The sequence below is a fragment of the Dromiciops gliroides genome, chromosome 3 (genome assembly GCF_019393635.1).
Source record: "Dromiciops gliroides isolate mDroGli1 chromosome 3, mDroGli1.pri, whole genome shotgun sequence".
Classification (NCBI taxonomy): domain Eukaryota; kingdom Metazoa; phylum Chordata; class Mammalia; order Microbiotheria; family Microbiotheriidae; genus Dromiciops; species Dromiciops gliroides.
In genome coordinates this window covers 568,592,533-568,824,143 of record NC_057863.1, presented here as the reverse complement: position 1 = coordinate 568,824,143, position 231,611 = coordinate 568,592,533, and the positions used below count along the sequence as shown (strand labels likewise).

At 36.7% G+C, this 231,611-nt stretch overlaps 2 protein-coding genes across 3 annotated transcripts; one reads left to right on the top strand and one right to left on the bottom strand.

The window, feature by feature from the left end:
• Positions 1-9,323: 9,323 nt before the first annotated feature.
• On the bottom strand, positions 9,324-191,151 carry RB1 (RB transcriptional corepressor 1). The gene is made up of 27 exons (XM_043990557.1): positions 190,810-191,151; positions 185,163-185,289; positions 159,299-159,414; positions 156,966-157,085; positions 154,636-154,674; positions 150,316-150,383; positions 146,768-146,878; positions 142,509-142,657; positions 141,776-141,853; positions 135,688-135,797; positions 133,989-134,066; positions 132,976-133,063; positions 130,836-130,952; positions 129,686-129,742; positions 127,350-127,381; positions 127,196-127,272; positions 122,782-122,978; positions 52,418-52,539; positions 40,974-41,119; positions 38,543-38,688; positions 37,029-37,133; positions 30,296-30,409; positions 30,042-30,205; positions 26,976-27,006; positions 15,914-16,056; positions 14,869-14,918; positions 9,324-11,439 (listed from the first exon to the last, which is right to left on the bottom strand). The coding sequence occupies exons 1-27, from the start codon at positions 190,929-190,931 to the stop codon at positions 11,366-11,368; spliced, it is 2,781 nt and encodes a 926-aa protein (XP_043846492.1). The 5' UTR covers positions 190,932-191,151; the 3' UTR covers positions 9,324-11,365.
• LPAR6 (lysophosphatidic acid receptor 6) lies at positions 89,295-92,380 on the top strand. Of its 2 annotated transcripts, none has more exons than XM_043990571.1 (2): positions 89,295-89,476; positions 89,602-92,380. In XM_043990571.1, the coding sequence occupies exon 2, from the start codon at positions 89,965-89,967 to the stop codon at positions 91,000-91,002; it is 1,038 nt and encodes a 345-aa protein (XP_043846506.1). In that variant the 5' UTR covers positions 89,295-89,476; positions 89,602-89,964; the 3' UTR covers positions 91,003-92,380. The 2 variants fall into 2 exon arrangements, with proteins under 2 accessions (XP_043846506.1, XP_043846505.1); XM_043990570.1 differs by having other exon boundaries at positions 89,295-89,514.
• Positions 191,152-231,611: the final 40,460 nt, after the last annotated feature.

The following is a 231,611-nucleotide window of genomic DNA, read 5'->3' as shown; positions in this document are numbered from 1 at the left end:
TTTTAATAGACATATCCTGTTGATCATGAGAACCAGTTGACCTTAAAAGTCCTTTCCAGTTTAACACCAGCTAATTTTAAGAAACCATGTAAATTTGAACAACTATGGAAAAGGAAAGCTTCAGATTAATGAATGGGGTTCCTGGAAAAATCAGTGGATCTTTCTGCTCTCTTTTTCCTTGGATTTTTTTCCTCTGTGTTTTTTCTCAAAAAGGTGAATGTTTCTTAAAGGACCAGTGCTTCAAGAGGCCAGGAAGGGGGTAAAAAGCAGGCTTTAGGCAGTAGAGATTTCCTGGTTTTGCATAATAATCCTTTTCATCTGTTCTGCTTTATATATGGAAATATTCCTTCATTTGGGGGGAAAAGTTGATTAAACTGACATTTAAAACATTAAAAAGCAAAAGCAGATCAAATAAGGAGGGTGAGCCAGGAGGCCATTTTGCTTCCTTGCAACCTCCATCTAATTTTCTTTTTCCTCCCTCCCTCTCCCTCCTTCCTTCTTTCCTTCCTTCCTTCCTCCCTCCCTCCCTTTCACAACTGCTTCATGGTTAAATTAATTTTGTCAGTGGGGCAAAATATTGTGGAAGAAAAGAAAGGAAACAAACATTAAGCACCTACTACATGTCAGGCATTTCTGCTTTACAAATATCTCATTCAGTCCTCACAAAAACCCTGGGGAGTAGGTGCTATTATTATTCCTAGTTTACAGTTAAAAAAACTGAGGCAGATGGGTCAAGTGACTTACCTGGGGTCACACAGCCAGTTTGAGGTCACATTTGAACTCAGGTTTTCCTGATCCCAGGTCTAGTACTCTATTCACTGTACCACCTAGCTACGTATAATGGAACCCTAGATGATAGTAAAGTTAAAAATCATATTTTAATTCTCAGTGGCAAAAGCATTATTTAAGATCTATAGGAAACTCTTTTATGAAGCAGAGAAAATACCTATTGACCCTGTGGGTTGGTACAATATCTTTTTGAGCAACTAGATACCAAAAATTGTTCCCTGACTCCTATTAACTGCACTGGAAAGGTTGGGTTGCCAAGATAAGGAAAATAAAAGCTAATTATCCTTCTGTATTAGGCAACTAAAGAAATAAATAAATGAGATTTGAATCTTTAAGCAATGAGCCTTGATCACAGAAGACCTCATAGCTAGGGATTTCTTGAATAGGGTTAAATGCTAATGGATACAGGCACCAAAAGTCTACTGGTGGAAAGCATGCTCTCTGACCCACACCTTGCTCTGGACAATGCCTTGAGTTATGTAAAAATGAAGGCTATAAAATCATAAATGACAATTAGAGCATGTGGTAAAAAAAAAAAATTCCTCAAGCTTACAGTATTACTCTCCCCATCCCCCATACTACTTTCTAGGGGAGGGGAGTCAGAGAAGAGCAGGGCTTTTAACCTTAAGGAGCTTGGGGAGTAGCAAGAAAAATGCAAACACAAGCAAGCAGATGAAATCCCGACAATATTGCCTCAGGGAGGGCATAGTCCTGATTAGGGGAGACAGCATATGAGCTAAGGAATTCCATCTACTGGGAGAGGTCACAGATTTTGTTTTGCAAAATCAGTTGAATTGGGGCAGCTAGGTGGCGCAGTAGATAGAGCACCGGCCCGGGAGTCAGGAGTACCTGAGTTTAAATCCGGCCTCAGACACTTAACACTTACTAGCTGTGTGACCTGGGCAAGTCACTTAACCCCAATTGCCTCACTAAAAAAAAAAAAAAGTTGAATTAATTTGAGGCCCCCATGGGGATTTTCTTAGTGATTTTTTTAGAAAGGTAAAAATAGGTAGTTCTGCATATCTGGACCCATAAAGATGCATATTCATATTCTCTGTGTCTCTCTCCCCCCTTCACCCCTCTCCCCCCTCCTCTCCCATATTAGGTACTGAGTGTGATGATATTTTCTCGTATGAGCAACTTTGGCCATGGCTTTTAAAACAGTACAGATAATTACAGTTGATGATCAGCCTGTGAGGGTGATAGTAAAATTGTATTGGGACATCTGGGACCAGGGTGGTAAGGGTCTTTCTCACAAAATTGAGGGTATTCCTGAAAGCTTCTCCCTCATATGTCTGTCAGTAAACACTAAGTACCTACTATGTGTCCGGTAGTAACAAGTGGGATGAAAAACATGCCCTACTTAGTAGAGGAGAAGGAGGGTGGGGGTACTTTTATACAGTCATTCTTGACCTTGTTAGCTTGGTAGGCTAGGTGGTCAAAGTGCTATGCTTGTGGTGTGGGGTCATTGGGTTCTCCCTAATATCTTCTCCATTCAGTCACCTGAGAAGTTCAATCTATTTTCACTCTTTTTTATCAGGATTATTTGAATTCTCCTTCATGTTCCTACAGTTTGGTGGGTAGAGACCTGAAATGGCTCCATATAACTGAGGACACTTATATTTACCACTATACTAATAATGTAATAGTGACTGGGCCAGATGGGGCCACTGTGCCAGAGGACCTAGAGTAGGGGGTGGTTCATATGAAAGGGGAAGGATGTGAAATTATCTCTAAGAAAATTTGGGGTCCAATTGGCTCAGTTAAATTTTGTATGAATCCATTGGATGGGGAGAACCCAAGAAGATAACAGATGTAGTCCATAAAAAGGTATTGATACTTGCTCTCTCACAAACTAAAAATGAAGCCCAGAGATGTATTGGGCTTTTTAGCTATCAGAGAACCCATATTCCTGATCTGGATGTTTTGATGGCCCCTATTTACAGAGTTACTTGTTAAGTTCATTTATTTTTGAGTGGGGGATAGAACAGGTTTATTAACCTTTGAAGAACTGAGGTGGGAGGTCCAGTAGTGTCTTCTCATTGGGCCCTTATAATTCTATGGAGTGGGGCAGCTAGGTGGCACAGTGGATAGAGCACTGGCCCTAGAGTCAGGAGTACCTGAGTTCAAATCCGGCCTCAGACACTCAACACTTACTAGCTGTGTGACCCTGGGCAAGTCACTTAACCCCAATTGCCTCACTTAAAAAAATAATTCTATGGAATACTGTGTTCCTGGAAGTTTCTGTTCAAAAAGATCAGGCTTACAGCCTTTGGCATGCAACAAAGAGTGGTGGGACCAAATGACCATTAGGCTTTGGTTGCTATAAGCTTCCTAAAATGGTTTCTTGTTATACTGTGTTTTAGAAATAGTGATTTGCATGTTGCTGGGTTCTTGTTGCTGCTGGATAGATGATGTAGGCTCACACTATTATTACCCTTTACTCATTTTCTGGATGAGTAGGGTAATACAAAATGGGCTCAATGGAAATGTTACATCCAAGATAATGATCACCTGGGCCCCTGGGGTGTGAGTGCGCTTTATGAACAGGTTGTAACCTTGCTGGAGGGTGAGACCTCCAGTGCCAGCCCAAATGTTTTACCTCTTCTTTTAGCCCAATGTGCTACTTCCTGTGAGGATCTAGCTGTTGAGGAGGGTTCTTTTGCTTGTTTCACTGGAAGTTATGAGAAAGGTCAATATAATTGGACCCCAGCAGCTGGTAACGAGGGACACCTTAATGGATGGGGTGGCAAGGCCTCCCAGTTGTTCAGGTTGCATGACTTGAGGAAAGGGCAGACAAGGTTGTTTATGCTGATTCCTGGGCAATGGCTATAGGTTTGGCTGAGTGGTCCGGGGCCTGGAGGAAACAGAATTCAATAATTAAAGGAAAAGACTAATAGAATTTTTCTGCTGGCTCCCAGCTCCATACACCTTGCTCTTTACTCCCTGTAGGCCCATGGCATATCAATGTTTCTCAGACCCCTGGTCCTTCTTCCAGACCAGTCCCTGCAGTTATTACCTGAGGAAGCAACTCCTGTGGAGAAGAGGTCAGCCACCCCAACCTACTGACACCCCCAGGGCAGGCAAGGCAGCCTAACTGCAGCAGCAAGACACCCTGAGGGAGAAATAGGAGGGAACATGTGCCAAGCAATTCAAATCATCACATTTAACTTGCCCATCACCACTCCTTGAATACCAACGGAGATAACCCAAGAGCCTTATCTTAAAAACTTTGGAAATAGCAATTCCTCCTTCCTCTCTCCATCCCCACAACGCAGACTGCTTCTAGCTTGGGCAGCCATTATTAAGGTGAACAAGATGGGGAAGAGGCCCACCTTCCTTGCCAGTCGCCAGCAGCAGCAGTGTTCCTTCCCCAGTCTCCCCACACACTGCCTGTCTGCTTCCACCTCAGGCCCTGCAACCATCATGGAAAACAACCCCTATGGAGTTGGGGCCTGACAACTGCTTCTCCAAGTATAGGAGCCCAGCTTCCTTGGCAGCCATGAATACCAATGGCCTGGAGAAGAGAGGTCTTAACACCAAAGTGCTTGGGACCCTCAAAATGCTCACCACCACAAATGGATATGGTTTTGTCAGTGGAGGAGGCATTACCATCTGCTTTACTGTAGCACTGGAAGGTCTGTGGGACTTTTACCTGGGAGCTGCAGCTGAAGCCTTCCCTGTGTATTGTCTTCCCCACCAGAAGGAGGGCAGGGACCGTCTGACTTTTCTGTATGGATCCTCAGCTCTTAGCACAGTGCTGTGCAGAGGAAGTACTTTAGACTTTTCCCTTTTCTCCTTCACTCCTTTTAGGGTCTATAAGAGGCATCCTACACCTTTCGTGTGTATGTCATGGACCCTCTTGGCAGTCAGCCAGAGACTTCCCTCCCTCTCAGAATAAGGTTTGTTGTCTACATTCATAATTTAAGTAAAAGCTACATTTCCATGAGAGGTTAATGAGAATTAAGATAGAATTCTTTTCATAACTAATTTCACAGAGCCCCTGCAATCTATCCAAGGATCCCTTGGAGAAGGGGTGGTCTGTAGACCCCCAATTAAGAAATCGGCTCAAGCGTCCTCCTTAGAAGGACCATAGAATCACAGCTTCAGAAGAAACCTTAGAGGTCATTGTAACGATTGGAATAACGCCACCTGCTGGAGACTTACTGTAGAAGAGTTCTGCCCATGAAGCGAAGGTCTTTGAGGGCAAGACCAGGAGTCTTTTCTTTGGCGGCAGGAAGTGAGGCGGACTAGTGGGAGGAGGAAGGAAGAGACTAGCGCTGACTCTGGGGCTCTGCCCTTTGGACTCTGGTGGAGAGCGGAGCTAGAAATGTGCTCTCCCTTTAATAGATAGGAATCTAGGCCTTTCTCTCTCTTTACCAAATTCTTATTCTCCTTAATAAATGCTTAAAAGTCTAACTCTTGCTAAAGCTTATAATTTATTGGCAACCACTCATTAGATATTTTAGACAGACTAGCTAGAATTTTAGCCCTTAACATCATCAAACCTAATCCCATCATTTTACATAGGAGGAAATTGAGGCCTAGGGACATGAAGTCACTCACCCAAAGTCATACTGGTACTAAGTGGCAGTGCCAGAATTTGAACCCAGGGCCCCTGACTCCAAATCTGTTGGTAAGTATGATGTGAGTTCATGTAGTTCTGAATCTAACACTGTTGACTGATAAATTTGATTATACCTACCCTTGTTTTACCCTCACTGCAGATGATTCCTGTTCAAAGTATGGGATGTCAGTTAGGTCTGCTACAGAAAAAACAAAACCAAAAACAACCCCCAAACTGAAACTACTATCAAGGCCCTTACAGAACACATCCTTTCCTGGGGTTCCCCTTGTACAATCACCTCTAATCAGGGCACCCATTTTACTGTGAAGAACGGTTGGAATTGGGTATGTAGCCTTGTGTTGGGTTTTCCATATTTCATATCATCCTTGGGAAGCTGGTGTCATGGACCACTGGAACACTTTGAAAACAACAGCTTCTGTTACCATGCCCCAGAGTTTCTGGGCTGGTGTTTTCTATTTCCCAGGATCCTACAGCACTCTACTCCTAACAGTGTTTTGGATCCAGCGATTAGGAGGGTTCTCTTGATCCAACTAGATTACTGATAGATGTTGTCCCAGTTGCTCCTTACCAGCCCTTCTTCTTCACTGTCTCCTCTGTGCAGGGTTACTTGGCTGGGACTCAAGGTTCCCACCCTCTCAGAGAGGGTATGCACAGCCAGGGAAAACAGTTCAAGGTCCCAAGTTTCTATCCTCCTACAATAGTTCAGATAGCTCCTTTCCAGCAAGGGTTTGGGGGACCAAAAGGTGGAATTATGATGAGGGGCTTTACTTTTTAATTATGTCAAGGAGATGAAATTGTCTTTTTACAACAATAATGAGAGTTTATTTTGATAAAGAAGTCCCTTAAGTTTACCTGAATTAAAGGATGGGGGGGGGGGAGGGAAGCATTGTATTAAGCAAGACAGTCCCAATTACCTGGTCATATAGTCTTGAGCTCTTGGATAAAATAGAAAGGAAGTCTTCAACACCACCCCCTCCCCCTCCCCCTCCCCCTCCCCCAAGTAAGGCAGTCTCTCAGAAGATGCTTCTAAAAGGGCCCAAATCTGAATTCTTTTGATGGGAGGGGGAGGGTTCGGCTGATGCACTGAAGAATAGTGAGTGGTGGCAGCACAAAGCAAATCTGGCTATCAGCTTAGGTCCTGAGACAGGCTGCATTCAAGGTTTGTGACGTCTTACCCATTTCAATTCAGATGTTCCATACCTGGGAGCAGCTAGGTGGCACAGTGGATAAAGCAGCGGCCCTGGATTCAGGAGAACCCGAGTTCAAATCTAGCCTCAGACAACTTGACACTTCCTAGCTGTGTGACCCTGGGCAAGTCACTTAACCCTCATTGTCCCACAAAAAACAAAAACAAAACAAACAGATGTTCCATACCTGTGACAGGGACCAGTGACAATAGGCCTGTCCTTTTATTCAGAAGACCTGATGCTTTGTTCCTGGCCACTGGCTTTTTTTTTTTTTTAAAGCACAGAAGGCATTTTTGAACTGCCCTTGACTTTGCTCCTCAACTGTCTTAAGAAGACTTTTGTGTATTGTTCTATGTTCTTAAATTTGTATTAAACTCCTCTTGCTTATTCTAGGGTCGATTAAGGATTAGTTTAGTTGTGAAAAGTCCTCCTAAAAATTTCTAGGAACTTTAACACCAAGGAGTAGGATTGATTCTTATTTTATGCAGGCTGGGCTAGCCTTTTAAGAGGGCAGGGAGACCATTTTGCTTTCTTGTAGCATAAAAGGCCAGCCCAGAGGGACTTAGGACTAAAACCTTCACCTTACCACCCTCTACTTTCCTTTATCATTCTGTTAAAAATTAATGCTTCAGGGGCAGCTAGGTGGCGCAATGGATAGCGCATAGGCCCTGGAGTCAGGAGTACCTGAGTTCAAATCTGGCCTCAGACACTTAACACTTACTAGCTGTGTGACCCTGGGCAAGTCACTTAACCCTAATTGCCTCACTAAAACAAAAACAAAAAAAATTAATGCTTCAGTGTAAAACTGAAAAATAGTATTATAACGTTGATTGTTCTTGATCACAATTAAAAGCTGTTCCATCAAAAAATATGTCAATGATAATGATAATAGCTAGCATTGGGGGGAGCTAGGTAGTGCAGTGGATAAAGCACCAGCCATGGATTCAGGAGGACCTGAGTTCAAATCTGGCCTCAAACACTTGGCACTTACTAGCTGTGTGACCCTGGGCAAGTCACTTAACCTTCATTGCCCTGCAAAACAAATAATAATAATAATAATAACTAGCATTTATATAATAACATTTACAAAGTGCTTTACAAAAATGATCTCATTTTATCTTCACAACTCTGAGAAGTAGGTGCTATTATTATCACCCCCATTTTACAGTTGAAAGAACTAAAACAGAGGCTGTGATTTGCCCAGGATCATACAACTGCTAAGTGTCTGGGGCAGGTTTTGAACTCAGGTTTTCTTGACTCCAGGTCCAGGAGTCAAGTATGCTATGTAGCTGCCTCTGTCACACATATATCAGACTTTAAGCTTATAAAAGTTTCTCTTCTTTATCCTTTTGTGTCTTAATTTCAGAGACAAACTATTTTTTTTTAAATAAAAGACAATGCCACTTACATTATACAATCACACATCTCTGCCTGCATAGTTCTGTGGGAATTTATTGTGATTTGGGGACCCTGCCTTTGGGCTGAGATTAAAAAGCCTTAGGCCCTCAGGGGTTTTTTCTATGTAAGAGGGGCTGGGGCCCATCTCCCTCAGCTTCAGCCAAGCTGAAAAGCCCGGTGGGTCTTAAGAAATGCTGACCAGGGGGATGGAGATCCCAGACTTGCCCTGCCGGTCCCAGGCGCGCAGCCCCTCGAGACCTGGTTGTGGTGCGGCATGGCACACTCAACCTCCCCCCCCCCGCCCCCGCCCTGGCCGCGGTGTTAAGGCAGCCAGAAGGTTAGCTTGGCATGTGCGGCGATGCAGGGAGCTCAAGGTCTGAGGGGAGAGAAGAAAGATATATACTGGGGAGTTAGACAGTAAAGGAGGACAGAAAGAAGGAGGACTCTGGCGGGGACGCTGGAGGACTAGGAGGACACAAGGTCGGTGAGAGAAGTGCTTGGGGGTTCATCACAACAGTACAGAAAGGGGGTTTGCTAAGGAGACTGAGGCTACAGGAGTGAGAGAGAAGTTAAAGAGTGAAGCAAGGGGCTTGGAGTTGGAAGAAAGGAGCTGAGTAGTGAAAGCGAAGCAGGGGAGCTGAAGTGAAGGAGAAAAAGAGTGAAAGTTAGAGAGGACTGGAGGTGAACAGGTCCAAACAGCACGGCCCTTATTATATTAAAAGCAGTCAGGTCTCTTTGCATTTCTTATGTCTTACATTTATTTTTATGAATAAACCCTGCTTTGATTATTTAATTAAGAGGCTTCTTAATCGTTTGCTTACAGTGTGGAGAAAATTTTAAAAGGCCCTAACAGATTGGCTTAGGAAATTAATAGCAGTCAGATAGCCAGCCAGTCAAACATCCACAGATTAGGCCCTGCAGTCAGATAGGGCCCAGCTAGTCAGTTAAAATATTCTTACATTTGAAAGGCGACCACAAAGGGACTTACAGCCCAATTATAATTTTTCTAAACTTATAATTTTTCATATAAATACAGTTATAATATTTTTCAGATTAGTTATAGTTAATTTTTTTTTTACAGTTCAAGATAACAACCAACTTAGAAATGGCTCAAGATGAAAATTCTTCAATTCAAAATTTATATTAAGGTCTATAAAAATCAGGTGCCTTCACGTTCTCAAATGATGGCAAAAGCTGGGTTAATGGTTTCGGGAAAGAGTTTGGAAATTCAAAATTCTAATTCTGAGAATTAGAAGTTCTCAATTATCTCATATAACAAAAAATACTTCTACCATTTTATCTGAATACTATATATATACACATACACACATTTATGGAAAACAAAAGAGAACACTATAAAGTCTCAATAGCTATTTTATTTTTAAAGGAGCTAATAATTATAGAAAATAGCAACATACACTTTTAAATGTACACACTTTAACCTATATGAACAAAAAAGTTTCAAGCCATCAATAAGATATATTTGCTAGCCCATTTAGGAACTTTACAATGTACACCTTTTAAGTTCCTAAATTCTTAGCATTACTCCTAATGTAAATATAGCAAAAGTATATGTAAGTCTTTGACTTACAAGGTAAAATGGTCTTCATGAAATCCATGTAAAAATGAAGGAATCATGTATATACTAATGCTTTTGTAAGTACATCAGGAATATGGTCAAAAATAACACAAAAGTTTAAAATTTAACTGACCATGAAATAAAATTTCATTTCCTAACAAATAGCTCCAAATCGGGGTAAGTGAATTAAAAAAAGAAAAGGCTCAAGGCATGTATACTGACTAAAAGTGATTCCTGTCAAAAGCTAGATGAAGCTAATCTTAAATATTGCCTATTTTTCATTCTCCTCTTTCTAAATAAGTTACCCACACAACATATTTTAAATACACCTTTGGGTGCTCCAAAAAGCACTTTTCCCACAAACTGGAGATGCTTTGAATTGGAGCAGCTACATAAAGTTCACCTCCATACACGAATGTTTAATCCTCAAGAAGGCTATCCCCAAAGAACATTTATTTAGCTGTAATTTTAGGATGAAAGTGTGTTTTGTAAAATGCAAGGGAGTGTTAGGCTATGCTGTTTTACAAAAAGAATAGCTGTTTTAAAAGATGAAAATCTAGAGCACAGATGAAGTTTAATAGTCATTCTAGAGAATACTTAAGCCTTCCTTATTTAAAACTCAATAAAGGGGCAGCAAGGTGGCGCAGTGGATAGAGCACTGGCCCTGGATTCAGGAGGACCTGAATTCAAATCTGGCCTCAGACACTTAACACTTACTAGCTGTGTGACCCATGGCAAATCACTTAACCCCAACTGCCCCGCAAAAAAACAAAACAAAACAAAACAAAACTCAATGGAACAACAATTATCATATGATCCTTTGTTTAGTGAGATCTCTCAGAAACATAAAGGTAGAGCTTCCTGTGGCTATCAGTGACATCAGAATCTGTAGTGCTCTTTATTTCTGTCTTGATTCTTTAGGATCCAGAGTAAGATTAGAAGTGCACATGAACTTCATTTTATTAGTGGCACAGTACAACACATGGCCCTTTTCAAGTACTCAGACTGGTACTTTATAGATTCAGTAATTTCATTGGTAAAAAACCAATAGTGTTGTCATATGCCCAGATTTCAAACATAAGTACGAAGGAGGAGAGAAGCAAGAAAAGATGTTTCCTGGCGCTGAGGTATGGAACCTCTATCAGTAGTACAGTAGCATCAGGGGTGTATACTTTGCTTTCTGCTTGAATTTATGTTACAAGATTTGCAAAATAAACAAAGAGTGTATCAGATTTCAAGAGTAAAATATAATTGAATGTACAGAAAAAACAGTATTTTTTTTCAAATAATTTCTCTAATTTCCAATACCTATTTTGGCTGAAGAGTTTGGGATAAGAAAAATGGATGGGCAAGCTACCAATTAGCACTTGGAAGGTGGAAAAATCTTCCCAAGTGTGCTCACATTAAATAAAAAATACATAAATTAATAAAAATGACATATCATACACATGCTACATCATAAAGCATAGTATTCATAAGGATGATGGGTGTGTCTGCATTGTCTTTATGCCCAATCTGCAAAGCATTTTCTTTATAATTTAGAAATTGAAAACAATCTGCCACAACTTTAAAGTGGAAATATTTGCATAAGACACTACATCATGGACAAAAGCACTATATGTACTATGACAATACTGTGAGTAACTCAGGGGTCTCACACAAAATGCATGCCCCTAAAAGATCCACTCCCTTCCTCAAGCAGAAAGCTCCATTTATACTACATAGGGTAGTAAACAGACACTAGACAAAGCGTGCTATTGGGTAGAGGAGAGCAATGCAGCCAGGAGGCGGCATGCAGTGCCAAGCAAGGTCCTGAGCAGATGTTCATTTCTCCTCCTTGCTTGAGGTATCCATGCTGTCGTTCATTTTCTGCTTTTGCATTCTTGTACGAGTAGAGGCTAAAGAAAAACACAACAAAAATCATGAAGAATGAGGAAACTGAGGCACAGAAAAGGTGAGTCTGCTCGATAGGGAATACAGATCAATATAGTATGGATACATATTGGACCCAACCCAACAAACTGCAAAAGCCAAAAGATTTTTTTATACAAATTCCTGGTTTCAAAACCTCTGGCCCATACAAGTTAAATGACCTGTCCAAGGTCATGCAGCTTATGAGTTCGAGGTGGGTTTTTTAATCCAGCCTTACTTAGATAGTGAGCTCTAACCACTACACCACAGCTGTTGCTAAGGAAATAAATACAGGAATAAATAGACTTTAAAAAAAAATCACCACGTGTTTATCATGCAGTGAGGCAGCATTAGAACTGAGAATGTTTGACTGTCTCAAACTTTCACACTCTATTTATAAAGTTTGAAGTGTAATAAAGTAACAGGGAATTCTAAAAATCAGACCAAATTTGTGTGTGTGTGTGTGTGTGTGTGTGTGTGTGTGTGTGAGAGAGAGAGAGAGAGAGAGAGAGAGAGAGAGAGAGAGAGAGAGAGAGAGAGAGATACTCTCCTCTGCTAGAGAGCCATATACCAACTGACCAACTGACCCCCTAAGCCTCAGGTCCTAAACCACAACTCCAGACTTGGCTTCCTAGGAATCACTAGGCTTGGCCTGAAATCAGCCCTGAGCAGTGTGGACTCCTGGAGCTGGTCCTGACTATCTCTGCCCTCCTATTATCTAAGTCAATCTTACAAAGTTCTGACTAGCTGCTCTTTAGGGATGAAACTACTTTCCAAGGATAGTAAAGATAACTGTCACTTCACAAAGGGTTATTTAAATCCAGTAATTGAGATGCTAGAAGAAAAAAAGCTGAAAATATCAACAGTTAGTTAAAAATTCTTATTAAGTGCTTGGTAATTAGTTTGTTTTGGCTTCTCTGGAATAGTAAGTAACAGGGATTAGCCACAGTTTAGTGGCGGTCTTTTTCTCCCTGGGGCCTCTGAAATTCATAGGGTTTGAGAAGTCTGAAGAGTTTCTGAGCTTCTGGGGTTAATAAGTCTGATTCTTGGGTAGAATTATTCAGCTGCTTAGTTAGGCTCAGAGGACAAAGCCTTTGGACACTGTCCTAAAGAGAGAAGCTTGTTACTCATCTCTAAATGGGTCACCAGGAAATGAATTCACTATAGCAACTTAGTTCTACTTGCAGAACACATACAGACTTTCACAGAGTATTTTTTGTTTTTAATTGTGGGTAGCCTCCAAAATTCATCACATGCTGGTAAACTGTATATTTACTATATGGCCTCATAGCCATCTTTATTGTTTTTTTAAAAAAACGGGGCACTATTTGAGGGCAGCTAGGGGGTACAGTGAATAAAGTGCCAGGCCTGATGTCAGGAATATTCATCCTTCTGAGTTCAAATCTGGCCTCAGACACTTACTAGCTGTGTGACCTAGTAATTCACTTAACCTGGTTTGCCTCAGTTTCATCATCTGTAAAAAGAGAGTTGGAGAAGGAAATGGCAAATCATTTCAGTATTTTTGCCAAGAAAACCTCAAAGGGGGCACAAAGAGTTGGACAGGACTGAAAAACAACTGATCAACAAGATTTGAGAATTAAAATTCTTCAAGTGTGAGTCAATGCAACATACCAAAAGAAATAAAAGTGGACCATTTGCAAAATTTTATTCCATAAAATAATGGAAAGAAGAGTTTTGAAACTGATACATTCCAATTAAATGTCTAAAAAACTCCATGTTTTTGTAGTTAAAATTTAGGTAGTAAAGAAGTTTAAAACTAATTTATATGATAAATCAATTTTAAAACTTAAAAGATTATTTTAATATCTGTTCTTTCAAGGGCTTCACACACTGCATTTCATATGACAATAGATGACTGTTGAATGAATGTTGGAACTGAGGAATAAATCTTTAAATTCTAAATATTTTTCCATCCATATACCAACTATTACTATCTAAAAATGTTTGAATGCAGCAAAAAAGGTAAATATCTTATACAAGCTAATGATGGCTACATGTTAGTTTTATGCAACTACAATACACATATAAAAACATCAAACATCTTGCAACACTTTTAGAAAGGTTTTTCAACATAGTTACTATCTTAATATATTTCCTAACCAGAGCCAAGTGGAGTCAATATGTAGCTAACAAATACTGTGCTTTGTTAATATTCCTTTACACATATACACACACCCCACTACCATCACAACTTTTAGAAAAAACAAGAGGGAACAGTTTCAGAAAAATTAAGGATGACTTCAGGGAAATAATACAGTGTAAAGTGAGCAAAAGCAGGAGAAGAATTTCTACAAAAACAGTAAAATAGTATTATTAAAGACAAACTGCTCTGAAAGATTTAGGAACTCTGGTCAAATGCAACGACCAACAAAGTTTGAGAGGACTCAAGATGAAACATGCTACCCACATCCTGACAGAAAGGTGATAGATTCAGAGTGCAACCTGTGACTTTTTTTTTTTTTTTTTGCAGATAGCCTCATTGCATATAGCAATGAGGTAATCAGTTTTGCTTGACAGTACATACTTGTAACAAGAGTTTTGCTTTTCTCCACTCAAATGGGAGTGGAGAGGAGGTGAGAGAGAGAGGAGAGGATTTTCACTGATTGAAAAAAAATTTAAGTAAAAAAAAAAAAAAGGAAAGCACAATAGAATAATGATCACTTTTCTCCTACAAGCAGTGTGTATACCATTGCTTTTCACAAGTTATAACTGCAAAGTTGTGTAAAAATTAAATTTTTATAAATTGGATAGGATTTTAAGTATAATTTCATAGTAAACATTTTCATAAAGAGAGGTTTCCTTTTACAACTTGGGTTGCCTGGAATTTTCTTTGCCACTCATGTCCATATCAAATATCCCTTTATCACAGCAGATTGCAGACTCCTTGAGGACAAGTGAAGTGTCATTTTTTACAAATCTCTATTCCCTGAATTTAGCACAGTTGGTGCTTAACTGTTGTTGTTTGTCCTTTGTTTCTGAAGAGGACCGTGACATCGGGGTGATGTCATGACTTACACTGAACTGGATTTAAGGGAGGGAGAACTGTGCAAGGTTACCAACCTCACTCTCTCCTCCAGGGCCATCTGGGTTCAGTGGCAAGATATATATCAGGACAACTGGAGATGGCCCCAGATGTCTAAGGCAATTGGTGTTAAGTGTCTTGCCCATGGTCACACAGCTGGTAAGTGTCTGAGGTGACATTTGAACTCAGGGCCTTCCAACTTCAGAGCCAGTGCTCTAGCTTAATAGGTGTCTGCTGAAGCACCCTTTATTTTTTCTTTTTATACATGTGAATTTCCACAAGCCAGATTTTCTAATCTCTACTTGCATCTCAATTTCTAAAATTACTATACAGTTTTATCTCTTTAGAATTTACAGAGATTATATATACTTACTCATTTCTGCAAGTTTCTGTTGAAATTTTGATTCCCCCGGGAGATGTTTGCTGAAGGAAGAAGAAAAAACAAAATATTTTTCCTGAGTAATATAGTATTATTGCATGCATGCACATTTGAAGTAGATCACATTTATATAGTGTCTTCTAATTATAGAAAATATTTTAAAAACATCAATTCCTTTGATCCTTACAATAACCCTATAATGTTGGGAATATTTGTATTGCTATTTTATAACTGAGGAAATTGAGGATACAGAAATAGGATGATACGCCCAAGATCACAGAGAAAGCCATGGGCAGACAAGGATTCAAATCTCTAGACTTCTTATTCTTACCTCAGTGCTATCACACTCCATTACCTGTAGTTTTAACCATTTATTTGATGCTATTATTTTAGTATAATGACTAATTTTACAATCTTATGAAAGTGAGTCAAATATAAATGTTCCCCAAATTATGATGCTATGTAATTCTTTTAGTAATTTTCATTAAAAGCACTAATTCAGCTTTCTCAAGATTAAAGGGCTTTATTGTTTAATGATAATGAACTGTTGTAAAATTGCAGTAGCATTATAAAAACTTATTAAATATCCTGTTTCTCCAATAAACTGTGGTGAAAGGTGATGACACATTTTATAATATTTCAGCTTTTCAAAGCTCTTTTATCTATAATCCCATTTATCCCTACAAAATCCTATGAAATAAGAGTAGGGTTATTTTCTCATTAGACAGATGAGGAAACTGAGGCACAGAAAAGGTAAGCACCTTTATTGTTTTTGTTTTGTGGGGCAATGGGGGTTAAGTGACTTGCCCAGGGTCACACAGCTAGTAAGTGTTAAGTGTCTGAGGACGGATTTGAACTCAGGTACTCCTGACTCCAGTGCTGGTGCTTTATCCACTGTGCCACCTAGCCGCCCCCAGGTAAGCACCTTTAAACTAAAACTCGTCAATAGCAGAGCCTAGAATGCAGGCTCCCCTGATTCTGAGCCCGTGTTGCAGACATTTAGAATGCAACAGTGTAATTCTAATAGAAAAGCACATACCTTCCATCTGCTTCATCCGGTCCTTCAATATCAAAGCGTAGTTTTTTAAGTGGTTTAGGAGGGTTGCTTCCTTCAGCACTTCTCTTGAGCAAACGGTCACTGCTACACACCATCTGGTTTATTTTCTGAAACTTCTCAGAAGTCTAGAAATTACGAAATTACTAAAAGGTTTATTTATTTAAAAACAAAGGAATCATTACTCATTTTTAGCACTTCGCAAGGCAGCAAAATTATACCTGTAGCAAAGCATGGAACAAGTTCAACTGTTCAGCTTACAAAAATAATCAGAAAGTATCTAAATATTTTAATTTAATATCATTTTGCCAATAGATCAGTGTGAAGAGCCTGTCAAAGTTAGGGCATATATTACATGCAGCTCATCACCCTTACTTTTATTTCTCATTTTTACACCATCATTCCCCATGAAGCTCCTGCTTTGCTTTTAGCTCCACAAGTTTTAAACACTTCCCAGAGATTCTCTGGCTCCATATTTTCTTGGAATCTTTCCTTATTGTTGTCCTGAAAAACAAGGTGTGCACCTAAATTGATGGTCTGTGGGTAATGGACTTAAGCTTTAGAAGTTGGCACCATCTGTTTAGTCTTTATAGGTCATAAAGTAGATTTTATTGTCATTAATATCATAGCTACCTGATCAATCACTCAATCATGTTTATTAAGGCCCAGCTATGTGCCAGGTATTATGCTAAGGAGGTGGAGATAGAAAAATATAAACTGCTAGATCTAATGGCCTCAATTCTTTTGACCTCTCTTTGACATCTGATACTAGTGACTAATTAATCTTATAGAGATAGAATTAATTGACTGGTTCTGAGAGCTGAGGAAGTATAAATAGTCAAAGCTGATTCAGCCTAGGAACTTGGGTGACTGGAAGGACACTGATGGTCTCAATAAAAATATAAAAGTTTGGAGAAAGGAGATTTGGGGGTGGCAGAGGATGGGGGAAATAACCTGTTCTGTTTTGGACAGATATAAAAGAAAGAAAGAAAAAAAGATTGGGTAAAGACATGGGATTTTTCTACTCAGCATTTACTGTCTGTATCAATACCTTTTAAACACCTATTATGTGTAACAATGGCTGGACCAGGGGTAAATATAAATAAATGGTCGCAGTCCTCAAAGAACATTTTTTACTTCCCATTAAGAGTCAATACTGGGGGCAGCTAGATGGCACAGTGGATAGAGCACCGGCCCTGGAGTCAGGAGTACCTGAGTTCAAATCCGGCCTCAGACACTTAACACACACTTACTAGCTGTGTGACCCTGGGCAAGTCACTTAACCCCAATTGCCTCACTAAAAAAAATTTTAAAAAAACCAACAACAACAAAAAAAGAGTCAATACTACTTGATGAATAAAACTCTGTCAAAGACTTTAGCAATTCCACATAGTTAATGCCTGTTATACTGACTATAGTTTCATTGCCACAGTGATAACAGAATAGGAGGTTTATGTAAGGTAAAGACACCATCAGATCATTAATAATTGAACAATCTGCCTAAGGCAGAGGTTTTTCCTTGAATTTGGCTGTTAAAAAAGTATTGTAAGGGCAGCTAGGTGGCGCAGTGGATAGAGCACCGGCCCTGGAGTCAGGAGTACCTGAGTTCAAATCCAGCCTCAGACACTTAACACTTACTAGCTGTGTGACCCTGGGCAAGTCATTTAACCCCAACTGCCTCACTTAAAAAAAAAATTATTGTAGACTTACTAGATGGATGGACCACTGTTTTATGCTCCTGAAATGTATAAATCCTTTTTAACTTTATTTATTTTTAAACTTCATTTAAAAAAAATGGATTTCCAAATTCTTTCCCTCCTTCCCTTCTCTCACTCACTGAGAAAGAAAGCAATATGATAACAATTATATATGTGAAGACAGGCAAAAACATTTTCCCATACTAGCTGTGTTATCCAAAATAATAATTAAAAAAAACAATAATAAAAAGCAAGAAACATAAAGGAAGTGAAAAAAGTATGTTTCAATCGACCATCAGTTCTCTCTCTCTGGAAGTAGATGACATTTTCCATCATGAGTCTTTCAGAATTGTCTTAGATCAACGTCTTGATCAGAGTAGCTAAGTCTTTCACAGATGATCACTGTTGCAGTACTGATATTACTACTTACAGTGTTCTCTAGGTTCTGTTCACTTCACTTTGCATCAGTTAATTTAATTCTTTCCAGGTTATTCTGAAATCATCCTGCTTGTTGTTTCTTAGAGCACAATAGTATTCCATCACAATCATATGATACAACTTGTTCAGCTATTCCCCAATTAATGAGTATCCCCTCAATTCCAATTCTTTGACACTACAGAAAGAGTTGATATAAATATTTTTGTACAAATAAGCCCCTTTCTCTTTTCTTTGATTTCTTTGGGATACAGACCTAGTTAGTGGCACTGCTGTGTGAACGGGTATGCATAGTTTTGTAGCCCTTAGGACATAGTTCTAAATTGCTCTCCAGAATGACTGGACCAGTTCGCAACTCTACCAACAGTGCATTAGTGTCTGCTTTTCCAAATCCCCTCCTGCATTTGTCATTTTCATTTTTTTTTGTTATATCAGGCAATCTGATAATTATGAGGCATTACCTCAGAGCTGATTTCATTTACATTTCTCTAATTAGTGGTGATATAGAGCATTTTTTGTGACTACTGATAGCTTTGATTTTTTCTTCCTGTTCATATTATGACCATTGATCAATTGGGGAATGGCTATTATTTTTATAAATTTGGCTCCATTCCCTACATACTTGAAAAATGAGGTCTTTATCAGAGAAACTTGCTATTATCACCACCATTCCCAGTTCCCTCTTTCCTTCTCTTCTACATCTCTTACTTTCTTTCTTTTTTTTTTTTTTGGTGAGGCAATTGGGGTTAAGTGACTTGCCCAGGGTCACATAGCTAGTGTCAAGTGTCTGAGGTCAGATTTGAACTCGGGTCCTCCTGAATCCAAGGCCGGTGCTCCATCCACTGCGCCTCCTAGCTGCCCCTTTATTTTTAAAGTCCTTTTTGAGCACTCCTGTGGCCTGAGACCAATTCATATTTTTCTTGGAAGCTTTGGGTGTAGGAGATTTGACTTTGTTATCTTCTCCTGAGGGTGTATTCCTTGTCACCATAGAAACTGTCTATGGTCAGCATTTTTTTTCTGTTTGCTCATTTTCCCAGCCTGTCTCTTGATCTTTAACTCTTTGTTAAAGTGGGACACTGCTTCCAGGGTGGAGGGTGCACTCTCCCAAGCTTCAGGGGGTTTGTGTAGCTGTTTCAGACATACTTCTAGGGATTTATAAGTTTTCAGTTCTTGCAAGCTGGCATGATTTAAGGAGACGTATGTTTATTACCCTCCTGGCCTGTGCTCTGGTCTGCAAGCAACAGCGGGCCTACTTTTCTGCTCTGGAACTATGAACAATGTGGCCAAAAGCTCCAGGATGCTTTTGCTCCTCCCCTGCCTGGGACCAGTACCCAAAACTGTGACCTGGATCTGATTATGGGCAAAACAACAGGGTTCTACCTCAGTGCTGGCAAAGAGATCCCTGTAATCTCCTTCTGGCCAATTGTTTGACTCCCTTACCCTGTATGGTCTGAGTTCCAGAAGCAGCTGCTACTGCTGCTGATTCAGAGGCTCCCAAGGCCTGCTCCTGGTTTGCTATGACTGGGGTGGGGGCTCAGTCTGTGCTGGTGTGGCCTGCTCTGGACTGTGCTACACTCTCACTCTGGAACAACAGACCTTTCCTGCAGACTTTCTAAGTTATCTTTGGCTAGAAAATTATTTCACCCTCTTTTTGTGGATTCTGCTGCTCCAGGAATTGTCTTATGGCATTATTTGAAGGTATTTGGAGGGGTCTTGGGGAGAGTTCAGGCAAGTCACTGCCTTTCCTCTGCCATCTTGGCTCTGCCCCCTGCTTTCCTTCTAATTTTGGCTGCAGTGATTTTGTTTATAAAACACTATATTACTATGGTCATTTACTACTGCGTATCTAATCTATTCCACTGATCCAGCACTCTATTATTCAGTCAGTACCAGATTAACACTTCTAGTTTGAAAGCTGGTACTGCTAGGTTATCTTCCTTCACCCCTGCCCCCCCAACTCCCTACTGATTCCCTTGATATTCTTGACCTTTTGTTCTTCCAGATGACTTTCATTATTATTTTTTCTACCTCTATAAAGTAATTCTTTGTTATTCTGATTGGTATGGTACTGAATAAGTAAATTAATTCAGGTAGAATTGTCATTTTTATTATGTTGGCTCGGACTACTTATGAGCAGTGAGTATGCCTCTAATTGTTTAGATCTGTCTTACTTGTGTGAAAAGTGTTTTGTAATTGTGTCCCAAATAGTCCATAGGTTTGTCTTGGCAGGTAGACAACTAAGTATTTTATATTGTCTGCATTTATTTTAAGTGAAATTTCTATGTCTCTGAAGACTCATCATCCTGACTTTAGATCTGGCCTCAGGTGCATGCTTGCTGTGTGATTCTGGGCAAGTCATTTAACCCTGCTTGCTGTAGTTCCTCATTTATAAAATGAGCTGGAAAAGGAAATAGCAAACCATTCCAGTATCTTTGCCAAGAAAACTTTCAAATGGGGTCACAAAGAGTCTGAGAAGACCAAAACTGAACAATTAAAGATAGCCCAGCTATCTCCCTATCACTACAGTGATAGTAGTTATAAACTATTGTTTCTTTTATCTCTTTTCCCTGATTTGCTCCAACTATTTCAAATATTCAGATATCTATTAGAACTAAATGTAGGGGCAGCTAGGTGGCGCAGTGGATAAAGCACTGGACTTCGATTCAGGAGGACCTGAGTTCAAATCCAGACTCAGACACTTGACACTTAACTAGCTGTGTGACCCTGGGCAAGTCACTTAACCCTCATTGCCCTGCCCCCCCCCTCCCAAAAGAACTAAATGTAGACTATCTGATAAATTCTTCAAAAAGCAGCGAAAGCTACAATGGGAAATTTTATTTTGAACTTGATTCTGATCAATAATGGAGAGCTGCTTGGTGAAGAGAAAACCCAAGGAACCTTGTTAGGAGATGACTAGGATTCTTCAAGCTTTTTTAGCAAATGAGAACATATATGCCAGGAATAGTCTGACTAGTGTACTATGCCTTAGAAGTGCTGATTGCAAAGAGAGAAGATACAGTATGCCATAGCTTGAGACTGAAAAGGAAATCAACTTAAGAAGAATAGAGACCTCTCAAGAATGAAATTCTGGGGACAATCCTCTCTGAATCCTTAGTAGAGACTCTTTCCTTCCCGCATACTAAATTCTAGTCATTGACCTCATCCCACTCCCTCCTCCTGACAGTCACTCATGACAAGTCTCCATCTGCTTAAAACTTTCTCTTCCTTCAAGGAAGAACTCAAATATTGACTCCTTCACAAAGCCTTCCCCTCCTCAAATTTTCATAGTTCTCTGTCTCCATTTTTCCTTTACACTCATATTCTATCTTATAACATATGTATTAACTTGGCTTCTTTTCTCTATTAAATTACAAACGCTCTGAGGTCAGGGACTATTTTTGTTGTCTATCAACAGAACATGACCCAATACATTTTACATAGTAGCGTCTTAATAAACATTTGTTGAATGAGAAAGAAAAAGGGAAGATAGTATTGGAGACTGATATAATTAAACCAGGAGCTTGATGATGAATTTAAATTTTAAAAGGATGGATACAAGATGTACAAATGAAGGGGAAACTGAGGAACCAAAGAGAGTTAATGAATCCCTGTCACTCTGGAAGATGTTCTGTAGTGGACTGTGGCAGAGATTTAGCCTTGGCTCTGTTCTGTTCAACATTTTCGTTAAGATATAAGCTACTTAACAATGTAGGTTTTAATGAATATATAATAGTAATTTAAGAGTGGCAAGATCCTCTAATAGTTGAATCAGGAAGACAAAATCCAACATGAGCTGAGGTTTTGATAAATGCTAAGGGTGACAAGAAAGGCCCTTGAAGCTATGCTGGGGTCTTTTTTTTTTTTGTGGGGCAATGGGGGTTAAGTGACTTGCCCAGGGTCACACAGCCAGTAAGTGTCAAGTGTCCGAGGCCGGATTTGAACTCAGGAACTCCTGAATCCAGGGCCGGTGCTTTATCTACTGTGCCACCTAGCCGCCCCTATGCTGGGGTCTTTTAAAGTGTGGGAAGGAAAGAAAAGAATTCCTGCTTGGCATAGATAGAAAGATGAGAACATAACTAAGAGAAGGCAGAATTCCTTTTTTGCTTCTGCTTTCTCTACTATGAGAATGATATTCATGATGGGAAAAACAGAACAAAAAAGATTAACTGAGAACTTGAAAAACCACTATCTACTACAAAAACAACAAAGGAGATGGTCAAATGCACACACTTAGTAACCTTCAAGAAACTCAACAAACTTATATGAATTATATTCTAGGGTATTATAAGTAGATGTGATTGGGGCAGCTAGGTGGTGCAGTGGATAGAGCACTGGCCCTGGAGTCAGGAGTACCCGAGTTCAAATCTGGCCTCAGATACTTAACACTTACTAGCTGTGTGACTCTGGGCAAGTCACTTAACCCCAACTGCCTCACTAAAAAAAAAAAAAAAGTAGATGTGATTGTTGAACCACTTCAAAAGTTTTGAAAAATGGGGTAAAAGAAACGTGGTGTTACAATACTGTAAGTAGGTGAACACTATCCTAATTTTTAAAAGGCAAAGAACTGAATACCAATAAGAAGGTTGTTGCAAAATCCAGGTAAGAAGCGATAAGAGTCTGAAGTATTGCAGTGGCTTTGTCAATGAAAAGAAAGGGATATGAGACATGTGGATGGGGAATGGTCAAGTGTGATAAATGAATACAAAATAGGAATGATATTTATCAGGGAGGGATAACTAACATAATGGATAATACAACTGGGATCCCCAAAGATCTAAATAGGCTAAAATAATAAACTGAAGCTAAAAAGATAGACTTTAAACAAATACAATAATAATACATAATATAGCCTTATACTTGGTTTGGAAAAAAAATGTATATGTGTAGGATAGCATAAGTCTAACTATCTCACTTTCTTGCTCAAGAATCTTTAGTGGTTTCCTCTTGACTCTAGGATAAAATTAAATTAAATTTTTTAAAGTTTGGCATTTAAAGCTCTTCACAAACTTGCTCTAGCCTATCTTTCCAGACCCCTTTCACATTATTCTCCTTCATCTATTATACTTTCCAGCTGAGTTGAATTGCATGCTTTTCCCAGAACTCAGCACTTATTCTTTGTCCTCCATACCTCTGTACAGGCTTTCTCCTGGGAATATATTCCCTTACTTTCACCTCTTAGGATTCCTGGCTTTCTTCATAACTACAGACTATATATCTACCCCTAGACTCTCTCCGGAGCTCAAAACTCACATCACCAACGGCCTATGAAGCATTTCAAAGCAGATTTTGTGTATATAACCTCAAACGCAACATGTTCCAAACATAATTCATTATCTTATATTATTATAATTATTATTATATTATTATATTAACTTCCTTAACCTACCATCCTTCCAAATGTATAATTTCTATATGGAAATGGCACCACAATCCTTCCGGCCAGCCAATTTTTTAACTTCAGAGACATTCTTTCCTTCTCACAGTCCTTCATACCTAATATACAATCACAGTTGCCAAGCCATGTATCTTTATAACAGTAACTCACACATTTCCTCTTCTCTCAATTCACAAAACCACTACTCTAGCTCAGAACTTCACTATCTCCCACTCCTAATTGGTCTTCTTGCCTCATATCTCCTACCTCTAATACGTCCTTCATATAGCTTCCAAAGTGCTATTTCTTTTTCTTTTTGGGGGTGGGGGTGGGGCAATGAGGGTTAAGTGACTTGCCCAGGGTCACACAGCTAGTGTCAACAAATGTCTGAGGCCGCATTTGAAGTTAGGTCCTCCTGAATCCAGGGCCAGTGCTTTATTCACTGCGCCACCCAGCTGCTTCCAAAGTGCTATTTCTAAAACACAAACCTCACCATATCACTCCTCTGCCCAATAAACTTAGTGACCCTCTATTAACTTCAAGAATCAAAACCCAAACTCATGTCTGGAATCTAGTTGTTGCTATTGTTGTTGTTCCATTGTGTCCAGCTTTTTGTGACCTCATCTGTTTGTTTTGGGGTTTTTTTGCAGAGATAATGGAAGAGTTCGCCATCTCCTTCTCCAGTTCGTTTCACAGATGAAACTGAGGCAGACAAGGTTACATGATTTGTCCAGGGTCACCCAGTTAGTAAATGTCTGTCTGAGGCCAGATTTGAATTCAGGAAGATGAATTTCCCTGCCTCCAGGCCTGGCGCTCTATTCTTTGCACAACTTAGCTACCTTGGTATCTAAAGCCCTTCACAATGGTTTTGACCTACTTTTTCATATAAGGTATTTTATTTTTCCCGTTACATGTAAAGATAGTTCTCAACTTTTGTTTATACAAGCTTTCCAATTTCAGATTTCTCTCCCTCCCTCCCCTCCCTCCCCTCCCTCCCCCCTCCCCTAGACAGCAGGTAATCTGATATAGGTTATGTCTATATATCTCTATACATATACATACAGATATATATATATCTATACACACACATATATATATCCATAATAACACTAATCCTATTTCTGCATTAATCCTGTTATAAGAGAAAAAATCAGGGCAGTAATGCAAAACCTCAAAATAGAAAAAAAAAAACACCCAACAGCACCCAAAACAAAAGAAATAGTATGGTTCAATCAGCCTCTATACTCCACAGTTTTTTTCTTTTTTTGACCTACTTTTTCAAGCTTATTATACATGACTTCCTTTCCAGCTAAATTGCCCCTCCTTGTTGTTCCTCTCATGTCATTGCATCTCCTGCTCCCATGCCTTTGCACAGGCTATCTCCTCTCCCTGTTCCACATTTGCTTTTTACCTCTGCTTCTTAAAATCTCAGCTCAAACACAATCTCCTATGGAAGACCTCTCCTGGTTCCCCCAGCTGCTAAACTCCGTCAAAATTACTTTTTATTTATTTTGTATGTCTTTTGTACATAATTAAGCAAAATTCTCTGATAGAATGTAAACTCTGGGGTCAAGAACTGTTTTTGCCCTTGTATCCCCAGTACACATGCCTCTGCAATGGCACAGTGCGCCACCCATTGGTTGTAGCCATCACCATGGCACTGGCACCTCACCTCACCTCATTACCATTCGCCATTATAATGACTGGAAGCCCAGTGAGGGCAGTCATGTGACTGTCAGTCAGGGCTGCCAGCCAATTAGTTTGGGGTCTGCTGGGAAGAAGAAAGGAGGAGTTTCACCATTCTGGCGTGGAGCTGGAAAAAGGCACAAAGTGGCCATGTGTTCTGTTGAGCCCTGGTGGTGGTGTGATTTAGATTGTATTGTTTCCTTTCCCCCATTCTTTTTTTTTTCCCCTTTCCCTTAGTTCTACTGATCTTGCTTGTGTTTTTAAGTTCATTCTTGTTAATAAACCCTGTTCTGTTTTTGAGGGAGGCTGCTGGTCTCCTTCCTTGCCCTAATATTGTGGTGAGCTGCCTGGCTAACACTCCCCAATTGGAATTTGGCCCCTACAAAGGTGATGATCTCACTGTATTCTGGACTGGTCAAACCATGTCTGGAGTATTGTGTTTAGTTCTACAGATCATATTTCAAAAAGGACATTGACAAGTTTGAGACTAAGAAGAATTGGCTTGAAGAACTACTGACATATTACCTAGAGAAAAAACTTAGGGCACATGCAATAACTATTTTAAGCTATCGAAGGGATGTCATATAGAAGACTAACTGAACTTATTTTACTAGGATTCACAAAGTAGGACAAGGACCAGTGGGTGGCAGTTAGAGTGAAACAGAAGGACAACTTTTTACCAATTATAAATTATCCAAAAATGGAATTAAGTTACCATGAGGATCAAGGATTTCTCTCATAGGAGGTCTAGATGACCATTGTCTGGGATGGTTCATACTCTGGGTAAAGGCTGGGAGGAGTTTACCTTTAAGACCCCTTCTAATTTTTCAATCAATTAAATGTTCTAAAAGGGATAGGGAAAGCTGGAAAGTAACAAGTTCAGGAAACTAAGATTCAGGAATTGTTAAGAATTAGAATGTATTAGATGACACTGAAAAGACTTTCTAGTACCTTAAACAGCAATGGAGAGAAAAGTAAAGGTAGTTAAAAGCATGGTATCAATTGCAGAATGGCTGAATAAATAATGCTCTCTGAATATAATGGAATACCACTGTGCTATAAGAAATGATGAAAGGGATAGTTTCCCAGAAACCTAGGAAGACTTTTATAAATTGGTGCATAGTGAAGTGAGTAGAAACAGGAGAGTAATTTACACATTAACAACAACATTGTTAAGAGACAAAACACTCTGAAATAGTCAAGAACTCTGAACAAAATGATTCCAAAGGACCCATGATGAAAACATGCTACCCATCTCTTAACAGAACTATGATGGACTCATGGTGCAGATCAAGATATATGTTTTATGGATGTAGCCAATGCAAGAATTTGTTTTGCTTGACTATATTTGTCTAAAAAAAAAAGGAATGGGGGGCAGCTAGGTAGCACAGTGGATAGAGCACTGGCCCTGAATTCAGGAGTACCTGAGTTCAAATCTGGCCACAGACACTTGATACTTACTAGCTGTGTGACTCTGGGCAAGTCACTTAACCCCCATTGCCCGGCAAAAAAAAAAAAAAAAAAGGAATGGGGAGCTCTGTTTTTGTTTATTGGGGAGAAAATAGAAAAATTCTGTTAATTGGAAATAAATTAATTAAAAATAAAGGTGGCACTCTGTGGACTGGATATTTTCTTATATCAGTGAAATTTGAGACATCAAAGTCTGGTAACTTGGATGAAAATATAAGATTACTATAAATTATTTTTGGATTTGAAAAAATACAGCAAACTACTGAATTTTTTCTTTAGCTTAGGCTACAGGAAACTTTCGAATTCTATTTAATACACTTAATTGAGGAATTTGAATTTATCATTTTTGAAGAAAACTATAATTTTATGCAAACAAAATACTTACACCAAATGATTCACCAATTGAAACCAAGATTCTGTTAAGATAAAATGAAAAAGATTAATTAGCTTGAGAACATACAGAAAATGACACTTTAATATGAATACATTGTTCTAAAGATTATTTATTAAAATGAAGATTTCTCTATCTTCTACATCACTGAAAAGCTATTCTCGCTATGGATAAAAGCAATAGAGGTGCCTAATTTTCTCCCATATTATCATGATGCCATAGATTTTTAATGGTAGTTACTCTGAGCTACCAGTTTATAAGAACATTAATAATAATAATAGCTAACATATAGTGCTTTAAAATTTGCATAGCACTTCATGTATGTATGTATGTATATATGCAAGACATTTCATTTGATCCTCACAGCCTATTTATCTAATTTTATAGATGAGGAAACAGAGACTAAAAGACCTGCCCATGGTCACATGGCTTATAAGATTCTTTTTTTTTTTTTTGGTGAGGCAATTGGGGTTAAATGACTTGCCCAGGGTCACACAGCTATTAAGTGTTAAGTGTCTGAGGCCAGATTTGAACTCAGGTACTCCTGACTCCAGGGCCAGTGCTCTATCCACTGCACCACCTAGCTGCCCCTGGCTTATAAGATTCTAAAGCAAAATTTGCACTCAAGTATTTTCCTGACTCCAAGGTCAACACTCTAAACACTATACCAACTAGCTGACTCATTATGAAATCCTAAGCTATCACTATAAAGAAATATCTCATGATGGAAGAAAAGAATACTAAATTTTATATGAGGAAAGAGTCAAATGTACAAATAGAATTTCTTCTAACAAGCCACCTATCTTTCTATCATATAAAAAAATCAAGTTAAACCTAACTGTAGCTTTTTGTCCTAGGAGATATCCTTAGACCTCTCTAGCAGGTACTATAATAGAAACTGATATATGGTAAAAGGCATCTAGTGCTTTATGATATCTTTCTCAAACAATACTTGTTTATGATCAGAACAGCAAACTTAAGGCACTACTACATTCGCAAGAGATAAATTGTTAAAGAAGGCCTCTATTATGTTTCATATAGGTTTAGAATTCAGTGTATTTTATCATACTTTAATTCTTTGAAAATTGGTAATCCAGTAGAATATTGCATATAGTGTTGGGCAGGGTCAATGTTTTTTTGTTTAAATGAAAATTTTTTTAAAAAAATCTTTGTTATCAGGAAAGGCTCACTGAGGGGAAAGGGAGGCAATAACTCCCTCCCCTCCCCACCAAAAAAAAATCCTTTAAATAGACACCTGGTTTTAGGAAGGGAAACAAAATAGATACCATTATTAGTGTATAATGACTCGCTACCATCATTTAAAATTACTTACTTAGAACTAATTTACATAAGGCTCTAACAAGCTAATTAATGAGACAGTTCCTGCCCTTTAGGAAAGCAGTATGATGGAGTAAAAAGGGCACTGGGCTGGATATCAGAAGGTCCTGGGTTTTAGTTTTAGGTTTCATGTTAATTAGTTTGGTGACCCTGGACAAGACACTTCACTGTCCTCGTTGGTTGGACCAAGTGATCCTGAAGGCACTTTCTAGCTCTAATATTCAATGTTTTTGTGAACTTACAATATAAGGGAGGAAATATTAATGTTACCAGTAGAGCAGCTAGCCAAATGAAAACTAAATAAAGGATACATTGTACATCAAAATCTTAGTATAAATAGAAGAAAATAGTAATGCTACCACATTAACAACACACTAATTGTTAAACATAAACAATAAATCATTTTTTGATGAATATTTTTCATCACATTCTCTCCCTGCCTCTTGGAAATACACTTGTATGTATTAAATATGACCTTTCACAGATGAAATAATTAAAGGTTAAATGACTCACTTGTGGTTAAACAATGCATAAGATATTTAGAGAAGTTAGATACAGAAGAAACCTAGAGTCATTTAATGCAATCCTCTCATTCTAGATGGGGAAATTGAGGACCAGGGAAGTGAAATTACTTGTTCAAAGTCACAAAGCCAGTAGGAAGCAGAACATGATTCAAACCCAGGTCTTCTGACTCCTCATTTGGGGAAACCTTCCCCTATACCTGTTGGCAAGTACTTAAAGATCTGCTTATATTTCTACCTAATCGAAGATAATATATTTGCATGGCAAAAATTACTTTTTCTATGTGTAATAAGGTTACTGGCTAATGAGGGCACAGTCCTTAAAGTACACACAATACTTTGTGCTTGGTACTACAAAAGAGAAAACAAACAAGATATTAAGAGATTTCTTCCTCCCTGGTTGTTTTCTTATCCATTAAGTAAAATCTGATCAGCCAGTCACTTTTAGCATGGTAGTGTATCATAACTCTGCTGGGTTCATCTTCTTCCCACTCTGCACACAAGCACAACAAGTTTCAAACAGCCCATGATACCACGTAATAAGGCAAATGGAGCACATCAAAGCTAGGAAGCATTTGTGGCTGATGTGGTGATAGCATAATAATTCAATGTTGCATCGCACCTTTCATCTGAGCATCTAAAAGAGCTTCAAAAACACCAGCTCAATGATGCACAACCACCTTTTGAAGTAGAGACCTGCCCAAGGGATATAAGGAGACCATGGGAAAACTAGAAATAACAGTTTCAAGTCTCAATTTGCAGTCATCTGTACTAACAAGTTTGCACTCTCACCCTTAATGGGATATTGCTTTTCTACTATGAAAGAGTGGTCGAGGCCCACAAAAAGTGTTCATAAGACATTTGATAAAATACAGACTCACTAAAAAATGAAAGAAAAACAATCTACTTCATTCAGAAGATGGGTTCCAGTAAAAATAAAAGTGTTTTCAAGGCTTACAACCAAACAGAGCCTCAGCTCTGTGTCTAAAAGAAAGCAGGAAAGAATAAGGATCGTGGTATTTACAGATTTATCCTTTAACATATAATCATTTTTATTCATAAGCCTAAAGACTCCACTTAAGTGGATGGTAAAGTTTAGATGAGAAATTCTGGCTTTTTAAAAAGGACTTTTAATTATGGATCAAAATTATTTCAATTTATTGTTCTTTGCCACTAGTTCAAAGAGAAAACTAGCACTAACCTTGATCTTGGAGTCATTTTTGTGGGAGTTGGCAGGCCTTCTGAAAATTTGTACGGACTCTTCAAGGGTGATATATAAATATTGCCTCCAGGAACACGTAAAGGAGAACTAGAAAACTTATAAGGACTCCGAGGAATGTGAGGTATCGGTGATAAGGTTGGGGGCTATAACAGCAAAAATAAATAAGTGTGGTTTTTAAAAAACATTTTTAATTCAAATTTTTGACACCAACACACAATATATTCTCAACATACCCTGGTGGAAGCATATTGTAGAATATTTGTTTTCAGTTTCTGCATGAAGACCAAATTGTAGAAGACTATGATGGAATCATACTGCCCTTCTCTGATCAAAACACGTTTGAAAGTCTGTAGAGAAAAGAATTATACTAAATGAACATATCCATTCAGCTCAATATTTTCTTTTCCCTTAACTCATACTTTTATTTAAAGAGTTATGTTGTAATGTGCTCTTCAATAGATTAAAAAAACCAATCCAACAAATATTTAAGCAGGCCATACTATGTTCAAAGATTTCCTTGTGGAGATGCAAAGATAAAAATGACCCAATACCTATTACCAAGAAGCTTTAATCTCATGGATTTGGGAGTGGAGATGGAAATAATAAAACATATGCAAATAAATATGATACAAGGCAAAATGTGGTAAAGGCAAAGGAAAAGTTCAGACAAAGGTCCATAACATTTTGAGGTGAGATCATGATCAGCTGTGTACATTAGGAGAGATTTCATGAAGGAGTGAGTCCCTGTGAGTTAGCTGGGCCTTGAAGGAAGAGAAGGCTTTCAAAAGGCAGAGAGATAGGAAGGGAGCATGTTCCAGGCATGAGGGTTGGAGGCTAAGATAAAGAAATAGCATCTGGCTTGTCTAAAACAGAGGACCTGAAGGGCAATGATGCAAAATAAGGTGATGTGAAATAAGGAAAGGTAGACTGGAGACATAATCTGGGAGGTTTTAAAGGCACTTGTATTTTATCCTATAGGTAAAGGTTTTTTGAGCAGGGGAATGACATGGTTAGACCTGTACCCAAGAAGACTATGTTAGCAGATACATTAAGGACAGATCAGAGAGAAGAGAGGTTACAAAGGGACCAGTAAAGAGACTTTTAAAAATAGTTTGGTCAGAAGTACTAATGCCATAAAATGGATATGGGAAATATAAACGGAGGATTGAAGACCAACAGTATAAACAATATTGTGGAAGTAAATTCAGTGGATCACAGAATTGCATATGGAGGGCCAGAGGAGACTTCAGAGGCCACCTAGTTCAACCCACTTATCTTACAGATGAGGAAATTGAAGCCCAGGTAGGTTAAGTGATTTGTTCACAACGGTAGTAAATGGAAGCAGGATTTGACCTATCCATTGCTCTTTCATAGGAAGTGAAGATTAGAGAAGAGACAAGATGACTCCATAGTTTCAAACTTGGGTAACTGGGAGGCTGATGGTACCATAAAAAGAAATATAGAACTTAAGAGGGAGAAAAAGTTGAAATGATTTCAGTTTTGGATATGCTGAATCTGAGATGCCAAAAGAATATCCATTTGGAGATGTCTAAAAGTCAGGTGGAGATATGGGATGAGGACTTGGGGAAAAGGTTAGACATATAAATTTGAGCACTGTCTATACAAAAGTTAAAATGTCATGGCAGAGGATTGTGTAGAGGACCCTCAAATCCTAATGGAGATGGCTCAGGTCTAGAAGCTCAAGAGCCCTTGAAAAAAAGCAGTGTTCCCAAGAATAACAGCCTACTTCTAGCCTGGGCCCTATAGTTACCATCAAGGAGAGTTGCCATGTGGAGAATACACTTAACACTGTTGTCAATATTACCACCAACTATTTACTAACAGGCATTGATGGGCAAGTAAGCCTAAGAGTCCTGGGAATGGTAACACATCTCCAGACTCCTACCTCTGCTTTCAGTCCAGCCTCTCAGACATCATCCAGAAAGCAGAAAGAAGGGGCCAGACATCCCCATCAACTGTCAAAAGTTGATAAAGAAGCTAGGCAATTGGGACCATGAACCAAGAGCCGTGGTAATAAAAGAGCCCTATTCCCACCCCACCCCCACCCAACAAGCCCTGTTTACAGCCCAGCCCCTGTAGCCAGTCAACTCTTGGGGAGATGTGCCCTGGCAACTGTTTCTGCAGCTGCTATAGCCCCTGCCAACTCAGCAGTCATAGTAACCGAAAAACCAGAAAGAAAAAAATTCTTGTCACCAAAGTCCTTGGCACTGTGAAATGGTTCAACATCAGAAATGAATTTTGCATTATCAAGGGAAATAAAGAAGAAACTTTATTATCTTAACTGCTGCTCCTTAAGTATCTTGGTGCCATTCCACCTGACCTCAAGCTAAAACCTATGTCATCTCCCTTTAATAGAACCAGAGTTTCTTGAGAGCAAGGTTGCTTTTGAGTCTTGAAGGAAGTGAGAGAAAGTAAGAGGCACCAGTTAGGAGGGAGAGTATTCCAAACATGGGTAACAGCCAATGCAAAGGGACAGAGAAGAGCTGGAATGATATGGGAGGAACAACAAGAAGGCCAGTGGGGCTAGATCAAAGGGTATATCGAAAGAATTAAACTAAAAGGAGGCTGGAAAACTATCAAGAAACCAGCTTGTGAAGAGCTTTAAGTGCTAACTAGTTGATTTCATATTTGATCTTGAAAATAAGATCATGATAATTTATATCAAATACCAACATTTTAAAAGTATCTTTTTTGGCATAATTGATCAAGCAAACTCAAACAGGTCTTTTGGAATTCTGGCCCAAGAATATTTTTCCCCTTTTCAAAAGTTTTGAGACACTGGTATTATTTTTGTCCTTCATTTCATTACTAGAGATAATTTCTGGAGTTTGAGTTAAGTGAAGATCTTCAATGATCAGGATTTTTGACTTTTTGCTCTTCAGATTTTAGTAGCTCCCAAATTACATCACTGATTTCATCTAATCTATGCTTAGATTTGAAGTTGGGTTTTGGTTTTTTGTTGTTGTTTTTTAAACATTGCCCTGTACTGGTAGGCAATACAAAATTGTTGTGACTTGGAGCTGAGGGTACCAGTGACAAAAAGTAGTACAAAGCTCCCAATCAGAACTGGTGAAAACTGTTACCAATTTTGTTATGATGTAATATTGGCATATAATGAAAGTCTGTGTCTTTTGTCTATTCGTTTAACATTTATGGTTTGCCTACTTTAGTGGTAAATACTTTTCTGATTTCTTCCTATTTATCTTGTCTTTTTATGGGACAGAACACAAAGAAACATTACTCATTTCACTATCTTCTTTATCAAGCAGATCGCAATGGTTTCCTGTAGGCCCCGCTGGCAACTTGATATCATCATCGATCTATTTTGTAGGTTCTTAGGAATAGTTTCATTACACCAGACATGACAGAAACCAAATAAGTGGCATCTTCAAAGTTGAATTGGCAATCTTTTTGGTGTTCCTTCGAGACTTTCACAGATACCATAGTAGTTTCAGGACATGTACATCCTCACTGTGCATGAACCTAAGTAGCATATTGTAGCTGCTCCTTCCCAACCCAAAGTCTCTCCTCCCTACTACATTGAGAATGGGTTTGGTTTTGAGGGCATTGTTGCTGTGGTTACTATTATTATCAGAGGCAGCCAAGTAGTACAGTGGATAGCATACATGATTTGGAGTCAGAAAAAGCTGAGTTCAGGGGCAGCTAGGTGGCGCAGTGGATAGAGCACTGGCCTTGAATTCAGGAGTACCTGAGTTCAAATCTGGCCTCAGACACTTAACACTTACTAGCTGTGTGACCCTGGGCAAGTCACTTAACCCCAATTGCCTCACAAAAAAAAAAAAAGAAGCTGAGTTCAAATCCTGTCTCACATACTTGCTAGCTGTGTGGCCTTACTTGTCATTTACTGTTAACCTCAGTTTCCTCATGTGTAAAATGAAGATAATAGCATTTACCTCACAATGTTGTTATAAGATAATATATGTAAAATGCTTCGAGACCATTAAAGCACGATATTAAATGATAACTATAATTATTATTACTCATGTTGTTCTTTTCTTTTTAAATGGATTTCAAACAGAAATACAGTAGTATTGAGGCAAGTCAACATCCAACTATTCTTCAATATTTAATATTCTGTCAACTACTGCACAAATGAACAAAATACCTACTTTCATAACTGTATAAAAGTATTGGGATGTAAAAGCATCTTTTGTAGGGTCACTGAAAAGTATCTTTGTGACAACCTCCATAGCAGAAAGGATGGTGGGCACAATGTGTACATACCTCACACTGTTTTCATTTCTTCTACTACATAGATATTTCAAAAGTATTCCACTTCCATGGGGCTAAGAGATTATGGACATTTAGGAAGTTAAAATCTATTAAAAAGTCATTCTTCAATTTATTTTGATCCATATTATATCTGGGTTTGTTGTGGGTAACAATTTTGTCTTTGATAATACTCTAGTTGCCAGTGCAGTTTATTTGTTGGCTTCTCAAGGAGATTTTATGGTCTGTATTAGTAGTATGGGGACCTGTCATTTGTTAGTTTATTAAATATTTGGTATTTTAATATAAAATGTTACAACCTGTAGTCATGGGTCATATAGTTTCATCCATTTCCCTGTATAGTTCTGTTGTAATTGTTAGAAGCAGAGTAGCCGGGGGGGTGGGGGGGGGGTGGGGGGGGGTGGATAAAGCACTTGCATTGAAGTCAGGAAGAGCTCAGTTTAACTCCTTATTCTGTCATATACTAGCTGTGTGGACCTGATCAAATTGTTTAACTTTTCATGGTCTTACTTTCCTCACTGTAAATTTGCTGTATTAACTACTTCACAAGGTTCTTGTGAAAATAGCATATTTTTTCTTTATTTTTTTTTGCATGGGGCAATGAGGGTTAAGTGACTTGCCCAGGGTCACACAGCTAGTAAGTGTCAAGTATCTGAAGCCAGATTTGAACCCAGGTCCTCCTGAATCCAGGCCTGGTGCTTTATCCACTGCACTACCTAGCTGCCCAACAATAGCACATTTTTTAATATCCATGGCTTTTGAAGTAGTCTCCCTCCTCAACTGATCCTATATTTACTTACCTATATACATGGTATACAGAGGAATATAAGTTCCTTGATGGCATGGGCTATTTCAACTGCTTAACCAGAACTTAGTATAATATCTTCCACATAGCAATGAATAATAATAATAATAATAATAATGCTTGTTTAATTGAATTCAATTGAATGAAATAAAATTAACTCAGCTTCAGGGAGAACATAGTACCTGAGGGAGAAGATAGTCACCTGAATAGAAGGGATAGCCCGAACCATGGAAATAGATGAAACTGCCAAGAAAGAAAGTATATACTAGGAAGAGGATTAAGGATGGAGTGTTGTGGAATGGGAAAAGGAGAATACATCACCAAAGGAGACCAAGAAGGGACAGTCAAGATAGGGAGAGGGATAACCCTTGACATGAAAGATGAAGGGTCAAGAGATCAATCAATAAATGGGGAAAGGTAAAGGAAGACAGAGTCTAAGAAAAGGCTCACATATCTCAATTCTCCAATTCTCCTGGGGATAAACTCTGGCTGTAGTAGTAAAAGTGAAGTGTTATGGCACATAGATTGGGAAGCAAGGCAGAAGAAGAAGAGTCAATCAGCCAGGATGGTAGCAGAGGTGTGGCCTGGAGGAAGAAAAGTTTACAGACCAGAAAGTAGGACATGGAGAGGTCAGAGTTATGCAAAAATCATCATGTCTAGTTAATACTTAAACTTCACCCTCCTAAGTGTTAAGTAGACAAAGGTGCTTGATGAGGTGAATATTTTACTATACAGTATTAAAAAGGGTTTCCATTTTAGAAAGTTTTATTTTGAAAATTAAAACCTTTTTTAAAAATGGTGTGAATTCTATAAACCAATTCCATGAATTTGTTTCCATAGGATATTTCTGATATGTATGATTATATCAATCTGAATTAAGAAAAATCAAAGCAAAAAAAGTTTGTGTATTTCATTTAAAAAAACAAATACCAAAAATACTGAAATTATTTTCATCTTTTAAGTACTCTCTTCTAACAAACCTAGGAAAATTATGTAATTATATCAATACCAAGTTTATTTCATTAGCAGGTTGCCTTTAAAAAGGATGAGTGGGATTCTGATAATAAGATATGCTTCAAAAATAAGTTTTTGGTATTTACTGACAAGACTTCATTCATATAGATTTTTTTTTTGGTTGGGGCAATGAGGGTTAAGTGACTTGCCCAGGGTCACACAGCTGGTAAGTGTCAAATGTCTGAGGCTGGATTTGAACTCAGGTCCTCCTGAATCCAGGGCCGATGCTTTATCCACTGCGCCACCTAGCTGGCCCCCATTCATATAGATTTTTTAAAAAATTTCATCCAGGAAGAAAAATAATTGAACCATACTTCTTACTTTTTAAAAGTGAATTTTACTCTGTTAAGTAAAATTTAATACATGTCTCCTTAAGGTATCATAATCATTCTTTGCAACTTTTAAACTTTAATTTAGATTTTTAAATGTCGCATTTTTTCCAGACCCAGCTTTAGTTAAGTTTAATTACCATCTAATAATATAAAATTAAGGGGCATTTTGTAGATTTCTAAAACTGATCTAACTGGACATTTTGGATGACCAAATTTTAAGAAATATGGGAATGTTTGGCTAAAAATCAATTTATAAAAAAAAAAGAAAGGGGCAGCTAGGTGGCTCAGTGGATAAAGCACTAGCCCTGGATTCAGAAGGAACTGAATTAAAATCCAGCCTCAGCCACTTGACACTTACTAACTGTGTGACCCTGGGCAAGTCACTTAACCCTCATTGCCTCACCAAAAAAAAAAAAAAAAGAAAGAAAAGAAAAAGAAAAATCCATTTATAGTCAGACCCATATGATCTGGTTTCATCTAGTCAAATTATCTAACAAATTATTAAAATTATTTGGATTAAAGACACTGAAATAATTTACATACCTCCTGGATGGCATGGGTAAGGTCCTTGTATGCTGTAACAATGATTTTGAATTTAAGATCTATATTCTTCACTTTGCATATGCCATACATGGAACACATCATAATCTATTAATTAAAGTGAAATAAAAGCAATTAGAATTGTACTTTCCTGTCTAAACAGTACACATCATTCTTCCTACCTAGCTCAAAAAACTGGAAATCTATATCCTTACAATTGACTTCAATAAACAGAATACGAGTTCAAAACGTATCACTGACTTCATCTCAAAGCCAATATTCTGAAAAATTTTATTCCAGATTCTCTCACAATAAATACACAGGTACAGTAATCTCAGTTATTTAAGGACTAATTATCAGGTTTGTAAAATTCACATAGTCTTTGGTTCTCCTTAGCACATTTATTTTAGTCAATTTTCCTACTAGTTGAAAATTCTGGTTAAAAACCAACAACAAAAAGTCAGGTGGGGAAGTGTTTGAAACTACTGGGTTATTAAATAAAGCTTTGGGGTTGTTGTTTAAATTACCCATGATTTCTTAATTATGGGCTTCAGATCTATACTAATTATGAATCTTTCCCCCACCTAAGTGGCTATATTTTGTGCAATAAACTTGCTTATACCTCTCACTCTAGCCAAGAAAATGAATCTAAAGGTAATTCTAAACTGTTTTAAGTAATGACAACATAATTGAAATAAACAAACAACCTCCCAGCATGTTAACATTAATTGGACATTTTGGATGTTTAAAATGTAAAACATTTTTAGAATGTTTGGTTAAAAATCAATTTAGTCATACCTGTATGTTTTGGTTTCATTTATTTATGCTCTAATATATTTTCATTTATCTTTATCCCTTTTCATCCTTAATAGTAAAAGCCTACTTATTTTACTCTGTGGATAGTGATTTCTACAAGTCTTTATAATTGACTTTTCCCCTCATCTACAAATATTCTAAAAAATCAACAATTTTCATTTACCACAACAACTAATTTTATTTTATGGCAAAGTGCATTCTGAAAAGTTAATTATATTTTCAAAGATTGAATAAAGTGATTGAATCTCTTTGATTTAACTGTATACTTCATGTACATTCAATATTGAGGAAAGAATAATGGTTTTACATTGAGTGATAACTACATACACAAATAAAAATAAAGTAAAACTCCATTAGAAAACTAAATGCTACACCACAGTGAGTCATGTTATGCCCCCTGTGTAAAGAGTTAAGTGCACACTCTAGTGTAAGATAAACACCACCCTGCGATAGCAGCATTACAAAGGGGTTCTACTATCACTGACATTTTAAAATAAGAAATAACCATTTCAATAATTCTAAGTCCATTTTTGAACTATATAATTGATCTTGATTAAGGTAAAATAAAAGTAATAAGTACACAACTGAATACAGTTTGAGTTACTGCATTAACCTAATTTTTCCTTTGAATCTAAAATCTATGTTTAATACTTGACAAATTTTTACTAAAAGAAAAGAAAGTGAGTGAGTGACTCCTTTACCTGGTCCAAATGCCTGTCCCTCATGAGCTCATACTCATTTTGCAGTGTGTGTTGGAAAAGGGTCCAAATGATATGCTCCAGTTCTGGGTGATCTGACAGAAGTCGTGAACATAGAGTATTTAGCCGGAGATATGCCAACCGATACACTGGTGTTTGGAGGAAGGGAAAGAGAATTAGTCATTTTAAACTATTTATTAATTTTGACTTATTACTGATTTTTCCCTTACACTAAATTCATAAAACTATAATGCTGTCCAACAGGTTTTAATAATAGCACTTTCTAACGTTATCTTTCCTGTAAACAAACTTTCCTATCCTTAGTCTATCAACTTAGCACAAAGACAGACCTCAGTAAAACTTGCTGGATTGGGGGCAGCTAGGTGGTGCATTGGATAGAGCTCCAGCCCTGGATTCAGGAGGTCCTGAGTTCAAATCCAGCCTCAGACACTTGACACTTACTAGCTGTGTGACCCTGGGCAAGTCACTTGACTTTATTTATTGCTCCACAATAAATAAATAAAATTTTTAAAAAACCTTGCTGGATCAAGCATTAATTGGCTTAAATTCCAAAAACAAATAAATGCCATTTATCATGGGGATGGGTGGGACAGAGGAAGTGATGAGTGAGAGTACAAGGAGAGCTAAACGATATTGAGAAATCAAACAAATTAACCATAAGAATTAACAACTCCAAAAAGGCTAGTAATTGGTGTTATAGGAACATGGTAATTCTTAATAAACATGAACAGATTGAGTTTGCTTGCAAAAAAGAATATTAGCAGTCAAAAAATAAAGGGACTGTTTTATGTTTACTAACATTTATACACAGTCAGTAAACATTTCTTAAGTGCCTACTATGTGACAGACATTGTGATAAGTGCACAGGATACAAAGAAAGGAAAAAGAAAATAATTCTCAGTCTAATGGGAGAGACTACATGTCAGTGACAAAGTACAAATGAGATACAGACGGAATAAATGGAGATAATCAACAGAGGGAAGGAACTAGAATTAAAGGGGATCAAGATACTGTGATGGACTATATTCTTCTCACCAATGCAATGGTACAGAAGAGTTCCAGGGAACCCGTGATAGAAGAGGATCTCCAAATCCAAGAAAAAAAAAAAAGAACCACGGAGTATAGATGCTGAATGAACCATACTATTTCTTTTGTTTTTGATGCTATTGGTTTTTTTCTATTTTGAGGTTTTTCATCATTGCTCTGATTTTTTCTCTTATAACATGACTAATGCAGAAATAGGATTAATGTTATTATGTTTATATATATATATATATATATATATATACATAACCTATATCAGGTTACCTGCTGTCTAGGGGAGGGGGGAGGGAGGGGAGGGAGGGAGAAAAATCTGAAACTGTAAAGCTTGTATAAACAAAAGTTGAGAACTATATTTACATGTAATGGAAAAAAATATAATACTTTATTAATTTTTAAAAAAAGGGGGGATCAAGAAAGGCTTTCTGCAGAAGGGATCTTAGTTGGCACATGAAGAAAGCTCAGAAGTAGAGATGAAGGATAGCATTCCAGACATGGGGGACAGTCAGTGAAAATGCCTGGAATAGAGAGTAGTATCTTATGTCAGGATCAATAAGAAGGCTGGTGTCAAAAATGTGTCTAAAAAATCAAATATTGGGGGAGGGGAGTCATGGGATGGAGGGCTACTTCAATCCATGCTGAGAGTTACCTGAGGCACCCAGGTTAAGTGATTTGCCTGTCACAGAGCTACCCAATGTCATTGGCAGGACTTTACCCTGGGCCACCCTGGCCCTAAGTCCAGTATTATACTAAGCTGCCTCTTTCATTAACATGACTGTGATAATAAATTTACTTAGTAATATCTCTAACAGTGAAACATAAGTAGAAATGAAGGTTTTGGAGAAGGGAATTCTAATGAGGGTTAAGAGAAAAGAAGCACATTTTTAAAAAATGAATGACATATTTTTTTATTACTGTTGAAGATCAGGGCCTTAGGTTTTGATGACCAATCTTAAAGATACACATAGTATATTAGCTAAACCCAAAGTACTCTATATCAATGAAATTTTCTAATACTAAGAAAAACACACGATGTTTTGGGTTTTATTTAAAGATTAAATTTTAATTACATGTTTCTGAGGGACTGTTGTATCCCCAGCACTCAGAACACTGCCTGGCATATAGTAGGTCCTTTATATATATGTATGTATGTGTATATATATATATATGTATGTGTGTGTGTGTGTGTGTGTGTGTTTTGATTGGTTCATCTTAGTTTTTTTACTTAATTTTTTTTAAAAAAGCAGAACACCTATTTGGGGTTTCCATTTTTTCCCTGAAGAACTTAAAGCATTGTACATAAATAACCATAAGTCATTATACTGATATACAATAAATTTAAAATTGTGATGATAATGGGACATCTATACACCTTTTTTGTAAAAGAGTGAAAGGGAGGTAGATTTTGGTGGCTTCTGAGTTTGAGAGGCTGATGTTGTCTGTGGCTCTGCATTTGAAGTGGAATTTATTCGAGCTGTTGATCCTTTTTTCTTGGGGGATCTTACTGGAGAAAGATACCTAGATGTATGCAAAAGAGAAACTGTTAACTCAAATAATTAACAAAAACCTTTGAGTAGTACATATATGAGCATAGCCTCCATTTACTCTATCATGTGCTAGCAGTTTAATTGAACAGTCCATTTAAATATAAGCTCAAAAAATATAAAAATAAACAGAATGCTAATCCAATCATGTGTTCCAATGATACATTTTAAAAATCATGGTACATGGTAAATTTTGGATATCAATTTCTTATGGAGGGGGCAGCTAGATGGCGCAGTGAATAAAGCACCAGCCCTGGATTCAGGAGGACCTGAGTTCAAATCTGGTTTCAGACACTTAACACAAACTATTTGTGTGACCCTGGGCAAGTCACTTAACCCTCATTACCCTGCAAAAAAAAAAAAAAGAAAGAAAGAAAAAAAAAAAAAGAAAAATTTCTTATGGAAAAAAAACTATACATATTATATTAAACTTCTACTAATTATCACTGGGTGAGGACCCAGGAAGTAGTGTAAACTTAAAAGGAAAATCAATTATTGGTACCAAAAGAAGGTTCTGTCTAATTTCTCTCATAATAAAGATAAGTTAAAAGAAATGAGTGTATATAAGCACACAGCCAACTTAAATGTATAGTAGGAAGAATTCTATGGAGGCAAAATAAGGGATATCAGTAATTAACATAAAGTAACATTATAATATTAATATTCTAATTTATTATATTTATTAATAGACTATTTATAATAATATTAACATTCTCTAGATAATATTTCACAAATTAGACTCAGGCATATTTAGTAAATATGGCAGTTACATATCAGAATATCAGTATTCTCTCTCAATAAAAACTTGGGCTGGTCCAGTACTCTCTATTGCATTCTCTTTAAAGTGGGCAATGAAGAGTCATTCCTGATTCCTCAATCAGAGTATCGGCTGCATAAAAAGAACTCTAAAGTAAAAGCATGTGCTAAACTTTTATGTGGGCTTTTGTACCATATTTAATAGCTCAGAAAAGGAAGTAAATTAGTAAAAAGGAAAAAAAAGGAATCATTACCACAGTGATTTTATAGAGGCCCTCTCTTCTGTCCCCTCAGCCTTGTCCTGTTTATAATTACTAAGCTGCTCCAACTAACCTAGAGTTTCTTCTCTATTCATGAACTGACAAATACTTTCGGGGTTAACTGGAGTAGTACTTATGCTACAGTTACATACTATAATTGTACATACAGTTTAAATATCATAAACAAACCTTGATGTACATATACATAAATAAAACATAATGAAAGAAGAATTGCAAATGGAACCAGATCCTTTTAAGTCTAACAATGCTCAAGCTAACCTTTCCAAGAAACTTCAGTAACTCTCTACTATTTACTGTATCCAAGCAGAAATTCATTAAAAATTCTGGGACTGATATTTGAGGCAATTTTCCTTGCTCTGTATTATAGAAGATTTATGTGACTAATTTATTCTGCTATTAGTACATGGATACAGTAAAGGTATTAAGTAGATTCTGAGGTTTCTCAGAAATTACTTATCTCAACAAAATAGTTCTAAACCTACCAAAGTGATAGTTCCCTTTTCTCATATATGGGTAGCTTAACTGTTTAGGAAGAAATGCTAATGGAGCCCATCACAACTACCATAGAAGCTAATTACTTTTACTCTGTTAACTGGCTTTTCTTTTCAATTTCAATTTCCACCCATACTACTCCATTGAACCTTTATCTTGAAGACACAAAGAAAATAATAATTTGAAAACATCTATGAGCAAAGCCTCAAAGAAAAATTCAGACTGGACACAAGCCCAAAAAGAATTCCTAGAAGAGCTAAAGAAAGAGAATTTTTTAAAAGAGCCAAAAAAAAAAAAAAAGAGAGAGAGTGGTAAAGGAAGAAATGGAAAAACAAATGAGAGCTATGCAGCAAAGTTATGAAGAGAATTTACAGTTTGGTAAAACAAGTACACAAAAACTTAATGAAGAAAATAACTCCTTATCAATTAGAATTGGCCAAATGGAAGCTAATAACTCCATGAGACATCAAGAAATCATAAAACCAAGTCAAAAGATAAAAACAAAACAAACAAAAAACCAGACAAAAATGTGAGATATCTTATAGTAAAAACAATTGATGTGAAAAACAGATGAGGGAGAGATAATTTTAAAATTATTAGAAAAAAAGAGAAAAAAAAAAGAATTATTAGGGTACCTGAAAGCTATGAGGGGAAAAAAAAAACAGCTAGATATGTTATAATTCAAGAAATGATAAAGGAAAACTGCCCCCAAATATGGAAGACAAAGTCAAAATGGAAAGAATCTACTGCTTATCTTCTTAAAGAAACCCCAAAAGAAAAACTCCCAGGAATATTAAAGCCCAAATTCACAGCTCTCAGGTCAAGGAAAAAATAAAAGCTGCCAAACAGAAAGAAATCAAGAACTGGGGAGCCATGGTCAGGATCCCATATGATTTAGTAGCTACTATTATAAAGAAATGAGAGCTTGGAATGTGGTATTCCAGAAGGCAAAAACCCTAGTATTACAACCAATAATAATTTACCCAGTAAAACTGAGTATAATTATATGAGAGAAAAATGGATATTTAATGAAAAAGAGGATTTTCCAGCATCCCTGATGAAAAGACCAGAGCTGAATAGAAAATGTGTGAGTGAGAAATCATAAAGGACTAAAAAAGTTTAAACTATTTACATTCTTATATGAGGAGATGATACATATGACCCCTCAGAACTTTATAACAATCAGGGGTTTTAGGATGGAGTTTAATTAAACAGAGGGCCAAGGTGTGATTTTATTATGTTTAGATGGTCTCAAAAGACAATGGAAGGGTAAAGAAGAAGAATGGGGAAAACTGATCTCACATAAATGGAGGATGTTAGGAAGAATTTATATAATAGAGGAGGCAGCAGGAAGAAGTAAGCAAGGGGCAGCTAGGTGGCACAGTGGATAGAGCACCGGCACTGGAGTCAGGAGGACCTGAGTTCAAATCTGGCCTCAGACATTTAACACTTACTAGCTGTGTGACTCTGGGCAAGTCACTTAACTCCAATTGCCTCACTTAAAAAAAAAAAAAAGAAGTAACACTCTCATCTGAAGTAGTTCAAGGAGAAAAGAATACACATACACAGTTATGTACAGTACAGAAATTAATCTTACACAAAGGGAAAGCTGACGGAAGGGAAGGGGGTTAGGGAAAAGGAATGGGGTGGGTGGGATGATAAGAGAGAGGGCAGATTAAGGAAGGAGACAGTAAGAAGCAAATGATTCTTAAAAGAGGGGATAGGGTAAAAAAGGAAGGAAAATATAACAGAAGAGGATGGAGGGAAATACAGTTACCAAAAGCTGTTAACGTAAATGGGAAGAACTCACCCATAAAACAGAAGAGAGAAGAATTCTATGCTGTAAATTGTAAAACTAAATATTACTAAAATGTAAGTGTCAAGTGTCTGAGGCTGGATTTGAACTCAGGTCCTCGTGAATCCAGAGCTGGTGCTTTATTCACACAACCACCTAGCTGCCCCCGAGATGAATAGAATTAAAAAAAAAATTAGATGTAATAAACATCAGGAGAATAATGAATGGGAAGAGAAAGGATTACACCTATTTCTCAGCTGTGAAAAGCAACTTCACAATAACTGACCATGTACCAGGGCATAAAAACCTCACAAAGATCTTTGAGGAATAATTTAAAAATTAATTGGAAACTAAATAATTTAATCCTAAAGAATGGGTGAATCAAAGAACAAATAAGAGAAACAATAAATAATTTAATTAAAGATAATGAAAATAATAAGACAACATACCAACACTTGTGGGATGCAGCCAAAGCAGTACTTAGGGGAAAATGAATATCTCTAAATGCTTATATCAATAAGAGAGAAAGAGCAGATTGACAAATTGGTCATACAACTTAAAAAAAACCTGGAAAACCAACAAATTAAAAACTACCAGTTAAACACCAAAATAGAAATCCTGAAAATCAAAGAGATTTTGAAAAAGAAAGAAAAATAAAACTACTTAACTAATATATAAAACTAGAAACTTTTTTTTGGGGGGGGGATCTAATAAAACAGATAAGTTGCTGACAAATTTGATTTACAAAAATCCCAAAGAAAATCAAATTACCAGTATCAAAAATGAAAACAGTGAATTTACAATGAATGAAAAAGAAATCAAAGCAATTATTAGGAGATATTTTGCCTAACTATATGCCAATAAAAGTGATATTTTATTTGTTTGTTTTTGTTTTTGTAGTACAATGAGGGTTAAGTGACCCCTCCAGGGTCACACAGCTAGTAAGTGTCAAGTGTCTGAAGCCAGATTTGAACTCAGGTCCTCCTGAATCTAGGGCTGGTGCTTTATCCACTATGCCACCTAGCTGCCCCCAAAAGTGACATTTTAAATTAAATAGATCAACATTTACAAAAATATAAGTTGCCCTGATGAACAGAACAGGAAACAGAATACTTAAATAACCCTATCTTAGAAAAAGAATTTGAATAGCTATAAAAAACTCCCTAAGAAAAAAAACAAAACAAAACTCAGAACCAGATGAATTTATAAGTGAATCCTGCTAAACATTTAAAAAGCAAATATAATATTATGTAAACTGTCTGAAAAAATAGGCAAAGAAGGAGTCCTACCAAATTCCTTCTATGACACAAATATGGTCTTGATATCAAAAGCAGGGAGAGTCAAAACAGAGAAAGAAAATTATAGAGAAATTTCCCTAATGAGTACTGATTTAAGAAATATAAATAATAGGAAGGAGATTACAGCAATATATCCCAGAGATAATCCAGTATGACCAGGTTAGATTTATACCAAGAACATAGGACTATCTCAGTATTAAGAAAACTATAAGCATAATCAACCACACTAGTAACAAAAAATAAAAATCACATGATTATTTTAATAAATGCAGAAAAAGGTTTTGACAAAACATAACACCCATTCTTATTTTAAAAAAAACACTCAGAAAGCATAGGAGTAGAGCTTTTCTTAAAACAATAAGTAGTATCTAATACCAAGAGCCAGCATTTTCTATAATGAAGACAAAGTAGAAGCCTTCAAGCCTTCCCAAAAAGATTAAGGGTAAAGCAAGGATGTTCATTAAAATCATATAAGAATAGGCATTGAGAAAACAAAAAATTATCACTTTTTTCAGATAATATGAAGGTTTACTTTAGAATCCTGAGTCAACTAAAAAACTAACTGAAACAATTAACAACTTGAGCAAAGTTTCAGGATATAAAATAAACCCATGAAAAACATAATTTCTTTATATTATCAACAAAACCCAGCAGAGAAGATAAGAAGAATTTCATTTGAAATAACTACAGAATACATAAAATATTTGGGAGTCTCCCTTCCAAGACACATGCTGAGAAAATGGGAAAGCAGTCAGACAGAAACTAAGTAAAGACTAACAGCTCATACAACGATAAGTGCAAAATGCATACATGATTTAGACATAAAGGTGATATCTTAAGTATATATTAGAATATAGAAGGAATTACCTGCCACATATATGGAAAGGGGGAAAATCCCAGAAAAAATGAAAGATAGAAAAGTTCAGAGAAAGTAAAATGGAAAATTTTGATGATTTAAAATGTAAAAGTTTTTGCATTAACAAAACTAATGCAGGTAAAAATGAGAAAATATCAAGATTTAACTATTAAAATTTAACCATATCAATAGTGACATATTTGCTATAACTAGCAACACAAGAAAGTTGCAGTTAAATGAAAAGATGGTTTCATTATTTAAAGATAAAAACCATAATTTCTTGAGATGTTTGAAAGTTTCACTTTGTTGTCCTAATGATGAAAATAAGCATTAAGACCACTCTAAAAATACCTGTAGTTTATCCATTAACATATGCTGCAGAGTATGAAGTAGAGAAATTCTTTTAAAAATCTTACACACACACACACACACACACACGCGCGCGTGCGTGTGCGCGGTAGCTTCAAAGTGAAGGTGGGAATGGTGAGGATAGCAAAAAATACACTAGAAAGAAAAGTCAAAAGTAAGGAAATTAAATAAGAAAAGAGGTCAAAGGCTAGTGTATATATATATATATTAGAGCTTTTAAAAATTTTTAATTTTTATTATTTTTTTTAGTGAGGCAATTGGGGTTAAGTGACTTGCCCAGGGTCACACAGCTAGTAAGTGTTAAGTGTCTGAGGCCGGATTTGAACTCAGGTCCTCTTGACTCCAAAGCTGGTGCTCTATACACTGTACCACCTAGCTGCCCCCAAAGGCTAGTATATTAATCAAAATCCTCACACATTTATTTCATCAATACTATGCTCAAGCAAAGAGTTAAATGGCATAGGAAAATAAGAGCACTAACCTACATCACAAAAAATGAACAATTAGGAAATGGCCACTTATGATGAAATGCAGGTCCAATCATGTCATCAAATCATCAATGCCCCCTACTCCATAAACTCCACTGGCTTCCTACTGACTCCAGAAGCAAATACAAAAGGATCTTGTTTGGCATTCAAATCCCCCTTCTATCTTTCCAGTCTTCTTACACTTTCTTCCCCAACACATAGTCTTTGATCCAGTAACACTGGCCTTCTGGATATTATACAAATAAGACACTCCATCTCTCAGCTCCAGGCCATTTTCTCTGGCTGTCTCCCGTGCCTGGAATACTCTTCCCCCTCAATTCCAACTACTGAACAACTTGGCTTCCTTCAAGTCCCAACTACAGTTATCCCTTCCACATCATGGAAGTTAGGGGCATGGCATCCCTTAGATCCACATAAAAAAATTTTGGCCATCCCTTACTGTACAATTTGGGTTGATGTTATTCAATACAATACATATATTTAGCATTTCTGAGTTTCTAAACCTTTTCTTTGTCATCTGTTGGCCTTCATGTGTCATCTGAGGGTTCCACAAAATTCCCCCAAAATTCCCATTTAATTTCTTTTTTTCCCAATATTCTTCTTTTCTTTCTTTTTTTCGCAGGGCACTGAGGGTTAAGTGACTTGCCCAGGGTCACACAGCTAGTAAGTGTCATGTGTCTGAGGCCGAATTTGAACTCGGGTCCTCCTGAATCCAGGGACAGTGCTTTATCCACTGTACCACCTAGCTGCCTCCCCTTCCCCGTTTAATTTCTTATGCCAACCTGAGATGTATCAAATCATGATGGGGAAGTCATGATGTAGAAGGGATAACTAAAATGCCACCTTTTACAAGAAACTTTCTCCAACCCTCCCCCACTTTTTTCCCTAATTTTTTAAAACTTTGTGTTCCAACTTCTCTTCCTCCTTCCCTTCCCACCCCCCACCCACAAGAACTCAAGCAATTCAAAATAAGTTATACATGAGTAGTCATGGAAAACATTCCCACATTAGCGAGGTTGTGAGAGAAAACAGTTTAAAAAATAAAACTTCAGATTAAGGAACTGTCCCCCAAAATAAATAAATAAGGAAAATGTGTTTCCATCTGTTTTCAGGTACCATCAGTTCTTTCTCTGTATATGGATCACAATTTTCATAAGTCCTTCAGGGTCTTATTGGATCATTGCCTTGCTGAAAATAACCACATGCTTCCCAGCAGATCATCTTACAGTATTGCTATTATTTTGCATACAGTACATTTTACTCTGCTTCAGTTCATGTAGGTCTTTCCAGGTTTTTCTGATAGTATCCTGATTATCATAACCTGTATATAGTACCTTAAGCTTGACAGAGAATTTTCTTCATAATAGCCCAGCAAAGTAGGTACCATACATTTTGTCATTATAATCGATCATCATAAGTATTTCCCTCCATTCTATTCCCTTCCCATAATACTGACTCTATTTTCTATCTTCTTTTAACTTATTCCTCCTCAAAAGTGTTTTACTTCTGACTGTCCCCTCCCCTGCTCTGTACTCCCTTTTATCACCCTTTTCTCCTTATCCTCTTCCCCTCCTACTTTCCAGTAGGGTTAAATAGATTACTCCTCCCACTTGGGTGTGAACGTTATTCCCTCCTTGAGCCCACTCTGATGAGATTAAGGTCTTTGAGCTAATTCTGTGTTCTAAATTTTTCTTCCTCCTTCCTCAGCCCTCCCTATGAAATCAAGCAATTCAATATGTCATACTTGTGCAGTAAAGCAGAACATCTTCACCTTAATTGAAAGTATTTTGCTTTTTACTGCTCTCTCTCCCAATCTGCACTTCAATCCTTCCCATCTTCTCCCCCTACCTTATCTCCCTCCCCTCCCTCAGGGCAAAAATATATTACTATACTTACTTGAGTATGTATGCTAGTCCCTCTTTTAGCCAATTTTGATGATATTAAGGTTCACTCACTCCCCAACTCCTTCCCCCTCTTCTCCTCTCCTTCATAACCTTTTTTCTTGTTTCCTTCATGTGAACTACCTCTCCCCAGATCATCTCTCCCCTTCTCCCTCCCCCAGTCTATTCCTCCTACACCTTGACCCTATTTTAATGATGTCATCATGGGTTAGTTAGGTGGCACAGTGGACAAAGCACCAGCCCTGGACCCAGGAGGCCCCAAGCCCAAATCTGGCCCCAGACATAAGACACTCCACCCTGTCTACCCCCCAAAGAACAAAATAGAAATGCTTTACAGATATCATCCCCTCATATTCGGTTCAGACCTGTGTCTTCTGTGAATTCCTTACTGAGATAGTTCTTATGAGTCTGAAGTATTATCTTCCCATATAGGAATGTAAACAGTTTGATCTTTTAATATTCCTCATGAAGTCTTTTTTCCTGTTTACTTTTTTATGCTTCTCCAGGGTCTTGTATTTGAAGTCAAATTTTCCATTCACTTCAGGTTTTTTCATCACAAATGCCTTAAAGTCCTCTTTTTCATTGAAATCCCATTTTTTCCTCTGAAAGATTATACTAAGTTTTGCTGGGTACATGATTTTTGGCTGTAGTCCCAGTTCCTTTGCCCTCTGGAATATCATATTCCATGCCCTCCAGTCCTTTAATGTAGATGCTGCTAGACCTTGTTTTAGCCTTATTGGAGCTCCACAGTATTTGAATTCCTTTTTCTCTAGCTGCTTGCAATATTTTCTCCTTGACCTGGGAGCTCTGGAATTTGGCTATAATATTCCTGGAGGTTTTCCTTTTGGGATCTCTTTCAGGAGGTGATCGGTGGATTCTTTCAATTTCTATTTTGCCTTCTGCTTCTAGAATATCAGGGCAGTTTTCCCTGACAATGTCTTGGAGGATGGTTTCTAAGCTCTTATTTTGGTCATGATTTTCAGGTAGTCCAATGATTTTCAAATTATCTCTCCTGGATCTGTTTTCTAAGTCAGCTGTTTTTCCAAGGAGATATTTCATATTGCCCTAAATTTTTTTATTCAGTTGGATTTGCTTTACTGTGTCTTGGCTTTGCATAAAATCACTAGCTTCCATTTGTTCAATCCTAATTCTTAGGCAATTATTTTTTTGAGATAGCTTTTCTATTTCTTTTCCCATTTGGCTTTTCAAACTGTTGACTTTTTTCTCATGACTTTCCTACATTGCTCTCATTTCTCTTTCCATTCTTTCCTCCATCTCTCTAAATCTTCCTTCTATCTCTCCTACTTTCTCTTCAAAGTCCCTTTTGAGTACTTCCATGGCCTGAGACCAATTCATATTTTTCTTGGAAGTTTTGAATGTTGGAGCTTTGACTTTCTATTATTATCTTCTTCCTCAGGGGGTGTATTGTGGTCTACCTTTCCCCTAAAGAAATTTTCAGTGGTCTGCTGCTTCCTCTGCCTACTCATCTTGGCCACCTATTTCTTGGCTTTTAACTCCTTCTTAAAGTATAACACTGCTTCCAGGACATTCTGTTCAAGCTACAGTGTGGCCCAGGGGATGATTGGGCTTTTTCTCAGCCTGCCTAGCCTGTGAGTAACCACAGCCTCTTTCTCTTTGACCCCGAAACAGAAGTCTGATTGAACTCTGATTCTCTATGGTCAGAAGCTTGGTGTGCCTGTGCCCCATCTCCATTGGGCCCCCACCACTCAATTCAGCCCACTGGCTCAGAACCAGGGTGCTTCACCCCAACTCCAGCAGAGACTGCCTCCACTTCACCTCGGCCTACCGCTGAACCCCCTCACCAGTCCATAATGGGAGCCTCAGAAGCTGTTGGTGCTGAAGACTCTGAGGCACTCTGGAAGCACTGTCTGCTCCTGGCTGGGTCCAGACTGCACGCTGAGCTGTTCAGCCTGATCAGTAGGTGATCACAATTGTCCTCTTTTGCTGAAAAATAGTCTCACTCTGTTCTTATGTGCATTAGGCTGCTCTGGGTTTTTTTGTTTTGTTTTATTTTACCGAATTATTTGGGAGTGAGCGGAAGGGTTTATCTGGAGCTTGTGGGAGTCACAGCCTCTCCTCCGCCATCATCTTGGCTCTACCTCCTCCAACCCCTTTTAATTCCAATAACTTTCCTCTGTTAATAATTTCCTATTTATCTTGTATGTAGCTCACTTTATATAGATTTGTTTAGATGTTGCCTCCACCATTAGATGGTAAACTCCTTTAGGGCAAGGACTGTCTTTTTTCTCTTTTTGTGTTTCCAGTACTTAGCACAGTGCCTGGCACAGAGTAGGACCAATGCTCTATCCATGGAACCACCTATCTTACTCTGTTGTTCATGCTGCAGAAAGTGAGGTGTTTTGGATACTTCCATGTGCACATGATATTGAGAGCACCTGATGCTAACAGCATCAAAACCCAGGGTACTAAAGAAACTCCTCAACAAAAGCCAGCACCATTCAAAAGATATTAGCCTAACAATACGTATCAAAACAAAATGAATGATAAATGCCTACTGTTTATACCATAACATACAGTTAGAATGGCAAATCCTTATGTTAATCTCTTATGAACATCAATTATATAATGAGTCAGGCCCAACATCTTATAGCAGGAAAAGAAGAGGCTAGATTGCATTTGAGAAATTGTACTTGCAACAATCCTAAACTCCTACATGATATCAAAGCTTATCACTTTTGAACACTAATATTCTTCTAATTAAGATAAACACCTGTGGTGGTGGTATATGGCATGGAACACTATACTATCCAAAGAACAAAAAGTGTAGGTGACTCAGAGGTCAGTGAAGAAGCAAATAGGATCACAGATCTAGAGCTAGAAGGGACCTCACATACCATTTTGTTCAATCCCTAATTTTACACAATCAGTATGAGTAGCTTGAGTATATTCCCAATGACAACTCATGTAAGGAAATGCACAAAAGACATGGCCCTGGAAAAATATGATAGGGAAAAAAGGTGGGCCTATAATGTAGTAGACTCATGGCATACTTACAGATCTGCAGCAGTGTGATTATGTTGGAGAGGCAGATTAAGAGTAGAAGTAGGTTCGAGAAGGTGATCAACTGGTCCTTCTCGTTCCTTTGATTGTTTAATGAGATCAAATAAAGGTGAATCCTATAGGAAAGAAAATTAATATTATATGAACATATACTAATAGAAATCATCCCTTCTTGAACACCAAAACTACACTTTATTTACAGGTTGAGGACTAGTAATTCTAGTCCGAACTGCCTACATCAATTTGGACTACCAAATGGACTGCGCACTGAGTCTCAAATGCCCAGCAGTTTGTCTCCAGACAGTAAAACATCACCTATAGTAACAATTAAGAAAGGTAGTAGCTGCAAACGGTGATAATTCTAAACATCATAATCTCATTCTCTAAAAGCAGTTGGTTTCTGCATCTTTACCTAACACTGTACCCATTTTGATAAATACTATACATGCCACTCATTAGATACTTGTACTTAGGAGCCAGTTTCCTGTGCTTGTACTATAAAGGGGAAAGTTCAGAGAAACAAAGAGACAGTGCAAACCACTGAGGAAAGGATAAAATGTAGTCATGGATACTTTGAATTCAATGGAACTTCTGTGCCATTGAATGGGAATGCCTGTTATTAAGTACCCTACTTCCTCATGTCTATTCTCTGCACACTAACTTCTTTCTTGCTAACTCTCCACAAAATACATACAAGCAAAACAAACCAGCACAGATTGTGTCTCAGAACAGTCCTCACTCCATACCTGTAGTTCTCTCTCTTTCTCTTTTCCTTCCTTCCCTCCCTCCTCTAAGCTGGGTCTCTCTATCTCACCTAGATTATAAGTACAATGGTCCCAATATTGACTGGTGCAGAAGCTTTAATTTGCTATGTTTTTCTGACCCTCCTTAGGCAAGTTTGGTGGACCTCCACTCCACTCCAAGGGGCTCATTACATAGGTGCTGGATTTTAGTGTGAACACTGAATCACCTTTAGCAACACCTCCCTCAGGAGCAGAGATTACAGCCATGTGACACCAAGTTTGGCTGTTCACTGGCTTTCTCCTGAGAGGATGGTGGTATACTTCATAATCAGTCCTCTGGGGTGAACTCATTTATGAGGCATTTTATTATTGTTTTACTCTAAATGATCATGATCACTGTGTGTACTGTTCTCCTATTTTTGCTTAATTCATACTATATCCTTTCATATGTCATCTTCCCAAATTCTTCTGAATTCTTCATATGTAAAAACCTTTTCCCATGGATATATTTAGTGGGTTAGAAACCTGGGTACCTAAGATCATAAACATATAGGTTCACTTAGAGAAAGATTTGGTAATGGCCTCTGGTCAAAAGCAATAGCATTTTGACCTGCACTAGTACATCATTGGGCTTTCACTGTTAATCCAACTTATACAAGTATTCAACAAGTAACTATTCTGTGTTTAGAAATTTGCTAAATGCTATGGGTAACCAAAAAAAAAAAAGCATATAACAGAGTATTTGTCCTTAGGAAGTCTGCAGTTTTGTTGGAAAGAAAAGACACACACAAAATAGTAAGAAGCATATATAAAATATAATTGATATGCTGAACACAATCAAGTGACTAAAAGTGATGGTAAAGATTTCTTTTCTATTTTTAGCTGCTTCCTGGCATGCTTGTCCTTTTAATCTTCTGGGCCCCTACCTCCAGTTAAAAAGCTTGAGTATAAGGAAATTTGGGCAGAGGGATATGTATTTCAAGAGATATGTCCTATATCCAGAATAACCTAGCTTACTGCCTGACTCTGGACTTGATGGTAGGGCTAGTCTATGCCACATTTCTGGAGGGAAAGTCTGGACTGGTCCTGTTGCTGTATTCTTAGGTATACTAAATGTTGTGTTATTCAAGGATATCAGGAAAAGGGTAGGTACCTGTAAGGTTTCAGTGCTTCCAAAGGGGCCTATCTAGGGCAAAATCTGATCATTTTCTACCTGGTCTGAGTTCTACAAGTTTCTGATCTGGGTTTGGGTCTGCACAACAGTACACTACTGCTAGAGTCAGCCTCTATTAGCAAGCTAGGAAGTTTTGCTGGTTCAGAGTGATATAACCACAGACTCCCCTTTGGGATTTCTGTCCTTAGCTAATTCTCTGAAGACTAGGCTAGATTCTGGAACTTCAATCCTGCTTTGCTCCTTGTGTCTGAGTCAAAGTGCTACTACTTGCTTCTGAACTTCCTCCCTTCTCTGTATACCACCAAGGGCCTCCCCATCTAGAAATACTACCCTTAATAATTTTTTTGAATAAAAACCTATATTTTTTATCCCTTCTATTCTCTTCCACAATGAAAAGAAACAAAATTCCTTGTAACAAATATGCATAGTTAAGAAAAACAAATTCTAACACTGGACACGTCTAAAAATGAATGCCTCATTTTGCATGTACAGTGTATCACCTATAAGTCAGTATTTATCAAAGTTCTTAAGTCTTTCAAAGTTGATTCTTTTACAATGTCACTGATATTGTATACATTGTTCTCCTGGCTCTACTCACTTCATCATGCATCAGTTCATACAAGTCTATCAAGGTTTAGCTATTATATTTCTTATAGAATAACAGTATTCTAGTACATTTCTATACAATAATTTATCTAGCCATTCCCCAACTGAGAAACATTTTCTTAGTTTCCAGTTCTCTGCCACTGCACAAAGAGGTAGGACCTTTTCCTCTTTCTTTGACCTCTTTAGGATATAGTCCTAGTAGTGCTACTGCTGGGTCAAAGGCCATGTAAGGTTAGTAACTTTTTGGGCACAGCTTCAAATTGCTTTCTGGAATGGCTGTACCAACTCACCATTCTACCAACGGTGTGTATCAGTGTGCCTGTTTTCCTGCAGTTCCTCCAACATTTGTCATTTTCCTTTTTGTCAACTGTACGAATCTGACAGGTATGAGGTAGAATCTCAGATTTGCTTTAATTTACATTTCTCTAATGTTTTGGAACATTTTTTCATATGGCTATTGAGAGCTTGGATTTTTTCCCTTGAGAACTAGTTTGACCAGTTATCATTAGATTACAGTTCTTATTCTTATAAATTTGAATTAGTTCCTGATGTACCTTAGGAATAAGACCATTATTAGAGAAACTTGCTGCAAAGATTTTCTTTTCCCAATTAACTATTTCCTTCTCTTCTTAATTTTAGAAAATTCATAGGTTTTATTTTTAACTTTTACCTTAAAATTAAATGAAGTTTCATTTTCAACTTAATCTAGAAGAAACTATTTGAGAGAAGAAAAATACATTAACCCGATTTAGCATAAATTAATATAAATACAGTGCACTTATCAACTGCATAGTATAAAGTATCATCAGCGGCAAAAGTACATAAAATGCTTTTATCAAGATTAATCAAAAAACTTGTTACAAACTTAGCACACCATATATTAGGAAAGCCTAATATGTTTCAGAAGTATTCTTTTGGCTCCTACTAGAAAACATGTAAATCATACTTATTTGAGAGATTTAGTTTAAAATAGTTGGGTCAAAATACTATCTTATTGAACATGGCACTGTTGTAGGCATTGTACAACAAAGACTAAGCTTGAAGCTTATAACCTGACATGCTACATAAAAAGAATATTCATTTTTATATATTACAAGGGACCTTTCTCCATGCCACTGGTAACCTTTAGAGCCCAAATAGAAAAAGAGGAAAATATAAGTCAGCATTGATAGAAGCTATAACAAAGGATAAGATTGCCTTTACTCCATCAGATGGAAAATAAGACCATTGTAATCCATGTACTATGGGAAGCAGAGGTCTATAAGAATCCTAGCTAATAATGTGTCAACCTTTTCTCAACTTAATTCTGTTCATTCAGCTAATACCTTCATTCTGGTGGGGGTAAAGGCAGGGAGGACTTTCCTACACTCCTCAAAACCTCTCATTTCCTTTCATTACATGGAAATTTATTTTTTTTAACTTCTGTATTCATGCATCTGTGTTGATCTACAAACTATGCTGGCCATGAACTATTTAAAGGGTATCATGTGAAATATTAAAGTTAAGTACAAATGAATAGAATATAATTTTAAACTAACTGGGTAGATGGGACAACATACATATAAATGGACATGAGAATGTATAGATGTAAAACCAGTGCAGACTAATAGTGTAAGGAGGAACTAAGCTACTACAAGAGGAACTAACATCATGAGGAACAAAAATTATTAGGAAATGACTGGATGAAAGTAATTAAAGGGAAGTTAGAGAGACTAGAGACGGCAGGGGTGGTGGCAGATTTATGCTAGGTTATATTAAATTTGACAAATATTTAGGAAATGTTATGATGCTTGTGTGTGTGTACCGAACACACATGTATGTGTTCTTACACATAAGAGATGGAGAAAGTACAGCTAGACATTGTTTTGCTGAAAAAGATCTAGGTTGGGTTAGTGATGTGCAAAATCAGTATGAATCAACCAAATGATGCCAACCCCTAAAGGTAATGTGATTCTGGATTGCATTAAGAAGCTTCCAAAAATAAGGAAATGATAGTTCCACTGTCACATGCCCTAGTCAAACACTTTAAGAAGGACCAGTCATAAGCTGAAGAGCATCCAGAAATGGGTGATCAAAATGGCAAAGAGCTTTGACTCTGTTTTATATTAAGATCAGCTGAAGAAAGTGAGGATGTTTAGCCTGGAGAAAAGGAGACTTAAGAGGAACATCACAATAGGTCTTCAAGAATTTAAAGGGTTATGTGAAAAGGAGATTGTATTTATTTATTTATTTATTGGCCCCAGAGAGCAGAATCCAGGATAGTGGATGGAAATTATAAAGAGGAAAATTTAGGTTTGAGGTCAGGAAAAATTTCCTAACAATTAGAGATATTCAAACTGTGATGCCCTGGGAACAAGGAAATTGCCTTTCCTTAGAGGCTTGTCTTCAAGCAGAAAATATACACTCATTTATCAGGTTTGTTGCAATGGGTTGATAGATGGCTATTAAGATCCCTTCTTTTTCTAAATTTCTGTCATTCTTTGACTTAACCAGATAGAAAGAAGTAGGAAAGTGATTATGATTTGGAGATCATAGGTAAGAAGGTTATGAAGGTATCAGAAAGAAAATTTATTTGATAAGGCAAGAAATAAGTCCTGTGGATATGTCTATTGATAATATTTATGATCATATATTTGCCCAGAGACCTGAGAAAACCTATATCCTTTTGGGGGGGGGGGGCGGGGAAATGAGGGTTAAGTGACTTGCCCAGGATCATACAGCTAGTAAGTGTCAAGTGTCTGAGGCCGGATTTGAACTCAGGTTCTCCTGAATCCAGGGCCAGTGCTTTATCCACTGTGCCACCTAGCTGCCCCCACATCCCTTTCTTAAAAGAGCAAAATATAACTAATTCCCCCCAAAATAATTTCCTAACTTTTAGCTTGTTATAATAAGGGAATTTTGTACCCAAGAATTAGATTTCATGCCCTGATGTTTGTCTTCTGAGAGCTGACTCCAGTGACCTTTATAAAAGAAAACTTATTTCATTATTTTAAGTAATGTTGCCATTATTAGTCATGAATCACAACATTTACCATATTAGTAAACTGTTTAAAATAAATTAAATAAAGTGGACATCTCATTCATAAATATTGCAGGGCAACTATAGTTTTGTTGAACTAAGTTGGTTTTGGAATGGTTTCTTGCCATCAAGCTTGGGTTGACCTATGATTGAGTGGGCAATAGTGGTGGAAAACATCCCTCTCTCAACTAGTTTTAGTCCCAGTGGTTTTAGAGGCCAGATTTGATATAATAGCACAAAGTCCAAACGGCCAGATGATATTCCAAATATCATCTGAAATAGTAATGTAAAAAATATTATGCTAATTGCTACACCTAAGCTGACCTGCAGTTCTATTTGACTATTCTTAGACCTGGTATACTAAAAACAGGTTTGGGCAAGAATAGAGACAAAGATTTGAACATATATAGGTACCAAAGGGGCTTCCACATATATTTGAGTTCAAGTAATACACTGTGGCATAACTTCTAAATATCACTTCACATTAAATTAATTACTTAATTTCAATCAGCATATTTAATCATAAAAAGAGACTAGGTTTTTTTTTTTGTTTTTTTTTTTTTTAGTGAGGCAATTGGGGTTAAGTGACTTGCCCAGGGTCACTCAGCTAGTAAGTGTTAAGTGTCTCAGGCTGGATTTGAACTCAGGTACTCCTCCACTGCGCCACCTAGCTGCCCCAAAAGAGACTAGTTTTAAAAAAATAATAACACTACAATTTATGTATCCAGATAAGAACTATGTCCTTCAAAATGAATATTAGGAAGTTATTCATCTATTCTAATGCTGCTGCAACTGCTCAAAACACTTGGGAAATGCTCTTCTGGAAATGCCTTCAGGACACAGTTCCCATATCTGAAGTTAAAAGGGACCTCAGAGGCTGCCTAATCCAGAGGAAGAAGGCCCACAAAAGTTAAGTGATGATTGTGTCAAGAGTGGAATCTAAACCCAGATCCTCTGCCTCCACAGCAAGTGCTCTACCCAACTAATTATGTCAAATCTTCATTTTTGGAAAGTGGATTTGATTGAATAAAAGTCACATGAAGCCCAGGTCTTATAAATAAGGAGGGGCTTAAAAGACAGGTATCCTTCTCTCTAGCTCAGTCTGTCTTTGATGGCAATTCCAAAAATTTTTTGAGTTGTGGCAGGCATTATTAGAAATAGCATTCAGCTTCCCAAAACAATTGCTTTGAAAAGCAACACTAATGTTAAATATAAGATTCTTGAGGCCGGGATTGTTTTGGTTTTTGCCTTCATATAGATCCTCACTGTCTAAAATAGTAACTTGCAAATAATAGAAAATGAGTAGTCGTGATTTTCAGCTTTTTCCTCCCATAAAAGTGCTTGACTAATTAATCAGTGTAGGTTTTTTAAAAATAAAAAAATTAACTGATTTGATAACAATAATAATAGCTAACATTTATGTCCTAGACATTGAGCTAAGTGTTTTTATAATTATTATCTCATTTGATCCTCACAACAACCCTGGGAGGTAGGTGCTATTATTATCCTCATTTACCAGAAGAGGAAACTGAGGCAAATGGGTCAAATGACTTGCCCAAGGTCACAAAGCTAGTATGTGTCTGATGCTGTATTTGAACGCAGGTCTTCCTGACTCAAGCCAACAGTTTTATCCACTGTACCACCTAGCTACTGGCCCAGGGACTGTTTCATAAACTTAACACAAATCTGGCTCATTATGAAACCAACCAGTGGAAAAATCTAGAAAAATTTCTCGACTAAATCTTGTGCATCATTTCTCACTGAGATTATTATATCTGTGCTTTATTTTCTCTTCTAATGCCTTGTTTTCCCCCAATAACCATTGGTACAGAAACATCTAGATTAAGAAACTAAAAATAAAAATGGACACAGCTTATTTTATACATACTCTTCTACAATGAATCACCTGACTATACATTACACATTATTGGGTATATTCAATAATCTAGTCCAGAGTGAAATCTAGAAACAAAATGTTCAGATTTGTGGCTAAGTTCTACCTTCTCACCTAATCACTTAAATGAGACTGTTTCAACACTCTCCAAAGTTACCAATGACTTTTAGTTGGCCACTGTGAAGGCTCTTTCTCCATTCTTAACCTTCTACACCTCCCTAAAAAGGGCCTTCTCTAGGTTTTTAGGACACTGCTCTCTCTTAGTGCTCCTATCTGACAGCTCCCTATCTCCTTTGGTAGTTCATTAACCATGTCTCGCATCTTAACTGTGGCTGAACTGAAAGATTCTGCCCTCAGTCCTTTTCTTTTCTCTTTCTATACACTATTTCAATGACCTCACCAGCTCCCATGTGTTTATGAATCACATCTAAATGTATTCTCTCTCCTGATACAAGGATCTCTAGCTATCAAGTAGTCTCTTTCATTTAGATGTCCCATAGACATATCAAACTCAATATAGCTAAAAAACCTCTTTCATGAAATTTGCTATTTCTGTCAAGGGCACCACCATACTTCTCCAGGTTCATAGCTTTGGAGTCATCTTTAACCTCACCTTCCCTCACTTCACATACCCAATCAGTTGGCAAATCTTATTCATTTCATCTCTACAACATCTTTTGAATTTGTCACCTTCTCTTCATTTGCATATCTAAAAACCCTAGTTCAGGCCCTTATTACCTCTATCCTAGTCTATTGCCTTTCATTTGGCTTTTCGGCCACTCTCTCCTATTTCTACTCAATCTTCCACATAGCTGCCATAGTAATGTTCTTAAAACACAGTTCTGATCATGTCACTGCCCTGATCAATTAACTCCAGTAACTCCCTGTTATCTTTAAGACCAAATGCAAACTCACTGTTTGACATTAAAGTTCTTTATAATCTATCTCCAATATATCTCTGCAGTTTTATATATATATATATATATATATATATATATATATATATACACATATATATATATATATACACATATATATATATATATATTTATTTATTTATTTTTTTGGTGAGGCAATTGGGGTTAAGAGACTTGCCCAGGGTCACACAGCTAGTAAGTGTTAAGTGTCCAAGGCTGCATTCGAACTTGGGTCCTCCTGAATCCAGGGCTGGTACTCTATCCACTGCACCACCTAGCTGCCCCTCTCTGCAGTTATATTGACATTATACCCCAAACAAACAAAAAAAGAAAGTTATATTTTCTAAAATACTACTATAATTAAGGCAGTTTTAAGGTTGGGCAGATTAAAAAATTTAAATTATATTAGATATTATCTATTGGAAAGGCCAGAAAAATACTGATTCTGAGCAATTTAATCCTTAAAAGTAGACTTTAAGTTCTTATTTTTCCAGCAAGCATATAATTGTGATTAACAGGAAAAGGATATGAGGACTAAAACATTAATTTAATTTAATCTAGGACTTTATCCTTACTTCAGAATCACTAAGTAAAAACTTTTAATTGTACTCAACATTTTTGTTCAATCATTTTCAGATATGTCCCAATTTTTATGACTCCATTTAGTGTTTTCTTGCTACAATACTAAAGTGGTTGGCCATTTCCTTCTCCAGCTCATCTGACAGATGAAGAATAGGCAAACAGGGTTAAATGATTTGCCCAAGGTCACACATCCAGTAAGTATCTGAGGTTGTATTTGAACTCAGGTCCACCTGACTTCAGGGTCAGCACTCTATCCACTCTACCACCTAGCTGCCCTACAATACTAAATGTAGTGCCATAAAAAGGTTAATTTGATAATAACTGTAAGAGTGAATCAAACTGCTGATTAAGTTTCAAACCTGTATTTTATTTCTCTCATCATTTTGCCCATCAAAAATGTTGTGGTTCTTCAATTTAGCCTCTTCTCCAGAAAGCCCTTCCTTGAGTAATAAAGGTTAGTGCTAGATTTTCTCCCAATTAACACATACATTTATTCACTTCTGTCTTTAATTTTCTTATATATTTTGGATCATTGTATTGCTGAAAATAGTTACGTCAATCACAGTTCTTCATCAAGCAATATTGCTGCCTCTGTAGACAATGTTCTCTTGGTTCTGCTCACTTCACTATACATCAGTTTATACAAGCCTTTCCAGGCCTTTCTGAAATCATTCTGTGGTTACTATCAGAAGATACAGACTGGGAAAAATATATTTACATGAAATATTTCTAATAAGTTCACCATCCAGAATATATAGAAAACTGACACAAATATATTATTAAAAGCTATTATCCAATAATTAAGTAATCGAAAGATAAGAACAGTTTTCAAATGAAAAATGATGAAATAGCATTACTAACAGAGAAATGCATATTAAAACATATGAACATATATTAAAATAATTTTATTAAAACATATACTGAGGTATCAGTTGAAATGATTAAGCTATGAAAGATGCTAAAAGAAGGAAAACTCATTGTTGTAGGGGAAGAAGGGCATACTAATTAATTTCTAGTGACAGTGTAAATTGTTTTAAGTATGCTAGAACACAATTTAGAATCATCTAAGAGATTACACTGCTGGAACTATATCATAGTCCAATCCATCCTCCATTCAGTTACCAAAGTGATTTTCCTAGAGCATAGCTTGTTTAGCCATTCCCCAACTGATGGGCATTCCTTTGATTTCCGATTCTTAGCCATCACAAAAAGAGTTGCTATAAATATTTTTGTACAAATAGGTCTTTTTTTCTCTTTTAGGGGATGTCTTTGGGATATAAACCTAGCAGTGGTATTGCTGGATCAAAGGGTATGCACAGTTCTACAGCCTTTTGGGCACAGTTCCAAACCCTGCCTGTTCCATGAACAAGATACTCTCCCTCTTGGCTCTGAGCATTTTTTCTGTCTGTTCTCCATGCCTGGAATGCTTTCCCTCCTAATTTCTGAAAAGATTTATATCCCATTATCTACACTTTCACTCCAACCTATGAACATGTAGTGATGCTAAAATATGAGCTCATCATAACCTATAGGTGTTCTACTTCCATGATCAAAACCCACAAACTTTCTCTGATTATATAATCTCTTATCGATTCCATCTCTCCCTGAGCTTCACTCCTCCTTCTAAACTACTCTTCATCCTCTTTGTGATCACCAGTCCTTTCAGCCCTCAGTGTTCTATAAGGCCCTGACTCTTGCTCTGACTTAACTTTCCTTCCATTCCAATCTAATCTTATAATTAAGTAATTTAAATAGACACTATCCTGTACTCTCAAATCACTTGCCTCCTTGACTTAACTTATACCTTATGCTTGGTTTGTATGTTACCAAATTCTAATCTGACTTACACCCACTATGCATGTCCTCTTCTCCTACTTACATGCTATTAAAAAACAATAGGGGGGGGGCCAAGATGGAGAGAAGCCAGCAAATTGCCCGAGCTCTCCTGTGGTTCCCTCAAAAAGAACATTAAATCAAGCCTCTAAACAGATTCTAAAACTACAGAACCTACAAAAAGACAGAGACACAATCTTCTAACTTGAGATAATTTAGAAGACTTCAGGAAAGGTCATTCTCACATGGGCAAAAGGGGAACGTAGTACAGCTCAGTACAGCACAGCATGGAAGGGATCTGAGAAAGTCAGCAGGAAGTTCTTGGCCACAGTGGAGCAACTGAGGCCCTTTGATCCTGGCTCAGTAAGCTGGTGGCATAGCGGGCCAGTTGTGAGATCCACCAGCACCAGCTGAAGGGCCACCCATGGGACAGGTGTGACTGGGCTGGGCCATCCCAGTGCCTAGAGCAAGCACAGGAAGCAATCCTAAGGTGGTGAGGAATCCACAAGCCATAGAGGCCTCAGAGTAGAAAGCCAGTGACATAGCCCCTACTCCCCAGCACAGGAAGTTTGAAACAGTGACCCTTGTGCCCCAGGAGCAGACCTCAACTTTAAAAAATAAGCCACAATATGAGTAAGAAACAGAAGAGGGCTATTACCATTGAGAGTTTCTGTGTTGACAGGGAACAGCTAAACACAAACTCAGATGAGGACAATAATCTCAAATTGCCTACATGTGAAGCCTCAAGAGGGAAGATGAATTGGTCTCAAGACCAAAAAGCCTTCTTGGAAGAGCTCAAAAAGGATTTTAAAAATCAACTGAGAGAGGTAGAAGAAAAAATGGGAGAGAAATGAAAGCAATACAAAAAAATTATGAAAAAAGAATCAACAGTTTGGAAAAGGAAGCACAAAGATTGACTGAAGAAAACAATTCCTTAAAAAATTTGGCCAAATGGAAAAGGAGGTGCAAAAGCTTACTGAAGAAAACAATGCCTTAAAAATCCGAAGTGGATAGATGGAAGCTAATGACTCTATAAAACACCAGGAATCACTCAAACAGAATCAAAAGAATGAAAAAATAGAAGAAAATGTGAAATACCTCATTGGAAAGACAACTGACCTGGAAAATAGATCTAGGAGAGACAATTTGAGAATTATTGGACTATCTGAAAGCCATGATCAGAAAAACAGTCTAGACATCATATTCCAGGTAATTATCAAGGAGAAGTGCCCTGATATTATAGAATCAGAGGATAAAATTGTCATTGAAAGAATCCACTGGTCACCTCCTGAAAGAGATCCCAAAAGGAAAACTCCAAGGAATATTGTAGCCAAATTCCAGAATTATCAGGTGAAGGATAAAATACTCCAAGCAGCTAGAAAGAAGCAATTTAAATATCATGGAGCCACAGTCAGGATTGCACAAGACCTGGCAGCTTCAACATTAAAGGATCGGTATTCTATAAGGCAAAGGAGCTTGGATTGCAACCAAGAATCAACCACCCAGAAAAACTGATCACTCTTTCAGGAGAAAAGATGGACATTCAATGAAATAGGGGACTTTCAAGGTTTCCTGATGAAAAGACCAGAACTGAATAGAAAATTCAATCTTAACATACAAGACTCAAAAGAAGTTTAAAAAGGTAAACGGGGGGAAAAAGTTATTCCATACTGTCAAACTATTTACATCCCTACATGGTAACATAATACTTATAACTCTTGAGAACTGTGACTCTATTTGAGCAGACAGAAGGAGTATACATAGAGGGTATAAATATAAATTGTCTTTGATGTGATTATATAAAGAAAATTAAGGGGTGAAAAAAAGGCACAAAAAAAACTATTACAATAGAGAGAAAGAAGGGAGGCATGAGATTTGGGTCAAAGAAGGAATAACATATGCTCATTTGGGTAAAGAAATTTAGCTTATTCTTTAGGGAAGTCAAAGGGTAAGGGAAAAGGGGGGCACTGATAGAAGGGAGAGCAGAAGCGGAGGAGAAAAGGGTAAAGAAAAGGGAGGGGGGGCTGATAAAAGGGAGGGCAGATTGGAGGAGGCAGGGGTCAGAAGCAAAACTCTGGTGAGGAGGAATAGGGTGAAAGAAGTGGGGGGAGTACAAAGAGGGTAAATAGGATGGAAAGAAATAGTAATAATTGTGAATATGAATGGGATTGGGATGAACTCTGCCATAAAACAGAAGCGATTAGCAGAGTGGATTAAAAACCAGAATCCTACAATATGCTGTTTAAAAGAAACACATTTGAAGCAGAGAGATACACACAGAGTAAAGGTAAAAGGCTGGAGCAGATTATGCTTCAGCTAAAGTAAAAAAAGCAGGGGTAGCAATTCTTATCTCAGACAAAGCAAAGGCAAAAATAAATCTAATGAAAAGAGATAAGGAAGGAAACTACATCTTGCTAAAAGGTACTCTAGATAATGAAGTACTATCAATATTAAACATGTAAGTGCCAAGTGGTATAGCATCCAAATTCTTAGAGAAGTTAAATGAGTTACAAGAGGAAACAGACAGCAAAACTATAATAGTGGGGGATCTGAATCTTCCCCTCTCAGAATTAGATAAATCTAGCCACAAAATAAATAAGAAAGAAGTTAAAGAGGTGAATAGAATGTTAGAAAAGTTAAATATGATAGATGTCTGGAGAAAATTGAATGGAGATAGAAAGGAATATACCTTTTTCTGAGTGGTATGTGGCACATCTTCAGAAATTGGCCATGTATTAGGGCACAAAAACCTCATAGTAAAATTTAGAAATGCAGAAATAGTAAATGCATCCTCAGATCATGATGCAATAAAAATTACATGTAATAAAGAGTCATGGAAAGGTAGACTGAAAATTAATTGGAAACTAAATCTCATTCTAAAGAATGAGTGAATCAAACAACAAATCAGAGAAACAATCAATAACATCATCCAAGAGAATGACAATAATGAGACAACATACCAAAATCTATGGGATGCAGCCAAAGCAGTGCTTAGGGAAAATTTTATATCTCTAAATGCTTACATGAATAAAAAAGAGAAAGTGGAAATCAATGAATTGGGCATAAAACTTAAAAGGCTAGAAAAAGAACAAATTAAAAATCACCAAATGAATACTAAATTAGAAATCCTGAAAATTAAAGGAGAAATTAATAAAACTGAAAGCAAGAAAACTATAGAATTAACAAATAAATCTAAGAGCTGGTTTTATTAAAAAAAACAATAAAATAGATAAACCTTTGGTTAATTTGATAAAAAAAAAAGAAAGAAGAAAACCAAATTACCAGTATCAAAAATGAAAGGGGTGGTTTCACCACCAATGAAATGGAAATTAAAGCAATAATTAGGAACTATTTTGCCCAACTGTATGCCAATAAATTTGACAATCTAAATGAAATGGATAAATATTTACAAAAATACAAATTGCCCAGGTTAACTGAAGAGGAAATTAAATCCTTAAATAAGCCCATTTTAAAAGAAGAAATTGAACAAGCCATCAATGAACTCCCTAAAAAAAAAAATCTCCAGGGCCAGATGGGTTTACAAGTGAATTCTACCAAACATTTAAAGAACAATTAATTCTAATACTATACAAATTATTTGGAAAAATAGGTGAACGGGCAGCTAGGTGGCGCAGTGGATTCATCCCTGGATTCAGGAGGACCTGAGTTCAAATCCAGCCTCAGATACTTGACACTTAATAGCTATGTGACCCTGGGCAAGTCACTTAACCCCAATTGCCTCACCCCCCCCCCAAAAAATAGGTGAAGAAGGAGTTCTACCAAATTCCTTTTATGACACAAATATGGTACCAAAACCAGGCAGAGCCAAAACAGAGAAAGAAAATTATAGACCAGTTTCCCTAATGAATATTGATGCAAAAATCTTAAATGAGATATTAGCAAGGAGATTACAGCAAGTAACCACCAGGATAATATACTATGACTAGATGGGATTTTTACCAGGAATGCAGGGCTGGTTCAACATTAGGAAAACTATCAACATAATCAACCACATCAATAAGAAAACTAACCAAAATCATATGATTATCTCAATAGATGCAGAGAAAGCTTTTAACAAAATACACCCCCATTCCTAATGAAAAACACTAGGGAGCATAGGAATAGGTGGAACTTTCCTTAAAATAATAAGCAGTATCTAAAACCATCAGCAAACATTATATGTAACTGAGATAAGTTAGAAGCCTTCCCAATAAGATCAGGGGTGAAACAGGGATGTCCATCATCACCTCTATTATTTAACATTGTACTAGAAATATTACCTTTAGCAATCAGAGGAGAAAAAGGAATTTAAGGAATTAGAATAGGCAAAGAGGAAACAAAACTATCACTCTTTGTGAATGATATGATGGTATACTTAGAGAATACTAGAGAACCAACTAAAAAATTACTTTAAACAATTAACAACTTTAGCAAAGTTGTAGGATATAAAATAAATCCACATAAATCATCAGCATTTCTATGACCAACAAAGTCCAGCAGGAAGAGATAGAAAGAGAAATCCCATTTAAAGTAACAGTAGACAATATAAAATACTTGGGAGTCTACTTGCCAAGACAAACCCAGAAACATTATGAACACAATTACAAAACACTTTTCACACAAATCAAATCAGATCTAAATAATTGGAAAAATATCAAATGCTCATGGATAGGCCGAGTTAATATAATAAAAATGACAATTCTACCTAAATTTATTTACTTATTCAGTGCCATACCAATCAGACTACCTAAAAATTATTTGATAGAGCAAGAAAAAATAGTAACAAAATTCATCTGGAAAAACAAAAGGTCAAGGGGCAGCTAGGTGGTGCAGTGGATAAAGCACGGCCCTGGATTCAGGGGGACCTGAATTCAAATCTGGCCTCAGACACTTGACACTTACTAGCTGTGTGACCTTGGGCAAGTCACTTAACCCACATTGTCCCGCCCCCCCAAAAACAAAAAACAAAAACAAAAACAAAAGGTCAAGAGTATCAAGGGAACTAATGAAAAAAATGCACAGGAAGGTGGGCTAGCTGTACCAAATCTGAAGCTTTACTATAAAGTAGCAGTCATCAAAACTATTTGGTACTGGCTAAGAAGTAGAGTGATATAGGTTAGACACAGAAGATACAGTACTAAATGACTTTAGTAATATACTATTTGATAAACCCAAAGACTCCAGCTTCTGAGATAGGAACTCAGTATGTGACAAAAACTGCTGGGAAAACTGGAAGATAGTATATCAGAAACTAGGCATAGACCAACATCTTACACCTTATACTAAAATAAGGTCAAAATGGGTACATGATTTAGACATAAAAGATGAGACTGCAGGTGAATTAAAAGAGGAAGGAATGATTTACCTCCCAGATCTTTGGAAAGAAGAACAGTTTATGACCAAACAAGAGATAAAGAACATTATGAAATGCAAAATGGATGATTTTGATTACATTAAATTAAAAAGTTTTTGTACAAACAGAAGCAATGCATCCAAAATTAGAAGGGAGGCAGAAAGCTGGGAAACAATTTTTATAGCCAGTACTTCTGATAAAGGCCTCATTTCTAAAACATATTGAGAACTAAATCAAATTTATAAGAACCAAGTCATTCCTCAACTGAGAAATGGTTAAAGGATATGAACAGGAAGTTTTCAAAGCTATCTATTGACATATGAAAAAATGCTCTAAATCACTATTGAGTAGAGAAATGCAAATTAAAACAACTCTGAGGTACCACCTCACATCTATCAGATTGGCTAATATGACAAAAAAAATAATAAACATTGGAGAAGCTGTGGAAAAATTGGAACACTAATGCATTGTTGGTGGAGCTGTGAACTGATCCAACCATTCTAGAGAGCAATTTGGAATTATGCCCAAAGGGCTATAAAGCTGTACATACTCTTTGACCCAGCAATACCACTATTAGGTCTTTATCCCAAAGAGATCATAAAAAATGGAAAAGGACCCACATGTATAAAAAAATTTGCAGCTGCTCTTTTTGTGGTGGCAAGAAACTGGAAATTGAGGGGATACCCATCAATTGAGGAATGGCTGAACAAGTTGTGGTATATGAATGTAATGATTCCATTATTACTGTGCTGTAAGAAACAATGAGCAAGGGGATTTCAGAGAAACCTGGAAGAACTTACATGAACTGATGCTGAGTGAGATGAACAAAACCAGAAGAACACTGTACACTGTATCAACAACAATGTGTGTTGATCAACTGTGACAGACTAAATTCTTCTCAGCAATACAATGGTACAATATAGTTCCAAAGGACTCATGATGGAAAATGTTCTCCAAATCCAGAAAAAAAGAACTGTGGAATCTAGATTCAGATTGAACCATAAAATTTCTATTTGTTTTTGTTTTTTGAGGTTTTTCCCTTTTGCTCTGATTCTTCTTTCATAGCATGACTAATGCAGAAATATGTTTGATGTGATTTGTACATATATAACATATATCAGATTGCTTGCTTTCTTGGGGAGGGGGGAGGGAAGGGAGGGAGGGAGAAAAATTTAAAACTATACATCTTATAAAAACAAATCTTGGGGGCAGCTAGGTGGCACAGTGGATAGAGCACCAGCCCTGGATTCAGGAGGATCTGAGTTCAAATCCAGCCTCAAACACTTGACACTTACTAGCTGTGTGACCCTGGGTAAGTCACTTAACCCTCATTGCCCCACCCAAAAAGGAAAACAAACAAACAAAAACAAAACCCAAATGTTGAAAACTATCTCTACATGTATGTAGAAAATAGTAAAATACTTTTATGATTAAAAAAAAACAAACAATAGAGAAAATCACACAAACCATACTTTTTGTCCACTAGGACAAACTAGGCCATCACTGTAGGAAAGCAATCCTTTTGCTCCTCCCTGACTATCACACTCTCCATAGCAAACTGTTATAAAGTTCATCTTCTCTCCTTAAATCTCCTATACATCATTCCTCATCCCAGTGACCATGTTAATCCTCAATAACTCCTATGGCTCCCTATTTCCTCTAAGATCAAATATTATTTAATCTTTACCTCATCCTTTTAAAAAATTCTATTTTTGTGCATTTTTAAATGTACATAATTATTAGTATAGTAGTGGTTAAACCTGTTAGTCTTTTCTCAATCCTCACCTTTCTCAAACAATCTAAGTTTCCACAAGAAAACCGCATATGGGTCATAAAGAATCTGACACAACTGAATAACTGAATACCACCACAAACAAAGGTTTAAAAATGGACTGCTAAGTGGTGCAGTAGATAGAGTGCCAGACCTGGAATCAGGAAGACTCATTTTACTAAGTTCAAATTTGGCCTCAGACACTTACTAGCTCTGTGACCCTAGGCAAGTCACTTAATCCTATTTGCCTCAGTTTCCTCATCTGTAAAATGAGAGCTGGAGAAGAACGGCAAATCGTTCGAGTCTCTTTGCCGAGAAAACCCCAAATAGTCATGAAGAGTCAAACACAACTGAAACGACTGAACAACAAAAAATTAGCATTTTGGTGACATCTCTTATGATACTTGGCAGTCAGGGAGAAAGAACCTTAGAGAACATGGTTGATGGTGATTATGAAAGTTTGGGAATTGGTAATGCATATGATATGGTTATGACAGTTATGTATGAAAGTTATGATAGAAAGGTTAGGTGGGGCAAGAGTTTCTAGGATATCCATTCCAAAAGTAAAGCTAAGGCTGAAGTCCTGAGATTACAGTACAATCTGGAAGGGCTCATTATACAATATATTGAGGAATTTTTTGGTTTGTTTTTTTATAGTTTAAATACTATAAGAAGGGAAAACTGTTGAGCTGGACTTTCACATGTAAACTGCTTCTTGCACAAAGCATTAGTTATGAAAGAATTTAAATATTAAATAATATAATAGAAAAATTATAAAGAAATATTGTGACAAAAAAGATTACTCTTGAAAGCAAAATTTGGGTCATTTTTTGATAGTCTTTTAAAAACAAAATAAAACATGGCTTTCTTGGCAATACTTTTATGTCTTAGCTAGACAAGCTCTTTCACGTCAGTACTTCTCTATTCCAATTAACTGTCAGTATAATCTCAGTAAAACAATAGACTCTTTTACTACTTCATCTTATGAAGGAAACTAGAACCTTTACCTTCAGAGAGATCAGTATGAATTCTATTAAATAAATAAATGAAAATTTCTGTAAAGAAAGCTAAAAAGTTGACCTATCATAGATAACACATATGGAGATTATTCATATGCATATATGTAAACATCTTTGTTTTATGTATGTGTGTTTCCCTAGCATTTTTATTGTTGATTATCTCAATACAGAATAGATCCTTAGTTCCATTTGAAAGTTAATAATAGAAAGGAAGGTAAATTAACTAATGGGTTAGGACAAAGACAGGAATTGCCATTGTTTTCTTAGACTTTGATCAAAGGAAGCCTAAAATACTAAATATGTACCATTGCAGCAATATCATTAAGGATATATTTGCTGTACAAAAACAAGCTCTAAGAAATGTAAACATCTTTTTCCCCCTTTGCAATAATCTATATAACCAACACTGAAAATACACCCACAAGTTTTTCTTATACATGCTAAGGTAACAGTCAACTAAATGCATGGGAAAGCTCCCCACTCCCCTTTAATAGTTTTCAACAAAAAAGAAACAGAACTACTTTTCTTTTGCAACTTTCCATTATTATATTAAGGAGTTAGATTTGCTCAAAATATTCTCTGAACCAAAGAATTATCTAAATATACAGACATCTTTTCAACAGAAGAGGTAGGCACAAGGTATGTGTAGGGAGTGCAGGTGGAATTTCTTATCATGAACAGAAAAAGAGAGGCTGTCACAATGGTTTTTATATGATCAGCTAAGCAACTTTTAAAAATGAAAAACTGCATTAGGGGCAGCTAGATGGCGCAGTGGTTAAAGCACCAGCCCTGGATTCAGGAGTACCTGAGTTCAAATCTGGCCTCAGACACTTGACACTTACTAGCTGTGTGACCCTGGGCAAGTCACTTAACCCCCCACTGCCTGCAAAAAAACTGTATTAAAGGAGCACAAGAACAGATTCAGGGCAGAAAAAGGAAGGATAATTTTTACATCAACAAATCTCATGGCTATCAACAACAGGAAAGGCAAATATTGGGTAGGTTGATAGTACTATATTTACAAATTTGACACTTATTTTTTCCCTCTTGCTCCTTGGGTATCACATAATTGAATTTTCAAATACTTAATGATAAAACAAAAGATATAGAACCACACTTTTCCAAGGCCAGTTGAGAGCACATTTCTAAATCTCTCTAGGATGACGTGATGAAACCACCAGAAGTTTCCTTACTGAGAATGTTCTCGATGTTTATCATTGATTTACATCCAAAGGATACATTTTTCTTATATGCTTCAACCTTGAAACTGTAGTCTTTCCTTTCATGTTTCCTCTCTATAGCAGTCTGCATACTCAGCCAGCCATTAAGAGTACAAGATCATTTTATTAGTGTAAGGAATCTTGGGGCACAAATTATACACATAGAAACAAATTACTTGTAAGTACTTTTTATTGTGTTAATATGGGGTGGTGGTCCAAAGGTCTATTATTGTGAACATATAAGTAATACATAAAATAGGCCAAAAGGAGGTACCCATTGCTTGGGGAATGGCTGAACAAATTATGTTATATGAATGTAGTGGAATATTGCGGCTTCACAAACAATCATGAAAATAAATAATTCAAAAAAAAAAAGGGAAGACTTATGTGAACTAATGCAAAGTAAAAAACAAAACAAAACAAAACAAACTAGGAAAACAACACACACAATAAACCAAACAGTATGTAACTGTAAAGACTGATTTTGGACCAGGAGAAAAGATGCAAAAATGAACTTCCCTTCATTCCTTGGAAAGATGAAGGACTAAAGATACAGAACAGTTTTTCTTTGTTTCAAAGGAAGGCTCCTAGGGGTGAGGGAGAAAGGTTGCTGGCAAGGGTACTATACCCAAAAATTATTATAATAAAAAAATCAATAAAACATTAATTTAAAATAAAGTAAAATCAAATGTACAAGTTGGAGTTAGAATTAATATGTGAATCTTCAATTTGAATTAGAAAATGTAATACTTCTGATCATAGGATGAGATATTTAGAGCTGGAAAAGATGAGGAAGAAAAGTCAAATGACTTTCTCACGGTCACATTAATAGTATTTTTGTTTGTTTTTTAGCAGGGCAATGATGGTTAAGTGACTTGCCCAGGGTCACACAGCTAATAAGTGTCAAGTGTCTGAGGCCGGATTTGAACTCAGGTCCTCCTGAATCCAGGGCCGGTGCTCTATCCACTGCACCACCTAGCTGCCCCCACATTAATAGTATTTTTAACCCAGGTCTTCTAATTCCAGAACTAGTCTACTTTCCCTCTGCTGTCTGGTCTCTTTAAAACAAAACAAACAAAAAATCAGGCTGTTCCTATACAGCACTAAAAGAACCAACTAAATTTAGTGGGAAAACAATCAAACATCTAACTGTACCAATCGTTTGACTAAAGTGACTGTATTCAAAAAAGTTGATCTATTAGTTCCATATAATCACAGCTTATTTTCTTGTTTCTTAGCTAAGTGACTTTTACCTTTGCAATCCAAGGGCAAAACTCATCATGGCCTTTTCTGGGGGGCTGGGATTAGAATGTATTGAGTAGGAATAGGTTTCCCTTCCTCTGCAGCAACAACAACAACAACAACAGCAAACTTAACTGGCATTTCAGTTAGCACAAATCATTGTCATGCTGTTGATGGCTACAAGGTGCGATGGAAAGAGTACTAGATGTGGAGTTAGAGGACTCAACTTGTAATCTTAGCTTTGTTACTACTTCCATAGTAAGTAAGTAAGCAGTCACTTAGCTTCTCTGGGCCTCAGTGTCACTATGTGTAAAATGAGAGGTGTAGATTAGATGGCCTCTAAGGTACTTTCCAGTAAATCTAAGATCAATCATGGAAGCAAACCTACATGAATTATTTCAATTTTGGAACATAAGTTGGTATTTTATATAGCACTTAAAATAAATTAGGTTTTTGAACAATTTGCTTAAAAGATACAAAAAAAAGCTCTCCTTTCAATCTAAGGATGGGTGTTAGCAATTTTAGAATTTGGGTAAACAGAGGATATGGCCATTAATTAACTTAGTCATCACCCTCCATTCAAGACATTATCATAACTCTATTCAAAGGAATTTAAACTGCAATAGTCAAAATGAATACTCCTCACGCCCACCTATATAATTATAGGATAATAAATTGTGTCACTCGTCAGCACCCGGAGCAAGATGACTAGTTATTTCCAGACTTAGATGACAACGCAATGTTGAAATAACCAGTTTATGATGGAGATTCCCTTCTTCATTAGAATCACAGATTTTCAGAGCTCAATAGGAGCTTAGAAATAATCCGGTCCAATATTCTCATTTTAAAGATAAGGAAAATGAAGCCCAGAAAAATTAAATGACTTGCCCAAGGGCACAAAGCTAATTACTGGCAGGACCAGAACTAGATTTTCTGACTCAGTTCTGGGTTTCCCTCCACTCCTGCTGATGCTTCTTCTTGGATATCTGGAAATGACCATAAGAGAAATGAGAGAGACATCTTAAACTTAACATGTCCAAAATTGAATGCAATCTCTTTCTCCTTAGTCTCTTTCCGCCTTCTGAACCTCCCTATTACTTTCATGGGCACCTCCATCCTACTAGTAACCCAGGCTCACAACTTAAGTGTTATCCTGACTCCTCACCCCCTTTCACCCCTTGAATCTAATCTGTTGGCAAGTCCTGTAGACGTTACCTTCTTAACATTTCTCCTATATGTTCCCTTCTTTCCTCTGATATTACCACTCCTGTCATCCAAGTCCTTATCACCTCCTGCCTAGGCTACTGTAATAGATTTCTGTTTGATCTCCTTGCCTCAAGTTTCTCCCCACTCCAGTCCATCCCCCACTCAGCTGTCAAATTAATCTTCCTAGAGATACCTAAAGCACAGATTTGACCATGTCAACACATCCCAACCCTCAATTCAATAAACTCTAGTGGCTTCCTACAGGATCAGATATAAAATCTTCTGTTTGGCTGTCAAAACCCTTCACAACCTAGTCTCCTCCTGCCTTTCCAGTCTTCTTACACCTCATTTCCAGCTATGTTTTCTGTGATCTAGTGATACCGGCCTCCTTGCTGTCTCTTGCACTCACATCACATCTTCAGATTTCAAATATTTTCACTGGCCACTCTCCATTCCTGAAATACTCTACTTCCTCATCTCTGCCTCTTCTCAACCTTCAAGTACTTTCAGCTTTCAAGTTTCCTTCAAGTACCAGCTTGAAAAATTCTTTCTTCTATGAGAAGCCTTTACTCATTCTCCCTTAATGCTAGTAACTTCCCTCTATTAATTATCTCCAATTTATCATGTATATATTTTGTTTGTACATTTTGTTTACATGCTTGCTTGTTTTCTTCACTGGACTATGAGTTCCTTGAGAGCAGACTGTCTTTTGCCTTTCTTTATATCTCTAGTGCATGCACAATGCCTGGCATATAATAGATGCTTAATAAATGTTTATTAAACAAAACTTTGCCAGAACCCTTCAAGTTAAATCCTCTAAATTTATTAACGTAATGCCTAATATTAAACAACATAAGGCTTATTTAAAAAGAACCTTGAGATACTGCAATTTTGGAGTAAGGTTTAAGAAGTATGGGTCATAACCAAAGGTGACTTTTTTTTAAATGGGAAGGGATAGAGGAACTAGAAGTTGAAGTGAAGATCAGGAGCATATTAAGAGGAATGAGATAGTGGAAAGGTTACAGGCCAGGAGATCATAACAAAAAAAAAAAAAAGAGTTCAAGATCATGGACAAGACAGTAGTTCTGGTCTGTTGATATGCGAAGTATCACCACCCTTAGCTAAGATGGAGATAGATGTCATTTGAGTTCAAATGGTTGAAAAACTGATATCTGAAGGGACCTCAACATGATAATAAAATGACTTAGGATGAGGGCAGGGGGTGAAGTAGAGAAGACCATAAATCAAATAGTGAAATGACTAGGGGGAAAAGGAAGAAAAAAGGTCAACAAACAACAACAACAACAAGAATCCAGGCAGGTAGTTATAAGCAGATGGAGTAAACTCTACAGAGAACAGATTGGTTTTTCTTTTATTTATTTATTTATTTTTTTAGTGAGGCAATTGGGGTTAAGTGTCTTGCCCAGGGTCATACAGGTAGTAAGTGTTAAGTGTCTGAGGCTGAATTTGAACTCAGGTCCTTCTGAATCCAGGGCCAGTGCTTTATCCACTGCACCACCTAGCTGCCCCCAGAGAACAGATTGTTAAATGATGAAGGCAGAAGGGGGGTCTGGAAGTGGCCATGTGAAGCAAGGAGTATTCTGACTTTCTCCTGAAGCATCTAGGTGGTACAGTGGATAAAGAGCTGTACCTAATTTCCAATCCAGCCTCAGACTCTTATTATCCCAGGAAAGTCATTTAAATTCTGTCAGTCTCAGTTTCCTCAACTATTAAAGGGGGATAATAATAGCACCTATCTCCCAGGACTACTGTGAAGATCAAATGAGATAATATTTGTAAAGTGCTTAGCACAATAAAATGCATGGCACACAGCAGGTGTTTAATCAATGCTTGTTTCCTTCTTTTCTTGCTTCCTGGCCCAGTAGGCCATGGAGCAAGAAAAGACTGACTATCATTGGAAAGGTATTTAGAGGAGACCTGAGTTTCTTTGAGTGTCAGAAAACAGAAAGAAATATGAGAGGAACAGATCACAATAGCTGAGGGATTCCAGAGGATGCAGAGGAAGTGAGATGCAAAAAAATAGGGACTTGTGGAAGGATATGAATGACAGAACATATAGTGCTTCTGTATTACAGGGATTAGGGAACAAGAAGTAGGTATTTGTTAGTCTTAGCACTAGAGAAGAACCATGTAGGGAGAAGCTTGTAGACTAAAAAGGCCCCAAGATTCTAATGAGAATGCTGGTATGAAGTGGCTTCTGCTGATGGAGTCAGGTTCCATTGGTCAGCACCAATGTGGGGGCCATAGGCCAAGATGAAAGGGCCACTAACATACTATGGCACCAAGGACAGCTACTCTGCACTTGCAAGAAATATGAGGTTTCAAGTAAAAATTTTTTAATTCCTTGTCATAGTTCAATATTTGATCGTAATTGTAAAAAATAGCCTCCTCAGGGCAGCTAGATGGTGCAGCAGATAGAGCACCGGCCCTGGAGTCAGGAGGACCTGAGTTCAAATCCGACCTCAGATACTTAACACTTACTGGCTGTGTGACAAGTCACTTAACCCCAATTGCCTCACAAAAAAACCAAAACAAAACAAAAGGAAAAATAATCTCCTCTAAAATTGACATGGATTTTAAAGCCTTTATAGTGCACCTCTATAATTTTACAGATGATCTCATTTGGATTCAGCTAAATAACTTATCCAAAATCACAGAGTTAGTGTAGAACTAGGCAAAATGTTGAACTTTACCTGTAAGGTTTCAAACCCAATTATCAAGTTTGCACTTTCTAAGTATATGTTGTTATATCTGCAAAAAGTAAGAAACAAAAAGATAGGCACAACCAAATAATAAAGGAGAGCCATCTGAACTCTATTTTGTAAGCAGAAACTGGCAACCTAGAAGTATAGCTCTTGAAGTTCTCTAGTATAAGCACAGCTGCATTATCAAAGAAAAAAAATCACTAGTCTATGGCTGATATTTTTATACCTCTTTTAAGTGCTTATGACTGTAAATTACATTTATTCATGTCTTTTCTTATCTACTAGACTATAAAATCTGAAGATAAATTTATATCTAACTTTTTGGAAATTCAATTTATTGTGCATCCGTAGGTAAAACATGCCCTCAAAAAAAAAGGGAAAAAATTTGTCTGTGCCTTGAAGGTCTTAATAAATTATGTGGGAATTAAGATATGCAACATGGTTAGAAGACAAAACGAGACAAAATATGATTAAATAGATGTGGAGTAGATCACTATAGCCTGAAAAGATGGGAAAGGCTTTCCAGAGAAGCTCAAACTTCTACCAGGTTTCTGAATAGAATTTGCATAAGCAAAATAGCACAGACAATGAAACCCACTGAGAACACATCTGTTGCATAAAGCAAGGTTTAACTGTATAAAATACAATTTCATTAAATAGAGTCTTTCAGAAAATGATACTGTTTCACTACATTAGTCAAAATAGAATATACCTCTGTGAAAAACTGAAGTTTTCTTCTGTGGTAGTTGTCTACAAGTAGGCTACAGATCAAAGACTTAAACCTGAAAGAGGCCTCAGGTCATCTATTCCAACTCCTTCATTTTACAGAAAAAGAAGGGAGGTTAAGTAACTTGCCCTTGGTCAAATAGTTAGTAATAAGTAGAGCTAAGAGTCATACTTTTGTCCTCCGACCACAATTCTTGCCTACTCTTTCCACTGTACCATGCCACCTCCAAAATATGAGTTATCTAGCTACCAAGGACACTTTCTGCAATTTGTATATTTGTTTACTGCAACTTGCCATAAAAAGTATGGATAACCTGCTGGGCTCCCTCCTATTTATATTCACAAAATCAGGTTCTGTGGATATGAACTGGATATACTCATATTTCTGCCTTGCTGATCTCACCCTCCACAATCCCACTCCCCAGCTTTATCATCATCAATTCTCTGTAGACAATTCACAGCTCAATGTCCATCCCCAACCTCTGCCCTGAGATCTAGTCCTATAATCTCAATAACTTGTTGGACACTTAAGTATCCCATCAGCATTTCAAACTCAACCTCTCTGAAATTGAGATCATCCTCCTCCTTCAAAACCTACCTCTCCTCTCAACTTCCCCACTTCAGCACTATTACTCCAGTAACTCAAGTTCAAATCTCTCCTCTCATAGTCAATCATTTGTCAATTCCTGTCTATTTTACTTCCACTGTAACTTTCTGATTTATCCAATTGCCACCACCCTCCTTCTGGCCCTTATCAGCTTTCACCTGAATTGTTATAAAAGCTTCCTAACCTCTTTCTTTCCCTCTCCAATCTATCCTTTGAAATACTGCCAAAGTCAGTATTCCAATGCATAGTCACTCTTCTGCTTAAAGTCTCTAATGGCTTCCTCCTACCAATGAAATAAAACAAGAAGTCCTTAGGCTGCTACTTAAGACCTTTCACAATCTAGCTCCTATATTTACCTTTCCAGTCTTATTTCAAAATACACCCTTTGTGAACTTCATACTCCAAATAAATTGTATTGTATGATGTTCTTAGAGCTTATTCTGCATTCTCCCGCCTCTGTGCTATTGTAAATGTCATTTTCCATGCCTGAAACAGACTATTACCAACCCATACCAGACATATCATCTTTGCCTATTGATATCCTCCTCCTTCAAGTACCAGCTGAGGTGTCACCTCTTCCAGGATATCTTTTGTAACCTTCCCAGATAGAAATTAAACTCAGAATTACAAAATATTGTGGCTGGACAGGGTCTTAGACACGATCTAGTTCCATCCCCTTAATCTAAAGATGAGGAAACAGAGACCTAAAGGAGTGAAATGCCTTGCCCAGTGTCAAGTGCCTAATATCTGGTGGAACTAGAATTCAGATGTTCTGACTTTTAAGACTAGTGACTACTTCATTCTCTGTGCTACTTCCAAAAGAAACAGCAGATATCCTATATAATAACACATTTTACACATTAAAACTCTCTCCTTCTTAAACACAGCTACTAAGTCAAAAGGCATGTATTTAATAAATATTTAACTGATTAGTATACTCTGTACTAGGTTTGAACTAAAAGCTGATAAAAAAAAAATACAATGATAAGGGGCAGCTAGATGGTGCAGTGGATAGAGCACCGGCTCTGAAGTCAGGAGGACCTGAATTCAAATCCGACCTCAGACACTTAACATTTACTAGCTGTGTGACCCTGGGCAAGTAACTTAACCCCAATTGCCTCACTAAAAACAAACAAAAAAAACTGATAATATACACAAAAAAGCAGTAGTAGAATTTATAATACACACATAGAAGAGTTACCAAGAAATTTATTTTCAGAAAGGTAAAGTAACCCTGTGCAGTTATACCATAACTCTACTGCCTAAAAATCTTTTTCATTGCCATAGATCCCAGAAAGGGAATGTAGTTCACCCTGACCACTAGAAATGCCAGAATTGTTCAGTTTCAAAACTGATTAAGTTAGATTATTAGCTTTTGACCATCCCCCCACAAAAAAAAATTATGCAAATCTTTATAAAAGAGTTTGTTCATGTAAATATATGGTTTGCTTGGTGATTACAAACTTTTAACGAAACTTTTAAAAATGTGTCAAATATCTGCAAAGCACTGGAAGATTCTTTAAAAATCAGATCAGTTAAACAATTGCAGAAAACTGAAAATGTTTAGAGAAATAAAATATAAATAGAAAAAGAAATTTGAAAAACAAAGTGATGAAGAATTTAATTTTCAGCTTGATTCAAAAGATGAAAATGAAGATGAAGATGGTTATATGAAAAATTAAATCTTAAAGTATGAAAAGTTAGTACTTTTGAAAGTAGGGAGAAGGAGGATTCTTACCAAAAGGATGATGAAATCCCTTCAAAGATATTGGAAAAAAAATCAGGAAAGTAAGGAAACTTTCTAGATCCAATTCTGTTACTAACTCGCACTGTCACTTAAAATTTCTGGATCTCAATTTGCTAAACTATAAAACAAGGAGGTTAATTTTGAAATCTACTGTAACTTCCAGTTCTGACAATAAATTATTCTATGATTCTGTGTTGTACTGTGCTATAGTAATAAAATCCATGGTTATTTAGGTTAAGTAAGGCAGTTACTAGATGGGCCCAAGCTGCACTCCTATAGTTTTGGTTTCCTTTTCCAGTTCAATTTCCTACCTCATCAGTTATTACTTTTTGCTATTTCTGCCTCAATAAATCATGTCCCTGACATTCTAATGCTTATAATCTGTTAAGACCTAGGAAAAGCTATAGATTGATAAATAACCCTATTTTACACAAAATTCTAAATCAAAAGCCTCTAGATAAAAACATTTCTTTGTGATACCAAAACAGTAAAATCCTATAACTTAAAAGGGCTCAAAGTTTATCTGTTCCAATTTATACCTAAAGCATAAATATCCTATAATATCCAGATTTGTCTCAAAAACCTCTAGTAACAGAGTGTGCTTTCTAATTCATCTTTTGTAAACCTCTCATGTGGGGAAATTTACCCCTTCAATTGAGCCAACTATAGCTTTTCTTGATTCTAGTTTTGTTGTTGAGGAAAGTAAAAGAAATCTAATCACTCTTCTAAATTATTGTCCTTCCAATATTTGAAGACAGCTGATAGGTCTCCACTAAGTCTTCTCTTCTTTTCCCATATTACCCTCCTATCTCTTCCCCTAAGAGGAAGCTATTGGTAAATACATTTTGACACAGAGTATGGAACTAGAAGTAATTTTATTAAAAGAAGCAGGGTTAATTTAAGCATGATGAATCAACAGAAATTACAAGAAAGGAAATTAATTTTAGGGAAATATAAAATGATATATTCACGCAGACTACAGTTTATTGATATGAAAATATATAAGATAGTTTGAATATAGAGATCTGGAGATAATATTCAAGTTGCAAGCTATGGTTCAATAATAGGATATAAGGTTGGATAGCAAACACATTATAGGCAGCTTTAAATGCCAGGATTAGGAATATGGATTTGATTTAAATTGCATGAATAAAGTACAAATGGTATTTGTGGTACTAAATCTTTTACCTACATTAAAACCCCCATCCACATCTTTTTGTTTTTGCCTAATTTGCCTAACCTTTCTTTACAATCTCTCCCACCTACTTTACTTTACTATAGTTAGCACTAATCCTCCAAGCCATACTTCCTCAACTCTCAGCTCCAATGAAAGTAAATACAGTATAATTTATGTCTCCTTTGAACCCTGGTAAATGACTCATGCTCTGTGAAGTCTAGTAAAGAGCTGTAGTAATAAAGGGAGTCCAATATCCTTCAGATGATACTAAGAAATAGTCTATGCTTAGCAAATGGAATAGGCCAAGAAAGTTTAAGAAGCAATGAGTCTTTTTTTCTTCTCATGATAAAAAATATATATAAATGAAATAAAGTGACAATCTACACCAATTAGAAAAGTTCATTTCTTGGACTCTAAAGGTTTTGTTGTTGCTATTTCTTTTCTTTTCTTTTTTTCCCCCCAGGGCAATGAGGGTTAAGTGACTTGCCCAGGGTCACATAGCTAAGTGTCATGTGTCTGAGGTCAGATTTGAACTCAGGTTCTCCTGAATCCAGGGCCCGTTTTCTATCCACTGTGCTACCTAGCTGCCCCATTGCTATTTCTTTTAAACTGAGATGAACTGTACCCTAACAAGATTCAAAGAAATAATGTTTGAAGGAGAATAGGTCTGCAGTCCTTTTCCTTTTTCTAATATGGTAAATCTATTATCAATTATAAATAGAAACAATCTATGAGGATTACATCATAGGATAAGGAGGCTTTATTTTATTTTAACTAAGTCTATATACCAACCTAATAGTTATTTTAGTATAATGAGGGCTATTGATGGAATATGACCAGAAATGCCCTTCCCATTTATGATCGATCAATCCCATGGATGCCTTTGGGACCTATTTCTAGCTATGTCTGATTCAAGGTTAAAGAGCTTACCCTTTGAGATAACTGCTGTTCAGTTGTGTCCAACTCTTCTTGACCCATTTGGGGCTCTATTTATTGGCAAAGATACTGGAGTGGTCTGCCATTTCCTTCTCCAGCTCATTTTACAAATGAGGAAATGAAACACGGTTAAATTACAGTGTCTGAAGCCAGATTTGAATTCAGGAAGATGAGTCTTTCAGACTCCAGACCCAGTACTCTATCCATTGTGCAACCTAGCTGCCTCTTTTGAGATGACTTACTTATTGACTAAAAGAAGTGATAACTTTCTGGATATTTAAAATGAATCAATTCCGTCCTCAATTTTCTTCCTTTCTAGTGTGAATCATGTCAGAATAGTTGTGAGCTACTTCCCAAAGAGAAGATTGGAGGCTGGACAGGGTGGGGTGGGGATAACCCCAGTCTCCATGAGATTGTGAGCACATGGCATCTAAAGCATACATCCTGACCTGGCAAGCTTGCACATGGACTCTTGACTGTCTTTCTGCTTTGTATTTTTTCCCTCTAATATTGGGTGAATGAATATCTATCCCAAGATCAACTTGTAGGTGACTATATGAGTTTGAGAATTCCTGAGCTCCCACATCCAATAAGGAGTTGCTTGGCAGTATGGGAAACTTCTGTATTGCAGAGGCTGGCCTCAAACAGGACAGGTTCAAGTCCCAATGTTTTATCTGCAGACATGTACTAGGAGTTGTTTGGACAGTGCAGAGTAAGGTAAAATACCTAATTAGCAATCCTATAAACTACTTTATATTCTGATGAAGTTTTAACTATCAGTCTATCAGAAAATTGTAACAACTATTTAAAACTAAGTTAGTGAATCTTGTTTTAAGTTTATTTTTGTCCAACATGTACTTGTGCATGTTCTCCATTTAACATTTTTTTTCATGTGTAGGAAATAAATACCTCTAGCATACCTGATTCATGTTACATGTCCTAGTTCTTAGGGAAGCTCTAAATATGAACTATAACCTAAGATACAAGTATATTTTTATGCAAGGCTCCAGGATGAGGGGGTTAATGACCTGAACAATATGAAAAAAGTGAGCTTAGTTCCACTCTGAATAGAATCTACGCTCCCCACCCCACTTCCCACCCCACCCAGGACTAAAACCAGTCAGATTGTATGCCTAGGTACAAAGCAGAGGGGCCCCTTAATAAAACACAAGAGAGGAGACAGTATTCTAAGCCTTTGTATGAACATAGTTCCTCAAAGTTAGATTTATATCTATGTCTTTCTATCTAGCTCTATCTGTTACAAAAGAACCATGATAACATCAGTGGGGGTACTACTTTCATCAATGTAGATTACAATCTCTCTAAATGATGATTTTAATAAATTGCTGTGCTCCCCCCCCCAAAAAAATAATGTGGTGGTCAACCTTCTGGTGACCAATTTTGCTAACACAGGTATGCTGATCCTTGGTTGTTTGTCATTAGGCCCATACCTTTCCACCTTGATAGGAATTTTCAGGACTGGTATTAAATGTCTATTGCTATATTTGAATAAGGTATTCAAATGGGATATTACTGAAGAATTGTAGTGTATAGTACTGAATAGTTAATTTTGTGAAACTGCTTTAAAAGTAGATTTTTATGGGAGGCATTGCGGATTTATGAATAGATAGCTGGCTAAGAAAGACAGTTCAAATATTGTCATTGATGAAATTCTATAAATATGGACAAGTCAGTGCCTCAGGCAACACCCTAAGGTTATAAACTACAAAAAGTGGATGCTGATATGTGTTAGTAGAGGGAGCTCCTGGGGGCAAGGGGGTTCCCTATGCCAAAGAGATCATAGGTGTGTGTGCTGGGGGGGGGGAGGGGAGGAGATAAAAATTTCAAAGTAATCATATACTCCAAATACTATGGAATTTATTAAACATCAAGACTATTATACAGACAAAGCATAGACAGAACATACTGACATAATATCAAATGTTTAGTGTCAGAAGAAACTTAGGGGGTCACCAAGTTAAACCATCTAAGTTTTACAGTTGCAAAAACAGACTCCGTCCAAGGTCACCTAGGTAACTTAGGTCTTCTTACTCTAAAGTCAGTTGCTTTTCCACAGCACCACATCCTCTCAATGGATGTTACTCATTTCTGAAAAACACCAAGTATTTTCACTGGCTGCCCCCAATGCCTGGAATGTTCTTCCTCTTCATCCCTGCTTCCTGACTTCCTTCAAGTCTCATCTAAAGTCCCACTTTCTGCAAGAAGCTTTTCCTAGTCTTTATTAGTGGCTTCCCTGTGAGATTACCCTCCAATTTATTTTGTATATATCTTCTTTGAACATAGCTGTTTACATGTGGTCTACCACATTAGACGGTGAGTTCCTTGAGAGCAGGGCTTATTTTTATTTTCTGCCTTTCTTTGTATTCCCAGCACATAGCATAGTGCCTGAGACATAGCAGGCACTTAAAAGCTGTCTTAATGCTTAAGAAATGCTTAAGAATCTGTAAAATGATTTAAAATGACATAAACATAGACGAACAGTAATTGAATCTCCATTGAATAAGTCAGATTTTCAGGGTGGTATAAGATTTTTTAAAATTGGCACATTATATAGCTGCTCTTTTAGTGGTGGCAAAGAACTGGAAATTAAGGGCATGCCCATCAATTGGGGAATGGCTAAACAACTTGTAGTATATGAATGTAATGGAATATTATTGTGCTGTAAGAAACAATAAGCAGGCAGATTTCAGAAAAACCTGGAAAGACTTACATGCATTGATGCTGAGTGAAATGAGCAGACTCAGGAGAACATTGTACACAGTATCAACAACATTGTGTGATGATCAACTGTGATAGACAATTCTTCTCAGCAATACAATGATCCAAGATAATTCCAAAGGACTCACGATGGAAGGTGCTCTCCACATCCAGAGGAAAGAGCTGTGAAATCTGGTTTCATATTGAACTATGCTGTTCTACTTTTTTTTTTTTAATCTTTTAGCCTTTATCAGACTGCTTTCTGTCTTGGAGAGGGGGGAGGGAGAAGGACTTGGAACTAGATCTTGTAGAGATAAATGTTAAAAACTATCTCTACATGTAACTGGAAAATAATAAAATACTTTTATGATTTTAAAAAATAAAATTGGCACATTATGATATTTAATGGGGATCATTATACAGTTATACACATAGGTTCAAAAATCAACTGCATAAATACAAGATGAGAAAGATCCATAGCCAGATAGAATTTCATAAGTTTGAGATGACTTCTAGTTTTATATCAGTCACCAATGTAACTTGGCTCCCAAAAGAGATAATACAGACCAATAATAAGAGAAATTGAAATCATCGCTGTTATATCTTTCAAGAAATCTTTAAAAGGTATGGCATAGGAGCAGCTAGGTGGCGCAGTGGATAGAACACCGGCCCTGGAGTCAGGAGTACCTGAGTTCAAATCCGGTCTCAGACACTTAACACTTACTAGCTGTGTGACCCTGGGCAAGTCACTTAACCCCAATTGCCTCACTAAAAAAAAAAAAAAAAAGATATGGCATATGATTTCAACATATATAAGGCAGATAACTTGAATCTGCAATGGTTTCTATTGCCTCTGAAGATTTCCCTTACTAACTGCATCACAACTTATTTCCAACATCTTTCCAAATTTAATTCACATCACTATCCTTAAAAAAATTTGTTCCAGGGCAGCTAGGTAGTGCAGTGGATAGAGCACCAGCCCTGGATTGGGAGGACCTGAGTTCAAATGCGGCCTCAGACACAACACTTACTAGCTGTGTGACCCTGGGCAAGTCACTTAACTCTCATTGCCCTGCCCCCCTCCCCAAATTTCATGTTCCAGTCAAAACGGTCTGCTTGACTCTTTCAGAACTTAGCATTCCATTGCGTCTCCTTGACTTTGTACCAGGCCACAATCTGGAATGCATTTTCTCCTGACTTCTGCCTCTTAGAATCCTTAGCTTTCTTCAAGACTCATCCCAGGTATCATTTCTATGGGAAATCTTCCTGATAGCAATAGTTTACAGTGTTCTCCAACTTTTCAAATTATTTTATATTTTTGTCTATACTCATGTTGTATCTCTCCAGTAGAATAAAAGCTCCTTGAAGGCAATTTTTTTTCATTTTTCTTTTTATATTGCTTGTGATTCCTTGCACTGATATTTAGACCATCATTTTATTGTCTACGTGTATAATCAAACTCATAAAGCAACTTCAAAGTGCTAGCTGCTAATATTTTCAATTAGCCTTTCAAGATGCCACTGGGAAAGATACAAACTCCTCTGTTTGAAATTTAAAGTCATTCACAAACTGTATTCAATCTATATTTCCAGGTTTGTACCACACACCTTGCTCTCCCTTCATGGACTCTACATTCCAGACAAACTGTCCTACCTATAGTTCCTCACAGAGTTCATCTCACATCTCCATGCACAGCTCATTCAGATGCCAATTCTGGAACGAGCTCCCTCCTCACTCTGGCCTTGCATTTCTAGCTTTCTTCAAGGCTAGGCTCAAGTACTACCTCCTAAAGAAGACAAGTCCTAATCCTCTCCACCTCCCCCAATTACTTTTGTATTTACTTATCTATGTTCACAGTTAACCCTCATTCCTATCCCCACTGTGAACTCCCTGAGTATTGTTTCCTTTTTGTCTTAGTAACCCCAGTATCTAGCACTCTATAGGCACAAGGTAAATGATTGCTGAATGGATATTTTAATGAACAAAGGTCAAAAGATGATGTTTTAAGAGAAACATCGGGGGCAGCTAGGTGGCACAGTGGATAAAGCACGGGCCCTGGATTTAGGAGTGCCTGAGCTCAAATCCGGCCTCAGACACTTAACACTTACTAGCTGTGTGACCCTGGGCAAGTCACTTAACCCCAATTGCCTCACACACACACAAAAAAGAGAGAGAGAGAGAGAAACATCAACCACAAGGCAAAAAAAGGGGGCTATTAATATTTCAAAAATCCCCCCCCAAAAAAAAACCTAAAACCAAAGGGGCAGCTAGGTGGCGCAGTGGATAAAGCACCGGCCCTGGATTTAGGAGTGCCTGAGTTCAAATCCAGCCTCAGACACCTGACACTTACTAGCTGTGTGACCCTGGGCAAGTCACTCAACCCTCTTTGCCCCACAACACCCCCCCCACAAAAAAACAAAAATAAATAAATGGTGCTACAGAAAATAATTTTGTTTTAATTGATCAATTTGTATAAAAAAATTAGACCTTTATCTTCCTGGATTCCCTTGGAAATCCACCAAAAATTCAAGCCCTTCTTTTGCAAAACTCTGCCAAGTTGCAACTGAAAAATGTCAATTCCAAATAGGAAGAAAAAAAATGTGTATGAGGAGAAATTTGAAAATTATTAATATCTAAGAAAATTACATCTCAAGATAAAGCATTCTCTACCAAATCTATTTTCTGGATCTGTTCTCCAGTCTTTGTATGAAGTTACTTCAGCTTACAAATATATCTTGACATTATTCACAAATTATTTCAAAATTACAAGAAAATCTACATTTTCAAATAGGAGTGCATAAGAAAGGAAACATAACTTACAAGCTGAAAAACAGGGAGTAGGAAGGAAATTATGGGCTGATGATTTAATAATCACATTCCATTACCAACAGGCATTCTGTTCTATTTTGATGAAAGTATATTAACAAACCTACATAACATTGTAAAACTAAATATTAACCTTATTTCAAGTGTGATAAGATGCTATATTACACTATTCTTTCCCAGCATTAAACTTTTTGATAGAGTATATAGAATTACTTCTATCTCAACAATAGCTATAATCACTTAATTTTATCTACATTAAGAGAAAAACAAATCAAAGGTCTTACAAGTAATTTCTAATTCAAATTTTATTTATGCCTGAAACTTAAATTTTTGCTTTTTTTTATGCTTGCAGTCATTGAGCAAAATAAAAATCTTATGTCTTTCTATGAACTGGTAAAACATAGGGAAGAAAAATGAAGTGGTTTACTGATAATTTGAAAACATGAAAATACATAGTTAATGAAAACTGCTACAGGATTTAAACTTCTCAAATTTATGCTGAGATTGTGAGAGAGTAGTTTTTCGCTAAATTTCAGCAATTATTTCGGAATTTAAAATATTACTCAAAAGGAAAAAAAAAACAATAAAACCAGATGCAAAGGATATATTGCCAGCACCCTAAAAGGCATTTCCGGGAGTAAAAATGTAAAAGAACTGCCTTCTAAAGGGAGCCAGGGGACATTTGCAAGCCTCCAAGGTATATTCCTAGCAGACACGTTATCAGATTGAAGAAACTGCAAGCACTGGAGGCTGAAACCTTTCTTTGTCCAAACCCAGCCTCTTCTTCCTGTGATGTCATACTACAAACCTAGCAAGCCTTCCTTTTCTGTTCTGAGAAAGCAAACCCTGCACACACAATGCTGCAGGCGCCTGAAGTAAAGTTCTCTATTCATCTGGAGCAAGCAACTTTTGGGAATTGTTCTGAGCTCGCTTTGCTTTTCACTTTCTGAGATCAGCACGCCAGAAGGGTAGTGAAAGAAAACGTATTTAAAAAGAGAAGCTAGACACCAAGTGAGAATATTTAAAGCACTTCACGTTCTAAACCTTCTGTAAGTAGCTTTTAAAGTTTAACTTTTCTTTTGCTAAATCAGCTTTGAAATTTTGTTTCATTGAATTGTTTCATTCATGAAATACAGGATTTCAAACAGAGGCAAGCCACGGCGGGTTACTTTAAATCCATGCTCCTAAAGAATGACTTCGCTTGCTGTCTAAAAAAAGGATTCTTTCAACCAACCAGTCCTGGATCCCCGGTTTTTGTTGTGACTCCTGGAAGAAAAGAATGCTTTCTCCTTGAGGAACCAGACTGCAACTTTACAGCCAAATTTCATGTTTCTTTTGGGGAATTCCATGACAAAGGAAATACTTATGAAGCCATCCAAAGACCCCAAACATTTGCAAATAAATTAGAGGTTATAAAGTGATCACCATCTCAATAGGAAAAAGAGGAAAAGGCTTCTACGGTCAGGATTTCTACTTTGTAAATCTAAAGCACCTTTATAATGGTAAGCAATAACAGTGCCAACTGTTCCTATGATGACTCCTTTAAGTATACTTTGTATGGGTGCATGTACAGCATGGTGTTTGTGCTGGGGTTAATCTCGAACTGTGTGGCCATGTACATTTTCTTATGCACACTCAAAATGCGAAATGAAACGACAACGTATATGATTAATTTGGCGCTGTCGGATTTGCTTTTCGTATTTACCTTACCCTTCCGGATTTTTTACTTTGCAACCCGAAACTGGCCTTTTGGAGATGTACTTTGCAAGATCTCAGTCATGCTGTTTTATACGAATATGTACGGAAGCATTCTGTTCTTAACTTGTATCAGTGTAGATCGGTTTTTGGCTATTCTCTACCCATTTCGATCCAAGACTCTCAGAACCAAGAAAAATGCAAAAATTGTTTGTTTTTCTGTGTGGCTGACTGTGATAGGTGGCAGTGCACCAGCAGTCTTTTTTCAGTCTACCCACTCCCAGGGCAAAAACTCGACTGAAGAAGCGTGCTTTGAAAATTTTCCGGAAGCCACGTGGAAAACCTATCTCTCAAGGATTGTAATTTTCATTGAAACAGTGGGGTTTTTCATTCCATTAATCTTAAATGTGACCTGTTCCAGTATGGTGTTAAAGACTTTAAATAAGCCAGTTACTCTAAGTAGAAGCAAACTAAACAAAACTAAAGTCCTAAAGATGATTTTTGTTCATTTGGTCATATTTTGTTTTTGTTTTGTACCATATAATATCAACTTGATATTATATTCTCTTATGAGAACACAAACGTTTGTTAACTGCTCAGTGGCTGCGGCAGTCAGGACTATGTATCCAATCACTCTCTGTATTGCAGTTTCAAACTGTTGTTTTGACCCTATAATTTACTACTTTACATCGGACACTATTCAAAATTCAATAAAAATGAAGAACTGGTCTTCCAGGAAGAGTGAGTCCCGATTCTCTGAAATTCAAGGAACAGAGAATTTTATCCAGCACAATCTGCAGAATTTGAAAAGTAAAATATTTGATAATGAATCTACAATATAAAATACATGAACTACTGGGACTTAACTGACCTGCACTGCCACAACTGTGAAAAGTGTTTTTTGTATAAACTTCCAATTCATAGAGACATTTAAAATATGAACAGTGCTTTAAATATCTAGAGTTCTTAGCATTCAAAAAGCTACAGAAAAATATGTATTATGTATTAAAAGTATATTCTGCTCTTAATAGATTCTATATTTGGTGATCTATTTTTCTAAGCTATCCATCTTGGTTTCAGTACCTCCCCTTACATTTAAAACATTCTTAAGGAAGCTGTTAATGTTAGCTCACACAACATGTATCAAAGTCCAAAAGGGTTTTAAGATTTAACAAATTATAAGTGAAGACCACCTGATTAGCCCAGTGTCATATAAACTGCCACCATAATACTAGAACTAAGGACATAAAGACATAAGGGAATGAGGTATGAAAAATAATGGCAAAACCCCCCAGTATTAATAATGATATTAGATTCAGTTTGGAATTAGAACTGATAATATTATTCCTTTAGGTATCACTTTAGGTTTTTTCCTTCACAAATAAAGTCAAAAGAGCTAATTCTTTTGTGAAAGCTTTAAAGGTTCTTATATTTTTAAGCAAGAAAACTTAACAAAATTTATTCTATAGTAGCATGAATATAAGCTCACTTAGTTTAAGAATTAATCCTTATTTAGGATTGCAGAAACTAAAAATTGTAATTAAGTAGTATGTTTTTGTCTTCATTTCACGTACAAAAAAGTGCTATGTGGTTTTAAAATATTCCTAGCCAAATTACAGATTTTGTAATTTGATAAGTACAAGCTTTAAACTTTCTTATGGGAAAAAAAATACACTACAAATTGGGGTTGGGGAGAAGCACACAAAGTATTTCTTTGCAAAGTAAAATCTTTGTAAAATGCTTTTGTTAGTATCATAAATTGTATTTATATAAGAAAAAAGTAATGACTCATGGAAGATTGTTTATGATCCTCTTACAAAGAATATTTCAAGATATTCAGAGACTTTTTAGGATCTGAAATCTTATGGATTTGGAGGTTACTTAGCTTTAGGGCCACGGTAAATTAAAATGAGGCTAATGAAGGACACTATGAATTCAGCTTTTCAAAAAATAAAGACAACAAAACAAACCACCACTAAAGAGACAAGTAGATTTTCATTTCACTGAATAAAAGAAACAAAATATAGGATATGGTCTTAATGTGAAAACAAACCCAATCACTGTAGCAAAAGCTTTTAAAAAAACTTTGTTACTTCCCAGTTTTGTTCTTTGCGTGCTGAAACAAAACTTCAAGCAAATAGCCTACTTTTAGATAACTGACAAAATGTGAGCTTCCTGTTACAGAATGACATGCAATAAAATACCCTAATATTTTATGAGGTTTAGCTTTCAAAGTATTTTATTTTTACTGTATATTGGAAGTGAATTCACCACATAGTAAATGCTTTTAAATTTATGTTTGATCTTGCTGCTTATTAGTCTGGCTTCCCTAAGTGTTTTTGATAACAAAAACAAACATTTGCCAGAGAGAACAGGCTAGTGAGAGGGAAAGAAACAACACTATATTTTCCTATATTCATGTGGCTATACTATATTGGGTAACATGTTAATCATTTCCTTAGTGCACAAATTCTAATTCCTACTTCATAAAGAGCAATTTATAATAAGGAATTGAAGAAAACTTCAATTGGATAAACAACAATTAAAACAAATCAAGGTATTTTTCCCAAACACTTTACAACATGGAAAGAGCCCTAGATTTGGAGTCAGAGGATCTAAATTCAAATATGTTCTGCTACTATCTGCATGTTATTGCATAAAATATTTAACTTTTCAAGGGCTCAGGTTTCTCCCCTGTAAAATAAGAGAATTGGATTAGATGACTAATTTATATTCCAAAGATTCTTTTCAGCTAGAACCCTATGATCCAATGTTTATGAAAAATTATGGCCATTTTTTTGGTTTTGTTTTTTGAAAGTAAATCTGGGGGGTGGCTAGGTGGCGCAGTGAATAAAGCACCAGCCCTGGATTCTGGAGTGCCAGTTCAAATCCTGCCTCAGACACTTGACACTTACTAGCTGTGTGACACCCTGGGCAAGTCACTTAACCCCCACTGCCCCGCAAAAAAAAAAAAAAAAAAAAAGGAAAGGAAATCTGGTCTTTTAACCATAAGGTGTTTCTGCACTTATAACATGTTTCTATCCCAAATTGGAATGACCTACATTGGCGAACAGTTGATTCCCCCCTTCATTTGAGGTCTTCAAGCAAAGGCTAGATACTATTTGACGGATGTATAGTAGTGAGGATTCTTTTTCAAGTATGAGTTGAACTAGATGACCCATGAGGTCAACTCTAAAACCAACTCTTAGAATACTGTGACTGTGATTGCTGAATGCCAAGTTTCAGGAAAACAAAATCGGAAAACACAAATATACCCTTGAAACATGTTCTTTTGCCTTAAAAAGCTACTTATAAACACCTGTAGAAACTATACTATTCTACATCTATTGTAAAAGAACTTTCTCCTTTTAATTAACCAAAATATTTTGTCTTGAAGATTTAGAAGTGCTTTGTCTTCTTCCTCTTCCCTGCCCGCCCAACAAAATTAAATTCAAACAGCTGATTATATGGCTTGTACATCGTAAGCTTACCTGAGAAAATTTTATTTAACTTTGGTCTCTAAGGAGGTAATTGGGTCAAAAGTCTTATACAAGTATTTACCAAGTAATAGATGAGATAGGTTTCAAGTCTGGAGCCTTTAAACACTGGGCAAATTTAATTTTCATAATATATTAGACATCAAAATGACATCATAAAAAAACCAAATAATTGTTTTACTGTTGGCAATTTTATACTCTGAAAGAAAATGATATGAAAAAATTTCTGAAAGAAAATCATGTGCCCTGAGTAATAATCCTTTTTAACCCATGGAGCCACATTAATGTCAGAACACTGGGAAAACCACATCCTGCATACATCAGAGATGAGATTTGAACCCACATCTTCCTACCTCCAAGGCTATGCCATAATTAGCTTAAATTGAAATTTTGAATGTATTATCCAAAAGCAACAATATTATAAAAAGTAGCTGAAAAATTGTATTTAGAATAGCCCTTAAAGGGGCAATGGGAGGAAATTTCACTGTAATTCATAAAGCAATATAAAGTATTGTTATTAATGCTATAGGTAGCTAAATTAGGCTTTTGGAAAACTGTTTCTAATGTGAGAAAATGTGTTCTGTGTAATAATTGATAGAGGCCTGGCCTCTTTTGATCAAGAAGACATAGAGATTCAAGTCTCACTTCTGCACAAACTGGCCAGGTAATCCTGAGTGGGTTACAAGCTCTAAATGCCCCAAGCAACTCTATCAAACACAGCATGTTTTTGACAGAAATTATTCCACCATCATATCACAGCTCTGGTAAAATATCAAGTGCTTAATAGATTGTATGAAAGTCCAAGGCAACTGAATAGAGGCAGGAGACAGTATATATGGGTAGAAGCCAAGATCACTGGGATGCCCAGGGAACAGATATAGCTAAGGCAGGTTCATCTGTATTCCTTTAGGATACTTCTTCCAATGTTGGGTTTCTGGGCTTTGGAAGTAATGTTCCAAAAGGGGCCAAGGAGAGGCAGAGAAATAACTACAATGCTATTCATAATGTATTTACTTAAGCTGTCTGGAACCTAGGATAACCCCCCACCAAGGGTCAATGGGAAAGAAGAAGAGAGGGAGTCAGAAAGCTTTATTTTTTGCCCCCATGAGCAACTGTCCACAGGCCTTCACTACCAACCTGGAGGCAGGAAAGGATCCCTGTTACAGGCACAGACACAGATTTGTCCCTCATTTGCTCAGTGATTTAATTTTTCTCCTGGTTTTATTATATCCAGAGAAAGAGATATGGAGGAAGGCCTAGGAGTAGATACAGAGGAATCTGGCACTTCATTTTGGAATCCTGGTATACCCCCTTGCTGGATTATAAACTATCAGGACTTGAAAGGGGAAGGTGTTAATTTGAGTCAGTGCACTGGGGTAAATTACTGTTCCAGACCAAATGAGCATCATGAACATGTGATAATTGGCAGCTTTGTCACCCATTATACCCAGTTCAGGGTCACAGATTCAGGAAAGAATGGTCTGGGCCCAAGGAGGTGTTCTATGGCATGGGAGGTCCTAGGCAGTATACAGAGAGAGGAAGGTAGGTTCAGAAGCAAGTAGCAGCAGAGTGGCTTTTATGGGGAGATGGAACCAAAATAGCTAAAGATGGTGATATAAGAGGAAGAAGTACAACAAGCTCCTCCAAACAGATCTAGAAAATGCAGCAGACAGAATCCTTATGGGGAAATCTAAGTAAAAGTCATGAGTCGTTTTTCATGCCAAGTTGGCATAAGGGGATAGATGCCTATGGTCACTGCAGAAAGGGTTTGCCCACTAGTATTGATGTGGAGATTTCTAGCATCAGGGAAGAGGCTGTGCACTCAGGCAAAAGGAGATTCCAGGTCCATACCTGGGCACTTCCAGCCCCTCACTGGGGCACCAACAGGGGAACGGGTACTACCTTGGCAGATTTGTTGCCAACTACCCAGTTCTGAGTAACATACAGGGAGGACTGTCTTGGTTAGAGGTTGGGGGGTGGGGGTGCAGCAGAGTCTTCAGAGGAATAACCAGGCAAATATCCAGACCAGAGAATGTGCAGTTCTGTCACAATGAACCAGAAGAATTTTCTAGATGGCCGATTAGGGCTGCGCCCAGAAGCAGTCTACTCTTGATCAGACCCAAACCCAAGTCAGGAACTTGTAGAGCTCAGACAGGGAGAAAATGAATCAGATTCTGCTCTGGATTAGACTACTCTGGAAGCACAGAAAGCTTGCAGGTCCCTAAGCTGGTCTGTCCCTGACATAAAGTAACAACAGGACCAGTCCAGAACTTCCCTATGGAAGTGCCCTGACTCTAGTCCTTAAGACCACATAAGATAGCTCTAATCCTAGAGCTAGGTGGCGCAGTTAGGTGGCACAGTGGATAGAGAGCAATGGCCCTGAAGTTGGGACAACCTGAGTTCAAATCTCACCTCAGACACTTACTAGCTGTGTGACCCTGGGCAAGTCACTTAACCCCAGTTGCCTTAAACATCTAGGGCCATCTCTAGTCACCCTGATCTATATCTTGCCACTGAAACCAGATGGCTCTGGAGGAGAGAGTGAGGATGGTGACTTTGCATAGTCCTCCCTCACTTAAGTCCAATTCGCTGCAAGTCAAGACATCACCTCCTAATGTCATGGTCCTCTTTGAGAATGAAGGAAAAACAATAGATCAAAGCAATCAATATTTTGTTGGCACTTTGATATTATTGATACCTTCTCTCTAGTGGTACAGGTCCCATCCCATCTTCTCATCCTATCCATATTACACCATAAATCTTCCTCAATGAGTCCCATCCAAATTGCTGGAGACTGTCCTCTAGTTTTCTTGATGTTATATAGTAGATAAGTTATCTACCTATTAGTCCTCTCACTCACTGCATGGTCAGTCCTCTCTTTTTGTTCTCCATCTAGATATTATGGACTTAAAGCTGCAAGAAACCTTTAAAGCTATCTCATTCAACCTTCTCTCTGATATTTTTTATGCTCCTTCCTGTGCTAAGTTCTTCATTCATGATATCCTGCAGTTAACTGATTTAGGGCCACTACGTGTGGCTCCAATGATCTTTTGGTGGCTCATAATTTTGATTCTTTGGAGATTATGTTATAATTTGTACCCATATAATCAGAAGACTACTAGTGTTTAAAAAAGTGTGTGTGTGTGTGAGAGAGAGACAGACAGACGAACAGACGGACGGACAGACAGACAGACACAGAGACAAACACCTGGGGGTCAGTTAAAGAACTATACAATTACTAAAATGCAATTCAGCATGCTCTCCTCCTTTTATTCAATTCTGAACCCTAGTGACACATCTGCTCTTCCTGTCCAAGGCATATGTCTCAATAGGCTTTCCTTTCAGCTGCTTATCATAGCCTGGATAAGAAACTATTCATTTACATGGTTTTTCTCGTATGACTAGTTGGGCCAAAATCTTTTGAGTGATTATGAATTAGGAGGCTCTCCAATGTTTCAGATCAAAAGGGTGATCATTCACAAACAGAAGCATCTGACCACATATAGCAAATACTCTTTCATCTGGATTCTATAGGACTGAACATCCTTCAGAACAGTAGCAAATATCTTTTGGCCAGCATTTATCTTCCTGCATATGCTTCATTTGATATTACAGATTGCAAGGTAGCTAAACAATTTCTGTTGTTGCACCTTTCAAGGAATCCTATGCGATTCTGAAATATGCACAGAAGATATTTTGTTGAAGAGAAACTGTTAAGGTGGCATTTTGTACTACCAAATCATATGCTTTTCTATAGTGAACAAAAGTAAGCAAGGTGACTCAGTCACTTGTATAATTATAAAGCCATGATCTGCTACAGAATATTATTTGCAAAAGCCAACTGTTTCACTTGTTTATATTTTCAAAGACATCTTTGATCCATGTACATAGATTATTCTTATAAGGATTTTATAAAGGCAATAAAATTGGTACTTGGGTGCATAGTTATCTCCATCATCTTGTTTTAGTAATCATAATATACATGTGCTCTCTCCTTTCTTAAAAACTTGAGGGAGGCTGATTCATCAGGCTTAAAATTGTTTTGCCTCCATCATGTGCTTTTTTTCTGGTCAAGCTACCTGTCCAGTCTGTGTAATTTAAGATTCTAAATGTGGATTCTAATGTGTTCCCCCAGTTTGGGGGAAACTGACTAAAAATCACTGATAAAACGAGTTTAGGTTTTTAAGGGTTTATTGGAAAATAGAAAGAAAAAGATTGAGAACAGAATTCTAACAGTCTGGCATTCCTATCTTTCCTCAAATCTCCTGTGAAGTCCTCTGCCGCCACCACCATCAAGTCCCGAAGCCAAAAAGGGCCCGCGCTCTCTGCGCAGGCTCCCTTTCCTCCTTCCTGTCTCCTCCCAGACCATAGGAGGCTCCTCCAGTTGATTGGCTGGTAGACTTGATAGACAGCACCCATGAGCAAGCGTCATTTCCTGACGCCAAGGAAAAGCCACAATGCCTCTGAGGCATTTTCCTCATGGTGGAGCTCTCCACAGCAAGTCTCCAGTAGGTGGCGTCATTCCAATCATTACAAGTCTTTATTGTCTTTAATGTAAATTTTACTTCTAGAAGGTAATAATTTTCAACTTCATTTTATTGATTATTATCACTTTTAAATTTCTTAAAGACTTATAAAAAGGTGAATATTCTAAATCATTCTATTAGAACTAATTTTAAAGGGGCGGCTAGGTGGCACAGTAGATAGATAGGGCACCAGCCCTGGAGTCAGGAGTACCCGAGTTCAAATCTGGCCTCAGACACTTAACACTTACTAGCTGTGTGACCCTGGGCAAGTCACTTAACCCCAATTGCCTCAGTTAAAAAAAAAAAAAAGAACTAATTTTAAAAACAATTTCTTAATGTTTTTGTTGTTGTTGTTGAAAGAATGTTATTTTCATACTCAATTAAAATTTAGCCTTAGGGAAAAATTTTGCCTAGGGCCAAAAGTCTATTCACAAAAGGCCTCATAACAAATCCTACACAGGATACTTGGAAAAAAGAAGCATTTTTAACTTATTAACAGTTGAAATATAATTGTTAGAATTGTATAAAAAATCATATCACATTGGCTCACATGAAATACAATAGTTAATAACCGAAGTAACTGTTAACCAAACTACTAGATAAAAAAAACAACTCATATTTTAATTGTGTGGCTTTATAAGACGTCTATGGATGAACAGAGTCTTAACCTGAAAAGGAAAAAAATATATACAGATATACTTACATAAATAATAATGCATTTGTGTTACTTCTTACCTGCAGGGGGGGAAAAAAGACTGATCCCTCATAAATAATTGTTTAATACTCTAATATTACATCTTTCTCACATCCTCCTTGCTAAACACATTTACCTATGCTTGCCCCTAATTATTTCATTCTGAACTGAACCTTACAAAATTTTATTCTAGGACAGAAACTGGTTTAGTATGTGGGTTCCATCACATTAGGCTCTGATTCTGAACTGTGTGGTATTCAAATATGTTAAACATTTCTATTAGGAAGACAATTTACAAAAGGTAATGAGATAACAAAGTTTATCACTTTCCAAGTAAATCTAATGGACAGACCACAGCATAAGAAGAAACCACTGATTAAACAAAAGGTAATGGACAAGTCTTCATTTCTCTGCTTTTCCAGCTTTTTATTTAAATAAACTGAGAAAATCATAGTAAATATCTCTTTTCCTCAAGGTAATCCACAAAAAGGATTTTAAATGACAGAAAACAGAGAAAAGTACAGGTCCAGAGAACAAAAATTAGCTAGAAAATTAAACCTACATATAAAGAACTATGATTATTTAATAATAAAGATTAGAAACACCTTAGATAACTTGTCTTGAAGTTTGAGAGGGTTAGGATGATTCCCTCCTCAGAGGAAATGAATTTAAAATAAGGTAGTAAGACACATTTAGGTTAGATTTAGAAGAATTTCCTATCAAAGTGCAAATCCTAGAAAGACAATTCACCATTAGGGATTTTGATTAATCCGTTTTTAAATGGAGTCAGAAATCACAGAAGGGTAGCAGGATTAATAGAGCCTAACCCCTTTTAAAAGGGCCAAGAAAAACACAGATACAGCTGTTTCCTATTTTATAATTCCTTATTTTGTACTAAAATCAGCACTGACAGGAAAGGCCCAAAATTGCCCTTTGGTATTTGGCCAGGTATGAGAAATGTTCAAAATGGTAAAAATGAATTAGTATATGAATAAAGCTACACATTCAACTTGAACACAGCTGTAGTTCTAGTAAGAAACAGAACTAGAGAAGTTGAGTTTCAAAGAAGATTCAACTTTGTTCATGCCTCTAAAAATGTTTTTAAAAGGCAGATATACACAATACCTGCTGCATTTTATAAAAGGATAAATTGACCTAAACAATTATGCCCCCCAAAGGTATTAAAATGCTTTGTCAAGTTTGTTAATATTCTCTTGTTCTCCTAGATCAACTAAGAAACCACACTAATTGCTACAGTTGGATATTTCTCAGCTTAATTTGCAACTGACATCTTCTTTCTTGTCTGCACTTGAATGACAAATTAATACTCCTTTCTTCCTTGTTTTGTTGAGACTTGTTGAGTACTGCAATATAAAATCCTCTAAATTAAAAGTGAGCACCAATATTTCAAAATTAGCAACAGTTAACAAAGGCTACCTTTTTTCCCCCCATTATATTTTCCCATCTTTTAGGTAGTAAAAAAAGAAACAAAAAAATTCAAGTTCTACCAAAATGAATTGGCATAGGAAATTAAAGTAAAAAGAGATTAGGTTGGGGGCAGCTAGGTGGCACAGTGGATAAAACACTGGCCCTGGATTCAGGAGGACCTGAGTTCAAATCCAACCTCAGACACTTGACACTTACTAGCTGTGTGACCCTGGGCAAGTCACTTAACCTTTATTGTCCTGCCCCCCCCCCCCGAATTATGTTAAATAATTGGGGAAAATACTGACATGTAAAATGAGGTCTAGAATTTCTGTCTTCAAGATTACAAAGTAGTGAAAGAAACAGAGACAAGCATATGAAAATAAAGAGATTGATCAGAACAATGCACATACCCACTAGAATACTTTCATAAAACATGCATATACCAGTCTGAAGAATAATAAATAGAATCATTTATCTAAATGTCTTGTGAATGAAAATGGCTTGTGGTTTAGGTTTTGTATTTGAACCATCCTAAAAGGTATCCCTTAGAATGTCTGATCTACTGAACACCTTAACTCCCTTTCTGCCAATTTATGACTAAAAGGGCAGTTGCAAAGAACAGGGTGGAGTTGTCTGTGGTAAGAGAATGGCAGTGGATGTCTACTGTGAGTAGGGGTATGTAATATGAATGAGCAGATGACTGGTTAGCTCCACCCAATGTAGTATATTCTGACAACTTTGCAAAGGCGTGTCACAAAATATTATGGAGGGTTGCAATTTGGGGGAAGAAGATGAATGCTGGAGGAGACATTAAAAATAGTTTGAGGTTCAAACATCAGACATAGTTTGAGTCAAGGACTTGACATGGAAAAGGGAGAGGTGTATATGTTTTATCTGGCATGATTAGGCAATAGAAGATATTCTGGTTACCCAATTATTTTGGTTGAGATAAAATATATCCACCAGTTTTCACAAGAATCAGTGCACAATTTAATGAATCAACATAATCATGAAGGACCCATGAGAAGCAACATAGCATAATGGATAAATAGAGGCTGCCTCAAAGCCAAGAAGCCTTAGGATCAAATTCTGTGTCTGATGTCCGTTAGCTGTGTGACCCCAGTCAAGTCACATAACCTACTGGTGCTTTAAACTGGTTACATCAAAGCAGCTTAGATCATACACTCTGATCAGTGAAAAAGTTCTGAGCTATATTTATAAATTTTATGCATGTACTACTATACTAATAATTACATACATTATAAAATTTATAAAAATAGAAATTTTAAAAGAATGAAAGATGAAATGATATTTGGTCCTAAAGGCAATGAATGGGGAGCTGCATGAGTTCATTGAGTAGGTTAACGACATCTGTACTTTATGAAAATCTATTGATTTTTGTAACATTGTTTTCCCTGGTTCTCCTCCTATCTCCCTAGTCTCTTTTACTGGATCTTTGTTCATGTTATGCCCACTAACCTATGTCCTCTGTCCACTACCCTCTTCTCTTCTCCCTCTATACCTGGGTTCTAAGTGTGTGTGTATGTATATATATATATATATATATATATATATATATATATATATATATATATATATATATATATATATATATACACACACATATACACATATACATATACATATACATATATACATATACATATATACATATATATATATTTCCATATGATTAATTTCATTTGTAACCTCATGTATTTTATTTAATGCTTTTAAAAACATTATTTTAAGAAGGGGTTCAAAACACAAAAAAGTTTAAATTCGGCCTCAGACACTTAACACTTACTAGCTGTGTGACCCTGGGCAAGTCACTTAACCCCAATTGCCTCACTTAAAAAACAACAACAACAACAACAACAACAAAAAGAACTCTTGCTTTATGTGAATATCATCTCTATGCAAATGATTTCCAGACCCTAGTTTCTCTGCTGAGCTACCATTACACATCATCAACTATTTCTCAGACATTTCAAAGAGGATGTTCCATGGGCATCTCAAAACTTGATATGTCTAAAACAGAATTCATTCTAACCTGACTCCTACCCATAGCACTGCCTATTCCTTTCACACCCTGTCCTCCTTTTCCTCTTCCAAATTTCCCTGTTACTGTCCAGGGCACCATCCTCCCAGTCATTCAGCCTAATGACTGCCTGCCTGCCTGATTGGCTATCACATTGAGGGTGAGATTTTGAACTGTCTTCCCTACCCTTTGAACATCTAATTATACACCTTTTGGGATAGGCCACACCCCCCTCAAAATAACATTGACCTCAGTGTCATCTTCATTTGTGGGGAATAAACATTTATTACCTCCTACTATGTTGCCAGGCACTATGTCAAGTGTTTGACAATTATGTCATGTGATCTTCACAATAACCCTAATAGGTCAGTATTATTATTATTCCCATTCTATAATTGAGGAAATTGAGGCAGACAGAAATAAAGTGACTTGTTCAGGCTCACACAGCTAAGTATTTGGGGCCACATTTGAACTCAGGTCTTCCTGACTCCAGGCCTAGGATTCTATCCACTGCATCACCAGTTGCCTAAACTATTCACTGTCCCTTACCTTACATATCCAGTCCATTGATAAATAATGTCATTTTTGCCTTCACATCATTTCTCATATATACTCCTTTCTTTCCACTCATACAACTACCACCCTAATTCAGGTCTTCATCATCTCTCACCAGAACTATTTCAATAGCCACTTACTGTTCTCTTACAACTCAAACTTACCTTCCACTCAGTTGTCAAAATGATGTTTCTAAAGTATAGGTCTGAATATGTCACTGCCTGGCTCAATAAATTCCAGTTCTGACTCTTTACCTCCATCTTTTAGTTTCCTGGCTCTCTTTGAATATCGGCTCAAATGCCATGCTCTACAGGAGTCCTTTCCTGGGCCTCTAGCTGCACTATAATGCATTCCCTTCTCAGATTTCCTTCTATAGACTTTGTATACATTTTGTGTGTACTGAGTTATTTAGGTGTTGTCTCCCCCATTAGAGTGTGAGCTCTTTGCAGGCAGGGACTGTTTTTGTCTTTCTTTGAATCCTCAGCACTAATTAACACAGTACTTGCAAGTAGTAAGGGCTTAATAAATGATTGCTGACTTCTTACCTAACTCTGGAGACTAATATACAGCCCTAGTTTTGGAGACTAATAACTGCTGGAGTTTCCTCATCTGGGAATTTCCCAAATTCCCAGAATGAAATCACAGGTATACTCCCTAATCTATTCCTCTAAGTCTAGTGCTATACTATATGTGGCTAGGGAATAGAGAAATAATACAGGGCAAGTTCCTAGACTTTGAGGAGCTTAAAAATCTACTTGGGAGATAAGATTAACAAAAGTGAAAAATAAAGAATAATATAATTTAAGTATTAAATAATACAATTAAGTGTTCAATTAACACGACAATTATACTAAATATAATTTAAATGGGATGACTCAGAAGTCATTTCAGGAGCTGCACTTCTCCATCATGAATATTAAAAATGAAGACCTGGGTACACATAAGTGGTGATTAACAGAGTATTCTAATTTACAGAATTTCAGTTAACAGAAGCTTTCATTAAAGGTTTATTTGTCACTGGGTAAATAAATTAAGTTCTCCAAACTTCAGTTTCCACACCTACAAGATAAGGACAATTTAATTCAGGACAAACATCCCCCTTTTGACACAGAGATAAAAACACAAAGACACACCCTTGCCCTCAAGGTATTTACTTTCTCCAAGGGGTATACCAGGTAGACTATAACTGTGGCAAAGTGGATGGAGCACTGGCCCTGAAGTTGGGAGGACCTGAGTTCAAATCTCACCTCAGACATTTACTAGCTGTGTGACCCTAGACAAGTCACAACCCCAATTGTCTTAAAACATCTGGGGCCATATCCAGTCATTGTGATTTATATCTTGCTACTGGACTCAGATGGCTCTGGAGGAGAGAGTGAGGATGATGACCTTGCACAGCCCTCCCTCACTTAAGTCCAATTCACTGCAAGTCATGATATCACCTTGATGTCATGGTCCTCTTCTAGAATGAAGGACAAGCAACAACAATTTGAGGCAGAGGAAAACACTAATAATGAACAATCATGAAAGTCTGCAAGTAAGAAGTAGCAACCAATCTGGGACTTAAAAGAAATATGGAAATTCACCTTTGAAGCCCTAACATCTTGCATGCTCTCTAGCACACAGTAAATGCTCAAGAAATGCTTGTAGATGGGGGCAGCTAGGTGGCACAGTGGATAAAGCACTGGCCCTGGATTCAGGAAGATATGAGTTCAAATCCAACCTCAGGCACTTGACACTAGCCGAGTTACTCTAGGAAAGTCACTTAACCCTCACTGCCCCGCAAAAGCTTGTAGAATTGAACTGAAAAGGAAAGCATTACAGGTATGAGGGATAGCTTGTATGAAAGTAGCGAGATAGGTCGGGGAAGAACAAATTCAGGGAACTTGTAAGTCAATGAGGTAAATAACATGAAATAAGTCTGCAAAAGTTGGTTGGAGCTAGATTGCAATATACTTTAATATCTAGGCTTAATAATTTGTATTTTATTCCTGATGTAACAAAAAGCCACTGAAAATTTTTCAGCAGGAGAGTGGCTATCAGACCTTAGAAAAAACATTTTGGGGACTGTGTGGAGAATGGATTGGAAAGATGTAACGATTGGAGTGATGCCACCTGCTGGAGAGTTACTGTAGGAAAGCTCCACCATGAGGAGAAGGCGTCTGAGGGCAAGCCATGTGGTCAGTTCCTTGGTGTCAGGAAGTTTCTTTGCTCATGGGTACTGTCTATCAAAGCTACCAGCCAATTAGCTTGGAGCTGTGTGAGGGTGTGGATGAGATGTTCCCAGTTTTATAGAAGGCTTCTGGGAGGAAGAAGGAAGTGTTAGGTCCTTTTTGTTCCTGACCTCACCATGGCAGGTCAGATGATGGAGTCTCTTAGAAATAGTTAGATTTTTACCTTTCTCTCTGACATTAGATCCTAATGCTCTTTAATAAATACTTAAAAATCTAAACTCTTTGCTAAAGCTTCTAACTCATTAGATATTTTAGACAGACTAGCTAGGTTTTTAGCCCCTTACAAAGAGAAGGGACTGGAAGGAGAAAGAAAACCAATTAGGATATGCAGTTCATGCATTTTTTTTATATTATCCTTAAATTTCAAACATATAAACACAATTTGAGTTACTATGCTTTTACCGTTTAGGGAGGGGATATATTTGTATATGTTAAGTTTATGTTATATGAATCCATTTAATACTAGAAACCTATGGACATTATTATTATTTTTTTTTAGTGAGGCAATTGGGGTTAAGTGACTTGCCCAGGGTCACACAGCTAGTTAAGTGTTAAGTGTCTGAGGCCGGATTTGAACTCAGGTACTCCTGACTCCAGGGCCGGTGCTCTATCCACTGCGCCACCTAGCTGCCCCACCTATGGACATTATTGTTGATTTCTCTTATTCCTAATCACCCCTAATTTCTAATCTCCCTCTTCTCCCCACCCCCAGATTTCTAGGTGTTCAAAGCCATGGCAGGCTATGGCTTGTAAACTGTACATCAACTCAAAGAGGGTCCTTGAATAATGAGGCTTACCTGTTGGAACATAGTAATGGGTAGACATGGCTAAATATATTGGAGCCAAATGGCAGACAAATATGATATGTACATACACACAACACACACGCAAAAAAAAATATGATATATATGATGTAAAATGGTTTATCTGAATGGATCCCAAAGGGAGAACTGGGAATGATCAGTGGAATTTAAAAATGAGCAGATTTAGGCTCTAGGGGAGGAAAAATTTTTGATAATCAGTGCTTTCCAAAAGTAAAATGAGCTGCCTTCAAAGCAGCGGCTTCCCCACCCTTAGAGGTCTTCTAGCAGGGAAGAATAACCATCTGTTGGACTGAATATGACAAGGGATGTTCTTCTCGATGAACTAGCTGTCTTTCCATTCTCATTGCAATGTAAGGAGAAATAGTGGATACGTCATTCCTCACTCTTTAGCTCTCTTCTATTCACATGGGAACCCAAACATCTAACCCTGTGCTGTTAGAGGAAATAAACAATGTTGGTTTTTGAAGACATTTTAACTTTATTAAATTCGCATTCCCACAAGCTAAATGTATGAAGAATGTAGCTACAGAATTTGGATTCTGATACTATGACTTTGGGCAAATCATTTAACTTCTCTTAGCTTCGTTGTCTGAAAGAATGAAGAGGGTAGACTAGATTTCTAACAGGCTTTCCAGATCTAAATCTTATGAACTTATGTAGGCTGTTGGTTTCTACCAACAATCTGTGTTGTTCTTACCACTCAGGAAACTGAGTGATAGATTATTTGAGTCAACTTAGACCCCTGCTTTTCCTCAAAACAAATCTCCTTCCATTTACTGTCTTCCCAGTAGCAATAGCAAGTTGCTCTTAGGGATGAAGTTGTTTATGCTCAATAGTTCAGGCTTAAAGTATAGAGTATTTTAGCTTAGACTTGATGAACTAGCCCTGACACAACTCCAATAAGCAAATGGTAAAAAGAAATAGTTGTCTCAACATTCTTATGCAAAAAGACTGTATGTCAATCAAGTATTATATTAGTCTCAAAAAGATCTGAGAAAAGTTAAGCCTAAAAAAAGAGTTTAAGTAAAATGAGACTCAACATAGGTGAATTAAAAGAGGAGAGACTGATCAATTATGCTATTTCGGCTCTAAGTTCTAGGATTCTACATTTCTAATTTTTAGGGTTACTACTCATGTTTATTAAAATATTTTAAAAATAAAAAAAAAATTTAAGTGATATGCATCACTGGATTCCCATACAGCTAATATATTATTGTAATTTTAAAATACTTAAGGATAGAAGCAATAGAAGCACTAAAGTTAGATGTTTACTGAAGTTAGTTAAAGAAAATGTGAATATTTGGATTATGTTATTAAAAATAGAAGAAAAGACTATGTTGAGTAAAAAGAGTTGGATTTTTAAATTTAATAAATCTTTTCAGAAATTTTACATCTACTTTTTTGCAGAGATTTGAAATTCTCAAACACTGATACTGCAATAAATAACTAATTACCACAATGAATGAGCTTAAGGTTTAGCTGTTACAGTACCTTAAAGAACAGGTAATTTTATAATGTCATAGTTCTAGGCTTAAATTTCATCATATTAAAATCCATATTTTCTATCTTATTCTATTATCTTTGGAGGTCAAGTAATGTCCTTCTAAAAGGGAGGAAAAGCATTATTTATTGGACTTTTGTTAGGTACATATTATGACAAAATGTAAAGGCAATCACTTCCTTTAAGAAACATACTGGGGGGGGGGGGCGCGCAACTAGATGGCACAGTGGATAAAGCACTGGCCCTGAGTTTAAATCCGGCCTCAGACACTTGACACTTACTAGCTGTGTGACCCTGGGCAAATCACTTAACCCTCATTGCCCCGCCGCCCCCCCCCCAAAAAAAAAGAAAGAAAAAAAGAAACATATTGTGAGTAAAAATGAAGTAACATGGTCAAAACACATTTCATATATGTATGTATATGCATACGCATATATGCACATATATGTATAATTTGTGAGATAAATACATGGCAACTGAAACAGAACTAAGTTTACATCTAAGTGTTACTATAAATTAATTCAGTTTACTAATTTGTTTTTAGTACCAATTCTTGCCTAGCATTGGAGGGTAGGTAAAAACAGTATATAACAGTGTCCTTTGCCCTCAAGTAAATGACAATATTGGGGTTTTTTGCTTTTTGGTGGGGCAATGAGGGTTAAGTGACTTGCCCAGGGTCACACAGCTAGTTAAGTGTCAAGTGTCTGAGGCTGGATTTGAACTCAGGTCCTCCTGAATCCAGGGCCAGTGCTTTATCCACTGTGCCACCTAGCTGCCCCCAAATTACAGTATTGTTAGGAGACAAGACTTTTATTAGGAGACAAGCATTTATTAAGTGTATATAGAAGACAATACAAGATAGTGCATGATAAAATGCTCAATTTCATGGTGTCTGTACCATATACTTGACTAAGTGCTACAGAAAGAAGGAAAGAATAATGTTGGTTGAAATTATAAAGGTTTCCTAGTGGAGGTTGAGAAGGACTTTGAAGAAACAGTATGTGGTTCTATCTAGAGTAGGAATTTAGTATATGTTTGTTATAAAAGATCCAAAATGACAATACTGTATCTATCAAAGTTAGGTATACTAAGGTTTCATTATCTCAAGGATGTAGAAAGATAACATCTAATGTTTTATGAAAGCATTAAAATTATAAAATGTATTTCTTCAGATTCAGAGAAAGATACTGTAGAGATATCTTGCCATGGTCACCCTGCTAATTCATGGCAAAACTGACACAAGAATGTAAGTATCCTGATTCTCAATATCTAGACAAGTCCTCTCAATTTACCATTATTTTATGTATTATTTATATGCTTTCAAAAACTCAATATAATATTTCCTTTATAAGACTGGTAATTATTTAAACAATGTGAGGCATTTTATTACAAAGAGTGCTTAAGCATGTAAACACACTAAGTATGGCTAAGTCATTGTCTCCCAAGTCACTTGCTCTCTTGAGACCTTGACTTTTTTGACTTCTTTTTAAAGTTAAAAATTGACACTTTCGTGTAAAGTATGTGAGGTTAATGAAACACCAGGGCACAAACACACAACAGACATCCTTTTCGGAGCCAGAGGCTTTTCTCCCCTTTGTGTTCATTTCCTGTCAGGTCTGATATTTCAAAAGAACACTGAAGAAGTTCAGATTTTTGTTTACAAGTTAGGCAGTAAGAAACCTAAAGAATTTTAACTTGGTTACTAAAATTGGAAAATTGTTCCATAAATCTTGTCATTTAAAACATGAGCTACTTTTAGCCTACTCTTTCCTCATATAAGTGTATAGTAAACTGAAGTCAAAGCATTGCAAGATCCAGACAAGTAAGTTAGCTACATGCTGGAGAGACATACGTGGGAAGAGCAAATAGAAGACACAATTTCATATACTGGACTAGAATCCATAGAATGCATAATAAGTATTTATATGCCTATGTATCAGAAACATAAACAAGAAAGAAAATATAGAGCTGAGTTAATTGTTGGGAGCTTCTGGATAAGAATATTAAAGAATAAACATATTTCTCTGGGTATAATTAGTCAAGTTCAACATCCTTTCTCAACTACAAAATAGTACAGTGCCATTTCCACTTCCTCATGTAGCACTTTGGACAATACAGTCCAAATGTGGTAGATATGCTTTCTTTGATGGAGAGAAGAATTTATTAAAGAAACCTTAACTTTTCTATTTTCCTTCTATTTTTTATCTTCAGTTTTTCCTTGGAAACACTTGGGAAAGTCTGGCTTAACTGTCTCTTGCCAAACTTTCTCACCACTGCTAGTGCCTTCCCTCAGAGCTACTCTGTATATATCTTCTATATACAAAATCATTTGTATGTTTTCTCTCCCATTAAAATGTAAGCTCCTAGAGGGCAAGGGCTGTGTATGCCTTTTTTATACCCCTAGAACTTACTAGGTATTTGATGCTTAATAAATACTTGTTCACTGACAGAACTTATGGCCTTTTCTCAATCCTTATCCTTCCCCACCCATGTGTAGCATTTGACACTGTTAATTACTTTCTCTCTCCTCATGGATATTCTCTCCTCTTCAGTTTTCTTTGGACTGCTTTCTCTTAGTACTCCTATCTGTCTAATCATACTCTTGATGGATCATTATCCATAGCCTGCCACCTAAGTGTAGGTTGGATGGCTTTGTCCAAGGTTAGTTGTTTTCCCTATGAGATATTTAATATTTTCATTTATTTTTTCAGTGTTTTGACTTGGTTTTTTATTTCTTGATGTCTCAAGAAGTCATTAGCTTACATCTGGCCAGTTCCAATTTTTAAGTAGTTATTTTCTTCAGTAAGGTTTTGTACTTCTTTTACCAAGCTGTTAATTCTCTTTTCAAAACTTTGTTCAACTATCATCTTTATGTATATGACTCACAGGTTAATAAATCTAGCCCTATCTCTTGCTCCACCAATTGCCTATTTCCAACTCCATGTCCTATAAGTATTTCAAACTCAACATGTCCAAAACAGAATTCATTATCTTTTGTCTACAAATCCATCCCTCTTTCTGAAATTCCCTTTCTCTGTTGAGAATATCACCAACCTTTTAGTCACCTTGGTTCAAAACCTGAAGTTCTCCTTGATTCCTTGCTCTCCTTGGCCCACATATACAAGCAGTTGCCAAGCTTTGTCAATTGTACCTCCACAACATCTCATTGCCATCCTTTTCTCTCTACTCTTATAAACACCACTGTAGTTCAGGCCCTTATTACCTCTCACCTGTACTATTACAATAGTCTTATTCTGCTTCAAGCTTCTCCTGTTTCCAGTGTCAACTGTGGCTCTTCAATTCTTTCTGTCTACTTTCCATATTTTCTCCTTGACCTGTGAGCTCTTGATTTTGGCTACAATATTCACAGGAATTTTCATTTTGGAATTTCTTTTAGTAAGTAACCAGTGGATTCTTTTGATTTCTGCTTTGCCCTTCTGTTCTATATCTGGGCAGTTTTCCTTTGTAACTGGTGATAAGCCTACCTATATGGGCTTCTAAGATTATATTAATTAGGTCTGTTCTAAAAGACTTTCCAACATAACAGGATTTTCAAGTATTTACTGTCTATCTTCATACTTTTGAAAATGCCAGTTCACTTCTATGACAATAAGAGGCATCTGAGCAGGATTTTGTGAATTTCCCTTTTAGTATATATACATAAGTAGGTGTTCTCTTCAGGGTAATTATCCTAACATCTTCTGTGTTTCTATATGAACCTGAGACTATACAAAGGGTATATGATTTTCCTTAGCATGGGAAACTGCCTCAAAAGAGATAACATCTCATTTATAACTATAAATTATAAGGAGTTTCCTGAGGCACCAAGAAGTGAAGGGCCTTGTCCTACATTATGTTGTTGTTCAAAGACACATGTAATAAACATTATGTATGTATATAAAATGCCTATAACTTAAGTGGTTAATGTCTATTTTAAAATTTTTAATTTCTTATTGATAGTCTTTTGTTTTTATGTTACCTTAAACCTTAACTTCTAATTAATTTCTTTTCCTCTAATCCCCATTGAAGGATCCATCCCTTATTACAAAGAACATGTTTTACAAGCAGTTCAATAAAACTAACCAAAACATTAATCTAATCTAACTACAGAGGCAATATTACAAACACACTTCAGCAAAGGCCCCCTACTTCTGCAAAGAAAGGAAAAAAATAGGCAGAGTGAGAAGCCTTTTTTCCTAACTTCCCCGATAACATAGAAAACACCAAATTCTGATCAGAAAAACCAAGAAGTCACAGTGAGTCATGTTTTCAGCTCTTGGCAAATCAGAGTGCACAAAGTGGTCTGCAGACACTGGAGTTGGGGTTGGCCAGGAATGTAGCATAGTGACAGCTGGGATAGCTAGAGAGAGTATATGAACATCCTGAGATAGAACACCAGGACATGAAGAGATCAAGGGCCCTGGAACAGGTACCATCTAGCAACTGCTTGCAAATTACCCAGTTCTGGGTCACAGATCCAGGACTGCAAGGAGGCTCAAGACTAAGGGTGGGGCCTTAGCTGAGTACTAAGCACAAAACAAATGCCAGAAACTGAGCTGTGCAGCTCTGAGCATGGGAGCAGAGCAGTGACTGAGTTCTAACTTTTAGCCCAGCACATAAGCCTTGTAACGACTGGAATGATGCCACCTGCTGGAGACTTACTGTAGGAAAGCTCCACTATGAGGAGAAGGCCTCTGAGGGCAAGGCCATGAGGCTTTTCTTTGGCATCAGGAAGTGATGTTTGCTCAAACAGTAAGTCTCCAGCAGGTGGCGTCATTCCAATCGTTACAGCCTACAATGAAAAAAACCAGGGCAGGAGTCCATGACCAAAGGGGAGTCAATAGTTCAATTTGCTCTGAACCTGCTAAGAATCCAACACTAAAATAAAATCTAAAGTCAAGGAGTAAGCTAGAGGAATGAGCAAATGAAAAAAGGAACTAATCATGAAGACTTGTGGTGATAGGAGAGCTCAAGACACAAACACAGAAGACAATGATCTGAAAACATGTAGAAGCAAAGCCTCAAAGAAAAAATGCAGATTAAACACAAGCCCAACAAGAATTCACAGAAAAGCTAAAAGAAAGGAATAAAAAAACCCAAAATTATTTTTTTTAAAGTGACAAAGAAAAAATAGAAAAGGAAATGGCAGGTATGCAGCAAAGTTATGAAGAGAATTGACAGGTTGGTAAAAATAGGTATAAAACCTTACTGAAGAAAATAACTCCTTAAAAATTAGAATTGGCCAAATGAAAACCAAGGACTTGGAGACATAAAGGAATAATAAAACCAAGTCAATAGATGGAAAAAAGGGGATAGCTAGGTGGCGTAGTGGATAAAGCACTGGCCCTGGATTCAGGAGGACCTGAGTTCAAATCTGGCCTCAGACACTCGACACTTACTGGCTGTGTGACCCTGGGCAAGTCATTTAACCCTGCCCAGCAAAAAACATTGCCCAGCAAAAAAACAAAACAAAAACAAAAGATAAAAAAAAAAAGAAGAAGAAAATATGAAATATCTCACAGAAAAAACAAATGTCCTAGAAAATACACTGAGAAGAGGAAAATTAAGACTCATTGTAGTACCTGAAAGCTATGAACAACAACAAAAAAAGAGCCTAGATATCATTTTCAAGAAATTATAAAGTAAAAATTGTCAGATGTCTTAGAACTGAAGAGCAAAGTAGAAATCAAAAGAATCCACTGGTCACCTCCTAAAAGAAACTCCAAAATGAAAACTCTGGTGAATACTACAGCCAAAATCAAGAGCTCATAGGTCAAGGAGAAAATATTGAAAACAGTCAGAAAGAAAGGGTTCAAGAACCATGGAGCTATAGTTGGGAACACACAAGATTTTGGGAAAATTACCTCACATAAATGGAATGCACAAGGAAGAGTTTCTATTTTTCATGAAGCAATATGGTGGGGTTTGGGGGAGGGAGGAGTAGGCAATATTTTAACCTTTCTCTTATTTAAAGTGGTTCAAGGAGGGATGAATACACACACACACACACACACACACACACACACACACACACACACACACACACACACACACACACACACCTAGGTTTATCTAACAGGAAAGTAGGAGGGAAAAGGATTAAAGGAAAATAGGAAGCAGGGGATAAAAAAATAAGGAGGGTTAATTAAGGGAGGCAGAGTTAGAGGCAAAATGGGTTCTTAAAGAGAAGAGAGGGTAAAAAAAAGAAAAAGATAAATATAAGAGAGTAGGATGGAGGGAAAATACACAGCTAACAACCATAGCTGTAAATGTGAATGGACTCACCCATAAAAAAGAAGAGGATAGCAGAATGGATTAGAACCCAGAATCCAGTAAGATGTTGTTTTCAAGAAACATACTTGAAACAGAAAGATACACAAAGAATTAAAATATGGGGATTGGAGTAGAATCTATTATGCTTCAGCGGAAGTAAAAAAAAAAAAAAAAAGGCAGGGGTAGTGATGCTGATCTCAGGCAAAGCAAAAGCAAAAATAGACCTAATTTAAAAAGCTGAAAAGAGAAATTTTATTGTACTAAAAGGTAACATAGACAATGAATTAAATCAACACTATATATATGTGTGTGTGTGTGTGTGTGTGCGTGTGTGTGTGTGTACCAAATAGTATAGCATCCAAATTCTTCAAGAAAAAGTTGAATGAGTTATAGGAAGAAATAGTAAAACTATAATTGTGAGGGACCTCAGTTTACCCCCTCTCAGGCCTAGATACATCTAACTATAAAATAAACCAAAAAAGAGTTAGAAAATGAATAGAATTTTAGAAAATTTATACGTGACAGACCTCTAAAGAATAATGAATGGGAAGACAAAGAAGTATGCCTACTTCTCAGGTGTGCATGACACCCTCACAAAAACTGACCATGTATTAGGGCATAAAAGCCTCACAAACAATACAGAAAAGCAGAAATATTAAATACTTTTTTCTGACTAAAATACAATAAAAATTATGTTCAATAAAAGGCCTTTGAACAAAAATGAACTGTAAATTAAATAATTTAATCTGAAAGAATAGATGGATCAAAGAAAAAAATCACAAAGGCAATGATTTTAATAAAAATAATGCCAACAGTGAGAAAACATACCAAAATCTGTAAGATGCAATAAAAACCATATGTAGGAGAAATTTATATTTCTGAATCCTTACATCAATAAAAGAGAGAAAGAACAGATCAACAAATGGGGTATTGAACTATAAAAACAAGAAAACACATTTTTAAACCCCACTTAAACTCTTAGAAATCCTAAAAAATCAAAGGAGATTAATAAACTGAAAGTTAAAAAAACCCCACTACTGAACTAATACAAAAAACTAGGAACTGTTTTTAATCAATAAAATAGATAAGTTATCGGCTAACTTGACACTTAAAGAAGAAAAACAAATTACCAGTATAAAAAATGAAAAAAATGAAGATGAAAAGGATTAGAAGCTATTTTGCCCAACTATATGCCAAAACAACTAGCAATCTAAATGAAATGGGTGAATATTTACAAAAATATAAACTGACCAAATTAACAGCACAGAAAACTGAATACTAAACTAACTGTGAATCAGAAAAGGATATTGAAGAAGCTATAAATGAACTTCCTAAGGGGAAAAAAAAAATCAGGACAAGGTGGATTTAAAGTGAATTCTACCAAATATTTAAATAAGAATTCCAATGTTATTTCAATTGAAAAAACTGGTAAGGAAAGAGTTTTACTTAATTGCTTAAAAATATCTAATACCTTGTTAACAAAATCAGAGAGAGCCAAAACAAAAAAAAATCTGTAGAACTATTTATCTAGTGAATATCAATGTAAAAATGTTCAGTAAAATATAGCAAGAAAATTACAGCACATAGATCATACACCAGGCTGGATTTGTATCAGGAAAACATGGCTGCTTCAATTTTAGGAAAACTATAAACATAATTCACCATAATGACAAAAAAAAATTATATGGTTATCTTAATAGATACAGAAAAAGCTTTTGAAAAAAATGCATCAACCATTCCTTTTAAAAAACCCTAGAAAGCACAGGAATAAATAGAACTTTCTTTAAATTGATGAGTAGCATCAATGTAAAAGCAAGAGAAAGCATTATCTGTAATGGGGATAAAGTAGAAACCTTTCTAATTAAGTTGGAGATAAAGGATCTCCATTATCACCATTACTATTTAATATTGGATTAGAAATGCTAGCTAGAGAAATAAGACAAGAAAAAGGAATAAAAAGAATAAGCATAAGTATAAACATTAAAGAAACAAAACTATCACTTTTTGCAAATAATATGATGGTTTACTTAGAGATCCCCAAAGAGTCAACTGAAACAATTAACAAGTTTAGCAAAGTTGCAATATGTAAAATAAATTCAAACAAATCACCAGCATTTCTGTATCTCACTAACAAAATCCAGCAGGAAGAAGTAGAAAGATAAAAGCAATTTAAAATAACTACAGACAGAGATGAGCAGAACCAGAAGAACATTGTACACAGTATCATCAACATTAAGTGTTGATCTACTGTGATGGACTATATTCTTCTCACCAATGCAATGGCACAGAAGAGTTCCAGGGAACTTGTGATGAAAGAGGATCTACAAATCCAAGGAAAAAAAAAAAAGAACTGCAGAGTATAGATGCTGAATGAACCATACTATTTCTTTTGTTTTTGATGCTGTTGTTTTTTTTTCTATTTTGAGGTTTTTCATCACTGCTCTGATTTTTTCTCTTATAGCATGACTAATGCAGAAATATGTTTAATGTTATTATGTGTGTATATATATATATAACCTATATCAGATTGTCTAGGGGAGGGGGGAGGGAGGGAGAAAAATCTGAAATTGTAAAGCTTGTATAAACAAAAGTTGAGAACTATCTTTACATGTAATGGAAAAAAAATAAAATACTTTATTAATTAAAAAAAATAACTACAGACATAAAAAGTACTTCAGAGTCTATCTGCCAAGATACACACAGGAACTATAAACACAACTACAAAACACTCTTTACATAAATAAAAGGCAATTCTAAATAACTGGAGAAATATTAATTGCTCATGGGTAGGCTAAGCCAATATAATAATAATAATGACAATACTACCAAATTAATTTACTTATTTGGTGCCATACCAACCAAACTACCAAAGAATTAATATACAGAGCTTTTAAAAAATAACAAAATTCATCTAGAGGAAGAAGTAGTCAAGAATATCAAAGGAACTGATGAAAAAAATGAAAAAGAAGAGGACCTCACAGTACCAGATATGAAACTATTCTATAAAGCTGTGATCGTCAAAGCAATTGGGTACTGGGTAAGATCAGTGGACTGGATTAGGTACAAAATATACAGAAGCAAATAAGCACAGTCAGTACCTAATATCTGATAAACAAAAATCCCAACTGTTGGGGCAAAAACTCACTATTGTGAGAAATAATGATTAAAAATAGATTTCTTGAGGGAACCCAGAAATTAGTTTAGTTGTTCTCCCCCCATTACCCCAGAAAGTTCAGCCACTGCCTGGGATGGGCCGAGGTGAATAAAAGAAATGGAGATTGATTTTTTTGCTTAGCTAAGGGAAGAAGCACATCTAGATGTTGGAATTTGCCCTTTTGTATACTCTTTAGACCACCCTCAAGTCACGTCAATCAATGGAACTGAATGGTGCTATAACCAATTAGTTTAGATCAATGTATGGTCACCTGCCTCTATCCAGAGAGGATAAAAACCTTGACCACAAGAGGTTTGCTCTCTCTCTCTCTCTTGGCTTCCTGGACCCACTCTCTTGGTTTGGAATGCAGTCTCTTAGTCCATGTAGGTAGGTAGGCCTGAAGGCCCAAGACTATAAGAAGTTAGGGAGACACACAGTCAATACTTTACTAATATATAATATTCATTAATAATAAATGCTTAGGGGCAGCTAGGTGGCACAGTGGATAGAGCACCGGCCCTGGAGTCAGGAGTACCTGAGTTCAAATCCAGCCTTAGACACTTAACACTTAACTAGCTGCGTGATCCTGGGCAAGTCACTTAACCCTCATTGCCTCACTAAAAAAATTAAAATTAAAATTAAATTTTTTAAAAATAATAATAATAAATGCTTACTGCCAAAACAGGTACAATATCCATTTAATATATAAGTAGCAATAATTTTAGAAAACACAGTTTAGCACAATAATTTAAAAAACATTATCTGTCAAAAACTGTTGGGAAAATTGGAAAGTAGTCTGGGAGAAACTAGGCATAGACCAAATCTCACCCCATTTTCCAAGATAAGCTCAAAATGGGTTCATGAATTAGACATAAAGAGTAATAAAAGTTAATTAGTGGAACACAGAAGAAATTATCTGTCATATCTCTGGAGAGAAGAAGAGTTCATGGCAAAGCAAGAGATGGATGATAGGAAATAAAATGGATTAAACATGATTACATAAAATTAAAATGTTTTACACAAACAAAACCAGCACAGCTAAAATTACAAGAAAAGCAGGAAACTGAGGAAAAACCTTTGTAGCAAGTTTTTCCGATAAAGGTCTCGTTTCTAAAATACAAAAAGAACAGAGACAGATTTACAAGAATACGAGTCACTTCCCAATTGATAAATAAAGGATATGAATAGACAATTTTCAGAGGAAGAAATCCTAGTTATCAATAGACATATGAAAAAATACTCCAAATCACTAATGATTAGAGAAATGCAAAGTAAAACAACTCTCAGGTACCACTTCACACTCATCAGATTCACTAAGACAAAAACAACAAAAAAAGAAAAATGCTAGAGTGGGGTGTGGGAAAATAGGTAAACTAATATACTGTTGGTAGAACTGTGTCTAATGCTTTTGGAAATCAATTTAAAACCATGCCCAAAAAGCTATTAAACTGCATATCCTTGGGTCCAGGGATACTGCTATTGGGTCTGTACTCCCAAAGAGATCAAAGAAAGCAAAAAGGACCCATATGTAAAAAAATATTTTTAGCAACTCTTTTTATGGTGGCAAAAAACTGGAAATTGAAGGGATGCACATCAATTGTAAAATGGCTAGACAAGTTATAGTATATAAATGTGATGAAATATTATTGTGCTATAAGAAATGAAGAGGATGGTTTCAAAAAAACCTGGGAAGACTTGCATGAATTGATGCAAAGTGAAGTGATCAGAGCCAGGAGAAAAATATATACACCAACAGCAATACTGTAATGATGAATTGTGAAAGACTTTGTAACTGATCAACACAACATCCAACCACAATTCTATGATTCATGATGAAATATGGTATCTACCTCTAGACAAAAAATTAATCAACAGCAGATTTAAGGATATTTTCTACTATTTCTTGCTTTATTAGGGGGTGGGGTGGGGGTGGACATGGTTAATGCAGAAATTTGTTTTGCCCTGGAAAGGCTTACATGAACTGATGCAAAGTGAAATGTACTGTATACAAAATAACAGCAATATTGTAAGATGAACTGCTATGAATGACGTAGCTATTTTCAGCAATACAATGATCCAAGACAACTCTGAATGACTTATGAAAAATGCAATCCATCTACAGAGAAAGAACTGATGGTATCTAAATACAGATTGAAGCATAATTTTTTAGTTCCTTTTTCTAAAGTTTTTTTGCGGGGGCCTGTTTTCTTTCACAACCTGACTAATGTGAAAATGTTTTGCATGACTACACATGTATAACTTAGATTGAATTGCTTGAGTTCTTAAGGAGGGGTAGGAAGAGAATTTGGAACACAAAGTTTTGGGTTTTTTTTTTTTGCAGGCAATGGGGGTTAAGTGACTTGCCCAGGGTCACACAGCTAGTAAGTGTCAAGGGTCTGAGGCCGGATTTGAACTCAGGTACTCCTGAATTCAGGGCCAGTGCTTTAACCACTGCGCCATCTAGCTGCCCCCAGAACGCAAAGTTCTAAAAATCGATGTTAAAATTTGTTTTTACGTGGAATTTGGGAAAATTAAAATTCTAAATAAAAAAAAATTTTAAACAAGAAATTTGTTTTGCATAACTACACATATTTTCAATGGTTTTTGTTTTTCTTGCCTTTTTTAAAAAAATACTTTATTCTTTTATTTTTTTTGGTGAGGCAATTGGGGTTAAGTGACTTGCCTAAGGTCACACAGCTAGTAAGTGTTAAGTGTCTGAGGCCGCATTTGAACTCAGGTCCTCCTGACTTCAGGGCCGGTGCTCTATCCACTGCGCCAGCTAGCTGCCCCTTTTCTTGACTTCTTAATGGGTGGAAAAGGGGAATAAGGAAAAAGAATATGGAACTGGAAATAAAATTCAATAAAAAAAGAAGGGAGGGAAACACATTTTTCCATCCTTTCTTTGAGAACAAGGTTGATAATCATAACTACATAGCACTTGGCTCTTTTCTGTTCTATTTATATTGTTCCAGTCAATATATGTTATGTTATTACTAGTTCTGCTTACTTTACTCTAGCATCAATTCATACAAGTCTTTCAGTGTTTCTCTGAAATCTTCATGTTCATCATTTCCCTATGGAGCAATAATATTCAATTACATTCATGTACAATAATTCATTGAGGCATTCCCCAATTGATGGGTATATACTTTGTTTTCAGGTTTATGATACCACCAAAAATAAAATGCTGCTATAAATACTTTGTTTTATATGGAATCTTTGTTTCTCTTTTCTTTACTTCGTTGGCACATAAGCCTAGCAATGACAAAGAAGTCAATGAAGTAGACATTTTAGTCACCTTCTTAGCATAATTCCAAATTTGTTCCCAGAATGGTCAGACCAATTCATATACTCACCAATGGTGTATTAATCTTTCCACAGCCCCTCTAACACTGACCATTCTCATACTTTGTCATCTTTGCCAATCTGCTGGGTGTGAATGTGAAACATCAGAGCCATTCTGGTCTTCTTTTAGGGCAGCTAGATGATATAGTGGATAGAGTGCCCAAGCCTATAGTCAGGAAGACCTGAGTTCAAATCCAGCCTCAGACACTTACTAGCTGTGTGCCCCTGGACAAATCGCCTATTTGCCTCAGTTTCCTAATCTGTAAAATGAGCTGAAGAATGAAAGGGCAAACCACTCCAGTATCTTTGCCAAGAAAAGCCCAAATGGGTTTTAATGAAATGACAGAATAACAAAAACAACAAACCTGCATTTCCCAAGTTATTAGTGATTTAGAGCAGTCTTTCCTTCATTGACATTAGTTTACAACTCTTTTTTTGAGAACTGTTCATATTTTTTGACAATGGATCTAATAGAAAATGACAGTCTTACATACTGGTGTTAATATAGTTTCCCATATATCTTGAAGATATCAGTCCTATATCAAAGATATATAAAGCAAAGGTTTTCATCCTCAATTGCTTGTTTCCTATTTTTGTCCTAATGATTGTCCTTTTTGCCCTGTGATTGATTTTATCTGTGCAAAAGTACTTCAATTACACATAATGAACATACTCCATTTAATACTTTTCCTTTATCTCTAGTATGGTTAAGAACTCTTCTCTCCAAACCACAGAGCAAAAGTTCATTCTTAATGGGCAAACAGGAAATGTCTTTATAATTTCTTCAGAAGAAAATAATGATGGACAAACATTCAAAGAGCAACTCAGGTATCTGGTACAGAAACAGGACAGAGAGGTTTTTTTAGGGCAATATATACTGAAGAGAAGATAGTATCGGGTAGCTATAAAAATTGAACTTGTCTAGGTGTAGTAATGCAATGTTACTCAAAAGACAGAGTCATTTAATATAGTTAAGGGAGAGAAGCCTAATTTCAAGAAGTGATAACACTATTAGACTAAAGGGATTCTGAGCTGGATATAGTTGGATTTGGGGACTGAACAGGAACATTGAGACAAAGGAAATTCAGTAAGATGTATGCTCTAGGTTGCACAGATGTTAACTCTGTGCCCCCTTTAAGGATTAAGAAGTGGTAAATATAGTATTTAGAGAGTTGGCCTTGGAGTCAAAAAGACCTGGGTTCAATCCTGCCTCTAACATATACTGGTTGTGTTACCTGGGGACTAGTCACAATCTCTCAAGGCTCAAGCTCTCTCTCTAAGACTATAAGTTTTAGAGAAGATGCTGACCTGCAACTGGTACAAAGTTTCCTCAACCAAGAATTCCTTTTATCAATGAAATTACAGGTTCATTTCCTATTTCATAAAGTCTGTACTTAAATTCTCATTACTAGTAATTTGTTTTTGTATTTTATTAATAAAACTAGTTTGAAGATGTTATCAGGATAATTAAATAGGAAGGAGTATAGAGCCAATAAAAAGAGTACCACTGCTTATAAGGCAATAGCCAAAGGAAAGAGTTCCAAATCAGGAAACTTACTGTAGTGTCATAGTCATTTGAAGTCAAAGCTGAGCACAGCATCCCAAGGATATACTCCTTTACCACTGACTTTGTTTTTCCACTGATTTTTCCCTTCCTCACATCTTACAAAGATTTTTCTTTCTTTTTCCCAGGCAACAAAAATTAAAGATATAAACGTGCTATGTGAAATATGTGGTTTGTTCTCTTAAGAAGCTTTTAAGTTAGTTAAACACAAAGATTTTTTTAACCATCTTCAACATTAGAGTAACATGCAATCAACCAACTTCCAAAAGAATTTCTACCAAATTCTCTATCTTATAAGACAGTCATATGTAAAAAGGTTGCCAGTGTGTGCCAGTGTGCTTTCTGAGTACTAGACAAAGCTCTTTTATAAACAGTTGGAATTTGAATCTGAAAATTTATGCCATTTTGCTGAAAATTTAAGAATAATTCTTTTAAATTTCAAAATAAAGTATTGTAAGAAATATATCCTAGGGGCAGCTAGGTGGCGCAGTGGATAAAGCACCAGCCCTGGATTCAGGAGTACCTAAGTTCAAATCCGGCCTCAGACACTTAACACTTACTAGCTGTGTGACCCTGGGCAAGTCACTTAACCCCCATTGCCCCGCAAAAAAAAAAAAGAAAAAAAAGAAATATATCCTTTATTACAAATCAGATATGGTCTTATTATATAATCAAACATACCTGAACACTTTAAATTTTTCTTTTTTGAGTCAGTGTGACATACTGTAGGACCTGTGCTGAATGCTAATACACAAAAACATATTTTCTTAAACCAACATGCCCTCAGAAGCACAAGTATGAAGCAATTCACTGTATTTCTCTAAGATCTATTATAATCCCAGATTATATGCTGAATTCATACTCATCAAGGAAATGCAGATTTATTCCTATGGTAAAGTGTATTAAAGTGTCTTGGTTGTATTCAGTTTCACTCATATGTGTTCATGCATTTAAAAATCTTTAACTATTTAAACTCAGTACTTACTGATTGCCATGCTAGTGATTCCATGATCCGATGTTCACAACGTTCTAAATGTTTTATCATTTCCCTTGTCAAACTGGCTTCTGCCTTAATAAAGCTTTCAATCACTTTGTAAAAATCAAATGCTTTTAAATCAAGTACATTCAGAATCCATGGAAAAGACAAATCTGTTCCGGAATCATGACTCTGGTATGTACTCCCTAAAAGTAAAAGAAGAAACCAGAATTATGTGTGCAGTTAAGTACTAAATCTTAAACTCAAGGTCTTGTCTACATTAGATTAAGGCATCTATTTATTGCCCTAGGAAATCAAGTAGCAAATTTTTATTAAAATGAAAATGTGAACTTTAGGAGTCCAGAGTTAGTATTAAGATAAAAAAATTTTGAAGAATCACTGAAACTTATGTATAGGTCCTAAAGTTATTTTTGGCAACGTTACCTAAACAATCCAATTCATTCATTAACAATGGTTCGGGCAGCTAGATGGTGCAGTGGATAGAGCACCGGCCCTGGAGTCAGGAGTACCTGAGTTCAAATCCAGCCTCAGACACTTAACACTTACTAGCTGTGTGACCCTGGGCAAGTCACTTAACCCCAATTGCCTCACTAAAAACAAAACAAAACAAACAAACAAAAAAAAACAATGGTTCAGGGAAGCTAGGTGGTGCTGTAGATGAAGCACCAGTCCTGGATTCAGGAGGACCTGAGTTCAAATCTGGGCTTCAGATACTTGATACTTACTAGCTGTGTGACCTTGGGCAAGTCAATTAACCCTCACTGCCCTGCCTCCCAAAAAAAACAAAAAACAAAAACAATGGTTCATTCAAAAATCTTTATAAATATCTGCTATATATAAGACATTATGCTAGTAATTAGGGAAGATTAGACATGTATGTGATTATTATGAAAACCAGAATAAAGTTCAGAAGAAAAGTACAATAAGATGTTAGGAGAACTAGAAAAGATCACTTCTAGCAACAAGAGATTTAAGGAAGACTTTGAAAAACAGGTGTCATTTGAACTGGACAGGATTTTAAAAAGCAGAGATGGAAGAAGGTCAATCCAGGCATAGAGAATAATGTGAAAAAAGACACAAATGTAGGAAAACATGGTCAAGGAATAATAAAGTAGTTCAGGCTGCCTGGAACTATATGAGGGAAAGCAAAATGAGATAAGGCTGGTTGGATCATGTAAAACTAAAATTTTTATTCAGCAAAACTGTCAAACCAATTCAATAAGCATTTGTTGGATACCTACAATATGCCAGGCACTGTGCTATGTAGTGGGAAGAGAAAGACACAGTCTCTGCCTTCAGGGGACTTACAGGGGAGTAATAACATGCACAAAGCTAAACGTATACAAAATATATATGGTATAAATATAGTTATAGAATCATAGATTTTAGGAGTAATTTAGTCTAATGCTCTGATTTTACAAATGAGAAAACAATCAACTCTAAAGATTATAAACTATAAAACCATTATTGATCTATATTAGCAGAAGTAGGTTAATAATAATAATTGTAGCTAACATTTATTGAGCCCTTTAAGGTTTGCAACACATTTTACACATGTTATCTCAGTCCTCACAACAGTTCTAGGAGGTAAGTGCTGTTATTATCTCTATTTTACAGATAAGAAACTGAGACAGAGGTGAAGTAATTTGTCTAGGGTCATAGCATCTAAAGGAGTATTTGAACTCAAGTCTTCCTGACTCCAAGACCAGCATTCTCTGCTACCTGACTATCTAAGGTTCATACCCTGGAGGTCACTGTATCAATGAAATAAAATGTTTGAACAACAACAACAAAAAAAGCAACTTGGGGAATGGAAAGGAGGGGAGAAGAAGCAAGTTGGTCAGTCATGTGGTCATGTGCTTTAGGAAGATGAACTGAACAACCGTGTGGATGGAGTGGAGAGGAGAGCCTAGATGCAGAGGAACTAATAAAAAGATAATTTTAACAGCCCAGGAAAGAGGTGAAGATAGCCTAACCTGGGTTAGTTGTGTTGTAGGTGGAGGGAAAAAAGCTGACAGATTTAAGAGATGCTGTGGAAATATAATTAATAATAATGCTTGACAACTGATTGGAAAGGAGAGAATGGAAGAAGGGTGACAGTATAGAACCAAGGATAGCTCTGAGGTTATTAATATTTAATATTATAATGGAAAAGGTAAAAGGAAGAATATTATTGCTTTCATTAAAAAGAGAAGAATTTGGAAGGGGAAGGATGCATGATGGAGAGGGGAGAATGTGGGGAAGGAAGAAAGGAGGAGGAAGGGTATGGAAAAGTTCTATTTTAAATAGACTGAGACATTTAGGTAGAGGGGTCTAGCAGGCAGTTGGTGAAGAAGCACTGGCACTCAGAAGAGAAATGAGAGCAAGATATATAGATTTGGGAATCAGATGCATAGAGATAACTGAACTCTTAAGAGTTGATACCACAAAAAATGAAAGTGTGGAAATAAAATAGGGTTTGAGACAGAGTCCTAAGGTACACCCTCAAAAAGGAAGATGTAGAAAAATGAATGATGAACCTGCAAAAGAGACTGAGAAGGAACAGTCAAGCTGGTAAAAAAAAAAAAGAACAGAGAGAAAATAGTGCTATGAAAACCCAAGAAAGAGTGTAAAAATAGGGGTGCTTAACTTGGGAGTCTATAAACTATTTTTTATATTTTTATAATCATATTTCAATATAATCAGCTTCATTTGTAATCTCATCTACTTTAATGCGTTTAAAAACATCATTTTGAGAAAGGGAATACTCTTCAGTATACCACCAAAAGGGTATATGACCAAAAAAAAAAAAAAAAGATTTAAAAACCCTGATCTAAAAAGAGGGAGCTATCAACAGTATCAAAAGCTGAAAGAAATCAAGAAAGACAAAGAATGAAGAGCAGTCTTGGATATGCATGAGTGAAATATTTTGGAAAGCAATTATAATTTTTTTGATGATAGTGAGAGAAAACACTATATTTGGACTCTTCTCAGAGCCCTAAAGGCAGAGAGTGAGTCTGGTTTCAGGCCAACAGCTTTATGGTCCCCAAACCTCCCAGCAGGGGGTTGCTTTGCCCACGAGGCTTCGAACTAAGGCTCCTGGGCCTTAGGCCTGATAAGGGCCTGAAGAAGACCCTGGGTTTTGTGGGAGTTAGGCTGGCCTGGGAGTTCACCTTGCAGCGCCCAAGGTGATCCCTACATGACTCAGAGCTTAAGCCCTGACTTGAGTTTTGTTTTGAAAAGTTATGTTTACACAATCACTGTTTAGTGGGGAATGGAGACATTCTTACTCCAGCATAGGATTGGGGCCTAAGGCCTCAATCTGATTGGAGCAATCTGATGGGTCAAACCCCAAGACAGGTTTTCTTTCTTGAAGAGTTAACAGTATTGTTCTGAAAGGGGTTGGGGGGGAGGTCAACATTCTTGCCCAGAATAGGTTAAGGCCTGGTATTGTGGTTTGTAAAATCTGATTGGTCAACTGGTACCACCTGAAGGGTTCTTAGGCTGTTACTGTTATTCTGTATAAATGGCAACTGTAATAACTGTAATAACTGAAATGTAAATGAGGGGTATCAAAAGGCCTTAATGTGATTGGTTAGAGGGGACCCCTTAAGGGGTATAAATAAATAGAGGTGAGGGACCTCACTTCAGTGTACTTTCTGCCACATTCAGAAGAGTGCCCATCTTCGTGAAGATGATTAAAGCCTTCATTCACCAACTGCTGCCTGCTTGGGATTTTTGAACAGTGACCTGCTAGCAACACTAGGGCTGCCAACATTTGAGGTGCTGACACTCAAGCTGCCAACACTAGAGTTGCCAACACTAGAGCTGTGCAACACAAAGAGCAGTTAGCAGTGTTTCTAAAAATAGTGAAGAATTTTGATTCTTACAACATGATAGGTTTGCTCCTTTCTCATACTGAAACTGCACAGTGCTTCCAAAACAAACAGATTGGCCTGACTTTGGCTTTAAGTCTTTACATTGTCAGAGGTCTTTCAAGGAGTTCAGTTCAACAGGTACCATTTCTTTCTTTCTTTCTTTCTTTCCCCCTCTCCCCTCTCCAGCAATGAGGGTTAAGTGACTTGCCCAGAGCTACACAGCTAGTAAGTGTCAAGTGTCTGAGACAGGATTTGAACTCAGGTCCTCCTGAATCTAGTGCCGGTGCTCTATCCACTGCGCCACCTAGTGGCCCAACAGGTACCATTTCATAAATTCAGTATGGCTAGCCTTAGGAGCTCAAGGTATATTTAAATAATCATGACTGTTAATCTCTTAAATAAATTTTCCGTTCAGGTGTTATTCACAAGTATAGACCTGATTTAAAATCTTAACCTGTTAATAAGAACCAGCAACAAAAAGTAGATCACAGTCTCTTATAAATTCTGAATCTAATAAAAACAGTTTAATTTCCATTTAGACTTACTACCATATGTGGCCATTACAACCTCAACAGCACAAGCCAACAGAGATGTATGGAAGATGTTATCATTCAGAAGTTTGCTGGAAAAAAGTGATAAAAACATTACTTTTTGTTTAACAAAAAAAGGAAAGTTTTTACTAAAGTTAAGAAAATTCACCTGAAGTTTTGAATAGATAAACGTTCTTCTTCCTAAAATAAAAAACAAAACAACGTAAATTAGAACTTTTTCCATTATAATATTAAATAGTATTCAATTTCAAAAAATATTTATTAATCTCCTATGAGTAAGGTGTTTTGCTAGAGACAGGGAGATACAAAGATGAAATAAGATACACTTCTTGGCCTGAATTTAAAATCAAATTAGACAAGTACAAAAATAACTGTTGCAAGAGATTGTGATAGGCTAAAAAGGGGTTCCACACAAAGTGCTATATGAATTTTGAAGAGGAAATAATCACTTCTAGCTGAGTGAACTGAGGTAGGTGACAACTGAGTTGAGGGTCAACGGAAGGGATATCACAAGGCAGAGATGAAGGGCAGGCAGGGAAGGAGAGTAATTGGAAAGAACAGGACAAGAATGGGGGATAGTAAATAGTACAATCTGGCTATGTATATAGAATGTATGACATACAGACTGTATGATAAGGAGTAGAGTTCAAAAAGTTTGAACATTTAGATGGGGTCCAAAAAGCTATGTGCTTTAAAAACCAGGATTCAGTCCTTATACTCTATTTAGTAAGCAACAGTAAGGCAGTAAATGCTTTTGGCCAAAAAAGTCGGATCATTAGAGCAGTGCAAAAAAAAAAAAAAAAAAGAAGTTATTGTTGTGGTCAGGAGGCTATTATAAAGAGACTGAAAGCGTGAACTAAGGTGTATGAAGTAAGAGTGAAAAGAGATGAATTAAAGAAATATCTCAATAGGATAAGAGAATGGTTGAATGGGGTGAAGGAAAGAGAAGAGTTAAAAGTTATCTTCAAGTCTTTGAACCTGGGTGACAGTTACAACAGTGATGTCATTAAGAGAAACAGAGAAGCCAAGGGTGAGACAGCTTTTGCAGGAAAACGAATGAGTTTACTTTTAGAAATATGTTTAAGTTATTAGACAGATTTCTACAAAGATATATTTGGCAGCCACTGAAATTTACCAAATATGAGAGAAAAAACCCAGAAATTTCAGCTTTTGCCTCATCCCTTTGGAAGGACTGAGTCTCAGATCTATGCAATTTAGTTCAGGTAGTGAGTGTTGTCAAATCTTTGCATGTCATAGTGGATCAATCCATGTATAGACGCAACCATGGGCAAGGAGAGCACCAACAACATCAGGGTTACAGTGATTGATTGTATGCCCAGGAGGGTAACAGGATGACCTCGCAATTGTTAAGTTGACAAATAGCTCCCTTGGTACCTCCTCAGCATGAGTCATCAACTTTTCTCTTCTTCCCTTGGCCCTTAATCAATGGTCTCTTCACCTGACAGCACTTTATCTTTCTTTGGAGGACAAATATTACCTTGTTTTTCAGAGTCCAGCTTCCACCTCTTTAGGAACTTCGTATCTTTAACCAGGTTCAAGTGGTAGTTCTCCCCTTTCCCTTCTAATACATTCCTCTACAACATCAAAGAGGTGACAGTCCTGCTCTAAATCTTTAGATTTCTTTTTCTCTTTACACTGAAGCCCTTGTATTTTGTTTTTTTCTTTTTTGGGGGGTGGTGGTGGTAGTGGTGGTGGTTGTTGTTTTACCCATATTTGCCTTTTAAGGAACACTATATTCTTCTTGGTGAGCTAAAAAGTAGAGGTGTTCTTCAAGTCCCATTTATTTTCTCTTAGAGGAAGGAGATAAAGCTAGTGCTTTTATTATTGATAAGTTATTAGATTGTCAAAAATATAATTCTAATGCATTCTAATCATTACAAAACGTTTTCCTTTTCTCCAAGCTTTCCAAAAGTAAGATATTCAAACCTCTGTTGTTCTTGTTGAATTTAACTAAATTCTTGCAAATAACTCTTAAAGAGAACTCCTTTCTCACATTTTCACTCTAACAGTTGGTGGGAGCAGAACAGTGATGGTAGGCTAGGAGGATAGATTAAAAAACCAAATATCATAGTATTAGTGAAAAATAGATTCAGAAAAAGTAAGTGATATGGAAAGGCAAATGTTTAAAGAGGGGAACTTCAGAGTTCATAATCTTGAAAGTGGAACAATCTTACATGTTGAGGTAAAAGCTGTGACTACCTTTTGAGTCTCTGAGGTGAAAGAAAGATGGAGGTTATGGAAGCTAAATAGTTCAGGGAATATATGGACAGAATCTTAAAAGAGGTAAGAATAATGAAATCTCTAAGAACAAGGGCAGAAATAAAGAGAAAAAAGCAGATATGAAAGTCTTTGAAAAAGAATGGAGAGTAGAGTGGAGGCAGATAGATTACATACAGTGATTAGGGGAGAATGATAAGATCAGATAGCACGTATATCAATTTTAATATATTAGTTTTCACTTACTGATTTAAGCATAGATTCCATAACTCTGTAGTATAATCGCACTCCAAGTTTGTATCGCTTAAAAAAAACCAGACACAAACACAAAAAAATTATAAGATACCACTTCTTTCGAAAAAAACACAGAAAAGCACAGAGATCTTGAGATACACTGATGACCACTTACAGAAACAGAGATGCCAATGGGTCATGAAAGATAAAAGTAGAAAAACTAAAGAATAACAAAGTGTTCTTTATATGCAAAAATGAAGTTTCTAATCCACCATTAGTAGGGTATATTTTATTGTGTTGTCACTAGCAATAGCAGATTTATACTGATAGTTTTCTGTTTTCTTACCCAATCCACCAGATAAAAAAGGTGGCTAGGATAAAGAATGTAGGCTTTGGCCTTGAAACAGATTAGGGTTTACCAGCACATATAAGGTTTGAACCTGGGTTTGGGTTTTTTCCCTCATTAATACCATAATGTAACCAAATGAAATAGTTAAGTGGCCAAATTTATTTTGAGATAGAAAAACACACAGTATATCCCATTATTCCAAAAAGTAAACATACACTATGCATTTCTACCTCAGAGGATTTGCAATTATTATTTTGTAAAATCAGTGACAGAAAAAAAAATGTAATGAGACCTCAAAACTCTGAAGTTGTGGCCTCTTATGTATATACTGTACTTCATACTTTCCAAAAGACTTTGGAGTACAAGTGTCTTGTCCCATTACAACAACCCTGAATAACTGTCACCCTCATTTACTAAAGGAGGAAAATGAATCTCAGTGCTGTTAAATGATATACCCAGAGTCACAAAATTAATTAATGTTGAAGCCATACCTAGAACCCCAATTTCCTGATTCCTAGCCTACCTATTGAACTATGATATTGGCACAAAACCAAAATAGAGAAATGAGTTAAGTGGATTCCAACTGTCTGATTTTCTTATTAATGTCCCAAAGTAAAGCATTTAGTTAGCTGAGATCAGGAGAGAAGGATAACTGGGAGTAGCTTTAAATTACACACTCTTTTGAAAAAGAACAATGGTGGAATAAACTTTACTTGGTGGTGTAATTAATCAAAATGCATTTAGTAAACACCTATGGTGAGAGCCAGGCACTCTATTAGGTGAAAAGGACAAAAAGACAAATTGGATTGTTACCTGTGACCCAATTTCTGCACATCCCTGTCCAACAGCTTCAGCAAATTTCTCTCTAAAGAGGCGTCCAATATTCTCTACTCTTTTTAGGATACTTTCCTTAGGATTGACTGTGCAGTTCTTTAAAGAAAAACAGAAGGACAAAACAATATCCCCAATTTGTTTGTGTTTACTGAATATGAAGAAGCTATTTCAGAAAAACTATGTAATTTTTCCAAGTAGGTACATAGAGTAAATTTAAATAATATAATGACTGGGAAGATTGAATATTCAAAGAAAGTAGTATCTGATTAATTTATAATCAATCCAAAAGGATTTGGGACACATAAACTTTTAACTGAATTACACTTTAATCTACAAAACATAAATGAAAGAACTGATGGTATCTGAAAACAGACTGAAACACATTTTTTTTTGACAATTCCTTAATCTGAAGTTTTGTTTTTATCTGTTTCCACTCACAACCTAGATAAGGTAGAACTGTTTGCCATGACTACTCATGTATAATTTATGTTGAATTGTTTGAGTTCTTAGGGTGGGGGTCGGAGGGGAGGGAGGAAGAGAAGTTGGAACACAAAGTTTAAAAAAAAAATTGATGCCAAAATTTGCTTTTACATGTAATTTGGAAAATAAAAGTCTAAAATTTAAAAAAAATTTTAAAACATAAATTAAATTCAAATTAATTATCTTAGTAAGGTTTCCCAATATAGAATTTTGTCAGCTCTATGGGTAAAGTCAGTCAGTCAAGAAGCATTAAGTTCCTACTATGTGCTAGGCAATTTCTAAGTACTAGGGATACAAAGAAAAGGAACAGAAAGTTTCTGCCCATAAGGAAGTTGTACAACATGCAAAACAGCTATGTTCAAAAAAAGTTCTATACAGGATAAATAGGAAATAATCAACAGAGGGAAGGCATTAGGATTAAGAGGGACTGGGAAAGGCTTCCTGAACAAGATGAGATTTTGAGTGGAACTTAAAGAAGCCAGAGAAGCCAGGAGGTAGAGATGAGGGAGAGCATTCCAAGCATGGGGGACAGCCTGTGAAAAGGTCCTGTGGCCAGAGATGGAGTGTTTTCTTATTTGAAAAACAGCAAGGAGGCTGCTATCACTGGATCAATAAGTAAATTGGGGGAGTATAAGAAGATTAGAATGAAAGGGGATTATGAATTATGAGGGAGTTAGGTTACAAAGGGAGAGGACTATATCTTTTCCTGAATGCTGCATAAGGTAGGTACTTAATATTAAATGAATGTATGAATCATCTAAAACCATTTAATCATCTGTCAAGAAGCACGAAATGGGCAAGAGGATCACAACATTTATGATGTATTTTTATACAATTTAACTCAAAGGTCAAAATAGAAAAAACAGACCAAGAGATTTTATTATTCAATTTTTGTTTTAGAAAAACCCCAATTTGCTCTTTCACAGCATAAAATGAAACATCTACATTCCATTTATGTTGCCATGAAAATTTTATATATATATATATATATATGTATATATATATATATATTTTTTTTTTTGCGGGGCAATGGGGGCTAAGTGACTTGCCCAGGGTCACACAGCTAGTAAATGTCAAGTGTCCGAGGCCAGATTTGAACTCAGGTACTCCTGAATCCAGGGCCGGTGCTTTATCCACTGTGCTATCTAGCCGCCCCCACCATGAAAATAATTTGCAATATGCTTTTGAGGTACTTTAAGAAAAAATGTGAATCAAATACCAAAATTTTCTTTATAGCCAAGGAATCTAAGGAATATTTATTAATTCTCTAAGGAATATTCTATTCTATTATTATATATTCCTAAACAATACTTGTCAATTTTTTTAAAAACAACTGCACAGGCTCGAGGTTAAGCACTCCTGAATTGTAACCCCTTTGAACAACAAATGAAGAAAACAACTTCAAATTAAGTAGTATTAAGGAATTATTAGCTCTGAATTATTTGATGTTACATAATAATTTAAAACAAATCCTGAAAACAAACAAATCCTGAAAATCCTAGGTATCCAATGTGCTAACTTCCAGATTTCTTCACAAAATATCTTAAATAAATGCTAATTCCTACATTGCCATCAAAATAGAATGAACGCATTGACCATCATTCACTACATTTTGGCCCAAGGCAGAATGCAATCTTACATTGAAATAAGAAATAAGATTTTCTGATGGTTGATCACTTGCTGAATTTAGTATCATCACCAACTGTTGGATGGTATTCATGACAGCCCTGAAGGAAAAAAAAATACAAAGTAAAAATGCCAAGTCCTGAAGAAATAGCAAAAGGAAAAGAAAAGTTATGTATCTGACAAACTTAAACCTGACCTTCAAACTCCCTATCTCATTTGTCTTCCACCAGCTTCCTAAAAAAACACTCCACAAGGAACTGAATGAATAGCCACTGTTTAAAACCTAATTAAATTGGACATTTATCTCAATATATTAATCAATACATTTCTAAATGCATAATTAACTTATTGACAAAATTATATCAGTAAGAAATTTAATTTTTCTTAAATGATATGTTGTCTTGGTGGGAGATTAAACTATTGTAAAGTGACACCATTTAAACATGAACAACTTTCAATAAGGATTATAAGCCATTCTATTAGTTAAAATAGTGTTGTGGTAGAGTGCCCTTTACTAGAGACCTTCAAAATGAATGCACAAAGAAATATATAAACATTAATCCCAGATAATTTCAGCATTCATCACTTGAAGCTGATCTCCTCAAATCCCTCTATAGCTTTGGTTTTACTTCAAATAGTGTCTATTTGTGAGATAACATATATGGCAAGCACTTTAAGAACTCTAAAGCACTATATAAATGTGCTTTACAACTAATTTGAAAATTGTGGATAGGAGAGCAGTTGAGTAAAAGTCTGTCTAATTATAGAGATAAGAAAATGTTTAACTGGAAGGTACATTAGAAAGTATCAATCTCTTATTTTACAAGAGGAGACAGTACAGAAGAAGTTAAGTGACCCGTCCAGACTCACATAGCTAAGTCCAGCGGCAAGGACCAACCTAGAAACCAGTTCTCTTGATTCTCTGGTCATTTCCCGCTATATCCCAAGTATTTAAGCACCAACAAAATAGCAAATACTACATAAAGAATAATAGTAAAAAGTTATAAAATAATAGAAGACCCTTACCTTACAGGTGTCTGTGGAGGAATTAGAGGCATCTCTTCATCAGAATGATTTTTTCTTGGTGTCCTCTCCATTTCAAAACTACAAAAGGACAAAAATATCAGTATTTCACAATGAGTCTTTGGTCCTGAAAAGAAGTGAACTGCTAAAATTTACAAATTCTTCCATACAGAGCAAAAGAACAAAAAAATACTTTCTTCAATCAATCAACTCTTATTTATTGTTTAATTGAATTGTACAAAGAAAACTTCAATATAAATAAGTGATAGTATATGGTCCCATGAATAATCTGCCAGAATGTAACATCAAACATGTTTGCTTTAAGTGTTTCTCTTTGTTATAAGAATTCCATTATGTGTGTGTGAATGGAGGTTGAAGAAGGAACTGTACTGAGAAGTGACTGATATTTTTTAAGTCAATAAAACGTAAAACTTTCTGAAAAAGGATTATGATCTCTGACTTAGTAGGGTCATTTATATGTGTATTTCAAGAAAATACTTCACTAGGTACCTGAGATGAAGATATTATAATAATCTTCTAAGAACTTAAGTGTCAGATTTATTTTCTCCCTACTAGTACTTAATAAGCAAACTAAGGCTCAAAAGACTTATAAAAGATCATCTTTTATCACAATGTCATTCTTACTTAATTTATAGAAGAAACCACATTTGAAACAAAGTATTAAGGTTTTAACCCAGGTAAATATAATTTAATTGTGCTAAGATTTTGGGAATACCCCACATAAAATAATTTCATGCTAGAGGCTCATTACAGATAGAATTTCATATGAAAATGTTAAGGAGATACTAAATGCAAAATGATCACAAGATCAAAATATTCTATAATATTTTCAAGAATTCCAACCTTAGGATTCAGTTATTTTTTAAAACGATTTTATTTATGTAAGAATTTGAGGGGCAGCTAGGTGGCGCAGTGGATAAAGCACTGGCCCTGGATTCAGGAGGACCTGAGTCCAAATCTGGCCTCAGACACTTGACATTTATTAGCTGTGTGACCCTGGGCAAGTCACAAAACTCCCATTGTCCCGCAAAAAAAAAAAAAAAGGATTTAAGATGAGGCCTTTAAGTTTAAAAAGTAACCAACTAAGGAAATAGTTGAAAGAGTATTTTTGATAGCATCTTTAAAAAAAGAACAAAATTCTTAGATATTTGAAAAACATACAAAAAGAAAGATGTTGATATATTTGGTTTGTATAAATAGAAACCATTTCTCCCCATCCTCCTATAATGCTATAAATGGGAAGAAGGAAAGGAAGGGTGAAAAGGAGTACTCCAATTGTAAAATCCAAATATAACAATAACCTTCCTTTAGAACAACTGTTGGGAGCAGCTAGGTGGCGCAGTGGATAAAGCACCAGCCTTGGATTCAGGAATACCTGAGTTCAAATCCGGCCTCAGACACTTGACACTTACTACCTGTGTGAGCCTGGGCAAGTCACTTAACCCCCATTGCCCCACCAAAAAAAAAAAAAAAGAACAATTGCTAATGGCCACGGATTTTTGTTTTGTAAGTTACTCTAAAAAACATGTCTTCTAAATTGCATACTAAGATACATGCAAGTAAAACTAACATATTGTCATCCTTCTTGGGTTACTAGTTTCCTCCTTTTCAGAAATATAAAGAATATCAACAAATTAAAATAAAAATTTGCCTTTCACAAACATAATTACAAATATACTACCTATCGATAGAATCAACTTGAAGAGTTTTATCATGATCCAGAAAGAGTCTTGCATCCATATCTTTGTTTTTAAGGTAAATTTCTTCATATTGTTTAGAGAGATTTTCAACCTCAAAAAAAGGGAGAAAATTAATACTATTTTAAGTGAATTATATCTGTCAATACATGGAACAAAGATTTGATTCAAGAATTTTAACAATAATAAAATTTTAACAATAATAAAATAATAAAAACAAAAATAAAAATAATAAAATTTTGATTTATACATTAGAAATCCATGCAGTATAAATATGGCTGATCTAAAGATGATTTGCAAAAACAATTATATTTAAAATGTATAACCAAGTTTTTTTAGGCTAGTATATGTTGACACATTGAGTGATTAACTTAGAGAGCAACCAATAAAGTGTATCACAATAGATTTTGCTTTTTATTTTTTATTTGAAAAAAAAATGCCAAGGTCCAACAAACAAGACCCCAAAAATTAAGTATTCTAATTGTTATTAACATAAGGTACACTTTAACCTTTTCAATATGTAGTTGTTTTTCAAATCCTTAATAAGTCTGCATATATTCTGACAGTATTCCCACATAATCCTTTGGCTTCAAGTAACTTCCTTCAGTTAAGATATACTCAGACAATATAAATATCCTCAACAGAATATGACCCACTCTACAAAATCCCAAATATTGATGGATACTTCTCAACTATCTCAATCATAGTATTATTTACATTAACTCTAGACATTAATTTTCTTCTCCAAAAATATGTAATTGATTGTTTTAATTATCCTTAAATACAATATGTCCTGAGTAAGATAGATGCCTTAGGTTCACTTCTGTGAAAATCAGGGTGCCACCCCACTGCTGAGAAAGACATTGTGAGAACCAGGGCAGCTCTGCCCTGAGGAGAAAGCATGAGACTTGGCATCCGGAAGTTACATCTATAGAACTGCCTGTAAATCATGTCAATCAATGCTACCAGCCAATTAGCTTGGAGAGGGGTGTGTGTGTGTGTGTGTGTGTGTGTGTGTGTGTGTGTGTGTGTGTGTGTGTGTGTGTGTGTGTGTGTGTGTGTCCCTGCTTCCTGTTTCACAGGGAGCTTCTGGGAGAAGCTGCTGAGGATGGCTCTTTTCCTTCCGGGACTTCGTGTTGGTGGCAGAGAGAGAGAGAGAGGAGATAGGCTGTACTCCATGTGTTATCTTTACTCTTTAATAAATGCTTAAAAACCTAAATTAATGTCAAATTTATCAGTAAATCTTAGCTAATTTCTCCCCCCACACTGGGGTCAAGTCAGGTGACCACACACTAGATTTTAAACATCACACTTCTATTGCTATTTATGAAACTAGTGGTAGAAGGAGGGTGTTATGAAAAGGGAGAAATCCAGAATTATTCTAAAAGAGGTATTATAGTGAAAAATGTTTAATTATTTAAATATATATAATTTTAAATTGTTTAGAAGAAATAAACATATAATCCAGGGCTCCTTAACCTTTTTTTTTCATTATGGACTCCTCTGGTCTAGTGAAATCTATGGATCCCTTCTCAGATATCAGATAATGTTTTTAAATGCATAAAATAAATTACAAAGATTACAAAGGGAACCAAATTATACTGTAATAGTTGTCAATTTTTTTAAACAACTGCAGAGGCTCCAGGTTAAGCACCTTAAAAAAGACAAATGAAGGAAACAACTTCAAGAAATGTAGAGTGCCTGGGTAACAAAAATAACCACCTGCCTCTCCTTAAAGGTAGCTCAGAAGCCCTTGAAAGAAAACAGACACATAAACTAATGTCTTTCTAACATAAAGAAATTCTATTTCTTTGAAAGAGAAGCTAAAGAATATGAAATTAGGCCAGAGAATTTAAGAGCCTGAGAATCACATGGGGGCATTTAGGATACCAAAAAGGTTCTAAAGAAAAATTTAATGCTATTTCTCAACAACAGTTTATATTTAGTTCCTGAAACACAAAATGAAGCTGAAAGAGAGTGGGAGACAAAAGATACTCAGAATGGGGGCCTGATGTAGTTCAGAGTAGTGCAGCCAGGTGGAAAATGAAGAGATGCCTGGGGCTGAAGGTTTGGGGAGGAATGGGGGTTTTAGGGTTGGCTTTGGAAAGGAGAAAGGCCACCTCTTCATTATAAACAAGAATAAAGTGGTAAGAAGAGAGAAAGATATCTGAATGATGTGAGATAAGGAGGGGAGCAGGGAAGGTTTTGGCAAATGGCCCCTAATTTTTCATGAAGCAAGAGCCTCAGCTGAGAGAGCAGAGGTTGTAGCATGGGAAACTTGAAAAGGCCTAGGAAAGTTTAGAACAGCTGCCATGGAGAGTAGTGTAGTAAATCTATTAGGGAGGAATAGGATGTTTTGCCTTACTGCTGTGAGGGCCCAGTTGAGATTAGGATGACAGGATCAAAGATTGTTGTATTTTTCCAGCTTTTTGAGTCCAACATTCCCTCATGTTACATATGGGGAAACTGTTGCCCAAAGTAGTTAAGTGATAATGGTTAAAAGGTTGTAGATGAGGGGCAGCTGGGTGTCGCACTGGATAGTGCACCGGCCCTGGAGTCAGGAGTACCTGAGTTCAAATCCGGCCTCAGACGATTGACACTTACTAGCTGTGTGACCCTGGGCAAGTCACTTAACCCCAATTGCCTCACCAAAAAAAAATAAATAAAAATAAAAATAAGAGGTTGTAGGTGGGGGAGGGAGTATTTGTATAGCACTTACTATGTGTCGTACATTGTATAAGCACACTAAGTTTCTAATACTTTTTAAAAGAGGAAAAAGAAATATTATTTCCCCCTCTTTCTAATTCATGAATTTTACCAAGTAATGTTCTTCCACTCTATGGCAATTTTAAAATAAGAAACCATTTTTTTAAAAGTGCTATGGGACTTCTGGGGGCAGAGCCAAGATGGCAGAGGAAAGACATTAAACACACAGAGCTCCAGACATAATTACCCCCCCAAAACAGCAATAAAACAACCCCTGGAGCAGCAAAACCCACAAAAAGACGGGCTGAGATTATTTTCCAGTCAAAGACAGATTAGAGGGGGTCGTGCTAGGCTGCTAAAAGAGTCCAACCTCACAATGGCACCTAAATAGACCCCAGGCACACTATGCCAGAGGAACTTACCCCTGAGCCTCTGAATCAGCTGCAGCACCAGCGTCTTCTGGTGAGGTGAGAGGGCTGAACAGCTGGCCAGGGAGAAAATACAGGGGTGTCCACGGGACCTAAGGAGGAATTCAACTATCCCACCCCAGCAGGGAACCAGGAAGAAATCTTGAGTGGTGGGAGGCCCAGGTGGGGGAGGGGCACAGGCTCATCAGAAGCTAAGAACCACCACAGCACACAAAGTTCTGCTGGCTGGTTAATTAGCAAGCTGGCTTGAGGTTATCTTCAGACCAGGAACAGGCCAGGCAAGAGAAAAACCTGCTCTCCCTCAAACCAAAACACCTGGGACCCTCTGAAGCTTGGGACAGTGTAGCTTGGAAGTAGGGCCCCTCTGTAAGGAGTCAAAAGTCAAGTAAAAGACAGCAAGATGAGCAAGCAAAGAAAACTGTGAACAATAGAAAGTTTCTTTAGCAACAAGGAAGATCGAGGTGCACCCTTAGAAGAGGATAACAACCTCAGGGTCCCTACATCCAAAGCTTCCAAGAAACTTATGAATTGGTCTCAGGCCATGGAAGTGCTCAAAAAGGACTTTGAAGAGAAAGTAGGAGAGATAGAAGGAAGATTTAAAAAGTGCTATGCCAATTTAAAATTAAATCTTAACATTTATAAACACATTAGAAATCTCTCCTTAATTTTAATTAAATTGACTAATTTCTGTTTATAAAGTTGCCCACAGGTTTATTCCCATCTACAATACAGCAAAGACATTATCCATGTTATTTTCTGCATGATGAATAATTACATAAACAAAAAAGAACAGTTTTATTAAACCAAAGTTTCATGTCACATTTTTTAAAAATAAGCTTAAGAAAAAAGTCACTAAGATGAGAATTATAGAGTTACTTTAGGTGTGCTAAGCAGACATTTGTTCAGAAATGTTTCTAGAACTTGGCATTTGGACAGGTAAGCAAAATCCCATGTAATCAGTTTCAGAAATTCAAGAGATCAAAAATTTCATATGTAGTATACTGCAAATTATTTTTAAATCACCATATTAATATTAGTATTTGAAATACACAGCAAATATATATAGCACATTTGACCATCTGTTGTCTTCAAAGAGCTACTGTGACTATTGCAATACCTCAGATGGGATGGCATTTGTGCTTCCTTCCCTCACTTCCTCTCCTTTCCCTGCCTCCCTAGAGGATATGCTACTACTTGTACTGAAGCTCTGCCGCATCTGTAGAGCAGTTTGTATATATCAATCACTAATCATGAATTTAAAACTAAACATGGAAAAATTACCCAGTCCCATCAATCACAATCTAACAAGTTTCTTTTTTCTTATGACTCTACATCATAATCTCTAATAGTTCACCTTTCCCCACTACCTTCTACTGCTCATAAATTAAGTTTAATTTAATCTTTATTTACCTACTAAAATTTCTTCAAATCAGCTGGTACATTGTATTTGATATATCAATGTATTTAAAGAATATATTTGATAAATAGACCTTTACTGACCTAGAATTTCAAATAACTTCCAAATGCCTAATTTGCTTTACATGTTACATAATCCACATGCCATTTTCTAAGTTATAAAATAAACAAGCATCATTCCACAAAACTGGAATGATTTTAGCTATGGTTCTTAATATAGTTATGAATTACAATAATGCCTTAGTAACAAAACTATTTAAATTTGAAGACATTAAGATGTTTTGACAGAACATCACCCATCCCCCTCACTGGAACCCATAGCCCCACCCAGGCCCTACCACCCTTCACTTATCCTCCCCCCCCCCCATCACTCTAGTCACAAGTGTGGGGATAAGTTTCATCAATCAGTACTTCTCTCCACAACTTTAGGTCACCTATTTGCTTCCTTTACCTCCTAAAGCTTCTTCCCAGAACTAAAGTCACCAAACTACTTCTTCCTGTTCATGCTATAAAACTCTGCCTGATATTTACTTTTATCCCAAATTCCTGCCAAACCACCCATCCCAAAGGGTACTCCTGCTTCTGCTCTGTAATCTCCCCATTGTGACAGTACAAGGGAAGAGGCAGAAATGAATCCTTCCATCCACCTAATTCAAATGAAAAATCAACAAGATTCCAATTAGAGAGTGGGGTCAGGAGATAAGACAGTGACAGAAAACCCTAAAGCTAGACTATAAAGTTAGACTACAAAAATGCCCCAGGTAGTGTTTGGACAAAGAGTTTCTGAGCAGAAGGGGCTGATTTGACAAATACCTCTTCTACATAAATCTACTGAAAGGGAAAAAAAGCAGAAATTATAAAATAAAAGGCCCAGCTGAGTTCCAGAGGGTCCTATTATCCTAAAGCTAATTAAATAGGACCAGAGTCAGTACAATCCTTTCTCTTCCTTGTATTTGCCTTTGTACTTCAAATATGAAATATAATTTCAAAGGAAATTAAAAATATCACTTTTTTTTTAAGTGAGGCAATTGGGGTTAAGTGACTTGCCCAGGGTCACACAGCTAGTAAGTGTTAAGTGTCTGAGGCTGGATTTGAACTCAGGTACTCCTGACTCCAGGGCCGATGCTTTATCCACTGTGCCACCTAGCTGCCCCCAAAATATCACTTTTTAAGTTATTACATATGTAGAGATATTTAGAAAAAATGTAAACATTAAACATGTTAAAATGAAAACTAGAAATATGGAAGCCTTAATTTGGTGCTTTAAAGAAAACAACAGGGAAACTAGTATATCCAAGTAATAAAGACAATACTTAGGAAATTTAGGGCATAACTCTTATTTATATCTTACGTGGAAAAGGTTTCCCCACACACATACAACATATCAATTATTCCTGCATATAACATTTCTTTACTTGGCTATAAGTTATGACATACTGCAAGGTATATTCAAGAACGTTAAAAACTATAATAAATCACAGAGTACATCAATTTTGGCGGGGAGAGAAATCTTTTAGCTTACCTCTGGTAGTCCATTAGAAGCTGCAATACCAAGAGATTTCAGGAAGGGTAGAAAGTTTTTGAAATATACATTTTTTACCTGAAGAAAATCAAATTAGAAGATTGTTTTTAAAAATGTAATTATTCATTTCCCATTTGTTTCATTTCTGTTAACTTTAGAAACACTAGAATCAAAGAATAATTATCTACATATTTAGTTGATAATTATATACTACAGGTAATACTTGGAAGCAACCCCTGCAGAAATGTGGCCTGGCAACTGCTCCTGAAGGTGCTACAGCCATAGCTACTAAGGATTCAGAAAAGGAAGTTGCTGTCACCAAAGTCCTTGGTATTGCAAATGGCATGATTTTATCAGTAAAATGACATTAAGGAAGAGGCATTACCAACTGTTTTATCACAGTATCCTAATGACTATGAGACCTTTCCATCTGATTTGCAGGTGAAACCTTCCATATGTACAGTCTCTCCCATTAAACATGAGCACCTTGAGAGCAGGGACTATCTGACTTTTCTATTTGTAACATCAGTGCTTAGCAGCACTTTTAACATAATAGGCACTTAATAAATTCTTTATTCATTCATACTATGATACTCAATTACTGTTGATTCTCAAAAATCAAAAAAATTTGATGTAATTATATGCATCAAACATGCAGAATAAAAATCTATGGTAAAGAAGATTTTGCACCTACATCCAATTTTACTTTCAAAGAAAACGATGCAAAAATTACCTCATCTATATTACATTCGTGTTCTTTACAAAGAACTTCAATGACTCTTGTGTCAGTCTCTGGTTGTCTCACTATCCGTGTACTCCTGTTTTGACCTCGTCTTGGTGTTCTGGGTGAACCATTAATGGATAATGTACTCACTGCGGTTTCTGTAATAAAACAGGCCATAAATGTTAATACATTCTTTGTTCTAATGTAATGAAATATTTGATATAATAGAACATATCAAAAAGACTGTCAGTTATATTATCCTATCTGCAACTCATTCTTCTTCACAAGAATAAAACTTGCTATTTCATATTGTAAGCATACGAGCAAGGTGCTTATAAAAGCCTTTGTCAATATCTAGCCCGTAAACTAAACCCATGGCAGAGGTATGCAAATACAGTGCCCCATATTCACTGGTGGTTTAACAAAGGAGAAAAAAAGAGGGGTTTGGTTTACAAACTTATTCAGGCAGTGAGTTCATAGTATGGCAGGGTACATATAAAAAACATTTTTCTACCTTAAAGAACATTTTTTTAAAACCATCCATAAGAATTTGCCAAATGTTTAAAAGGCAAGATCACAGGATCATAAATTTGGAGTTCAAAAGGAACCTTAAAGGTCATCAAGGCCAACATCTTCATTTTAATGATGAGGAACCAGGCTGAGATAGGTGAAGTGACTTGTCCAGAGTCATAAAGTTAAGCAGAGGCTACATTCAAATGATGTCTTCCTGATTCTGAATTCAGGGTTCTATCCATTACCTGCATACACCCTTCTAGGAAATGTATAACAACAACAAATACTTTATTGCTCCAAAAATGAGCCACGCTTCCCTACCACCATCACCAAATATAGATTGTAAGAAATTTGAATGAGACCTTTAATCTATAAGTAGCTTTTTTTCTTTGAAAAATATTTCATTATAGTAGCGCAGCCTAAATTCAGGATAACATATGTTAGATCATTCAGATAAATTAAAGAACACTTAGTATTTTTCAAAAGATAAATGATTTCACCAGTATAAGCACTCCCTCCACCAACAGCAATCACAAGCCCTTTATACCTTAATAGAGTTTAATGAGATAGACCCTCTCCCCAAATCACCACATGGTTGGTCAACCTCTTGGTGAGAAATTGAGATATCCTCATAAAGATGTATAAGTATACCTTATGGAAGCTAAGGAGTTTAACTGGCTATGTTCTGGATTGATTGAGGCCTGGGCAAAACTGGTTCAGATCTAAGGATACATGTTTGATAATGGTCCAGGTGGTTTCAGGACTCTTCTTTCATTTCTTTCCCAGCTGCTGCTGCTTTATTGGATATGTGGCTACATTGTAAGGACTGAAGAGTAGTTGTCTCAGAAATGGAATTGGAGAAAGGACAAGGAATGAGATAGTAATAAGGAATTATTAGAGCTACTACCAAGTGATAAGGTTGTGAACTCAAGGATAAACAGTACCTAAAATAAGGTAACTTTCCCACATTAATGACTATATAATGAAAACCAATGGCAGTACATCCAAGATTAATGATAGCATGACATTTGGATAAGAATAAGAAAAGAGTGATGCTTTTGAGAACCATGAAGATGAAAAGAGAGTGGACCGGGCTTAATGAATATAACATGTATTCATATGCTAAAGTAGAAACAGGCTGTGCTAATTCTATAAGCTAATCCTCATAACCATCTGCTAGAACAAAGTGAAATATATATGTGTGTTAAATTCTAATAAATATATTATTATATAATTATTTATATTTGTGCTATGTTATTCTACAACTCTGTCTCTCTAGAGGATATGTGGAAGAGAAAATGAGCCTATCAAAAAATAAGGGTGACAGATCTAACAATACTATTACAATAGACTATGATGAATATGGTAAGAAAATCCAATCAAGAAATAAAATCCTGGAGAAACAAAAAGCAAACTTTTGCAGTTCATGTGATAATATAGATTTATCTCAAATACACACTTAGTACAAAATATATTGCCTCAGAGTAGAAGAAACATCTTATCTAGTACTTATGGTGTTAAACATAAATACTTTCTACCTTGGTCTTATCAAGCAAGGCCTTCCATCTATTAAACAATCAACTTATTGAACATTTATTAAGTATCTACTATGTACCAGACATTGTACTACGTACAAATACAAAAAATGAAGCAATTCTGCCCTTCAGAAGTTGATATCCTAATGGGTGAGGCATGAAACATGTAAAGAATATGCTGTGAGGGCTAAACCTAGGTCCAGGCCCAGCTGACCAGCACCCTCTGCCAAGGAGATTGGGGAGGTAACACTCAACCACTCATCTCATCAACCCCTAACTGTTCTACCAGTCACTCTATAATAAGAACAGAAGCAAGAGCAAGCTGGCCTATCCCAGACCCTGTCCTAGCCACCAGAACCACCACAGTTTGGCAGACTAGCACAGTGGGGCACTGAGGAGAAATGTTGGCCATGGAAGCTGAAAGGGAAGGTAACCTCTGGGGGCTGGAGGAGAGCAGAACCACCACTCTACTTCTTCCACCAGCCACCACAGTAGAGAACCTGCAGCCACAGATGAGGCCAAACCTAAACCTAGGCTCAACCCAGCACCCTCTGCAATACTCCCTGGAGACAGTGGTTTCCCTATTCATCTGCCATCCACTATAACCCCTGTGTCTTCTCCTGTTTCTCTTCCTATGAATGTACTAATAAAAAAGAAGTTAATTAGGATTAAATTCTATCTAGCCCCATCCTCCCACTCTTTCATCCCTGCCCACTATGCCCATAAGAGAATGAACAAATTTCTCTTTATCCCGGATCTCTTTCTTTCACATTCCTTCCATTTCTCTCTCACTGAAATCCAGCTCTCTTGGCAATATTGCATTCCTGCCTATCCTCTCTAGCACTGGCTATACGCTTCCTTTCATTGCTCAACCCTCAATCCCCGCCCTGCCCCCACAGGTCCTAGAGTAGGAATCAGAATACTCTTTGCTCCTGACTGTCATTTCCAGACTTCAATTTTATCTCCATTACTCTGCAACCTTTTAAACTTCTTTGAAAAACATTCAATCAAAATTTTCCACCCAATTCAATTCAATTCAGTGGCTGTATATTACAGGTCACTTGCCCTTCTTTCTCAAAGAATTCAGGATCGGGATCACCATCAATCTTTCCTTATCAATTCCTGCCCTTATACTAGGGAACCTGAGTATCACAGAAATAGTCTCTAACCTCCCTATTCCTCAATTTCCTTGACTTACTTCTTCATTCTACCTCAGACACACATACATATGGTCCCATATTGGATTTACCATTACTCATAAATGTTCCCCTTCCTAATTAGAAAGTATGAAATGTCCCTATTTGTCCATAACTTCTTATGCTTCCCCCCTCCTAAACCCAATATTTCATCCTCATCAGCATGTGTAATCTCTCCACCTTACCCTCAGTACTTTCTCAGACCATTACCTCAGTTCTGGCTTTGCTTTCCTCCATCACCTATCTCAATCCAATAGTCAGATATTTTAACTCTATACAGTTCTAGAATCCCTTGCCTCCACATCTTATTGCCACTCACCTCCTGCCAGACTTCAGCCCTGGATTATTCATACCAGCCACCTCTCTGCTCCTACTCATGAACTGCTAAATACAGATGAACCAAGTCTCATAACTGTGTTCATTACACTACAAATTCATGTCATCCAACCCTCAACTAATACAAACCAAAGCCCAGTCTTTGGGTCAGTATCTTTTTAATAACTAAGAATTGGGGCAGCTGGATGGCGCAGTGGATGGAGCGCCGGCCCTGGAGTCGGGAGGACCTGAGCTCGGGTCCGGCCTCAGACACTTGACACTTGCTGGCTGTGTGACCCTGGGCAAGTCACTTGACCCCAATTGCCTCACTTAAAAAAAAAAATAACTAAGAATAGGTATTGTTTTCATTTAAATATATTTGTTTCATTAATCACTAAAGTGATTATAAGAACTCATACTCAGAAAAGTGAGTCACATATAACAAACTGAAATAAGAAAAAAGCAGATAAACTACTACTCATATAAAATGTATACTTATACCCCATGCCACCAGACCAATTTTAAATATATGTACACACATGTGTATATGTAAATATTTATTTATATAATAAAATATTACAACATATAATATCTAGGCTTCCTACTTAAGATCAGAATTTCAGATTTCACAAAATAATATGAACATAATCATTGAGGAAATTACCTATTCAGTATTTAGAAATACTGGATAAGACCACGGAATACTTACTATATGGTTCCTTGAGAACTGCAGGAGGTGAGATTTTGATAAAATAGTCAAGGACACACAACATTAACTGAAATGAAATGACCAGATCATCTTCCATCTGTAATATTTCCCCTAGAAAAAAAAGTTAACTTTTAAAAATTGTCTAGTTATTGAGATCAGTTGTAAAAGAGTTTAGCATGTTAACCATACTAGAATGTTTACTATTTTGCAAAAAGAGAAAAGAAAATATATTTCAAGTTATCTGTTTATAAGATCATAGATTTGGAGCCGGAAGAGTCCTCAGAGGCCATCTAGTCCAATCTCCTCATTTTACAGATGAGTAAACTGAGGGTCACAGAGACTTGCCCAAGGTCACATATGTAGGTAGCATGTATCAGTATTACAATTTGAACTGATTCTAAAGTCAGTCATTTTTCTTTTGTACTATGCTGCTTCCAATGGTATATGTATATTTACATATATAAATTATACAGAAAAATATAAGCACTATAAAAAGTGTAATAACCTCTGTCCCCCAAAAGCTTGTATTCTAAGGTAACAATAACAAATATTACAAGTATGTGCATTTATTGTATATATTTTCATGGGAGTTATGTGTATATAAATATGTAATATTATATAGATGGATAGCAACATATAATGCATATTGTACATATGTGTATATGTAGAGATACACACATATATATCTTTATATATATATATGTGTGTGGGTATATTATCCCCCAAATACTAAAGCAGTTTTAACCTATTAAAACTTAAAACTGCACTAAAACTTTTGGAACACCATACCCATACACACACACACACACACACACACACATACTCACCTCTCTATTGCCCACCTAGTAATGTTCAGTATAATAAATTAGAATTTATTGATCTTAATCACTAGACTTTTCAAGGATGTGCATCCATCATTATTGGTCAATAAATTATATTTTAAAAACTTACAAATAGTTCTTTAAAGCTTACAAAGCATTTTGTATACAACAATTCTAGGAAACAGAGAATGCAATATTATTTCTATTTTAGGGATTAGGAAATTGAGGCTCAAAGAAGTTAAACAACTTGTTTAAAGTCATGTTTCTAGTTAAGTCTTTGTGACAGCACCACAGACAATAAGGTGATCTATCTATACCCTAGTTAAGTCCACACAAATTACTTAAAGGAAAATAAAGTGCATAGTGAGAAAAGTATAGTTTCCACATGTGAATATACTACTAATCCAGATAGTACTGGACTATGGATAGGGTAATGATAACACAGATGATGTAGAACAGGCAAGACTAAACTCAAATTTTGTTTCTATTATTTCTTCCAAGGAGAATAATCTCTCTGGAATCTAAAATTCAAGATAAGTAGGACTATAGTAAGAAAACAGCTAATTGTCCTCACAAATTCACATCACTAGGCCTTGATGAACTACATCCAAGGGTATTGAAAGAACTGGCAAATAAGACTGCTGAGCATCTTTTTAAAGATCATGAAGAATGGGAGAGACACTGCAAGTCTGGAGAATTTTAAGTGCTGACCCAATTAAAAAATAAGAACGAACAGAAGAGAAGGGAGTCTATACAATATAGAATATCAGTTTGATTGCTAACAGGGAAATTTATGAATATTTAGAAATTGAAGCAGAATTCACTAAAAATTACTGATCCACAAAGATCAACTAACCCAGTCCCTTCATTTTACAGATAAGGAAGTGGAGTCTTGGAGAGAGGAAATTAAAGACAGCTAGGTCCTGCTTAGGAGACATGAATAATGAACCCAGTTAAGTGGCTGCATAATTTCATTTTTCACTACATATTTACACCTGGCTAGAATCAACTATCATAGTTTATAAGTAATCTGAATGGTGTGACTTTAAATATGTGACCATTTCACAAGATTCATCATCTGTACTAATCAAGACTTAGCTGTACCCAGTCACAAAAGTAAAGTGGCAGAGCCAGAATAAAAACTCAGAGGCCCCAACTCCAAATTCTACTCTACCATACTGACTTTGCAAGGCTACATAAAGAAAGGGTCATTCCCCATTAACCTCATTTCCTCTTTTAAAGGTGACTAGAGAGACAGCTAGGTGGCACAGTGGATAAATCACTGGCCCTGGATTCAGGAGGACCTGAGTTCAAATCTGGCCTCACACACTTGACACTTACTAGCTGTGTGACCCTGGGCAAGTCACTTAACCCTCATTGCCCCAACCAAAAAGAAAAAAAAAAAGATAGGGCAGCTAGGTGACACAGTGAATAAAACAGTAGCCCTGGATTCAGGAGGACCTGAATTCAAATCCACCTGGCCTCAGACACTTGACACTTACTAGCTGTGTGATCCTTGGCAAGTCACTTAACCCTCATTGCCTCACCCTCCCCCCCAAAAAAGGTGACTAGACTGTTAGATTAGAGGAATCCTATAGACACAATATACCTAGATTTCATCAAAACATCTAAAAGTTTAACATATTATGCTAGTGGACAAAATGAAGAGTTATACAACAGATAATAGTACAGTTGTTAGCTGTGAAAATGGCTGAATTCAATCCCAACAATAGATCAGCTTTTAGGGAGCTCTCAAGGTTAGTACTCCAGGCATTTGTCAATCCTGTGCTATTTGACAATTCTATCAGTGACTTCAACGAATAGATGGAGTGCTTATCAAGTTTGCAGATGACACAAAACTGTGAGTATTAGTCAAGAAATTAGATGCCAGAATCAGATCCAAAAGATTTAAATGGCAACAGTAATGGATGGGATAAATGACTTGATATGATTAAGTTTAAAAGAGATAAATTTAAGACCTACATTTGGTTTCAAACAATTAACTCCACAGGAATGAGATGGGAGAGGTATGGCTAGACAAGTTCATCTAAAAGAGTTTTAGGGGTTTTAGTGGACCGCAAGCTTAATATGAGTCAAAAATATGACAGCCAAAAAAGTTAACACAACCTAAGAATGCAATAAAAAAAGAAAAGAGTCCCAGAAAGAGGTAAATGTTAGACCTGTTGTACTCTAGCCTGATCAGACCACATTTAGAGCATTGGGTTTAGTTCTGAGTACCACATTTTAGAAAGGACGCTAACAAGCTGAAGTATGTCCATAAAAAAGGCAATAAAGTGAGGGGCAGTTGAAAGCATCAGGGATGTTTAATCTAAAGAAGAGAATAGAGGTGACATGGATCTATCTCCAAGTATTTAAAAAGCATAAGTTGGAAGAAATTGGCAGAGGAAGAGAATGGATTTGCAGAGAGGGAGATGTAGGTTTGCTATAAGGAAAAAACTTCTTAGTGACTGAATCTATCCCCAAATGGAATGGGTTACCTTGGAGAGTAGTAGTAAGTTCCTCTCTTGAGGTCTTAAGCAAAAGCTAAATTACTTTGTTGGGAATGTTTTGGAAGATTCTTGTTCAGTTAAAGGTTGGGCTAGATGGCCTCAAAGATCCATAAGAGATATAATCATTTCATAAGCAATAATAGCTCACATTTATATAATGCTTTAGGGGTTACAAAGCACTTCAAACAGATTAATTTGATAAATATAATAAATTTACCTTTAGCCAACAAAAACAAGATCCAAGAATCTTTTAGCACCAACATAGAATTTATTTCAGAAGATATCCTAGTAAACAGACCACAGGAAAAAAATGAAAAATTTATAATGATAAAAAGTATTAATGATACTATAAAGCCAAATCTAGGGGTAGGAAGCATGCAATAGGGCATATTACTTTTTAAAAACTATTTATTTTTGTGCCAAATTTGCAATACTTGTCCTTATTGGCAAATATATATTTATTCTGATAACTGAAGTCACATGTATTATGGTGAAAATTCAAAATATTAGCAGACTATTACACAAAGTATAGGGAGGGGAATTCAATGTTCAAACTTTGACTTGGTTTTATGTAATTTTCTAAAAATAAGTAAATTTTATTGAAGCCTTTTGTCACCAGTCATTTCTGGAGGGGAACAGGAAACCCTCTCCCTACCCCAGATCATGCTGACAAGAAAATTTAAGTATAAACATCCAATACAGTGATATCTAACAACACTTATAACGATATAAACCAGTAAAACTCTGCCTCGAGGATTCTTCTCCGGAACCATATGTTTTCCAATTACTCAAAGCTCAGCTTCCTTACCCTAACCCTGTTCATCATCACTATGACTTCCCGTCCCTCCACCACTCAGGATTTTTCGATTTTGTTTCTTTTTTATTTTGTTCCCCTACCCCCACCCCAAGGCTATCTCCTTTATCCTAGTTACACTTTCTTCCCTTTGCTATCTGGAACCCTTGGTGAACCACTTCAATACTACACTATCCTCTATACTTGAGTGCCTGCCCCCTTTATCTTACTGCCAATCTTGACTTTCTAACAAGCCACTGGAGAAAATCATGAAACCATGCTAACTAGTTCATTACAAAATTATGTCATATAATCTCAACTAAGCCCTGATTGCAGCAAAGCAATTCTTTTTTGCCTCCCTAAGTGATTCAGTATCCCACTTACAACAGTGGTACTCCCAAACACTAAACAAAGTACCTAGTACATAGTATATGCTTAATTAAGTCTTTCTAATGATAATGGTAATGAGCATTTATATAGTAGTCACTGTATATCAGTATGTTGTTCTTTTCTGTTCTCCTAATTTCATTCTTCATGGCTTCATAAAAATATTTCCATTTTTCTCTGAAATGCTCCTATTTGTCATTTCTTATTAAACAATAAAATCCACTGGATTCTTTTCCAGTTTTTTTAACCACTCCCCAGTCAATGAGCACCTACTTTGTTTCTCATTCTCCACTACCACAAAGAAGAGTATTATGAATATTTTTGTATATGTTGGAAGTCTTTGACTTCCTTGGGATACATACCTAATAGTGGGATCACTGGGTTAAATTCTATGGACAGTTTAGTTATTTTTATTAACTAATTCCAAATTGATATCTAGAATAACTGGACAAATTCAATTAAATTCAATAAACATTTATTAATCACTTACTCTGTGCCAGGTACTGCTTTAAGCACTCAGGATACAAATAAGAAAAAGAAAAACATTCCCTGACCTCAAGAAGCTTACAATATAATGGAAAAAGACAATAAACAAAAGAAATCTGAAGGGGAGAAACCATCAGGGTATACCCAGTGCAGCAGCATGCTGCTCCATGGAGTACAAACCAAGCAGAGCTCCCAATGGAATATGGAGAAAATGATCAAATTTCAAACCCCAACCAAGAAGATATTAGTAGGTCTTATTCCTCAAAGCCTATTCCCATCTTTTGTCATCTTTGCCAATTTGCAGAGGGTGAGGTAGTCAAAAGGAAATGACTATGGCATAAAAAAGGCATCAATAAAACTTAAAAAACAAGACAAAACAAAAATCTCTCCAGAGATTATGATGCTGATGAAACTTCAACTTTTACATTTCAGATTGTAAAATAAGGCACAAATTATGAAGCTAAGTATTTTATTGTTTTAGGGTTTTTTAAAAGTTCTCTCTTACACTCCCCTCTCCCTAATTTAACATTTTTTTAAAAAATCCTTATTACAAACACATGTGGTCCAGCAAAACAAATTCTCATATTGGGCATGTCCAAAAATGCATGTCTCATTCTGGAATTTAAGTCCATCAACTCTTTGTCAGGAAATGGATGACATGATTCATCTTCAGTCCTTCAAACTGGAGATTTGCCACTGCACTAATCAAAATTCTAAGATATTCAAAGTGGTTTTTCTCCATAATGCTGTCATTATGTATCTCAATATTGTTTTACTTCTGCTCATTCCACTCTGCATCAGAGCAGAGAGGTCTCCCTAGTTTCCTCTCAAATTGTCCATTTCATTATGTCTTATGGCACAATAATATTTATATTCACGTACCACAATGTGTTTAGTCATTCTCCAAATAGGTGGGCACTTCATTAGTTTCCAGATTTTTGGACTATTTAAAAAGATACTATTAATATTTTTGCATGTGTATGAATTTTTCTTTATCTCTCTGGGACATAGGTTAAGTAGGACTATATATCTGACTTAATTATCAACACCATATTTGCATCATAGAAAAAGACTGAAAGGGTGTTTTCTGTTCTTATTATTGTAAATTGTATAATAATGAAATTAATTGGTTTTTGAATGATAGAATTCACTTATAAATCCATCTGGTCCTGAGGATTTTTTTCTTTGAAAGTTCATTTATTACTTGTTCAAATTCTTTTTCTGATATTGCATTAAATAATCTATAGTTTCTTTTGTTAATCTTGGCATTTCATATTTTTTAAGTATTCATCTATTTCTCCTAATTTATTCATTTTGTTAGGATATAATAAAAATGGTTTCTAATTTTCTCTTCATTTTTTGAGAATTTTCATTTTTATTTCTGATATAATTTGGTTTTCCTCTTAAAAAAATCAGAATAGCTGTTTATTTTATTAGGTGGGGTTTTTTCCCAAGAAAAAATTAGCTCCTAGATTTGATTCAACTTTTTTTTAAATTTCAGATTGTATTAATTTCTTCTTTTATTTTCATAATTTTATTTGCTTTGTTGCTTAATTGGAGATTTTAATTTGTTGTTGTTTCTCTTTTTTAGTTTTGTAACCAACTCATTGATGTGTTCCTTCCCTCTTTTTTGTAATGAAGCCATTTAGCGATAGCCATTTTCCTCCAGAGCAGTTTCATCTGCATCCAATTTGACATGTTGTATTATTACTGTCATGCTTTTCATACAATTTTCTATTGTTTCTATAATTTATTATGTGACCCAGCAGGTTTTTAGGATTGTATTAGTTTCCAGTTACTCATTCTTTAAAAAGATTACTCATTCAGTAAAGAGTCCATTATTGAATATAACTTTTACTTCATTGTAATCAGTAAGTAGTGTATTTAGTATTTCTGCTTTTCTGTTTTTTTTTTTAATGAGGTCTTTATGTTCTGATACATGACCAACACTTTCCATTTTTGTCAATTTTCTGGGTGTTAGTACATGGAAAGAATTGTGGTATAAAAAACAAAAGGCATCAATGAAAATTTTAAACAAGACAAAACAAAAATTTCACCTTCTAAGTTGTGGATTAAAACATGAGGCAAAAATTATAAAAATAAATAGTTTTTATAAATATATTGATATTATACCATACAACGTTTTACATGATTGGTTACTGTGCAGACCTATTTAACTGATTTACATATGCTTTAGAAAATTATCTACTGTAAAGCATTAAGATACATAAAATATAATTTGCTAAATTGTAGCTTTCATAGTCACTACATAAAAATTTGGACATCAGGTTATTTGCCAGTAATCCAATACATTATTATAACACTGGTTCCAAGAGAGAATTAAGCTTGATTTACATTATTTTGATTTATAGTATCTTTCTCAGGAATATCATCTACCAAGTAAGTGAAAATTAACTTTGCTCGAGCTACTCTCCCATCTTCAATTTCTCAAGACAAAAACTGCAGATCCCTATTATATGGCATGTATTGAACAACTTACTTAACTATCAGTAGTTTGTTCTTGATAAGTATATGCTATCATTTTATGAAGTAGCTGCTGTTATCAGTTGAACTTGCATAAACACTCAATAAATATCCATTGATTAATTGATTAGAACTGTTTTTCAAATATAAATAATGAACAGCACTGAGTTGTCTGCTACATTCTGCTAAACAAATGCATATAATAGATGGAAGGAAGATATCTTGGTCCATAGTAATGTAATCTCTGTGTCATGGTAAATGACCTTTTTCAGAACTGAACTCATGATCTAATTCCCATCCTCTAAACCAACGAGACGATTAGGATCATTATATATGTGATTAATACAAGAAAAAAGAAAAATCAAAATAGCATTCTGAATCACTTACGGACTACTAGGTTGAGCCACATATATAAGTCCACATGTCCTGAAAGGGAAAAATATATCATTTAGGCTAAGTATTTTTTAGTTTTTGACTGGCAGTCTTTGAGACTTCTTTAAAAGAAACAGTACATTTTTAGCAAGATAAAAGTTATAAAAATTTTTTTCAATTTAGGAAATTTCACACTGATATAAAAATTGCAGTTCAGAAAAAAAAATTTTCCATATCAGGAAGTCTATACACCAATGAAATAAAATATCCAGGCCAAAATAATGATGATAAAAATAATAAGGTACACCAAGGGTTCTTTAAACCTTTATAGAAAGGTCCTTAAAGCTAAATGTATATTGCTTTCCATAATTTTAGCATACAATAATGTTATTACTGTACTATGATCATTTGTAAGTTTGCGACATACACTGCTTTAAGATAAACAGGACTTTACATCACGGTTACTCCTTTCAGTTGCTTTTCAGAAATTATTAAGTTAAAGGAGGCAGAATAATTCAGTCTTGCAGAAGAGTAAACACTTTTCCTAGTCCAAACTCCCCCAAGGCAGCAATGGCTCTCAATCATGTGTACAAGTATTATTCACTAAAGATGCTGAGCCCCAAACAACATCCCAATGCCATTAAGCACACTTCTGGCCTACTTTTTTAAACCATTATTTGAAATGTGCTCAGAAAATCCAAAGTAATTCTATAATCTTTAATGAAATATATGTATGTACATGTATATATACATACATACACACATACATAGGGGAGGGATGGATAGATGAATGGATAAATGGATGGACGGGATATTAAAACATACAGCTCTTAGGGGTAGGAAAATCCAATACAATATATGTCATTTTGACTTATCTGCTTTAGTACTTCTCTCTGTAACCAAAAGTTAGCTACAATATATACACAATTAGCCAACATTTGTTGCTCTTCCCATATTAACATCTTGTTCTTACTATTCTCTATAGGTTTCCTTTTTTCCCCTCTAGCTTAATGTGGTTCTTTCCCACAATTCTACATTCTTTTTGGAACAATACTAATTTATACCAGGTGAAATGGTGGTCAGTTTGGTTTATTTTTTGTCTTCCTTGGAATAAGAGGTGTTAAAGACTGTTAAGTTATAGAGATGGTGAAACATATGTCCTACTACACAAAGTTGTTTTTAAATCACTTCCTCATATGAATATTTTTAATAGTCCCCAAGAAAATTTTATAAAGTCCTCTTAGGAAAAATGAGAAGGGAAAGGAAATGAGGAAAAATAAAGTAATATATTTAAGTTTAAACAAGAAAGGAGAAAGTTCCATAGCGCCTGGACAAAATAAACATGAAGACAATACAAATCAAGGCCCAGTTCATTGCGAAAATTTAAAATTTTGAAAACTGAAAATTCTGGTTTCTAGGGATAACATAGTTATTTGTTAACTCTACTCTTGGCGGTTCTATATTTATTACTGCCATATTTTTCTACTCATAGATATTCAACTTTTATCATGTGATAAAGAAACAAAAGAAAAAAAAGAAACAACCAAAAAAATTTTGATTTAGTGATTTAGTGCTATCAAATATGTAACACTGCAGAAAAATTCCATTACTTGTTTCCTCCCAACTTTGAATAAAAACTTTCCTTTCTGGATGTTGTCATATATGAGGAAGGGTTTTAAGGAGAATAGAAGGTAAAAGGGAGGGGGGAAAAAAGGAAAACAAGAGTTGACAAGCTGGTGGTACAATTGGGGATAGCTTTTTATGTCTTATTCTCAAATCTATTCTCTCTAAAACACTACAGGATATTTCTTTTTCTGGTGTGCCCTTCTCATCCAGTAAGAAGGGTGTCTATATAACAAGAACATAATCTTCTGCCTTTGAAAGACAACCAAGACTTAACTAGGGAACGACCTAATTATGGAAATAGCTTCTTTTTTGCCTCATCTATCCCTAATGCAAGAAGTGATACAACACTGCCTCCTCAATTCTATCACAGGGAAAGGAACAAGGAGAGAAGAGAAAAGATAAAAAACCTTTCTCCCTAAAATTCTCCTCACTTTTGCTTTTGTCCTGATCCTTCATGGTACTAGCCACACAACTAAGATGCAATTTTACTTCTGTGATACCCCTCCATTTAGCAACAGAAATTTTCTGGGCAAGGGGAAACTAGAGTATTTATTCTCACAATATATGAAAAGCAACAGTGAACCATCTTGTACTAAAAAGAAAACAGTATCCTATATAATAGTTATTAAATAAATATTGATTAAACCAAGTTGGAATTATTAAGATATCAAGAGTAAAAGCCAAGATTTTATTTTTTAAAAATAAAAATTTCACTTTACCTTTCCAGTTTGTGGTACAGTGCAAATAAAACATCATATTTCTTCATTAGTCTGGACACAGTACAGTCAACTTTAGTACTGGTATCAATTTCTCTTAGCAAATGATAAAATTTGTACACACTGCATGGGAAAGGATTAAGAAAAATAAGTTATTTTTTGTACATATTTTGGTCCTTAAATGCAGTTTATTTTTAAGTAAAAGTATTTCAATCTGGAACAATGTGTGCTACAATTTTACTAAATGAATCAGTTATATTCCTTTGCAGTAGCTACCAATTGGACCTAGAGGGAAAATCATAAAACAGCTTTCTTTTTATGCTTGATAAGGAGAGGAAATAGAGAGAGAAATGAGTTACCAATAAGACAGGTCATTATAAGAAATAAATGGTTCAAGTTCTATATAGTTTCAGTATTTCAAATATTAGCTGGAAAATGTAGCTAATAATAATAATGTGGACTAAGCCACTCAAAATTAAATTCTCTCAATTTCATTGATTGACAAAAATACATCAGATCTATTTATATCACTAGTTTGGACTCAATTTAGTACTTTTTTCTTTCACATTAAGTGACTTTTTATTGTCTGAGACTACCTTAATTGATTTTTAAAAATAATTTATATGCATTTTTAATGTTTACAGTATGAGAGAGACTAGACCTGTGATGTCAACAGAATAGGTAGCTCTCTGGACAGCAAAATTCCTCTACCAATGAAGCTCTATTCTTAGAGTTGTCAAGAATACTGAGAGATTAAGTGCCATGCCCAGGGCATACAGCCAGTATGTGTCAGAGGTTAGATTTTAACTCAAGTCTTCCAAGCTCCAGGATCAGCTCTTTATCCATCATACCACACTGCTTCTTTTAGAATATACACACTGTTATATTTTTCTATTAGCTGTGAAACTATACCAGGAAATAGAATTATAATTAGTTATTTAATTAACAAAACTAAAACATTTATTCGTAAAATCTTTGGTAAGTGAGTTTTAACAATTGTAATGTTACCTATTCTTAATGCTCTATTAAACTTGAATTGGTAACATAGGAACCAAGATGAAAGCCTTTTGGACCTTTGGTTAAGAAAGCTGTCTTCTTATAAATTCATTCCTAGGAATTTTATAGTTTTGTGAATGGAAGAAAGGGGTAGGAAATAGAGTGGAAACTGAATCCAATGAAATGATGAAAATTATGAATCACCGTGTACAATTCCACCAAGCACATTTATTGAAAAAAACAAACCCAGAAAATGCAAACGTCAAAAAAAAACTACTAAAATGAAAGAAACAAAGTGGCTAACACTCTAGGTATAGTTCTCCTGAAATAAATTATAGATGTACATAATAACTAAGGTAGAAGTATCAACTCAAAGTCTATGACAAGTAAATCCAAAGGTACTAAGTTAAAACCATAACAGTACTGCAAAAAACAAATTCACTCTAATGCCTTAAAATCTACAATACAAAAGGATGGTGTGAGGTATATGCTGAATGTCTATTACTTTACATGCCCACAGCTGGGGTCCTGTCTTATTCTAATCCAGTAATACAGGTCTGTTTTCAGCCAGGAACATTTTAAAAGGTCTGGACTGGCCCCAAGTTATACCAATCCAGATAACTAGGTGGTCAGATCAGTTCAGTGCCCAACCTGGAGCTTCATGTTAATACAGGTAACACAACATACACAGTAATTGTCTTCAAATTCTAGAAATGCTGTCATGTAAAAGAGAAATAAGATTTCTCTGGTGTTGCCCTAGAAGGATTTACAACTAGGACAAACAAGTTAAAGGTTCAATAAGGTAGATCATAAGAAAGAACTTTACAGCAAAACTAGAACTGTTAATTACAAAAGTAGTCAGTGCCTGGTTATTGGAGGCATTTTGCAGTGGCTGAATCACCAAGATGTCTGCAATTTCTGCATTGTAAATTATAAAAAACAACAACCTAGATGAATGCTAAGGTCATATCAAACTTTAAATTTTATAATTCTAAAACATATGGGGAGCTGCATTATCAACCAGATACAAAATGAATGATTAGATTAACCCAAAAGTAAATCTGAACATTCATAAAAAATACTAAATTTTTCCTGTCCCAGGCATCATTGGAAATAAAGGTGACCTATAATCAGGTGAGAACCTAAGGCTCATTTCAAAGATGAGGTTTCAAGGTTAGGAAACAGGGCCACATGGGTTTTCTTCTGAGACAAATTTTCTTAGTATAAGAATGCTACCTAGTTTGTCACCATTTTATGCTTTCTTACTCATACGATGAAAATATGAGTTATATATTGAAGTTTAATTTGACAGATATTTCTATTGATATCACAAAATGTACCTTATATCTATGTTTTTCTGAAGCTCAGTAAAGGTGAATGGCATCTCATCCAGGTCTATAGCTGCAGTGAATATACAGATTCCCCATAATTCCTTTTTCTTTTGAATATAACATTCCTTTGGAAGAAAAAAAAGATTTCACCAATTAAATATACTCAAATAAGAGGTACTATGATAGAAATGATAGATACAAGGCATTATTTTTTCAGTATATCAAAACAAAATCAAACACATTCTCATGATGCCTCAAAATAATTCACACCTACAATTGTACTGAAAAGAAACAATTGTCTTTAAACCAGTGGTTAACTATTTAAAAACAAGATTCTTAAAAAGATCTAAATTATAACAATATGAAATTTGTATGTTCATACGTTTGATATAAATATTTCATTTAAGTGATCCAATGTCATTCACAGCCAGCCTCAGAATGTAAGCATTCATAATTAATATATTTTATCTGAAACAAAGTCCATTTTCTGATCTGATTTTTAATTTTCTCAACTAGCCCAAAATTTATACTTTGGGATCTGAAAAAAGTTCTATTTGCTTAATCCTTAACATACCAAAAAATATAAAAGCAAACATATTAACAAAAAAAAATAAGTAGGAAATAATATTATAGTTTTGCAAAGGAAGAATAAGAAAATTATGCATTTTAAATATTTGACAATAATTATATTTTAATTTTCAACTCTGATATAATAAAGCATTAATTATCTAAACTTTAGTATACATATAAACAATCAAATATGAAAAATAGCTACAAATCTACAAAGAAAAAAAGATTGCACAACCATTTATTATTGCTTTAAGGCCACAAAATATCGTACTGTAAGTCAGAAGACCCAGTTTCAAATCTAAACTACTTCTTAGTACACCCTGGGCAAATCACTAATCTGAGTTTCCTCATCAGTAAAATAATGCTAATACTTACTGTTGTTTGTTGTCCAGTCATTTCAGTTGTGTCTGGTTCTTCATAACCCTGGGCAAATCACTAATCTGAGTTTCCTTATCAGTAAAATAATGCTAATACTTACTGTTGTTTGTTGTCCAGTCATTTCAGTTGTGTCTGGTTCTTCATAACCCCATTTGGGGTTTTTTTTGGCAAAGATACTGGAGTGGTTTGTCATTTCCTCCAGCTCATATTACAGATGAGGAACTGAGGCAAACAAGGTTAAGTGACTTCCCCAGGGTCATAAGTATCTGAGGCTGAATTTGAACTCACACCTTCATGACTCCAGGTCCATAGCTCTATCCATAATGCCACTTAGCTGCCCCAATGCTACCAATACTTAAGATCAAATGAAATAAAAGTATGGAAAGAGCTTTGTAAATCTTCAAGTACTACATAAGTGTTAGCAATTATTCAAACATTTTCTCACTTGATACAATAATCCAGTTAGGCATAGGGTATAAGTATTATCATATTCCTATTAAAAAATAATGAATTTGAGGCTCAGAGAAGTTTGTACTTTATATAAATGATCACACAACTCGTCCTTCAAAGTTCTCTTGGACTGTTGTATTGCTGAGAAGAGCTAAGTCATTCACAGTTGATCATCTTACAGTATTGCTGTTACTTTATACACAGTACATTTCATTTTGCATCAGCTCATGTAAGTCTTTTCTTTTTTATCTGAGAGCATCCTGCTCATCTTTATTTATAGCACAATAGCATTCCATCATAATCACATACCACAATTTGTTCAGTCATTCCCCAACAGATAGGCATCCCCTCAATTGCCAATTCTTTGCCACCAGAAAAGAGCTGCAATAAATATTTTTGTATATATAGGTAATTTTCCTTTTTGTTTTTTAATCTCTTTTTGGATGGAGACCTAGAAGTGGTTATTGCTAGGTCAAGAGTATGCATGGTTTTATAGCCCCTTTGGGCATAATTCCAAATTGCACTGCAGGATGGCTAAATCAGTTTACAACTCCACAAACATGCATTAATGTCTCATTTTCCCCACATCCCCTCCAATATTTGTCATTTTTTTCTTCTATCCTATTGGCCAATCTAATAGCTATAAGGTAGTAACCCAGAATTGTTTTGCTCTGCATCTCTCCAATCAATAGTAAATTAGAGCATTTTTTCCATATGGCTATGACAGTTCTGATTACTTCATCTGAAAACTGTTCATATCTTTTGATCATTTATCAACTGACAAATGACTTTCATTCAGAGAATTAAATTGCTTCAATTTTTCCCCACACTATTGCTAACTGTATTTCTCTTCATCCTTTCCCCTTCACCCCCCCCATTTATTCTACTCTTTCTCCTTTTATCCTGTCCCTCTTCAAAAGTGTTTTGCTTCTGACTACCCCCTCCTCCAATCTGCCCTCCCTTCTCTTATCCCCTTCCCCTCCTATTTTCCTTTACAAGACATTATTGAGGACAATTGCTCCAAAGTTCTAGAAGGAGAGGGTAAATTAGAAATAGAAAAAAATCTATCAATCACCACCTGAAAGAGATTCCCAAATGAAAACTCATAGGAACATCATAACCAAGTTTTGAAGCTCCCAGGTTAAGGAGAAAGTACTGCTACCAACAAGGGGAAAAAAACAATTTCAATACTGCAGAGCTACAATCAGGATAACACAAGTCTAATGTTAAAAGACCAATTAAAAAAGGGGGCAACTAGGTGGCACAGTGGATAAAGCACAGGCCCTGGATTCAAGAGGACCTGAGTTCAAATCCGGCCTCAGACAGTTGACACTTACTAGCCAACTTTCACACATGTGTATGTGCGTACAAATATGTGTGTTTGTGTGCATGCATATAGTTTCATATACAAACCTTTTTTGCTTTTCTTTATATGTTAAAGTACTTTATATTTGTTATGTTTATGTAACCCAAATTAAGTTAATAATTTGGGAATAAAATTTTTTTAAAAGAATGCAAAAAAAATGTTATCATTACTTAGGTAGTTTGAAAAAGCATATATAGAAAGAAGGCTTGGAATTGAATTGGTTATGACAGGATGATTCTAAAAAAACAAAACTGGGTAGGGAGAGGCAAGATGGAGCAATTATCTCATACAAACAAGGCATGAATGGAAGAACTGTTACAGTAGAATCAGGTGGGGTGGAGGGCTGTAAGTGCTGAAACCTTATTCTCATTGCAACTGGGTTAAAGAGAGAATAAGGTACATTTAAAAGGATATAAAAGTCTTTTAAATTTATAAAGAAATAGAAGGACTAGAGATAGGATAAGGTAGGGACTTTTAGGAGTGTTTATAGATCAAAAAGTAGGAAGCTGGAGGGAGAAGATAAGGGAGGATTTCTTAGAGGGGTGGGTGGATTAAGGAATAGGAAGGTAAAAGGAGAGACTAAGGAAAGGATTTCTAAAAGAGTACAGATTAGGGAGGAAGTGGTTTGAAGCAAAGCAGACATGTGAGAGATGGAGTAAAAAGAGAGGGTGAGAAAGATAATAGTGAGGAAAAATGGGATGGAGGGAAATACACAACTAGTAATTATAACTTTGAATGTTAATAGAATGAACTCACCCATCAAACAGACATAGATAATAAACTAGATTAAAAGTCAGAAGTCAACAATATCTTGTTTATAAGAAACATTTAAAAATGGGAGACACACAAAGAAATAAAAGGCTGAAGTAGAATTTATAATGCTTTAGCAGAGGTAAAAAAAAAAAACCAGGTAATTAAATGAATTATAAAGGAAATAGATCGTAATACTATAATAGTGGAGGACTTTAACCTTCCCCTCTCAGAATTAGATAAATGGTTTTTTGTTTGTTTGTTTTGTTTTGATTTTTTTGAGGGGCAATGGGGGTTAAGTGACTTGCCCAGGGTCACACAGCTAGTAAGTGTCAAGTGTCTGAGGCCGGATTTGAACTCAGGTCCTCCTGAATCCAGGGCTGGTGCTTTACCCACTGCGCCACCTAGCTGCCCCCAGAACTAGATAAATGTAACCAAAAAAAGAAAGAAAGAAAGAAATTAAGGAGGTGAACAAACTTTTAGATGAGCTAGATAAAATAGATATCTAGAGAGAACTGAATGAAATATAAAGAAATACACCTTTTTCTCAGTCATACATGGTACCTTTAAAAAAAACCCTGACCATATATTAGGGCATAAAAACTTTATATTTAAATTCTGAAAAGTGAAATATTAAATGCATCCTTTTCAGATCACAATGCAATACAAATTATATTCAATAAAGGAACAAGGAACCACAAATTAAAAATTAATTGGAAACTAAACAACCTAAGCTTAAAGAAAGAATGGATTAAAGAACAAATCATAGAAGCAATCAATAATTTATTTTTAAAAAATATTTAAATTACTTTTTTCTCCTTTAATACCTCACAGTTGTTGATGTTGTTGTTGTTTTAAATAGAAATGCATTTATTTTCTCCTAAAGTAGTCATAATGAATGGGGCTAATAAAATCTCAAGTATAAAGCTGAAATGAAATTAGGAATGGAAATGGAAAAAAACTACAATCAAGGGCTCAAAACTCTAAGGCACTGGAGTCTTCTCCAGTGCTTGAAATAGCGCTTTCCTGAGACATTTGGTTACATAAACTCTGAAGAAACAATCAATAATTTCATTAAAGAGAAAGACAATAATGAGTCGACATACCAAAATCTATAGAATGCAGCAAAAGCAATAATCAGAGGAAAATTTCTATTTCTAAATATCAATAAAATAAAATATAAAAACACTGATATAAGGAAAATAAAATAGAGCAGACTGACATACAATTTTTTAAAAACTAGGAAAAGAACAAATTAAACATCCATAATTAAACACCAAATTGTATATCTTAAAAGTTAAAAGTGAGGTTAATAAAAATTGAGTATAAGAAAACCATTGGGGGGGGTGCAGCTAGGTGGCACAGTGGATAAAGCACTGGCCCTGGATTCAGGAGGACCTGAGTTCAAATCTAGCCTCAGACACTTGACACTTACTGTGTGACCCTGGGCAAGCCACTTAACCCTTACTGCCTCACAAAAGAAAAGAAAAGAAAACTACTGATTTAATAAATAAAAGTAGGAGTTGGTTTTGGGGGGGGGGAGGACGACAATAAAATGAACTACTGAAGGAATCAGAATGGATGATCTGATTTAAAAAAAAAGAAGAAGAAAACCAAATCATTAGTATTAAAAATGAAAGGATGAATATACCACTGATGATAAAATCAAAGCAATCATAGTTATTTTGCCCAGTTATATGCCAATAAGTTTAACAATTTAAGTAAAATGGAATATTTGCAAAAACATAAAATGCCTAGATTAACAGAAGAGGAAATAGCATATTTAAATAAACCTATTTTAGAAAGAGAAATTGAACAAGCCATAAACGAGCTTCCTAAGGAAAAAAACGGTTCAGGACCAGATGGATTTAGGAGTGAATTCTACCAAAGATTTAAATATCAAGTAATTCCAATATTAAATATATTACTTGGAATAATAGGCAAAAAAAAATGGGCATAGACCAAGCTCCTTTTACAAAACAAATATTGTACTGATACCTAAACTAGGAAGAGCAAAAACCAAGAAAGAAAATTATAGCCAGATTTCATTAATGAATATGGATATAAAACTCCTAAATAAAGTACTAGGCAAGAGACTACAACAATATATTACAAAGATCATTTATTGTGACCAAGTCAGATTTATATCAGGAATGCAGGGATAGTTTAAGTTTAACATAAGAAAAACTATTAACATAATTGATATATCAATAATAAAAGTAACAAAAATCATATGATCATCTCAAAAGATACAGAAAAGGCTTTTGATAAATACAATAGTCATTCATGTTAAAAACACATGAAAGCATAGGTATAAATGGATTTTTTTTTTAATTATAAGAAGCCTCTAACTCAAACTATCACCAAGCATTGCTTGTAATGAGGATAAGCTAGAAGCCTTCCCAATAAGATCAGGAGTGAAATAAGGATGCCCACTGTCACCACTATCATTCAGTATTATATTAGAAATGCTAGCAATAGCAATAAGACAAGAAAAAGAAATTAAAGGAATCAAAATGGGAAATGAGATAATAAAATTATCTCTTTTTGCAGATGATATACTTGGAAAATCCTAAAGATTCAACTAAAAAATGGAAACAATAATTTTAGCAAAGTAGCAGGTATAAAACAAACCCATGAAAACCATCAGCATTCTATATATCACCAGTAGAACCCTTCAAGAAGAGACAGTAAGACATACCCCATTTAAAATAACTGCAGAATAGTTGTCATATATGAATATAATGGAATACTATTGTGCTATAAGAAATAATGAGCAGGCAGGTTTCAGAAAAACCTGGAAAGACTTAAGTGGGCTGATGCTGAGTGAAGTGAGAAGAACCAGAATAACACTATACACAGTAGCAGCAACACTGTGCGATAATCAACTGATAGAACTGGTTCTTCTCAGCAATACAATGATCCAAGACAATTCCAGGGGACTCATGATGGAAAATGCTCTCCACATCCAGAAAAAAAGAACTGTGGAATCTGAATGCAGATTGAACCATACTATTTCTACTTTTTTTTTTTTGGTTTTTGTTTTCTGTTGGGGTTTTTTTCCCTTTTATTCTGATTCTTCTTTCACAACATGACTAATGTGGAAATATGTTTAATGTGATTGTACATATATAACTTATATCAGATTGCTTTCTATCCTGGGGAGGGAAGGGATGAAGGGAGGAAGGGAGAAAGGTTTGGAATGCAAAATCTTATAAGAACGGGGCAGCTAGGTGGTACAGTGGATAGAGCACCGGCCCTGGATTCAGGAGGACCTGAGTTCAAATCCGGCCTCAGACCCTTGGCACTTACTAGCTGTGTGACCCTGGGCAAGTCATTTAACCCCAATTGCCTCACAAAAAAAAAGAAAAAGAAAAGAAAAGAAAAAGAAAGAAAAAAAATCTTATAAGAACAAATGTTGGGGGCAGCTAGGTGGCACAGTGGATAAAACACTGGTCCTGGATTCAGGAGGACCCGAGTTCAAATTCAGCCTCAGACACTTGACACTTACTAGCTGTGTGACCCTGGACAAGTCATTTAACCCTCATTGCCCCACCAAAAAACAAAAAAAGAAAGAAAGAACAAATGTTGAAAACTATCTTTGCATGTCACTGGAAAAAAATAAAATACTATTAAGATTGGAAAAAAATGAAAATGTAATAAAATAACATAACTGCAGATGGTATAAAATACTTGGAAACATACTTGCCAAAACAAATCCAGGAACTCCATGAACATAATTATAAAACATTTTTTACACAAATAAAGTTAGATTTAAGTAATTGAAGAAATATTAATTGTTCATGGGTAGACAGAGCCAATATAATAAAAATTACATTTTTTATCCAAACTAATCTATTTATTCAATGTCATCACAATTAAATTACACCCCAAAAAATTACTGAGCTAGAAAAAAATAAAACAAAATTCATTTGGAAGAACAAAAGGCCAAGAATATAAAAGGAATTAATGAAATAAAAATGTAAAGGAAGGAGGCTTAACATTACCAGATCTTAAAGTATACTATAAATCAGTAATTATCAAAACTACCTAGTACTGGCTAAGAAATAGAAAGGTTGATCAAAGAAACAGAGTAAATATACAATCTACAGCAGCAAATGATTATAGTAACCTTGTGTTTGACAAATGTCAAGGTTTAAGCTTTAGGGATAAGAATTCATTATGTGGTAAAAATAGTCGGGAATATCTGGAAAGCAGACTGGAAGAAAATGGACATAGACCAATATCTTACATCATTTACTAAGATTGGTTAAAATGGATACATGACCTAGATAGAAAAGGGAGACATAATAAAATTAGAACATGGAACATATTACCTATCAGACTTATGAATGGGAGAACAAATTATGAATAAACAAAAGATAACATTGTAAGGTATAAAATGGATAATTTCAATTACATTAAGTTAAAAAGAGGTTGTACAAATAAAACCAATGTATCCAAGACTAGAAGGAAATGAGAAAATTGGGAGAACACTTTTATATATAGTTTCTCATATAAAATTCTCATATCTCAATTATATAAGGAACTTTGTCATATTTCTAAGAATACGAATCATTCTTCAATTGATAAATGGTCAAAGGACATGAACAGGTAGTTTTCAGATAAAGAAATTAAAACAACTTTGAGATATCATCTTACACCCATCAGATTGGCTAAAATTATAGAAGAGGAAAGTGACAAATGTTGGAAGGGATGTAGAAAAATTGGGACACTAAATCACTTTTGGTGAAACTGTGAACGATTCAACCATTTTGGAGGGCAATCTGGAATTATGCTCAAAGAGTTATAAAACTTTGTATTCCCTCTGACCCAGCAATACCACTATTCAGTCTGTTTCCCAAGCTGATTAAGGAAAAAGGAAAAGAATTTATATGTTCTAAAATATTTATAGCAGCTCTCTTTGTGATGGCAAAGAACTGTAAATTGAGGGGATGCCTGTCAATTAGGGAATGGCTAACCAAGTTGTGGTATATAATTTTGATGAAATACAACTTGGACTCTAAGAAATGATAAGCTGGTTGATTTTAGAAAAACATGTAAACACTTGCATGAAATGAAGAGTGAAACAAGCAGAATCAAGAACATTATACACAGTAACAGCAATGTTGTTCTAAGAACAACTTACAACAAACAACTAATTTTGAGTATTATAAATACTCAAACTACGAAGCACCTATGAAGGAAGATGCTATCCATATCCAGAGAAAGAAATTATAAATGTAAGTATTTATAGTATGATTTTACATATATACACTAGATTTATTTCTAATAGTAACCTTCTCTAGGGCGGGGTGTGGAGGGAAGGAGAAAAAAGTGCACAGCAGAGAACACAAGAAAACTTGGAAGCACAGAAAAGTATGGTAGCTTTAAAAATTATATATAGTATTTATTACACATTTTTCAAAAATGTGGAATCAAAATTCATAGCTTTATATTATATTTTATGTTGTGTTGTGTACCTGGGAATATTCCCTTTTTTGTCTTTCTGTATTGAAGTTTGAAATGAATAAAAAACAATTTTTAAACCCTCAGTTGATCCTATAATCTCCATCACCTACCATCTAATATCTCTTCTCTTCATGACTAAAATCCTTGAGAAAGTCATCTATATTTGATGCCTCTACTTTTCATTTCACTCTCTCCTTAAGCCTCTGCTATCTAACTTTCACCTCTACCTTCCTTGGCTTCCTTTAAGACAGCTCAAATCACATCTCATGCAGGAGGCCTCTTCTGTTTCTTCACCCTGCCAAACCCCACAGCTACTAGCCTCTTCCCTTCAGAGATTACCTTCCTTTTATTCAGTATGTATCTTGTATGAGTCAAATTATTTTGATGTTTGTCTATCCATTATAATGTGAGTTCCTTGGAGATAGGGATAGTTTTGGCTTCTCTTTGTTATCCCCAGTACTTAGCACAGTGCTTGTCACATAATAATTGCTTAATAAATGCTTATTGACTGGATGACTTACCTCACACCCAACAAATAGAAAAACACTACAAAAGATGGGCATGCTACTTGTTGGAGGGCTGGTGGGAAAAGGGCACACTAATGCACTATTTGGAGAGTTGTGATTTGGACCAGCCATCTGGAAAGCAATCTGTGATTATACAAAGAAAGTGACCAAAATGTCCATGTCCTCTGACCCGTGATACTCAGAAGTCAAGGATAAAAAAAAAAAATCCCATATGAGCCAAAACATTTATGGCAGCATTTTGTATAGTAGAAAAGAAATGGAAACAAAGCAGATGCCTTTGTTGGCACTGAGGAATGGCTAAACAAGTTATAGAACAGGAATGGAATGCCACTATATTATAAGAAATAATTAGAAGCATGGAACTTAGATAAACTAAAAGGAAAGTAAAGTAAGCAAAACTAGGAAAACAAAATTTAAGATAACAACAATAAAAATGGAAAGAACTTTTAAAATGATAAAACTGAATGCTTTGAAATTATAATGACAAAGGAGCCAAGATGGCAGATGAAGAAATACAGCAAACCTCCCAAACTCCTGCAAACAGATCTAGAAAATGCATTAGACTGAATACTAATACTCTAAGGTGAAAAAAATCACAGAGAATCATTTTTCCATCTCAGGTGAATACAAGGAGACAGAGAGGTTTATAGATGGGGTCTGATCAGAAGTACCCAACAGAGCACTCTAGCACAAGGAGAGGCTATATACCAGACCAAGAAGCCTGCAATATTGTGCAGGGTGTGGGAAAAGGTGCTAACTGGCAGCTTTGTCACCCACTCAGTTCCAGATCACAGATATATGACAGACGGAAGAGAAGTCTTGTACCCTGGGGTAGCATTCTGTGGTGAAGAATAGTTGCAGGCTTTAACCTGTGTACTCAGCAAGGAGGAAGTTAAGAAGCAACTAGCAGTGATGTGTCTCAGACCCCAGGAGTGGAACAGGGTCTCAACTCCAACTTCTAACCTAAAGTCTGCAGAGGAATAGCTAGAGCAAGAACCCCAGACTAAGGGGAGACTACAGTTTTGTCATTCTGAACCTACAGAATTTTCCAACCAATGGATGGTGGCTAAGTCCAGAAGCAGTCTACTGTTGCTCAAATTAAACGCAAGTCAGGAGCTAAAAGGGCCTGGGGGAAAATGATCAGACTCTGCCCTGGATCAAACCACTTTGGGAGCAATGAAAGCTTGTGGTTCCCCAGACTGAGCTATCTCTGAGAGGCTGGAATAACACAACACTCAATAGATCAAGAGGCTCCAAGACCAATCCAGACCTTCCCTATAGAGGTGCCAAAAGTCCAGGTTTAACATAAAATCCAAAGACAGAAAGCATGCTGGAAGAATGAGCAAATGAAAAAAGAATCCCACCATAAAAGGCTATTATGGTGACAGGGACACTCAAGACACAAACTCTGAAGAAAAGAATGACTCCAAAATACCTATAGGTAAAACCTCAAAGTGTGTGTGTATACATATACAAACTGTATAATTTAAATGTCTAAATGTAGGTTCTAATCTGTCCCCCCCAGGTTTGAGGGAAACTGACTAAAATCACTAATAAACGAATTTAGGTTTTTTAAGGGTTTATTGAAAGATAGTAAAAGAAAGAAAAAGATTGAGAACAGAATTCCTACAATCTGGCAATCCTATCTTTCCTCAACTCCCCTGTGAAGTCCCTGAAGTCTAGTCTCCACCACGGCGAGGTGTATATGTATATATAATATTATATATAGCTTAATCACATTCAACTAGAATTCCTAGAAGACATAAAGTAAGAGTTTTTAAAATGTTTTTATAAACGAAATTAGATAATTAAGGAAAAAAATTGAAAAAGAAATGAGAGATATGGAAAAAAGAAAGGCACAGGGAATTAACAGCTTGGTACAAGAGATACAAAACTTTGCCCAAGCAACAAACTTCCTAAAAATATAGATGGACCAAACAGAAGTTAATGATCCCATGAGACAATAAGAAATATCAAAACAAAGTCAAAAGGCTGAAAAATTTGAAAAAAACGTAAAATATTTAATAGGAAAAACAATTTACCTAGAAAACTGATCAAAGAGAAAAAAATTAACAATCACTGGACTATCTAAATGCCATGACTAAAAAGGGGGGCCAGGTATCTTATTTCAAGAAATCTTAAAAGAAAATTGTCCAGAACTCTTAGAACTAAATGGCAAAGTGGAAATAATGATGTAAACTCCCATCGGTCACATTCTGAAAGAGATTCCAAAATGAAAATTACAAGGACCATTACAGTACAAACCCAGAGCTTTCAGGTAAAAGGAAAAAATACTGCAAGTGGTCAAAAGAAAGAATTCAAGTAGTGAAGGATCACACATGATTTAGCAGCCATTATAATTAAGGAGCAGAATATGGAATATATTATTCCAGAAGGTAAAAGATATGGGCTTAGAGCCAAGAATAACAACCAGCAAAATGCAGTATAAAGCTAAAGGAGAAAAAAAGAACCTTTGATGAAACAGAGGATTTCCAAAGATTACTGACGAAAAGACCAGACTTGAACGGAAACTTTGAAGTTCAAACACAGAAGTAAAGAGAAACATAAAAAGTAAATGTGAATGAACAATGATAAAGAACAAAACAATGATAACCTACTTACATTCTTATACAAAATGATACATATGCTCTTTTTAAACCTACCATCATCAGTGGTCAGGGAGGGAATCTAATTAAACTGAAGGCCTGAGAGAAATTCTGTTAGGTCTTGATCATAAAGGAAGAATGGAAAAAGAGAGGAAGAGGAATACACAGGAGTGGGAGGGGGAAAGGATTAAAAGGAAGTTTAGGGGAAATAATTTCACATAATAGGGGTAAGCAAGTAAAAATCTATACAAATATGAAAGGGAGACAGAAGGCGTGGATGATACTTGAACCTCACTTCCATCTGAAATAGTCAAAAGGGAAGAATAAACACACAGACACATACAGATTTGGGTACAGAAATATATTTCATCCTATGCTGAGATAGGAGGGAAAGAAGAAAAGGGGAAATAGAGGGAGAGGAGATTAAGAGAACTATCAGTCCTAAGCAAAACAAATGCTAAGGATATAAAAAAAAAATTTTTTTTAAGATATTAATAGCTTTTTTAAGGTGGTAAATAATTGGAATCTGAGGGGATGCCCATCATTTGGGCAATGACTGTGCAAGTTATGGTATATAAATGTGCTAGAATACTATTGTTCCATAAGAAATGATTAGAGGACAACTTCAGAGAAACCTGAGGAAATGTGTATGAACAGTGTGAAGCGAACAGAAACGGGAACAACTTATACAAAGACAACAAAGACTGTAAATACTAATGATTTTGAAAGGCTTAGGAACTCTGATCAGTGTAATGACTAAATTCCAGAGGACTAATGATGAAACATAATATCCATTTCCTGATAGAAAAGTGAAGAACTCTGAGTACAGAAAATGTATATGTATAAATATATGAATATATATGCTTAGGGGTTTTTTTTTTCCTTTTAGACATGGCCAATGAGACCAAAACAAATGCTTATTTTGCTTGACTATATATGTTTAGTTTTCTTTCATCTTCAATTGGTGGCAGAAGTTGAATTATTGCTGTTGAAGGAATAAAATTTAATTTAAAAATTATAATGACTGAACTTAGGCAAAGAGATATGAAAAGGTTCTTCCTCTTGTTTAGCAGATATGAGACTATGAGTATGGAACAATAAATGTCCTGTCATCTTTTTCAATAAATTGGTTAGTTTTGCTCAACTGTTCTCTTTATTTTTATTCTGTTTTATTTTTTATTATAAGGGATTATTATCTGGGAAGTTGAAGGGGGAGCATGTAACAGGAAATGTAAGTGATTTAAAACAAAATCTATCAAGAATTATTTTTAAAATATCAGTTAAACTGACTACAAAGCTATGTTCATTATCTATATTAACAATATCCCCCAAATTAGTGACTACTTACTACTTCAATACACTAATTTGTTATGGAGCACCACCAAGTGGTGAAATGTTAGATTTGCTTAAATTATCTGTTAAACATCCTTTGTTTGAGAATAAAAAAATAAAGCTAACAAAATATGCTATTGGTATTTGTCATTTTTTGCAATATAGAAAAAGGGAGCTGGACCCATTACAGGAAAAAGGAAAGAATATTTTTCTATCACAGGATACAAAATTTTCAAACAATCTTAGTTTCATTTATGATCATTAAAAATGAGTTATCAGTTGCCATGGCAATAGCATAAATGAATGAGTAGAAATAATTTACTGAATTTATTTAATACTTTTTACCATCACTCAATCCCCTTGAAATTACAAAATCATCATGTCAGTACACATACTAAGTTATACATATACATAAACATATTAAAACTGTGGTGAGAGGCAACATGACATAGGAGATAGAAGGTAAGCAATGGAGGAAAACCTGGTTTCAGGTCTTGCCTCTTACACATACTAGTGGGCCCCAAGTTTATGTTACTTTAACTTCATAAAGTATCCCAAAGCAACTCTTTAATGCTATAAATTACAGTTGAGTTGCTGATCTGCATCAGCAGACAGTTCCTATGAAGGGAAGTCCCTACACAGATCAAATCACAAGATGGGGGGGGGGGGGAAGAAAACAGAGTTGTAAGCACTCTTTCAATACCACAAGTTTATCAGAGGACCTAATTCCTTCTTAACAGGAAATCTGTTTTTCACAGGTATAGAGGGGGCAAAAATGTCCTTTGACTCCTAGATCTTCCTTATCTAAGGAAAAAGGAGAATTTCTTATTCATTCCCAGAAGCCTCATTTCTATTTGCATGGCAGTAGAAGACAGAAATAGGGCATTTTTGCTCTCTGGGGGTAGGGGGTGGGGGCATGGAGCCAAGATGGCAGAGGAAAGGCAGTAACTTCCCTTAGCTCTCCCCAAGACCCCTCCAAATACCTTCAAGTAATGCCATAAGACAATTCCTGGAGGAGCAGAACCCACAAAAGGACAGGGTGAAATCATTTTCCAGCCAAAGACAGCTGAGAAGGTCGGCAGGAAAGGTCTATTGGGAGGGGGGAGGAGAGGGAGAATGGAGCACAGCCCTGTGCAGGCCACACCAGTGAACCAGGCCTCGGGAGACTCTGAATCAGCTGCAGCAACAGCTGCTTCTGGAACTGAGGCCATGGATGGTGAGGAGGTTGAGCAGTTGGCCAGGGGGAGATTACAGGGGTCTCGTTGCTGGCTCTGAGGCAGGACTCTGTTGTTTTGCTGGTGCTTGGTCTGGGTCACAGTCTTGAGTGGCAGCCCAGGAGGGGCAGGAGCACAGGCATGCCAGAGCTTGCAGCCACAGTGTAGTAGGATTCTGTTCCGGGTTGGAGGGCAGAGAAGCAGGCCTGTGGTTGCTTCCAGACCAGAGCACAGGACAGAGGGGTGGTGAACATGCCTTTCTCTCCTTGAATCGTAACACTCTGGAGGAACTAAGGACTTAAAAATTCCTAGAAGTATCTCTGAAAACAACTGCACAAAAACCTGATAGCTTGGGACAGTGTGCCCTCCACCCTAGAAGCAGTGCCCCCATTTTAGAAGGAGTTTAAAAATCAAAAAATAGGGCTGGAAAATATGCAACAGAAAAAATGCTGACCATAGAAAGTTTCTATGGTAACAAGGAAGATCAAAATACACCCTCAGAAGAAGTTAACAAAGTCAAAGCTCCCACAACCAAAGCTTCCAAGAAAAAACATGAAGTGTCTCCAGGCCATATAAGCGCTTAAAAAGGACTTTGAAAAAATGTAAGAGAGGCAGAGGAAAAAATGGAAAGAGAAATAAGAGTGATGCAAGGAAATCATGAAAAAAAGTCAACAGCTTGCAAAGATGAATTGGTCAAATGGAAAAGGAGGTACAAAAGCTCTCTGAAGAAAATAATTGATTAAAATTTAGGATTGAGCAAATAGAAGCTAATGACTTTATGAGAAATCAAGACACAATAAAGCAAAACCAAAAGAATGAAAAAATAGAAGGCAATGTGAAATATCTCCTTGGAAAAACAACTAACCTGGAAAAAAGATCCAGGAGAGATAATTTGAAAATTATTGGACTACCTGAAAGCCACGATCAGAAATAGGGCATTTTTTTCTTCTCACACATTTAGTACATAAAGAAAAAGGCAGAAGCAAACCTGGGAGCAGACAAAAAGCACACCCCAAAAATACAAAGGTTAGAGTGCTCTAAACCTTTTTCTCCCACAACCCTTTTTTATGCAATATGCCATAAATATGACCAAAATAGACCAGGGAGGAGGGGAGGAAGGGAAAATGAAGAATAAAATTTATATGATATTTTAAAGCATGTAATTAATTAAATAATACATCATAGGAGTACAAGATCATAGATCACAGACCTAAAGCTAAGAGGGACCTAAGAGTTTATCTAGTACAACCTCCTAATTTTAGAGATGAAGAAACTACCAAATCCAGCAAACACTAAATTGTGTTATCTTAGATTAAGAATTCAGGTTTTTAATATTTTCTTGATTTTACTGACAAGCATTCCTAAATTCTCTCTTCAGTTCTGTATAAATTCAGAATTCCAAGTGAACATACCACACCATAAATACACACTTGAGTATGCCCTTTCCAAGGTCAATGAAAATTGATTAGCTATTTCAAAGTTGGCTTTCAGTGAGATCTTACAGCATTTCTTCTGCTTCCTATACTCTCTTGACTTCAGGTCATTTTGCAGCAACTAACTTGGAATTCTGCTGTCATTTTGGCATATATGCTGAGCACTGGATCTTTGTTGCAGTAAATCAATCAGCAAGAATGGATGAATTCTGGGGCAGCTAGGTGGCACAGTGGATAAAGCACCGGCCCTGGATTCAGGAGCACCTGAGTTCAAATCCGGCCTCAGACACTTGACACTTACTAGCTGTGTGACCCTGGGCAAGTCACTTAACCCCCATTGCCCCACCAAAAAAAAAAAAAAGAATCTTGAAAACAATCTTTACATGTAACTGGAAAATATAATAAAATACTACCAAAAAAAAATTAAAAGAGAATAAATGATCTCTAAGGTCCCTTCCAGCCCTAAGTCCTTGGATATTATGTACATGGTTGCATGTTTTCTAGATAATGTCTAATTATACTGTAATTGGTGTATTCTAGTGTATTGATCTGGGTTTTAATCTGGTCTCTAACACTCACTAGCTATGTGACCCTAAGGCAAATCACTTAAACGAACAAACAAACAAAACACAACAAAACCTCTGTTTGCCTTAGTTTCCTCATCACATAACTCCCGGGGCTGTTGTAAGGATCAAATGAGAAAATAATTATAAAGCACTTATGACAGGCTAGAAGATAAAAGTCCTATGGATAACAGATATTCCTTCAGTAAAAGTCTGACCATGTCACTTCCTTGTTCAAGAAACTCCAATGGCTCCCTTATTGCCTGTACTAAACTTAGTATCTAAAGACCTTCACAGTCTGGCTCAAACCTACCTCTCTAAACATTTCATTCGATTCTGTGAGGATTTATTAAGTGTCTATGTTTCAGAGACTCTTCAAGGCCCTAGAGATACAAATACCAAAAGAAAAAAAAAATAAGAGTTTCTGCCCTCAAAAAGCTAACATTCGCCTGTATAGATATAAAATATGCACGTATAAGTACACATAGATAGATAGATATACAAATACAGAATATATGTTAATAGCTTACCGTACACTGCTTTGTTGTATAATAATACAAAATATATGTAAAATAAATACAAAGTGATTTGGGGAAGGAAAAAAGGAAAGGCCTTTTGAAAGAGGGTTCACTTGAACTGAGCCTCAAAAGGGGCTGGCAGTTCCAAGAAGCATAGGTAAGGAGGAATAATACATGAGTATAGTCTGTGCAAGGTCACAGTGACTACTGTGATGGTAATTAATGAATACTGTATATGAAGAACAGGTAGACCAGTCTGCACTGATAAGGGCACAGAAAAATTGCAATCTGCCAACATTACTAAATGTTTCAATTACCAAAAAGTTTTTAACTAAATATTTCCTCTATATAGAAGAGTGAAAATGCTTTAACTGTATAGCACATTGTGTTATTGGGTAATTTTGCCTTCACCTCCAAATAGCTTTCCTTCATCAAATTTCCCCCTCAAGATAAAATGTTACAGAAAATACAGGGTCTTCATCAAGTGTTAAAAAGGATTCAGCTTAAAAAGAAAAACTGTAACTTTAAGACTAAGTGGAGGGGAGGACAGGAAGAATGTCTGGAACTGTCCTTTGCTTGCCCTGCTAGGTTCAAAGCCAGGAAAAACTGAGTTCAACTCCTACCTCTTATACTTATTAGCTATGTGAACCTGGGCAAGTTAAACCCCTAAATCTTAGACTACAATCTGCTTTAGTGGAAGTTCTATATATCCCACATATACATATACACACATATGTGTGTGTCCACATATATATATACATTTACATACATACATATGCATACACACATATATATGTAATTATAGATATCACATTTTAATGTGTGAAAAATCACAAAATTATTCTTAAAGATTTCTTAAATTCATTCATGAAGAAATAATTTTCTTGATTCTCAAGAGCTAAAAATGTCAATCACTAAAAATTCTTAAATCAAACCTTTCCATAGTCAATTCTACCTCTCAAACACCTTTGCCATCTGTCTACTCTCCAGTATTGCATCTACCGACAAAGTTAAAGCCCCCCTCATCCCAGTTCAAGCCCCCCGACTCTTACTTTACTATTGCAAAGTGATCCCAATTAGTTTCTATGCTTCAAGTCTTGCCCTTCTCCAATCCATCCTTCACACAGCTGCCAAAGTGATACACCTAAAGCACAGGTCTGACTATTACACACACATCCTGCTCAAAAAGCTCCCAAGGCTCCCTAATGCCTGTAAGACAAAATACAAAGCCTTCTATTTGGCATGTACAGTCCTTTATTTTCTAGCTTTGGCCCACCTTTCTGGGCTTCTTACTCCCCTTTGCACAATCTGAATTTCCACAAAACTCATCTGTTTGCTGTTCCTTACATGGAGCATCCCATCCTCCATAGCTAGGCCTTTTCCCAGGCTTGGAATGTGCTCACTCCTCACCTCAGACTCTCAGAATCCCTAATTTTCTTGTAAGCTTAGCTCTAGTGTCACCTCATACAGAAGGTCTTCCCTGATCTTCACAGCTACTAAGACTTTCAGAAATTACTCTTTGTATTAACTTACTGGAGAACACATTGTTTCACTAGATTATATATAAACTCCTTGAGAGAAAGGATTTTTATTTTTCTCTCTGTAATCCTAAAGTCTAACACAATGCCTGGCACATAGCAGATGCTTAATAACTGCTTATTGATTGGTTGGTATAAAATCATTTACAGTTTATTCTTGAAGTTCCTCCTGAATAATATTTGGATAGCAGATTTTTTAGGGGCATTCCTAAATCGAATACCTATCTACCAATATGACTTGAGAATACAGGTGGTTAGTCAGTCAGTCAATAAGTACTGTCCATCTCTATAAAGGTAAGGGAAATAGCTTGTCCTGTGACATTCAGAGGGAGGTCTCTCCCTTAGTCTTTGTTGGCAAGATTATTTCCAGAGTCCTCCTTAACAGGCTAATCCTTCACCCGGTAGATAATCCTCTACCTGAGAGCCAGTGCGGCTTCAGATAGGGCAGAGGAATGGTAGATATGGTATTTGCTGCCCAACAACTCCAGAAGAAATGCCAAGAGTAGAAGTCTGTATACAACGTTTGTCAATATGACCAAGGCCTTTGATACTGTCAGCTGTGAGGACTTATGGAAAGTTATGTCAAAATTTGGTTGCCCCAAGAAGTTCATCAATATTGTACGTCAATTTCATGACACCATGCTTGACCAGGTTCTGGCTAATGGATGATACTCTCACACTTTCCCAGTCACCAATGCAGTGAAACAAGGCTGTGTGCTTGCTCCCATGCTTTTTAGCATGATCTTTTCAGCAACGTTGTCAGATGCCTTCAATGTGGCCAAACATGGCATCAAGGTCAGCTACCAAACTGATAGTAAATTATTTAACTTGAAAAAGCAATAAGCCAAGACTAAAGCAGAGGGAGAGTTGGTACATGATTATTTTTTTGCAGATTACTGTGCACTCAATGCAGCCTCTGAAGCTAAGATAAAACAAAGTATGCATTAATTCTCTCCTGTTTTTGCTAATTTTGGCCTAACACCACCAAGAAAACACAGGTGCTCCACCAGCCAACACCATACCATCCATATGTGGAATCATTTGTTACAGCAAATGGAGAAGTTTCAAATGCTGTGGATAAGTTCATTTACCTTGGCAATATACTTTCCAGGGAACTACATATTGAGAATGAGGTTGACATGCATTTTCAGAGCTAGCTCAGTGTTTAGGAGACTTAAAAGGAAAGTGTGGAAGAGAAGAGGTTTTGGATGCCTACCAAACTGAAGGTCTACAGAGTCATTGTGCTGACCTCATTGTCGTGTGAATATGAAACCTAGCAGTCTACCAGCACCCATGCCAGGAAAATAGATCACTTCCATTTTGAATTGTCTTAGGAGATTCTGAAGATCACTTACCGGATAAGATACTGGACACTGAGGGTCCTCTTTCTGAAGCACTAAACTGCCACAGCATTCAAACTCTATCGGAAGAGAGTGCAACTCTGATGGGCCAGCTACATTGTTTGAATGCCAAAAGTATGTTTGCCTAAAAGACAATTTTACAGAGAAACACAGACTGCAAACATTCACACGGTGTGTCAGAAGAAGCATACAAAGACACTCTACAAGATCTCTCTGAATAAACTCTGGGATGATTATGAGACCTAGGGAGACAGAAGTGCAGGACCTGCCCAGCATGACACGCCTTCATCAAAAAAGGTGCTGTGCTCTAAGAGCAAAGTAGAATTGAGGTAGCTCAAAAGAAACATTGAGATGAACAAATTTAGAGAACCCACTCCAAATGTTTGCATGGCCTATTTGTACCTGGCCCATGGTAAAGCATTCTAAGCTCATATTGGTCTGATCAGCCACAATCAGACACACTGTAACTTGACTCTAACACAGTGGTGCCATTTTGGTTCTCTTTGAGGACAATGGACAACAACCAACCGTCAACCAAGTATTATTACGTGCCTACTATATGCTAGGCATTGCATTGGTGATACAAAAAGAGGAAAATGGCATCTCCTGCTCTCAGGGAGCTCACAATTTAATGGGGAAGACAACAAGCAAACAAATGTGTACAAACAAGATATATACAAGATAAATAGGAAATAATTATAGAGGGAAGGCATTGAATTAAGAGGGGTTGGGAGGGGCAGCTAGGTGGTGCAGTGGATGGAGCGCCGGCCCTGGAGTCAGGAGTACCTGAGTTCAGATCTGGCCTCACACACTTAACACTAGCTGTGTGACCCTGGGCAAGTCACTTAACCCCAATTGCCTCACTAAAAAAAAAAAAAAAAAAAAAAAAAAAAGAGGGGTTGGGAAAGGCTTCCTATAGTAAGTGGGATTTTAGTTAGAACTTGAAGGGTGCCTGGGAAGACAGATGGTAGAGTTGAGGAGGGAAAGTACTCCAGAGAATGAAGCACAGTTTATTCATACTATACTTTCAAACATGCCCAGAGCTGAGAGAAGTATTTCATTTGTGGAACAGATTTTGTCAGTGGATCAAAGAGTATATAGTAGGGAATAAGGTATAAGAAGACTGAAAAAGTAAGAGAAGCTATGTTATAAAGGGCTTTGAATGCCAAACTGAGGATTTTGTATTTGGTCCCGGAAGTGATAGGGAACCACTGTAGTTGGTTTATTGTTTGTTGGTTGGCTTTTTTTTTTTGGGGGGGGGGGGGGAAGCGCTCAGTGGGGTAAAGAGTGGTATGGTCAGACTTGCACATTCGGAAAATCACACGGGTGGCTGAATGGAGGACAGATCTGAGTGGGTAGAGACTTGTACAAGCAGACCCACCAGCACTCTTGCAATGTCTAGGCATTAGGTAATAAGGGCCTGACCTGAGTGGTATCTGTGTCAGAGGAAAGAAGGGCATGTACTCAAGAGATGTTGCAAAGGTGAGGTATTCCTCAGTTTATTCATACTATACTCTCAAACATGCAATCCTACCAAAAAACAATTAGAATTCCATAGGTTATTGTCTTCTACCATAAAACATCCAAGACAAAAAGATAACACAAGCCAAACAGTAATATTTAAAACATCACTACATCCTGCTCATAAAAGAATATGTTTTACCATAAAATGTTATAAATGGTAATTAGTTTCTCAGGCTAGCCCATAAATGCCTACATAACTCACAATTTTAGCTTAGCACTTAACATAGTACCTGCCACAGAGGCTCTTGATAAATATTAGTTGACTAACAATGTAACTATTCTGTAGTACTATTATAGAACATAACCATAATTTTTAACATTGTTTCTATATAAAAATCCAGTCACAGTTGGAATTATAGATAACAAGGAGCACATCTTCTGGTCATAGATCTAGTCCTCCCTTGATCATAAAGTTTCTGGAAGATAAGGGAATGAAGGGCTCACATGCATAATAGTGGCTTTAATGGAAAACAGAGGTGTCCAAGGCAATAATAGTTCCCCCCTATATGGCAACAGTTCCTGCTAAAGCCACCAGACAGCATGATTAGTGGTAAAGATAGAGCATCCATTTATGGGAAAGGGTCCCTCAAAAATAGGTGCTCATAAGTAAGAAACTACCACTACTATTAAGTTAACTTTGAGTTAAATTTAGCAAAATTTAAACCTTGACTGAACGTTTAACCTATGTAAATCAAATCACTTCAAGGAAGTCAAATGAACATAGAAACAGCACAGCCAGAAAACATTTGATCTGGTTAAATAAATGTAAGATATAACATACATCAGCTTATGATAGCAATCGGCCTGAAAAAATCTTACGGATCATAGGATCATAGATTTTGAGTTGGAAAGGACCTCATAGGTCATATATCAAACCAGATGAGGAAACTGAGACACAGAGAATAAAGTGATCAAGCATGGTAAGAGATTAAGAACATCATTCAGGGCTGGCTAGGTGGCGCAGTGGATAAATCACCGGCCCTGGATTCTGGAAGTACCTGAGTTCAAATCGGCCTCAGACACTGACACTTACTAGCTGTGTGACCCTGGCAAGTCACTTAACCCCCATTGCCCCGCAAAAAAAAACAAACAAAAAAAACAAAAAAAAAGAACATTTCATAAAATAGTGAGAAGTTGTACAGAGAAATCAAATTATAGAAACTAGAGTAAGATGTCCAATTAAGCTGGGACATCTCAAGAGTAATTAAGGATGAAACCTAAAAAAGTAAACAGACAAAAATGGAAATAGTTCTGCTAAACTTCTATAACAACTATTTTCTCTATCAATAATAGTGAAATTATGGTGGTGCCATGGATAGAGTGCCAGGCCTGAAGCAGAAAGACTCATCTTCCTGAGTTCAAATCTGGCCTCAGACACTTTCTAATTGTGTGACCCTGAGCAACTCACTTAATCCTGTTGGCCTCAGTTCCTCATCTGTAAAATGAGTTGGAGAAAGAAATGGCAAACTACTCAGCATCTTTGCCAAGAAAATCCCAAATGAGGTCACAAAGAGTCAGACACAACTGAAATGACTGAATAACAACAAACAGTGAAATTACAACATCTGGACTCTAATATCATAATCTATGACATAATGGCAATAAAGAAAACAAAACAGGAAAAGCAGCCTGGACTAGACCGCAAGTAAAATCAAAGGAAGTCCATGCTGAAGACAAAGCAATTTTGATATATGAAATACAGGATGATGCCAAACGCCTGGACAAAATTTAAAACATTGCTGAACTTGGGGAAAAAGATAATCAAGAAAAAAAAAATCTATCAATCACCCTCTTCTCTTTGAGACTCTCTTCTCTCTAGGTTTTCAAGACACTATTCTCTCCTGGTTCTCCTCCTACCTATGACTGCTTAGTATCCTTTGCTGGATCTTCATCCAGGTCATGCCCAATAATGGTGAGTGTCCTGCAGGGCTTGGTCCTGGGGACTCTTCTCCCTTTATACTATTTCACCTGGTGATCTCATCAGCTCCTATGGATATAATTATTACCTCTATACCAATGATTCTCAGATCAATTTAACCAGCTCTAACCTTTCTGCTGACCTCCAGTCTCACAGCTCCATCTATCCTTTGGACATCTAGAAGTGCACATCCCACAGATAATCTTATAGTTGACATGTTCAAAACAGAACTCATTATCTTTCTCTCCCAACACTGCTCCATTCCAAACTCATTACTATCAAGGGTAGCATTATCTTCCCCACAACTTCAGTGTCAGCCTCGATACCTCACTATCTCTCACTCTCCATATCCAAACTGTTGCCAAAGCCCATTCAATTTTACCTTTTTAATATCTCCTGCATACACCTTCTGTCTTCTGATACTGCCACCAGAGACTCTCAACACTTCATGCCTGGACAAGTGCAATAGCCTACCAGTGAGTATGCTTCCCTCAAGTCTCTCTCCTTCCAGTCCATCCCTCACTCTGCTATCAAAGTGATCTTCCTAAAGTACAGCTCTGCTCATGTTACCCAACTACTCAATAAACTCCAGTGGCTTCCATAATCAAAATATAAAATCCTCTGGTGGTGTCTGACGCCCTTCACACCCTCCTCCCTCCTGCCTACTCCTCACACAAGACATTCTCTCTCCAGACTCGGAGGCATTTTCACCAGCTGTTTCCCTATGTCTGGAATACTCTCCCTTCTCATCTCTATTTCTGGGTTTCCCTCAAGTTCCAAATAAAGTCCCATCTTCTAGATGAAGCCTTTCCTGAGCTTTTTAAATTCTAGAGCCTTTTATTTGTGGATAATTTCAAATTCATCCAGTACGTAACTTGTTTTGTACATAAGTTATATGCATGTGGTCTCCCTCCCCTTTGGTAATGAATGAGCTCTTCAAAGCAGGGCCTGTCTTTTACCTTTCTTGTTCCTTATGTTTTTATCCTTCCAACAGTTATCTGGCACATAGTAAGCATTTAAGTAAATGTTTATTACTGATTGACTCTTGACCAGAAACTGGGAAGGGTCTAGGAGAAAAAGATAATGAATTCTGTTTTAGACATGTTGAATTGAAATGTCCAGTAGATAGATAGAGACATGGAACTGGAACTAGCAGAGAGGGGAGAGGTGGATATGTAGATTTTGTAGATTTGGAAGTATATTGTGGGGCACTGATGAGATCACAGAGAGTGGTTTTTGTTGGTTTGGGTTTGTTTTTGTTTTCTCATAGAGTGTTAAAAGAGAAATGAAGAGGGGCAGCTATGGTGGCGCAGGTGATAGAGCACCGGCCCTGATTCAGGAGGACCGAGTTCAAATCCGCCTCAGACATTTTACACTTACAGCTGTGTGACCCTGGGCAAGTCACTTAACCCCAATTGCTTCACCAAAAAAAAAAAAAGAGGAGAGAGAGAGGAATGAAGAGGAGCCCAGGACAGAGTTCTAGAGGTAGAGCCACAAGGGGAAGGATACAGATGATATAGATATAAGTGAGACTGAAAAGCAACAGTCAGATAGCTAGGAGGAAATCCATAACAGAACAATCATACAACTAACTAACTTGTGTTCAAAAGAACACAAGATTCCACTGTGTTTTTATTTTTTTGCTGACCATTTAACCACACTATATTTAAACAGGCTTTTGAAAGCTATGCTGGGAATATAAACCACTATTTACTACTTCCAAATGTCTAATGTACAAACGAGTATTTTTTTTTTAAGCTGGGACTACCTATAACTTTCAGAAGGGAAGAATTATAACTCAATGCAGTTGCACATAAGTAAAAATAAACTAGTACATCTAATTTCAAACCAATAATAATGCCAAAATGTGGCAATGTATATAGAATTATTTTTAACTTAAATTTTTATTGATAATACTAAGATCACAATTCCTCAACTTCCTTTTATTCCTTCTCTTCCACAAATATACATGTCCCAAAAGTCTACAAAAGACTTGGGATATCCTGTAGTCTATCACTTTTCTTTTAGCATTCAGTTTTCATATGTGTTCAGTTTTTTGGAATACTAGAGATTAATTTCTTTCTTTTTATAGAGGAATTGTGAGATATACAAACAAGTTACAAATTATTTTTAATTACTCTGAAATAGTATTTTCAAAAGCACCTAAAACACAAAATAATTCACTTCTTTGTGCCTTATAGTCATGTCAAAATAATGGAAATCAGTATCATTTTACAGGGCATATAATCAGAATATAAATAGCAATACCTAACATCACTTCAGTAAACACTGTATGCAACAAAAGTGATCAGAGATAACAAAAAATTTTTAAATTAAAGAGAAATATGCTCACCAAAACTCCATCCATAGATGAAACTTTTTCCCAATTCTCCCAAGCCTGTTTCCTGACATGATTTGGTATCTTTAATTTCTGACATAATGTAGTAAAATCAGGGTCTTCTGCTTCTTCAAATTCAAGCCTACAAGGCAGAAATAAATTTATAAAAGGCATGTGAAATAAACCAAGATGACAAATTAAAACATTTCCTTCAGACAACTACTGATAACCTAAAAAATGACAAGTATTATTCATTTCATTCTTCTGTCTAAAAAATTGTGCTTTTTTATGATTATATCACAGCATTTACATAGTGCTTTACAGTTGCAAAATATATTATGTATATCTATACATGCTTTTTAAAAATTTTATTTCCTTGATCAGTTCTTTACTGAATACCCCACTGGTGAAAAACTGCTGGCATGGTTCACCAACATATACTCCAAGGTAACCAAATAGTTTTGTGGGAGGAAAAAAGAGAGTTAACTATTTGTGTTTTTGTTTTTGTTTTGCAGGGCAATGGGGGTTAAGTGACTTGCCCAAGGTCACACAGCTAATAAGTGTCAAGTGTCTGAGGCCAGATTTGAACTCAGGTACTCCTGAATCCAGGGCCAGTGCTTTATCCACTGTGCCACCTAGCCGCCCTCGAGAGTTAACTATTTTGAGAAGTAGAGAGGGGGTGGGGGGGGCAGCTAGGTGGCACAGTGGATAAAGCACCAGCCCTGAATTCAGGAGGACCTGAGTTCAAATCCGACCTCAGACACCTGACACTTACTATCTGTGTGACCCTGAAAAAAAAAATCACTTAACCCTCATTGCCCTGCAAAGAGAGAGGGAGAGAGAGAGAGAGAGAAAGAGAGAACAGAATACAACATTTACTATAATCAAGCTCTGGTGATTTGTCAACACAGAATTTCATTTTAAAAATTTCACTGACAAGTACTTGTGCTCAAACATGAGCTATCCACTGTTAGACCACTTTCCTGCTCTTATTTGACCAATTAAAATATATTACAAAGTTAGATCTGTCAGCCTTTTGCCCCTCAATCTTTTACATTTCATTTATCTACTTTTGGAAGAGAGGTGTATATCAGTGCAGGAGACTATCCTCCTCCTCCTTCACAAACTTCTGCCTTCTGTTTCTTAAGTGTTTTTCCCCTAAAGAAACTATTATAATTATGAGCTAGGTAGCTGCCTCAAATAATTATTAGCTGGGTAACTCTGAACAGCTTAACACCTTTCATCCTTGGTTTCTTCATCTGTTGTTGTGAGGACCAAAAGAGAGAATATATGCAATGTACTCTGGAAAACTTAGTGTTAATAGTTAGTTAATGATGTTAGTGTTAACCAAGTTAGTAACTTAGTGTTAACAGTTACTAAGTTAATAGTGTTAGTCTCAGCAATACTATTATTAATGTTGCTGCTGATTGATTCAAATCCATTCAAAATATACTACTTGATTATATAACAATTATGGGTGGTTTCTCTTCTACCTAACTCAGCTGAGTCAAGATTCTAGTAGCAAGGACCAAACCAAAACTGCTGGAGAAGAGTGAGACCCTGACACCTAGTATAACTGAGTCAAGGCCTCAAAGCAAATTTTCCTACCATGGCTAGAGTGATCTGCCTCAGCAGGATAGATTCTTTAGAGTAGGGGTTCTTAACTATTTTTGTGTCATAGAATCCCCTTTGACAGTATGGTAAAATCCAGGGATTCCTTCTCAGAAGAATGTTTTTAAATCCCTAAAATAAAATACAAGGGAAACCAATTCTATTAAAGTTATAAAAATATTTTTTAAAAAAAATAAGCTCACAGAACTCAGTTTAAGAACTCCTGCTTTAGAATCTAATTATCCATAATTATGACATTAGTAGGAATAACAGTGGATAGACTAAATCTTGAATGGCATAAAATATGAAGGAAGCCTTTAAAGACCACTGTCATTCTCATTTCCTTCAAGAAATATAATCTGTTGTCTTTTTAGCCAGTTCATAATCATATCTTGGATGTTTGTGGTTATCTTAGTTGTAGAGAAAATTGGAAATCAGAAAATACTGCTTTTAAGATTTAAAAAATTATTATGTAACTTTTTTGTTACATATATTCATTTCCAATATATCCCCTCCTTTACCCTGCAAGCCATTCTCTTCTCACATGCCTGGCACATAGTAGGAGTTTATAAATGTTTAATTTGGTAAACTGATTGATTTTTGTTTGTTTGTTTTGTTTTTTTGGTGAGGCAGTTGGGGTTAAATGACTTGCCTAGAGTCACACAGCTAGTAAGTGTAAAGTGTCTGAGGCCGAATTTGAACTCAGGTCCTCCTGAATCCAGGGCAGGTGTTCTATCCCCTGCGCTACCTACCTGCCCCTAAACTGATTGATTTTTAAAAGGAAAAAAAAAAAGTAGTCTAGCAAAGCCAACCAGCACATCAATTGTGTCTAACAGTTTATATAGCTTTCTACCCCCTCTTCAAAGAAGGGGCTGAATTCTTCTCAGTAGACAGTAGATTGGTCAATATACTTACAGAGCTGTTTCAATTTAGTGTTAAAATTACTGTACACGTTATCTCTCAGTTTTGCTTACTTTACTCTTGTACAAGTTCACATAATTTTTTCTACAATTCTTTGAATTTTTCATAATGGTCCCTTGTTATAAAGCAGAACTATTCCACCCAATTTATGTGACATTTTGTTTTTACCATTATGCAGCCAATGACAATCTACTTTGGTTTCCAATTCTCTATCACAAAAAAGAAACAAAACAAAAAAAACACACCACACTTCTGAGTATTCTGGTATATATGGGTCCTTTCGATTTTGAACCTCCTTAGGAGCAGGATCTCAAGGTCAAAGGGTATGGTCATCTTAGTCACTTTCTTAGTATGATTACAAACTGCTTTTTTCAGTAGAACAATTCACAGCTCCAGGAATAGTGTATTAATGTGCATGCCTTTCCAAATCCCATCCAACATTGACTATTCTCATCTTTTACAATTTTCTGGGTATAAAGTAAAACCTCTTAGTTGCTTTGAATTATGTTTATTTGACTTTTGTCTGTATACTTAGCACAGAGTCTCAAACATAATAATCAAAATGCTTATTAAATTATTTCTCTTGTTATTAAAGTAATTTTCTTATAGTTAATAGTTTGCACCTCTTTTGAGAATTTTTGGTTTGTATCCTTTGACAACTTATCCACTGTAGAATGATTTTCTCTCTCTCTGTCTCTCTGTCTTTGTCTCTCTCTCTCCCACACACATATATCCCACCCCAAAAGACAAGTTTCCCACTGATTTTGTTTGTGCAAAAGCTTTTCGATTTCATGTAACTGAAATCACCTCTTTTATCTTTCGTAATTTCCTCAATATCTTGTTGGTTAAGTGTCCTGAAAGATAACTGCTAATTTTATTCATTTTCATTATGGTCTGACCTGTTATATTCAGGTCATGTGCCCATCTTAATTTTACTGTGGTATATGGTAGAATTTATTGGTCAAAAATCCAATTTTTTACTGTTTTCTGCTTTTCTCAGAAGCTTTTGTATTACCTTTGTAATGTATGATGTCTGTCATGACAAATAGGAATCCCTAGTGTTAGGAATTCCACGAGAAAGGCTTGACTAGCTGAATAAAGAAGGACATTTTTGGTTACATCACCATCTGACCTCTGACCTCTTGTATTCTTTCTATTTTGTATTTTAATTGTACATTTAAAACATTCAAATTTATATCTAAGCCTGTTTTTAAAAAGCCAAATATTATATCTATCTGTTGCTGTATAGTTGCGTCCCACTCTTTGTGACCCCATTTGGGATGTTCTTGGCAAAGATCCTATATTGGTCTACCATTTCCTTCTCCAGATCATTTTACAGATGAGGAAACTGAGGAAAACAGAGATAAATGACTTGTCCAAAGTAACACAGCTAGTAAATGTTTGAGGCCAGATTTGAACTCAGGAAGATGAGTCTGACTTTGGCCTAGCACTCTATCCACTGCATCTAGCTGCTCATATCTACGGTAGGGACTAACAATAACATCAAGTTAACTTTTTTAAAAAATTGTATATACTAGCATCCACTGCCCTTCAACAGAGCTGTAACCTCAAGGTAGAAATAAATCCTGGCTTCCTTCAAATCCCAACTAAAATACCACCTTCTGCAAAAAGCTTTTTCCAATGCCCCTTAATGCTAGTACCTTCCTTTTGTCAATTATCTCCAATCCATCCTATATAGATCTTGTCCTACTTAGTTGTTTGCATGCTGTCTTCACAATTAGATGGTGAGGGCTTTGAGGTCAGTGATTGTTTTTCGCTTTTCTTGTATTCCAAGTGCATAGCACAGTGCCTGTGCTGTTTATTGGCTGATTGACTGGAGAGTAAATATGCTAAGTATATGTCTTTCAATTTCAAACATAAAAAATAACTCCAAAGAAGAAAAACAACCAACAAGTTGTAACATACATATAATATATCACCCTGCAATATTCTACTGTATCCACTAGGGTTGCTCACATAAAGATTTCACTAAGTAAACAATTCCATGTGAGTATCAGTTGGGCATTGCTAAACATTCTACAAAACAATGCCGAATACATAAGACATCAATGTCCCTACCCACCGGGATCTTAAAATCAAAGTCAATTTTGACATGCTGACGAGTTTCATCTAAATTTGGGAAAGAAACAAAAATAGACCAAATGAATAGGGCAATCCTTGCCAGCTTTAAGTACTTGCACTGCAAATTACATTACTGAAAGTGTTTCACAAGGGTTTTTATCATGCACCAAATAAGAAAATTCTATTAATGGGCTACTTTCTTACAAAATCACTACAAATAACTACATTTCCCACCTAAGCATCTTGAAACATTGCAGTATACAATGGCCAGGGCTCAGATCTCCCAGCAATCTTGTAATACTTCCAAATTACGAACCCTCAGTCTCGGCAGTAAATTAGTTGTGCCTTCAATTCCCACAGAATCGTCCCCACCACCACCACCCCGACAATAATCTCTTGCAAAGACAGTAAAACCAATACTTTTTATTAGCATTATTATTTTTTAAAAGTGGCAAAATATGCTATGCAAACCCAGGCATTCAATACACGAGTTATGGGTTGCGTGTGTTTGTTGTTATTGTTTTGCTTTTTTTAACCTATCAAATTAGGTTGCATTGTCTCGGACCCAAACAGCGAACTCCAACATACAGAAAAGAACCGGATTCCAGGCATCTCTAGGGAGGAAACAATGTTCTCTCTCTCCGACTAAGCAGTTTTACTTGGAGACCTCCAAGCACAGTCACCACCCCCACCCACCCCAGCGGTCTTCCTCCTCGACCCGAGAAGGAAAGAAGCCACCTGTCACTTCTTCTCCCCAGGACCCAGGCCCGCCCCACCCACCTGTCAACCTGGGGCCAAGCCGGCCGCCAGGAAGCCCCGTCCCAGTGGCCCGGTGACCCGACCGCGCAGCTGTCAGCGCAGCCGGGAGCTAGTAGAGGAGAGCCGCCGGCGCCGGCGCCGGCGCCGGCTCCGGGTGTCTGCCCCCAGCTCCCGGCTCCCGGCTCCGGCCCAGGGTGCCGCCCCGCCGAGCAGTCGGCCCCTCCCTGTACGCCGCGGCGTCCGCCGGGCGCCCCCCTCCCCCGAGAGACTCCGGCCCCGGCGCTCTCACCTGACGAGTGGCAGGTCCTCTGGGCCGCTGTCCGGCTCCGGTTCCTCCTCGCGAGGGGGAGGGGAAGGCGGCGGCGGCTCCGGGGTCGAAGCAGCCGGTTTCCGAGGGGCTTTGGGCGGCATGACTGACTGGCAGGAGCAATGAGGGGGTGGGAGACGAGGGGAAAAGGGGAGCACGCGAGCACGCGCTCTTTCCTCGTGAACGCGCTGCACCAGACGCCCCTCGTCCTCTGGCAGCTCCCGTTAGAAAACTTTAAACGTTCCCCCCACCCCCTCCCGAAAACAACCAAACAACCGGGAGAGCCCTGTCTCCACCCACCTCTCTACCCCTAGCCCGGCACCAAAAGCTCCGCGCTCAACCGCGGGAAAACGTCATTTCCGCTCCTGCGCGTTAAGTCCCGCCAAGTTCCCGGGCCCGCCAGCCGAGCCGGGGAGGCCAAAAGGAGAAGGTGCCGGAGAAAGAGAAGGGCGGGGCTGCGTTTCTCGGCTGCGGCAAGCCGGAGCCACGTCCCTCCCAGAGCCCACAAGTGTCTGATGGGGCGTGCGGCCCCGTCCCTTGCTGGGATTGGGTTACCCGGCGGGATGGAGAGAACGGATCTGGGAAGCCGGCCCTGAGCCTCAGCGGCCAACTCCGGGCTCCTCCCCAGACCAGGCCCCGGGGGGGTGTTTAGTCCCGTTACCTGCAGTGCCTTTGCGCTTCGCGGGATGCAGGCGCATTTCTTCCCCACGTGGACACGGGAGACCGAATTCATAGAGAATCCCCTCCCTGCAGCCACTACCTCCAGCCTCAGACACTTCCCGACTGTGACCCTGGGCAAGTCATTTCACCTCTGCCTCAGTTTCCTCAACTGGAAAATGGGGATAACACCAGACCTACCTTCCAAGGTGTTTCTGAAGATCGAGTGAGATGGTCATTGTAAAGGTCTTAGCCCAGTGTCTGGCACAGTAAGTGCTATGTAAGGGTTTGTTATCATTATCATCGTTTTTTCATTGTAAACAGTACAGTGCCTGGCATATTTTTGTTGTTGTTGAATCACGGCTGACTACTTGTAACTCTTTTTTGGAAGTTTTTCTTGGCAAAACAAAAAACAAACCAAAGTGGTTTGCCATTTCTTCTTCCAGCTCATTTTACAGAAGAGGAAACTGAGGCTAAGTGACTCTTTCAGGGTAGTGAAACTATTATGTGTACGATGCTGAATTTGAAGTCAGTTCCTTCTGACTTCTGCCCCAGTGTGCTATCCATTGAACCACCTAGCTGCCTCCTGCGTGGCACATAGTAAGCACTATATATACTGTCATTATTATCATTATTATTAATTGTGAAATGTTTAGCACAGTGCCTAGCACATAGATATTAGCTGTAATTATTAGAATCTGATTTGATATGATTAGGATTTGATAGACTGGTCCACTGGAAAGATCACAGGCTCTAGACTCTGAGATCTTGGGTTCAAATCCCACTTCTGATGCTGACAACTTCTGAGGCCTTAAGTAAATCAATTAATCTCTCCCAGTTCAGGTTCCTTATTTGTAAAATGAGAGGTTAGGGGCTAGAAGGCTTTCACATATCCCTCCCAGCCCTGAGTCTGTGAATCTATGATGCCATGATCATTCAGCACAATAGCATTCACTTTATTCCAACTGAACATGCATAGTTCTTAAAGGAAGGGAAAAGGGGTCTAAGAGATAGTACTTTCAGACTTGGAGCTTTCAGGATTTGTAGTTTGTACAAATCCTGACTTTGCTATAACCACCTGTGTAACCTAGAGCAAGCCCCATAACTTCTCTGGGCGAAAGCTTACTTTTTTTGCCTGCCTGCCTTGCTTCCTCCCTACTTCCCTCCCTCCCTTCCTTCCTTCCTTCCTTGTTTCTTTCCTTCTCTTTTTTGGTAAAATAAAATGAGGAAATTGGATCAGTTGATATCTGTCCCTTCCTCCTCTAAATCTATGATTCTATAATATCTTAAACTTAATCATGCCACTTCCTTATGTTCGCTTAAGTACTTGAATTAATAAGGACAAGTGATAACTTGTAAGAGGTCAAAGAAGGGACTTGTTGCCATGAGTTTCCTTATGAAAGAAGTAGGATTTTAGATATTTTTGAAAGGTGGAATTTGGTTAATTGGAGAAGAAAGGGAAAGGGGATCCTTTACCGAGAGCATAGATTTAGATCTGGAAGGAACCTTAGAATAGCATGGGCAAAGGCTTGAAGTGGGTGTGCCTATGTGATTTACTGGAATAGTGCATGACCTGTCAGAAATAGTCTATATATGCTAGCTTGAAGACTTTGGACCTTTTCCTGGAATAATCAAGGAACCATTAAATGGTTTAGAAGAAGCAGTGTATGGTAGTGAAAAGAGCACTGGATTGGAAGTAAAACCAAAATGCTATGTGACCTCTGACAAATCATTTAATCACTGTTTGCTGAATGGGTAGGGCCAGATGAATTTTGAGGTCCCTTGCCGCTTGAAAATTCAGTGAGTCCATGAAGGTTATATATTCCACCATTGCCCTTCCCCTCTCTACCCTCTGTTCTCTAGGAACCGATGACATGAGCTGTCAGGCTTTTTTTAACCTCCCTTATCTTGCCTTTCCCTTCTACCACCTCTACTCATTGTCCCCTTGCTATGTCTGTCCACTAAATAAAAGAAAAAGTTCTAGTTAATCTTATTGGAGTTGTCACCAGCAAATAAATTGCTTTTGGTATCATAAAATGGGAAAAGTAAGAAGGAAAGAAGAGAAGAGGAACAGAACCCTGAACCTGGATATTAGTCTTGCACTCTGCACTCCCCATTCCTTCTTGACTGGAGGAGAACCTCATGAACTCTAGAGATCCAAAGGACTTCCATTGACATCTTAGCACCATTCCTGGATCAGCTGATCACAGCTTCTACCTCTGGGACCAAAGACAGATTCAATGTGGTTTCATGGCTCTTCAGAAGCCCCAGCAGGAAAGGTATTTGATACCTAGAAGTACCATCATGCAGAATCTAGTGGAAGGACTTCTAGGAGGAGTGAGCTACTCCATCACAGGTTTTTCTAAGCTTGAGCCCACTTTGCCCTAGGTTGTCTTTATACTTACGGAAGAGTGTATCATAGATTTGGGGGGGGGGTATTTTGTAAAATACCCCATTCTAAAAGCTAATTAAGTCTGACTGATTAATTCATAGCAACTGACAATAATGACTGGGAAACACTCTTAGCTTCCCCCCCCCCTTCCCCCACAACCATCCCTTTTAAAGCCCTAAATGTTATTGTTTGTTCATTCTCAAAAAGGACCATGATATCAGGTTCATGTCATGTCTTTAAGTGACGGAGGGCTGTGCAAGGTCACCAACCTCACTCTTTCCTCCAGAGCCACCCAGTGGCAAGATACACATCAGGACAACTGGAGATAGCCCTGGATGTTTAAGGCCATTGGGGTTAAGTGATTTGCCCAGAGCAGCATAGCTAGTAAGTCTGAGGTCAGATTTTGTTTTGGGGATTTTGTTTGTTTTGCAGAGCAATGTGGATTAAGTGACTTGCCCTGGGTCACACAGCTAGTAAGTGTCAAGTGTCTGAGGTCAGATTTGAATTCAGATCCTCCTGAATCCAGGGCTGGTGCTTTATCCACTGTGCCACCTAGCTGCCCCCTGAGCTCAGATTTTAACTCAGATCCTCCCAGCTTCAGGACTGGTGCTCTAGCCACCGCACCAACTAGCTGCCCCTTCTAAATGTAGTAATCCTGTTCTGAGTACCCAACCTAGCCAGTGTGATTGTGAATTGTGTTATTAACTCCAGAGCATGTGCAACTTGGGCAAATTGAGATAATACTGTAGCTATAGCTTTCAGGTATATCTCACATCTGTCCTGTGAGATAGGCAGTCTAAGTATTTTCCTTATTACGCAAATAAGGAAATAAGATCACAGCACTATCATCAGAACTGAGACTGTAACCTAGGACTTTCAAGGTAAGTTCTCTTTCCATTTTCCTCATAACTTGTCATTGGCAACACTTAGCAAGTTTTGGTAGGATCTCAACAGATTCTTTGAGTGCTTTCCTATAATTTCTTGAGGATTCTGACCTTTTACATATTTCTATCTACTAACAACAATGGCAGGGAAACATGCTAGTAGGGTCTTGTGAGTGATAGCACTTGGGAAAACAACCCTTCAAACTCTCAGGGCTACCCCTAGAGTTCTGAGGGGATCTAGTAGGTATGCTCTGAGCACCCAACTTGGTCAGAAATACTGCCTTAAAACTAAGGAGCATTTTACTTGTGGTTTCTGGAGAATTAAGAATGTTGTCTTTATTCTTTTTTTTTTTTAATTAGTAAGGCAATTGGGGTTAAGTGACTTGCCCAGGGTCACACAGCTAGTAAGTGTTAAGTGTCTGAGGCCGGATTTGAACTCAGGTACTCCTGAATCCGGGGCCGGTGCTCTATCCACTGCACCATCTGGTTGCCCCTGTTGTCTTTATTCTAAAGGCCTTTTGATAGGGGCAGAACTCCTCTCTTAAGGAAGTCAACAGCTTTTTTTTTTTTTTCCTGCTGTTTGCTGAGATCTTCTGTCCTCATCAGCATATACTCATTGACAGTTTCAGTATGCTATTTTTGCCACCCAGATATTGCCGAGGCTCTATCGCCCATAGAACTTTAATTCCTTGAGCACTTCATTCTATAGGCATAAGAATGAAAGTTGCTAGGCTTCCTGGGGGTTGAAGATCCAAACCTGGGATTTAATCATGGTGTGGCCTGGTAGTGAATAGTAAATAAAGGATAATAGATGGTATTTAGAGATATTTATAACCTTTCTACAACTTTCCTTTCCTACTTTATTATATATTACTCTCATTGCTACATACATACACAGACACACATAGACACGTCAAACAAACTGGCTTTTTGCTGTTCTTAGAGTCAAAAAGACCTAGGTTCACTAGGTGGCGCAGTGGATAGAGCACCGGCCTTGGAGTCAGGAGTACCTGAGTTCAAATTCGGCCTCAGACACATGACACTTACTAGCTGTGTGACCCTGGGCAAGTCACTTAACCCCAATTGCTTCACTAAAAAAAACAAAAAAAGACCTAAGTTCAAGTTGCACTTCTGACACATACACTAACTAGATTATTCTAAGGAAAATACTTAAACCATCCCATGCCTTCAGACAACTCCCTTAGACTATAGGTTGTGAATGAGCTGCTGATCTGTATCAGTGAAGTCAGTTTCCACACAGAAGAGATCATAAGCTAGGCTACAAACTAGAAATTTACCATATATGATAGTAGTTTATAGATCACAATTCAGTCAGTCTGTTATTATGTTAGTATGTTATACTGGAATGAGTACTGGCTTAGGAATCAAGAAACTTGAGTTCTAGTTTGGATCCTCCCCTTCAAGTTTTAATATTCTCCTTCTCACTGTGAGAATTGTACTTTAGGTCAGAAAGCCCTGTTCTCACCTAACCTCAGTTGCTTATGAGCTATATGGCCTTGGGGAAGTTATTTAACCTTTTTGAACCTTGGTTTCCATATCAGTAAAATGGAGATAATAATAGCATCCATATCTCTCACTTGCTTCAAGTATCAGCTAAAATCTCACTTTCTGGGGTAGCTAGGTGGCACAGTAGAGAAAACACCAGCCCTGGATTCAGGAGGACCAGAGTTCAAATCTGCCCTCAGACACTTGACACTTACTAGCTGTGTGACCCTGGGTAAGTCACTTATCCCTCATTGCCCCACAAAAATAAGCAAACAAAAAAATAAAATAAAATCTTACTTTCTGCAGGAGACCTTTCCAGAGATTACAGTCTCTGAGATTACTATCAACAGATAGATATATGAAATCTTCATTAATGCTTGTTGACTGATTGACTACTTCACAGAGTGGTTCTGAAGATCAACTCCTTTTTAAAAATTATTGAGCACCCACTCCCCAGAGGGCTTTTATTTATGTTTGTTGTTAGTTGTTTCAGTTGTGTCCAACTCTTTGTGACCCCTTTTGGGGTTTTCTTAGCAAAGATACTGGAATGGTTAGCCATTTCCTTCTCATTTTGCAGATGAGGAAACTGAGGCAAACAGGATTAAATGATTTTCCCAGAGTCACACAGTAAGTACCTCTGGCTAGATTTGAACTCAGGTCCTCTTGACTCCAGGGCCTGAGCTCTATCCATTGCACTACCTAGCTAATAATGTTTTAAAACACTTTGCAAGCTTTTAAGCAGTATATAAATGCTAGCTATCTTCATTATTATTTTATATTTGCAATATTCCCAGTACTGTGCTAAGTAAATAGAAAGTTCAGAAGATTAAAAAATATGGCCGGGGCAGCTAGGTGGTGCAGTGGATAAAGCACTGGCCTTGGATTCAGGAGGACCTGAGTTCAAATCCAGCCTCAGGCACTTAACACTTACTAGCTGTGTGACTCTGGGCAAGTCACTTAACTCTCATTGCCCTGTGGGGAAAAAAAAAATATATATATATATGGCCTTTTACCTCAATGAATTTATGTCTAATTTCAGTCATATCTATACAGAGATCAATTGAGTCAGGTAACAGACAATATCTTATTAAGGTTTTACCCCTTTGGGGCATTGTACAGTTACAAGTAGAAGTATTTGCAGTTCTTTTCTCCTTTAGAAAATACAAAGTTTGGAACAGCTAGATGGCGCAGTGGATAAAGCACCAGCCCTGGATTCAGGAGGACCTGAGTTCAAATCTGGCCTCAGACACTTGACACTTACTAGCTATGTGACCCTGGACAAGTCACTTAACCTCAATTGCCTCACACACACAAAAAAGAAAGAAAGAAAAAAGAAAAGAAAATACAAAGTTCTCTTCTTTATTACCATGGACTTGAGCCCACATTCTAGTGTGTTAACCACCAATCAATCAACAAACCTTTATTAATTGCCTACTGTGTACCAGGCACTGTGCTGAGGTCTGAGAATACAAAAAAGAAGCAAAAGGCATTCCCTGTCTTTAAGGAGCTTACAATTTAATGGGAAAGACAACATGAAAACAAGTACATACAAAACAAGCCATATTCAGGACAAATAAGGCATTATTAACAAAGGAAAGTCATTGGAATTAAGTGGGATTGGGTAGAGCCCCAGTCTCATTTAACCAATTAACACCAGTTAGTTTTTATAGAAAGATATTCACTACAAGGATATAGGAAGAAAAGAAGTACAAGTATTTCCCCCCAATCCCTGGGGCACAGTTTTCCTCTAGTCCTTGTCAGTCATTGAGGAAAATTAGCTCAGACTTAATGCTGCTTCTGTATAGCATTCTTCCCTCCAAAGCCACTTCAAATGCAGCATGGCTGATGTAGACATGAGTATGCTTCTCTGATACAGGACTGGCTGAGGAGGCTGTTCTGGACTTCGCTATTCATTGTCTGTCTTTTGGAAAATCCTGATATGGACTCCAGCTTCTAGTGGCTTGCTCTTTTGATCTGCCAAAACACACAAGGTTATAGCCATTTCTAATCTCCTTCAGCGATCAGCAAAAAAGAATGGAGCACAACATAGACATACACATTCACATATATGTATGTGTGTACATAATATATATATACATATATATACTTATAAACACACATTTACATATAAACACATATATGCATTGGAAATAGACTTCTGAATGAGGAAACTCCCTCTCTTTATGTTGATTGGCACCTTCTTCACAACTTAGAGTCTTAGAGAGTTACCCAGAGGACTGAAATTTAAGTAACTTGCCTAGGCTCATATAGTTAGTATGTCAGTCAAAAGTGAGACATGAATCCAGGATTTTCTAGACTAACACTCTATCCACTCTACCATGCTGTCTATCTCTTCACATATGTATGTTATTACATATGTACACATTCTTGGTCTAGACCAGTGATTTCATTGATCTGGAGAATTCTGATGTAGAAAGTACCTCTCCTAAAGCAGATAGGTACTTTTTTGGAAGCATGTTTTAGAGAGTTATCTGGTTTCCGAGAGAGTGACTTGTCCATGGTCACAAAACTAGTACTTGTCAAAGATAGGACTTGAACTCAGGTCTTCCTGGCACCATTGACAGCCTTCTATCTACTGTACCGTGCTGTTTTGTATCACATACATGTGAGATATGTACATATATTTCCATATCTATACTATGGCTATATTTGGCTTAGACTTGTGATTTCACCGGTAAAAAGATCTATTATGGAAATTACCTCCACCCATACAGATTGCCTATATATTTGTAACTTGGAGTCTTCAATAGTTGCATGCATAAGTGTGTGTATGTGTGTGTGTGTGTGTGTGTGTGTGTGTGTGTAAGGTACTGCTGTCCCTTTAAGATTTGGCCATTGTATTTGTGGAAAGGGGAAGAAACAACTACAATAGAACCGTTGAGAAGGAAGCCACGCAGAGAAAAATATATGGGGAGAAATGCAATTTTATAGGAAGACCTGAAAGGAGTTCTCAGAGAAAAATTATTTACTGAAAGCAGTAAATGGGTCTTATTTCTCAGCAGTGAACTTAAATATTACAAGAACTTTGAGGTGGATGTATAGGAAATACCGGCAACTGGAACATTTTGATGACTGTGAGACAATTATATAGTTCCTTTTTGTGGCAGGTCCAGTAAAAAATGTGAATTTTAGTTTCGTATCCTAACATAGAAGTGAGTTACTTCACACAAGGAGACCTTGATTTGATGCAGAATAGAGTTAGAAGAAGCTGGAGAAGACCAAAGAAGCTAAGAAGACAGAAGAAGCCAAGAAAGTAGAAGCAGCAGAATGGAGACAGAAGTATAATGGAGACTTGCCCTGGCTCCTTGAAGACTGCTGAGCTCAGCTGAGTCTGGCTAGGCAGATGGCTCATTAAAAAAAAGAAGAAGCCACTGAACTGAGAGCTGACAGAAGAGCTCAGAAACTGCCTTGCCTCTCTGATGAGTTGATTGGAGGAAGATAGACTTTGCATCTTATGGGAATTGAGATGATTAGAGGAAAAGCTTTGCTTCTGAGAACAGATGGGAGGAAGAGCCAGCCCTTGTTGCTAACAGAACTGGCTGGGGAAAGAGAAAACTTGTTTGCCTTGCCCTTTACTGCCACCTACAGCAATACAGAGGAAAATTCATGTGGGGATGGCTGTGCTTCTCCAATTCACTCTTTCAAAGTCCTAGAGGCTACCCAGTTGTAGGAAAACTATACATATTCTATTCACAAGTGTAGATCCTGCCATTTAAATCAGCCAGGATGACAAATGCTTGGCTAAGATTGAGGCATATTTTATCTGTGTTGTTTTCATCATCTTGTAACCTTGTCAAAAAAGAAAATGTCACAGAGTTATCTAGGTTTCTAAGACTGGAATTAACTGACTCTTCATTTTCTTTTATACCCTATCTTATCAAGTCCTATACATTCTAACTCAACATTATCTCTTATGTAATTTTTCCTTTCTAATCACACTGCATGTATCATAGCTTAGGCCCTAATTTTTTCTACCCTTAACTATTTTAATAACTTCCTAACTGAACTTTCTGCCTTAGTAATCTCCTCTTTCTAAATCATTTTTTAGGAATTAGAATAGGTAATGAGGAAACAAAACTATCACTCTTTGCAGATATGATATTATACTTAGAAAATCCTATTGTATCAACTAAAAAGGTACTTGAAATTATTAACAACTTTAGCAGAATTGCAGGATACAAAATAAACCCACAAAAATCAGCATTTCTATATATCACCAACAAAGTCCAGCAACAACAGATAGAAAGAGAAATTCCATTTAAAATAACTGGACAATATAAAATACTTGGGAGTCTACCTTCCAAGACAAACCCAGGAACTATATGACTGGAACTAAATTTTTCATGTGAATAAAGTCAGATCTAAACAATTGGGAAAATATTAATTGCTCATGGCTGAGCCAATAGAATAAAAATGACAATCATACCTAAGTTTATTTATTTAATGCTATACCACTCAAACTATCAAAAAATTTTATAGATCTAGAAAAAATAATAACAAAATTCATCTGGAAAAACAAAAGCTCAAGGTTATCATGAGAATCAATGAAAAAAAATATGAAAAGTTAATCTAGCAGTACCAGATGTCAGACTGTATTATAAAGCTGTAATTACAGAACAATCCAGTAGTGGTTAAGAAATAGGTAGAACAGGGGGCAGCTAGGTGGCACAGTGGATAAAGCACCGGCCCTGGATTCAGGAGTTCCTGAGTTCGAATCCGGCCTTAGACACTTACTGGCTGTGCGACCCTGGGCAAGTCACTTAACCCCCATTGCCCCGCAAAAAAAAATAAAAGAGAGAGCATGGAATCATTTATCTGTCAGATTTATAGGCAAAGGAAGAATTTAGGACCAAAGAAGATATAGAGAGCAAAACAAAATGTAAAACTGATAATTTTGATTATATGAAATTTAAAAGTTTTTGCACAAAACTAATGTAACTGAGATTACAAGGGAAGCAGAAAACTAGGAAAGAATTTTTGAAACAAGTATCTCTGATAAAGGCCTTATTTCTCAATTATATAGAGAACTGAGTCAAATTTATAAAAATACAAGTCATTCCCTAATTGAGAAATGGTCAAAGGATATGAACAGGCAGTTTTCAGATAATTCAAAGCTATCTATAATCATGAAAAAATGCTCTAGATCACTATTGATCAGAGAAATGCAAATTAAAACAACTCTGAGGTATTAGCTCATGCCTATCAGAGTGGCAAATATAACAAGGAAAATATTAGATGTTGGAGAGGATTTGGGAAAGCTAGGACACTAATCCACTGTTGGTGGAGTTGTGAAAAGATCCATCCATTCTGGAAAGCAATTTGGAACTATGCCCAAAGGGCTATAAAACTGTGCATACCCTTTGATCCAGCAATACCACTGCTAGGTTTATATCCTAAAGACATCCCCCCCACCCCCTTGGGAGCCAAGATGATGGAGGAGAGGCAGTAACTGCTCAGACTTCCTGACATAATTACCCCCAAAAAAACTCCAAACAGACAGAAAGCAACTCCTAGAGCAGCAGAACCCACAAAAAGACAGCCGAGATTCTTTTCCAGCTAAAGACACCTTGGAAGTTCGGCAGAAGGGGGAGCCAGGCTGGGAGCGTAGTCCAGCCTGGCAATCATGTGAACACAGATACAGCCCCAGACAGGCTGCCAGGCTGCGCTGGAGAAACTTCCCCCCAAGCCTTCAAATCAGATGCAATGCTGGCATCTTCTGGAACCAAAGACATCCCCAAAAAAGATAAAAAGACCTATTTGTAAAAAAAAAAAAGTATTTCTAGCAGCTTTTTTTGTGGTGTCTAAGAATTGGAAATTAAAGGCATGCCCATCAATTGGGGAATAGCTAAACAAGCTGTGGTATATGATGGTGATGGAATATTATTGTGCTATAAGAAATGACAAGCAGGATGATTTCAGAAAGGCCCAGAAAGACTTGTATGAAAGGATGTATAGTGAAGTGAACAGAACCAAGAGAACATTGTGCACAGAGACAGCAATATTATTTGTTGAAAAGCTGTGATTGACTTAACTGTTCTCAGCAATACAATGATCCAAGACAATACCAAATGACTATTGATGAAACATACTATCCACCTCCAAAGAAAGAACTGATATTGATTGAACACAGACTGAAGCATGCTATTTTTCACTTTCATTTTTTTCTTTTATTTCAGTTTTCTCATGCAAAATGATTAATATGGTAATGTTTTACATAATTGAACATGTATAACCCAGATCCAACTGCTTACTGCTTCAGGAAGGGGGTAGGGGAAGGAGGGAAGGAAGGATAAAATTTGGAACTCAAAAATATAAATAAAAAATGTTTATTATTTAGGAATTTTTTAATCTTTTTTTTTGCACTGCCTGAGCAGTCTTTGTAAGTTACCATCATCTGAATTCTAGTGTCTCAGCATTTTTTTCCCTTCACTTTACTATGGATCATTGTTTATATTATTATATCAGTTCAGCTTACTTTACTTTGCATCAGTTCCTAGAATTCTTACCAAGTTTTTCTGAATTTCTTATTTCTTATAATACTATTATTACATTCAGATACTACAATTAGTCCAACCATTCTTCAAACAATAGTTAACCTACTTTATTTCTAGCTTTTTGCTACCACAAAAAAGTGCATCTGATCATATTTTTCTAAATATGGAACTTTCCCCTTTGTATTTGATCTTTTGGGGGTTTATGTCCCCAGTGGTATCACTGGGTGTTATGGTAAAAGGAGCCACAGTTCACAAAGTTGTGATATATGTCATGTGTTGTTATAAGTCATGGAAGGCAAGGGTTAGTTAGCTCACAAGTGAACCCTTACTTGCAAGACATTTTCTACCAGAATATATAGAATAAACATGGGAAAGCAAGGACCACCTATGCTGGGCCACAGATTGTTATTTGGTTGGTTGTTGTCCTTCCTGCTCAGAGAGGACCAAAATGACATCACTATGTCAGGGGTCAAGATACCGTGTGTCCAACTGTGACTGATCAGACCAATATAAGTTTAGAAGGCTCTTCCACAAGTTGGGCACAAATAGTCCATACAAACATTTGAAGTGGAGTTGTCTCTAAATTTGTGTATCTCACAATTCTTTTGCACTACTGCAATTCTGCTTTGCTCATAGAGCACAGCACTTTCTTTGATGAGAGCATGCATGCTGTGCTGGGCAGACCTGCACTACTACTCACAATCATTTCCAAAGTTCATCAGAAAGATCTTGAGACTGTCCTTGTATCACTTCTTCTGACCATCGTGTGAATGCCTGCCTTGTGTGGGTTCTCTGTAAAATGGTCTTTTAGGCAAGTGCCTATGTGGCCAGCCCATCAGAATTGCACTCTTGGATGGTATAGAGAAGCCAGGAAGTTGCCTGAGCTCTCCCAAATTTCCCTCAGAAACAAAGTTAAATTAAGCCTCTAAATGGATTCTGGAGCTACAGAACCTACAAAAAGATGGAGTGAAAAAATCTTCTGGAACGCAGTCAGGTTGTACATTTTATTTCCCTGTATTCTTAATTTAAAATTGTATCTGATAAATAAACTCTGCTTTGATTATTTAGTTAAGAGGCTTCTTAATATTTTGCTTATCAATTTGGGAGCAGTGTGGTAAAACTTTATAAACAGCTCATATTAAATTAATAGCAGTCAGATAGCCAGTTAGTCAGCAGTCCTCAGATTAAGTACCCCAGTCAAATTAACCCCCAAATTAGGCTAGTCATTTAAAATATTTCTACAATAGAAAGGAGGGTAAAACTAGGAGGCAAAAGGGAAATGGGGCTGATAGAAAGGAGGGTAGATTGAGGGAGGTGGTGGTTGGAAGCAAAACACTGGTGAAAAGGGAGATGGAGAAAGGACAAAGGAAAGTATAAACAAGGGAAAAATAGGATACAGGGAAATACACAGTAATCATAACTCTAAATATGAATGGGATGAGCTCTCCCATTAAACAGAAGCAGATAGCATGGTGAATTAAAAACCAGACTCCTACAACATATTATTTACAAGAAACACATTTGATGTAGAGATACACACAGAGTAAAGGTAAAAGGCTGGAGCAGAATATATTGTGCTTCAGCTGAAATAAAAGGAAGCAGGGATAGCAATCCTTATCTCAGACAAAGCAAAAAGCAAAAATGGACCTAACTAAAAGAGATAAGGAAGGAAATTCCTAAAAGGTACCGTAGACAATGAAGTAATATTGATACTAAACATATATGCACCAAATGGTACAGCATCCAGATTCTTAGAGAAGGTAAGTGAGTTAAGGAGGAAATAGATAGCAAAACTATATTAGTGGGAGACCTCAACCTCCCCCTCTCAGAAGCAGATAAATCTAACAACAAAATAAATAAGAAGGAAGCTAAGGAGGTGAAAAGAATTTTAGAAAAATTAAATATGATAGACCTCTTGAGAAAACTGAATGGGAATAGAAAGGAATATACCTTTTTCTCAGCAGTGTATGGCACCTACACAAAAATTGACCCTGTATTATAGTATTAAAACCTCAATGGGGCAGCTAGGTGGCTCAGTGGATAAAGCACTGGCCCTGGATTCAGGAGTACCTGAGTTCAAATCCAGCCTCAGACACTTGACACTTACTAGCTGTGTGACCCTGGGCAAGTCACTTAACCCCCATTGCCCCGCAAAACAAAAAAACAAAAACAAAAACAAAACAAAACAAAACAAAAAAACCTCAAGTTAAATGCAGAAAGGCAGAAATAATAAATGCATCCTTTTTGATCATGATGCAATAAAAATTGGGGGTAATAAAGGACAATGGAAAGATAGACAAAAATAAATGGAAACTAAATAATCTCATCCTAAAGAATGAGTAGGTCAAACATCAAAGCATAGAAACAATAATTTCATCCAAGAGAATGACAATAATGAAACAACATACTAAAACTTATGGGACGCAGCCAAAGCAATTCTTATGGGAAATTTTGTATCTCTAAATGCCTACATGAATAAAATAGAGAAAAAGGAAAACAATGAATTGGGCATGGAACCAAAAAAAAAAATAGGAAAAGAACAAACTAAAAATCCCTAATTAAATACCAAATTAGAAATTCTGAAAAACAAAGGAGAGATTAATAAAATTTAAAGTAAGAAAACTATAGAATTAATAAATAAAACTAAGCTGGTTCTGTGGGAAAAAAAAACACAAGAAAACAGATAAAACTTTGGTTAATTTGATTTAAAAAAAACAAAAAGCTAAATCACCAGTATCAAAAATGAAAAGGGTGAATTCATCACCACTGAAGAAGAAATTAAAGCAATAATTGGAAGCTATTTTCCCAACTATATGTCAATAAATTTGACAATCTAAATTAAATGGATGGATATTTACAAAAATATAAATTGTCCAGATTAACAGAAGAGGAAATAAAATCCCTAAATAAGCTCATTTTAGAAAAAGAAATTGAACAAGCCATCAATGAACTCACCAAGAAAAAATCTCCAGGGCCAGATGAGTTTACTAGTGAATTCTCCCAAACATTTAAAGAAAAATTAATTTTAATACCATACAAACTATTTAGAAAAATAGGTGAAAGAAAGAATCCTACCAAATTCCTTTTATGAGACAAATATGGTGCTAATACCTAAAGCAGGAAGAGCAAAAACAGAGAGGGAAAATTATAGACCAATCTCCCTAGTGAATATTGATGCAAAAATTCTAAATATAATATTTAAAAAGAGGTTATAGCAATTTATCACTAGGAAAATACACTATGACCAGGTGAGATTTTTACCAAGAATGCAGGGCTGGTTCAACATTAGGAAAACTATTAATATAATTGACCACATCAATAACAAAACTAACTTAAATCATATGGTTATTTCAATAGATGCAGAGAAAGCATTTGACAAAATACAAAACCCATTCCTATTAAAAACAGTAGAGGGGTAGCTAGGTGGTGCAGTGGATAGAGCACCGGCCCTGGAGTCAGGAGTACCTGAGTTCAAATCCGGCCTCAGACACTTGACACTTACGAGCTGTGTGACCCTGGGCAAGTCACTTAACCCCAATTGCCTCACTAAAAACAAAAACAAAAAAACACACTAGAGAATGTAGGAATAAATGGAGCTTTCCTTAAGATGGTAAGCAGTATCTATCTGAAACCATCAGCATGCATTATATGTAATGGGGATAAGTTAGAAGCATTACCATTAAGATCAAGGGTGAAACAAAGGTGTCTGTTATAACCACTGTTATTCAGTATTGTACTAGAAATGTTGGCCTAAGCAATAAGAGAAGAAAAAGAAATTGAAGGAATTAAAATAGGCAAGGAGAAAACAAAACTATCACTCTTTGCAGACGATATGATGGTATACTTAAAGAATCTTAAAGAATCAACTAAAAAACTCCTTGAAACAATTAACAACTTTAGCAAAGTTGCAGGATATAAAACAAATCCACATAAATCATCAGCATTTCCATATATGATCAACAAAGTGGCAGAAAGAGAAAGAGAAAATCCATTTAAAATAACTGTAGACAATATAAAATATTTGAGAGTCTACCTACCAAGGCAAACCCAGGAACTATATGAACACAGTTACAAAACACTTTTCACACAAATAAAATCAGATCTAAACAAATGGAAAAATATCAATTGCTCATGGATAGACTGAGCTAATGTAATAAAAATGACAGTTCTACCTAAATTAATTTACTTATTCAGTGCCATATCAATCAAACTACCAAAAAATTATTTCAGAGAGGTAGAAAGAAAATTCATCTGAAAGAACAAAAGATCAAGAATATCAAGGGAATTAATGGAAAAAAAGCAAAAGAAGGTGGACTGATCTAAAACTATATTATAAAGTGGCAACCATCAAAACTATTTGGCTAAGAAACTGAGTGGTGAATCAGTGAAATTGGTTAGGCACACAAAACACAGCAATAAATGAATATAGCAATCTACTGTTTGATAAACCTAAATACTCCAGCCCCTAGGATAAGAACTCACTATTTGACAAAAACTTCTGGGAAAACTGAAAAATAGTGTGGCAGAAATTAGGCACAGACCAACATCTTATACCATATACCAAAGTAAAGTCAAAATGGGTACATGATCTAGACATAAAGGGTGATACCACAGGCACATTAGAAAAGGAAGGAATAATTTTACTTGTCAGATATATGGAAAGGGGAAGAATTTATAACCAAAGGTGAGATAAGGAACGTTATGAAATGCAACATGGATCTTTTTGATTACATTAAATTTAAAAGGTTTTGCATAAACAAAACCAATGCAACCAAGATTAGAAGGAAAACAGTGAGCTGGGGGGGAAATTTACAGCCAATGTTTCTCATAAAGGCCTCATTGCTAAAATATATAGATAACCAAATCAAATATATAAGAATACAAGTCATTCCCCAATTGAGAAATGGTCAAAGAAATTAAAGCTATATACAGCCAAATGAAAAAAATGTTCTCAATCACTACTGATGAGAGAAATCCAAATTAAAACTAATTTGAGGTACCACCTCACACCTATCCAATTTAATAATATGACAAAAAAGGAAAATGATAAATGTTGGAGAATATGTGGGAAAATTGGAATACTAATGCACTGCTAGTGGAGTTGTGAACCAACCATTCTGTCGAGCAATTTGGAACTATGCCCAAAAGGCCATAAAACTGTGCATACCCTTTCACCCAGCAATACCACTATTAGGTCTTTATCCCAAAGAGATCATAAAAAAGGGAAAAGGACCCACATATACAAAAATAGTTACAGCTACTCTTTTTGTGGTGGCAAAGAATTGGAAATCAAGGAGATGTCCATCAATTGGGAAATGGCTAAACAACTTGTGGTATATGAATGTAATGGAATATTATTGTGCTGTAAGAAACAATGAGCAGGCAGATTTCAGAGAAACCTGGAAGGACTTACATGAACTGATGCTGAGTGAGATGAGCAGAACCACAAGAACATTGTACACAGTATCAACAACATTGTGTACTGATCAACTGTGATAGACTTGACTCTTCTCAGCAATACAATGGTCCAAGATAGTTCCAAAGGACTCATGATGGAAAATGCTCTCCAAATCCAGAAAAGAAGAACTGGTGTCTAGGTGCAGATTGAACCATACTATTTATTTTTTGTTTGTTTTTCTTTTTTGAGGTTTTTCCCTTTTGCTCTAATTCTTCTTTCATAGCATGACTAATCCAGAAAAATGTTTAATGTGATTGTATATGTATAACTTATATCAGATTGCTTGCTGCCTTGGGGAGAGAGGAGGGAAGGGAGGGAGGGAGAAAAATTTGAAACTATAAATCTTATAAAAACAAATGTTGAAAACTATCTCTACATGTAACTAGAAAATAATAAAATACTTTTATGATTTAAAAAAGAAAAACCTGGAAAGACTTTGCATGAATTGATGCTGAGTGAAATGAGCAGAACCAAGAGAACATTATACACAGTTTCAACAACATTGTGTAATGATCAACTGTGATACACTTAGCTCTTCTCGGCAGTACAATGATTCAAGACAATGCCAAAATGATATTCTGGAGGGCAAAGGAGCTAGGATTACAACCAAGAATCACCTACCCAGCAAAACTGATTATAATCCTTCAGGGGAAAAATGGATATTCAATGAAACAGAGGACTTTCAAGCATTCTTGATGAAGATACCAGAGCTGAACAGAAAATTTGACTTTCAAATACAAGACTCAAGAGAAGCATAAAAATATAAACAGAAAAGAGAAATCATAAGGGACTTAAAAAGATCAAACTGTTTACATTCCTACATAGGAAGATGATACTTATAACTTATAACAATCATGATGGAAAATGCTCTCCACATCCAGAAAAAGAATTATAGAATCTGAATATATTGGAGTATACTGTTTTCACTTATGTTGTTGTCTTTTTAGTTGTTGTTTATTTCTTTTGTTTTTTTCCCTTATGTTCTGATTTTTCTGTTACAACATGACTAATATGGAAATATGTTTAATATGAATGTAATGTATAACCTGTATCAGATTGTTTGCTGGCTTTGGGAGAGGGGAGGGAAGAAAGGGTGGGAGAAAAATTCAGAACTCATATATTACAAAAATGAAGGTTGAAAACTCTCTTTATATGTAATTGGAATAAAATAAAATAAAAAAAATGTTTAAAAGAATTGCACTCTCAGTAGTAGATTTTGAATGCTTGGCAGTTCAGCTAGAGAAAGGAGTTCAGTGTCCAGTATCTTCACATATTATCTTCAGAATCTTCCTAAAACAACTTAAATGGAACTAACTCTGATTGAGCTTAAGGGTCATTTGGGGCAGCTAGGTGGCGCAGTAGATGGAGCGCCAGCCCTAGATTCAAGAGGACCTGAGTTCAAATCCAGCCTCAGACACTTGACACTTATTAGCTGTGTGACCCTGGGCAAGTCACTTAACTCTAGTTGCCTCACCAAAAAAAAAAAAAAGAGAAAGGGAAAATAAGGTTCACTCACCACCACCCCCCAACCTCTGCCATCTTTCCCTCCACTGTAAAAGCTTTTCCTTGCCTCATTTATGTGAGATAATTTGCCCCATTCTACCTTTTCCTTTCTTCAAATGCATTCCTCTCTCACTCCTTAATTCCATTTTAAAAAATATCACTTCATATTCAACTCACACTGTGTCCTCTGTCCATATATACTCTTTTTAACTGCCCTAATAATGAGAAATTGCTTAGGAGTTATAAGTATCATCTTCCTATGTAGGAATGTAAACAGTTTGATCTTTTTAAGTCCCTTATGATTTCTCTTTTCTGTTTATATTTTTATGCTTCTCTTGAGTCTTGTATTTGAAAGTCAAATTTTCTGTTCAGCTCTGGTAACTTCATCAAGAATGCTTGAAAGTCCTCTGTTTCATTGAATATCCATTTTTCTCCTGAAGGATTATAATCAGTTTTGCTGGGTAGGTGATTCTTGGTTGTAATCCTAGCTCCTTTGCCCTCCAGAATATCATATTCCAAGCACTATGATTCTTTAATGTAGAAGGGGCTAAATCTTGTGTTATCCTAATTATAGCTCCATGATACTTAAATTGCTTCTTTCTGGTTGTTTGCAGTATTTCCTCCTTGACCTGGGAGCTCTGGAATTTGGCTATAATATTCCAGGGAGTTTTTATTTTGAGACTCTTTCAGGAGGTGATTGATGGACTTTTTTCAGTTGCTGTTTTACCCTCTTATTCTAGTATATCAGGACAGTTTTCCTTGATAATTTCTTGAAAGATGTCTATGCCTTTTTTGATCATTGCTTTCAGGTAGTCCAGTAATTTTTAAATTATCTCTCCTGGATCTATTTTCCAGATCAGTTGTTTTTCCAAGGAGATATTTCACATTGCCTTCTATTTTTTCATTCTTTTGGTTTTGTTTTATTGTTTCTTGATTTCTCACAAAGTCATTAGTATCCATTCACTCAATTCTAATTTTTAAGGAATTATTTTCTTCAGTGAGCTTTTGTATCTACCTCCTTTTCTATTTGGCCAATTATACTTTTTAAGGGGGGGAGTTCTTTCATAAATTTTTGTGCCTCTTTTTCCATTTTGCCAATTCAATGCATTCTTCTCCTTGTTGGCTTTTTGTTCCTCTTTTGCCATTTAGCCTTGTCTCTTTTTGAAGGTGTTATTTTCTTCAATATATTTTGTGCTTCTTTTACTAAGCTGTAGACTCTTTTTTTCTTGCTTTCTTGCATCACTCTCATTTCTCTTCTCAAATTTTCCTCTGCCTCTCTCCTTTTTGATCCCTTCTATGGCCTGAGACTAATTTATATTTTTCTTGGAGGCTTTGGATATAGGAGCTTTGACTTTGCTATCTCCTTCTGTCTACGTGTTTTGATCTTCCTTGTCACCATAGCTGTGGTCAGAATTTTTTCTGCTGTTTGCTCATTTTTCCAGCTTATTTCTTGACTTTTAACTCTTTGTTAAAGTGGGGCTTTGCTTCCAAGGTGGAGGGCACACTGTCCCAAGCTTCAGGGTTTTTGTGCAGCTGTCTTCAAAGATACTTCTGGGGACCTGTAAGTTTTCAGTTCTTCAAAGATGTTATGATCTAAGGAGAGCTCCCTGACCTGTCCTCTGGTTTGCACTCTTTTCAGCCCTGGAACTGTGATGAGGGTCCTTGCACCACTGTGGCCACAAGCTCTGGTGTCCTGCTGCTTCTCCTCACCCCAGAACTGCCACTCAGAACTGCCACTTGGATCTGAGTATGTGCAGAACAACAGAGTCCTGTCCCTAGTGCCAGCAAAGAGACTCCTGTGATCTCCTTTTGATCAGTTATTCAATCCCTTACCATCACTGGACTAAGAGTTCCTGAAGCCAACTCCTGTTGCTTATTCAGTGGTTCCCAAGGCCTGCTCCTGGTTTGCTGGACCCCATCTGTGCTAGCATGGCCTGCCCTGGACTGTACTCCGCTCTCACCAGGATGCAACAGATCTTTCCTGCTAATCTTCTAAGTTGTTTTTGGCTGGAAAATTATTTTACCCCATCCTTTTGTAGATTCTGCCACTTCAGGAATTGGAATTTTTTGGCATTATTTAAAGATGTTTGGAAGGGTTTTAGGGAGAGCTCCTTTTCTTCACCATCTTGGCTCTGCCTCTCCCTATGCAATATAGTATCCATTGCCATTTTATCTTACATCTCTAACCTGTTAGTAAGATCTCTTCCTATTTCCAAAATTACAGTTATGTTCATCCCAGTTCAAATAAAATAGTTTTAGGTTTTGAGGTTGTTAGGGTTTTTATAGCACCCTAGTTTCTGGGACTATAAATAACATATTTCTGCATCCAAAGAGGGTTCTGATTCTGCACTAGCCCTAGTATCTTACCAATCACTGACCTAGAAGATTTGGGAACTAGAAAGCTGAAACATTACAAATGTGCCTCATACATGGGTCATTTTCTGTTTTTGAAAGAGAAACCTGGCAAGCTCTTTCTCTCTCTCTTTTCTTTTGTACTAGGACTCCATTCAGAGTATTTCCACCATCTCTTTGATATGGCAACCTCCATTAGCTATCTGTGAAACTGCCACCCTCCATCCTCGATAGCTGACCTGAAGTTGTAGACCTATGTACCCTCCAGTTGGCTGGTGGAAGTCCACCATGACTTAAGGAGCTACTCAAGCCTCCTGTCCTGATTTCAGTTCTCCAGAGACCTCTACTGTCAGTAAACAGCATCCTTCAGTAATCTTCAAATATATTCTTTCTATGATTCTATGCCATGGCTATCTATTTCATTTTTCCTGGCTGTCATGGTTAATTTATCATAAAACATTCCTTTATAGGGCATGTGGAACTAAATGTAGAAAGCAATATGATCAGGAGAATCCTATTAATTACTTTTTAAGTATTTGCAGCAGATTCCCAAAATGACCCCAAATCATTTGATAAAAGGAAAGCACTAAATCAATCTGTATCTCACAAAATGACTGCCACAAAATGAATAAAAGAATGCATACATGCCTACATGCATAAATGAATAGTCTTCTATGATAACCTCTTTGAAGGCTATAGTACTTATTTGAACTATAAATTCCAACAAGTTTGTATAAAAAATAGTCATATTACATATACACACAAATTTGGGTGGTATGAGACAGAATCATGATCTCATTGGTTTAGGGAACTGCTGTTGAAGAATTTGCTCTATCAATTTAGATTCACAGGTTTATTCAACTGATAGTCTCAGAGATTTGCTTGAGGCCCAGAGAATTTGTTACTTGTCCAAGTCACAGAGCCAGTGTGTGTCAGAGGCACAAGACTTCCTGACTCCAAGGTCAGCTATCCAGGTAGTGATCATCATGTTAGATGAATACAGTCAAGTTCATATTGATGTCAACATGTCACAGAGATGTGACTTTATTATTGCAGGTACTCAACTGACACAGCCTTTCTATCACTGAGAGTCATAAACTATAGATAATAAATCCCTTCTTTACTGATGCTCAGAATGGTTGGGACTTACTCAGGAATAATTGTCAGAGACCAGATTTGAATCCAGGGTTTCCTGGAGGGAAGCTGAAAGGCAATCAGGAATAAAACTTTAATATTTAATATAGTTAGGAGAGTTGCTCAGGACACCTCTGATTTTTCCCCAGCCCAGTTTGATGAAATTATAGAAGGTAAGAGATAAATGTTAAGGTCTTAAGGGCTAAATAAATGTCAATACCTTTATGCTGTATGTAGAAACTTTTTAGTCAAACTTGATGGAATTGGAAAAGCTAGCCACTAGCAGATTAAAGGTTCAGCCACATCCAAGATGTTTCTTTAAAAAGCAAGGTGCCAAGGGGGGCAGCTAGGTGGCGCAGTGGATAGAACACCGGCCCTGGAGTCAGGAGTACCTGAGTTCAAATCCGGCCTCAGACACTTGACACTTACTAGCTGTGTGACCCTGGGCAAGTCACTTAACCCCAATTGCCTCACTAAAAAATAAATAAATAAATAAAGCAAGGTGCCAGGGACGGCTAGGTGGCACAGTGGATAAAGCACTGGCCCTGGATTCAGGAGTACCTGAGTTCAAATCCGGTCTCAGACACTTGACACTTACTAGCTGTGTGACCGTGGGCAAGTCACTTAATCCCCATTGCCCTGCAAAAAAAAAACAAACAAAACAAAAAAACAAACAAAAAAACCAAAAAGCAAGGTGCCCTCTAGGGAGTCAGTCAAGGTAGGAAACAGCTATGAGAATTGTTGAGTCCAGAAAAAAAGCATCCCTCATCTAATGAGTTGAGAAACTGAGAAGAACAGGCCCAGATAAGCCAGGTGAGTGACCTGCCTGGAGGATAAATTCCACCCAGGGCAGTGGCATTAGGAAACCACAGAGGGGAATGGACATCAGAGCCCTCAAGTTCTAGAGGTATGAGTTGACTTGGCCATATGTGCTCCCTAAGTGTATCCTCTCTCTACTGATGTGTGCCTGCAGTGGTGTAAGAATGTACCCTAAGTTTATGTGAGGAGTTGTTTTATCATTACTTATGCCATTCCGGCTCAGTAAATGCATTTGCTTTGAGCTACAGAGTGTAGCAATTGGGTCCTCAGGCTACCTATTAAAGGTAAGCAGATTGGTTAGGGCTCCTGAGCTTTAGGAGTTTTAGGAGTGTGGACTCAGCATACCTTGAACCAGGTGTGGTAATTCTCCAAAGAATGCAACCTGTGAGTGTGAACTGGGGAGGGGGATAGGTAGCTAAAAGAGAATTCCATATTTTTAAAATTTTTTTAAGGTGTAGAAAGGTTCCAATCTGCAAAGGGGAAAGGAGTATCTATACCTGCAGCTCCCAAACTATTTTTTGCTCACAACACAGGAGGAATCTTGGTACTTTCAATGTTTAAGTTTGCAATAAAGAAAAGTTTCTGGGCAGTTGAAGCTCAGACTTATGACTCAAGCTTTGGGATTCCTCTGCTTCACTTTTCTTTGCTCATTCCCTCACTCTCTTCTTTCTTTACTTCCCCAGGATTTAACATCTATGTGTCACTATGGAGAGATCTGCTAGTGTGACCTTCCCAAAACCAATCCAGGAAGAACAGGGAACAAACTGCAACTAGAGATTAGAACTAAGGAATATGGCATTCTTGAGGTATGGGAAGATTTTGAGGCACATCCTTTGAGTACCACTGATATACACTGTTGAAATCACAACTCATCTGAATTATTAAAGAAATTATTGGGGCAGCTAGGTGGCGCAGTGGATAGAGCACCGGCCTTGGATTCAGGAGGACCTGAGTTCAAATTTGACCTCAGACCCTTGACACTTAGTAGCTGTGTGACCCTGGGCAAGTCACTTAACCCCAACTGCCTCACCAAAAAAAAGAAAAGAAATCAGTTATGCACCCTAATCAATAAATCAATAAATATTATGCACCTTCTATGTCTCAGGTGTTGTACTAGGCACTGGGAGTGCAAATACAAAAGTAAAAAAGACCCTTCCCTTAAGGAGCAGCTGCTATATTATTGGGAGTAAAACTCATACACTCATAAGTAAATGCCCAATATACTTCAATGGATTTGTAATCTCATCAATTCAGAAGTTCCCTCCAAGGATGCTGATCATAACCCATCCATGCTATGTGGCTCTCATCTCTGTCTACCATAAAGATCAATATGCTAGAGACCTTCCTCACTTCCTTCTAAAATCAGGAGGATACCAGGGGTACACTCTGGCCATCTCCCCACCTAACCATTGCATTTCCCCTTTTGTCACTTAATCCTTTAATGACATCCATTACTCCTCTTTTCCAAAGTTCCTCCTTGGTTTTATGTTGCAGCCTGCTCACATCTACCATGTACTTTTCCACTGCCCTTTGCATAACTGTCATCTTGAATTCTTTGGAGGCTGAGGTGCTTCAGGTCTTGCTGCCATATAGCAACACCAGTAAAATACTTTTGCTACAAAGATAGGCCTTTCCTGTCATGGGAATACTGGGGTTAGTATAAGATTTTTGCAACTTCCTGAAAACAATCAACTTTGGGCACAGTTCATTGTCCATCTGGTCAGCAGAAACGTACACAAACACATACACACAACTGGACAGATTCTATAGAGTATCCATTCAGATACATGTTAAAATCTGGGCAATAAACATTCTTCAACCATTTGGACTTTCCTATGTGGATGGATAGGCCAAACTCCTACACAAAGTAAATACAAGATAATGGGGGAGGGGGCAAGAAGGAAGAATGAGGGGCAACTAGGTGGCGCAGTGGATAGAACACCGGCCGTGGAGTCAGGAGGACCTGAGTACAAATTCGGCCTCAGACACTTAAGACTTACTAGCTGTGTGACCCTGGGTAAGTCATTTAACCCTGACTGCCTTACAAAAAAATAAAAATAAGGGAGAATGGGATGGAAAGGCACTAGCAGCTATGGGAACAAGAAAAATATCATGCAGGATTTGCCACCTGAGCTGAGCTTTGTTGAAGGACAACAGTGATTCTAAAAAGCTGAGATAAAAGGGAGTGCATTTCAGGCATAGGCATAGCTAGAATAGAATACCTGTCTGTGTAAAGACAGAGGCCTAGGAGATGGAATGTTATGTGTAAGTAATGATAACTAAGCCAGTTTGGCTGGACCACACGGTTAATAATAGGGAGTAATGTTTAATAAGCCTGGAAAGGGAGGCCAAGGACAAAATGTGAACAGTTTTAAATGCCAAACAAAAGTTTGAGTTTTATTTTAGATGTGATAAAGAGCCACTAGAGCTTTGGGAGCAGGGAAGTGACATGATTAGACCTGTGCTTTAGGACCTGAACCAGGGTAGTGATTACATGAGTGGAGAAAAGAAGGGAGAAGAGAAAGGAGGATTAATAAGAGTTGGCAAATGAATGGATTGGTGGGATGAGGGAGAATGAGGAAACAAAGGTGACTCTAAGATTGCAAATGTGAGTAACCAAAAAGATGCTGCTGCACTTAACAGAAATAGAGAAGTTAGGAAGAGGGGTGGGTTAGAGGGAAAAGATAATGAATTCAGTTTGGAATATGTATGAGGTGTTGAAATTGGAGACGTCCTGTTTGAAATATCCAGCAAGCAGCTGATGATGATTAGAGCTCAAGGGAGAGACTAGGGATGAGTATATAGATCTGGGAATAATCTGGATTGAGAGGACAATTAAACCCAAGTAAGGGGGTGAAATTGATGTAGGAGGTGAAAAAAGGGTTAATAGAAAAACCTAAGGTCCAAGCTCTAATTCAGATATAAGCCCTAAGAGGGACTCAGACCCCAGTTAATGGATAACTTACAAGTCAGGATGCTAGGTTCTCTTACCCACAGAAATCAGTGCCCACAACGGAACAGAGGGAAAGAGACCATGATGACCTGAAACTATAACAATAAAGGAAATGACAGGCTATAGAAACTTAGACTAGAAATAAATGAAAAATGAAGATGTTTTGAAACTAGCTATGGGAACCAGAAAGAGACTCTTAATTACTTCTCCTCCTCCTTGATATACTCCCAATTCTCTGGATTTGTTTTTTGACACCACATTCTTGGTTCTCCTTTGACTTCTCCAACCACGCCTTTATCTCCAGATTCATCATCCTTGTCCCATTCTTTTAATACAAGAATATCCTGAAGGCTCCATGCCGGACCCTTCTTTTTCCACCCTCTTGCTTGTGTATGTGTCTGTATATAATATAGTTCACCTGGGGATAGTCTTAACTCACAAGGTGGATGCCCCAAGAAATAATTGCCCCAGGTTAAAAGCACTTTGGATTCTCATCCCCTAAAATGATAGTTTATAAGTCCCCACAATATCTTTGTCAGCCAGAAGATACAATCAATGCAAAGCAAAGACATTTAATGAAATGAGGTAGCGAGAAAAGTAGCAACAAAACATTTTCCCTGTGGCAGCTAGGTAGTACAGTGGATAAAGTACCGCCCCTGGATTCAGGAGGACCTGAGTTCAAATCCAGACTCAGACACTTGACCCTGGGCAAGTCACTTAATCTTCATTGCCCTGAAAAACAAACAAACAAATAAATAAATAAAGGACTGACTAGATAATAGATTGATAGATGAATGAATAAATTTCTCTATTAATCTGGGGCATACTTTCTCACAAATACATACAACATCAGTAGGTGAAATGGACACACATTAAGACCATGTGTAGCCATATAACACACATGGAGGGACACAGACACAGGGGAAACCATTTGACCAAGGAGGTCATTGTTTCAGAGCTGTTGAAGCTATCTAGTGATGTCAGCACGCTGCTCCTTCTGGGTATGCTTTCTGCTGATCTCATAATCTCCACTGTATTGATCTCTTAGTCTCAAATGGATACTACTCAGTTAGATACATAGTCTCCATGGGACATTACTCTGGTGAATGTATCAAGATTCTGGGTCATTTGAAATCCTCAGTTATTTCTTCAAGAGCAGAAGAAAAAGCCTTGCTCGAGGCTTTCCTTGGCAATTTTTGTGGGGCAGGGCAGTGAGGGTTAAGTGACTTGCCCAGGGTCACACAGCTAGTAGGTGTCAAGTGTCTGAGGCCAGATTTGAACTCAAGTCCTCCTAAATGCAGGGCTGGTGCTTTATCCACTGTACCACCTAGCTGCCTCTTTCCTTGGCAATTTTGTAAGGACAAAACCTTTGTCTAGGAATAAGCAAAAAGCCTCCCCTTGGGTTCTCCTATCTTGTTCCCTTAGAATTTGGATTCTTAAACCTCTCATCTCTCCAACAGGAGATTCTCAGCCTCAGTAACCATGCTCTTTAGAACAAAAAGCAAGGTCCTCCTTGTGAGGAAATGGGGACTGTTCTCCTCTCAATAAGGATATAATAGTCACCATTCAAATTACACTCCTCTGGACCTGTTTGAGGACAAAGGTCTCAGTCCCCTTCCTTCCCCTCCAGCAAACAAGATCATATGGATCAAGGAGCCCTGAGCTGGTCTCGATAAAGTCCTCTTCTGGGCTGTGTCCATACAAAGGGAAGATTGAAGAAATGTCCCTGTGTCACCTCCCCCATTGGTTAAGAACCCAAAGAATAATTATGGAAATTAGGGTTAGGAATACTGCATTCTGGTTAGCTAGTTTTTACCGGTAGATTGTAACCCTTAAGTAATCAACCAGTGATGAAAAAGGGGAGGGTCCATTTGTGTTAGGGACTAGGGGTTAAAATGGGGCCTGTGAGCCCCCATTCTTCGTATCCACCAGTTGCACACTGGGTGACTATTATTGTGAGAATGACATAAATGAGCCTTTGAGATATCGTTAACACTGAGTTCCAGAGAATTATTGAGCAGGAATTGTTTTCCTCTCACTCCTAGACAGTTTTGTGTGTGTATATGTATATATATATATAGAGAGAGAGAGTAGATATGTGTGTATATTCTCATACATATACATACACACACACACACATATATAGAGGTAGACATATACATAAATATCTGTGTATAGAAAGATGGATTTAGATATATATCAAAAGAAAGAGATTCATTTTATAGCAGCTTTTCAGCTTGGTATGACTCTAGTATCATGATGCCCACTACCTATGCCCCTCAACCCTTCTGGGATAAGCTTATCACCAGTAAACTCATCATCATAAACTTTGCTTCAACTTTGGTATTTGCACCTCATCAGTATCCTCAGTATAGAGGCCTCTGCTTCTCTGAGTGGAGATCTAGAGGGTAGCGCAAAAATACTTCTTTCAAAACCTCCTTTATATAGGCTCAATTCCCAGCCAACTCTTCATTTCACACCAGCTGCTCTGGTTGATTTTGACTCCACCATTATTGTGCCACTCACCATCATTGTGCCCTCTGGTGTCCCCCTTTTTCAACTTCCTTTTATATATTGTCTTCCTTATTAAATTGTCTCTCTTATTTTATTTTTCTCAATTAAATGCAAAATTTTTTAATGTTCTTTTTTCAAATTTTGTGTTCCAAATTCTCTCCCCCCCCCTTCCTCTTCCCTCTCCTTGAGGAGGAAAATAATTTTATGTACATTGCATGTACAGTTATGCAAAACATTTCCGTATTAGCCATGTTGCAAAAGAAAGCATACCAAAAAAACCCCAAGAAAAATAAAGTTTAAAAAATGATGCTTTGATCTGCATATAGACTCTTATCAGTTCTTTCTCTGGTGATGAATAGCATTTTTCATCATAAGTCCTTCAGAACTGTCTTGGATCATTTTATTGCTGATAATAGCAATTCACAGTTCATCATCATACTATATTGCTGTTAGTGTATAGTTTTTTTCCTGGTCCTGTTCACTTTACTTTGTATCAATTCATATTGTCTTCCAAAGTTTTTTCTGAAAGCATCCTGTTCATCATTTCTTATTACATAGTAGTATTCCATCATAATCATATTTCATAACTTGTTCAGCCATTGGATTGGTATCCCCTCAATTTCAAATTCTTTGTACCACAAAAAGAGCTGCTATAAATTTGTGTGTGTGTGTATGTCTTTTTCCTTTTAAAAAAATCTCTTTGGATATAGACCTAGTGATGGTTTTGATGAGTTAAAGGGTAGGCATAGTTTTTCATCCCTTTGGGCATAGTTCCAAATCACTCTCCAGAATGGTTGGATCAGGACACAACTTGTCCAACAGTGCATTTGTGTTGCAATTTTTCCACATCCTCTCCAACATATGTCATTTTCCTTTTCTGTCATATTAGCAAACTGGCAGGTGTGAGGTGGTACCTCAGAGTTGTTTTAATTTGCATTTCTCTAATCAATAGTAATTTAGAGAATTTTTTCATATGACTATAGATAGCTTTGATTTCTTCCTCTGAAAACTGCCTGTTCATATCCCTTGGCCATTTATCAATTGGAGAGTGCCTCTCTATTTTTATAAATTTGGTTCAGTTCCCTATATACTTGAGAAATAAGGCCTTTGGCAGAGAAACTTGCTGTAAATTTTTTCTCAATCTCCTACTTTTCTTCTAATCTAGACTGCATTGGTCTTGTTTATGCAAAACTTTTCAATTTAATGTAATCAACATTATCCATTTTAAATCCCATAATACTCTCTATCTTATTTGGTCATAAATTTTTCCCTTATCCAAAGATCTAACAGGCAAATTTTCCATGCTCCCCTAATTTGCTTATGATATCATCCCTTATGTCTGAATCATGTACCCATTTTTTTCTCTTTTTTTTTTTTTGGTTATACATTACAATCATATTAAACCTATTTCTACTTAAGTCATGTTGTAAAAGAAGAATCAGAACAAAAGGGGGAAAACACAAGAAAGAATAAATAACAACAATAAAAGTAAAAATAGTATGCTTCAATCTGCATTCATACTCCATAGTCCTTTTTCTGGATATGGAGAGCATTTTCCATCATGAGTCTTTTGGCATTGTCTTGGATCATTGTATTGCTGAGAAGAGTTCAGTCTATCAAAGTTGATCACACAATGTTATTGATATTGTGTACAATGGTCTCTTGGTTCTGCTCGTTTCACTCAGCATTATTTCATGCAAGTCTTTCCAGGTTTTTCTGAAATCTCCCTGCATATCATTTCTTATAGTACAATAGTATTCCATTACATTCATATAACACAGTTTGTTCAGCCATTTCTCAATTGATGGGCATCCCCTCAATTTCTAACTCTTTGCCAGGTATAAATATTTTTGTACATTTGGTCCTTTTCCCTTTTTTAATGATCTCTTTGGGATGTAGAGCTAGTAGTGGTATTGCTGGGTCAAAGGGTATGCAGAGTTTTATAGCCTTTTGGGCATGGTTCCAAATTGCTTCCCAGAATGGTTGGATCAGTTGACAACTCCACCAACAGCATGCACCCATTTTTACTTTATCTTAGTATATGGTGTGAGATGTTGATCTGTACCTAGTTTCTTCCAAACTTTCTTCTAATTTTCTCAGCAATTTTTGTCAAATAGTGAGTTCTTGACCCTAAAATATAAATCTTTGAATTTAACAAATACTATATTAGTGTGGTTGTTTGCCCATCAATTATTTAAGATTTATAATAATTTAAGATTTATTAGACTAGATTCAGAAGGACCTGAGTTCAAATCCAGCCTCAGACACTTGACACTTACTAGCTGTGGGACCCTGGGCAAGTCACTTAACCCTCATTGCCCCGCCCCCAAAAAATATGTACACACACGCACATATATATTTATTAGACTACCTGAAAGAAATGATTTTTAAAAGCACCTAGGGGGCAGCTAGATGGTGCAGTGGATAGAGCACTGGCCCTGGAGTCAGGAGGACCTGAGTTCAAATCTGGCCTCAGACACTTAACACTTACTAGCTGTGTGACCCTGGGCAAGTCACTTAACCCCAATTGCCTCACTAAAAATAATAATAATAATAATAATAATTAATTAAAAGCACCTAGACATCATATTTCAATACACTCAAGAAAAACTAGGGGCAGCTAGGTGGCACAGTGGATAAAGCACCAGCTCTAGATTCAGGAGGATCTGAGTTAAAATCTGGCCTCAGACACTTGACACTTTACTAGCTGTTTGACCTTGGACAAGTCACTTAACCCTCATTGCCCTACCCCCCAAAAAAAGACAATCTGTGACTATACATGCAAAAGAAGTAGAGAATTCAGACAAATATCTTGACATTTTTGACACTTGACACTTACTACTAGCTGTGTGACCCTGAGCAAGTCACTTAACTCCAATCGCCTCACCAAAAAAAAAAAAAAAGAAGAAGAAGAAGAAAAGAAAAAAATAAAAGAAAAACTGTCCATATCCTAGAACCACAGGGTCAAATAGAAATTGAAAGAATACACCAATTATCTCCTGAAAGAGATCACTAAATGAAAACTTCCAGGAATATTATAGCCAAATTCCAGAGCTCCCAGGAAAAGGAGAAAATGTTGCAAGCAGACAAAATAAAAGAATTAAAATATCATGGAACCACACAGTCAAGATCACACAAGATTTAGAAGCTGCCACATTAAAGGAGAAGAGGGGTTGGACTATGATATTCCAGAAGGCAAAGGCACCAGGATTACAAAGGAGCTAGAATCACTTACCCAGCAAAACTGAGTATAATTGGGGGCAAGGGGGTGTGTGTGAATAGATATTTAATAAAATAGAGTCCTGGGCCTAGAGTCAGGAAGACTCATCTTTATAAGTTTAAATCTGGCCTCAAACAGTAGCTATGTGACCTTGGGAAAGTCATTTCACCCTCAGTTCCTCATATGTAAAATGAGCTGGAGAAGGAAATGGCAAACTACTCCAGTATCTTTGCCAAGAAACCCCAAATTGGGTCAGAAAGAGTCAGAAATAACTGAAAAATGACAGAGCAACAACAAATGAAACAGAGGATTTTCAAGCATTGCTAAAGAAAAGACGAGAACTGAATAGAAAATTTGACTTTCAAATATAGGACTCTAGAGAAGCATAAAAATGTAAACATGAAAGAGAAATCATGAGATTCAATAAGATTAATCTGTTTACATTCCCATATGGAAAAATAATACTTACAACTTCTAAGAACTTTATCATTATTAGGGCAGTTAGACAGAGTATACATAGAGGGCATGGAGTATGCATGGACAGAGGGTGTAATGTGACTGAGATGGGATGATTTCAAAAAAATAAAATTAAAGGGTTAGAAAGGATATATTGGGAGAAGGGGAAAGGAGAGGTAAAATGGGGGAAATTATCTCACATAAAAAAGACAGGAAAGGAAGACCTTTTACAGTTCAGAAGATTGGTGGGGCAGGTCATGCTAGGTATTGCTGAAACCTTACTCCTATTGGAATTGCTTCAAAGAAGGAATAACATAACATACTCAGGAGGCAGCTAGGTGGCGCAGTGGATAAAGCGCCGGCCCTGGAGTCAGGAGGACCTGAGTTCAAATCCTCAGACACTTGACACTTACTAGCTGTGTGACCCTGGGCAAGTCACTTAACCCTCATTGCCCAGCCAAAAAAACCAAAAAATTTAAAAAAAATTTTTTTAAACCATAACATACTCAGTTTGGCATAGTAATCTATTTTATCTTACAGAGAAGTAAAAGGGGAAGGGGAAAAGAGAAAGGAGGGGAGGCTGATAGAAGGGAGGGCAAATTAAAGGAGGCAGTGGTTAAAAGCAAAACAGACTTTTGAGAAGTAAGTACAAGGGGACAGAAAGAAGGATAAATAGGGGAAAACAGGATGGAGGGAAATACACAGTAATCATAACTGTGAATGTTAATGGGATGAACTCACTCATAACTCAAACCGCAGATATCAGAATGAATTAAAAACTAGAACCTATCAACAATATTTTGTTGATAAGAAAAACACCTAAAACAGACACACAGAGTAAAAATAAGGGGCTATTATGCCTCAAATTGAGGTTAAAAAAAATAAGGGGTAGCAATCATGATCTCAGACAAAACAAAAGCAAAAAGAGATGATAATCAGGGAAATTGCATTTTGCTAAAAGGAATCACAGACAATGAAGTAATATCAATACTAAACATGTATGCACCAAATAGCATCCAAATTCTTAAAGGAAAAGTTAAATGAGTTATAGGAGGAAATAGACAGTAAAACTATACTAGTGGGGGACCTCAATGTTCTTTTACCATTTGGCCAATTCTATTTTTATTTTCTTAAGTTTTTTTTGTGCTTCCTTTACCAAGCTGTTGAATCTCTATTCATAATTTTCTTGCAGCACTCTCATTTTTCCCCCAATTTTTCAGCTCATTTGATTTTTAACCTTCTTTTTGAATACTTCCAAAAATTCTAGTTGGGTTTGTGTCCAATTCACATTTTCCTTTGAGGCTTTGATTGTAGTTCTTTTGAGATAATTATCTTCTGAGTTTGTGTCTTGGTCTTCCCTGTCACCATAGGAGTTTTTATGGCCAGGTTCTTTTTTGTTGTTTTCTCATTTTCCCAGCGTATTTCGTGACTTTTAACTTTATTTTAAAGTTGGGCTCTTCTCTTAGGGTAGAGGGGACACCATCCCAACCTTTAGGTTTTTTTTCTGCTATTTTCAGAACTAGTTATGGGGCTCTGTAAGTTTTTGGTACTTCCAAAGTGGTATGATCTAAGAGGTATGGCCATTGCTCTCCTGGCCTGTGCTCTGGTCTTTATATAGGAAGGGACCTTGTTTTCATGTAGCCACAAGTACTCTTCTTGGCCCTAGAATGTGACCAAGTCCCCTGTGTTCCTGTAGTCTTATATACTAGTGCTTCTTTCTGCCTTGGAACTGAAACAAGGTTCCCTACTCCCTTGTGTGCAACCACAAGCACTCTTCTCCACACTGGAACTGTGACCAGGGCCTCTCTTCTGCTTGTGACTACAAGCACTAGTGCCCCTCTTCACTCTGAGACTGTGACCTGGAACCGTACTGGGCAATACAACAGGATTCTGAACCCAGCTCCAAAAAAGGGTTCCCTATAATCTCTTCCTGAACAGTTGTTTAGCCCCCTTACTGTCTATAGGCTGAGAACTCCCAAAGCTGCTGATGCTGTATCTGCTGCCACAGTTGCTGCCACTACTTCCAAGTCCTATTACTACAGCTCAGCCTACAATGAACTCCAGGTCTGACCACTACCCCAGTGTGACAGATCTTTCCTGATGACCTCCTAAGTTGTCTTGGGCTGGAAAACTGTTTAACCCCAACCTTCTGCTATTTCAGCTACTCCAGAATTCAGTTTTAGGCATTATTTTGAAGTTGTTTAGAGAAGAATTTGAGAGAGTTCAGGTGAGTTCCTGGTTCTTCTCCACCATCTTGCCTTCACACCCTCCCTCTTTTCCATTAGACTGCAAGGCCCTTGAGGGCAGAGACTTGTCTTTCTTTAATTTGTATCCCTATGGCTTAGCACAGTACCTGGCACAAAGGAGACACTTAAACTATGTATATTATTTTATATATAGATGTAGATATCATGTATACATTAGCTACATAGATGTATAGAGTATGAGAGGTGGTTCTTCAAACTTAGTTTTATTGTACTCCAAATCAACTATGCTTTTCACCTTACCATGGTGCTTCCCATCCAATTCAGGTTTTCCTTCAGCCACAAGCAGATAATAAAGACTATTGTAGAGGTGATATATTTATGGGTCTTTACTTGTATATGTGCATATTTATATATTCAAACATACATATATACACATTAGACATATATGCATAGATATATATTTATGCACATATGCGTATGTTAAGCATATTTATATGTTATATATATATATAAATGCATGTAAAAAGGTGGTATAGTACAGTGGAAAGGGCTCTCATTTTAGAGACAGAGGACTCTGCCATTTGATTCCCATCTGACCTTAAGCAAACCACTTTACCTCTCTGAGCCTCAGTTTCCTCACCTGTAAAATTGGGGTTGGGAGGAGGGTCAGACTTACTTTTAATATTCCTTCCAGCCCTAAATCTATGATCATAGGATCTGAATTGGGGATTGGGTCAGTCATGGAGTAAGAATGAGGAGTAGTATGATGGATTATGCCTCAAAGGTTTAAAAACAGCAGTGTATATGTCTAATTTTTTTCTGTTGTTTAAGTAAAAGAAAATTTGTTTTAAAAACAGAATTTGCTGTCATGTTTTTGTGGAATCAGGAAACTTCCCACCAATATAATCTCCAATTCAGTAGTCTACAATTTACGGTTTTAGAGAGTTGATTGAAGCTTTGAGAGTTAAAGGGACTAGTTCAAAATCGCACAGCTAGTCTGTGACAGAGGAAGCAAGGCTGCATCTTGGATTCTTTATTCCACATTGCCTCTACTTGTCACCTTTGCATCAATGATTATAAAATAATTTTCTCACCATAACTCCTTGAGGTATGTCATATGTATGTTTCCCACATTACAGTAGGAAAAGTGAGATCAGACATGTTAACTTACATGTCCATGGCCACAGAGGTTGTAACAGTTTGCAATTGGGACATAAACATAGTTCAGCTCAGTGTCTTCCTTAAGCAAAAGTCTGTTTCCTGGCCACCAATTCTTCTATATGTGTTCTTTTCCCCTTTTAAAATATAAACTCCTAGAGATCAGGAAATGTCTCTCTTTTTGTATTTGTATTCCCATCATTTAGCACAATTCCTAGCACATGATAAGTTTTAATAAAAGCTTATTCTTTCACTCATATGGATGGCACAGAAGCTACTCATGTTCCCTTTCCTACTATCCCTAGTCAGTTATATTGCTCTCCTTATTGTGCTAACAACTCCCAAATAAAGACCAACATCACAAGTCCTTCATAATCTCCCCTTCCACCATTATCTCATGTTACTTCCCTTCACGTGCTTTATGCTCCAGCCAAATTCCATTACTTATACCCCAAAACAATGTCCCAGATTTCCTGCCTCTGTACCTTTGCTTATGTGGTTCCTAAACCCGGAGAGATTAGAATGAATAGAGATGTACATTGGGCTCTATGATAATTAATTTTTTTCTCTCTTCTTCCTCCTCTCCCCAACACACATCTTAGGACATCTAAAAATAAAATGTCCCTGGCTATGAGTCAGAGAGGTGATAAGTGATAGTAATTACTACTGGAAACACATGCCTCATTGATGGTGGGTCAGTCATATCTTCTTTGTATAGAGAGGATAAATGTGGTGACAGCTCTATAATAAAGCCCTAGCCCACAGTAACATGTTCATTTTTAATCTTGTTGAGCCATTTTCAACCATTCAGGAGCCCTAATAAACAGTACTGCTTATAGAGTAGCAGCTATAATTCACAACATCCCTTTTATAGCCTAGAAATATAATTAGAAACTAGGCAAATGACACAGCTGTCTCTTTTCCCCTATTGATGATCCATATAATATAAGGATCAGAATATTACAAAGTTGTTAATTGATCATCATCTTCCAAACACATGTCACAGGGCAGCCATGGAGTCACTAAGGTGGAATACAATGTTAAATTTATCCATGTAGGAAATGGAGATACCATGTTTATGTTGGATCCTTACAGGATGTAGTAGGAAACTGGATGCTAAGCACATCATCTGTGTCTTCAAAACATAGTCCCAAGATCTCATTGCTAAATGGCTGTTTCCTGCCATTTATTTCTGACCTTTATTGTTTGCATTCTAAATTACAACATCCTGAAAGATTTTAGTTCAATTTTCCCTAATGGGTTTTGCATGTTTGCTTTCTTTTATACCGTTTCTGTAAAAATACTTTTAAAAGAGGATTTTAATATGGTTCCATCTTTCCTTGAGCATTAAAAAATTCAATAGTGTTTCTAAAAGTTACCATTTGTTTAAGGTGTTTATACTTCTCCATATAGAATAACAAATTAATAAAAATCACTCTAGAAAAAAGCAAGATTCCAGCAAAGGGCTTTCTGCCTGTGCCCGAAGTAACCCTCTTGGCCCTTGGCTCTCACAATAGTAGGAAACTTGATGGCAGGGTATTTTTCAATGGAAGGAAGTTCTTTGGAATCTGTTTAAGTAAGTATCCACCTTTCTCAATAATGAAAAGATTATTTTAAAATTCAGTTCAGTTCTAGGGAAAGAATTTTGTAAACAATTGAAACTCATAATAATAATTTATTATGCACACAACTAGTACTTAAATTTAGCTCTGGACAGCATCTCTGAATATTGCTCCATTGCTGTTCTGTAGACAGACTAAAACAGTTATGATCAATTGTGATTAGGAATATTGACAGAATGAAATCCAGGGATAATACAAAAATTCATAGGTTCCTAGATTTAGAGCTGGAAAGGACCTTAGAGGCTCTTTTTATAGATAGGGAAACCGAGGTCTAAAGAAGTTAAGTGACTTTCCCAAAGTCATACAGGTAAGTGACAGAAGTAGGATTTGAACCTGAATCCTCTGACTGTAAATTCAGTGCTCTTTCTACTGTACTACTACAATCTCTTCCTTCCTCAGAAATACCATTGAATGGCAGAACTGTTTGAATTACACTTCAGTTTTGAAACCCTATGGTTGATCAGGTACCAGAACTGAAATGAAAGCCATTCCTCCAAACCCACATTTTGTCGTTTGGTACCTTCTAATTCCATTCAGTTCACATTTCTGGAAGTAGGACATACTTTCCTATAGAGAACTGAGATTAGAGGGGAGAGAGTTCTGTTCTCTAGATGTCCCAGCTTCATGTATAACCTTATATAAGCAAAGCTACAGTTCTATTTCCAATAAGAAACATTTCCTACTCCCACCTATTCAGGCTTTCTGTTATTGAGATATTTTGATGCCTGAGACCCAAGGCTTTTCTCTTTTCAAGTTGGAGAAAGGCATAACCCACCTCTCAAGGAAGTGTAAGGTGTAAAAGACAGAAAATGTGAGGGAGGAGGGCTAGGTTATGAAGGACTCTGAACACTGAACAGTGGATTTTGTATTTAATCTCAGAGGTGAGAGGGAACCCCTGGAGTTTATTGAGTAGAGAGGTGACATGGTTGGACTTTAGGAAAATCACTTTGGCAGCTAAATGGAAGATGGATTAGAATGGTGAGAGACTGGAGACAGGCAGACCAACTAGTAAGCTTTTGCATTAGCCCAGGCATGAGGATGATGAGGGCCTGATCCAGGGTGATGACAGTGGGCATATTGGACAGATGTCACAAAGGTGAACGTTGAAAGGCTTGGCAACAGATTGGATGAGAGGGAGGGCGGTGAGAGATAGTGAGGAGTTGAGGATGACACCTAGGTGAGCCTCGGGACTGGGAGGATAGTTGTGCACAAGACACTAAAATTTGGAAGGGAGGAGAGTTTAGAGGGAAAGATTTTTGGACATTCTGAATTAAGATGTCTACTGGAATCCAGTTTGAGATGTCTGAAAGATAGTTGGAGATATGACTGGAGATCAGCAAAGAGGTTGGGGCAAGAGAGGTAGATTTGACTGTCATTAACATAGGAATGGTAATTAATTTGATGGGGAATAGAAGGGTGATAGCTTAATTTGGCCATTTTAGCTGTGTCTCACCAAATGCTTGTTTTATAAAGGACAATCAAGGATAGTTAACAACATTTATTTACCTAAACAATCAGTGAATGTATTTCTCTGAGCAATCAGTAAAATAGAAGTATGGAAAATTATACAGACAATACAGTAAATGGGCTTTTCACCTAGGAAGAGAGATACAATCTCAGCTCAACCAAAGATAGAACAGTCTCACCAGGTGTTAAGAATCAAGGAACATGGAAGTGAGAGGGCTGGTTTTCCCCACATGTCTGCAGCTTTGGGGCCTCCTGTTAGCTATTTCAAATTTCAGTGTTCTCACTCACACTTTATCTCTCTGGAATTCCTCCTTTCTTTCCGTTGAATCTGAAGTCTCTCTCAGCTACAAATATGCAACATGACCATCTCAGAGGTCTGTCAACTGATCAGGAGTCATATCTCCCTGTACTTATGAAAATTTATTTACTGTTTCCAGAGTACTGTCCAACTTGCCTGGGGCAGGGTATTATATAACTCAGAGTAACTTCAAATCCTTTTTCTTACTAGGCCTACTTACCAGAGGGAGGAAGATCATATCTCTTTCTCACTTTTTAATTTTTTTGGTGGGGCAATGAGAGTTAAATGACTTGCCCAGGGTCACACAACTAGTAAGTATCAATTGTCTGAGGCCAGATTTGAATCCAGGTCCTCCTGAATCTGGGGTTGGTGCTTTATCCACTGTGCCACCTAGCTGTTCCCCTCTCACTTTTTAAAAAAATTTTTTCTGATGTAGCTTTTGTTCAACTATTGTTCTCTACACATGTTGCTGAAGGAATTCATGGAGCTGGGCTGTCTTCTCCTCTGACCTATTCAAGTAACCCCAACTTCCAAACAAATCATATATAGACAGAAATTCTACATATATAACACTTGCAATACATAAAAAGACCTTTGTAGAACCTTGGTGTTTCTGTATTCTCTTTGGCTATCCACTTATATAGTGAATAATTGAGTTGGTGTTACTATTTTGTATCTCAAATTCTATAATTTATGTCTCCCAAGACAGTATAGTATAGTGACTAGAAAGATGACCTTGGTGTCAGCAAGAACTAGGTTCAAGTTCTGCTTCTGACACAAATAACTGTGTCACTTAACCTCTTGGTACCCCAGGCAATTTTCTAAGACTATAAATTCCAAAGAAGTTGCTGATGTGCATCAGCAAAAGGAGTTTCACCAAGAATAACTCACATTGGTGAAATCAGTGGAAAAAACTCAAACCTAAGTGGTAAAAATGTCTACATTGTTCACACTTAATATAGTTGACTGCTCAATCGTGACTCTTACTCTGTATGCCTTATTTATTACACCCTACCTGAAATTAGGAGTTACCTTTTTCTTGCAAATTGCCCAGCAAGAATCATCACAATTGCTTCTGAGAGATAAAGTATACTTGGAATGCAAAGTCCAAGTTATGGTTCCCCAAATCTTAGCTCCAAACTGTACAGGACATTGCCAATCAAAATTTTAATACACTGAGATTGTTTTTATTTGAAGTTATGTCACCCAAATACAGAAAAGAATGGCTTCAGAAATTAATCAACACCTTCCATTTGAAGTAATCAGGCTTCCAGAGAAGATTGGATGAAATACAAATTGATATTCTTTGTCCAGTCAATTAATACTCTTAAAGCAGATAGGTACTGGCTTCATAAACTCTTTGAAGGAAGTACCTCCTAGTATTCAGAACACAATGAAGATTCAATAAATGTTATTTCCCGACTGGTTACATGCTAGAGCTTCTGTCTCCAAGTTGGAGTTAGCATACTATAAGGACAGTTATAGGAAAGGCTTGATTCAATCCAGCCCCTTGATAGCTTAGGTTTGATATGGGAAGAAAATGAAATAGTCTTAGATGATCTGATAGTTAACAAATGGAGATTTACTCAGCTGTAGCAGGGGAAGGATATTCAACAGGAATATCGAGTGAGGACACTGAATTGATTGACCTGAATGCAGGTATCTTGTC

Coding starts and splice junctions, on each gene's coding strand:
- LPAR6 (XM_043990571.1), top strand. CDS start 89,965: ATGGTAAGCAATAACAGTGCCAACTGTTCCTATGATGACTCCTTTAAG.
- RB1 (XM_043990557.1), bottom strand. CDS start 190,931: ATGCCGCCCAAAGCCCCTCGGAAACCGGCTGCTTCGACCCCGGAGCCG. Junction 130,953..132,975: donor ATCTTATTTCTTATTTCAAT/GTAAGATTGCAT, acceptor TTTTCTTTAAAG/AACTGCACAGTCAATCCTAA. Junction 41,120..52,417: donor AATCACACTGCTGCAGATCT/GTAAGTATGCCA, acceptor GCATACATCTAG/GTATCTTTCTCCAGTAAGAT.